Raw genomic sequence first — 256,860 nt, 5'->3', positions numbered from 1 at the left:
CTTAATACCATCCTACCTGTAACTTTAAAAAGCCTTGATGATTCCAACAGTAAAATCGAATACATCCCTAAATATATTATGGAGGCTAGGTGTTTAAGGTCATCTTTTAAAGTGAGTAAAATAACTTTTAAAAATTCTTAGGGATCCAGCTATGGCACAAGGTTAGCGAGTGATACCTCTATATCTATTTATAGAAAGTCACTTTGTTCAAAAAAACACATGAACGTCTACTGTTCAATCAGAATAAATATTTATTGGGCGCTCTGTGCCAGGTACTGATCTCTGTGCTTTGAGTACCAATGATGGCTAAGACAAACGTGGTCCCTTTCCCAGCCTCGTGGGAGCTTGCTCTGTGTGCCAGGCCCTTGCCTAATTTACTCATCTCACCTAGGAGAATGCCCAGATCCAGGAAGCTGCCCACTTCTGCTAAGACAAGGACTCCTCTGGTTACCATTTTCTCCAGTTGTTATAACCATCTGAAGGCAAGGTTTAGAGCTGAGAGAGGTTGAATTCTATTAAAGATATTCCACATAAACACCTGCCTCCCCCACACCCAGCAAACAATTTTTGTTTACATTGTCTGGCAGTTACTTAAATCTCAGGAGTCTGGAGATTGTAGCTTCAACACTGTATCAGTTTAACTGAGCTCACTCCACTAGGAAACATTGTATCTACCTGCAAATAGCATTCCGGAGAGTCCCCGGTGGAGACTACAGTTACAGAGTCCAGGGAGAAATACAGTGAGTTCATAGGAGAGAGCTCACGAAACAAGTTAGAGAGAAACTGTACCAAAAGCACAATTAGACTCAGACTGTTACGTCTGATTGGATAGGAATCACCATGAGTTCAGAGTTGAGGATGGTATCACATGAGTAAGAACGACCCTACTGCTGATGTCATGTAGATGTTCAGATATTTTGGAACTGATTCTATAAGAAGAAACCATTTTTTGCCCTAATTTATCATATTATGACCTTGGTTCTGCCTTGGACACAGAATTAAATAAAAATATAAATAGAAGATATTCAAGCTCACAAATAAAACTGTTCTCCTCACTTACAGGATTGTGTTCCTCACATTGACATAACTACTTTCTTCCGTTGGTTTGTCTGCATTTGAAATATTCGGCTAGTGGGAGAGCACAGCCTTCTTTATTTCCAGCTTGTGAGAAAGCTGATGCTGGCGTCTCTGAAAGGAAATGCGTTGTTAAACTTTTGATCCACCGTCAATTCCTTCTATTGTTGCCCAGTATTTGGCATTTATCTTTATGAATTGCCCTAAGGAACTGTAGTCCAAAATCAGTCTGTCAATTTTAAGGAGACCTCTAAAAGGGTTTACATAAAATATACAGATAAGGGGTTTTCTTTACGCCGAAAAATAGGTAAAATGAAGGACTTTATTTCAAAACCTAGCACTGTCAATGCAACCACACCCTCAATGAGTACTTAATGCAGGGATTTTAAAAGCCCATACTGGATATCTTGAATGCTTAAATTAAACATGCCAAGAGAGGAGGGGAAAAAAAAAAAACAAACAACCTTCCATTGCAAACATGCAAAGTTAACCCAGTGAGATAATTTTGTCATAAGGGAACATTGTGTAAAGTTGTATCTGGGCTTCTCCAGTTATGTTAAGGTGATTACATACAACTGAAATTACATCTACTAGCAAACTGGTACCCAGTGCAGAATTTGTAAATGTATTCCAGTGAAGAAGAGCCGTTTCAATCATTGCTAGCTCTGGTCCCCAACTGATATTCAAGGGTAAAGTAAGTGTGCTATTACACAGCTGTCTGTAGAGGAAGGTCAACATCAGACAAGGTCATCAGAGCAAAAAAAAAAAAAAAAAAAAAAAAGCAGTATTCTTGACCAGCTGTGACTTTTTAAATGCCAATACTAATAATCATTCAGAAGTCATGATTATTTAATATTCGTTAAACCCAAGCCTAGTGCTAGGCATTGTGTGTACATAAACGAAGTGACTGTGCGCTGAGCTGACAAAACTAAATTGAGCAAAGGAAGTGAAGGGCAAACAAGGGCGTGGGAAACAGGCACTGAGGGCCTGTTTATAAAGGGAGGCTATCTCGTTGTATCGTGTATTATTTTGCAACACAAAAATCTAAAGCAGAGCAGTCAGGGAGAAAGACACACTGCCTTTTGGGGGTTGAAGGAGGAAACCTTCAATAGGAAATGGCAGATGGGCACATCAGAGACCTGAGAGGAAAGCACAAGTAAATGGTGAAAAGAGAGAACCTCTGGATGTCGGCTGAGATCTGATGTGGGAACCAGGTAAAGATGATACAGGAGACGTGACTCAGAACCTTCCGAGCCCTTGGGAGACACACCACAGAGGTCCTGGCCATCTTCAGCAGTGCTCTTCTTATGCGAATATTGTACTCATCACATAAGATACCCAGGACCAGTGGTAAGTGCTGGTAAGACATTTAAAACAGAGGTCAGTCCCACCTTATGCTTACCTCATCTACAAGGAATGAACCTGTGGCATCATAGCTGTCTGTAAGAATCCAGAGATAATTAAATCAGGAAAAAGACCAGCATAAACCCACAGAACTCCACTCCAACCTGGTCAGATGCTTCAGAGACAGATCTGTTGACACAGGAGATGGCACAGAAATAATTAGACTAAGAATTTTATCGTGTCGCTGAAGGGGGAAAAACGTCGTTTTTTTCCCCCAGTGGAGTCAATAAACAAATAAACAAAGCTTTATAAGGGTACAGTGGAATATATAAGTAATACAGTGGGAAAACCTTGGAATCTAATATCATACAACTTTGAATTTGAAAGCCTTTTCTGATAGACGTGAGCTTTGTGACCTGGAAGAAAGCTCTTAACCTCTCTGAGGTTAAGTTTTCTACCTTTGTAAAATGTAGTGAGAAATAGCTTCCTTGCTAGCTTACTATGACAATGACTCAAAATGGGATTTATAAAAGAAAATAATCTTACTCATCTCACCCCTCCCTTAAAAGGAATAGCCTTAGTCAAAGAATATATGGCCCTTCCAATTTCTAGGAAAGAATGATGATAGTTTAAAAATAAATTGACCTGCCTGATTGACTTTATATACAGAACTTTGACCTTAGAGAGGGTTCTTTTACTTAGTTTATGTCAGTAAATAAACTTTAATTACTTATTGTAAGTAGCCCAGAGCCTTAAAAGTAAATAAGGTTTTATCTGGGCCAGTGGCTCCTAGCTGGGGATGATCAGCATTTGCTCAAGGCTAAGAGTGTGACAGAGCTAGATGGGGTGGGTCTTCGCCACAAAGCCTCCAGGGCTCCACAGGGCAGAACCAGAGCTGTGTGTCAGGGGTAGGAAGGCAAGATATGGTGTTCCTGACCACTTCTCTTGCTTTGCTTCAGAAAGAAATTGTGAGTCCCTGGTGATATGTACTCATAACTGTCATACTTCATTTGGGGAATGCTTGAAACACGTATCGAAAATCGTAAGCAGACATGGTTTCTCAACAAAGAGCTTTTAGCAGGAAATGTCAGATGTTATATATTCTTTCTTCTGTGCAGTTCATCTTCTTTTTTGTCCTTATATATTTTTAAATTTATTTTATTTTATTTAGATTCCAAATATAAGCAATATCATATGGGATTTTCCTTTCTTTTTCCAGCCCACTTCACTTAGAATGATGATCTCCAGGTCCATCCACGTTTCTGCAAATGGCATTATTATATTCTTTTTTATTGCTGAGTAGTATTCCATTGTATATATGTACTACATCTGCTTTATCTAGTCATCTGTTGATGGACATTTGGGTTGTTTCCATGTCTTGGCTATTGTAAATAGTGCTGAACATTGAGGTGCATGTGTGTTTTTGAATTTTATTTTTCTCCAGGTATATGCCCAGGAATGGGATTGCTGGATCACAAGGTAAGTCTCTTTTTAGTTTTTTAAGGAACTGTCCTCCATACTGTCCTCCACAGTGGCTACACCAATGTACACTCCCACCAACAGTGTAGGAGGGCTCCCTTTTCTCCACAGCCTCTCCAGCATTTATCATTTGTGGACTTTTGAATGATGGCCATTCTGGCTGGTGTGGGTGATACCTCACTGTAGTTTTGATCTGCATTTCTCTTGTGCAGTTTATCTTTGGGAGGGGTACCAAGTCCCAGGTATATATGGTGCCAGAAAAATGATCACAGGCAGTGAATCCCATCTTTTCTTATGAAGACCAATAGGCATTATCTAACAATGCCAGGATTCTCAAAAACCAGCTTTTTCCCAAGGCATTCCCCAAACAGGGTCCTGGCAATTCATTTATGTAACTCATAGCAATAGCCAACAGGTATTTGGGTGCTCACCACGCCAAGGACTGTTCCACATCCTCTGGATGCACCATGCTAATTAATCTTCCAACAACCCTAGGAGGTGGGTTCTGTTACCATACACATTTTATAATTAGGGGAAACTGAGACTCAGTAAGTCCCAGAGCCAGGATCTAAACACATGCTCTCTGGTGACAAAGTCTACGTGTCTAGCCTTCACTGTGGGTTTCTCAGGTCTTCCTTGGCTTATTTCTTAAACCCAGAACAAGTGCCAGAATTAACCACTTGATATAAGTAATTAAGTTGGCTCAATCCTTAGCCCTGTTTTCTTCTCTATCTTCTGTCCCTGAGAAATGTGACATTCATGAAACATGTGATTATACTAAACCTGAATTCCAGCTCGGACAATACCCTAGACCTCCGGCTTGCCCCCAGGACATCTGCACATAGATGTATATAGATGCCTCAAAACTGACAAGTCCAACAGAAATAAAGGGCTTAGGGATACACACCAGAGCGGCATGCAGAAAACTACAAAAACTCCAATACAAGGAATCAAAAATGTCTAAAGTGGGGAGGAATACCATGTTCATAAATAAGAAAACTCAGTATTAAGATGGCAATGTTTCAAAATATATTTTATTGAATCACTGCAATCCCAATTAAAATCTCAGCCAGCTTTTTTGTAGGTATTGACAATCTGATTCCAAAGTTTATATAGAAAAGCAAAACATTTCTGATTAAAAAAAAAAGACCAAAGTTGAAGGGCTTACATTATCCAATTTCAAGACTTACTATAAAGCCACATTCATCAAGACAGTGTGATATCAGCAGAGGATTAAAACACAGACCCACAGAACAGAATACAAAGGCCAGAAATAGACCCGCAAAAAAATCAACTGATTTTTGACAAAGGGGAAAAGATAATTCAGTGAAGAAAGGAGTCTTTTCAACAAATGGTGCTGGAACAATTTGACATCTGTGTGCAAAATCGACATGTTCAAATTTGAGCTCCACATCTTTCTTCCAAAATCTCTCTCGAAGTACGCCCTTGTCTTGGAGAACGATGCTACCATTCACCTAGTTGCTCAGGCAAAACCAGGAGTCATCTTTGACTCACTCTCAGTCCCTGAGTTCAATTCTTAAAATTACGTTGAATCACAAGCCAGTCCTCCCTTCCACCTCTGCTGCTCTTGACCTAGTCCAGGCACTCATTCCCTTGAAACTTATTCCCTGTCTCCCATCCCATCCCCACCAAAAAATACCTCCAAAGGAGCAGCATGGGAGTTTCAGAGTATTCCCATGGAGGCAGCAGAGGAAACCACTGCTTCCCTGGCACCATTTGCAAAAGTGGTACCTACTCAAAATATTTTAAGAGAACATGTTGGCATGATGGTTTATGATGATAATGAAAAGATACGACACTTAGTAATGTTGAAAGAAGTTGCATAGAGAGCACAGGCGAGGTTATAACCTCTTTATCCAGCCAGCTGCCCCCCAGTCAAAGTCCAGGCTCCACCTTCTGGTGGGTCCCTGGCTAGAGCCTGGCTCTCACCCCTGGCTGGCTGCCCTCCTCTTAGAAGCTGCCTGGGCCTCTGCACAGCATGATCTGTTAAAAAGGCAAATCTCTCATATAATCCCAAAGCTGAGGGCGCTTCAGTGACTTTCCAACACTTATCCCTTGTACCTTATACAAAAGCCCTGTTTTCTGGCTCAAGTATGCCTGTCTAGCTTTCTCTTCCACCACTTTCCACCCACATAACTTCAGCTCCCATCATTCCTAAAATTGGATCTATGAGGATTTGCCAAACTCTCTCATTTCCTTAACATCTTGCAGATTCACCTCCTGCCCAGAAGTGTCTTTTCTGCAAGGGTCACCAGTGAAACCCCCACTCCCTGCTTCAGGACCTCCCTGAGCAAAGGTCTGTGGGCAGGTGATGTTATGTAACGAGATGGAACGCAAGTCCACGACGCATGCGTCCTAACCTAGATTCTGTCTTGCTACATACCAGCTGCTTGTCCAGAGGCCACACCCATGCCTCCTGGGAGTCTCGAGACCTATTTTAAATGGAGGCAGTGTTATCTCGGTAACACAGGGAGGCACCTGGGGAGGGAGTTCATGGCAACAGCAAAAATGTTTTAGCCAGACACACTTCTCAAAATGTTTACCCAGGATTTGTAGTGAAATGTCCAGGCACGTTCCCTGAGGCTAATCTGTGTTGACTCCTGCCAGGTCCACCCTCCTCAACCCCTCTGTGAGTTTTGTGTTTAGAACATGCCTGGTGTAGGACCACAATTATTGTCCTTGTTGTTGCTTCCATTATTGTTTTTATTGTAGCGTTACCCCTCTCTCCCCTACCAGGTAGCTTAGGGTTCCTTCCTCCATGCTCCCAAAGCAGTTTATACATACCCTTATTCCAAGACTTTTTATATTATTCCCTGATCGTGTGTCCAGTGTCTGCCTCCCCAGGCGACCCCGAACTCCTTGAGGACATGGCCCATGGATTTCGTGTGTGTTCTGAGCCTAACACGGGGCCTGGCACGGTGTAGGCGGTCACTAAGTTTTTTGTGACTGGATGAATAAAGGAAGAAACTGTATTTTATTGATTGGGAGAGTGTAAGAAACACTGCTTTATTGATTCGTAGCACTTTCTGAGCTCCTAGAAAGCAGATGTTGTAAAAGAAATTCATCAAAAGGAACCAGTGAAGCTGGCTTTTAAAGGATGGACTTTCTCGGAAAGCGGTCGGCATTTGGCCAGTGACTTCTAGGGATGATTAAACTCAGATTTTCGCGTGCTTGTGTATGTGTGTGTGCAGGCCTAAATCCACTTACCTACGCTGTGTGACTGAAAATGGTCTTTAAAACGTAGATTTCTTTGATGAATCTAATGAATCAAAGGTGTAGCCCTCCAACTTTCCTACAGGCTGCAGAAAAAACCCAAAATATTAGCTTCATGTAAGACCAACTATGTTTCTTTTGCTACTTGGCATTCTAATTTTAATGATTATGTGGGTTTTTTGCCCCTACAGAAAAGTTGAAAAGACAGTATATATTTATTTTGCCACATTTTGATCACATTTTGCATTCTATTTCTGTTCTTCTGTCTCTCTCCCTCTGTCAATCTCTGTCTCTCTCTCTATATATATATATATACACACACACATAACATGCACATTTTTTGCTGAACAACTTGCAAGTTTCACGCAACATGACAGTGAACCCCTAAATATTTCAGCCCGCACTTCCTACTGATGAGAACATTTCCTATGTAATCACAATACCAGTATAATTCCTGAGAAATGTAATTCAATAATATCTAAAATTCAGTCTATATTCGAAGTCACTCAGTTGCCGCTAAAATACCTTTTCATTGTTGCCAGTGACTCCAGTCAGGGTTGCACATTTCCTCTGGTTTCTCTCCACCGTTGAAGGAAAGACGAAGGGGTGGCAGTGGACTCGTTGCGTTGAACGGAGTGAGCAGATAAGTTTAGGCGTGTTGTGGGGATTCGAACCAGAGATGTTTTGTGGGGGCTCCGTCCAACTGGGGACATCTGGAGGTGTGTCCATTGGTAGGGGGTGTTGAGTAACTGAACAGACAGATGAAACAAGTACATGTTTAGGGCAGCAGCATAGCAAAGGTTTTTTGTTTTTAAGTTTTTTGAAAGGATTCAAGAGAAAGAAAGGAGAAAAATAAAAAGGAAGCGAAGGAGGGAGAAAGGAGGGAAGAAATTGAAAAAGGAAAAAGCGTCTAAAAAAAAACCAGAATTTGTTGGACCCTGCCTTACAAATCAGTGTTGTTTTTATTTAGAATCGCACATTGGGATGCGATTGTTTTTCCTCACTGTTTAGGATTTCTAAGAGTCTGTGGCAGGAGGCTATGGAAAGACAGACCTGCCTGATTTGGGGGCGCCTGATCACAACCATGTGCTGTGACTGCAGCATGAGTCATCTTTTCTTCCTCAAGGACCACAATGGGAAGGTGACATCAGCCAAAAAAGTGCCTACATTAAAGTGTGTGCTTTTTGAAAAAAACCTAAATATAATTTCTTATATAACAGGATGAGTGCTGGATTGTCTCAGAGTTGATGCAGGGTGAGTGCAGCCCTGTTTAACACTCAGGCATCAGGCATCACTCTGGTTTCTCTGCGGAAGTTTTGTAACACAAAATGCACTCGATAGCTTTGCCCTACGTATATCCAAGCTGTATGACTCCTCCATGTTCTGTAGAAATAGTCCACTAACTTCTGCAACTGAATCTCTCATTATATAATCTCAGCATTATAATTTCACACGAAAAGAGGATTCATCCTCATTTGTAATCTTAAATTTGTAGATGGCTAACAAGTTCTTAAAAACACAATGTATAGACAAGACTTAATCCTCAGTTTTTCAACCAAGCAGCTTTGAGTAACTTCAACCAGTCCTTTAAATCAAAATACCAGACTCACATTGACTACACGTACTTGTACGTAACTATGTAGTTAAACGGGGAAAGGTTGTCCCCTGTGGTTCCAGAAGCACTTTAAAAGTAATGGAAATTACAGTGCACTCTGGAGAGATTTATGAGAATGTTAATTAAAGTCAACTTGTCCTAGTTTTTAAGTTTTCTCCAGAATTGAGAAGGGTGATGACTACAGCAAACTGACATGTTTTCAAAAACATGTCTGCTCCTCAGAGCTATGGTTTTAAACGAAGTCTGATGCCTCTTCAGAAATGACAGTTTCTGGTAGAACACAGCATTTTTACCTCAACAATTACACAATCATTTATACTTAGGGTGCAGGAGGTTCTCAGATGAATTAATGAAATATGAGGGAAAGAAGGCGATTTCTGTGTCTCTGACATGTGCAGCATTGTGTCTTCCAAGGCGTGGCCAGTCATAGTTCCATGGTGCTGTGTGCACATAATATGTATTAACACTGACAAGAGTTAAGCACACAATTGAAAGGAGAAAATTGTGCCATTTTGAATCTATCTCCCAGATGAGTGAAAAAAACAAAAACATTTAAATAGATACATAAATATAACTTAATATACTGAGCCAGGAAATTCAGCTCTGATTAAGCTGTCAGATACTGAAACAAACTGAAGGGGGGAGGGTCAGGGAGATTCCCAAGTATAATTTCATACCCCAGGAAGCACGTAAGCTGTTGAATTGAATCACTTATTTTCCTGGAAATTCAGAGCCAGAATTGTTCTGGAAACCTCGTTTTCTGATTATGGTCATGATTAATTTCATTTATAAAAATATAATTGACCATTTTTTTTTACTGAAATTGTACATGATTTATTTGAAGATGATTTTTCAGCACTTCACCAAATTCTGTTCTTAACTTCCCACTTCCAATCTTTTTCTTTTTTTTGTGGAGGAAAGATAATTAGGCTTATATATATATATATATAATGGAGGTGCTGGGGATTTAACCCAGAACCTCGTGCATGCCAAGCATGCCCTCTACCACTGAGTTATACCCCACCACTCCCAGTCTTGAGCCCCTTCAACTTTTCTGAGCTCACACACACACACACACACACAGAGAAAAGGTTAATTGTCTGATTCCTTCCATTTTATCTTTTTCTTTAGCATTTTTCCTCCTCCATCAGAGTCAAAACACAATTTTTAAGGCATGCTCATGTAAGCAGGTGCATTCAATGCCCGTGTCTTGTCTCAGCAGGGACTGGACAAGAGAAGACAGGAAAATCAAGATTCTAACATTTTATACACTTAGGATCCCAGGTTCCTCTTGACTCATCATTTCATTTCCAGAAACTGATCATAAGGAAATAATCAAGAGTTATTTGTGGCACTGCATATGATAATTTAAAAAAGTGATAACACTCTAAATATTCCACAATAGATGGCTTATTAAATAAATCCTGCTAAAGCAACACAATAGAATACTGTGCAGCTATTAAAATCATATTTTCAAGATTATTGAGTAACATGAGTATATACTGACATTATATTTAGTGAGAATAAAAAAATTGACTCTAATCCTAAATTTACAGCGATCTCCTAAGTTTTTTAAAGTATAGATAGGTAGATATAAATGTAGGAATAGAAACCAGCGCCACATTTACTTATACAGAACACCAAATTCAAACAGAACCTAAAACGGAATTCAGTATCCCAAAAACTGTGCACAGTAGAGCTCTGGCTGATAAAACCAGTCAACTTACTGACCAAACAGCAACCACGAAAATCCCAAGTCTTCTTGAATACAAATCAGTACGTTTTAATGTGTCCAGTTGGATTTCAGATGACAAATTTGTTTCTCAATTGGAAATACTGATCTAGGAGCGAGGTCACGTTTGAGTTGTGTTTTGCCAGGCTCTGTCCCCACAGGGAAAGTGAGACGTTTGTCATTTGACTGCCAGTCTTTCCTGTGGAGTCCTGCTCACGCATTTCTCAAGCTTTCTTCTTCTTCCCCTCATCTGTTCTCTGCTTAAAAAAAAAAAAACAGATTTAGAAAGAAAAGGCTTTCAAAAATTCATTCATCCTAGGATCAGGTGCTAATCAGCTTAATGAGTACTTCTGCCGGGTATTTGCGTTTAAGGGAATGAGCCGTGAAGCCCAATATTTCCCTGCTGGGGCACTGCTTGCATTTGGGTCGGGGCGCTAGGGGCCAGTGGGAACTCCCCAATCCCATCACCTTGAAAATCACAAAGTTCCTGTAGAACTTACACCTCCTCTGGTGAATGGACTAGAATGTAGAAGTGCCACCTGCTTGCCACCACAATAGCTTTGCCTATGTAGGTTTCAGTGGTGCATTTCAGAGAGTGATGCTTTGTTCCATTACATTGGAGCCTCCGGGTTTCTTTTTCCTCCCAGATATTAATAACCACCACTCCAGGTACTTAAGAGGTTTTGTCTAGGTAATTAAAGATCTCTTCATATCATGTCTGAATCTAAAGTCCTGAGTGAGCCACGCGGTGAATGTGGATCTTCTGAGTATAATGAGGTCTGTTTTAATGAAGGAAATTAGTTTTTGATACATTTTAAAACTGTAAAAGAAAAATACTATCATATACTCCTAATACAGCCAGATTAAATTAGCATTTAAGCTTATTAAATAGTGAGAATATTTATAAAAACTATTAAGAACTTCAAACTTTGGGTTAAAAGACAAAGAAGCAACCCTCTAGAAACTCTCCTAAGAGAAAAACTCATTAAAAGAAAAGTAACGTAAAGTATTTATTATTGTTCATATGCTATCTTTTTAAAAAATGGACATCTGGATTTCACTCCTTTTTTGTTTAAGTAGTGAGATGTATTTGTCTTTTTGATGAAAATAATGTTTATTTTAAAGGGAACTTTTTCCCCTTCATGTATGGATTGTTCCTCTAATATTCTAGCAATGAGACATGATATGTGTATGTCAATTAATAGAAATAAGAACAGTTACAAAAATAATCAGAAAGAATTGTGAAATCAATTATAGCTTGCTGTAAGCTGTATAATGATAATATAAATATATTCACTCAGAATTAAAATAGGTCAGAAAAGCAATCTACTGGGAGTTAAGATTCTATAATCATCAGGACAAGGATTGCAACCAAGCAGACCAGAATTTGAAAGTTAGTTTTAACACTTATTAGAAGTGTAACCTTCCTTTAATAACACTTTCTGAGCTGCAGGTTATTCATCTGTGAAATGCGGACAATGGTACCCAAGTCATTAATTAAGTTTTAGACTTAATAATACATGTTACACGCAAGTACATGCTATCCCACAAATGCTAGCATCACCACCACGATCGTCACCTTCATCACCACGATCGTCACCTTCATCACCATCATCACCTCATCACCACCACTGCCATCACCACCATCATCATCATCACCATCACCATCGTCACCTCATCACCATCATCACCTCATCACCACCACCACCATCACCACCATCATCATCACCACCATCATCATCTTCATCATTGTCAACTTCATCACCATCATCACCTCATCACCACCACCACCATCATCATCATCACCTTCATCACCGTCATCAACACCATTGCCACCACCACTGTCTTCATCATCCCCATCATCCCACTGCCATGAAAGAAACTAGAAGCCAACTGTTGGTTTAAAGACCTAGTTAGTGACAAAAACTCCTTGACTGTATGAAAAAAATTTAGTTCCATTCACCAGGGTTTTTTTCCCCTGCTATCAATAGTTAAGCAGAATTTTTAGCATTATCCAATGCTCATGAATATTCATAACTGCAAACCCGAAGCACTCGCTACAAAATGCCACATTGCTTTCTGAGCTTAAAAAAAAACGAGTTAAATTATATTCTGCTAAATAGTCATGATATCACTAGTGTAATTGGGTCTAATCTTTTGAATGTTGATGTTCTACATAGTGTGGAAGTTGCAGAATATGGGTCTGTGCTTCATCCAGCCTGCAGATGTAATTGCTTTGGCCTTCTCAAGATGGGCATTTGTGACAGTGAGGTAACCAAGATTACAGCCCAGGGTTCAAGTCCAAGTCAGCCTGCCTCCAAAAGCTTTCACTATGCCACACTGTCTCTTTGAATTTCTTCCAGGCAATATACGTTTTATGTAATATCCAATAATATTTACTGGATATTCAATTGCATGGTTGTTTCTATCATATGAAATCTGTGTATGTGTGTCTGTCTGTCTAGGTATCTCTTTGTATGTATATAAGACTGTGTTGAAAATTTTCTGCTTGTCTTTCCAGATTGTCAGCAGTTCCTACGCTGGTCTCTGCACTGGTAGGCCGACCTGTACCAGCTACGTTAATGAATCTCTCTGTTGATTTCTAGTTAGGTTCAGCCAACAGGATATATCAGCAGATGGGAGAGAGGCGCCAGCAAGAGCTGAGAGTATTTATTCTCCATACCCCTCCCCAGTGTGGTCCCTGTGACATGCAGTGGGACCTTGCTGTTTATCTATTTTATCTATGGTAGTATGTATCTGTAAATCTCAAACTCCTGGTTTCTCCCTCCTCCAACTTGTTTCCCCCTGGTAACCATAAGTTTTCTTTCTATGTCTGGGAGTCTGTTTCTGCTTTGTAAATAAGTTTATTTGTATCAATTTTTTTTAGATTCCACATATAAGTGATATCACATGATATTTATCTTTCTCTGTCTGAGTTACTTCACTTAGTGCCCATCCATGTTACTGCAAATGACATTATTTCACTCTTTTTATGGCTGAGTAGTATTCCATTGTGTAAATATATCTTACCTTCTTTATCCAATCATCTGTCAATGGACATTTAGGTTGTTTCCATGTCTTGGCTATAGTCAATAGTGCTGCTATGAACATTGGGGTGCATATGTCATTTCAAATGAGAATTTCCTCCAGATATATGCCCAGGAGTGGGATTACTGGACCATAGGGTGAGTCTATTTTTAGTGTTTTTAGGGTTCTCCATATGGTTCTCTGTAGTGGCTACACCAAAACGAATTCTTATTAGAAATGATGTAATGGACTATGTAGTTAATATCATCGCCTCCCAGCTTTAACATCCTCTTTCTTCTGGTCAACTTCCTTTTTCTGTTGGTATATAAAATATGCACCCATTCCACACTGCCTCAGTGCAACAACCATCCAGGACCACAGCAGGCCAACTCTATTACTACCCTGCTCCTCTCGGAGTGATCATTAGTTCCCCAGGTGAAGCTAGACTCTAAGCCAGACAATAGGGCTTCTCCCAACAGAATCCCCCATATTAGAGGTAAAGATTGCCCACTTCTCGAACCTAGAACTAGCGAATGCAAACTTGGGGTTCTCTGTGGCCACCTTCCCTAGTCTCGGGTAGAGCCTTCTGTGGAATGGGACTCAGCAGAGACAACTAGGAATGAGAGAACGATGACAGTCAGAGGAGGCTCCGGGGTCACTGTGTCCCCCTGAGCACCTGGGCCTGCATCTCTTCCACAATTGCCTTCACCAGTATGTGAACTAAAACTTCGTATTTTCATTTTGCTTGAACTAGTTGGAGTACCTGTCACATGTAATTTTTTTAAAGTACTAATTAAAACAATGGCAAAACTTTGCAAGCTGATATGTTTCTAATATTTGAACCCAGTTGTTTTGAAGAATTCAGTGATGCTGGCGAGACGTACACTAGAAAAGTTCTGATCCATCCATCTGCATCAGAATCAATGGAACTTTTTATTACCAAGAGCCTTCAGAAAGCCTCTACTGAAATTCAATATGTCTTAAGACGTGTTTTGGACATGTTCCTAGTCCAGATTATTTCCCACGGGGGAAAAATGATTGGATTGAGAGAGAGGGCATGGCAAGGGGGTGTACAAAGAGGGGAGAGCTTTCATTTCTTCTCATTTTAAAATTAGCAAGTATGGTTAGGTACCAATGACTAATAGTGATGTTCTGGTTTTAATGCTCATTGTGGAATTTTACTTATTTATTTCTGTGGTTGAGAAAGCCTGAATGAATGCTAAGTTGACTGATAGAAGAAAATTTATTTTTCCAAAGCATAGTGCCTTCCCTCTGTAGGTGTGATGTTGCGTGGAGTGAAGTACAAATTCAGCACCGGAGACAAATGGGGTGTGTGCCCCCATCGCAAGAATTTGCCTGTATTAACAGTCATTGTCGCTCACTTCCCTGCAGCATTCTGTGAGCTCACCCACGAAGCCCTTGAAAAGACAGGAAATGGTGCGTAGATATTAGTAATAGTTTATCTTCCTATTTGGAAGGAGTAAGCCAACGCAACTCAGCACTTTTTGTTGTGCTTATGAAAGTGCAACTTTTCACTAAAATCTCAAGTTTGGTTTTAGAGCATTTACGCCAGTACTGGTGAAGGGGTTCTCTGAAGCACTTGGGACACCGAAGTAAGAGTTTATAAGATGAACCAGGAGCATTATTAAAACACCATCACCGAAAAGACGGGATCCAACACAGGAGGGTTGGGGAACGTTGGGAAAATGTCCCTCAGAGGGAGGACGGGCAAGGGAGATAACCAAGTCCAAGTGCTCCTCAGTCTGTCGACTGCTGTTTTTACTCTCCAAATGGATATTTGTGAATTCACTTGGAACTCAGAAGAAAATATTGCCGTTAAATTCCCGACATTAAAAATGGTGGTTAGGTCTCTAGCAGGCCTTGCAGAATTACCAACCCCCACGTAGCTGCACCAAGAGCTCCAGTTGCCTGTTGTTCCTCAGACTGAACAGTGACAGCCCACCTCGCCGCCAGGATGCTGGAGTTTCTCCGTTTCCCAAACTGCCAGCCACCATGACCCCACGGTCTGGAGAGTCATTTCCTCCAGTATCCTCTCCTCCTGGGCCAACAAAGAAAAAATTCTTTCCCTCATGATGACGAAAGAAGAAAGAATCCTCAGGTAGCCCGTGTTAACAGGGAGGGGCAGTGACTAACATTATTGCGATGCTCGTAAGGTCGTTTTCAGGGCTTGGGACTTGCTTCAGTTTCTTTCACAATGTGTGGTATTGCTGCCCTATGTTTGGTTGAGTTTAATAGAAATGGCTGGGTTGCTTTTCGAGCATGAGGGGTGGCTGGTGTTTTGAATCTTCCGTCTTGTGGGAGCATGATATAAACCCCAGGCTACTCTCCTTCCTTTGCCCTTTGTCCCCCTAAGAGACCCAAGGGGGCAGGTCACGCTGGGGGACTTGAATTGAGGTGCCAGAAACCACCCACGGATCCCACCAGCCGACTCAGAAGATTCTCTGATGACACAACCTAGACACACTCTCCTTTACAGTCTGCTGAGGACAGCTAAAGCCAGAAATAACTCTGACATACATTAAAAAAAGTTAAGCCTCCAAAGGTTTTCCTTTTTGCCCCTCCAAAAACATTAGCATGCAAATGAGTTAGCTAGTAGTCACTAACAACTTTTTTCCCTGCAAAATGATTGGCTAATTTCACCAGCGATCACATTCTCAGCCTATCAGACGAGGCTCTGATCACCCAGAGACAAAAATGTTTCTTGGAAGTGCTCCACAGGGCAACAAAGGAAGTCTGCTTGGATTGTTCTTTCTTGCCAGTCATGCTGATGATCAGCGCGGACCGCGGAGGCCTGGCCTCGGTCCATGGTCCACAGTGAATGTTGCAGCCCGCCATCCTGAATTCTTAGGGGGTGAGGCCTCGCTTGGCAACCCTCCTTTCTGAAACATTCATAAAAACTGGTAATTGCCACATAAACGTGGACTCTCTGGCACAGAGAATTATGGCTCTTATCTCTCAGGATCCTGGAGCTTCGTATGGTATGCACACTCATCAATCCTATAAAGCCCACCTCCAGTTCAGAGCATCCTTCTCTTCACGCTGTATCACCTTACACACAGCCGTGGTGTGCACCACCCAATCAGATTTATGTGTGAGGACACTAAGACATCCCTAGAAAGTTAGCAAAATGGTCACATGGCAATCATTTGGTTGATATTAATAATTTAACCTTCTTACAAAGCATATGTGTATCTTCACATTTGAAGATGCCCAGGGGAGCATCTGATTCAAACTTAGTCCCCATTCAGAGAAGTTTCCTCCATGTAGGTCAAAGCTTAACGAACTACTAAAGCAACCTAAATTTAGAGTGGAATTGTCAAGATTACATCAGACAATATGATGCAACTGTTAGACTGAATCTTAAGAGTGGGGGGGTGTATAGCTCAGTGGTAGAGCCCATATCTAGCATGCACAAGGTCCTGGTTTCAATTCCCGGTACCGCCATTAAACAAACAAACCTAATTACCACCCCCACCCCTCCTCAAAACACACAAAACAAAGTTAGAGTGACTCTTAAAAAATAACTTACAACATACCTACATGTTATCATTTGCCAGTGTTACTTCTGAATCAATTAAATACTTGATGACTACTGATGCATATTATGCCCTAAGTTTTTCTGATTCCACTGTATTCAGCGTATCACACGTGTCCTCCTCATTACAGTGTGGTTTTAAACCATTTGCTCACACAACATATTGTAGATTTTTATCCCTGGTGGTTCTTTCCTCTCACAGTTTTGGTACAAATGTTCTATTTACGGTAGGGCATGGTAATTCAGGTTAGGGACAGGTTGTAACAAGAACCATCTGTCCTTTCCCCCCCATCTGAGTCCTTCTGTCATGATTAATTGTTGTTACCGAAAAAAAAAAATACCACCTCTTGCTGGAGTTTTGCAAGAGGCAGCGGCTGTTGTCTCTCTTTAGAGCAATGAGGCTTGAAATATGACATGCTTTGTTCCCCGTGGCATTAAACACACAGTCTCTGCTCTTGTGGTTCCCAAGTCTTCAGGAGGTTGTGAGAGACGGGTGCAAATTGCTCTTGTAATGTCAGAAGAGCAACGTGGAGACAAAATTGAAACTATGCGTCAAGAATGTCCCACTTTGTTTTAAGCATTTCCGGTGTCTGACTCTTGGGGAATAAAACACAACTGAAGAAAGTGATATAAATATCATGTTTACACTGATGAAAAAGAGCTTCTAAGGAGTATGAGAAACTGCCGATACTACATCAAGATATAAAAAGGTTTGATAGAAATTAGGTTAAAAACCCACATTCACATTTCCTAAAAACCCTCTGCCATTGCATGATTTCAAAATCATCTCGAGAGAGAGAGAAAAGGGCCAGAGCAAGGATTTAATTTTTTATTAGAAGGAAGTGCATTGTAGGAGGGACCACCGCGGGAGGGCACCAAGGAGGGGAAAGGTCTGCTCAGAGGTCTGCATCATCAGCCCCGAAGAGGTGATCCCAAGGGACCCACTGCCGCTCGAGTGGGAGATTCACCGACTTGTGTTACAGATACTTGGAAATGCTGCCTGTTTCCTTGTTCAACCAGCATTTATTAAACACCTTCCATGTTTCCAGGATTGGATAAAGATGCAAAAGGGATGGAGGACACTGTTAACTTCTGTTTTTAAATATCAAGGAATTTTAATCTAGATGGGAAACTGAGACATGAAACCCATCTCATTCTCTAGTGATGAGATCTGAGGGTCCACAAAGGCTTCCTCTTTCCCAGACTAGCCCTTCCGTTAGTCTGACAATGTTTCTGAAGTCCTCCTCCCTGTCAGAGCCATCCTCCTGGACAGGGTCAATTTTTATATCAGTTTTTCAGCTTACAGATAACTTGGTCCAGGCAGATGGGACAGCTCATTCAGCAAACCACCATCTGTTTTTGTAAGTCAAGTTTTATTGAAACGCGCACATGTCCACTTGTTTACGTGTGGTCGGCAGTAGCTTCCCCCCTCCCACGGTGGAGTTGAGCTGCAGGAGAGTGCATGGCCCACGAGCTGATAATTTACTACTGGCCCTTTTATAAATTCAAATCCTAAACCAGATTAAGAGCTGGTAGAAGGTTAAGGAGTCTCAGGAGAGAGACTAACTTTTCCGCTCAGAGTCCAAGCTGACAAGTTTCTTGGTTTGTTCCATGCGCTAGCTGGGAGGTGGATCTGTTTTCGTTTTTATAGGACATACTCTTATTAAGGACATTGTTATTTGTGGGTCCTGAAGTCATGCAGATTTATTGATTCTAACTCTATCTTGCATGAGTCCAGAGCCTAAGACCTCATAGCCTGGCCATTAAATCCAAATTCCTAGACCTGGGAAAGCACGTTTTCCTGCCACACCCACATCCCCTCCACAGCCACGCCCCACCCACATCTCCTATCCTAACTGCTCACATTTTGTTTTTACAGGAGGAGGTAATTAGTTTTATTTATTTACTTATTTTTTAAGTGGAGGTACTAGGAATTGAACCCAGGACCTTGTGCTGCTAGACAGGCACTCTTTCACTGAGCTACACCCTTCCTTGTCTAACTGTTCACTTAAAACAATTCTTTTTTAATTTTTGAGGGGTGGTGATCAGGTTATTTATTTATTTTAATAGAGGGACTGGGGATTGAGCCCAGGACCTCATGCATGCTAAGCGCACACTCTACCACTGAGCTACACCCTCCTTTCTCCCAATTGCTCACTTTTGACTCTGACTCCTGCAGGTATCACTTATAGATCAGCTCTGAATTAGGGTTTTTTTTTTTCAGCAATTATAGGTGTTTTATGGCAAAATATTTCTTACATTATGTAATTTGTCATATCACTGGGAGTTAAAAGTTGTATAAAGTAGAACTGGAACCTTGCAGGACTAAAAATTAAAAACTTCCCTAAAAAAATTAGGATTTTGAATAAGATTATTTATGTAGAATCATAAATGTGAAAGCCATGTAGGAAAATTGAGACAGAAGTGGGCAATGTTGGAAGTAAAGATACATATGTTGCCACTAATTATTGAGGGCCACATGGCAGAGAGGACCCCAATATCAGACAACCCAATTTAAATCCTACCTAGTTGACACTTAGAAAAGTTATTTAACTTCTCATAACCTCCATTTCTTTTTTTAAACAACATTATTGTGGTATGGTTCCTGTATAGTAAACTACACGTATTTCAGATGTACAATTTGATGAATTTTGATAGAGGTATACACCCATGAAACCACCACCACAATCAAGATAGCTAACATTTCCATCACTGCCCCAGACCCTCAATTTCGTTCTTTGTAAAATCGGAACAGTAAAGTCTAACACAGAGCCAATCTCAGCGAATGACCCTTGCAATTAACATGAACGTATTACAATGTCAAGAATGAGTCACTTTTCAGAACACCCCTCTCCTGCCTGGAGGGAAGGAGAGAATCATATCTAACATGTGGCATATGTAACAGCAAATATTTCCGGCTGAATTTAGCCATTGTCATCATTTCCATGGCAACTACCTTACTCCGAGAAGAGGGACAAAACACATAAAGATGCTGTAGAAGATTTATAGTCACTTATTCGGGATGATCTTCATAAGTCTCGGGGCTGTGAGGTGAGGTGTTATTTCAAACACATGGTAATAAAAACTTCAATTTGTTATCAAGTCTTTCCCTAGGGAAACCGGTGATTTCTAACTATTTACGAATCTGGCCTCTGTAATCACGCCTACACGACTGTCTTAGAAGGTTCTCAGATGGGTATAAGTAATCTGCCTGAGCCTGCTCGTCAGGTGGATGACAGGAGGGGGAAACTTAGCCAGAAAACACGGTGTGAGGACAAAGGAGATGTCTGGGTTTGGGGAAAGGAAGGCAGGATGTTGGTTCTGGCCATGAGGGCTGGGAGAGGGGGATCAGCCCAGAAAAAGCAACATACCTGGGGAGAGGGTGGAGAGGAGACCGTTTTTCATGTACGTGGTGCAGCTGAATGCTATTCTGATCATAAAAGGAAGGGGTGCACAGCCAGTGTGGATGCACTGTTTGCATCTTATTTATTCAGATGCAGCATTTTTTTTTCCCCTGAAAGAGAGCAATGACTCCTTTCTCCAATAAATCCTTTAGATCAACTTTCTTTTCAAATCTAGTGGTTTTTTATTTCCTCCTTGGAGCGGTAGCTAATTAGGTCTGTTTGTTTACTTATTTATTTATTTAATGGAGCTACTGTTATTGAACCCAGGACCTCCTGCAAGCTAAGCATGTGCTCTACCACTGAGCTACACTCTACCCCACCCCCACCCCCCTGACGCCAGCAGTCTTTTCCGATACAATCTTTCATTGTTTGATGGAAGACAACACAAATCTTTTTCCCAAGTGCCTTTTCTCTGCCTTACAGTATTTTAATCAATCCACAGTTTTATTTTTGAAAACTTCAACCTGTTTTTCAATTAGAACTTATTCAATTATATTAAATATAAGGATGTAAATCCCCTTTGGTTATATATTTTGAAGGATTTCTAAGCACATAATTAGCATTGTATAATTTCACTTCCAACCACGTCAAGAGAAAAAGGAAGGCGATACAATGCTTGAATGCTTTCAGTCTCTAAAACCCAGATACCCTCCATCATTACAAAGCTTACATTCTGTAGAGGAAAATGCCTTTCCAAAAATTGACTTAATGAATAATTTAGTTAAAAATTATCCATTTTATTTACTATAAAGAGATATTCATCTCATGGTAGGAAACTTAGGTCATGATGAATTTATCTAGAGCTATCCAAGACATCTACTCGAACGTAGAGTGAATTCCACCCACCTGACCCCTCTTTTTCAAATAGATGTTAAAGCTGACTCTTGACTCATTGCCAAATACTCCAAGTCGGCTGCCAGCTAGCTGAAGACGGCACGTTTGTCCGCCCCCACCCCAATTCCTGTGTTGAAACCCAGCCCCCAATGTGAGGGCCTCAGGAGGTGGGGCCTTAGGGAAGTGATTGGGTCTTGAGGGCAGCAGGCCTCTTAAGAACGGGACTACTGCCCTCATAAGAGAGGCCCCAGAGGACTCTGGCCCCTTTTACCACGTGAGGACACAGTGGGAAGACGGGCATCTGTGAACCGGAAAACAGGCCCCCAACAGAAACCAGTCTGCTGCTGGCCTTCCGGGCCTCCAGAACTGTGCGTGGTAACTGTCTATTGTTCATAAGCCATGTCGTCCATGGTGTTTTGTTATAATGGCCTGAAAGGACTAAGACAGAATTCTAAAAGACAATCTGCCTAGTGAGGAACTAGCAAGACACCTGTGTTCGGGAGTCTTCTGGAATAAAAGTGCAGCGTGCTCAGTGCTGTGCACTGGTGAGCAGCTAAGTGCAGGGTGGCCTTGAGTTTATGCCAGCAGGTGTACCTGGAAACACTCTGGAAGGTCCCCTGACCAAATACATCTTCCCAAGAGTATACAGTTCTTTTTGAAAATAACGGCATGTAGTATTCATGCAAAGATATAGAACCAAATAGAAAACACAACGTTGTGTTATGTTCATGTCATTGGAGAGCTAATCAATGCTTCCTTTTATCTCCTGGGTATGCATGTGTAACCCTTCCACGTGTAGAACTTGATCTGAAAAATCGGTACGACTTCACAGGTGATGAGAGTTCTCTCAATGGAATCAGACCAAGACATTTTAATGAAAAGGGCTCTAAAGCAATAGACATGTCTAAACGTTCTGAATATTTGTCTATGTATGTACTGAGAACTTTTAACATTTAATGTAGTTTTCATACATCGGGAAGTACTTAATTTTTTTCAATATGATTAAAATCACAGAATTTCGGGGAGGAATCCCTAAACATTATGAATGTTCAAGCAATACTTAACGTGAAAAACCAATGATGCTTTTGAAAACAATCCTGGAACCATTTTTGAGTGAGAGAAGAGGAAAATATTATTTGTCTGTATTTCTTTCAAACGAGAAACAAGGAAGAGCTACAGGAAGATCACTGACACCAGAAACGTCCTTTTTCTTGGTATAATTATTCTCTAGCTCACACAACGTCGCTTTTCAAATTAAAATAGAAGACGTGGGGGAATTTCTTTTAAACACTAAACTGAGCACTGAGGTAGAATAGCAGTGAAACTCCTATAGATCACTTTGGTTTTCAGATGAGTTTCTGTTTTTTGAATTTCTGTTTCGATTTTAGAGACAATTTATTTGAAATGTTTTACAATTTTCAAATACATTTTTCTGTTTCCACACAATCCTTTCGCCTTTCGGTAAAATTTGAAGTATGTAAACCTCTGCCACACGAAGCATTAATCATTCTCTTGCAACCACTTTCTCAAACCAATTTTGTTGATTTGAAAATATTCATTGTTCATCTTGCTATTCATTATTTATTCATCCACTCTTATTAATAATACATGGGCAGAAATGACAAGCATCCAAGTTAACATTCTTAGGACTGTCTTTTGACATTATCCCGGCAAGGACTTTAGTAAACACATAAAAGCTAAAGCTTAAGGAATAAACTTCAGTGAAAAAGGGCAAGGAAAATGCCACCCTCCTGAAGATAAGTTTACTTATTTTTAGAGCACAAGGCAGTTAAATAACTACTGAGTCAGCCTGGCTTTCAGGCTGTAAACCTCCTATTTCCGCTCCGTATCTTCCCTTCTGTTGAGCTTTAAAACAAAAGCCTTGAAATTTAGCTTTACAAAGCCACCCTCACATCTTGTCCTGCAATTGTCTTTGTGGGGTTGAGTCCTAAATAGATAAACTTAAACCAAATGGTAATTCCCTCATACATTTTTATCGACTTTTTGAGGTACAGACCATTTAAAATGCAATTAGTCCAAAGGAACTGAACATAAACGGATAGCAGTGTAGACTGTGACTCAGTTTCCAAGTGAGTAGTTTCCAAGGCTAGTCAAGATAGTCAGGTGAGGCACATTTTACACAGGAAAAGGAAGAGGAAATGGTGGGGGAATTGTGGGGAAAACCTGGGTCTGGGAACAAGGCACCAGGCCTGAGCTTGAGTCTCAGTTCACCTGAGTGTCAGTTTCTTCGCCTAAAGAAGGGGATAGTTAAATCTTTCTTGTATGTGTAAATACACTATTCTATCATAATGACTAGCATGGAATAGGTATTTTAAAATAGTAGCTGATACACTATGGAAAACAGTATGAAGCTTCCTTAAAACATTAAAAATAGATTTACTGTATGATCCAGCAATCCCACTCCTGGGCATGTATCTGGAGGAAACTCTAATCTGAAAAAAATACATGCACCCCAATGTTCACAGCAGCACTATTTACAATAGCCAAGGCATGGAAGCAACCGAAATGTCCATCAACAGATGACTGGATAAAGAAGCTGTGGCATATATATATATATATATATATATATATATATATATATATATATATAGAATAAATACTCTCAGCCATAAAAAAGAAATAAATATTGCCATTTGCAGCAACATGGATGGATCTAGAGATTATCATACTAAATCAGTCAGAGAGAGACAAATATCACATGATATCACTTACGTGTGGAATTTAATAAATGATACAAATGAACTTATTTACAGAACAGAAACAGACTCATAGACATAGAAAACGTGTGGTTACCAAAGGGGAAAGGTTGGGGGAGGGATAAATTCGGAGTTTGGGATTAGCAGGTACAAACAAAAGATACATATAAAATAGATAAACAACAAGGATTTACTGTATAACACGGGAAACTATATTCAATATCTTGTATAATGGAAAAGAATCAGAAAAAAAGTATGTGTATAACTGAATCACGTTGCTGTGCACATGAAACTAACACAATATTGTAAATCAACTTCAGTTTAAAAAAATAGTGACTGATACCACTAAGAAGGAAAAACAGAGCAACTTAAATTGCTTTTGCAGCGAAAGCAGTTGTCTTAGTTTCAAATCCATGTTACCAATGCTTCCTAGGCCGCAGCAGCCGGGCAGGGACCAGTCGAGGCATGACTACTTGGAAGCAGTAAAAATCGCGTCTTGTGTGCGTTCCTCGCGTTGGAATCGCCGAGCCCGTTTCTCTGCTCCGGCGGGGCAGCGGGCGGCCGGGGTCCTCCCGGCGCCTGCGGGCGAGCGCGGTGCTTCCCCGCCGCTGCTGCTGGCTTCCCCGGTGGCGCCCGCCTCGCCGGTTCTGGGAGCCGGTGTTGGGCCCTCGCTCCCCGCAGCGCCGTGCTCCCCGTCAGCGCTAAGACATCCGCCTTTCCCAGAGGGAAGACCTCGGTTTCCGTGGCGCCCCTGGTGTTTCATTTCTGTCTTTTATGTACCCAGTTCTGACAAGCCCGTCATTTGGTTCAAAGGATTCATGGGGGATGCTGCTCCACACCTCTCCCCGCTTTGCGAACAAGTGTCTTGGGATACAACCAAGGGCCAGCCGTGTCCCCGGTCTCGGGGTGGGGGTGGGGGGTAGGCAAGTGTCTTCATCGCGGGGAAGGGGGGCTGAAGTGTCCGGGTGTGGGGGCTGAGGGTCCCCAGGGGACAGGGGACAGAGGCGTGGGCCTGGGGCCGCAGCCAGGGCCTTGTGCTGCGGAGGGCTCGCCCAGCAGAGGCCAGACTCCAGGGCCCTGCCTTTCATCTGTGGTTTTCTGGCTGTATTTCTTTCCCCCAACTTGTCCCGCATAGTGGTCTATTCAGATATATTGCGTGCACTTAATCCTACTCCGCCGGGGGGGGTGGGGGGGTTACACAGGGTGGAAGCATTGCACAGGTGAGTTTGTGTTAGTCGGTTTGCTCTGCACGGGATTGAACCCCAGCATGCACTATGCACTTTGCACCTCCCTGGTCCCCCACAGTCCCTTGGGTTTGTCAGGGTCAACAGCCCGGACCAGATGTAACCTTGCAGAACATGCTTATCTTTCCGGTCTATACCGTCTCACCCACTGTTCCTTTTTCAAGCGGCCTGTGTTATTTAGTCTCTTCCAGTGTCTGGGGGTAGCGGTCTTCCCTGCTGGGGACCCAACTCCAAACCCTAGGCTTCTGGTTCCGGGCCCTCGGACAGTGGGTCACATTCGCACGGGTGCTGGGCTGTCGACGCTGTTCCAGGATCCTTTTCGATCCCTGACTTGGCAGCCTTCAAAGATCCTCAGGTCCACCTTGTCTGGATCTCCTTGGACTGACCGGGGAGCCCTGCCCTGCTGCCCCCATGAGGCCTTTGTCCCTCTTTGTCCCATCCTGTTGTTGAACCCCTTGCTAAAGTTCCAACCCGAGTCCATCTTCTCTGGCCTGGCTGGTGAAGTTAGAAATCTGTCTTGGTTCTTTATATGGCAAGTGCAGAACAGACTCGATTCCTCCTGGAAATTAACATGGCCCACCCAGTGCTGGGGCGCTATGCTCAGTGATCAGGCCCTGCAGGAGTCTCTGAGTCCCCAGGTGTATTGGGATTCTCTGGCCGGTGCTCTGTGCACCTGGGGGACCCCTGAGCCTCACCTGGACCTCCGTGGACCTCAGAATGACTGGAGAGGATGCCCTCGTGCTTCTCTCATCCCAAAGACCCTCTGAGGTCAGCCCCACAGACAAGCACGTGGCATTTGTACCCCTCTCCTGGGGAGGAAAGGACAGCACCTGCTGCCCCCAACCCATCTGCTGGAAGCCAGTCCCCCACGTCTCCTCAGTGAGCGGCTGCGGGGTCTCCCCTCCCAGCACCAAGGTTACCTCCCCACAGGGTCCCAGGTGTGCTCTCACAAAACTCATCTGTGTTTTAAAGTCGATTCTTAGCAACTTCCACAGCATGTTGAACATATTTGACCCCATATTTGATCACTCCTAGGCTCACACTGGTTCTTTTTTGGGGGCGGGTTAATTCGTTTTGTCCATTTGTTTATGTATTATGGAGGTACTGGGGATTGAACCCAGGACCTTGTGCATGCTAATCACGCGCTCTAGCACTGAGCTACACCCTCCTAGCTTACGTTCATTCTTTAGGATACAGAGCCTCAGGAAAACTTGCTCTCCGGGGTCTTTGGCAAAGAATAGACGGCCCCCAGCCTCCTATAGAATTCCAGTGCTCAGGGACGTGTCTCCATGTCCAGACTCACAGGTGTCTGTCTGCTGGCTGCTCTCAGCCCCGCTGTTGTCTTTGCTTTCCTTGCTCTCCTGGACAGAGCCATCCCGGGGTATGCGTCTGCACTTGTGCGGTCCCTCTCAGAACTCATCTCTCACAGGTGAGGTCTATGTGCACGATGCATCAGTCCGGTGCGTTCCTAGTACGATGACATTCGCACATAGATTTTCTTAAACTCCTGTATTTTCATCATAATCATTATCCTAAAGTGAAAGTGGGAAGGCAAATTAAAGGTCGTTAAGGTCATTAGCCATTCAGTGTTTTGCTTTATGTAAAGCTATAAAGATAATGGATGCGAAAGTGCTTCATAACATACCATTCGAGTTACCATTTCAGTTACTCCTATATTATTGCTTTTTCATAAATGTGCCAGGTAAAATTAAAAAGTATGCTGTCCTCAGGATTCTAATTATGCTTTTAACTAGAAATAAGCTTAGCCAGGCCTCCATTATTTCCTTTATAGCTACTTATTTTCTTTATCCTGTAATAGCTGTGGGTTTGTAGGGCGATAGGGCACTGAACACCGAGAAGAGACTTTAAAACTCTTACCCACTTCTCTGACCTTAGGCAGAGCTGCCCTCAAACTATTCAGAAAGATGAAGACACACACAAATGGGAAAAAAAAAGTAGAGTCAATGTTTTCCTGTTTATAAATGCAAGGCATACATCTTTAAAAAGAAGTTCAAATAAAAGCAGACATAGAGAACAAACTTATGGTTACCAGGAGGTAAAAGGGGGTGGGAGGGATAAATTGGGAACTGGAAATTTGCACCTCTTGGGAAGAGATGGAAATAGTTATCTTGATTGTAGTGGTGGTTTCATGGGTGTAGACATCTATCAAAATTCATCAAATTGTACATCTGGAGTATGTGTGGTTTACTGGAACCATATCACAATAAAGGTGCTAAAAAAAAAAAGTTCCATATTGTCCCTTCATTCAATATCAGATATTTCTAGTTTAACAATATAAATAACGATCAAAGGTAAAACAAGACAAATAAAAATGGTATTTCTTTTGCTAGTGCTTAGTGTAAAAAGCGTAGATTGTGGTTTGATATTACTGTTCCTAGCGATGGGTTTTCCATCCCCTTTCGCCCTAGTTGCTTCTGCCTGCAACCATGATGTTTAGAAAAAACACCACTGGAAAATGTTCAAAACAACAAAACAAGAAATTGCAAAGAGTGGGGAGGGTGGAGCGCAGTGGTGGAGCGCATGCTTAGCATGCATGAGGTCCTGGGTTCAATCCCCAGTGCGTCCATTAAATAATAAATAAGTAAACCTAATTACTTCCTCCTCCAAAAAAGAAAAACATGTTCAAAACAACAAAACAAGAATTATAAAGAAAAAAAGCCCAAGCCAATACAGTGACAAAATGTTTTCCATAATATTCTCCTCTAGGTACTAATTCATATACTGATATCTTAAAAATTGTAATGAAATACTCAGCATTCTTCACAAAACATTACATCATAAAGATTTCCATATTTTGACATGCTGCTGGTATCTTTCATTTTAATAAATTCATAATATACTATTCAGCAAATGTACTATTATTGTTTACTTTCTATTATTATATAATAAGACAATAAATATGTTTGGTTACACAGTTTGCTTCAACTGACGTAGTACCTTACTCAAAATTTCTAGAAAGCAATATTTTCAGGACTAGATCTAAAATTTCAAATGACTTTTCTCAATGATTCTCCTAGTTTCTCTACCATCAGGCAGGCATGAGTGTTCTGGCACTAAATGTTTCAGCGATCCGAATTTGTGCGAAGTTTGAAATAGGTGTCTCTGATGTAACTAATCTTTTGGGAATCAAATAAAAGGGGGAAAAAGGTCACCTCAGCTGCTTTTCACATCAGATTATTTAAAAACTTAGATCGATAAACAACAAGGTCCTACTGTATAACATAGGGAACTATCTTCAATAACCTGTAATAACCTATAACGGAAAAGAATCTGAAAAAGAATATATACGAATCACTTTCTTGTACACCAGAAACTAACACAACATTGAATGTTGTAAATCAACTATACTTCAATTTAAAAAAATAAAACATCAGATTATCTTCAGATTATTTGAGAATGACCTAAAGTATTCTGTAAGACGATCAGTTATCAGATTTAGTAAAAGGGCAGTCAGGAGTTGAGAACACTACTCCTTGATGGCTGACTGCCCCGTCAGGACCCCTGCTCTGGAAGCCCACGGATAAAGGTAGGAAAGGAACTCTCTTTTCTGATCTGACTGATGAAAAAATCATCGTGGCTCCAATTATTGACCATAGATAAATTCCCAGTCCTGAGTCCTGGCTCTGAGGCAGCAGAATGTGGGAGGTGCACGGGCCACAGACTCTGAGGACCTGGGTTCAAGTCCCTCCCCTGTGCTAATGTTTGACCTTGGAACCTGCTTATCCGCGTGGTGAGAAAAGCAGGCTCTGTCTGCCAAGGCTCTGCAGACGATGCGAAGAGAATTCACTCCAAAGGGTAATGAAGGGCCTCCTTGATGTGAATCCCTCTTTCTTTCCTCTCCAATCTGGGCTCCACCTTTTTCGCCCCACCCACCATGGACTCCCTAGCCCACCGGCTGTTTTTCTGTTTCTGGATCTCTGCTTTTTCTAGTTTGTCCATCCCATGCTTGTTCCTCAAATCTCTACGTTCCTACTGAAGACCCGGGTAGGAGGCCCTTCCAGATTGCTTGCCCCGACGGAAACCAACTTCTCTCCCCAGCCACCATCTGCCTCCCGGACTCGCCGTATGTGAGGCTGCATCCAGGCATCACCGGTCCCTTATGCTTCATCACCTCCCACGATGTAAGTGCGTTTGTATCATTGGTTTTATTTAATTCTATCCTGTTAGACTGTGTGCTTTGTTCTCCTGCTCTTCCTTTATTTTTAAAATTTTTTATTATTTATTATTATTATTTTTAATGGAGGTGCTGGGGATTGAACCCAGGACCTCGTGCATGCTGAGCTACACCCTCCCCCCTTCTGCCTCTATTCCTTCTGTTTTATATGCCGTGACACTACACTGAGCGTATCCACCGACAACAGAATTGGAAGACTGTAGACTTCCCCCTAACTTCCAAACTGGCACACAGAAATCTCAAAAAACAAACGCAATGAATGAGTTTTAAGAAAGGGAGGGGGGTAAAAAAACACCTAACTTGCGCCTAAACCTGTCTGTTTTGGGATGGAAGCCAAACACAGGGGGTCCAGGACTCTTTCAGCATTCCATCTATTATTTATGTAGTGTGCATTGCTGTAGTCTCTAAGCCCTTGGCAATGAAATACAACATACCTCTGGGAGTGAAAAAGGAAATGAGGAAGGGGAGCGGGGGGAGGTGCTGGAACGTCGGTTATCTCTGTGAGCCGGAGAGACCTCGGCTGACCCACACGGCCCCTCCCTGCCTGACACAGGTGTGACCAGCGTATCGGTCACCGTCAGTGGTGTAAATTCACATCGGGAGCTGGAAGCCAACCTTTGCAGAAAAAGTTTTCTTTTTCCTTTGCTTGAAAATCGGTACAGTGCTCAGGAAGGAAGGGACTGCTGCTTCTCGGGTACCCACCCTGAAATTCAGAATCTGATCAGGAGGTAACTGGTACTGATGCTCAGTGTAGAAACCTCACCAGTCAACATTTCTGTTATTGTCTTTCCTTGTGGCAACAGAGACTCCAGATGCTAAAGCTTTTGGGTGCGGAATTCCTTCATCTGGTTCAGTTTCCTGTGGCCTTGGAAGTTCCCAAAAGGGAGAAGGAAAGGATAGAGTCAGGTGTCATCCAAGCAGCATGGACAGCCCGTGTCCTGCCACGCGTCCCACTGGCAGCCCCACAGACACACGTGCATTGAGGCTCAACATGCTTGTCTTCTAACTGAATCCTTCATCATTCCTGATCGCACGCCCTTCCTCGAGGAGGTCTAAGGAACCCTCAGGGCTGCTCCTGAAACAGAAAAGCATTCAAACACCTGGACCCAGACCTCCACATATCTGATGGCTTTAAATGTGGTCCTTGGGCAAAGGCAAACTTTATGGAGTGAGGCAGGGGGCTTTGATAAACCTCTTCAGTCCTGTAGACTTTCTTGTGGAAGCCTTAGACCGGCGGAATAAGTTAAATAGAGATGCCGCAGCCTGGGGTGTCCAGTATTCCCCTGTATGATTAAAAATGCTGACTCCAGTGAAAGCAGAGCACACGCTGTAAAGATTATCACCGTTTGGAGCGTCTTCTGGGTGATGAGGGTAGGATGGGAGGGGCTAGGGAACAAGATCACGAAAGATGTCAGTTCCTCCAGAGAGGCTGGATTCAGCAACTCAGCCAGAGAAGGACAGGTGGGCAAGAGAGGGGCTGAGCAGCTGAGCTTCAACAAAGATTTTAGAACCCAAGAGGAAATTCCATTCTGTCTGTCATGTCCCTGGGAAATGGCTTACCTTTCAATGAGCATGTGCCCTATACCCACTGCACCCCTAAGTCCACATCACCATAGCTTTAGTTGTCATGGTTTATTTATGTTTTATTTAATGGAGGTACTGGGGATTGAACCTGGGACCTCGTGCATGCTAAGCACGCGCTCTACCACTCAGCCATACTCTCGCCGGCGGCAGTTTTCTGTTCGCAGCCGCCTTGAGGAAGGTTAGGGAAGCAGGTGTGTGTGTTTTGGGGGGTGGATGGGAGAGAGCGGAGTTAGCATACAAGGAAAAGGCTGAGTGAGGTCTGGAGGAGGAGACAGGGGCAGTCAGAAGGGGCTTGTGGCGCACGCAGTCTCTGCCCTCTGACTCGGTGGGAGCTGGGGCTGTGTTTCCGCACCCATGTGAGATGGGGTAGGGATGGAACAGCAGGGAATGTCATTATTACATGGATTTTAGAGAAAGAGTTGAGCTGGCATGATCGTAAGCTGGGATAAGAACTGCTATAGTATGGATCTGTTTCTAATCAAAGACAAGCAAGAAAAAAGGAAGTGAGGGAAAAAGGAAAGAAAATCCCTGCTGGTCTGTTCCTTGCCACTCACAGCTCCAGTCTGCTGAGAACGATCATGGTCAGGGGGAGCGTGGTCCACGACTCCCAGGAATGGCCCTCAGTGATGGGGAGTGCAGAGGAATCAGAAACAAAACACCCTTGGAGCTTTCAGGAGCCACGTCAGCTCCCAGGAGGAGCTGTGGGTCAGGTGGACCCCAGGATGTGAAGTCCTGGGTCCTGGGTCCCGGCCATCCTAGTGTCCTCCTGGGTGTCCTTACAGACTCGGAAATCAATCTATCACCCATCCGTGTCTGTCTGTATTTTACAAGAGGGCACGTAGAGTAGATAACACTTAACACAAAAGAATGACCAACAAAAACTTGCAGCCATGTGATTCACTGTGTACTCTCTCTCCAATCATTAAAAAAAAAAACAACACTGGGAGGACAGAGCGTGGCATCACCACCCCATCTGCAGAAATGAAGGTGGAGGCTAACATCTACAAGGTCACACAGTTAGAAAGTGGAGAAGCCAGGTGCTAAGCCCAAAACTTTCCAGCATTTCCAGTCTCCTTTACCCTGCACAACTGGGCAGTTGAAGTCTGTGGCATCTGGGTAGATAAACCTTTTATTATGCTTGTGTGTACACGTGTGTGTGTGTGTGTTCAGGATCTCCTGAAATCAGGGGATATGGAAAGCTCTGCTCAGTGATGGCTGATTATTACCCTGCAGGAATGTGAGCCCCAAAGAAATCAGAACCTTGCACAAATGGACCCCCCTGGCTACCTCTGGGAAGCTCCCGCCTTTGATCGGCGTCCTTGGCTCCTTCCCAGTTGCTCCCCGAGATGTACTGGTAACTCTACCAAGTCTGCACTCTCTTCCTACACCTTTCTCTCCAACAGACTCGCCTGGTCTGAACGTCTGCCCTGGGTTCCTCATCTCCTCTGCCAGTTTCCCTCCATCTAAGTCATTTCCAGTCTTTGGGGGTTGGGGGATGGGACACTAGGAAAGTGGTAGCAAGGGAGGTTTGTGCTGTTTGCTGGTTTTAGCATCCTGACCTGGGGTGAACTGGGCAGGAGACAGCTGGAAGGGGTGCGGCAGGGAAGGAAGAGCACAGGCGCTGCCCTTGCAGACAGGAAATGAAAGGATGGAGCTGATGCATTCTCAGTAAATATTAAACAGCAATGAACTAGAGAGTGATAGTTCACAAGGACACAGAGACATAAGCACGTGGTGGTTGGCTGTGTTCTGGCACACACCTGGGTCCTAGAGCTTTTTAACACATCTCTATTGACACTGCAGACAGTTTCACTTGGCCAAGAGAAAACCCTGAGTGATGAACCCAAGGCAAATGTTCCTGCTAATACAGAAACAAATAAATGGTGGAGGAAGGGTGACAAGAAAAGAAAGAGACTCATTTCCATCCTTCTGAGTAGATGTTACATCTTGTGGCAGATAAGATGTCATTAATTAGCAGCGAGAGATTTGGGAACTAGCCACGGTGTAAATGGTCTCTGCTCTACGTTCGGTAATGAAAGTGCTTTAGTGATGCTTCAGTAATTCAGGCAACAGGGTTTTGCAGCTCGTTTTGTGTGCACGGTGGGGGGAGGCAAGGAAACAGTAGATGCAATCTTTTCTTCTGAGTGGTTTACAGTCTAGTCGTATCAGATTTGCAAAAGGACAAAGAACCCCCCAGAAGACCACAACAAATCTTAAACAGTTTCAAGCAATAAAACAAATAAAAATCTCTGAACCAGACACCTCTCCCAGAAAACATAGCACTTTGCATTCAACTGAACATAATTCAAACCACGTTTACTAAAACTATTCCCCTGTTATACAGCCTGTGTGTTTTTATGTTTCTGCAAGGAAATGCAAGAATAGCGTTTTCTTGGAAGCGTCGTTCAGATTTTACACACTAAATTTATACTTCTCTAATCTTAAGGCTGAGTCCAGGCTAGAGGTTTCCATGACTATATACAGCGATCCTTTCTACTAACTCACAAATCTTTTTCCACCGTCTTCATTTTAAGGACTATAATCACGCTACCCTGATTTTCATACATATTTTACGTGTTAAAAATGCTACCCCTTTTCTCTCCCATTCAGTTCAGCAGGCCAGCACTTAAGTTAGGTCATCGCACCTTTCTTCCCACTTCTCAAGCCTACTGGGGTCATCAGTGAGCACAAACAGTCAAAAAAGAAAACAGAACCGAGGTCTCACCACCCAGAAAGAAGAATGAAATCCAGATGCTGTCAAATTAAGAGAAGTTTGATTAATGTCACTGTTAACTTTATTTTCACTGCTTCCCCAGCTGGGTCAAAAAAAAGCAGTCTGGGCCAGAGTAATAAGCCGACACTGAGGGGCGTCTTTTGGTTTGTTTGTTTTTTATTGATGTGTAATTGATTTACAATGTTAGTTTCAGGTGTACAGCAAAATGATTCTATTATACATATACATCCATATATATATTTTTCTGATTCTTTCCCATTATATGTTATTATAAGATATTGAATATAGTTCCCTGTGCTATACAGTAGGTCCTTGTTGTTTATCTATTCTATATACAGTAATGTGTATCTGTTAATCCTCAACTCCTAATTTATCACTCCCTTACTCCTTCCCCTTTGGTAAACATAGCTTGTTTTCTATGTCTGAGTCCATTTGGGGTTTGTAAATAAGATTTTTTTTGGTGTTTTTTTTTCTTTTTAGATTCCACATATAAGCAACATCAGATGATATTTGTCTTTCTCTGTCTCACTTACTTCACTCAGTATAATATCTCTAGGTCATCCACGTTGCTGCAAGTGGCAATATTTTATTCTATTTTGTGGCTGAGCAGTGTTCCATTGTATAAATATACCACAGCTGCTTTATCCAGTCATCTATTGTGGGACATTTAGGTTGTTTCCATGTCCTGACTATCGTAAACAGTGCTGCTATGAACACTGGGGTGCATGTGTGTTTTCAAATTAGAGTTTTCTCCAAATATGTGCTAGCGGGATTGCTGGATCATATGGTAAGTCTATTTTTAGTTTTTTAAGGAACCTCCATACTGTCCTCCATAGTGGCTGCACGAATTCCTGCAGGAATTTACATTCCTGAGGGAAATTTTTTGGCAAGGCACAATTAAAATAATGTCCATGTTACTTGATGTGTTATCAAAAAATTACCTTCTATGTTTATCTACCGAGGAGTAGGTAGATAAAGGAGGCTCCTTTAAGTCTGGGAGTCCAAAGTAACCTTTACCTCAATGCCCCCTTCCTAGCAAGATTTCTCCAATATTAAATTTGCTTTTGTTTCTTTGGTAACAGCTAAAATACCAGGGCTGTAATGCAGTGTATATTTGGGATCTACAGGACATCTGTGGAAGTCAAACCCTATTTTCCAGGCAGACACAAAATTCATGTGGCTTTTAACTCATTTTTAAGTAGATCCCGACCTAATATAAAAAATTGAGACCAGGTGGCCAATATTTCCAAAGAATCATAAAAATTCAGAACATTCTAAAGAATAAATATCTTCATGAAAAGTTGACTGAACATCCTAAGTTGGGATCAAACAGTGACTTTTTAAAATCACTTGGTCTGTATCCCATATTCTTTAAACAGTCTCTGTGAATCTTGATATTTATGTATACATTTCACGCTTTCTTATATCTTCTCAACAATTTTCAGAGCTATTTGTTGCATGGGCGGGGGGAGCTCAGCGGGAGAGCAGGTGCTTAGCATGCATGAGGTCCTGGGTTCAATCCCCAGTCCCTCCATTAAAAATTTTTTTTTAAATAAATACAACCTGATTATCCCCCCAAATAAATAAATGAAAAATAAAACTCATCTCAAAAAAGAATACCCCCCCAAAATTTTTTTAAAGCTACTTATTTCAGAGCGTTCAGGAAATCAGTAAAGATGTCTGAGACTTTTGTGTGTAGTGAACGAACATAAAAACAAAAAGCTTAACTGGTCCAGCTGTGCCTTCTTTTTTTTTTTTAAATTAAAAAAAAAGCTAATCTGTTAGATGTGAAATCCATTGAGTTGTGATATGTCAATGTTCCTTTTTCTTGACAGTGATTTTTTTCAGAACTCCCTCTCATTTAAAAGAAATTTACAATAGTCAGAAGACTCTTGTATTTTCTTTCTGTGAAAATCAGTGATAGGTTTTTATAAGTATAATGAATGTTTGCGATAAATCTTTGGCATCTGCAGTTTAAGTAATTCCTAAAAGCTTATGTTTTATACTTTGATGTTGAATGATTTCTTGAACTCTGATAAATTATCTCAGTTTTTGAAAACAACGGTTAGTTGTCTTTGCAGACAAACTTCTTTGATCGCACCTTCACAAGCAAACCGTAGGCGTTTTCAGTGACGGTCCTTTCGCAGGTGGAACGTGGGGGGAGTTTTCGGGGGCGGCCCCGCCCATTCCCCACGTGCACGTGGCTCGGCACCAACAGAAGTGCCTGCAGGAGGGAAGCAGGCTCTGAGCTCTGCGAGACCACAAAACAAAGCCCATGGCTGTGGGTCTCCTCTGGGACCCTTTCCAGGGATGAGCAGCGTGGGAAGCTCGCGCTGGGACCGCACACGACGGGCGACCGCGCTGCGCTTGCAGACCGGACCGCAGCCGGCCGGCCGCGCGCACACCTGGCGAGCACGACGCCCGTCTGGGACAGAGGCGGGTCTGTTCCCCGCCACCACGCGCTGGCGGAGGTAAGAGGATGTCCCAGGGTGCCTGAGCTAGCTCAGGGGCCCCGGAGAAGGCAAAGCAGTTCCTCTGCGGACCACAGACATCGCTGCAAGGAGCAAGCATCTCTGCACGCCAGCAGGTAAGCGTCATCTTTTCCACGTGCTGGGAGTTAGAGCCCTTGTCACTTTTCTTCTTTGTCCATTTGTCTATTAAGTGCTACCATATCATGGTTCTCACGTGTGACCCCCCCCCCGTACGTTTGAACTTATTTCAGACCGTGCAGAACCTCAAGAAACGGAGGACAAAAATCACAGAACATCCCGTAGCAGGGCAGACACACTGTGGCTTCCACGGGGGCTCCAGCCTGGTTTTTAACTGCAGGGCTTGTCTGGTGGGTGCAGGGACTCTCGCTCACGGGGAGTTTTAGTTATCAAGGAGTATCTTGGTATTTTTCAGATTACCAACAGTCTGTTGTAACCTGACTCAGAGACATGACAGATAAAGAGACCAAGACAGAGCGCTGTCCCAGGCGGCGATTTCTAGGAGTGGATGATAAGCACCGGCAGATAAAAATGCAATCAGTCAAGCCCTGGAACCTAGCAGGAATGAGAAGAATGCTTTTTCAATTTTAAAGTCTAGTGTGAATTTTGCTCTTAACAAAAATCAGAGAAAATCAGAGGGGATTTTAAAAATACACAATAAAGGAAGAAAAGTATTACATCTATAGATGAGTAAATGCTCTTAGACAAAAATAAATGTATTTATGTATCTATATATTTGGGGGAGGGGCGTTTCCTTTCCTGTTAGGATTAGGTAACTTGTAGAGTAAGTTTATTTAGGAGTTGATTATTTAGTTTGTCAACAATAACAACCTATTTTTATAGCTTTTTAAACAAAACCTTTAAAATATACAAGAGTTGACGTTTGCTTTAGAAAAACGTGAATAATATTTTTAGCTTTTCTGAAGGCTGGGTTCCAGAATACTAGTGGTTTAACAGAACTGATAGGATCCTGGTCATGAAATAGGAATGCGCCAAAAGGCTCCAGAAAATACAGGAATGAAAGAGTGAGACAACCAAATATCAGAGTCTGGGTAACTTCCAACCCTCCACCCACACCCCATCACCCACCCCACTTCTTTAAGTGATGAATCAGTCACCCAGCCCTTGATGGATGGTGCAAGAGCTGGTATTGTTTATTTATTTTTTAATTGAAGTAAGTCGGTTTACAATGTGTTAGTTTCTGGTGTATAGCATAGTGGTTCAGTTACACATTTTATATATATTCTTTACCAATATAGATTACTACAAGATATTGAATGTAGTTCCTTATGCTGTACAGTAGGATCTTGTTGTTTATCTATTTTGTATATAGTAGTTTGTATCTGCTAATCCCAAATTCCCAATTTATCCCTTCTCACTCCCTTTCCCCTTTGGTAACTGTAAGTTTATTTTCTATGTTTGTGGGTCTGTCTCTGTTTTGTAAATAAGTTCATCTGTGTTTTTTTTTTAGATTCCACATATAAGTGATATCATATGATATTTATCTTTCTCTGTCTGACTTACTTTACTTAGTGTGATCATCTCCAGGTCCATCCATGTTGCTGCAAATGGCATTATGTTATTCTTTTTTATGGCTGGGTAGTATTCCATTGTATAAATAGACCACAACTTCTTTATCCAGTTGTCTGTCAGTGGACATTTAGGAAGAGTTGGTTTTGATGTTTAAGAGCTGAAGTAGCTCTACAAAAAACTGAAAGTTCCATAGCAAACATCTCTGCTCTTAAAATCCCCACCACCACCACCACTGTGGATTTTTCCCTGACTGTCTGTGACAGACAGCTTCTAAATGGCCCCAGTGATTCCTACCCCTGACAGTTGTGTCCTGTGGAATGCCCTACTCTTCAGCATGGGCTAGGTTTAGTGACTGTTCTCACTCAATGTGGGGAGGGTATAGCTCAGTGGTAAAGCATGTGCTTAGCATGCATTAGCATGCTTAGCATGCCTCCATTAAAAAAAAAAATCGAATTAATCCTTCAAAAAATTAAAGAAAAACTAATCCTAGTCATTGCATTTTCTTTTTAGAAATTTGTGAATTACTGGTTTTTTTTAACCGAGGGCCTCGTGCACAGTAGGCACGTGCTCTACCAGTGAGCTATACCCACCTCCCTGTTCATAGCCATTTTAAATAACACTTTCAAATGTTACATTCAAGTTTAATAAAAAGATTAAGTTTAAAAATCCTAATAAAATATATAAGAAGGGAAGTTATTTTCCCATTGAAGTTTTGCTGAATGGTCTAAAAAGTGAATTTTTTCAAAGAAGTAGATTTTTTTTTTTTCTTGAGACTAAATGCCCATACTCTAAACCAGCATATAATCTATTTCAAGTGGAAGGTAACAGCTATTTTTAGATGGTTTGTGGCTCTTTGAGGGTCACTCTCCACACATTTCAGTGATCATTCTACATCACAACTGATGATTGGCAAACACTGAGAAGTTATATCTAGTCTTTCAACATCAAAGGTCAGACACTGTGACCAAACCTGGGTTGTAGAGCTGCTGTAATTATGCCCAGTTTCAGGAAGCTGGATGAAAACGTATCAGTCAGCTTCAGACCTTGGTTCTAAAGTTCCCAGGAGAAACTTTAGAAGAATCTGTGGAAGTACATATACCATTCTAGACGACATTTAATTGCTTTTCCCCCTAATAAGTGTAAATATTTATATTCCATTATGAAAATACACTTCCTTGGAAAGGTAAGGAGTGTTGGCTCCTGGCTGTGCTCTGGGGAGACATTCACCCTCTGCTGCTCTCCAGGTAACTCCCTGCTTCCAGGGTTTTCAAAGGGAGCTGGGAGTTTCTCAGGAAAAGAGCTCAAAGCAAGTCAGGTGAACTGGATAAGGAATATGAAAAAGGGAGCTGGCTGGAGAGAGGATGTGGATAGAGAAAACTCCGCAGGTGGATTTTTCCAGGCAGGAGGAAGACTTCAGCGGAGCAAAGAATAAAGGTGGCAGGCGCAGTGCCCTGGATCCAACAAATGACTGGAGGGTTGGAGTAGAGGAGTTTCCAAATCACAGGTGCTGCCCCTGCCCCCACCCTGTAGGATGCTCGATAAACAATCAGAAGAGCTATCACTCCAGCTATGCCCACTGGTCTGTCTGCTGTGCATGGTTCTGTGGGCTGTTCCTCCCCTCTGAGCCTTTCACTAAAGCCTTCCTCTTTGTCCCAAATGCCCTCTCTGCCCACCCCACCCCACAGCCCCCATTCCTTCCTAGATCCTCGTCATTCTTGGAGACACAGATTGGATATGGCCTCCTCCCTGTCCCCGTGTCTGTGAGCACAAACTAGGTATGAAATGTGTTCTGGGAACCATTACTGCCCTTCCTACACTTTACTGTAATTCTCTGTGTGTCTGTTGTCCTTTAGAATATCAGCTCCTTCTTGGAAAAGGGGGAAAAGTTCAATGCCTGGTAGTAAAATACACAAGAGCTGTGACCAGAAGCGTCATGGAAAATCACGCCAGTAGCTACACAACATAGGGAAAGCTATTCCATCTTGCCAATATAAGAGGCATGTCCATGACTGTGTGACCATTTCTTACTGATCAGAAGTCCAGAAGTGTGACGACACACTCTGTGGGTGAGATTGTGTAGATACAGGCATTCTCGGACATTGCTGATTGGAATACAAAATGGTACAACCCTTATGGGGGGACATTTGGCAATATCAAGCTAATGTATACATGCTTTTACCTTCTGCTCTGGGTATCACACTTCTAGGAATCTATCCCAAAGATGTACTGCAAAATGTATGAGAAAATGTATACTTTGTAGCACTTTTTATAAGAACAAAAAATTGGAAACAGTCCATATAACATTAATAGAGGACTAGTTGAATAAAGGCAAGGCGGGTAAACATAAATTAAATTTGCTAGTCTTTTTCTGAGAAAGAGGATATGATTATAAATATATAGTTCCCTTTTAGATTTTACAAGTTTTCCTATAATGATAGAGAAATTACAAGATGGAGATGATAAAGATAAAGCTAGACTTCTCTAAATATCCCTTATTTTAAGCATTTTATTTTGGAACCATGTAAATATTTTACTGAATTAGAAAATAATTTTTTAAATCCCTAGGGAAAAAAAAAAGAAACAAAACAAAATAAATGAACCTAAATCCTTATTGAGTTGGTGGAATAATCTCACAGAGAAGAGCTAACTCTGATTTTCTCCTCTATTTTCCTTTCCCTCTGGCCTTTTGCCATCAAAATCTCTGACCCTAAACTCACCACAGAGTGAAAAGTTTATAACTGTCTCTAAGGCAAGGTGGAAGCCTGTGTTTCCCAGGATGGGTTAATGGGAGGTCCATGGCCAAAAGCCAAGATCTCCTTTATTTTCTGCTTGTTTTACTAAAGAATTACTTTTCTTTACTCGGGTTCCTCCTTCCCTTCTCTCTCAGCATCACGAAAACCACAGTGAGAAACCCAAACAGTCAAGCTCCTGTCTTCACCTAAGTGGTTTCAAACTTGGCTGACTTGGAAAGTGGTGGTTCCAAGGACACAAATAGGGAATTTTCAGAGAGAAGCTTTCAGCTGGCATCAGAAAGCCCTCAACTATAGTAATAGGATGAGGTAACCTGAGAAGGAGTAGAAAAGCTTCCGAAACTGCAGAGGACAGTAGAGAGGTGAAGAAGAATGCCATGCAGGGGCAAGGAATAGCGACTTTATTCCAAAAGCCAGCAGGCCAAGAAGATGGAGGACTCGTGTCCCAAAGAACTGTCTTCCCTGAGTCAGAATTCTGGCTTCCTTTATATCAAAAGGAGAGGGGGTGTGTTTGATGGTTGTAAATTTCTTGGTGCTGGAATTTTCTGTTCTTGCAGCTGTCCATGTGGGTCAGGTCAAGATGTTCCTACAGACCTCTGACAAGACAAATATTATCCTCTGTTCTGCAACATTTTATCTCTACGTGAATGGGAAAGTGTTGCACCCTTAAAGGTCAGAGCCTTGAGGATGGGCTCTCCTGTACATTTCAGGCTCTAGGCAACATTCTTTTACAAAAGTGCAGAACCAGCAGGACTCAGCATGGGAAACAGAGCCCAGGGTTAGAGGCAATGGGAGCAGATCTAACGTGGAGTCAGGTTTGTTCTTCTCTGTTACATGTCTATGCTGTCTGGTTGCCACAGGTCATGCTCTCCAGAAGTTGGGGGGTTAAGATGGTTATTTGGGGGTCTACACCTGTGAACAGAAAGAGGCTGATGCAGGATTGGGTGGAGAAAGAAGCAGAACTGTGATGAGGGCTCAACAAAGCCTTGGCTCACCGAGTAAAAAATTGTCCTGCCTTTATCCCCCCACCTCACTTAGTCTCCTGATGGCGCTGCCTGGAAGGGGCTTGACCTCAGACAGACAGGCAGCTCTCTGCAGCTAAAGCAGACCCCGAAGGAGGTGACAGCTGGAGACTGCCTGCTGATGGTATTTCCTGTAGCGGGATGCAAGCCCTTCCTTGAAGAGGGACCTGAGGGGGGAGCACCCCTCTGCTGCTGTGCTAGCAAACCTCTCCAGGGTTAATAGAGGGTGTTTTTATTGTAATTTCTCTCAACAAACAAAACGCATTACGTTTCAGTAAAGAACCCTATATATTTAAGGTTGACTTAAAAAATTACTACAGAAACAATAAAAAGATCGTGGTTTCCAGGGGTTTGGGGAGAGGGAGGGAGGGAGGAATAGATGGAGCACAAGGGATTTTTAGGGTAATGAAATTATTCTGTATGATACTATAGTGGTGGCTACAGGTCATTATGCATTTGTCAAAGCCCATAGAATGTACAACATCAAGAGTGAGCCCTAATGTAAGCGATGGACTTTGGTTGATAATGTGTCCATGTTGGTTCATTGATTGTACCAAATATGCCACACTGATGAGGGATGTTGAGGGTAGTGGAGTGTTTATGTGTGGGTGGGGAGGGCTATGTGGGAACTCTATTTTCTGCTCAATTCTGTTGTGAACCTGAAATTGCTCTAAAGAAATAAAGTCTATTTAAAAGATTACTATTAGAATTTGTATTCCATGGATTATCAGGTAGTCAATAGTGTATTTCTGGGCAGGCTGGAATTAGCTGTTCATTCACTCATCCCACAAACATTTCTTAAATATCTCTTGCATGGCCATCTCTGGAAACTGAAAGATGAATAAAGATGCTTTTTACATGAACTGGGAGTTGGACTCTAGCAGGGAGGCAGACAAAACAAGACACCAATTTGTTTAGAACGATAGAAGGTAAGGGGCAGGAAAGAGATGGTGCTCAGCTGGTTCACACAGGAACATTACTGGAAGAGCAAATTGAATGTGTAAAGGCACAAAGGAACGAAAGAGCATCACACATCATGGGAACCACAGGCAGACAAGACCGAGGCATAGATTGTGTCTAAGGAAGTATTGAAATATGGGGCTGGGATGGAACACATGTATGATGATCTTTTTCATTTATTAATATAATTTTTATTATATATATGTATACATATAAGAATAATTTATCTAGCTGGAGTTTCTCAGATACCTTTAACCGTGGTCTGTGTCTTTTGTTTGGTTGGTTCTCGCAGTCACACCGCTCTGCCGGACAATCTCTGGGAAATGTTGAAAGCCTGTGTTGCTGGCGGCTCCCAGGTCGTCTGTGACAGAAGGCTGCTCTGCAGGCCTGTTCTTGACTTGATATTGACAGATAAGGACAAGCCCTTATTGGATGCGGGTCCTGGGAATGCGGCAGCTCTGTGGCTCTGTTCCCGGAGGATGGAATGCTGAGCTGTGTTAGAAGGAACACCCTGCCTTCCTGTCATAAAGAGTCCTTAGCAACCGCCTAGTTCGGGTCACAGACAGGAGGGGAGAGACGGCAGAGTCGCTGGCTCGTCCTGAAGAAGCTGAGAAAGAAAGTCCAGCCGCCCAGTGAGGACCTCGGCCATGCCGGGCGCATCCGCTCGAGAGCCGGCGTCCGCCACGGTGGGGAAGCGGATGGTTTTCACAGGTAAAGGGCTTGTGTGCGTCTTTCACGAGGAGCTCTAACCTTTCTTTCACACCCCTCTCCTGTATGGGACTCACGTGATAACGAACGCGAGCGTGGTAACACACCTGTTTATTTTATACGACTCCGCTGCGCTTACGACGCACACGGTTCACACCGCGCTGCCCTGAACGGGTCTCTGGCATCCTTGTTCTCACCCTATCTGAGCTAACTGCCACAAGGGGACATTTTTGTGTCATAGAGGTTGTGTTTTGTGTAATGGGGGCAACTCTGATGTTAATACAAATCATCGTTTGGGTCAGATTTTAACTATTACTGATTTAAGTTTCTTGTATCTTTATAAACTTGATGTATTTGGTGATAAAACTTTGAGCGGGGTGTGTAATGAGCTTTAGTGAAATTGTTGACTGGAGTCTTGCTCCTTCAACTTGCTTTACATGATTTGGGCGGGATGTGTGTGTGGAATTATACGCATGGATAACCGAATCACTTTGCCATATATCTGAAACTAACACAACATTGTAAATCAACTAGACTTTGATTAAAAAAAAACTATAGTTATATAGAATATGGCTAATCATGATGCCTGTAAGAAATAAATCAAGTTTTATCTTATTTCCTCTATATTTTAAAATCATAAGCGTATTTTTAAGCATGCCGCTTGCTTATCTGCAAGTTCCCACCCCAATCATGAGTAGCTCAGGTGCCACTATTTGCCACCCATTTCTTTAAGGGTTAATTCCAGTGCGTGTGTATATGAGTATCAGAATTCCTCACCGGTGCTCCATGGGAAAACCTTACCAGCTAGAGTACAGTGCTTCCTGGCCGTTCCTTTGGCCTTAGACTTATGGTCTCTGTTCGCTTCCAAAGTGACTTAGGTCCCCCACCCCCTTCAGTGTGGCTGTTCCATACATTTGTAACACAGTTAGATTTTCTTGTCATCCTCTGAATTCTGTCCTGGAATCCCCCAAACTCCTAAATGATTTTTTAAAATTTTGCATACATCAAAGTTTGCTCTTTGTACTAAAAAGTCTGTAGGTTTCAAAAACTTCGTGAGTACATATATATCTGCCATTACGGTATCACACAGAATAGCTTCACCCCTCTACACATCCCTGTGCTTCACCTATGTTCCCCCCAACCCCCGAGCCCCACCGCCGCCCTTCTCTCCCTGGGCTCCTGGCCACACCCCCTCTGTGGTTTTGCCTTTTCCTTAATGTCCTAGAGCTGGGACCACACAGTGTGCAGCCTTTTCAGACTGGCTGCGTTCACTTCTCAATATGCATTTAAGGTTCCTCCATGTCTTTTCATGGCTTGAGAGCTCATTTATTTTTATCCCTGGATAACCTTCCGTCATATGGTTGTACCACGATTTGTCTATCCACTCACCTGTTGACACCTTGGTGTTTTACAGTTTGGGGCAATTCTGCAAAAAACTTCTATAAAGCTTTTATGTGGATATGTTTTCAAATCAATTTGGTAAGCTAGCAATGGGATTGCTGGTTCACATGGTAAGTCTCTGTTTAGCTTTCTGAGAAACTGCCATATTGTCTTCCAAAGCAGCTGTATCATTTTTTATTCCCATCAGCAATGAGGATACCTGTTGCTCTGCATCCTTGTCAGTGTCTGGTATAGTTTGCGGTTTGACCTTTAGCCATCCCAACTGTCTGTAGTTACATCTCACTGTTTTAATGCATTACTCCCTACTGTCCAGTGACCATATACTTAATTGCCATCTGTATACGTTCTTTGATGAGATGTCTGTTCATAACGTTTGCCTGTTTTATTTGGGGGGTTTTTTTGGTTGTTGTTTTCTTGTTGAGTTTTGACAGTTCTGTATAAATTTTAGATACAAGTCCTTTATCAGATCAGTGTGTTGCAAATATTTTCTCCTGGTTTGCACTTGTCTCTTCGTTTTCTTAGCATTGTCTTTCCTAGAACAGAAGTTTTCGTTTAAATGGAGCACAACTCATCAATTCTTTTTTCTTTTATGGATCATGCTTTTGATGCTGTATCTTAGGATTCATCACTAAACCCAAGGTCACCTAGGTTTTCTCTTTGTCTTCTTCTGAAAGTTTTACCATTTTGTGTTTTCATTTAGATCTGTGATCCATTTCAGTGTGACTTTTGGGTCTCTTAAACTTTTCATTTCCACCAGCCAGTGAATTTCCTCTTTGCCTTAAGCCAGTTTGGGTTGGCTTTTCTGTCACTTGTAGCTGCGAAAGAATCTTAATTGATACTTAATTTATATCAGTGTGCACTCAGTTTAATGTATTTGCATAGCTCAAATTCTTGTCACCTTTGATAAGTTTAAGGTTTTTCAATATATTGGTACATAATAACTTAACATTCTCCTGTATTTTATATTTAATTTCCAAATTTTCTCTGTTATAATAAAGCTACAGGAATACTTTTACATAAATTATTTTTTCTTTTCTATTATTGTTTTGTGGTATATTTACAAAGAGCAGAATTAGCTGTATCTGTGAAAGATACAGACTCTTATTGAGGCCATGAACTTTGGAGGGCTGTATAAAATACTATGGACAATGTAAAGCCTGCAAATATTTTTTTAAATCACTTTGGTTTATTTTCAATAATTGGAGAGGTATATATCAATATTTTCTGGATGTGCCTTTTAAAATTTTTGTTATGAATATTTTTATGCACACCCCACTTGTCACTCATATTCAACAATTTGTCAAAAATGTTCCACATTTGATCACCTATCATTTTTTTCTTTTTCATGTGCTGAGATATTTTAAAGTGAATTCCAGATATCGCATTACCTCATTCCTACACATCTCACTGTGTGTATGTCTTGCGGAGCCACATGGCCATTATCACACCTAACAAAACTAACAGTTATCCTTTGACATCGTGCAATGACTAGTCCACGGTAATACTTCCCTAGTTTCCTCTAACATGCGTTTTTACAGTCGATTGTGAGACTATGGATCACACTAGTTGTGCACGTTGCATTCGGTTGTGTGGTGTCTCTTGGTGTCTTGTGAGCTGGTGCAGCCTTCTTTCCGTCTTGCCATTGGCTTGTTGCAGGAATGAGGCTGGTTATCCAGTAGAAACACCCAACGAGCTGGCTTTCTCTGCTGCTTTCTTGTCTTTTCATTCCACTTGCACCTTTCTCCTCTGCATTTTCTGTAAATTGAATTTAGCTCTTGAGGCTCTATTACAGTCAGGTTCACCTCCTTAGGGGAGCTTGCGTCTGGGATGCTTCCGTGGTCAACACACAACACGCTGATTTTTACGCAGATCAGGCAGTACAATTTAAATTCCTCTAAAGCCCATTACTCGGGACCTTTTTAAAATATTGGGACTTAAATCTTCTTCCTCCAGATTTGGGACTGATTTCAACGGACAGCCCATGCGCTCATAAAAATACTGGCATAAGTGGTTACATTACCCTGGTGAGGCAAACAAAAAGTTGATTTGATGCATACTTTACATCAAATATTGTATAGTTGCAATAAAAATGTAGACAATGTTCACTAGTAATAATTAATGTAAAAGCAAGAAAATACCATGAGAAATTATTTTTTAAAGTTATCTTGAATGCTAATAGGTAAAGGAGAAACTAACCAGATTATCGGAGGTTGAGAAATTTTGCAGCAACTCTGAGTATGATTTCAGGGTTTTATAGGGGTTTACAAACTATGATTGCCAAAGGGGAAAGGAGGGGAGGAATAAATCAGGAGTTTGGGATTAGCAGGTGCACATTACTCTGTATAAAATAAATAAAAACAAGGACCTACTGTCGAGCACAGGAAACTGTATTCAGTTTCTTGTAATAAGTTATAATGGAAAAGAATCTGAAAAAATATATATGTATGTGTCTGTATAACGGAATCACTTTGCTGGGCACCTGAAATTAACATTGTAAATCAACTATAGTTCAATAAAATAAAATTTTAAAAAAATAAATAAAATTTAAAAAGAGTTGTGTAGGGTTTTAACGTCTAAAGTTTAATATCAGATTTTCCTTTTTTTGCTGTAAGTGTAATGCCACTCTACCACATCATCAATTGCTGTAATTGCTTTAATTTCAATTTCTCTAATTTCTAGTGAAACTCCATTACGCCGTAGATGATTCACAGTGTATATTTCCTTAGCATACTGTGACTACCTCATTTGACCACTCATCAAGTTTTATTTTTCTGTCAAATTTTAATATTTTTCCTTTTAAAATGTATTTTAGAAAAAAAAGTTTGTTCTAAATTTTTATCGTATCAATTTGAAGTCCAATTTAACAACTAGAAATTGAATCTCTAAGATCACTAAAGACTTGGCCACAAGCTTCGGAGGGCACAACAATGGACGTGAATAAGGGGTTTCCTGTTCTCTCAAAGCGCATTATTCCGGTTAGAACGTCACAGGTTATCCTGTTACCTGCTTAATCTAAATATTCATCACAGCTGTCCCCAGAGTGAAAGGAAACACAAGTCCTTTTTTTTTCTCCTGCAAAAAGCTTTATTGTTTCCATTTGGCCCAAGGCTGGAGAAAAGGCTCCAGGGTAGTTAAAAGGCTGCCTGGCGGAGGCAGAGAGAGGCTTCAGGCAGAAGCCCTGACACCAGCGGGCCCCCCCAAGGCAGCTGGCCTCCAGAGCCCCTGAGTCGTGCTTGGGGTTGAGCCTTCGGGAGGGACACCAGCCCAGCCCCCGGGGACCTGCCCACTCGCACAAGAGGGTCAGGTGGTCCACCGCCCGTCTTCTGGATGAGTCTCACCTGCGCATCCAGGAGGTGCATCTCCAGGAAGTCATGGAGGTGGGGTCTGCAGGCAGAACCCAGGGCAGGCGGACCCGAAAGGGCCTGGTTCAGGTTCTTCCCCAGGACCCCAGTGGCTTCCGCAGCGTCCTGGGTTTCACCCCACTCGTCCTGGGGTGGCTTCTGCTTGTTCCACAAGAGGGCGCAGTCACCCGCTGGCTTTGCATCTTCAAGAGATGCTCTTGGCCCTCGCGCTTCTCCTTGGCTGATTTGGGGGAAAGTGGCCCATGCCCTCCAGAGCCACCTGGTCGTGGGTGAAATAGGAGCCCAGAGAGAGGTAGGTGGAGGGGGCCCACAGGTGCAGGGTGACAGGGCAGGTGAAGGTGGCCTCCACCTGGTGGGGTAATTCTGACCAATCTGGGGGCTCACGGTTGATCCATAACAAGGAGCTAAGCTCAAAAGATGGAGCTGGCTGGTCCCGGAGACTGAGGGTGGCAGAGTGGCTGGTTCTGAAGGTTGCACCTGGAAAAAAGGCTGGAGGGTGGTGGGAGGCTGGAGCAAGGAGGTCCCTGGGTCTGCTCTGTCCAGACACCATGGGAGCTGAAGACACATCCCTGGGACCACCGAGTGCACTGCTCAAAAATCCAATTCTGAAGACCTTGAGTCATGTAGAGGAAGTGGGAAAGGAGGGCCATCGCCTCCTAGGACACTCCTTCAAAACATGTCCTGTGTTTTGTTTTGTTTTTTCTTACTCATTTCTTTGCTTTTCGAAGGTCATAATCAGGGCATCAGTTGCCTCCTACATAATGGATGGATCTTAGAGTTTATTTATTTTGCAACTAATAAAGAGCTAGCAATTCTTTTTGAAAGAAGTGTCAGGGAGTCCGACTTTAAAAACCTTTTAAAAAGTTGACAAGTAACAGACACTCTGTTAAGTATATGAATCTAGTGTTGAGCTCGGTGACACTTTACAACGGGAGCACACCTATGCGCTTACTTTTTTAGAGCAAGACCATGAATATTTTCATCATCCTGAAAAGTTCCTTTATGGGACTCCCCCCCAGGCCCCCGAGAATCAGACCCTGTTTTGATTTTCAGAATCCATATGTTTTTGATGGGAATACTGAGGCTCAGAGAACTAAGTAAACCACTCAAGGTCACAAAGCCCTGATCTCAAGTTCACGCCATCTTGATCGAAAGGCTGAGATCCTCCGCCTGCCCCCGTTTGTATGATGTATTTATGTGCATTATACCCAGATTACTGACTAAATACAAATACTAGTATTTTATCCAACCATCATAGATCTGCTAGAAAATCTGCACATGTAAACCAGGAATGTTGCAGAATTCCACCTCCTGAAGGAGGAATCACAATGTGAGACTTCTGTTAGAAGTATGTGAGAATTGGAAATACTCTCCAGGAAATGGGCAAAAACCAATATGATGAATGAAACTCTAAGTGGTAGGTGAAGTACATAAATGTGCGTGTGATTCTGAAAAGCTTGCTCCATTAGCCTGGGTTTCAGACCCATTGATTCATCTCGTTTCTTGCCCTGTGAAGCTGTCACACCAATAGTTATGTCTTCAATTCAATTTTAAAAATAGAATGTGACTTCACACGGAACTGCCTGTGGTTTCCTAGCTGAAGAAAGAATCAAATAGACCTACGGCAAATTCAGCTTAAGGCTCACGACTCTAATTCATGAAGCAAATATGTCACCATTTAAAAACCAACTTGTGAACAAAGCTTACACATTTTGGTGGTCCTGTCATGTTTGTTGGCTGATCTGTATTTATTCTGGAGTCAGAGCATGTGATTTACCTGAATCAAAATTTATCTACAAGTAACAGCAGTTTCAAATCAATTCTACCTGAACTTGTTGGTTGTGTGAATCATCACAGCTGTGATTTGCAGGAAAAAAACATTAATTGGTGGCATCACTTTGAAAAGCATTGGAACCAAGCCCTGAGAAGAGGACCTCCAAGGACAAGCTTTGTCTCAAACTCTAATTTTTTTGTCTTCTTTGTCTTTTTGGCTTTTTTGAACAACGTGTGCTTTTATTGCCTGAACTAAGATGGAAAGAAGAGGAACTGATTTGCCTTTCTGGGCTTTGATTTAATTCTCCAAAGTTGATACTTTGTAGGTTACATTAATATCACTTCTTTAAATCAGGGGGAAGTGCTCAGGATTAGGCAAAAAGTGTTTTTGTTGAAACAGGGTTGGAAAAAAGTATTGTGTCAAAGGTTAGGTGGTGGTTCACTGTGTGCTGGGCACTGTGGCCCTACTAGGATTTCCTGCACGTGAAGGCCCTGCTTGGAGAAGCAAGGACTGTAAACTCAGCCGTCCAAGCCGGCTTTGCATCTCAATCTCTCTGACCACAGTCTCCTCGTCTATAATTTGAGGATAGTAGGACCTATTTCATACTGTTTTCTATGATGATTTAATGACATGAAGGCACCTGCATATAAATACAAATTCAATAACTTTTAATTAATTCTTATTTTTATTGATGTGTAGTTGATTTACAATGTTAGTTTCAGGTGTACAGCAAAGCAACTCAGTTATACGGATATATACATATATATATTTTTTTTCAGATTCTTTTCCATTACAGCTCATTATAAGAAATTGAATATAGTTCCCTGTGCTATATATACAGCAGGTCCTTGTTTATCTATTTCAATAACTTTTTTGAAGGTTTTGTTTTTAAGAATTTATACTATTTATTTTCTTGAACAGCTGATTTTCTGGAGGAGGGAGGTTCTCGGCGAGGACACGAAATCATCTTAGAATCCTATTTTTCTCATAAGAAACCAGCCAAGTACACATTACCTCCTAAAATCTGAAGCCAGAAGCAGGTTTTTTAATGGGCACAGAGAGAAATGATCCAAGATTTTCTAAGCCGGTGGGTTTTAAACTTTAATGTGCATGTGGATCACCTTGTAAAATGCAGATTTGTACTCCCAAGGTCTGGGCGGGCCTTAGAGTCTGCATTTCTACCAAGCCCTCAGGTGACCCCATGATTCTGGCTCGGGGGCCCCAAGAATCTGAATTCTTTGTGGTTAAGAATGTCTGGCACGTGGTCAACACCGCACACGTGTTAACCACTCCCGGCTGGCATAGATCGCCAGCAGTATAAACCAGCAGACTGCCAGCTACTGGGCCCAGAACGTTCTGTGTGATGCTAACTAAGTCCCCACAGATATTTTTCTTAACTTGCTAACTACTGGCCTTTTGGGTTTTCCTGTAAACCTGATCTAAATAATACTAAAGAAAACAAGTTCCCTTAACACGATGTTTTGGCTGGATGGCAGATTTTGGAATACGTGAACTCATGTGATGTTGGCTGAGGGAACCGACGCGTGGTCCTGTCAGGGAGAACAGAGAGGTCTCCTTAAGTGGGAAGTCTTCCAGAGGCACCCCCTTCGCTTACCTGAGTCTGCTGCCCTCCTGTCTCCTGGCTCCCCTGCGGGAGGAGCGGCAGCTCTCCCCGGTGCTGCTGGGTGCGGCGCCGAGGGGTACGGGAAGCGCGTGCCTGCCTGGCTAACCCCAGGTGCCAGCAATTATCTCAGGAAAGGCGGACCCTTTCCCAGCACCTAGTAAAAGGGCCCTTTGACCACAGGTATCACCTTTAAGAGAGACACACTCCAGGGAAGGGCCTGAGATTATCCACGCGTTTAAGAACAACAGCACTGAACGAGACGTCCAAACGCTTATTTGGTCAGATAGTTTATTTGGGGCAGCACCTTCTAAAACAAAGGAGATCCCCTCTGGGAACGACAGGATTGCGGGAGAGCCAGTTGTTTGAGGGGCGCGATGGTCGCTCCTGATGTGTGTCCGGGGCTGAACTAGACAGGCTTCGCAAGGACCTGGAAGGGCCTAAGGGAAGCTTCCGGTGGGGAAATGGCAACCTCTGGTTTATTCCAAGCCTCATTCCTGTTAGTCAAGTGACCTGCCCTGGGATTGGAGGTGGGGGACGTGAGGGCAGAGCCAGGAACCCCGAGTGGCTAGAATGAGGGCAGCATCTCCCAGGTTTACTAAACAATGATCCAAACTCTCCAGCGCGCAGCTTGGGGAGAGGAGTGGCTACTGAGGAAAAGGGAGACACGGTGTGCCTTGAGAAGGGAGCCAAGTCCACCTTCTGGGCTCCTGGTGACATTCTACTGCTGGCAGTACTGAGATCTTCCCAAAGGGGACTCTGAACTAACCTCACTCCCAAATTTAGGGCACTGAATCTCGAAATGTAGTGTGCGTAAGAATCACTTAAGGAGACATTTAAGAATGCAGAATGGCTAAAATTCTGAGCTAGTTTTCCAGGGGCCTTGGAACCTGCACTTGAACAAGCAGACTGTGACAACAGTTACACGTGACACGTGGGAAACACTGCAGACCCCGGGCAGCAGGGGCTTCCCCCATTCTACCCCCAGGAATGAGGGAAGCTGACAGGTCCTCCAAGTTTGGAAGGTCCAACTTGCCTCTAGTCAGAAGAGCAGAAGTCTCAGCTCACAACCTTTGGTTTTTAAATGTAATTTAAAGGCTCATTATTTTTTCCCTAATTTTTATTTTTTAATTGAAGTATAGTTGATTTACAATGTTTCAGTTATACAGCAAAGTTGATTCAATTATACATACATATATATATAAATATGTATTCATTTTCAGAATCTTTTCCATTATAGGTTATTACAAGGTATTTAATACAGTTCCCTGTGCTGTACAGTAGATCCTTGTTGTTTATCCATTTTGTATATAGTAGTTTGTATCTGTTACTCCCAAACTCCTAATTTATCCTTCACCCCCTTTCCCTTTTGGTAACTAAGTTTGTATTCTGCCTGTGAGTTTATTTCTGTTTTGTAACATTTGTATCATTTTTTTTTAGATTCCACACATAAATGATTTCATGTCTTTCTCTTTCTGGGTTACTTCACTGAGTATGATAATCTCTGAACTGATTTCATCCATGTTGCTGCAAATGGCATTACTTCATTTTTATGGCTGAGTAATATTCCATTTCATATATTTGCCACATCTTCTTTATCCAGTCATCTGTTGATCAGCATTTAGTTTCCTTCCTTGTCTTCGCTATTGTAAATAGTGCAGCTTTGAACATTGGGGTGCATACATCTTCTCAAATTAGAGGGTTTTTTTTCCAGGTATAACCTCTGTACTGTTCCTCATAGGGGCTGCTCCAAATTACATCCCCACCAACAGTGTGGGAGGGCTCTAAAGTCTCATAATTCTTTAAAAAGACCGGATCATTTGTATAATTCATATTAGTGTGTTGTATCATTCTGTAAATGCTTAATATAAACCAGAATATCTCTTTCAGCTCAGTGGATTATGGCACTGATGACAGGATAATTAGGAATCTAGGTAGTCAAAACTTAGGCAGACAAAACTATCGGAAGTTAAGCCGAGATTATGGAATACATGCTGATGACAATCGGGTTGGATAAATCCTTTGTTCTGAGCAAGGAAATAATACCTCCCCAATCTCTTTCTTCTAGAGATTTCCAGACTTTTTCAAACTTTCATTCACCAGCTAAGTAGCTATCACACCCCCGTTTCACAAAATGGAAGCAGAACAAAGTAGGCGTGTTAGTCACGTGGGCTCAGTAAAGGGCACACGCCTGTGGTTCTACAACCCTAGGAACTGACGTGGGAGATCTCATTCATTTCCTCTTCTGGGGATTGTTAGCCACTTAGAACACAGGCTCCACCTTGGAACCACACTCACATCCCATCACCGCCCCTTGGGGGCGAGCCTGTGTCCAGGTTCACACATGCTTCCACACACCTCCTTACTGGAGAAAGGACCTGAGGGGTGTCAGCTCCTCTTGTCTGCAGGGGTTTAAAAACAAAAGCACTCCTAGATCACAGGGATTTCATTTTGGGGTTGGGTTTTTTTTCTTTCTTTTTTTTCTTTATTTACTTTTTGCTACTGATTTGTGTGAGCTGTCTATGTATTCTGGAAGTTAAGCCCCTGTCAGCTGCATCATTTGCAAATATTTTCTCCCATTCCATAGGTTGTCTTTTGCTTTGCTGAGAGTTTCCTTTGCTTGTAAGTTTAATTAGGTCCCATTTGTTTATTTATTTATTTAAATTTGTTTTTTTAAATCTATTTTTATATATAGTGGTTAACATTTGCGAATTTCAAACTCCCAAATGTATCCCTTCCCACCGCCTTTCCCCAGTAACCATAAGATTGTTTACTGTGTCTGCAAGTCTGTTTTATTTGTTTATTTTTGCTTTTATTTCAAGAATTTTTTTTCTTTCTTTTTTTAAAAAATTTTCTCCATCCCCAAAGTATTACGTTCCCCTGAAATGTCACCTCCCGCCCCGCCCCCTCGAAACAATAGTTTCTCACTGACCTTGGCAGAAAAGACTGAAACAAGAGTTTGCGGTTAACCCCCGACTCTGTTGGAGGGGAGGCGCTGTGGGAATACCGTCTGATCGGAGGGATTTTCAGTGTGAGGACGATAAAGCAAGAAGATGTCTACGTTAGTCTGTATATTGGTGAGGAACCCCATAAGAAGTTCCTGCTGGTCCCCACCCAGAGCACCCAGGCGGGAGCCGCAGCCTGGAGGGGCGGCTGGTCCACCATCCTGGCAGGAGGTTGAGATCCTCTGCCTTTGTCACGTGGGGTGTGAGCATGTTATACGGCTTTCTTCAACTGGGAGTCACTGTCATCTCTTTTTTTAAAAAGTTAATTTTAATTTTTACTTATTTTATTTTTCTTAATTGAAGAATTTTACAATGTTGTGTTCATTTCTGGTGCACAGCATAGTGATTCAGTTATACGTATACATTCCTTTTATTATTCTTTTTTGTTATAGGCTATTACAAGATATTGAATACAGTTCCCTGCGCTGTACAGTAGGACCTTGTTGTGTATCTATTTTATGTATAGTAGTGTGTGTGTCTGCTAATCCCGAACTCCTGATTTGTCCCTCCCGCCCCCTTTCCCCTTTGGTGACATTATCCGTTTGTTTTAATGGCCTTGAAGAAAGCCTTTGGAATACTGGTATATTCATACACAATATCTAGCCTTTATTTTAAGTCAGACTGTCTCAAACTTTATCTCCAAATTTGGGTGGGAGGTTTTTAGCCATATTTGTATGATGATATACCAAACATAGACAAACACTGTGCATGGAAACATTTGTGTCACTGCTGCGAATCACCTAAAAGAAGGCAGGGGTCTTATCTAAGGCGTTTTGAATTTGGGGCTCAGATTGTGCCCAAAGGAAAATAATGTACTGCATGAGAAGTTAGGACTGTATATTAAAGTAGAGGGTTCTGAGTTCACAGAAGGTGGGATAGGCAGACACACAGGTAAATGGAAGGGAGAAGACCCACACCCCACCTGGCACAAAGGTCGAGGATGCTTCACTTTGCTGGTACATAGTGTCTCACATCTCGACCAGAGACAACTGACAAGGTGAAATTTTGAGCACATAACTTGGATATAAGGCAGCTCCAAAGACAACTTCCACTATGATGGTTGCTCCTGTGGTCTGTTCATCAGAAGGAATCACAAATATTTGGTTCTTCTGTCAACGCCTGCCTTCATCACATGACGGATACACCCTGGCCGCTCATCTCCCCCTGTTCTCTTCTGCAGTTACCAAGAGGCGGAAGAAGAGTGCAGAGCAAAAACGCTGCAGGGAGATCCCCACAAAACCTTGTTGGCCTCTGTTTATGCCTTCCAAATTGCTACCACAGGACATTTAGGGAAACATGGCTAGAGCGTTGAACTTCAGCTCCATACAGAGCTGATTCACTGTAGCCCCACCCCTGCAGTAAATCCCACAGGCTGGATGCTGGCGCCCCACTCCTTGACATTGACTCTGCCCCCTGGCTTTAGTTTCTCCTGTTGTCCAGGTTGAGACCTTGTTCTAGCCACACCTGCACTCCATCTTAGGAAGACTGTCCCGGTTTACCCATGAGGAGGGGTTTCCTGGGACATGGACTTTCAGTGCTAAAACTAGATGCATTGATCACTCTAACTCCTGCCCAACTTGTTGCCCGAGCCCAGTCCACCCCCGACAACTCCAGCACATTTACATCAAGGTGTGGATAGAATCCGTTAGCTGAATTTTGCACAAAGCAGGATGGGGAAGTGTATGTGCTATCAGAGAACCAGGCAAGTGCTCCCTCGTGTGTAGGCCCATGCTAACTTCCGCCCTTGCACTCAGAGAAAGTTGAGCAGGGTCAGGCTGCGCTGCAGACATCCTCTGCTCCAGGGGGCCTTGCCTGGTTCAGGGCGGGTGACGTTCACTGGCCTCTTGGTCTCTCCCTGACCTGGGCTGCTATTTCTCTGGACTAAAAACCACTTGAATTGGACCATCTATTTTTTTTATTATTACTGAAGTATAGTTGATTTACAATGTTGTGCTAGTTTCTGGTATACAGCATAGTGAATCTTATATACATATCTATTCTTTTTCATTATAGGCTATCACAAGGTATTGAATATAGTTCTCTGTGCTACACAGTAGGACCTTGTTATGCATCTGTTTTATATATACTAGTTAGTATGTCTGCTAATCCTGAGCTCTCAGTTTACGCCCCACCCCATTTCCCACCTCGTAACCATAACTTTTTTTCTATGTCTGTGAGTCTGGAAATAAGTTTGTGTCCAAAACCATCTATTGAGATCATTGTAAACCCAAGCAGGAGCCCTGAGTCTCTCCTAAGTTATTTCCGGGCATCCAAGGAGGCCTCAAGTTTTGCAAAGGCAACAAGACCGAAACACTTGCTTGGAGGTTAAAAAAAATTAATAAAATCTTTTTTCCCCTTTTATGTTTTGGATTTTTCTTGCCTTGTTCTCAGCGATTGGCGGTGCCTGTATTTGACTAGTTTCCATCACCAGTAGGAATGTACTACCTAAAATTCGGTTCAGAGAATCACATAAAGGGCAACTAAGAGGGACAGCAGAACACGTCAGCTGTGCTGAACTTGCCCCACGTCCGTGTGCTGGGTTTGTGCCGCGTGAATTTAGTGGTGCTGGAACTACGCTTCCCGAATGCCCTTCTCTGCACAGTTTTGGGTCAGTCTGGGCCCGGGAGCCGCTTTGGGTGAGATTACAGGGCAGAAGGGACAGGCTGTCTGTGCCCAGGGCGCAGGCGCCCCCGCTGGGTCCTGCTGCTGTTGAGGACCATTGGCTCACCTCCCGTGCCTCCCCCGTCCTCACTGACTTCTGGACCACGTGGCGGTCAGCCCCGTGAGGAAGGGCACCCGTTTTCACCACAAGTCCCCCAGATGATCCAATTTGGAGGCTTGGAGGCAGTGAGAGAACTACTGGGGTCCAGCTAACCCTTGCGGGTGCCAGTGTATCCTGCAGCAGGAAAGCCCACTTTAAGGGTCGGGAGCACCGCGAAGCCCACCTGGAACAGGCGCGGTGGCCAGCATCCTGGGTTTGCACAGTTCCCTCCTGTGCTCGCCCCGCACTGTGTGTCTCGCTGCCCCGAGACTCCCTCTTTCCCATTTTCACACCCACATTAGCTTGATTGTTGCCTCTGATCTACTGCTTGTCCCCCAGCATCTGAGCTGCTTTCCTGACTCCCCGCAGTGGGGACACCACAGGCAGGGTCTTTCCTGTGGAGCTGGGGGCTGGGACTTCTGGGACTCACCTCTCTGATGCTAGCTTCAAAGGATAAGGAGCCAGGATACTGTCTTGGCTCCAAGGTCCGCCTAATGCAGGGGGCACTGTCCACAAATGCAGGAAGGTGTGCATGAACTGATTGACAAATCCTTGAGAGCTTTACAGTCTGGCATCTTCCTTCATCACATTATGCTACCTTCCACATTTGACTGACTGTTCTCCCACCCAGAGAGTCATCCTAAATTTCTTTTTCATCATTAAACTGGGTCAGTAATGATCCCAGCATTAAAGGATGAGGCCAAAGGAACACATCGCTGTTTACTCTCGCTGCTCACGTCTTTGCCTGAAGTAGACGCGTGTTGGTGAAAAGGGCAGGGGTCCTCTGCGGTATCGCTCTCCCTTCTCATTCAGAATGCCTCTAACGCCACTTTCTTGGTGATTTATTTGATTTGCTCACTCACAGAGCACTGTTGAGAGCAACTTCAGAAATAGGTTTCAGATAAATAGCTTCCAGTCCGCGCTCTAGCCACCCAGCAACCGTTCTCCCCAAACCTTTTCAGGGTGGTGGCTACTTCTGTTCACGCTCCCTTGGAGGAGAGAGAAACGGAAGAGTGGAGGCACTGCAGGTGCAAGGTGGGGAGCCACGGGAGGGACTCAACTCCAAGGGGATGCATTTAACCCCTCCTGCTTCTAGTGACCCAGCTGAGCTCACCCGGTGTCCCCTTGCAGGGAACAGGCTGCTGAGAAAATGAGAAAATGAGAGCCCAGCAGGACTCCCCACATAGCCTTTTTAACTGACAAACAAGCACCAAGTAGCTAGGCTGCAACCCTGAGGGTTTACCAAAGCAGAGGACAATAAAGCAGAGAAGGTGGCAATCTAGAAAGCCTCCCTAAGGAGGAAGGGAAGGAGAAAAGAAATCATGGCAGAATTAATCCTCCCCCCTTTGGTGAACTAGAAAATTGGAAAGAAGGAAAAAAAGATCTGTCATTTTAAAATGATTGCATTTCTCCCAGTAATCATTAACATGAAAAAGTAACCCCTGATGGTGTGGAGGTGATGTTATTTGTTATTTTGTAGCTGGTGAGCACGGTGGTAGTAAGAAGGCTGAGAGGTCCGTGTAAGGGACTGCTTTCTGTAACCTGCGTGTCACATGTTTATTCATTTATCCCTCAAATATTTATCAACATCAGGAACCAGGCATGCTCTGCGTTTGTGTATTGGTTAAGGGAGGGAAAGCAATCCAAGGCAAAACGTATCTGGGACTTTCCAATTCTTTTAGTTTAGCGTCAGTGAGCACCAAAGAATATTGCCAAATGATTTACATTCTTACAGGGCTTGGAAGTCCCCAGATTGATTTTCCCGTAATTCAGTAAATATATAATTTTATTACCATCACCGTGATGACAACACATGAAAAAAATTGTCACAATTTGTACTAATAGTTTAGGAATGTCTATGGAGAGGTTGATGTAGGTGATAAATACCCATCCTCTACCTGTGCAAAGAAAATATAGTAAAAGCATAAACAGAGAATTAGACCACCACTTGGTGGACTGAAGGCAACATAGTGTGTCATTTAGTATGTGTTTCAGGAGAAACAGACCCAACAAGATTGAGTGCCATTTGGGGTCGCATGCTAAAGCATGAATGTTTAATCTAAGACTAATTTTCTCATTTTTTAAAATTTTTTTAAATTGTAGTAAAATGAACAGAACATAAAACAGTACACTTAAAATTTTAAAAAAACATAGAATGGTAAATACTTTAAAAGGTACAGTTCTGTAGCGTTAAGCACATTTACACCCTCGTGAAACTGTCACCACTATCCATCCTCAGAATTTCTTCATCTTGCAGAATTGAAACTCTGGACCCATTAAACCCTCACTGTCTATTTCTCTCTCCCCAGCCCCTGGCAACCACCATTCTTCTTTCTGTTTCAGTGAATCTGACTACTTTAGTAATTGCATATGACTGAAATCACATGAAATCTGTCTTTTTTCTGACTGGCTTATTTCACGTAGCACAATGTCCTGAAGAGTCATACACGTTGTAGCTTGTGCCAGCATTTCCCTCTTTTTCAAGGCTGAATAATAATCTATTGTGTGTTGCTATGGACTGAAATGTTTCCCCCACCAAGTTCAGGTGTGGAAGCCCCGATCCCCAACATGGCTGTCTTTGGAGATGTGTCTTTTATGAAGGTAAGTGAGGTTGAATGAGGTCATAAGGTGGGACCTCCATCCCATAGACCTGGTGTCCTTATAGGAAGAGGGAGGCACAGCAGAGTGCTTCCTCTCTCTGTGGGGGCAGAGGAAGACCCCCTGAGGGCACAGAGAGACAAGGGGCCATTGCAAGCCAAGGAGACAGCTCTCACCGGAAACCGCCCCTGAAGGCACCTTGACCTTGGACTTCCAGCCTCCGGAACTGGTGTTGTCGCCCCCCGCCGGAGGTATTTTGTTATAGCAGGCCTCACAGACTGACACGTAGCAGAGAGCACATGCTGTCTATCCATGCATCCACTGATGGACGCTTAAGCTGCTTTATTTACCTTTTGGCTCTAGTGAATAATGCTGCTCTGAATAGGTGTCCAAACACCTGTGAGGCCCCCGCTGGCATTCCTCTGGGCAAGTACCCAGAAGTGGAATTGCTGGATCATGTGTTAATTCGATCTTTAATTGTTTGAGGAATCATCACACCACTGTCGACAGCAGCTGCACCACCTTACGTTCCCTCTAGCAAAGCACAAGCTTCCCATTTCTCTGTATCTCTCATTATAGAAACATTTAAGGGCGGCGTTTCAGTTACGGCGAGGACACCGTGGTCGCTCCGTAATGATTGTGGACCTGGGACTCATGACGACCTATTCAAACGTGTCAGTTAATTTGCTTTCCAGAAGCAGTAATGCAACAGTATATGATACTGCTTTTAAAAGGGGGAATTCAAATTTTATCTTATTTATTTACTTTTGGGGGGCATTAGGTTTATTTATTTATTTAATGGAGGCACTGGGGATTGAACCCAGGACCTCGTGCATGCTAAGCATGCACTCTACCCTCCCCTGGAAATTCAAAATAAACAGGAAGATTAGGTGCCAGTTTGCATCTGCATTGCTTCATCAAAAAATCATCATCAAATTCTAGTTATTCTTGTTAAAAATGAAAAAGCCACACACACACCCCTTCACCAGCACTGGCCTGTCATATGTCAGCTGAAATCTGTTTTCTCATCTTTCCTCTCCAGCTGGTCTAAAGGTATCAGGTCAGAAATCATCTCAGGAACCACCCCCTGAGTTGAGTTACACTATTTGTGATCACGACAGTATCTGTGTTTAGCTCCGCATTTCATGTAATCATGTAGCTCAGAAGTGGAGTTTAGGAATCTGTTTCCTCATATAGCCCGTAAGCGCTAAGTGTTAACACCTTGTGCGAAGTAGGATCTCTTTGTAAAAACTTTCCTTATAATTATTTTCAATTTTCATAGGCTTGAGGGGCCACGTGAGAAATAATGTTCATGGACATGGAAATAATTAACTCAGAAAATTGCAAAAAAAAATCAAAGTTGCATAGTCATGTTTTCCAGCGTAGCATCAATACTCGTTAAATACGCCAACCAACCAGGGTCAGGATTAAAGCTTTTACTTATTCTATACTATCCTTAAACTGTCCCCTGCACACCTCAAAGAGACAGGATGTGTATTTCAAATATTAAATAGCTGCTAGGAACGCTACATGTTCCCTAGGGATTACTGACAGTGATTGCAGCATTTGACTTCTCGGGCTCCTTCCGCTGAAACAGACTGAAGTTCAGTTGGCAAGCAAGAGTCAATATTTCACTGGCACGTCACTGGGACATTTTTTCCTAGTTTCAGGCTTGGAAGTTTAATAATTGATTGGGGGATGGGAGGGGGGCCAAGCCCTGATTTGTCCAACAGTTTTCTCAGCGATTTGGATAGAGGAAAATCAGGTTTGCAGAAGGCATTGACCTAGGGGAGAGAGAGAGAGAGAGCAAAAATGAGGTGACAATTTGGGTTGTAAATGAGAATATTTTAGAATTAGAGGCTCAAACTAACAAGATTATAATTTAGCAGGAATAAGTCTGAACCTGGTGCTTAGGGTGAAAAATTCAGTAATACAAGTGAGGACTAGGTGAGGTATTGTGTGATGGGTTGGTGTGGAGGTCATCCCTGACTGTGATGAGCCTGGAGGTTAGCGTGGGTCCCAGGAAAGCTGCCAGAATCACAGAGATCTCTGCTCAGCAGACAGCGGATGACACGGTAGCATCACTTTTGGTTAGGAGCAACACTTCTTTTTTTAATTAAAGTAAGTCAGTTACACTGTGTCAATTTCTGGTGTACAGCACACTGTCCCAGTCCTGCATGTGCAGCACATTTTAAAGGTAGACGTTAATGGACTGAAGCGCCCCAAGGGGCAGGATGGGGCGGAGTCTGAGCATCACGTCTCAGGAAGGACACTGGAAAGAAGTGGGAAGCTGACCTACAAAAGAACCTAGTGTGAGCCTCTCGCCTTCTCCAGCTTCTGACAGGTGGTCCCCTGAGAGAGGGTCTATGAACTGAGATTCAGAATTCAGACCACTGTGGGACTGTTCCAGGAAGGCAGATTTCAGTTCAACCTAAGAAAGAATAATTAGACCCGTCCCCGAATAGAATGTACTTCTATCGCTGGAAATCTTTTGGCTGTTGGATGGACACCAGCTGTGGAAGGGAACCCTACCTAAGGGTAGAAGGTGACACCTGCTGACCAATCCCAGCTCCCAGAAGACACTGGAAACGTGGACCTCTCTGCTAACACTGAGGCTGCAACACCTGGATTTACGGCTGTACTAATGTGATTGCCAAAACCTGCTGGCAACCCAAGTGGGTTAACACGGCCGTGAATGCAACAGGGCATCTCTTCATTTTACATGGGAATTTCGCCCTGGCTTCCACTGAGGAAGCCACCAGAATTCACCACCCATAGCACCTAGTGACCCATTCTCGGAGCCCCTGCGCAGCAGCTGAAGCGTGGAGACACTGGAAGATGGAATCATTTTCCCACCTTCCCACCTTCCCGCCTTCCCACGAGACCAGCACCGTGGTATCCCTTCTTGATTCCAGGAATACACGAGTTACTGTCTCAGAGGCCAGTATTAGACGCTCCCAGGAAACACAACACCAGGGCCATTAGCGTTGGCACGCAGGTTAATGTCGGCTAGAGGTGCCTGAGCACTTGCGCACCGTCAAATCCGAGCGGGCGTGAGGCTTGCTTGGAGGGGTTGCTAGGACACAGGCAGCTTGGCCCCACCTTCAGAGTCTCTGTTTCAGGGCATGTGAGGTGGGGCCTGAGATTCTGCCTTTTTAATAAGCTCTCAGGCGATGCCCGTAGTCTTCCCAACTCTGCCTTCCGTGACATCGGACTGGGAGTCTGAAACGGGCCATGGTAGGGGTGTTTGCACCACAGAAACGAGTGTAAATTCTGCGAGCTGGTAGTCAAACATCTACCAGGAAACCACTGCTACAGACTCAGAGCAGAAAGAAAACACGGGACAATTAAACATCTAAGGCAGCATTGCTCCAATTCACTGTAGTCGTGGATTTAATGATGGTTTCCTGAGTCCTGGCTACGTAACCACAGCAATATTTTCTCAGTTATAATCTGTTGAAAGGACTGAGCATAAATGGAGTTCATGAAGTAATACTTGCTCTTGGATTAAAGCGATGAAAGATGGTTTCAGACATTAATTATTTGCCGTAAGGAAAAGTCAACATTTGATGCATTTCCTAAATGTGTATTAAAATTAAATAAGTGAAAAGGAACCTAGACCTGTGATTATTGAATAAATGTACATATCACTTCATTACTGTCCCCACCACCTCATCATCTCCACTGTCTCACATTTACTGACTGCTTAGAATAAGCCAGGCACCACTGTCAGCTTTTTTACATGAATGATCTCACTTAATTCTTCTCAAATTCTGTCACATAGATATTATTATCCCCATTTTACAGATAAAAACCTGAGTCACAGTCACAGGTATGTGATGCTGTGGACCAGTGCTGGAGGGATGGATGTCAGGCAGCCATGGATCTGGTGATGTCATGTGTAATGTCCTAGAAACCTCAAATCCAGCATTTCTTAAAGATAATTTACTGACAACAACCACATTACTATTACACAATCACTATATTCTTAAATATATATATATTTTTTATTGAAGTATAGTTGGTTTACAATGTTGTGTTAATTTCTGGTGTAAACCATAGTGATTCAGTTATACATACATATATATTTCTTTTCATATTCTTTTTCATTTTAGGCTATTACAGGATATTGAATATAGTTCCTTGTGCTATGCAGTAGGACCTTATTGTTTATCTATTTTATATAATAGTGTGTATCTGCAAATCTTGAACTCCTAATTTATCCCTCCCCACCCCTTTCCCTGTGGTAACCTTAAGTTTGTTTTCTATGTCTGTGAATCTGTCTCTGTTTTGTAAATAAGTTCATCTGTATTATTTTTTTTAAAGATTTCACAAATAAGTAATATCATATGGTAATTTTCTTTCTCTTTCTGGCTTACTTCACTTAGTATGACAATCTCCAGGTCCATCCATGTTGCTGCAAATGGCAAAATTTCATTCCATTTCACGGCTGAGAAGTGTATGTATATAAATATAATTATAAATATAAATATAAATATATATACACATGCCACACCTTCTTCATCCAGTCATCTGTTGATGGACATTTAGGGTGTGTCCACATCTTGGCTATTGTATATAGTGCTGCTGTGAACACTGGGGTGCGTGTATCTTTTCAAATTAGAGTTTCCTCTGGATATATGCCTAGAAGTGGGATTACTGCATCATATAGTAACTCTATTATCAGGTTTTAAAGGAATCTCCATGCTGTTTTCTATAGTGGCTGCAGCAAACTACATTCCCCCGACAGTGCGGGAGGGCTCCCTTACATATACCTTTTCTTCATCGCAGAAGAAAGCACTGCTAGCATCGGTGGTCTCCAAGACAATACTAGAGCAACGCTGGCATTCCAGGGAAACAATGCTAACATTGGCTCCGTGGCATTAAACCATAATAGTCCGACCATCTGAAGTCTCCTCTTTTGAGCTGCACCTCAGCCCTCCTCAGTGGTGCGTGGAAACTCTCAGCGTTTGCCCCTCTGACTCCTGCTGTTTCTGTTTCCATGAGGCTGACCTACTACGCCTGATACATTTTTTATTTCTCCATTATTATTACGGTATTACCAGCCTGTGATTGCTCTGACTTCAAAACCTCCTGTCTTGAAGATTCTTTTGTGTCTATTTAATCACAAGTCTAGATCCTGGGGCGCTTCTGTTTGCTCCCACTTAGTATCGCCTGCAGTCTGTCTGTCATGCTCAGAGTTTTGTTCGAAGCCATAATATGACCTAAAATGAATGTTACCTGGGGTGAAAACTTAGACCCTCTCGAGCTGTCAGCATGTGTGACACATCCTGGAAGGAGTGTAATCTCACTTTAAAAGGGATCTGACTGGGAGCAATTAGCTATGGAAGCCTGAGGGGGTGGGGTGGGAGGTTTCAGGGCTGAGTAACCAGTCAAACAGTTGGTAGCAGTGACAGGGCGTGGACGCCCAGCCACCCCGCCCAGCCGCTGGCCCTTCCCCGGTGTAAACACACTTGCTCACTTTGGTTTCATTTTGGTCGTCTGAGTAGACCCCCCTGGGCTGCTTCTGTCTGAATCCTCTGCCAGTTTTGTGCACTGAAGACCTCGCCGTCTCTAACAAACATTGCAACAGCTTCCCCAGCCTCCGTGAGCCGCGTTCATAATTATTCACCAGCTTAAGTATCAGAAGACTTCACAAGTTGCCAAACTCTAGGCCAGTTCTGTTCAACAGGAATAAAAGGCAAACCACAAACATAATTCAAAATGTCCTGGTAGCCACACTGAAAACAATTAAAACAGATGAAATCACTTTGATAACATATTTTAGGTGACCCAATATATTCAAATGGTTATCATTTCAATATGAAATCGATGCCTGAAGTTATTAATGAAGTGCTTCACATTCTTTCTTTTGTACTGTCTTGGAAAGCTCTGTGTTTAAGTCAAAGCCTGCCTCAGCCTGGACTGGGCACTTAACAAGTTCTCAAAGCCACCTGGGACTAGTGGCTACCATGTTGGAAAGCACAGCTCCAGACGTGTGAAAGCTCAGATGAATGTTTTCTTGGGACATCCAAATATCCTAACGCCCTGCTGACGGGTTTTTAATGAGGTATCAATTAAACACTCTTGCTTGATGTGTAGCTTTTATACCAGGTCATTATTTATAATAAGGATGAATAATAATAAATTAATTACGGTGAAGAACAGCCAGGCGCGTACTGTATATAAATAAAAATGCATAAATTTCTTAAAGTTGTGCTAGGCTGCAGAAGTAGAACCACCATACTCTCTGCCAGAATTTCAGTGATTTATAATCAGGTCGGGTCTCTCTAGGCTAGGAATCTAGGAATTCAGAGAGTGGCTTCTTGAGTATCTTTAATATTTAACGGAGAAAACATAACACACATCAAATAGGCTCACAGTTTCCTGTTGCTCTTCACAGAGGACTGAAAAGGTGGTAGCTCTTAAACAGCGTCCAGTCTGAATCTCTTTCCAGTGTCCAGAATTTTCTTACCTGCAATAAGAAACATTCTTGCCCCCATTGGCAATCAGAGAGCCCTCTCGTTTCTGGCTTTCGGGTTCTGGGGACTGGTAGTTGAAGGTACAGCTTCAGTTCGCTTAACTGAATGGCTGGCATCTGTAGCAGTTGAGTTCTCTTTAGAGAGGAGTATTTTTCTGTCCACTTTGTCAATGGGAGAAGAATCTTTCTTTTTTAGAGTACAATTCCACCTGATCTCCGTGTGCTTGGCACTGTGTGATCTCACTGCACATTTTGCACTCCGGGAGTGGAGGGCATTGCATTTAGGCATCACAGGTCTGATCTTGTACACCAGCATCAGCGTGGGGAAGAAGGGCTGGGCGTGGCAGAAGTGACGGAAAGAGCAGAAATGGTTAGCAGGTGTGTAATATGGTAATAGTTACCGCCGGGCATCTGCTCTGCACCAGGTACCTGTACAGACACGGTTGACATTTCCTACACACAGCATCTCCCAGTTCTTATGACGACTGTATCAGATTGTTCGCTGTACTTTCCTTTTTCAGACAAAGAAACCGAGCCTGTGAAGCCGGATTTTGAAGCAGGTTACAAACCTTTTCTGAAATAGAATTCAGATGAAGTACGACCCAGTCTCTTTTCCCCCACGCCACGATGCCTCCCAGCAAAGCCAAACAAATGAAAAAGGAACTGGTTGGCTGGAAGCCAACTGCAAACCACAAGAAATGCAGAATGAAAGGGCAGAGTGTGAATTACACAGAGGGTGAGATAAACGTGGCGGGGGAGAAATGGGGCATTTCATCATTTCCCTGTATAATAGAAGAGGGAACAATTGAAGGGGCAGGAAAACAAGGGTGTCCTGAGGTGATCATAAATATGTCTCCGCAGAAAATGAAGTTTCAGAGGAACAGGGAAAATCGAAGAAGTAGCAGGGACTGAATGAATAGAAGTGATGATTAAGAGACCAAAGGAGAGAGGAAAAATAACTCGGGTGACCATTATATCAGTGGCTTCCAAACCCGTCTGACGGCAGCCCAGAGTGAGCAATGTATTTTACACAGGGACCCAGTCAACCAACCAGCACTGTGTGTGTTTGTGTGTGTGTATGTGTGTATGTATGTGTGTGTATGTGTGTGTTTGTGTGTGTTTATGTGTGTGTGTATACAGCAGTAAAACACAGGAGCAAAGGCAACTCTGTAGGGAAAGGACAGTCTTCGAGACCAATGGCGCTAGAACAATTGGCTGTCTATACACCCCCAAAAAATTCAGCTTCAACTCATACCTCCCATCACATGCGAAAATGGACTTGAAATGAATCATAGACCAAAATGAAAAACCTAAAACTGTAAAACGTCTAAAAGAAATCAGGGGAGAAAATCTTTGTGACCTTGGGTTAGGGGAAGAGTTTTTTAGATGCATCATCTAAAAGATGACTCATAAAGAACACAGCAATAAATTAGTCTTTATCAAAGTTACAACTTCTACTCCTCAGAAGACCCTGTTAAGAGGGTAAAATTACAGAGACAGACTAGAAGAAAATATTTGCAAAGTACCTATTGATAAAAGACTTCTATTCGGAATATGCAAATAGCTCTCAAAAGTCTCAACAAGAAAACAGCACAATTAAAAATGGGTGAAAGATTTGGACACTTCATCAGAGAAGACGCACCAAAGGCAAAGAAGCATAAGACACTCAACATTATCGGTCAGTAGAGAAGCACAGGGTAAAGTTGCAGTGAGACGCCGCCACCACCTATCAGGGCAAAAGTTAAGACCAACTTGATTAAGTGTTGGCAGGGCTGGGGAGAAAGTAGGGCTCTCCGCAGATCACCGCTGGGGGGATGTAAAATGACACGACCCCCTTGGAAAGCAATTTGGCAGTTTCTTTGTACACCTACTGTAGGATCCCGGCATTCCATTTTTTACCCAAGAGAAACTAAAGCAGGTGTTCCTACAGAAATCTGTGCACGGGTGTTCACCACAGCTTTATTTGTATCAGACCCAAACTGAAAACAACCCAAAAGTCCATCACCAGGGAGATGAATAAACTATGGCATATTCATACCATCAGATACTACCCAGCAAGAAAAAGGAACAATCTAGTGGTAATTATTACAATAATATGGATGATCTCAAAATAATTACGCTTAGTGTCAGTAGCTGGGCTAAGGAGTGTGTACTCTGTGATGCTCTTTATATAAAATTGTAGAAATTGCTAATTTACAGTAACTGAATGCAGATAAATGGTTGCCTGGGATGGGGATGGGCAGGAGTGGGAAGGGGAGGGTTTCCAAAGAGGCATGAGGAAATCTGGGGGTGATGGGTTTTTTATCTAGATTATGGTGCTATTTCAGGGATTGTGTGGCCCGAGTCAGCAGGTAAAAATATAAGACGCACAATTAAAATTGAATTTCAGATAGAGAGTATTTTTTAGTATGAGTGCGTACCATGCAATGTTTGCAACATACTTATACTAAAAGAATTACTTGTTGTTTATCTGAAATTCAAATTTAATTGTAGTGGGGAGGGGATAGCTCAGTAGTAGAGCGTATGCCTAGCATGCAGGAGGTCCTGGGTTCAATTCCCAGTCCCTCCATTATATATATAAGTAAACAAACAAACAAGCCTAATTATCTACCCCCAACAGAAAACCAAACCAAAACAACAACCAAAAATACCCATAAACAAGTTCAACTGTATTTACCCGGCACCCTGCTCATCTTTACACGCTTTTGTAAAACTTAAATTGCATGCTTTAAATAGATGCAGTTTATTGTATGTCAGTTACACTTCAATAGAGTTGTTTACAAAAAAAGAAGAAGAAGAAATTGGATTAACCAAGGAAGATGCAATGACCTTCCCCAGGCTTCCCAGCGGTGGCAACCACTCCAAGGTCAAAGTCCCAGTGCCAGGCTCCCTAGTCCAAGAGCTCTTCCTGTTGTTCACAGTTGATGCGAGAATATGTTTGCTCCCCAGGAAGGAAGACTAGACCCCAAGTGAGGACATCCAGATCTAGACTGACAAGGAAATTTTAATGTGTTATCACGTCTGATCTCTGCTCTCCCATGGCTTTGTGAGTCCTGGATTTCACCTGCTCACAAACCCACTTTATTTTATTTTATTTTTTAAAATTAACTTATTTATTGAAGTACATTCAGTTACAACATGTCAATTTCTGGTGTACAGCAGAATGTCCCAGTCATACAAATATATACATATATTCGTTTTCATACTCTTTTTCATTAAAGGTTATTATAAGATATTGAATATAGTTCCCTGTGCTCTACAGAAGATATTTTTTAATCTATATTTTTTATATATAGTGGCTAACATTTGCAAATCTCAAACTCCCAAATTTATCCCTTCCCACCCTCCTTCCCCCAGTAACCATAAGATTGTTCACTATGTCTGTGAGTCTGTTTCTGTTCTGTAGATAAGTTCATTAGTGTCCTCTTTTTCCCTTTTTTAAAATTTCACATATGAGTGATATCATATGGTATTTTTCTTTATCTTTCTGGCTTACTTCACTCAGAATGATGATCTCTAGGTCCATCCATGTTGCTGAGAAATGGCATTATTTTATTCTTTTTTATGGCTGAGTAGTATTTCATTGTATAAAGATACCACAGCTTCTTTATCCCATCATCTGTTGATGGACATTTAAGTTGCCTCCATGTCTTAGCTATTGTAAATAGTGCTGCTATGAACATTGGGGTGCATGTATCTTTCTGAATTAGTGTTTGGTTATATGCCCAGGAGTGGGACTGCTGGATCATAGGGTAAGTCTACTTTTGGTTTTTTGAAGAATCTCCATACCGTTTTCTGTAATGGCTGCACCAAACTACATTCCCATGAACAGTGCAGGACGGTTCCCTTCCCTTCACACCCTCTCCAGCATTCACAAACTCATTTTAAGAGCAAAGTGTGGCAGCATAGTGAATCCGTTCTTGGATCAAGGGAGGAGTCATTTCATTTCAGACCCCTTAACTAGTATCTGAGAGGGCAACCCGTCCCCCGGCTGGCTGCACAGAAGAGGGTAAATGTGTAACAAACAAGCTGCAAAAATGTAAAGTGGACCCATCTGTTGAGCACTGCTTGCTTGCTTCTTAGAATTAGACATTTCTCAATAATCCAAATAGCGGGTTCACATGTTTTTCTTACAAGCTACTTGCAGCCGTTTTTAAGCCACCTTCGCTCCTTTATTATACATTTTACAAGGTTGAGAAGTACCACTTACTAGTCTAAATTGCCCTGATCTAAGCTGAAGTCACGTCCTGCCACCTAGAAATAAACAATCCCTCCCCACTGTCCTGACCATGTGGGGACAGAGAAGGAAACCGCCGTGTTTCAGCCAAGCTCAGAAACGTTATTTTAGTAAATTACATTTCAACTCGTCTGTCATTGTGATGTCCTTGCCGTTTTAATGCCTACATTCAAAGTGGTAAGTTCCTCTTCTTTTCTCTTTTGAAGCAAACCTGGCATTAAGTCGCTGGTATGTTTCACAATGCACAGCATCATACCAGCTGTTTCTGCCCAGTGTTAGCGACGCTCCTCTCTTTGGTCCAGGCAGAAATTACCATCATCACTCAGCACACTAACTGAGCGATGCCTTCCCGCTCAGCTCTTCCCAGAGTGGGCAAAACCAGTGCCACCCTCCCCTAATGCTATGATTTCCAGTCTATCTGTATTGCTTAGTATCCCGCCCCATTTTTCTATTTAAAAAAAAATTTTTTTTAACTTGAAGTCCACTCTTCTATTCTTTAATTTGCACTGGCAGGTTAACTATATTAGTGCTGGTCTCTCTGCAACTCTAATAATAAGAAACTCAATGATCACAAAGTCAGAAATGACATGAGGCCAAATGGACACCTGCAAGTAGAATGAAGCCACACTCCCTCCTGGGACCTTTTGTATACAAATAAAAAAGTAAACTCTCTCCTGCAAAACAGTGCATTTAAAGGAAATACTTATTCTTGCAGTGATGTCATCAACTATTTGACTCTCACAGAAAGAGAAGCTGCCTGTCTAAAATATGCACGGAGGAGGTGTGAGAGAAGGGACAGTGGGGCACCAGCCAGATCAGGGGGCATGAGCCATGACCCGTGGGCCAAATTTGGCTCGACCCCTGGTGTTGTGCAGTTGAAAATGGTCTCCATCTTTGTAAGTGGTTGGAAAAATGAAAAGAAGTCTATTTTGTGACACGTGAAGTCATGTGAAATTCTAGTTTCAGTGTCTAGAAATGAAGTTTTATTGGAATAGAGGCACATGGTCATTCTGTGTATGGCCTGCGGCTGCTTGGGTGCTGCAAGACAGGGCTGAGCAGGGGTGACAGAAACATTCACTGTCTGGCCCTTAATAGGACAGTTTCCCCACCTCTGCTCTAGCTCAGAGGGTTGGACCAGCGAGGAACATGGCCCTCTCCACCCTGCATTTTTTTTAATTGAAGTATAGTCAGCTTACAATGTTGTGTCAATTTCTGGTGTACAGCACATACATATTCCTTTTCATATTCTTTTTCATTACAGGTCACTATAAGATGTTGAATATAGTTCTCTGTGCTGTACGGAAGAAACTTGTTTATCTATTTTATATATAATAGTATCTGCAAATATCAAACCTCCAGTTTATCCCTTCCTACCCCCTTTCCCACTGTAACCATAAGTTTGTTTTCTATGTTTGTGAATCTGTTTCAGTTTTGTGAATAAGTTCATTTGTCTTTTTTTAAAATTCCATATATAAGTGAGATCATATGGCATTTCTCTTTCCCTTTCTGACTTACTTCACTTAGTATGATGATCTCCAGGGCCATCCATGTTGTTGCAAATGGCAATATTTTATTCTTCTTTATGGCTGAGTAGTATTCCATTGTATAAATATACCACAACTTCTTTATCCAGTCATCCGTCGATGGACATTTAGGTTGTTTCCGTATCTTGGCTGGTGTAACTAGTGCTGTGATGAACACTGGGGTACATGTCTCTTTTCGAATTGAAGTTCTCTCTGGATATATTTGGCCCTGCATTTTGTGAAGATGGGTTCTGATGGGGCCCCTGGCTTGCCTCTACTTCTCTGTGTTGTTTCAGTGTAAATCCATATCCTCCACTCTGAGAGCATAAACACCAAACAAGTGATAATTCAGCATAAAAAACCAGAGGGTCAAGGAGTGACTTTAAATAACTTCCTGCGGTATTAAAAGTAGATTATGAAGGGAGTGTGCATCTCCCTGAATAAATCTACCTTCACGCTACCAAAAAAAAAAAAAAGTAAATTGTAAAGCAGTAAAACATTGCATGGGTGTGTGTGTGTGTGTGTGTGTGTGTGTGTGTGTGTGTGTAAGATGTCTTTTCTTCTGTGAGGCGTTTCCCTGTATGCTCTGTGGCAGACAAGTCAGAGACCAGTGCATCGTCCACCTTCCTAGAGAGCCACCATTGTGTCTGGTTGTCTGCTCTGGCCCCATGTGACTCAGGGTTCAACCCCAATTCATCCACGCCAGTCCCTGAAATTCCAGTCCTCTTGCCAGTGCTCGGTTTCAGGAAGAGAGAAATGACTCAGTAATGACCAACAAAATGAGAGAGGAATGCACCTGAGGTTTTCGAGGAAAGGCGTCTCCACTGATGAAACACACACCTCACCCTGCCTCTTGGGCATTGTGGGATCTGCATGGGACACCTGGAACAGCTGCAGCCTCCTTGGGCCTGAAGGCAGCCTGCTACCCTGAGGCCGCAGAACACGGAGCTGGGAGGAGGTTGTGCTTCTGAAGACACCACTGAGCGACTGAGTTAAGCAACCCAGGAGTCCTCAGACTTTAGAAAATCTTAGTACATGACAATGATTTCCCTTATTATTTAAGTCACTTGTGACCAATTTCCTGTTACTTGCAGTACTCTGGTGGGTTTTATTGGTTCTGCATATGTAGATCTTGTTAGCATCTTTTTTCATGGGAATGTCTGGAGCCTGCCTCCATGCAGGTAAAGAATTCTTATATTAAATTGACTATTTTAGGCACATTTATACTAGGAAAATCCCAAGCCAAAATCAAACCAAAACAATGAAACCTATTTATTATTATCTTCTTAGGATCCCCCTTAGGGTGACATAAACAGGTGAAAAATTGTCTGGTTGCAAAGTTTTGTCAAGATGAGTCTGTCAGTTTTATTTTCCAAGTAAAAGTCCAGAGATGTTTATAAAACTTTTGCTCCTGCCTTCTTGCTGTGCTCACCGGGAAAGATGCGGCATTATAGGTTTTTGGATTAAATCAGCACCTTCATGATAAAGTAGTCATTCTTGCAGCAAATACTACCAAGCATTTGACTAGCACATGGCACTGGCTGGGATGCTGTGGAAGCTTCAAAGCAAACAGAAGACAGTTCAAATCTCCAAAGGGAACTAACCAGGGATTGCTTGACCAGCAGATGGACAAGGCACACACTCCTGAAACAGCTGGAAAAGCTGAGTACCCCCATGACACGTGGCTCAAACTGCACTTTGAGGTTTCAGTGAATGACAGCATCTGTCCTGAGAGCAGACGGCGCTTCCTGAAGGAGGCGAACGTGGTCCTCTTTAGACTGCACGGTGTGACCGTCCATCTGTGATGCTGTAGCACAGTGGCACAGGCCAGGTGACCTATGAGCAACGGAAGTTTATTTCCTACAGTCCTGGAGGCTGGGCGTCTGAGATCAAGGCTCCTGGTGAGAGCAGATTCAGTGTCTGGGGCCGGGGCCCTTTTCCACAATAAACTCACATGGCCGACGTGGGGAGGGGCTCTCTGGGATCTTGGTTATAATCATGCCCCAAAGGCTTCACTTCCAAACACCGTCACATTGAGCCTTAGGAGTTAACATATGAATCTGGGGGGCACAGAAGCATTCAGTCTGTAACATAACGAGAAACCAGGAAACCAGAGGCCACACCAACCTTTGTTCATTCTGACCCAGTGCTGGGTACCTGGTGGACACCAATATTAGTTGAACAATCAGTTGAACTGTGCATAAGCAGCGGGTGAATTCTCGAATTCTTTATAACTCTGAAATCCAATTTATAATTCTCTGTGTAATTTCCTCGTATTGTATCATGTATCGAGGTTGCCGTGGTAACACTATAATCCTACGAGATTATTGGAGGCTGCCTCTGATGTTTTCAGATTGTTCACAGGAGGTTTATTGTCTGAGGAAAGAACAAATGTTTGTAACAAGGATGTTTCTGCCTGAGACTTATTTGGCGCTTTCAGAAATTTGACAAACTGAATATTGGTTTTTCTTCCAGTTTTGTTAAGATACAATTGACATATGGCATGGCATGAGTTTAAGGTGTAATATTTTATGCATCATGACTTGACTTGCATACATCATGAAGTGACGGTCACAGTGTTTCATGAACATCCCTCATCTCATGTCTTACATGTTCAAAATAGAAGAAATAGAAACAAAACTTGTTCTTGTGATGAGAACTTAGGATTTACCCTCAACAACTGTCACGTGTAACCTGGAGCGGTGTTCATTGTATTCTTCATGTTGTACATTACATCCCGAGTCCTGATTTATCTTATAACCGGGCGTCTGTTCATGCTGACTGCCTTCACCGAAACCCCTCTCCCTCCCGACCCGCCCTCCCGCCCCTGGTGACCACAAACGAGTCTGACCTCTTCTCCCATGGGTTGGTTGGTTTCTGAAGTGTAATTGACCTGAAACACTAGGTGAGTTCCTGTTACACAGCATAGTAATTTGGTGTGTCTGTACGTTTCAAAGTGATCACCACAATAAGCCTAGTTGTCATGTTCACCATACTGAGTTATTACAGAACTGTTGACTATTCCCCACACTGTACATAGCGCTCTCCGTGTGTGATCATCTTAAGTTGCTGATCTCTTCAGTTCAAACGCATTTCAACAACCCTGCAGGTTTACTCCCCGCCCCCAACATTTGCTGTCTCTGACACCCTGTTCTCCATCTGTTTGCTCTGTGTACCCCTTGACTACACTTACTGCAGGTGTAGATGATTTTATCCTTTCATCTTTTAACCTTCCCACCAGCTTTCCACGTGGCTGATGCACTGCCATTACGGTAGCTTTGCCTCTGCCTTTTGTAATTTGCGTGTTTCTGGCTGTGGCCTTCTCGTTTTTGGTTAGAGAAGTCCCTTTAACGTTTCTTGGGAGCTGGCTTGACGGTGCTGAACTCCTAGCTTTTGCTCGTCTGTGAGGCTTTCCGTCTCTCCACCGATCTGATTCAGAACTTGCAGGGCGAGGTGGTCTTTGCTCTAGGGTTTTCCCTTTCGTCACTTGAGATGCCGCTCCCTTCTGCCCTGCAGAGTTCCTGCTGAGAAGCCGGCTGGCCGCCTTACGGGAGTTCCCCTGAATGTTACTGTTCGCGTTTCACTTGGTGCTTTTAATAGTCTCTACTTATCTTTAACTTTTGTCATTGTAATTACAGCGTGACTTGCTGTGGTCCTCTTTGGGCTGCCTCTGTTTGGGATTCTCTGTGCTTCCTGGAGTTGGATGTCCGTTTCCTTTCCCAGGTGAGGGAAGTTTGCAGCTGTTTTGTCTGCCCCCTTCTCTCTTTCTTCTCCTTCTAGGACCTCTATAACGTCAGTGTTCGTGTCTTGATGTTGTCCCCGAAGTCTCTCAAACTGGCCTCATTTCCTTTTATTCTTTTCTGTTCTGTGGCAGTGATTTCCACTCCTCTGCCTTCCAGCTCACTGATCTGCTCCTCTGTAGCATTTAGACTACTGCTGGTTCCTTCTGTGTACTTTTCATTTCAGTTATTGTATTTTTCATCTGTTTACTTGTTCTCTATATTTTCTGAATCCTTGTTAAAAACTTCTTAACTTCTCTCTCTGTTCATCCATTCTTCTCCCTAGTTCTTTGATCATCTTTACGATCATTACCCTGAGCTCTTTCTTAGGTAGATTTTGGTTACAGTTTTCTCTGTTCATGGATATACGGGCCTGAATATGTGTTTGGAGTGAAATCTTTTTGTTTGTTTGTTTGTTTCCCATTTTGGCTTATTCTTTACAATAAAAGAACTATTTCCTTGGTGAAAGAAAGAAAAGAAAGAAAGAGAAAAAAAGCAAAAAAAAAAAAAGAGGAGGTTTGGCTCACTTTACAAAGACACTAGTTAGCGATCCTAAGAAATCTGGATAAAAAACTTACAGAAACAAGAGAACATCATTTCACGTTTTTTAGGAGAAGAGATGTTACTTTATCTGAGTTTTGGATTACTCTTGGCAGCTGATGTAGGATGGACTTGATAAGAGAGAAACTGGAGCCATGACTGGTTAGGACGTTATCATGATAAACCAGATGAAAGACGCTGAAAGACTGTTTGCCAGCACTGCCTGCCTCTCACCGAGAAGAGACGCCCCTTGAAGGCGAGGTCTTTGCTTTGTTTCCTGCTGTATCCCCCACACTCAAAACAGTGCTGGGCACATAGTCCAATAAATATTTGTTACATAAATGAATACGTAAATCAGCGAGAGAGTAAATGAATAGATGAGTTAATGAATTAACTGAAACATGGCAGATACAGAGGGGAGGTCAGGAAAAGACATTAGCCTCGGCACGGAATTTTCTGAATTCTCTTTTTCTACTGACACAAGCTACTGCCGGGTTCTAAGTGTTGGCAAGCAGATGAAGTTTGTTGGAAACTCTCCCAGATTTGCCTGTCTGTGTTCTTCCCAGCCTCTGTGGCACCTGCTTCTTTAGTGTCCACTGTCTTCAGAGGTTGGCAAACTACAGCTCCTGGATCAAACTTGTCCTGCCACCTGCTTTTGCAGGGCATGTGGGCAAAGAATGGCTTTTACCTTTTCAAATAGTTGGGGGTGGGGAAAGCAAATGAGTAATGGTTTGTAACATGTGAAAACTGTTTGAAATTATAATGTCTTTGTCTACAAAGTTTTATTGGAACACAGCCACGCTCACTCATTTACACAGTGTCCAGAGCTGCTTTTGACCCGCGAGGGCAGAGCTTAGCAGTTGAGACGGAGGTTGTATGCCCCACATGCAAAGCCAAAAATTTTTCCTCTCTGGCCCTTTACAGGAAAAGTTTGCACACCCCTGATCTAGAAGCACTCTTGAGAAACACTTCGATGTTTATTCACAGTAAGAAATAAATCATTTATCAGTGAAAGCTCCCAAAACATATTTTACAAAATGTAACAGGTAAGACAAAGCATCAAATTACAACAAGAAACAAACAAGAAAGAGGAAGAGACATAATAATACTGCTGTATCTTAGGTGCCAGGTTCTCAGATAAGCAATTTTAAGTAAAATTGATTAATTAATCCTCATCTTCCAGCAAGGCCACCAGATAGGTGTCACTGTTCCTGCTGAATAGACGAGAAGCTTAAACTCAGAGGCCTGGGTCACAAAGCCAGCAAAAGGCAAAGCCAGGATTAGACCCTACAGTAGTTTAATTTCTTTTTTTCTAAATGGAGGTACTGGGGATTGAACCCGGGACCTCGTGCATGCTAAGCATGCGCTCTACCACTGAGCTAAACCCCTCCACCCCCTGCCATTCCTGCACTAGGTTAGCTTCAAAAACGCATCCTTCACTGTAACTTTAGAATTTCAGAACCGGAGGAGGAAGTCACGTTGGGTGCGTACAGGAGAGTTGGAAAGCGGGCTCTGCTCCCTGTCCTTGAGATCACAGTTTCTCCAGGGCAGGAAGATGCAGAACCAGGACCCACAAAGCTCTACATGTGTTAGTGGAAGCACGTCTCCTTCCCCATCACGACCTGGCGCTCACGGCGGAGGACCGACGCTGGGCGGCTCTGTTTATGTATCCCAGCTGTGAGTGGCCCCACGGGAGCTGGTCCTCAGCCGTGAGTGAGAACTCCAAAGAAGACGGGCACTTGAGGGTTTTGTTAACCCAGGAGCTGCCAACTTCACGGCTGGCGAATGAGGGCTGGAATTTTGGGGAAAAGAATGGAAGAGCCAAAAAAGCCCGCCATATGATGAAAAAAGTTAACTCCCTACGGGATGTTGCAACAGCAGCCGAACAAAGATGAACAAAGTTGTTAAAGGAATAATTAAGACACCATGGATTGGACAGGAGTTGGAAATTTTGAGCTTTAAGCAGGGAATTGGATCCAGCAGAGCGTCTAGGCTCTGAGGAATGAGGGTTAGGGGAGGAAAAGTGGATCATTTCAAGAAAACACCCATAAAACTGCCCATCAGGGGAGCCACATGTCTGTGTTGCTGGTTGGGTGGTGACAGGCGGACCTTTGGTTAGGTCAGCCCTGGGCCGGCTCCAGGGGACTGCTGTGAGCGTGGTGTCCTGTACCTGGTGCCTGCATCAGCTGTGTGACCAGGGAGGGTCGTCCCAGAGCTTTCTGTGCCTTGCACACAGCATCCTGCTATTCCTAAAGCGCGGATGAGGAGATGGGGGTTCAGGAAAGTTCTGTGACTTAACTGAAAAGCCACCGAGAACCTTGAGTCTCTGGGGAGCCCATCCCCACGCTTTGTTTGCAGAGCACACATACTTCTCACTCTTTGGCCTGAAACAAAGGGTCTAGACTCAGGTGCCAAGGAATTGCTCTTTTAAAAAAAATGGACTGCGGTCCACAGGGTGAAGAAGGAAAGACTGCAATATAGACGCTCCTCTCACGTTCGCAGCAGTGTGAGGTGACGACGAAATTTTAGCAACAACTAAAACATCACACAGAGGGTCATTATGTCCCCCAAATCAGCAGGTGTCTGCAGGATGCGTGCGGGTGGCCCAACAGGGACAAAAGATCTGTGTTTACGTAAGTTTGGGAAACGCTAGGTTATTGCACACAGGTTGATCTACCACTGGATTTCTCAGGACTGTTAACATGTTTTCATATGCTGGGAAATTCTAACAGGCAACGGGACAGTGTTCCCAAGTGTACTGATGGTGGACCACCCCTGCCCCACACCCAGACATCTCCATGCCACTCATGAGAACAGCATTTGGGGAATATTTGGGAAAACACCGACCTCAGCATACCCTGAAATTTCAGTAAGACGAATGAATACAACTCTAATTTCATCTTGTTTGGAGATGGTGAAATTTTTCTGATAGCAGGAGTTTTGTAGGAGAGCCCTCAGGTACCTGTCACGTTGGGAGAGAAAAGAGTTTCCGCGGTCTGGCCGTTTACCAGAGCAGTTGTACCTGAGTGGGAACCGGACCCACTGGCGAACACACAGGCATCACCAGGAGCTGTGGTGACTAGGTGCTGGGCAAATATCCGCCCACATCCTGCATCCGGAGAGCCACTTCTCACACTTTCAACTTCCCTGGAAAGCTTTGATGACTTTTTTAGGCACAGACCTGTTACCACACCAACCACTCACTCCATCTGAGCATCTGGTCAGACCGTTGCCCACCTGTGCTCTCTGCAAACTCTGAGCACCCCTGACCCAGGACAAAACGAAGGGGCTGCAGGGCCGGGAGGGGCCAGGTGACACCATGACCGCAGCCAAGGCAGCTCCCGCCTCCCAGATCTGGGGTCAACTTTGGGTAAGAGGAGTGACATTCCTTCTTTGTGTCCCCAGTCTGCCTGGACCATCCTGCACCCACGGTGGTTCTGGGATTTCTGAAGCTCCTCCGGGGCCAGCAGCTCACTGTCTACTTTATGCAGGACCATTCTTCCTGAAAGTCTTAGCTCCTTTACATGCTCACATCCTCAACTTTCAATACCAAATTTACCTCAAGGGTCAGCCACCCAGACCTCCTCTTATTTTTGCTTGTTTCACCCACTTCCACAATTCCTTGATTCCTTTTTGTTCATTGTCTTACATTTAAAAGGCCAATACATCTTAAATACCCCTGCCTTTGGGCATCATCTGTTAGACAGTGTCCTTCTCATCTGATAATTTCTTCCCTCTTCCAACAGCTTCTGATACATTTGGGGGAATTTTCTAATTCTCGCTTCAGGATTTTATCCGTCTAGCTAAAACATCCCAATGTCTAAAGGCCTGCCTCCTGCAAATGTGGCCTGCGTGAGGATTTTTAGAGTACAGAACGTGTCTGCGTTAAGCCGGTTAGAAACAAAGCCGTGGGGTGGGGCGATTAAGACTCCAAACTGTGAGCCAGCCTGTAGGGGAGGGAAGGGCTTGATCGCTGTGGCTCTGGGCAAGGGACCAAGCTTTCTGTGCCTCGTTCCCCAGTGATAAACTGGCGGAAACAATGCTCCCTACTCCCTTTGGATGGTATAAGAATTAATTGCATTAACGCATCTCAAAGGTTTATGACAGCACCTAGAACTTAGGAAATGCTGTACCATCATTAGCTACTATTATTTCTACCACCTAGAATAACAAAAGCACCTTAGAAGAAAGTGTGGTGATTATTTATCTTTTTTTTAAATTGACGTATAGTCAGTGTACAATGTTGTGCCAGTTCCTTGTGTACAGCATCGTGATTCAGTCATACATGTACATACATGTATTTGTTTTCATTCTTTTTCATTATAGGTTACTGCAGGATACTGAACGTAGCTCCTTGTGCTTTACCTTAGGATTTTGTTGTTTATCTATTTTATATACAGTAGTGTGTGTCTGCAAATCTGGAACTCCCGATTTATCCCTTCCCACCCCCTTTCCCCCTTGCTAACCATAAGTTTGTTCTCCACATCTGTCTGTGAGTCTGAGTCTTCTAAACACATTCTTTTCTCTTTGTTGAAGGCCCAGATTATGTAAAGGACCATCTACCGAAGGTTGCCCAGCACACCGCCTATATCGGAGAAAAGCGCCCGGCCCTAGAAAAAACGGGAGATCTCCGGTATCTCTGGAGACCCGCCTCCAACCAAAGCTTACCAGCAAAGTACAAGTCTGAGTACGTGGGTGAAATCGGTTGGGGAATACCGCAGTATGGTTTCATCAACAGAACAAGGCTTCAGACTGGCTTTCACATCAAGGTATTGCTCTTGAATTTGTGTTCCTCCTGGCGTCTGGTTTTTCTGGTTCAAATGCTCCCCGTGTTGGCTTCCGTAGGAAATGTCATGCCCATGACCTGTCATTGCGAAGCAGTGACAAATGAGTTTTTGCAGAAAGATGAGTGTGTGCATCAGTGTACTTGCTACGGTCCTTCCCTTCGTCCCTTTAAGACAGGAGGGGAGGGATGTGAAGAAAATGAAGCTGTGGGCAATCTGAGAGCGTTCGCACTTGGCTTTGGAACGCAGTCAGATTCCACCTAGGCTGTGACATTCACACACGTCCCCCGTTCTCGCGCTGCTTTGTGAGTGGGTGGTGTGAAAGGGGAGGCCTGTGCTGGGACTTCCTCCACAAACCCAGAAACCCGCCCAGGGCTCTAAAACCCACTGTGTGGATCACGCCTTGAAGCCAGACCATCCAGGCTGTGGAACCAGAGGGCTCCTAGGAACCTTGTCTTATTTCCGTTCTGATGTGGATGCAGCCATGAGTCCGTGCAATCTCCCCGGAAATGGAAAAGAGCACGGGTGACTTTAGAAGCAAAATTTGAGAAATGGGACTTTTTTTTTTCCAGGCAGGCCCTTAGCCTGGTAATTGAACATATATCAATTAAGCATTAACTGGATTTCTTTTTTCTCTTTTTTTATATTGAAGTATAGTTGATTTACAATGTTGTGTTAATTTCTGGTGTACAGCATAGTGATTCAGTTACACACATACATGTATATATATTCCTTTTCATATTCTTTTTCATTACAGGTTATTACAAGGTATTGAATATAGTTCCCTGCGCTGTACAGTAGGACCTTATTGTTCATCCACTCTGTTTTTTGTTTCGTTTTGTTTTGCTTGGTTTTTGTTTTTCAAGTTTTTTGGGGGGCGGGGGAAGGTAATTGAGTTTATTTATTTTAACAGAGGTACCGGGGAATTGAACCCAGGACCTCATGCTTGCTAAGCACGCGCTCTACCACTGAGCTGTACCCTCCCCCGTTCATCTCTTCTGTACACAGTAGTGTGTATCTGCTAATCCCAAACTCCCAATTTACCCCTCCCTCCCCGCTGCCCCACTGGTAACCACAGGTTTGCTCCCTATGTCTGTGAGTCTCTTTCTATTTTGTGAATAAGTTCAGTAACTGGATTTCTTAAGACAATCCAGTCCAGCCTCAGACAGTAAGGGTTAACGAAGGAAAACCCTCCTTCTGGCCCAACCCTGGGCAGTACGAGCTCGGTCTCTGAAGCCGCACAGATGTGGGCTTGACTCCCGAGCTGTGACCCTGGCTGCGAGCTCACCTCCCCGTCAGCTGCCCCCGCACCACGTGGCAGCGTTCCGAGGGCCCGCTTCCTAAGACCACCTGGGTTCCGATCCCAGTCCTGCCACCCACCAGCTGTGAACGGGCACAGTTCCTTAACCTGTGCGGCCCCGCTGCTCACCATGACTCTCAGCCTGGACCTTGTTGGGCTGCTGTGAATAAGCCTCTGTGAAGGGCTGGGCACAGAGCCCCGCACATGGCAACACTGTGTGTTTAACGGCATTAGTTAAGACGTGCAGACTCACTCTGGGGACACGAGGAATGCACTCCGCACCGTGCCCGGCGCGGGGCTGACACCCGACTTCAGCGATCAGTGCTGTGGTTACTGTACTTCTGTCACTCAGGGCCGGTTACACAGAGTGAAGCCTCAGCTTCCTGCACTGTGTCCTCATCCACTCAGGCCGTAAAGAGAAAGATCAGAACGTTGACTGAGTGTCAGACGTGGCCACCAGCGGGAAGGGGACGAACCCCAAAGCAAGGCAGCTGGTTTGAACAGTCTAGAAGCCTTGCTGCTTCTCCTTGGGTGATGCCCGGCTTCTGTGCACGGCTGTCCATCTGTCTGTCTGTCTTGAGTGTGTGCAGCTGTGCATCCAGGATCCACATCAACCCCGACGTGGCCTTCCAAGAAGGGAGTCCTTCCATTTCTTTCAATGCAATGTCACAGATGACTGTAAATCACCACTATGGGTGGTAGCCCCGTCCTCTTAACCCCTGTGGGGCTGGCCATGAGCCCCTTGGAGACCTCCCCACCCTGAGGCTCACGCACAAGTAGCTCTCATTGGGCTCCTGAAGTGAGGGCCGTTGCTGGTCACCAATACATTTTCTTGGCTCTGGCCTTTTGACAGTAATTATTTTCAAAGATGTAACAATCTTCAGGTAACAATCTTCAGCAAGTCTTCCTCCCCTCTGCCCACCGCACCCCAAGGGGTATGTTGTTGGGTTTTTTTTTTCAATTCTTATTTTTTATTGAAAGGTAGTCGATTTACAATGTTAGTTTCAGGTGTGCAGCAAAGCGATTCAGTTATATATATATATATATATATATATATATATATATATATATATATATATATATATACATGTTTCTAGATTCTTTTCCATTCAGTTCATTATAAGAAATTGAATATAGTTCCCTGTGTTACACAGTAGGTCCTTGTTGTTTGTCTATTTTATATATGGTAATGTTTAAACAAGTCTTGAAGGATTCCTTGGACTTAGAACTTTATCATGAGAGCAAAAAGATTCATTGAGAGTGACTATACGTACTGGTGAAAAACCACAAATGAGGAGGGGAGGGTACAGCTCAGTATCTCCGTGGTAGAGCATGTGCTTAGCAAGCACGAGGTCCTGGATTCAATCCCCCGTACCTCCATTAAAGTTAAAAAGGCTAAAAAATGGGAAAAAAGAACCACATATGATTTACCCACCAGAAAAGCCTAGGTTTTGTCATCAGGGCTGCTCACCCGCCTCCCAACCCTCCTAGCCTGGGCCTGGTCCCCACTACATCCAGGGCAGGTGAATGTCCGCTTCTGGCCTCAGACCTGGATTCCTTATCAACTCAGGGCTTCAGGTAGCCTCTTCCGATCAGTGAGACTGCACAAAGTGACATTTGAGCTGATAAACACACACACACCCTCCACGCCTAGAAATAAGCCCCTAATTACAAATCACGTGTGGCATGAATTCGTGCCCTCCTCTCTAGGGAGCTGGTCGTGTCCTTTGTGGGATGTAGCACAGGGCAGTGTCTCAATCCATGTTCTGTTCTCTCTCTGGTTCCTTGTCCTTGGTGCACCGCCATCCCCTCCCAACGCTGTTCACGTCCGGAATGGTCCCAACAAGGTGACGCTTTGTTTCCATCTAACTTTAGTGACGCCTCAGTGTCTCCTATTACAATAGCTCAGAATTTTTATCTTTAAGCACAAACCTTCATCTAGCAGATTGTTACAGCCAGAGCAGCTGCTCTTCCTAATTTACTGCTCCAGGTTCGTCTAAGACCCGCAGCCCAGGAGGCTCGGGCACCACCAGGAACTCTTGGTAAAATGCCCCAGGGCAGCCGCTTCCTGCCTGGGAATGGTCCTTCCTCGCTGGGGCACCCGGAGGGGTTCTACAGATCAGCTGGATTTGGGTAGAAAGATAATAACTTCTAGGCTGAGGGACACCTGAAAAATTTTCCCACATTGCAGAGGTCAGTAAAAACCACGATATCAGGTTTCCCTTCTGGGTCTTTTTGTGTTTAGTTATTTGCTAGTCACTCCTGTGCGGGGCCACAATGCATGAATAATGCACGTGTAATAAACCAGGAAAGATCGGTGCTTTCGTTGTTGTTTCAGATTTAAGAGCTGTACATCCTTTTTTTAAAATGGATTTGGTCTCTGCAAAGCTGTATGTGTTGTTTCTGCAAGGAGGGATGGAGACCACTGAAACAATTCCTTTGGTTTCAAACCAAGGAGCATTTCTCTAAGCGCCTGGTGGCTGGGCTTGTCTCCCCTCCCCTGGCCTCCTGACACTCTGCATCCGACCTCACGGCCCAGTGATTTCAGTCGCTTGGTTTTCCCACGGAATCAGTGTCGCACTGGACTTGATGACTGACTCTTCTTAGGTGTGATCCCAAAGATAATATTAAATCAATGAATCATGGCAGATATTGCAGCTGTTACGTCGTAACCGACACACTGATACATTGCAGTCATACAGTAGAACACCTTGAACGGTCCAGTCCGTGTGTAATAAGGAGAACCATGGAGACCCGGCAAGACATTTATATATACAGTGTAATATAAACAAAGGAAAATTTTCCAGGCTTTGAAACTTCTGCCTCATTTTTAACTGCCACAAATTCCCACATTATGACTGCAGGTGGCTTCTCTGTGAGTTTTATGGACACGTGAACAGGTTCCTTGATGGATGTCAAATAAAGGTTGCATCCAAGGCTGGTTGCTTTATCAGACATTTTTCTCACTGTGAATTTATTTGGAGAAAGTAAACATAAAAAGAGCTCCCAGTGACTGAGTATTTGTGAGGAAGTTACTATGATTTTTTTTTTATAATTGAAGTATAGTCAATTTACAATGTTGAGTTAATTTCTCGTGTACAGCATAGTGATTCATATATATATATATGATTCATATGTATATATATATATATTTTCCTTTTCATATTCTTTTTCATTACAGGTCATTACAAGACATTGAAGATAGTTTCCTTGCTATCAGTAAGAATTTGTTGTTCATCTATTTTATATACAGTAGTGTGTATCTGCAAATCCCAGACTCCCAATTTATCCCTCCCCTCACCCATTCTCCCTTGGTAACTATATGCTTGTTCTCTACATCCATGAGTTTCTTTTTGCTTTGTAAGTTCACTTGTTTTATTTTTTTTAGATTCCACATATAAGTGATCTCATATGGTATTTTTCTTTCGCTTTCTGGCTTACTTAGTATGAAAATCTCCAGGTCCATCGATGTTGCTACAAATAGCACTATTTCATTCTTTTTTATGGCTGAGTAGTATTCCATTGTGTATATACATCACGGCTTCTTTATCCAGTCATCTGTCAGTGGACATTTAGGTTGCTTCCATGTCTTGGCTATTGTAAATAGTGCTGCTATGGACATTGGGGTGCATGTGTCTTTTCGAATTAGAGTTTCCTCCAGATATATGCCCAGGAGTGGAGTCTCTGGGACATAGGGTAAGTTTATTTTCAGTTTTTTAAGGAATCTCCATACTGTTCTTCACAGTGGCTACACCAAACTACATTCCCACCAGCAGTGTAGGAGGGTTCCCTTTTCTGCACACCATCTCCGGCATTTTTCATTGTGGAGTTTTCAGTGATGGCCATTCTGACTACTGGGGTGAGGTGATACTTCATTGTAGTTTTGATTACTTTCATTTTCCAGAAGAGGAAACTGAGGTATCGACACCCGAAGCTACACAGCTGGTCAATGAGGGAGCCAGGATGTCTGCCCAGGCTGTGAATTCAGGGACTTAGAGGAAGTCCAGCGTGAATGAGAGGAAATGATAGAAAATGAAGTCAGAACACTGGGTTGGATCCCCCACGGGAACACTCAATGTGTGTGGTTGCTTTTCTGCAAGGCAGGGTCTGACTGGGTCAAGCCCAGTTGCCTTCTCCTAAGGCAGGCATCCTTTCTTCATGGTGCTCTCAAGCTTCTCCTGACGTTCTCTGTCATCTGTACACAATATACTTCCTTTATAATAGTGAAGTGAATTAACCTGAGTAGACATAACACCCACATACTTGATATGATAAGAAAGAGCTTAGTAATAGTTATCTTTGGATTTCTATGTAATACCCGTTCTATAGTGTTTCAAAACATATCATCAAATACAATCTTTGGCATTTGGAGGAAAAAAAAAAAAACAGCAGAAGACAGTGAGGTCCCCCCTCCAAACCGCACCATCTTTCCAGCCCCACATCGTGCATTCTTCCAAACTCCACCTTCACACAACGTGTCTTGGGAAGTTCTCAGAATCACCTGGAAAAGAGAAGTATTGCCAGTGTGGAGCTGGGCAGTAGGTAGACCATCAATCACACATCTCAGAATTTCTGGATGTTTTTCATCCCAAGTTTCTCATTCACCTTTGGGTTCATGTGGGCGAATCACAGTCTTATTAAAATTCCAAAGATCTCACAATGCTAATCTCCAGGTGGTATTATCAATGCAGAAGACTTTTAAAAGATAATAAAGCTTCCTTTTCTAACCAAGTTATAAAAGCAAGCTAGAAAATAGCTTTTCTAAAATTAGGCGTGCCTTCGGGTATCTGCTGTTTCTTTCCAGATGGGTGTGTGTTTAGCTCCCACTTTTTATTTCTTAGAGTTATTGGCATCTCAACGGTTTGTGGTTTCCTACAAAAATAAAGACATTAGCACCTTTCATCCTCAAGTGCTATATAAAGTTGCAGCTCTTCTGATTCCCCAGGAAGCTTCTAGGGGGGAGGTCCGCATGCTGACCCTCTGTACGGGAGGAGAAACCTTGGCTACTGAGGCCAAAGACCCCTCCTTTTTCCCATGAACCTTATACACAGGTGTCATATTTCCCCCATTTTATGGCTTGGCTTTGTAGGATTCCTCAAATAAATCGAAGGAACTTTCTTGTATCTGAACTCCAAGAGAATAAATTTTCAGTTTGATACTTCCTTTCTCAAACAGACCGTGAGAACAGCAAGTGAGACGTGTATCGCTGACATGCACTGTCTGTGCTGTGTTCAAAGCGGTTCCGTCAAGAACAGCAGGTTTGGGAGAGGAAGCGTCTGTCAGTAGCTGGGGACCCTGCCCCCCGGCATTTCCTGGGCATCCCAGCCCCAAGGACCTGGCTACCCAGCCAAACGCCAGCTTCCTTCTTCTGGTTGTGACTTTGTAGATGATTATTGGTGAACTGGAAAAAAAAAAAAAAGACATCCTAACCTTCACATCTTTTGTTAGGATGTGGAAATGTAAGAACAAAAGAAAGAACAGGAACTCAATGTAATTTAGAACCCAGTGGGTGATTTTAGCCCTTAATTAAGGAAGGCTAAAAATACACCATGGTGGTTACTAGCTTTTGCAGAGCTTGACATGCGTCTTGAATACGCATCTCAGTGTAAACATCACATTATTTTTTTAAAATTATACTTCCTAAAGTTAGTATTAAGCATATGTCATAGGTCTTCAACAAATATTATTTGATAATAGGGAGACACAAATCTGAAAAAAAAGATTGTATAAATTAGGATGGGTTTAGTAAGCCTGATGTTTGGCTCTGCAGATGGTCTCCTTTAAATATATTGTCAAGACTTGTGTGTGATCTAATATCTCAAGCACAGGTGGCTGAAATGCCAGGACATATGTTTTCTAAATCTGGCATTTATCCTAGGTTTTTCAGATCTTTGCAAGAAATTCTAATACTACAAATTTAGGATTATAACTTTCCCTCCTATTCATATACTACACTTCCAGACTGCTTCAGCTGTGTTGACCAGGATGCCTTGAACGCATAGCAATCTAGAGATACCTATCCTCTTCCCAGGACTGCATCTAGGCTTCAAGAAATCTTAATTGAGAGAACTGAAAACAATCCATTCAGTAGAGGGCCCCCTGGTGTGTGGTCCCATTCTGTCTCTGGGCACAAAGAAAATGGCACTGAAACTCCATGCTTTGGAAGCCATGTGAGCTCCTGCAGTTGAGGAAGAATTCATAGGATAGTGTCTTTGCAATGTTGAAGTTTTTAGTGCAACTGTTGTCTGCAATTGGACTGCATGGTCCCAGCCACATTCCAAATGGCTTTAAGCAGCTTGAGGTCTGTCATCTGTCTCAGATTTGACTTTGGACTGACAGCATCCACAGTCCTCCTCCTTGTGCTTCACATGTTGTGGATGATATGGTCATCAAGAAATGATGGGGTAGGGGAGGGTATAGCTCAAGCAGTAGAGCACGTGCTTAGCATGCACAAGGTCCTTGGTTCAATTCCCAGTACTGCCTCCATTATAAATAAACGAATAAACCTAATCACCGCCCCCCAAAAAAGGAAATGATGGGATATGTCTTTCTCTGTCTGATTTACTTTACTTTGTATGATAATCTCTAGGTCCATCCATTATTGCTGCAAATGACGTTATTTCATTCTCTTTTATTCTTTATTCCACTGTAAATTTCAATAAAAATAAAAATAAATAAAAAAAAAGAAATGATGGATGATGGAGACTGAAATCCCTTCCCTTCTCACGCAGAATCTTCATTAAGAGATCAAGTTGCAGAAGGGCAGAAAAAAATGAGCTTTTTTTTAATGGTTGATTTATAGTGTTGTGTTAGTTACAGGTGTACAGCAAAGTGATTCAGTTATACATACGTATAGATACATACATATCTATTCTTTTTCAGATTCTTTTTCATTATAGTTTCTCACAAGCTATTGAATAGAGTTCCCTGTGCTGCACAGTCAGTCCTTGTTGTTCACCTACTTCATGTACAGTAGTGTGTATCTGCTAACCCCAAACTCCTAATTTATCCTTCCCTGACCCCCCTACTTTAGGGGGAAGTGAGCTTTAAGTCTGCAGTGGTTTGAGAATTATTCTCCTCCTAGCTTATTTGATAGTTGTTTGAGAGCTACTTAGCATTTATTTTTAACTGCAACTTAGTTATACTGTTCTGTTCACAAAGCCTGAGCTGCCACCCTCAGTGTAATTCTGTGTTGCAGAGCTAATTGGACAATTAACTTGGGAGGAGCACGCTTCCTAACCTTTGAATTAAAACAATGCCAACACATTAGACAACTCCAAGGGTGAGAACGGTCGCCAACCAGGCACTTGATTATATTCGGAAACCGCATTGAGAGAGAATAGAGACTCGGGAAGCTCCTGTGTAGCTTTGCTGTAGCTTGGATAGTCGAATTCACTCATATTTCAGAGGCTGGTAGGAGCTATCCACCAACTCTGGATAAAGGGCTGGTAGCAGAATGACTGGCTTCTCATCACAAATCCTAACAATCCCCAACACAATAAGTTCCAGTCTTGCTTTAAAATAAAATCCTAGTGTGTCCTTGAAGTATAGCATGAGTAAGGAAAATGTGAATCTTCCTGGAGAACTGCAGAAAGAATAATAGAAATGTGCCTTCTTTCTGGGAATAAGTGAGGTAGCTAGCATTCTTAATGCTTTTCAGGGCAAATCTGTGTTTGTGGCCTTAATGAAAAGTTGACTGTGACTTACCTGCAAGAGTAACCAGTTGAAGAACTTTTATTTTCTCCCTTTTCTCTCTTTGCATGCTAATCTGCCTACTAGTCTTTAAAATGCCTCAGTTTTCCCATCTGTAAAATGGGAAATGCATTAGTTTTCTATTGGGCATAACAAATGACCACACAGGTGGCATCCTAAAGCAACACCATCTATTTGCTCACAGTTCTGTAGGTCAGAAGTCCCTGGAAGGCACGGCTGGGTTCTCTGCTCAGAACTCATGCAAAGTCAAGGTGTGGGCTGTGGCTGTAACCTCCCCTGAGGCCTGAGGTCTCTACTGAGTTCACGTGGTTGTGGCAGATTACAGTTCCTTATGGTTATAGGACTGAGGTCCTGTTTCTTTGCTGGCTGTTGGCCAGGGACCAGTCTCCACACCTAGAAGCTGCGCATATCCCTTACTACGTGGTCCTCTCCATCTTTAAAACCAGCAACAGAGACGCTCCTTCATGTCATATCCCTCTCATTCTTCAAATCCCCTTGGCCAAGAAGAGCCCAGGTCCTCTTAAGAGCTCACCTGCTTAAGTCAGGCCCACCGAGGATAATCTCCCTTTCTTAAAGTCAGCTGATTTGGACTCTTAATTACATCTGCAAAGTCCCTTCACAGCAGTACCTAGAATAGTATGTGGTCGAATATCTGGGAGAAGGTGTGCATATCAAGGAGTGAGAATCTGGGGGTGTCTTTAGAGTTTTGTAACCCATACGGATAATAATAATACCTTAGAGTAGTGTTAAATGGATTAAGTGTGTGTAAAACACTCTGCATAGTATCTGGTGTAATAAGTCTCAAGAAATAGGATTGGGCATTATTAATATCTCCATGCACTGTATTTTCTTGCCTATGTGGATTTTCAAATATATTATGATCAGCACATTAGGAGCATGATGGAATATGTTCCTCATTATTTGGATACTCCACAGAAAACAGAGATACTGGGCCATAGTCAACACACTCACGAAACTCAATGTTTAGTCTATTTGCTGAAAGCTGAGGTACTAATTCAATTTATTTAAAAACAGTGCAGTTTAAAAAAAAAGAGAGACTAGGATATAATTCATGTTGATATTCAAGCCCACATACAATGTGGCATAAAATGAAGTGTGGGTCTCTGCATGGTTCACTTTTTGCTTTTTAGTAAGAAAAATGCATCACAGAGTCCGTGCCTTAAACACTGGCATTTTTTTCAGAGAGAATGGTTTTTGTTTCTACCCGTGCTCCGAATATAAAATGAATATTCAAATGCTCCATCCACACAAAGGCCTTGGAGCCCCCTGTCCCCCTTGAATAGTTCCAGCCTAGAATAGGCAACATTATGCACTTTGGAGATGAAGCGCCAACGATGAGAATGCTTCTCCCTGGCTGTGGGAAGAAAGGCCCCTAAGGGGTTAACAGTCATATTTTGCAAATTGAGGCAAGGGAAGGAAAAAAAATACATTAGCATAAGAAAAGGTAGCCATAGGGGATTTTCCACTCAGATGTTTGGTACTAGGAGCTCTGTGTTACCAAGGAGGAGGCCGGTGAAGAGGAACCCTAGTGTCTATGCATTCTTGGAACACACTGCCATTGTCCTTATGGGGTGAGAAAGACCTCGTAGGTTTTGAGATGAAAACCGGTCTTTTCTGGAAAGGGAAGTCAAAACTGGATGCATTAAGGAAAACGTCTTGAGTTAAGCATAGCAGCAGAACGAGAGGATTCCTCGGCGGTGTGTGCACCAGGGCTAGACCCGAGGTGGCTTAAGGTAAGTCAGAGCACTACGCGATGATTTCCGTTGTTAACTAGAATGGGCCCCAGTGTCTGCAATTAACTCAAATTGAACAGTTTTTAACTCGTTTCAGAAATTGTGTCTGATTCACAGTATCCGAATGTAGTTAGCAGATGTTTTTATTAATACCTAGACTTATTGAAAGATTGATTAGTAAGCAATATTTTCCATTCCAAGTTATGATTATTGTCACTAGTTGAAAACATTCGAAATAACTGTAAAAGATTCTCACTGGTATCCTTAAGAGAGACGATAATAATCAGTTCAGCTGTACCTGTTTCTAATGAAGATGTCAAATTCGTTTTTGAATCAGTCTTCTCTTTACTCTTAATTACTGACCAGTGAAAAAGTATTTTTTTGATTCTGAATATCATTGGATTTAATACCAAAGTGAGCATGACTGTCCAAACAAATCATGGTGAATTTCATTAGTAAATTAAGATAGAGAAGGTCTAGTTAATTTTAGATAAATTTTTTGCAATGCTGATTGCTATAGGAGACATGGGGTGGGGGGGTGGCAAATGAATCTGTCGCAGGTTTCTAAGAAAAGTCTATCCAGATTAAGACAATGAAACTTTTGGTTATTAAAAATGGGAACAAAGATCAAAGAAGATTGTCCAAAAGCTGATAATAAGATTATTTAGAAGTCAGTTGAGGGGAGGGTGTAGCTCAGTGGTAGAGCATATGCTTTGCATATATGAGGTCCTGGGTTCAATCCCTGGTACCTCTATTAAAAGATAAGTAAACCTAATTACCTCCACTGCCAAAAAATATTTTAAAAAAGAAGTCAGTTAATAAGGTCGATTTTCAGGGAATCACATGTCAGAAGTTAATTGGCAAACAATGATTTTACTATTACATACAGATTATCACTTTTCAAATTTTGTATGGAAGAGTGGGTCAACCCTGCCTTTAAATCTTGTCTATTTTGTTCCTTCCTGGTTTGTTTACTTTATATATGGAATTAAAGATGTAGAAGTGATCAAAGTTTTAGGTCTTCATCACTAGGATGACATAAGTAAATAGATTTGTTTTCCCAACACAAATAGCTCAGAAGCACTTGATCAGGAAAGTCACTGTAAACGAAAGCTGGAGGAAAAAGGACGATGAAAAACAGAGTACCAGGTGATTCCTCTCATGTGAACATTATGACATCAGTTTGCTGCTTTGTGCGATGTTACAACTCCAGGTCCCCCATCGATGTGAAAATGTAAAAATGCTTTCCAAAACTGAAGTGAACTGCTTTTGATAATCCGTATCATGGTTTCCCAACCCTAGTATGGAAAATTGAGAAAGGATTACCAACCAAAACCCTTTTCAGCATAAATTTGACACCCCATTCCCCATGCTTGGGCATAAAATGTCCCTCCACTGACCAGTTCCTGGGAAAATGAGCTGGCACATAGTCATTTATTCATTATGATAATTTCGATGCACATCAGAGGGTCTGGGGATCATCTCTTAATGTGAGAACTAGTTTTAAACTGCCCAATATTTTACCAATGTTCCAGACGACGCTTTCTGAAAAGGAGTGTTCAGATCTATACTCTGTCACAGGCTGGCTAGAATCAACTCCTTCCTCTGCTATTGACACCACGTTTCCTAATTCTGTGAGGGTCCAGTAACATGAAAGTAACTCAACTGTTGGCGTCTAAATGACCCACAGTGTTTTACATGCCTGCCTGTGTAGACACGGAATCATACGGAGCTTAGAGATGGTGATCGACACACTTCTTGCTACCCACACCGTCCTTCTACAGAGGGGGCAGGTAAAGCCCAGAGGAGGGGATTTATGTTCCGCCTTGTACCTTTATCTCTCAGTTCAAGAACCAAAAGACCATCTTCCTGTACCTGAATTTGGCATTTCCGGTTCAGTTTCTCCACGTGACTTCCTCTTCCACCAGGAACCCAGACTCTTAGACATGTTGGTGCCTAGTGACCTTGGAATCAGGGTACATTAATTTTCTTCCTTTTACAGCATGAAGAGCTGAGTCAAGCTGCTATCGAGAAAATAAGCCACAGATACCAGAACCCATGGTAAGCACATCCTAATACATTTAAAATTAGCTAATGAATGAATGTGTTTCCTTCTTAAATTAGTAACAGGGTTCATTGAAAAAAACCTTTTTATGTCCTGTAGTTTTTTTGCAAGATTATGAATTTTTATTCCCAATGAACAGTTATGAAATGTTCACACTGTACTAGGTTTTACTGAAGGGGAGGAACGAGGTAGAGCATACTTGGTTAGAGTGAGGACGGTGGGGGAAAAGGGAACCAGCTTGTTAAGACTGGCAACTGGACAGTTTCGGTAGCTTTAACTATATAAATAATTCTTTTTGTGGGTGAACAAGAATATAATTTGGGGGGTAAAAAAAACCCCTCCCATTTCATGCTGTTAGAAACCACCATGATAGGCAATAAGTGTAATCCTGCTGCAGTCACACAGCGGCTTGGATTCACACTCTCTTAAGGCAGCTGGTAACCTAAATTAAACATGTCTAGCACAAGGGATGTTAAATTAGGGGTATTCTGATTTCTATAGAGGGAAGGGATTGATCAGCATTGCTCTTACAAGACTGTGGATTCAATGTCTTTGTCAACCTTAGATTTTTGGAGGTGAGGGTTTCTGGAGTCTGTTTCGCCTCATTTTTTTTTATCATTGAAGAGTCCTGCTATTAGCATGTGCAAAATTAATAGGTCTTAGTCTGTGTCTGCTGTACCACAGCAACATAAACTACACCAAAAATAGACAAGACCTTCAACCCCAAGTCAAAAGCCTAGATCATATGGTTCTGTAAGCATACAGTAAGCTTTGTAAGAAACTGCTGAACTGTCTTCCAAAGTGGCTATATCATACATGCATTTCCACCAGCACGAAATGTGAATGCCTATAGCTCCAAAACCTCTTCTGCATTTGATATTATCAATGTTTTGGATTTTAGCCATTCTAACGGTGTGTTGTGGTCCGGGTTATATTTTGCCTCCTTGTTATGTTGAAAATATCTTTGCTCTAAAATAATACCATCCTCCTAATTATTGTGTAACTCAGCCATCAGTCTCAGATATGAGAATTCTGTATCTAATTTCTAGTTATAGACCTCATCCATACACTTCATTATTTTGTTGGTCAAAACCTTGTCTGAATATCTGAGTGCTACTACAATATAATCCCCAGACAGCAAAATATCTTATTGCACAACTCCTATTTTACTGACTTGGCTCCTTGGACGCTGTAATCAATAGAAATTGATAAGATGCCAGATGAGAAATTCAGGCAAGACTTTACTGGGACTCATGCTGCAGCACAAGGGAATGAAAACACCTTGCTCATTCCCCAAAGGGGGACGAGCTGGTCCCTTAAATGGGATGAGGTTAGGGGTGGGTCCAGGGGTGGGGCTGGAAGGGTGGCTTGGGTAGTCTGCCCACCCCCTTGGTGGTCTGTGTGCAGGGATCATGCACACTTCCCTTCCTTTGATCCCTGAACCTCAGAAGTGGCCATTGGATTTTGGCCTTTTTGTATCTTGTTGTTTATAATTTGCCTCAACTGCACATGCACATAGTTATTTTTAGTCCCTTATAGTTTCTTTGTGTTCTGTTGCTCTAGGAGACGTTTGTCCAGGTGCAAGTATGGCAGCCCAGGGCCCCATGTCCCAGGTCTCAGCTTGTCTCACTATAATTTATAAAGCATATATATTTTTGTTGTGTGTGTGGGGTGGGGAAGTAATTAGGTTTATTTATTTATTTTTAAATGGAGGTACTGGGGATTGAACCCAGGACCTCATGCATGCTAAGTACACACTGTACTAGTGAGCTATACCCTCCCCACTAGGAAACATACCTTATGTTTAAAGCCGTGGAGAAATAGTTACAATTGTTGCATACACAGCATATGGTCTCATTTAAAGATTCCATTTTAAATAAATAAATAAATAAATAAATAAATAAATAAATATTCCATTTCTTTTGTTCAAATAACATTGCCAGTATCTATTTCCAAATGCACCATCAAATAGTTCTAAGCAAAAAATAAATAAGTGAAAGAATGAATGAATAAATAAATAAATGCCATTGAAAATCAAATTTCAACAAACATGACATGAGTGTGAAAATCTCCACTTATTCACACGTTAAAAAACTTGTTAAAGAGAACCTGAGAAATATTGAAGCTTTGAGCATTTTCCTTAGAGGAAAGACTATTGGCTGCATTCATTTCTATGGGCTATGATGTGGATTGTACCAAGTTATGAGGATGCAAAATGTTTATGAGAAAGACCTGGTACTTAGGGAATTGTGAATTCAATTGGAAAATTATAGATATATGTATAAAAATTACAAAACCAATCTGTATATGTTGAGTGCTAAATTCCTCATGAAGGCAATCATGATTAGAAAATTATAACTAGAAAAATTAAAAAAAATTAAATACAGTGACAGCCCCCTAGATGTGCCTGTAACCTCTGACTTGGGTCCTATTTCTAACTAGTCCGATGCCAGTAACCTGAATGCTGCCCACTCTTAAGACTCTAAGCACAACCGCTGCTTAAGAGCCTTCCTGCCCCACTCTTGGCTCTGAGGCTCTTAAGGAGGATGCTGACCTTGACAGGCCCAGGGGTTCCCCACCTGTGGACTGAGGGCCATTTCCTTCCTGGGCAAGATTCGTGCTTAGCTTCTCAGACCATTTTCACTTTCTGTCCTCCTCTGTCAACTGCATTCACTCAATAAATGAAGTGCCTCCTGTGTTCAAAGCACTGCTAGATTCTGCAGCCACAGTGCAGAACAAGACAAGCTCAGTATACGTCCTTCTTGGAATTTGTATTCTAGGGAAGGAGACAGATATCAAACAACTATAATTATACTGTTTTTCATGCTTTTAAATAACTTCTTAAAATGAGAAATATAATTCATGTTTACAGCAACAAATCAAACAACACAGAGGTATATTAAGACGTTAATATCTTGTCCTATTCCATCCAGTTCATGATAAAACATTTCATTACAAAGGTTATTTATGGGTCGATACCAGGGGCATCGACCTGGACTGAGGGTCAGAGAAGTGTTCAATTATTAAGTTGACTTCAAAAATGTGAGTATAACATTGTTCCAGGCAGAGGGAACAGCGTGAGAAGGGGCCAGAGCAGGGGAAGAATGTATCTAGTTAGGACCAGGGTGGCTGGACTGTGGAAAGCAATGGGAGGTGAGCAAGATGAGGGTCAGATTTTGTAGAATATTGTGGCCACATCAGAAAATGCGGGTTTTTACCTAAGAACAGAGAGAATTCATTGGAGGATTTAAAATAGGAAGCAGTCCTTCCCCCCCCACCCCAAAGATGGCTCTGGAATGTTGGAGTGCTGTGTGGAGGAAAAATTGAAAGGTGGTTGGAAAAGCTGTAGGAAACTCAGCTGGGAGACGATTTCATTTTTAACAGGTCCCTCTTGAGTTTTCAGTGTGCTTTGTAAACGATCCAAAATAAACTGTGATTGTGGAGAGGTGTGAGAAGGAAAAAGGATTTAAGTTGAGCTTTCAAGGAAGTAAATAAGCCAGAAGAGACGATGTTTGCTATAACAATGGGGAGTAAGATTGCATTCAGCTATCGGATGAAGCAGATTTTAGCACTGTCTTAATTTTGTAGATGAGAAATTTGAACTTCAGAGGCTAAGTTCCATGAACTACAGTCACAGAGCTAATATCTCAGTCCAAGTTGACTGATTCCACTGCTCTGGGTTGGGATCTGGGCGTGGACCTTTCTGAGGGCTCTCCGAGTGATTCTGATGCTCAGCTGAGTTGAGAACCACTAGTGGAGACTGGGCAAGGAAGGGGATAAGCCTTGGGGGAGCCCACATTGAGGACAAGGGGAGTGAGGGCCACGGATGGAGGAAAGAGCCTCCAAAGTAAGTCCCTTAAGACAATAGAAGTCTGTAAAAGCCAGTAAGGAACTTCAAAGAGAGGGGTTCAGCACAAGGAAATGAAAATCCAAGAAAACAATGATAGACGAATATTTGGAAGTTATCAGTGGTCTCAGAAAAAGCACTGGAGGAAGACTAGGATGATCTGAGTCGATACAACCAGCACTGAAGAATTTTTGTCTGCTGACGTCATAGAAGAGTCCACTCTGTTTTTGAGACCAGAAGCCCAGTCGGGGACAATGACAGGATTTCCTCCATTGGGGCATACTTTAAAAATTGAACATTCTTGAAATCAGGATGTGTTTTATAATAGTTGTTTACAAATGTAGAGCCCCTATTTCTCCTCCCACGTGTGACACAATATATTGCATCTTAAAGACCGGTGAAGATGTGCTTCAACAAATTGGAAATGAAGACCTACTATGTGGCAAGTGCTCAGAATTTGAAAATTGATAAGCAAGGTCCTTGTTCTCAAGTAGCTCACAGACTCTCAGGGCAGATCTATGTCAACAGAAGATTTCAAAACAATATATATGAATGGAGAAGGATTGCAGTAACTGGGTGTGGGTTAACTCTATTTTTTTCTTCTGAATTGAAGGAAGTGTTTTCTTGTTTTACATACTTAAGTTTCTCTAGACATGTGACCTGATGATTAAGTTGTTTTCATCTGTGTCTCTTCTGTTGGCAGTTAGGTGTTTTCCAACACATACAAACAGTATTTCTAATTTCAGTAAGAAGAAGGAAATGTACATACAGGAAATGGGGGAAGACTTTATAGTCCAGTTATAAGAGAGTGCACTGCAAATAGTGAGTGGGTGGGGCTTTTCGTTTTGTTGTAAGAAGTAAGCGAGATCTGTTACTAAAAATTGTGAGGCGTGGAAGTACCTGGCTTTCTTTTCTTTTCTTTTCCTTACATTAACGCAGGCTTGGCACATATGATTGCTCAAGACACATTTGCTGAATCGGGTATGAAAAACTAATCCCAGTTTTTCTTGCACTCAGAATGGCAGATTGGCGTAGCTCAGGCCGGAAAAGCTGGAGGAGCTCAGGTCGTGAAGACTTCCTGAGAGAGAGGAAATTTAAGCTGGGTTCAGGAGGAGCATTTTAGGAAAGTTTCTGGCTGCCTATCTGGGTAAAGTTGTTATCCATGCAAATGAAAGTCTTGTTGAGATTATAAAATCAGGAGAATTGTTCACAGATAAACCTCTTTCCAGAAAGGAGCTGCTGTTGTGACTCTGCCCTGGTGTCACTATGAAGCTGTCTCTTTGCCAACCAGATCCACTTATTTGCCAATGTATCGATTTGTCTTAGGAATGTCTTAAGGAATGGTTCAAGTTCCTGTGGACAGCCATTGTCGGGAGATGGCAGGGGTTGGGGAGTGGTGGGGGTCAAGGAGGCTGCAAATTCTAAGGCAGAGGCATGCAACCTAGGTGTTGACCATGAAGAAAAGAGTAGCATGAGCTTTAAAAAAAAAATCAGAATTAACTACAACCCCCACTGGCTTTTCATTGACTTGAGGGTCACAGCTCTTCTCTGAGTGCTGGCTCTCCCAGCCGGCTTCCTCCTTGTCTACTTTCTCATAATCATGGCATTTCTTAGTCACTGTCCGTCCTCAGGACGCGCACAGCACAGCATAGCTAAAGGAGTGCTGAACTGAGAATCAAGAAAGTGGGTTTTACTAGGGATTTATCTTCCTCCAGGAAATAGTGAAGGAGCTACACAAAACGTAGTAGAAGGGAGTCCAGCAGTGTTGGCAGTAATGCAAAGGCAGTAATAACCTAATAGCCCCCAAATAGGATGGTAAGCAGTGATGAAGCAGGATCTGCGGTGATTAAGAAAAGACAAACTTCCTGAGTTCAAGTCCCAGCTCTACCACCTGGCAGCTGGGTGAGTTATTTAAACTCTTGATGCCTCAGGTTCCCAATCTGTAAAATGGTTTTAACAGAGTCTGCTCCACAGATGTGTTGTTACAGACACAGCACTTAAGCACTCAGTAAACCATGTGGCCATATATTTTATCCCCCCAAATAGGACACTTTGGAGAATGAAACAAGAAGCTAATCTACTTGGACAACACACTAAACTGAAAATGTCCTGAAAAAAGATCAGATCACTCTGTTGATCAACATTATGTATTAGTTAAATAAATAAAGTATATTGAAATAATGAAGCAAAATGCATCTTCTAAAATTCCTATTATATTGTTAGCTAAAAACAATCATATTGAGATTCAGTATAGGAGAGAAATTTCATACTCTATAGCTGAGTTAATCTCTCAAAAGTAGAACAAAAAGTCCAAGCGACAGAAGATAGGGAAAGATATGAAAACGAGAAATCGATTAAAATGAAGCCAGCCTAGTATCTGACTAACAAGAGGCCTAAAAAGAGAACAGAGAAAACAGAAGAAAGAAAATCAATAGCATAAGAAAATGTCTCAGAAGGGAATACGAACGTCCAGATTGAAAGGCTGTTGAAAGGCTGTGCCAAAGCCAGACAACACCCACAAAATCAAGTGCATCAAGCCATGTCCCTGTGAAACTTCATTGTGCTGAGACGAAAAGACAGTTTTTGAGAGGAAAGCCAGGATACACACAGAGGACCTGGAATCCATGAGGCATCACACTTCTTGACAGTGATACCAGGCTCTAGAAGACACTGGGGCTATGACCTCTATGCTTGATGGAAAGTGAAAAGACTTGCAATCTCGAATTCGACACCCAGACCAACTATCAGGTGGGAAGATAGAAGGGAGACATTTTCATGCAAGTACGTACTCAAAAGAGTGCCTTTTCTCCCCAAGAAGCAACTGGAGAATATTATCTAGCAAGACAATAGGGGAAAACCCAGGGCAGAGGAAGGAATATGATTCAAGAAATAAGAGACTCAACAAAGGTCTTGAGCAGAGGGCATGCCCAAGATATTAAAGGGGAGGCCCAGGAATGTGGCTGTGGGGTGGGGGGACCCGGAGGAGGAGCAGGTCTAGTGGGGGCTCCCCTGGGAGCCCTGACTGTATACAGATACTGGGTTAAATTCCAGAAGAAGCAAATGGGTTACAAAGTGTCTGCTTTTGTAGAAGAGAATGTTGGGACAGGGAGTGTGGAGAAGAGGGAAGTATTATTATTATAAGCATTTTAGTCCTATTATATGTATTTTATGTGTATTATGTACCTACCTGGTTGCATTAAAATGGGGAAAGATTACCACCACATTATGTACAATGGACAAGTATTTTATTTTGATAAAAATGAAAGTTAATTCTAACTAAAGTGAGAGGAACAGCAACGATCAACCAGAGTTTTAGTAGTTAGGGCTCCTAAGCTGAAAAAAAATTCTAAAACGAGGACTCTCAGTGCTGAAGAAATGTGCACCGACCTAAATAAACAGGGCTCTCTGTTTACTCAGAAAGGTGGGAGGTGTGCCTGTGTCTGGTGTTGGTTGGGGTGTGTAGAAAATTGCTGGGTTTATTTCATGATGAAATACTGCCAACGCCAGCTCTTAAACTAGCACAGGCTTAATGACAGCTACTATTTAAAAATATGTTCGTACATAAATGCATGCTTTCTTCCTGGAGAGGTTTTCGTCAAAACATCCATAAATCTTGACAACCTTCTATTTTTAAGGCTGTCAGTGCCTGGCACCCTGGAGGGATTCCTATAAGCATTTGGGGGCAAAGTGCTGCGATTTTTGAGATCAGCACCTTTCCTGCCTTTGGCTGGTTACCTAAATTCCTCCCCGCAGCCTGCTCTCCAGCGGGGAGGGGAGGGGGGAGGTTCTCAGGAAGCTCAGGTGCAGTGGGGTCAGCTCACGGCTCCTGCACTTGTCACACTGCAGAGCCACATGGATAGTGGAGGACCATTTATTCATTCAATGAACATCCAATCCCCAACTCTGTGCCCGGTACCATGCTAGGCTTGGGATCAGGAGTGAGCAAGACAGATGTCCCTCGTACCTTCCTTATATCCTATCAGTGTTATAGAAACTCAGGTCGAGCTCCTTGCTGCTCAAAAGCCAATATTTGAGAGGCAAGTGTTGGCAGAAAAGAAAAGTTGCTTTATTCCAGAGTCTGGTCACCTTGGAAGAGGGTGGACTCATGTCCAGAGGCCACCACCCCCACTGTCAATCGGGGGCAAGAGCTTTTCAAGAGGAGTTTCAGGTGTGTAGGGGGAGAGAAGGGGCTGCGTGCAGACCAGCACAGCCAGCTTTGACAGGCATGCGGGGGTTTGATCAGTGTCATCTTGATTGTTTTAAGTGCAGCAAATCTTCAGTTCCAGGGTCGGTTATTTCCCATTTCCTTGAGGCCAGTTCTTGGAACTGTGGCAGCTTCTGTCATGGCTCCAGTCTGGTCACCATGTAGTTAACTTCTTCCACCTGGTGGGGGTCTCAGTATCTGAAAAACAGCTCCAAGGACATGGCTCAGAATATCGTCCAGAGCCCTTGCAGAGGAGCTAGAAGTCCTTGACTTTGCTTAATGACTAAACTATTTTTATTTGTTTTGCTTGACTATTTCCCTTTGTTTCTGTATTTTCTTATTTCTCTGATTCAACTTACTCTTTGACTGAAGTTTTTGTACAGACAAGAGGCAGGTGGAGGACATTGGTGGGTGTCTGGGACGGCCCCACAGGGTCCTGCTCTGTTTCATCAGGAGAGACAGGACAGAAACAGCCTGATGTACGACTGATCATTTAATTGCAGGAGGTGCCATGAGGGAGAGATGCAGGATGCATGTATATACTTCTTGTTGATGGAGTGAATGTTGCTCTTCTCAGGATGAAGCTCTTACAGCAAAAGAATGAGATACGGCTGTTTTTGAAAGGAAAGTGAGCTCAAGAAGAGACAGGGCTATTACTCTCAAGAAGAAAACTTCCTGGGTGATCCCTTGGTGTCCTCCAGGTTGGGTAAACTCAGTTAATTTCAGAATGGGACACTTTACTGCGAGTTACCCTCCGTGGAACTCCCAAGAGGTACTGACATCCGAAGCGTGTAAGAAAGAGGTACTGTCAGTCCGCTGGCTTTCTCAGCATTCCAGACACCAGAGCCGTAGCTCTGAGAGCCTATTTCAGGAGACCAGGGTCACTGAGAGAGCTGCTATTGGGCCAAGAGAAGGGTTTTTCACCTTGAAATCCAAGCATGGCCTGCAAATCCAACACAAACATTAGGCCCAGGCAAAGAGAGTTTGTGCACTGAACAAGAGTCCCGAAAAACAAGGACAAGGTGTGTTCGAGGTGTTCGGAGTGTTTTATTTCGCTGTTATGTATTCAGTTTTGGAAGGTCATGAACATGCCCTGGGCGTGGTCATTCAAACGTTCTTCTATTACCAACGTCTACAGTGGTGGTTCACAAAGGCCAGTGGTATCGCCTGTCTCAAACCCATCAATATAACCAGATGAAGCAGCAGGGATCACAGTCACCCGATTCCCCTAATGCGCACTGTTTATTACCAGCTCTGCTCTTCACTCTTTCTTCTAAGCCTGCTTGTACTTCTAGGAAAGACCGTGCAGATGGCAGAGTTGGACGTAATTCCTCCATCTTGTGAAATGAACATGCTCTCGGACCGCAGCTTTGAGGGAGAAAGGGGGGAAGATTGTTACATCTGTCTCACAGCGTTGTCCTGAGTGTGAGTGTGTAAGGCTCCCAGCATGGAGGTGACACACGGGAGGGTCGCTTCCTCCTCATTTTAAGAGTGTCTCAAAGGGATCATAGGATTAGCCACTTTCTTAAGGCTATTTATTTATTTTTTAATGGATGTACTGGGGATTGAACCCAGAATCTCATGCGTGCTAAGCACATGCTCTACCATCGAGCATCCATCCACCCCCCCATTCATTTTTGAACACTATCACCTCAAAATAGATTAATTCTAATTTTCTCCCCTTCCATCACATTTTGTCTAAGAGCCCTGGACTGTTTGGAGATACATTATTTGCTTTCTGCTTTCAGAACAGTGATTCTTTAAAACATATTTTCCCTTCCGTCTTCCTGATGGGAGTCAAACCATTTCAAGCGGTTTGAGTTTGGAAAGACTTCAGTTTTCAGTGGTGGTGGCTTTATCATCTGGCACGTCACCTCCCATCAGTGGTATCATTAGTCCCATGCCTGGGGCGTGTCCCCAGGCAGTCATGGAGCACAGTGACTGGGACAGAAGTGCACTGCTCAGATGGGACAGTGAAAGGCTATGAAAAAAATCCAAGAGTCCCTGAAGCACTTTTGTTTTAATTATTAATTGTCAGAAGGAAAGTTCTTGTTCAGCATGTGCATTGCTCTTGAAACTTGTTTTATCCCAAGTTAAATAGTCCCACTGATATTCAAAGAAGAGGAAATACCGTTTTCTGACTACTTTGGTTCATGGCCTTTAATTGGGCCACTCGTTTATTGAGTCAGTATATCAGTAAGTACGTTTGGAGCACTGTCCTTTCCGTCAAGCACTTCATAGTGTAGTGGGGAAAAGAGACACGGATAATTGTGACATGTAGACAGGACTGTGATACAGCCGGCCACGCCGGGTATTGTGCACACAGCCCAGCACAGGGGTGAGAAGAGGCACAGGAGACTGAAGAGGGGAGGTTAGGGAACAGAGGGTGGTAGGGAGGCAGTGAAGGAGTGTTTCAAGAAGGGCAGACATCAGGACCAAAGACCAGAATAACACTGACTGTTGCAGTGGATGTTTCAGGGCTGCAGGATCCCACCGCATAGTGGATGCTCTGGGAACAGGTGAAACCAGAGTAGCTGTCAGGAGCCGGGCAGGGAAGAGTTCACTCTTGAGTTTTGACTGTTAGAACATGGAAACCCCAAGAAGGAATTTAAATTTTACCCACCCATCCTTGTATGCAGTAGCCAAAGCGATGAAGTCAGGCTTACGTTTTGGGCAGAGGGTAGGTGTGGGGGGCATTGCGGAGACAGGGAGCCAGGCAGGAGTCTGTTAGAGGAGAATGGTGGTAATCTACAGGAATGGGGGCAAGAGAATTCAGATCTGACTGTTTGAGGAAGGAGCAGAGCTGAGAAAGCAGACGTACAGAAACAGGAAAACCAGGAGCGTGGATGGATGTCCGGGGTTAAATGAGATGTGAACCTGAACAGTGTCCATGAGGAGGGCAGACACATGTGATCAGAGACCTGGGTGAGAATAGAATGACTAGAACGGCTTACACGGATGGGGAGGGAACGAGGGATGGAAACCCAGATAAGGTGGGTCAGGGTGTGCATGGCGGGGGAGTTAGAGTTGCAAGTACAAGCCATTGTTTTGAAAACTTGGGGTAAGAAAGGAAGAAAATGTGGATAGTAACTGGAGGGATGAGGGGCCAGTGGAGGCTTTTTTCGGGTATAAGAAGCATCACCCAGAGAAGGGCGAACCGCTGTGGAGCCGTGTTCTCGGGTCAGTGGGGCTGCAGCGGTGGGCCTGAGGGCACAGGTGAATGTGGACGCCCTGGAGGAGGAGAAAGGCTCCCTCACTCCCAGAGGCCAGAAGGAAGGAGGCGGGACTTCCTCGTCTACGCAGGTGGGGATGTGCTTGTCTGTCAGTGTGCGCTGGGGGTTGAAGGAGCTTAGATCTGACGGCCTTGGTGTTCTCCAGGAAGTCTCTTTTGCATGGTTTTTTTTTTTTTTAATGATGGTAAAATATACATAATGTTAAAATCACTATTTGAATCTTTTTTTCTTTTTTCCCTTTTTCAGTTTTATTAAGTAGAATTATTATAGCTTGACTGCACATATACATTGTATTACATGTAAATACATATCTACAGTACACTGCAGTTTACATATATGTACTGATCATTGTTTCTAAGAACAGATTAGAACTTTAGCTTTTTAAACTTACATAGTTATCAAATGAATAAAGTCAACTACAAAATAAGAATCAACAGAATGTAATAATCCAACCATAAAGCACAGTCAGATGTGCTTACACATATTTGAGAAACCAAAATAATAATTAGTCCATTTGTGGCCTTATTATTGTTGTTATTATTTTTTAGATTCCTCAAAGAAATGATGTCATATGGCATTTTTCTTTCTCTTTCCAGCCCACTTCACTTAGAATGACAATCTTCAGGTCCATCCACGTTGCTGCAAATGGCATTATTTTATTCTTTTTTATGGCTGAGTAGTATTCCATTGTATATATGTACCATATCTTCTTTATCCAGTCATCTGTTGATGGACATTTGGGTTGTTTTAAGTGTGCAATTTAGTGGTCCATGAAGAATGTCATACAAGGCTCTGTCCTATGAGGACAGATGAAAGTACTGGGAGCAAGACAGGAGCAGGTCTTAGGAAACAGGGAAGGTTTAGGGTCGCTGTTGAAGGGGGTGAACAGATACATGAAAAGATAGCTGTTTTATGAGTGAGACCACGTGTTCTCATCAGCAAGATTATCCAGCCATCCCACAGGATGAGCCCATCTCTTCCACAGAAGAGCTGGAGAGAGGATCAGAAAAGATGAAGATCGGGCAACGTGCTAACCTGTTAGGAAAAGTAAAATTACGTCTGTGCCTCAGAACACACAATGACATAAATTCCACATGGACTAAACAGTTCAGTGCTTTGAAAGTGAAATAATAAGATATGGAATAGAATATATGGAAACGTTCGTATTATGTTTTACAGCCTGAGGGTGCAGAGGTCAGACTGGAGCATGAAGCCACAGCTGGGAGTTTGTGAGGACGCTGCTCATCATATGCCAACATGGCCTCATAATACGATCCTGTGTGTGTCCTCTGTCACCCCAGTTCCACTTTTAATGGCATCATTTCTGTTCTTCAGTCCATCCAAATGATGGACAAGTGAGGCCCTGAGGAAATAAGACACAGTTCTGCTCTCAGAAAGCTTATCAAATAGTTAGGGGAAAGAGACACCCAAAGAATTATCCAAGAGGGTTTTAGGATGCAGTGATAGAAACAGCAGGTCAACTAATAGTTATTGATGACCCATTTGTGTCTGGCACCATGCTTGGTGGTGTGTTTAAATACTTCAAGTGTAACAGCTAACAGCCATGCCTGCTACAACAGGATTATTTTAGAGGGTGCCATGGAAACGGACATCAGGGAATCTAAACTCTGGGGAGGGATCAGGGGGGCTCCACGAGGTCCCCTGAGCCTGGAGGATGGGTAAGAGACAACTTCTAGAATGGCTATATTTAGATTCCAAGATGCTGTCACTTTAGAGATGAAACCTCACACGTCCAGAAGAATCACCCTGGAGCGCATTATCACATACTTGACAAAAACGTTTCATTTTGAGCCTCTACGGCAAAGCACGAAGATGGCAGTGTTTAAACAGAACGCTGAGGCTGTTTTCTGTCTCACAGCCCAAAGGCTAACTCATTAAAATTCAAAGAAGAACTATGTGGTGGGTGGCAGAACAAATGTTTTCTTCCCTGAGCAGAACTAAGGACTTCAAGACATTTCTCCCAGAGTCTAAGTGACTCTTTGCAGCTGTTCAGTTGGACACAATTCAGGCATCGCCTCTTCCTCTGGACCCCCCATGACCCAGCCCAACCCTTTCTCTGGATTAGACACACAGGGTGATAAGGAAAAGACAGGAAGGAGATACTGGTTCCACACTTGGTTCGATTTTGAAACCATGTGCATGTCTTACCTATAAGATATGTAGCTTGTATCTTACTTCTTACTTATAAAATAAATTAAGTTAAATATAAAATGAAAAAAACCACCCATTGATGGTTTAACCCTCAGAGAGGAAATATTCCCAGGGTTTTTAAAGCACAGTAATTTGAGTACAAATCTAAGAACAAAAAGACACCTGGATCTTGGGCTTCCAGCCTCTCCAATGGGGAGACGGTACATTTCTGCTGTCCAGCCGCCCATTTGTGGTACTGTGTTATACATCCCTAGCAAACTAATGCAGTAGTCTTACCCCCAGACCCAAGCTGCCTTAGATCAAGGCTTTGCATCCAACTAACAATGCATAGGCATCAAGGAGATGGCAGAATGTGCTAAATGACAACGTGGAGCTGCTGTCAGAAAAATACTGCGGTAACTGTCACAAGACAAATGGAAACAAGATTTTTATAGAAACAAAATGTGTTTCTTCAACAAACAGAAGGAGAAGGATGAGGAGGAAGATGGGGAGGTGGAGGGAAAAAGACAGATGAAAGAGAACCTATGAATCAAAAGAAACTTGGAAGGTGTAACCCGCTGCAAGGTGTGAGGCTTATTTGGGTTCTGTTTCTAACAAACAGGCTGTTAAAAAAAATAACATTTATGAGACAATCAGAATTTTGAATGTGGAATATTTGGTGACATTATTAAAATGTCAGGAGAAATAATGGTAGTGTGATTATGTTAAGAAAACGAGTATTTAAATCCTTGAGAGTTGATGTCTTGACAGGGGGAGGATTAGTAAGTGGGAGAAAGATTAAATAAAATTGGCTAGAAATTGTTAGTGTATGAAGTTGGTGATGGGTGCTTGGGGATCTTTAAACTATTTTTTCAATTTTTATTGAAGTAGAGTCAATTTACAATGTGCCAACTTCAGGTGTACTGGTGTACAGCCTAGCGGTTCATTTATACCTATATATACATTCCTTTTCATATTTTTTTCATTATAGGTCATTACAAGGTATTGAATATAGTTCCCTGCGCTGTACAGTAGGACCTTGTTGTTTATCTCTTTTATGTACAGTAGTGTGTATCTGCACATCCCAGACTCCTAATTTATGCCACCACCCCACCTGCCCCCCTGGTAACCACAAGTTTGTTCTCTACGTCTGTGAGTCTGTTCCTGTTTGGTGACTTATTTTATCTATTTTTGTGTCTACCAAAATTCCAAAATGACCAAAAGTGAGTCGTATCAATGTTATCTTTCGTTAATGAAGGTCAAGCCTCACCAGCTGATAGATGACCTTGTCCAAAACTGCACTAAGTCAATTCTGCTGTAGTTGCTCCTGGTTGCTGCCAAGCAGCTAAAATGAATGTTGCTTCCCTTCTTCCTCTGTTGTTTCCTGACCTTGACCCAGTCAAACAAGTGACACCTAGGAGGCAGCAGCAAGGAGAGATGCCTGCTCTGCTCAAACTGGCAGGACCGCCTGGATGTCTTGCAAAAAACCCCCCGTATCTCTAGCAACATCAGGAAACACATCCGGCATGCCTCACAGGCGATCCTAGACAGCCCAATACGCCACATCTCCTGGGAGATTTTGGACAGCTGCCCCCGAGGCCACATGCACGGAATAGTCACTTCACATGAGTCATTTAAAATACCGAACGAAAATCAATAAGCACCTCTGTGTATTTCCATGTCGCAGACAAACTCTTGGCAACAGGAGCCTTTTGGAGCGGGTTGCTTGGTAGAGGAAGACAGCATGGTTGGTTTCCATCGCTTAGCCCGTGTGCCTGGAAGCCCAGCTGGCGCCCATAAGGGCCACCAGCCACACGCTGTGGCAAGGACGGCCTTTTCCACATTCTGGAGCTTGGGGAGGACTCTCTGGCAAAGTCATGCGGACGTGTTCCCCTAGGGCAATGCGAGACCTCTCTTGCTCTGATTAATTCTTTACTTCAGCCTGGTGGTAGGATATTTAACAAGCCTTTCAAATAAAGTGCTTGTGTTTCCTATGGAATAAAAGCAATAAATCAAACCAAAATAATCCAGTCTGAGGTCTGAAGCATATGGTGTGTGTAATTTTACAGAACTGCACAAGCCTGAGATGTTCTCCTTCTTGAAAAAAAGCCCCAGAGAGTGGGCTTTTTCTACTTAAAGGAAAAAAGAAATATTCTTGCATTTGGTTATCTCTGTCGTTAAAAATAGCTTTCAAACAATGTTCTTATGCCTGGAATCGTTACACTGGCAATTTAGGGGGACTTCGCGTGTTTTCCCAAACATTTCTTTGGGAAGCAATTTCATTTTGATCGTTGAGACAGTATGTTTCATGCTCATGTGAATCACACAGTCTTATTTACAGATATAAATAATCCTAGCTCCTTTGCAAAACAGTTTGTGCCCGTAGCTACACAGACTTGTTTAATAAGTTGGTTTTTGGCTTGTTAATGATGTAAAACCCATCGTAGGCATTTCTGCTGTTTTGGGAAGGAGAGAACTGCCGAACAAACAGGCGTAAAAATGTATCTTCTGCACTTCATCATGAATGATTAACATGGAAAGTTTATTGCAATCAAATAATCTCTGAGTAGCCACTGAGTCGTGTCCAGGCACAGCAGTGAACAAGCAACCATGTACTCAGGTACTGATGTTTTGGTCCCCTCACCCTGTGTCTACCTTACACGGACTATGCGCTTTTGGTGTGGTGTCCAGGGACCTGGGACACTGCTGAAGGCATGCTAGTGTCTGCTCAAAACACTTGGGTGCTGACTTCTTGTCTGAAGCCAGGGTCAGCAACTCTGAGGCTGCGCATGGCCTCACATTGTCCTGATCACTCATTACTTTTAACTTCGGACCCTTCTCGTAAACTAATTAAGCTACAGTGCAGACGTAGGACCTTGATTTTCCCACCATCCTGAAGTCTGGACATTAAACAAGCTTGGCTCATGTCTTCGAGACAAGTTCTTTACAAGCCACTCTGGGGAGGAGTCACTAAGGAATAGCTTTTTAAATAAGTCTCTTTCTTTTTCCACTCGACAAGAATCTCCCTGGCAACAACGAACCTAGGACCAATTCCATCCACATTCAAATTTTTTTCTCTATTAAGAATTGCTAAATATAGTTATGCACTCATCTTGTTTGTCCAAATATGAAACATCAAGATAATTTCATGTATTTAATCATCTCCATGACAGCCCTTGATTGAGGATTAAATAAGTGTTACCCCGGAGGATTAAGATGCAACATCACCACGAGTGATTCTATAGGGCGGGGAGAGCAGGAAGGTCAGTGGGTTAGAATAAGGTCTGACTTAAGAAGAGGATGACTAACACGGACCTGCGGCACCTCTGATCTCCCCAGGTCCGCCTCTGTGGTGCGACCCTTCAAGATAAGTTCTCTTGAGAAGGCCAAGGTGACGATGCTTCGTATGACCTCTCCCAACTGTGTGCACTGGAAGAAGCCAGCTCTGGCTGTGAATAAAAGGTGCAGCAAGGGAGGGTCTCGGAGTATTTTCTCAGGCAGCAGGTGTCTCTAAAGTCGTCCGGCACGTGCGGCTGCCTGTGTCAGGAGTAACGCCCACTGATGCAGAAGGCCAGTATGAAGGAGGAGCGTGCGGGCTTCACCTTTAAAGCACTAACAGCGCCCTTGGCAGGTTCTGACTTTAGGTGTCCACTACCCCGTAAAGGCGGAGGGATCTTAAAAAAAAAGTGGGGGAGGTGTCTTATTTTCCTGCAAATGTTCCATAGAGAAAAACAACAGAGGATAGTCCTGCTCTCCCAGAAAGCACAGATCCTGCCAAATGGCTTCTAAATGTGTTTCTCAAAAGTTTCCATGTGCCGTCAATGGCGTTGGAGTACTTCCGGAAATGGAAAGAGCTGGAATCAATGACCGTGCAAGAAAGCAAACGTTCAGGGAGCTAGCTTGCAGAGAAAACAGGTACACAGGCTTTTAAACTGCTATAGAGATACGGCCTGGTCCTCTCCTTCACAGGCTAGAAATACACAGCGTTGCATCTCGTCGCGACGCAGCAAGGAAATGCTAACGCCCTGCGGGAAGGTCTCCCTGTCTCTCTCTGCTGAAAGCCAAGTGAAGAACAGGGGGTACATATTAGGCAGCCAGACTGACTCACCGGGACTTAAACAGTTAGCAGTTTGTTTCCTTAACTTTGGAATCCGCAAGTGGTAATTTTACAGCTTATTAGAGCTATTTTTACCCGACCAGTGGGAACCCAGAAGATGTCCAAACAGTAGAAAACGTTTGCTTCTGGACAAGATGGATGCCGAGTGGTCAATCCGCAGAAGAGCCAGCTACTTTGATCCATTTAAGTAAACATATTCATTCAAGCCGGTTATTTCGCCAGCAGCCTGAGAGTTCCTTGGACCGTTGGGTCATGAATCAAAGCGGCTGCCCTGAGGTCTCCGGCAGACTCAGCTCACACAGAAAAGCAGGAACCCAGGAGACCGAGCAGAGCGCCACCCCAGCAGGGCCCCTCTTCAGCTACCCAGAGTATTTTTCCTGGCACAAGTGTCACCTGGAAAGTCATTTGTCCCATCAGTTTTAGACAGTTATGTAAGCAAGTCCCAGCCAGTCACTTCCTAACTCAGTGCTGGTGGCTATTTGATTGTCTCACCCCATTTCTCTGCTGTCCAGCCTGCTAGGAAAATTTTGATCATCTCCCAAATAACCAACAGTTTTTAAGGAAAATTTAGACATCTTTTATTATTAAAAAAAATGCTCTCAGTTTAAAAAATACAAATGACAAAAGAGAGTGTGAATTGTGCTCAGTCCCACCTCCCTCCCAACCCTCCGTCCTGTGCGGTCACAGGCTCTCTCCCCGGAGGTAACACAGAATGTCCTTTGGTATCTTGATAGAGGCAGGCAAACTGCAGTGGAAACATGTTCTGTGTCAGGAACTCTGCGAGACACTGAAGACACAGGAACGGAAGACACGATTCCTTCCCACTACTCACAGGTTTATGGAGGGTAAGAGTGTGGGGACACCACGTGGAACCCGTGTGACCAGGGTGTGGACAAAGGAGGGCATGACTGTGGCCCAGCATTGAGGGTCAGGTAGCCAGTCAGGAATTTTTGTGGATCACATTTTTTAAGAAGAGAGCTGAATTTTTCCCCCTTTTTTTTTTAATTGAAGCGTAGTCAGTTTACAATGTTGTGTCAATTTCTGGTGCACAGCATCACGTTTCAGTCACACATACACATACGTAGATTTGTTTTCATGTTCTTTTTCACTATAGGTTACTGCAAGATACTGAATATAGTTTTCTGTGCTTTATAGTATGAATTTGTTGTTTATCTGTTTTATATATGTAGTTAGTATCTGCAAATCTTGAACTCCCAATTTATCTCTCCCCACACCCTTTCCCCACTGGTAACCACAAGTTTGTTTTCTACATCTGTGAGTCTGTTTCTGTTTTGTAAACAAGTTCATTTGTCTTTTTTTAGACTCCACATATAAGTGATATCATATGGTATTTTTCTTTCTCTTTCTGGCTTACTTTACTTAATATAACGATCTCCAGATCCATCTATGTTGCTGCAAATGGCATCATTTCATTCTTTTTTATGGCTGAGTAGTATTCCATTGTATAAATATGCCACAACTTCTTTATCCAGTCATCTGTCAGTGGAATTCAGGTTGCTTCCACATTTTGGCTGCTGTAAATGGTGACAGCTGCATTTTTAAGGCCGGCTGGGAAATCAAAAGGAGAGCATGGAGGTGTAGCCAGGAAAGAAATCATGTACACAAAGGCACAGAGGAGGGGACCTTCATGATGTGCTGAGCAGGTGACTGCTTGTCCTGCATTGCTGGTGCACAGGACATCAGTCTTGGGTGTGGCAGGACTTGCAGGAGAGGCTGAAATTGCAGGGCGGCAGCCAGGTCATGTCCTCTTTCAAATTCCAGACTAAAGGTGGCACAGCGTTTAATTCTGTAGGCAGCAAAGCATTGTGTTCAGATGTTTACGTAAGGAGGTGATATAAGTAAGTCTCCGTGGAATCATTAGGAAAACTTTTCTTCTTTCCAGAAGTTTCCCACAAGGGAATTATGTCTTAGAGGTTGAAATAACAAGAGAGAAATGCGCCTAATGAGCATGTATTGGGAGCTATAAAAATCTCTACATCTACAATCTCTCAGCCGATGTAAACTTGGGCTGGAAGGGGCATAGATCAGTTTTTTGGTTGGCTGGTTGGTTTGTTGTTTGTTCTCCTAATTCTGGCTGGGAGACTGATGTTTCATTCCTTCCTGCTGCCTTGTCTGATGACCGAGCCTCAGTCTCCATCATCGGCCATCCAGGGAAGAATTCAGACCCCCCAGCCCAGAGACCTTCCTCTCCGAGTTCCCATCCCGGGGAGTCCAGTAACCCACTTGACTGCGTGAGAAGGTCAGAGAGAAAGGAGGCCAAGAACATTTACCTGTCATGCTCTGAGGGCCAGTTCATGTCAGCCCAGAGGCAAGAGGTTGTTGTTTGTTTGTTCACTTGATTAATTAATTGGTTTTATTTCCGTGGTTACATATTTTACAGTGTGGCTGTGCTGCCCACACTTTTGATTGTCTTTCATATTATTTATCTTAAAATTGCTGTTATGTCAATGCTAGAAACATATGTTGTGATTCTTAAATTCCATCTGTGGTTCTAATCGGGGGACATTTTCCCCCCAAGGGGATACACTGAGCAGTGCCAGGGACACTGAGCAGTCAAGCTGGGTGCTGTAAACATCCTTCCATACACAGGACAGAGCATGCAACAGAAAATGATCTGGTCCAGAAAATCAATAGTATTAAGGCTGAGAAAACCTGGGTTACAGAATAAACTTATTTGTAATATTAAAAAGAAGAGCCTCTGTGTTAGAAAGAACACGTGGCTCGTCGTGTCTGTGGACAACTGTTTACTGAACGGGTGGAGCAGAGACAGGAGACCCCGAGGGCAGGAAGGCAGGTTAGGTAAGACCTGCAGTAACCACAGTGATGAGAGCCTGAAGGAGGGAGACGCGGACTGCAGGGCAGTTTGGAGAAGGACTCCGTGAGGCTTGGCAACCAGCTAAACGTGGGTGGATGGAGGGGATGTCAAAGTCCAAGGCACTTCTGAGCTGGCTCTTTTGGGGGCCTAGGTATATGGTTATGTCACTGACCAAAAAGGGGAATGTGGGAGGGAGAGGGTAATTTGGGGGAAGAGAGGAAGCGGGGAGGTGAGTTGAGAGGCAGTGACCAGTAATAATTAATAATAATATAATATAAATGGCTAATGTTCTACTGAATTTTTACTATGGGCCAGATACTGTTTTAAGTGCTTTATGAGCCTTAATTCATTTAATTTCTATAAAAAAGTAGGTATTATAATATTATCCAGATTCTACAGATGAGGTAACTGTATACGTTTAGAATCAGACAGCTCTTGAGTTCAAATCTCAGCTCTACTGCTTTTTAACTGTTTGATTTTGGGTAAATTACTTGGTCAACCTAAGCCCAGATGTAAAAAGAAGGAAATGATATCTATCACGTGGCATTATTATGACGACTAGAGAGAGGTAATACATATCAAGGAACCAGCATCATGTCTGAAGCCTCATCCAGCTCAGTAAAGGCTAGACGTTATTGGCATGATGGGTTGTGAGATTCCTGGTGCTCTGTGCAGTCAGAAGCTGAGGATTTGTGTCTAGATTTCCCGAGCTCCAAGTAAATGTTTTCAACATCAGTCTCTTGATGTTGGTTGGATGACCAGATATAAAGACTATTTCCTGGTTTGGAGATGGGTGGTGATGGACGGAGGTGAGAATCCGGGATGGAATACCAGTGGTAAAGGAGCCAAAGGAATGAAAGACTCTTCCAGAAGAAATGTAGCTGCGGTGATATGACAAAGAAGAGGAGCGGCATAAAGAAAAGGTCAGAAGCCCAGTGGAAAGCCGGCAGAAGGACAGTGTCGGCAGTCACACGTGCTTCTGGGAAGTCACGCTAGAAAGTCTGAAGAGAGGTGATTTGATCTGGCAGAAGGGAAGGAGGCTGCTGGTGGCCAGAGTCAGAACCAGCACAGACAAAGCAGAATCCAATGGATCGAACGGGGCAAATGAAGACGTGCAAACAGAAGGTACAGACAATTTTTCCTTCAATAGTGAGTCTCCATTTCATTTTTAAATAATTCAGCTTGGAAATTCTTTGGAAATGGTGCAGTAAGGACCTCCAAAAATACATTCCTCCATAAAAGAAATAAGAACAGTGGCAAAAATGATCAAAATCACATTGGGGATGAAGAAGCAGATGCTCCCAATAATCCACGGAGAATTTATTTAAGGAAAATGGCTGAATCTTAGAAAGAAGCATGATCTTTGTGGCATTTTCAATTTAAATTAAAATCGCTCTATTCCCACTCTCTCTTTCCAGCTTCAAAATAGCCTTGAAAAAAACCAACAGCCTCACAACCATGGTAGCTGTGAAAACTAGCAACCTACCAGTTACTGGAGGGGAAAGACAGATTTGAAGCTCCTTGAAAAGCTTCCTGCTCAGAGAGATGTTATATTTGATCTGTCTTGAGAATCCCTGGAAAAGCTCCGTTCTCAGGGTGTGTTGCTATTTGACCTGACTCTGTGTGAACGGCTCTGTTTCACAGGCACCCGTCAAAACCAATCGTCATTTAATATCACAGCTGCCTGGGGGCGCAGAACACCCGATGGGGCGAACAAGGAACTGACCAAAAATCTTAAAAGGGAAAAACCAGGAAATGAGATGTCTAAGGGGGATTTCAAAAAGATCTAACATATAAAAGGCTGTGCACATGCCCAGGAGACACCTGAGAAGGTCCTGATCTCTTTGGCCCTTTGGCTGACCTTAAGGTTCCACACAAGCAAGAAACGAAGGCTAAGGCAGAGCTGTAACTGCCTTCCAGGGCATTGAAGATGTGCCCAGACCCACACAAAGGCCGGGAGATGTACTGATTGGAGGCCTTTAAGGAAATTTCTTTCCAGTTATTAGCTGACCACTAAGCTAACCGAGCAGGAAATTCCGGGGACACACATGACAGACTTTGAACAATTAGTCCAGGAAAGTCACTAAACAGCACCACCACCACTGCCACCGCAAACAATCCACGCGGCGACAGCAATGAGCCCGAGGGGGGAGGAGGGAATCTCATGTCCAGAATTGGCATATTTATTATTTGACAAGTAACTTGTCAATAAAAAATTACAGAGACAGACAAAGGAACAGGAGAGGATGGCCCATACACAGGGGGAGAAAAAGCTGCCAGTAGAAACTGTCTCCAAGCAAGCACAGACGCAGTTACGTGACAACAGCTTTGTCACTTATTGCACATAAGTTCAAAATACTAAAGGAGACTGTTCCAGCAGGCGGTCAGCCTGGGTCACAGGATAGACTAGAACATGGGTGTGGCCAAGGTTAACAGGCAGGTAAGTGCCAGCCAGGGAAGAGACCAGGGTGTGATTCAAAGGTCACTGAGGACAGTCGACAGGCATCCAGGCTCCAGTGGTACAGTGTTCCCTTACCTGGACCAGAGAGAGCCCACTGCCTCCTTGCAACATGGCGGGCCCCCACGGCTAGTGGGTCCACTCAGCAGCTGCCCTGGGCAGTGTGGCTGCCTTCACCTCACCGTGTGCCGCAGTAGAAGGACCTCACCTCTTGCCCCTTAGAGTCTGAAACACATAAATGTGGGGATGTACCCGGGGACCAATGACACCAGAATAGGCAGACGCACAGAGACAGAAAGTATATGAGTAGTTTCTGGAGGCTGGAGTTAGGGGAATGGGGAGTGGCTGCTACTGGGTCTCTCACAGGCTGCTCCTCAGGGTGATGAAATTATCTGAACTGACTTAGTGGTGATGGCTGCACCGTTTTGTGAACATGATAAAAACCACTGACTTGTTTACTTAAACATGTGGATTTATGGTATGTGGATTATAACTTAATTTTTAAATTGCTATATGGCATGGTTTCTGCACTGAAGGTCCATCTGTCTAGATGTAGTGCTAGAAAATTCGTTTATTCAAGCATCTGACACAAGTGCTCTTCTAGACATCCGGGGAGGTTTCCAAGATACCTGGCTGCCTTTCTCTTCCCTTCCCCTGCAATTTATTAGAGCCACGGGAGGCAGCCAAGCAAAGGAATTGTCACTTCAGGATGAGTCGTTGGGGAACCGTGTGGTTCAGAGCAGGGTGAGATGGGCATCTGCGGGAGGGCATCTAGGGGTGGTAGCGTGTTGGATTCCAGATGGGGCGAGGAGGGAAGGCACATGGTGGTGGGATGGAGGTCGCAATGGGATGCTGGTGATAGGAAGACTGATCAAATAGGTAAATACATAAAGAGAATGGGAGCCCGGTTTCCCACTGTAGGAGAAGCAGTGTTAACTGCAGCCTTCGTGCTGTACATCACATCCCTCGTACTTACTCGTTTTATAACTGGGGGTTTGTACCTTCTGATCACCTTCCTCCAGTTCCCTCTCCCCCTGTGCCCTGCATCTGGTAACCATAAATCTGATGTCTTTTTCTGTGACTTTGGTGGGTTTTGTTTTTTGCTTTTATTAGATTCCACATACAAGTGAGATCAGACAGTATTTGTCTTTCTATATCTGGCTTATTTCACTTAGCATAATACCCTCCAAGTCCATCCATGTTGTCACAAATGGTAGGATTTCCCTGGGTTTTGTGTGTGTGTGTGTGTGTGTGTGTGGCTGAATAATATCCCATTGTGTATCAACATAGCACAACTTCTTTATCCAGTCATCCATCGACGGACACTTAGGTTGTTTCCATGTCTTGTCCATTGCAAACAGTGCTGCTGTGAACACGGGGGTGCAGGTACTTTTTTGAGTTAGTGTTTTGTTACCTTTAGACGTATTCTTCGAAGTGGAATTGCTGGATCATATGGTGAGTCTATTTTTAATTTTTTTCAGGACCTTCCATACTATTTTCTACAGTGGCTGCACCGATTCATATTCCCACCAATAGTGCATGAGGGTTGCCTTTGCTCCCCATCCTCAGCGACATCCTCAGTTATCTGTCATCTTTTTGATGACAGCCATTCTAATGGGTGTAAGGTGATATCACATTGTGTTTGACTTCCATTTCCCTGGTGGTCAGTGATGTCGAGCATCTTTTCATGTGTCTGTTGGCCATTCATGTATCTTCTTTGGAAAAATGTCTATTCAGGTCCTTTGTCCAGTTAAAAATTGATTCATTTATTTTGCTATTGAGTTATATGAGTTCTTTATATATTTTGGACATTCACCTGTTACAAATATATGGTTTGCAAATATTTTTCCCATGACGTAAGTTGTGTTTTTCCTTCGTTGATGGTTTCTTGTGCTGTGCAGAAGCTTTTTAGTTTGACGTCGTTCTGTTTTTTTTTTCATTTTGTTGCTTATGCAGATTTCCTCTGGTTTTGATGGTTATCTTGAGGTTATGTAAAATGTCTTTGCAGGAGTTTCGCACTCACATATTGGGGATAATGGGTATCACGCCAACAACTTGCTTTCCAATTGTTCAGGGAAAGAAGCCTTCATCCTGTGCTGCTTTTCTATAAGCTTGAAATTATTTCAACAAGAAAAGAATTCAAGCCTTAGGGGCCAACTTAACATAAGAGTCAGTAGTAGTAAGAATGTTACACCAAGAATGTTCGCATTGTGTGTGTGTGTGTGTGTGTGTGTGTGTGTGTGTGCATGCACGTGCACACGTGTGTTCACCACTGTTGTGTGTTTGTAACTAACAAGCCGTTATGATGGCCCCATTTCATGCTCCAAACCTTTCTGGAGCCAAAATTTCTGCCCCTTGGTTTACCTCTTTTGACTTTTGTGCCTCATTTGTAAGCTCCACACAGTGCGTGTAAATCTCCACAGCTGGTGTGGCTGTTTTCTCTATAAGATCTTTAAAATCTTTGAATTACAACGAACGTTTAACTTTGCATGGCTCCTGGTGCTGCAAGATTCAGGGCCGTGGGGTGGTCTGACTTTCAAATAGAAATTGTAAGCTGTCTTAGGACTTAAATGAAGACTAGCTACATGCAAGGATTCTTCTTTCCTAATCCATTCAGCACCATTACTTCTGTAATATACTATTTTTAAGAAAACGTGGCACATTTGGATGAAATGGCTTTCTTATGCATCATTCGTCTGTAAACTGTCAACAGTGCCTGTTCCATACATTCTAACTAGAAACTGTCTTTCCTTTACACTGCCTTGAAGTGATTCCGGGCTATTACTGCATCCTGTAAGCAAGAAATCTCAGACACAGCGGGGGAAGGGGAACAGGAGGGCTGGTCCGCAAACTTTAAGTCAGCTCTGGTCTCCTCCCCGCCCCCAACCCCATCCTGCACAGATTAGCTGAGCGCCAGCGGGGTGTCAGGCAGGGTAATGGCCCAGGCACGTGCTGGCTTCTTTAAGGAGCCCTGAGTCGGGAGGGAGAGAGCCCACGGCACTAGAAATTTAAGTCTATTCTTACAGTTTGCACCAGGGAAATCAAATACACCTGCGATTGGAAGAGGAAAAGTTGCTTGGGGACAGGAATAAGGAAGGCCTTTCCGGAAAGGGCAGCGCGTCCAGCCAGGCTGCATTTGTCAGGGAAGGAGGGACAAGGAAAGGTGGAGCCTGTGGCTGGGAGTCTGGAGGCAGGCATCCCCGGAGCTGGTGGGGGGACTAGGGGAGCCGGGTGAGCGCAGGCCTGGCTGGAGAGGGCCTGGGAGGCCCCGAGGGCGGAGCGTGGAAACCAGAAACTGACAGAAACTAACACACCCTTTTGTGCAGCACAGAGGACCTCGGTCTCCATCCTACAGGTTGTGCGGTGTCCGTGGCGAGTTTGCTGGAGGGTGATGGGGGCTTTGTGGTTGCAAAGAGGGAAGAAGGGGCTATCAGAACCTCAGGGGCTGGAATTGTTGGCTCCCCATCCACTCCACCCTCCGCTCCAACACTGTGGCCTCCTGCCCGCCAGACCTCACAAAACAGCCGGCCTGCATGTCCTGCCATTCACCCGGCTTTACTTCTCTCCATGTTCCCCAGTATGTGACTGACTTACCTGGTGATGGTCTGCTCTGCACGGGTATCTAACCTCTGTGCTAACAGGGTCCCTGTCCTGCTCCTGCGGCCCCCAGACCCCCAGCGCTTCTGCTGTGCGCCGTGCTCTGGATGGAGTGAGGGGCCGTGCAGGCCTGCCAGGAATCTGGACCCAAAGAACCAGGGAGGCCGGGACACTCAGAGTCCAGGAAGGGACCCTGCAATGGCTGAGAGGCTCTGAGCTCCAGCTGGAAGGGTCCGGGGGTGAGAAGCCCCGAGAGCTCTCTCAGGCGACAACAGCCTTCCAAATGAGACAGCACACCCTTGTACCATGATCTTGTTGTCTTTTCCCCAGACCTGGCCCTTTTCAGTGGGAAAGCAGACCTCAGGTAATATTCTAATTTAGGGGTATTGGAACCAGGACAGTGATTTCTCTAGGGAAAGAGCCTGAAGCTGAGATCTTTCTTCCTGCACACTGTCCAAAGCCAGAGCCTGTGATAGTGAGGCTGGTGTGTCCCTGGACCCCTCTGAGATCTCAGACCCGGTGGGCCTGTCCTGAGGGAGATCCTGTGGGTCCACGAGGTCTCAGCCCCAACGTGCCGCCTCCAAATTCCCAGCCCCTCGCGTGCTGGGATCTGAAGGCCGCGCGGAGCAGCCGTGGCCCAGGGGCGACGTCGTCAACAAGCTTCCTAGATGAGTGTCCAGCTGGGCAGGTGGTTCTCTGCATCTCCAGCAGCTGGATGTCTAGGGACGCGGAGGGGTGGAATCCGCAAGCTTCTCAGATCCCTGGCTGCGGGCTCAGGTCCCTGGCTTTGCCAAGCTAGACGTCACCTGGAATTGCAACAGAAGCAGACAGATCTCGACTGTCTGAAAACTAGTGGCCTTACTTCTAATGTCTTTCTGATTTGAGAACCAACCAACTTGCTCCTGTTTCAGGCAACCAAGCCCTTCGGTCATGGATGCACAGGGGTGCTACAGCCGGGGCTCCATTGCCTGGCACATGGGTGACTATGAGGACACCAATCAGAGAAACTCCCGGCGGGCCACCCTCGTGAAGCAGAGCGAGGCGGCACTGCCCAGGGCTTCCAGACCACCCACGCTGCGGAAGCTGCCCCAGAGGGAGGAGGTAGGGTCATTTGCTTGTCTGGATCTTCGTAGAAAACGTCAGGCTGTTTCAACGTGAGAATTCAATAATGCTATTTAATAGTAATGCTACGAATAATCAGTCTTACATCTCCTTTTAACCTATCAAAACGTTTCGTAAGTCATGTTGGATTTCCGCAGTGACGTCCGCACAGGGGGCAGGTGGGTATCATCGCCACACTGTAGATAAAGAAAACAGGAGGTGTGGGGCTCAGCCCTTAGAACTGCTTGTTTATCATGTGGTTTAACCTGGAGAGAGAATGGCCAATTTCTTGGTTTCCAAAACCTGAGAGCGGTCTCAGGCAGAGGGATGGAGGTAAACCTACAACCCTTCTTAAAACCTCGCGGACTGGTTAGCAGAGTAAAAATATACCAGTTCCAATTCAAGGGTTTTTCCCTCCCCATCGCTCTCCATGGAATCTTGAACGAGTTGCGTAATTTCCTGATACGGGTTTTTGAATTGGGAAAATGGGGGTGTCAGTATCTGTCCTGAACATTCTGTAGCTGTCGTGAGAGCCAAGGAAAGAGTGCGTAAGCATGTATTCAAATGAACAGCTGTTTCCTGGGGTCCTGCTGCATAATCCCACAGCCGGGTCTGCTTTGCGGTCCTCCGGCATTTCAGCGTGGAGGGTGACAGCAGCCTTCCATGATGACACGGGGAAGAGACCAGCCAGGATGCATCTGGAGACACCTGCTCCCTACGTGGTGGGGGTCTCCTGGCTCCACTGGAGAACCGTGCTACCTCCCCAGAATATTGCTTATCATCTGTCTCCAGGGATCTGATGCGTCAGCAGTTGTCCATCTGACAATTAATTATGTATGTATATGAAATCTTGTGAGGCAGCCTTAGAAGCCCTCTTTGGTGGGTGCTGCCCCCAGGATGCTCTGTGCTGAAGAAGGGAGCGGCTCAGCTGTGAGTGTGCCTATGTGGTCTGAATTTTGAGCTGGGTCCAGATGAGACTGCTGCAGCATGTGGGAGGAGGCTTGGATTAGCTCTTTCCCACCACTGAACTAATTTTGTGTAGGATTAGAGCAATCGTGGATTAAATGATCCCAAATGCCTCCTGTCACTTGCTGAATCCAACTGAGATGTTTTTGCATGTTTAAAAAAATCTGTGAAAAGACTTACTTAGAAATGATTTCAGACTTTTGGGAAGGTTATTTAGACATCAGCCTGGGGGACGATGGATTAGAAGCATTGCTGTGAGGGGTGAGTGTGGAGGGGCGAGTTTGGAGGGCATTTTGGTAACTGTTGAGAGACAAGGAGGGACCGAAAGAAGGCAAAGAGAAAGGGGAACAGCGGATGCATCTGGGATGCAGAGAGTAAGCTGGGCACTCTGGGTATTGACTGGATGTGGGGGAGACCTCAGCTGCACGGAAGGAGGAAGGAGAGACAGTGGACCACAGACCTTACGAGATGCGGGCGGGGCGAGGGTAGGGGGCAAAGAAGTGAATGCCAAGTAAACCTCTCTAGAAAGTGCTGAGTTGTCAAGGAAGGAGAAACTGGGGATAAAGAATGGGGAGGGGGACAGAGGAGAAAGTCGGGATACTGCGAACTTGCAGGTGATGGCCGGAGGTCCCCGACAGCTGAGGGCGATGCCCAGCTGTGGGAACTCGCACCAGGCTGCAGGGGTTAGTGCCTAAAGGCAGGCTTTCCTCTCCCACGGCGCACGAAGAAGTGGGACCTCCTCTTCTGCCATCCCACAGGGTGGTTCTCACTTAAGACTTTCCCTGCTCTCCAGCACCCCCTTGGCTGCACATACTCAGAGATCGTGTGACTTGGATATGTCGGCCCTTAAGGGGTGACGCTGAGGTCCTTACTGTTCACTGCATTAGAGAGCTGACTTCGAAGTCCGCTTCCTATCATGGGTGTGGCAGTATTCCACTACCCACCTCCATTTTGGGGGCATTATATATATAACTGGACTGACCCCTCAAGTACCAGTGCTAGTCAGGGTTCTCCAGAGACACAGAACCAGTGCGATGGATCGATGGATGGATGGATACATGGATGGATGGATGGATGGATGGATGGATGGATGGATGGATGGATACATGGGTGGATGGATGGATGGATACATGGATGGATGGATGGATGGATGGATGGATGGATACATGGATGGATGGATATATGGATGGGTGGATACATGGATGGGTGGATGGATACATGGATGGATGGATGGATATATGGATGGATGGATGGATACATGGATGATGGATGTGTAGATAGATTGATAGATTATAAGTAGACGATAGACAGGTGCTACATGGATAGGTAGTTAGGTAGGTAGTTAGGCAGGAAGGTAGGTAGGTAGGTAGCTTTCTTTTAAGGAACTGGTTCATGAGACTTTGGAGGCTGGCAAATCCCAAACCTGCACAGTGGGCTGGAGACTCCAGAAGGCCATGAAGGCAGCCTGGAGGCAGAATTTCTTCCCTTGGCGGGGGATGTCAGTCTATTTTCTCTTAAGTCCTTCATCTGATTGGACAAGGCCCTCTCACACCATGGAGGATAATCTGCTCTACTCAAAGTAAATCTAAACCTCTAAATGTTAATCTCACCTAAAAAAAATACCTTCACAGCAACATCCACACTGGTATTTGACCAAATATCTGGGTACCATGGCCTGAGCAAGATGAGACGCCTAAGACGAACTATTAAAAGTACCCGTCTCGTCCAGGTGTGAGGATTAAATGAGGTCACCTGTAGCAAGCACCTCACAGACCCAGAAAGCTATGTGGTTGGTGTGTATGTACGGGTCTAAGTTGTTGTCAAGGACGTGATTTTAAAGGGGACATGGAAAACACTGGAGATTTCCATTAAATCCAGAAAGGATTTTGCAATATCTAATATTACTTCTTCCTGTAGTCTTAACATAATTCAACATGGTATGATGTTGCTACAAAAGTTATACTTGACAGCATATTTTTCCTGAGGCCATGGGGATCAATGATCTCATCCCTTTCATAGCAAATATTCTCTAATGCCCTTGATTTTCCTAAAATAAAATTCAAAAATAAAATAACCTACTCACACACTTAATTTATAACAAACCAATATAGTGCCCAGCTATACTATCTTAAAACTCACAGGAATATATATTTTAATACCTGGACACTGGGGCACTGGTGGATTAGAACAGAAACTATGATGAGGGTAAGGAGACGCTTGCTTCCTTCCGCTTGGGTCTCCAGGAGGCAACAGAGATGAGCGAACGCAGATACAGGTAGACCACTGATGACTCACACTACATGGGTACCACAGCGATTGGGAACACGGTTTTCCAAATTATGTCAATTCCTGTTAAAATCCACACCTTACCAAGTAAAATCTTGCCTCAGTGTGTACAACAGTGGCGTCCCTGGAAAAGTCAGCCTCTGTTCAAATCGTGAGAGAAATACGTTATGCTTCCCTATAGAGCAGAATTAAATTCTGAGCTTAGATCATTATAAATGGGTCTTTCAGCCACATGAATGTCAGCAGGATATTTAGAAGTCACACAGGAGGCAGGACAGCTCCTCGTTCCGTGGGGTGTCCCACACGTTCCAAGATGTCTCTCCCCTCCCTCAGCCCCCACCACTCCCTGCCAGCAGCCCTTACCCATCACTACGCGACTAGAAATGTCCGACACTTCCAGGACGTCCCTGCTGAAAACCTCTGACTTACACAGTGAACTTGTTTCAGCAGGAGTGACTGGAAATGAGACCTTCAGTCCAATTAAATGCAACAAACAAATCATGTGCAGTACCAGGAAAATGTTCAAGATAAATTCAAAAGGTTTATTGCACCAAATGCCACAGAAAAATGGATCAAAATAATCTGTGAACAAGTTTTAAGAAAAGATTTCCATACATTGACATTGATCACTATTTAACTGATCAGAAACAGAAAGTCTTACCAATTTGTCTTAACAGAGCTTCAATAACAACAAATCAACCCTATAATCTTCTCCTTTTTTAAACACCACTTAAATTTAAGCATACTGCAATCTGGGATGGTTCACCGAATTTTGACATTTAAAAATGCACATTCAGAGGGGGCAGCTTGATTTAGGCAAATATGCTATTAAAACGTCCCCACCCCCAAAGCACAACAGAAAACAAATGGTTCACATTTACCGAGAAGTTGAAGACTTTTTCAATTTCATGGTCAAAGTATGCGTGAACAAAATACTTGCAAAAGTACGTACGCATCAGTGGAAAAAGCCGGATGTTTAAAAGAACGGTGGGGTCACTTTTCATTCCTTATTGTTATGTACACCCAAGTCTAGTGTGGAACTTAAAAAGCTACGGATTAAGTTTTATAAAATCTCAGGACCTCACGAGAGGGCGCTCACAGCGGCTTAGTATCATCGAGCGGCCGGGATTGTCCTCCCTCCAAAAAAGTCCACTCTGAAAAGGATGGTTAAGTTAAAGTTTTGACGTGTAAACAGCAGTTCCGCGGGATGTGAAAAGTTGATAGTTGCTTTCAATAAAAAACAGCACGCTTCAGGAAAAAAATGGATTGAAGCCTGTACAAAAAGCTATTTAACACTGATAAAAAATAAAACCCTTTGGAATTCTGCACAAGTACGGAAGCGACACTACCTTTTCCTCGTCCTGTTGAGACGCGCACGGTCATCTCGACGCTGGCATCACTCGTGGACCGCGCACGAGCCGACTGCGATGCCCGGAGGGACATCGTCCCACTGGCGCGGACACGCCTGCTCGCCGGCGTCCGGACGAGCAGGGCGCTACGAAGGTACGCTCGCCAGGTAAGACCTCGGCGTGGGGGAGCCCGAGAGGTGGGGTCCTGTCAACTGAGGTAGTTTGCTCTGTGTTCATGTATATTTTTAACTTTTTCTTTTTCTCTCGAGGTGGGCACGGGAGAGGGCAGGGTCCCGTCTTGCCTCCTGGGCTGAGGCGGATGAAGCCGCCGGGTGCTGCGCGGTGCTGAGGCTGCATCTTACGGTCCCACGAGACTCTCCTCTCCGCTTCTGGGCGAACACGCGGGGCTGCGTAGAGGAGGTTTACACGGAGCAGGGACCATCTTGGCCTGTGTTTGTAGGGCAGCGGCTAACGAGGATACGTGCTGCCTGGAGCCCTGAGCATCCCTGAGGACGCCTCCACCCTGGGGACCCCTCCCCACAAAGCCTCCCCACAGGACGTTCTCCCCGGGGGTCTGGGGACAGTAGACTGAGGCAAAACCAGTCTCCTCAGGCTTTGAGGGGCTTCTAGGTGAAGTGTGGAACCAGCCATCTAGAGCTGTTTCCCCCCGCCTGGGTCCAACTTGCAATAGGCCGCTCCGGGCCACAAAGACAGAGCCAGTTCTGTATCTGTTATTTCCTAGGAAACCCTAGGAGGTGGAGGCGGAGGAGCGCCCAGAATGTGTAAACAAGGAAGGGGACTGGAGATGGGGAAGCTTGGAGCTGTGCAGACAGGAGGCTGGCTCGCGGTTTATCACAAGGATGCACACGCAACAAACGTGGGCAGGATGAGCGCAGCATTGGGGCAGGTCCACTCCATCTGTGGACGTGACAACGACAACCCTGTCATGGAACCAGGGACTCAAAACACCAATCGCAGACGTCAGGCGAAAAGAAACAAACAAAAAAACATAAAGAATGGACAACGTCAAGTTTATGAGAGAAAAGACAGAAAATGTAAATTAGAAGATCTTAAGAGCCTTAACGGACCCACCTCCACTTCACGTCGTAAAGAGAGGGGAGGGCAGCAGGCCTGACCCGTTCCAAAGAATTATTCCTAAGGAAGAACACACCTGTTTTTCCTCCCTTGGTTCTGCTGCGATGCTCTGTCAAACAAGTAACTCGCATTTGTAACAGAATTAAGACACAGACTTCTGTGACTTGGTGTTTGGGATCAGGATTTCATTGGACAGAAAAATCTGAAGTCGTTTCGTATTGTGAGGTGTGGGGGTGACATGGAAAGGACTGGAATCGATTCGTATGACAGTGAAGGAAATGGGAGCCTGGTTCGAGCGAGCGGTCCTCGAGAGCTGCAGGGCGCCGGCAATGTCTGCCGGGCTCGGTTCACTCCTGCCTGTTACCAGGCCATTCCGTGAGAAGTCATTCCTTTACCCTGGACATCAGCACATCGTCTGTTTCACCATCAGTTAACTAAAGTTCTTTTCTATCGACAGAACATTAAGGTTTTGTTTTGTTTTGTTTTGTTTTTTAAAGCAAATTGTGGGAATGAATGGACGATTCTTCATTTTGGTGGGTGAGTGAATTTCTGGAAAGGTGTTTTGAAAAGGACGTGGGGGTTGGAAGGCACGGAGATGATAATGTAAAAATTTAGCTCATGTGTGGATTGTTCACAAACGCTCCAACTAGTCCCTTCCGTGAGTCACCCGGAACCGTGGCAGGTGCCGTGTCCCCCCAGGACAGCGGTACCTGGTAAAGTTCGACGGTCATTCGTCCTCACTCTTCCGGGAAGAAGGCGGCTTCGGCTGGAAGAACTGAGCAACGGAGACACTCCTGAGCTTGTGGAAACGGCTTTGGTAAACGGCCTCTGAAAAGGCTGCGGCAAGCTCTGAAGCATTAAGGTGAAAGCCGTGGGGCGCGCCCGAGCGCGTGCAGCGCGGACCACGTCTGGATGGGGTGAAGCGGCTACATGAGTCTTGGGTTTATTGCACCAACAATGCATCCCTAACCTGCCCACGCCAGCATCGCAAACGAGGTAAACTCGGGGAAGACGAGGGAGCAGCGGGTCCCCGGAGCTCTGGTCCCCACGGCCAGTCCCAGTCCCCACTCGGCCCTTGGCATTGGCACCCAGGGACCCTTCTCAGAACAGCAGGACAGGCTTCCTCCGCCTGGAGAGCCCACGCTGAAGCTCTGAGCCGTCTCCTCCTGGAATGGTCCGCGCTCGGAGGTGGTCACTGCTCCGCCCGCACACGCCGTCGGGACCCGCAGCTCCGCGTCCGCGTCCACGCAGGGCCCCGCCTCCTCCTGCATGAGAATCCCGGGAACCGGAGGCCCGACGTGCTCGGAAAAACACGCACGAACCATGTCGCCCGGCCCAGCATCCCCTGGAGAGCCACACGGCACGGCGGTGGCCTCGGCGACACGGAGGGCTGACCCTCCTCCTCCGGTGGAGAGCCTGACTCCTCCTTCGTGGGAAGACTCGGCCTGAGCGCCAGCTCATAAGAGTATCTGAGCCACGTAGGGGGAGTGGGTGCTGGCGACGGCCGTCAGCAGGGGCAGGTCGTTGGACTCGATACTGCGGAGAGAGCGGAGAGTCAGGCAAGGTGCAGGGCTCACCGCGGAGGCCCGCTGCCCGGCACCCAGCCTGCCCGGCCACCGCGCAGGGTCCCGCCGCCCCGCACGGCGAATGCACGCGATACCTTGTAATAACCTACGATGGAAAGGAATCTGAAAAAGCCCAAGTGTATGTCTGACTGAACCACTCTGCTGTACACCTGAAACCTGCAAGTTATCTGCAGAAGCCAATGCCCCAGAAGGGGAGGGGACTTAAGTGTGGTACGTAAGGAAAACAAATGTGTGACAGGAAACGCTGGGCGCCAAACAGCACAGTCGGTCACAGCCTGGGTGTGATGGATGGAAAGACTCAGACAAGAGTGCAGACGCCTGAGTCTTGGGGTCACACTTGGATGAGTGGACGTAATAGACAACTTCATGGCTGAAAATGTGTTCCTGCCCCAAAGTGCGGGGATGGTCACCAGAGGTTGGGGGGACGGTCACCAGAGGTAAGGGGGACACTTCTCCATGTGCCCAGTGTCTTTTTCTTACTTCTCTCTGAGAGTAAACCAAAGCCAGAACTTCTCCCAGAGAAGTCAGGGCAGAGACTCCCGGGCAGGTGACACACGACTGGTAACAAGCATGTCCCCTCTTCTGCTGGGTGCACAGACAGGGAGGAGGGTGCAGTCACCCCTAGGACACGCGGGCAGGCCCCCAAGTCCAGGAGAACGGCCCTTCCCCCTTCCTCCAGCAAGACAGGCAGACACAGCTGCTGGAGTGACAGCTGGTGACTTCCCGTCCTTCTGAAGTGACCAGACACGTGAAGGGGACTTCACTTTCCACTTTCAAGGAGAAAACCACCCAAGGGGAAGACGAAGGAAGCACCGCTAGCTTAAAGGTCTGCATTTGTCCCAGGGTGGGTGTGAAACTCACTGGGGAGCCGCAGAGGCTTGGGCGGGGGGGTCTGCGGGTTCAGGGCGGCCCCGGGTGGCTGGGTCGGGGGAACAGCAGCAGGACAGCCCCGTCGCGGGGAGAAGCGGTGCCACTTCACAGAACTCACCCCAGGACGACGCTCAGTTCTTTGACGTGGACTCGCGTGTGCCCGCGGAGGTACTCGGACAGCATCTTACTCTTCAGGTACACCTCCTGCAGCCGGTCCTCCAGGTGCATGACGCACTGCGGAGCCAAGCGCGGCCACGGTGAGGGCGCGCGCCCGGGTCCCCGCCGGCGCTCTAGGAGCAACTCCCTTAACCCGCCTCTAAGCCCACGACGCTGTCTCAGCTCTTCAACATACACTGAAACAATCACAAGCCCCCTCAAACCCCACCACTAGGAAAGATACGAAGAGGTTTCTGTCAAACAATAATGTTTAAGTTTTCCAATGACTTAAGATCTTCATAGAACCAGAAATCGACACAACATTGTAAACTGACTGTAATTCAATAAAAACATGTATATATAAAAAAAGCTGATGAAGACCTTCATATGTATCCTCTAATCTTTTTTAAAAAAAAGTATGTTTTTCACATAGTCGAAATCATTCTGTAAGTACAATTATTTCCTGTTTTCACAAACTTTAGAATAATCCTTTCCCCATGTTATTAAAAATTCTTCAATCAATGTAATTTTGATGACTAGATAATTTTTCAGAAGGTGAATTCACCATGACTTACTTACCCACATAGCCATCTGCATTTTTGTTATTGTACCTAATTTTGTAAAAAGTATCTTTGTTACTGTTTTTCCCCCTATATCTCAGACTATTTTGGTGTAAGACATCCCAGAATGACTGGAACAAGGTTATTTTGAACTTTTTTTTTTTCTCTCAAGAATGTATTTTAAGTAGGTCTTTGATGACAGTAAAGAAAGGGCAGTTATTTCCAGGACGTCTCTACACTTGGAATTGTGTCCAGCTTCATTTTTTAGTGAGCAGCCACCATCTGTGTCTTGCACCAGAGGCAAATGCTTTTGGGTTTGGCAGGCAGAGCTACCCAGGCACCTGATGGCTCCGGGATGGTTAACTCCATCAGACAAGATTTTCTTCTAGATCATTATGCCTGCTGTTTTCAAGGTAAAAAAATTAACAGATGCATTTAAAAACGTTGATCTTGACCATCTGGGCGGATCAGTGACATGGAAAAAGCATCGCATGAGAGATGCCATCTTTTCCGTTTCTCACTGGCTTAAATTCTTCAATGTGCCGTGCAGGGTGGCTGGAGCACAACCAGTGAGTGAGTGAGAGTAATAATCAAAGCAAGGAGGGCCGCAGCCATTCTCACAGACACGTCCCCCCAGGTAAACCAAGTCCAGTGCTGAAAGGTGTCCTGTTACATTTCAGTTCCTTACAGAGCAAACGCAAAGGTTTACTAAGTGTTATAAAATACTTCATGTTGAGTCCTTTATGTCTTAAAATAGCTCGTTCACGGTGTTTTCGTGGTCCCCCGGAAAACTGGGTGTTGCCACGTGGAAATGAAGACAACACCGGGTTACACAGAGTGGACATGAAACTTGAACTCAAAGCACTTTGTAAAAGCCTGATTGTGAAACAGAACTGTTTGGGGATCCCCCTCCCCTTTCTGAGATGGATTTCTTCAATTTTAACTTCTGAAATTTTAAATAGCGACTTTCTCTTTTCATACTGAGGGAACTAATAGGCATTTAGTCAAGTGTTTCATTCAAGCGATTTTTATGAAGAATTTTTAAACTGTGGGTGAAATTTCCTTTGATGGTGATGTTGTCAGGTTAGGTCAGTCACTCATTAAGTGGTTAAACATAACCTCCACCCAAATAGAGGAGGCAGAATTAGCTATGGGAACTGATCGCTGGGATAATTAAGATGTCAAATCTAACAAGAGACATGTCATAGACTGCCACATAAAAGTTTTGTAAATACTTACAACAGTAAAAATCTGTAAAATCAAATCTCTTGCTTCTCTCTTACAGAAAAGGAGATTTCAGCCTCCAAGTCGGCAGGAAGCAACTTGCTACTACAAAGGAAAGCTGTCTACAAATGTAGAACAAAGATGAGGCTGTAAGACCCACAGGAGCCTCCTGTGTCCCTCACCCCCGCTGCTCAGGCCCAAATAAAGGTTCCCGTGAAGCGGTGGTGTCGGTCTTCAGAGCCATGAACACTGCCTGAGAGAACCAATGGTTTCCAACAGTGGCACCAACGGTACCGCTTCCTGAGAGCTTAGAACATCTGTAACAGTTACTGCAAGGGCTTCCCTGAACCACCTGACTCCATTTTCGTCACCACACAAGACGGGTTCTGTCGCTCCCCCAGCTTCAGCTCTGACAAGGCACACGGTTAGGAGGCAGTGGGGCTGGGCCACGAGGCCGGGCCACTGGCCCTGAAAGGACTAGCCACGAGTGTCCACTGGCGGTTAAGGCACCTCTCGTGGGCGGTGTTTTCAGAGGAGTCTCAAAACACGCTTGTCGAACAGGCCCCGTCTTTACTTTACAGATGACAAGGCTGAGGTTCTGAGATCTCAAGGTCGCCCACTAACGAGGCAGTGGCAGAGCCTGGACGTTACCCCGGTTACGTCCAGTGGTGTCCCTGTGATGCCGCACTGCCACCTCCGAAGACAGCCGGATGGTGTCTCAGGGCTCCTTTTTGCAGGACACAGAAGCCCCGACTTGCAGAATGCAGTGTGACTGGAGGTTCGGTCACAGGAGCTCATGAAAATCACTGCTCCATAAATGGCAGGTGCAGGTAGCTAATCTTCCGGTTCCTACTCCGTGGGTGATAGCGCTGCATCTTTTGTGGGGGCCGGAAGGGAAGTGACGGCTGTGTGGTATGGGGCAGAAGCGCAGAGAGCAGCATCGAGCAGAGGGAGGGCAGACGGACGGGGATGCGGGCGGCTCGCTCACCCACCTGCATCTGCTCCAGCCAGCGGGCTCTCCCAGGACACACGCCCTTCAGCTGCCTCTTGCTTTGGAAACCTCCCTCCCTCCCTCTCTAAGTATGTTTTCCCTCAATCTCTGCACACACATGTACGCACATACACACACGGATTTCTTTTGCATATTATTCAAGCAGAGCTGTCATCATTTTCTAGGAGATGCTGGGCGCTGCCTGCTGCTTGTATTTAATGTAATGTTACCAAAATGGTTTAAAATCCCATTTGACAAGGAATGATTGCTACCACCTTCTGTGGGTCTGGTGCGTCCCCATTTTCAGTGTTGACACAGACCATATCCTATTTTATCTGTAACAACCCGGGGAGGACAGTCCCCAAACACACGGGACTGCAGTCCCTTCCGAAACCAGCTTGCTTGGCATGGATGGAATAAAAGGAAAACCAGTGAGTTCTCTGGAGGAGGATTTTCAATCTCCCTTCCTGCGTGGTCCCTGCCTCTACACCTTACTTACTTTTCTACAGAACTTGTTCAGAAAGCTGTGTGTGGTTCCACGTCCCCTGTCTCATGGGAGAGCCACTGAGACTGAGATCTACCCTGGGTGCCGCTCTTCTGTCGCAGGTCTGATTCCACTGATCTAACCTCCAATTATGGCACAAGCAGTCCACGGGAGCTCGGGCTGCACAGTCACCTTACCAAGGGCCGTGTCCTCTGGCCATACTTACGAAGTCGGCAGGGAGGTGCAGCTTGTACAGTTGCAGGATGGACTGGAGCAGGCTGGACACCTGGCTGGACACAAGGACCTCCTGGCCGAGTTTTGAGTCGTCCACCACCTTCCTCTGGCTCGTGGCCACCTGGACGCTCCACTTCTCCGTGTCGGCAACGATGCAGACGGCCTCGGCAATGGGCTCGTCCAGCACGGGGTGCTGCGGGGGGAGCACAGGGTCAGCTCTTCCCGGGTGTCACCCAGAGCATCCAGAAGTTTCTGAGCAGCATCAGACAGAGGGGTGGGAGGGGGTGATGGGCGCCCCAGGAGTAGGGAGCTTCCCGGAGACTCACACAGGGTGTCATCGGACTGTCATGTAAAAATTTACTTGACAGAAATGGCAAGCAATCATTATTTCCCTGTGGCACCAGGAGACACAATGTAATGTCATTGGGGGTTCACAGAAATGTGCAAAGGCACATGCTCTCCCTCCAGCCCTGGACATTAAAGTCCACTTCCTTCTGCAACACTGCACCCTCCTTTTAAAATGGACACTTAGAACGAGGGGTAGGATTCTACTCCTAGGAACAAGGTCTGGCAGGTCACATCATTCCCTGGAAGGCATGGCCTGAATCACAAAGCAGTGTGGATTCAGTAACCGCGTGCTACAGGCGTAGATCAGCTCTGACTGCCTACAGGAATCAGATGTGGGTGGCGAGTCACTTATCTGGACGGGGCCAAAAAGTCCAAGTACAGCTCCTGAAGAACAGACTTAAGACACAAACACCCAGGAGCTGCGCAGTGACAAGAGCCGTGCCCCAGGGCAGACGGGGTGACCGCGGACGCAGCCAAGGAAAAGGGCCTAAAAAATTGAATTCCTTGAAACTGATCACCATATGACTGCCTCCCTGCCAGGCCCTGTGCCACACAGGTTGAGCGTCCACACGTGCGCAAACCAGCAGCACAAGGCCGCCTCCCGGCCGCAGGACAGAAGCAAGGAGGCGAGTGGGCGAGGGTACAGGCAGACGCACCCTGCAGCCAACGTCCTCGCAAACATCCTCTGACCCTCCTTTACCAAAGGAAACCGGGTCTGGCCTCGTCCCCTGTGCGGTCCCTTTCCTGCCCGGTGGTGGCCACTGTCGCTTTGGCTACTGAGTCTAGCTTCCTCCCAATTTCCCTTTGGAGAAGGATCTTTCCTGGGTAAGTCCTGGAGGGCCACCCACCCTCCACCGCGCTGTGGTAACACGACCCAGGCGAGGCCGATTAGATGCTCCGGGGATGCCCAGCGGTCCCCCCATAGCAGGGGGTCAGGAGGCCCAGGGTGCTTGGTGCCACCGTGTTCCTGGCCAGACAGCAGCTCCTACAGACCCCTCAGGGAGTTCCTGGTCCCCGACTTCCCGAGATGCCTCGTTCTCCATCTGGCCAAGCCTAGTTCGTTGGTCTTCTTATCATTTCTAAGACTCCCTGATATTCTTCCAATAAAGTCCCTTCTGCTTAAATTAAGAGTCGGTTCCTGCTGCTTGCAGCGAAGGAGACACACAGCACACAGCCCCGCCGCGGACAACCGTGGCCTGGGATTTTTACGACAGCACTCGGGGCTGGGAGGGAGGCTGTCGGAAACCCCAGGTGTTGGCTGTCATACTGTACCCTTTTTTTTTTCTTAGTTTTTTAAAAACATTTTTTATTGAGTTATAGTCATTTTACAATGTTGTGTTGAATTCCAGTGTAGAGCACAATTTTTCAGTTACACGTGAACATACATATATTTGTCACTTTTTTTTCACTGTGCTACACTGTACTTTTAACAGGCGACCTGGCTCCCCAGTTTGGGGCTTTTTCCCCTGCCTCGCTTTGCATTCTTTCTCACAGATGAGGAAGGAGGGACTGGTGGGCTGAATGAGACCCGTGTTGGGGCCGACATTTTTCCTCTATCACACCCAGGAGGGAGACTGTCAGGACTTAAAATGTGTTTCCCATTGCAAAGAAGAGCCGATCAGGCAAGTCTAATGGCCAGACCTTTCCTTAAGCGTCTGTTCAACGAATCTTAAACGTGAGAAGTGAAGAATGTGGCAAGGCGGCTTCTGGAATGAATGAAGCCCAGTTTCCCAAGGATGGTTCTCACTTTACAGACATGGAAACCAAACTGTACAAACGCCACACACATGATGACCCGAAGTCCCGCTCCCACCTGAAGGCTTCTGCGACCCCGACTCCTGCTCTTCCGAGACAGACACACACACACGCACCAAAACAGGGAATGCGGAAGGACGGGGTGACTGCAGCGACTTCCCTTTACCAGTTCCTGCAAGTTCTTGCTCAATCCGTGTCACAAATTCACAGCAAGATGACAATGCCTTGTCATCGGCGTAACCTGGTCCTTAGTGAAGTCTGTCAGGTAGGTCTTTTAAGTTCACAATTGTACCAAGTTCACGCACACACCGGGTACAAACAAGGAGCCACTCACCAGCAGTGACACACGTGGCACCGTGCTTCTGAGAAAGGAACACTCTAACAAGTGCTGCAGACCACGAGGTGATGATTCAAACACCTGTCAGACCCCTGACCTCCGCAGCTCTGTCCTTAGAACTTGGTTCTGATGGTCACCAAAGAGCAAAGGTTCTGACGTCAGGGAGGACAGGGCTGGGGCACTGCCTCTGTCCCTTGCCAGCTGAGGGCCGCCCAGCTTCCACATCTGTGAAATGTGATGGCACTTAAGTCACAGAGTCTGTGAGAAAAACGTGTCTGCCACGTTAATCTTGTCTCCAAAACCCTGCGACCTCTTAACATACCACACTGCCATTTCCCTCAGCGATGCATCAATCTGCTCCAGCTCGTCCCCCGAAACGCTCCAGTGCAGACTTGTCTTTTTCCACCTTAGAGCTCTCCGCGCCTGCGCCCACCTGCCACCCCGGGCTCCCTGAGAAGCGCCCCCTTGTCCGGGGAGGGAGGGCGCCTGCTCTTATCAGGCTGTCCCTGAATGTCTCCCCAGCTCCCTTCTAAACGGTCCGGGTCCTCAGGGACCCAGCTTGGGTCCAGTCTCCCTGGCACCCCACGTTCACCATCAGGCATTTAATCACTGTCTTAACGTGCTCGCGATTTCACATCTGTTTGTCTCCTCAGTGATGGCATAAGTCATTCCAGGAGAGAAGTCACATTTTTCTTCCGTAGCCTCTGAAATGAGCGTAACAACACGTCAGGCGTGGGCTAGCTATCTGATACAGGCCAGCCCTGGCGAATAATCCTCTGCTCAGATTTCTTCATTTTTAAGGTCAATCCAGTTCCTGTTAAGTCATCTGCACAACCGTCAAGATCGTTCTCTTCCACGTCCCACGTTTAAATGACCAAACTTTCACATGGTTACCTACTTCTCATTTAAGAGGCAGAAACTACCACCCCCCACGTACGTGTCCTTCAGCTACTGATGAGTTCATTTTTTAAAAATTGTCTTCATTTATTATTATTATTATTATTATTATTATTATTATTATTATTTGCAGGGGGAGGTGATTAGGTTTACTTATTTATTTATCTTAGAGGAGGCACTGGGGACTGAACCCAGGACCTCAAGCTCACGCTCCACCACCGAGCCACACCCTCCACCAGCGACTGATGAGCGCATCACGCCATCCCCCCCGTGGGGGCCCAGGGCAGCTCTGAGCTACCGAGAGAAACACACGGACACAAAATACAAGAGCTCACGACGTATCCTGGCGTGTCAGAAACGGAATCTAGGACATCATCCAATTGCCTCTGACATTTTAGCTCGAGTCTGCCAAGCCGTCTCCTTTGAAACCTGAGGACCTGGTTGGGGTGGAAGTCCCTCGGAAATAAGACTGTGACAGTGTGTGCGACGGTCGCAATGTTATGTCAAGAGGAGAGAACATGGTTGCCTCTGATGTGACTTGGCCAAGAAACTTCCCGTCTTTATGCCGCTGGCATGGCCCAATGTCTACTCTCAACAGAGCCTCTGTGAGCCCTCAAGGGGCAGCCCGGAGTGTGCAGCAGACGACAGGCGTGCAGACGGGCGTCATACTCCCCGCCGGCCCCACACTCTGCACACGACCGACAACTGCAGACTTAACCACAGGACAAGCCACCAGGCAGCCTCTTCCACACACAAGGGGGCAGGTGATTGGTGACTTGGGGGCTAGGAAGGAATTTTTCTCTGAAATATTCTAGATTATAGAACATAAGATTCTTGGGGATCATGTAAGCACCAACTTGTTAGCCGTCCTATAGAGGATAACTCTGGCAAGTTCCATAGCTTGATTAAACTGAACTTGAGTAAGAGGATGCTGCGTGAGAAAACACCTTTCAAAGAGACCCTCACCCAACGGCCCACACAACTTAGTAACAAAAACCCAACCTAATCCCAAAATGGGCAGAAAACCTAAACAAGCAGTTCTCTGGTGAAAACATATGAATGACCAATAGGCACACGAAAAAATGCTCAATATCGCTAATTATCAGAGAAATGCAAATCAAAACTACCATGAGGTATCACCTCACACCAGTCAGAAAGGCCATCATTCAAAAGTCCATGAATGATAAATGCTGGAGAGGCTGTGGGGAAAGGGGAACCCTCCTACACTGCTGGTGGGAATGCAGTTTGGTGCAGCCACTGTGGAAAACAGTATGGAGATTTCCCAAAAGACTAAAAATAGACTTATCATATGATCCAGCAATCCTGCTCCTGGGCATATATCTGAAGGAAACTCTAATTTGAAAAGATGCATGCACCCTAGTGCTCATAGAGCACTATTTACAATAGCCAAGACATGGAAACAGCCTAAATATCCATCGACAGATGACTGGATACAGAAAGTGTGTGGGGTGTGTGTGTGTGTGTGTGTGTGTGTGTGTGTGTGTGTGTGTAACGGAATACTACTCAGCCACAAAAATAAAATAATGTCATCTGCAGCAACATGGATGGACCTGGAGATCATTTGAAATGAAATAAGCCAGACAGAGAAACAAAAATACCATATGATATCCCTCATATGTGGAATCTAAAAAAAGGAAAGGGAAAAAAAAGGACACTATGAACTCATCTACAAAACAAAAACAGACTCACAGACTTAGTAAACAATCTTACGGTTATCCGGGGAAAAGGGGTGAGAGGGGATAAACTGGGGAGTTTGAGATTTACAAATGTTAGCCACTATATGAAAATAGACTTTAAAAATTTCTTCGGTATAGCACAAGGAGGTATGTTCAATATCTTGTAATAACATTTAATGAAAAAGAATATGAAAATGAATACATGTACGTATATGTATGACTGGGGACACTGTGCTGTACGCCAGAAACTGACACATTGTAACTGATGGCACTTCAATAAAAACAAAAAATAAAAATCAAACAAAAAAACCCCAAAGAGACCCTCACCGATGGTGACAGCACCATGACTTAGTGACAGCAGCCTTCGTGTGGCTTCAAGTAAGGCTCTGACTGGTCGCAAAGAGAAAACGGGTGATTCTTGCCATGATGGTCATCTTCTCAGCATCCGCTCTTGGTTAAATATCCTCAGATCCCCTATGTTATCCTTCTGTGTCCTTAGGAGCCAAGGCCCACCTCCATCACCACACCTCCATGTCCTTGAACTGAAGATTTAAGCAAGCTAAGCTAGTCCTTGGCCAACCCACCCACTTCTGGACGGCTGAGAGCCGTCTGCCAGGATGCAGATGTGTGGACTGCTGACCAGTGCCCAGTCTCACATCCACGCAGAGGAAAGAGCCCTGCTGGTCACCTGCCTCCTGTCTATACAACCATCCAGAATACAAGATACTAAATTTCCAGCATCCTGACTTCCCTGATGTCAGATTTACAGAGATGGACAGACAGAACCTCCCACGGCGGCCAGGCTGGCCCTTCCTATGGTGAGTCTGAAGCTCCTGCAGCCAGCCCAGCCCCCTTGCCCTCTCCCGGCTCATCCTCACTGCAGACGCCCCCTCCTCCAGGAAGCCTCTGTGCATCGCCCCATGCCTCCCCCTACAGTGGGCTCTCCGTATCACCTGTTGGATTTTGGTCCCTGAAGGACAGGGGCTGTGTCCTCTCTGCTGCTGCTGAGTGTTTCCTTCATCCTTGACGTCCCGGAACTCAATGTGGGTTTCTCTCTATTCACCCTACTTGGGAGTTAGTGGGCTCCTTTAATCTGAACGATCGCAGTCATGCTTTCTTCCCACACTGTTTCTCTTTCTCCCCTTCCGTATGTGCTACAAAATCATCTCGTTTCAGCCTCCACGTCTCTTACTTGCTCTCTCATAATTTTTCCTGTATTTTTGTCTCAGAGCTACAGAGAGAGAGCGTTGTACCGAGTGTCTCCTTCATGAATTCTAATTCTCTCTGGCTGTATTTAATCTGCTCTGCTTTTTAACCTGTCCCTTGAGTTTTAACTTCCATGACTGTATTTTTCCATTTTAGCAGCTCTTTTTAGTTCTTTAACAAATCTACACAATCATGTGTTGTATCAGACCATCTTTTCTCAAGGTTCTGGTTCCTTCTTTTTACACTGGAGCCATTTTAAAGTAGTTACTCGGCAGTTGTTTCAGATTATTCTAGGAGGGCGAAGCCTCCTGCCTGTACCCCCGCATCATGGCTGGTAATTTCTAACCGTGAGTCCATCTTGCTGGAGTTGTTTGTTTTATGTTCCACGTGTGTTCCCTGGAAGCAGGTCCTCCACTGGTGGTGGAGGAGAGAGAATCAATCGTTCTGGTCTACCAGACACTGCTGAGGGAGCCTGTGGCTGGGGTGCAGGGGAGACACCTGCCCTTCTGCCTGTTCCTGCCGGGTGCCCTGCAGACCCATGTGCCGCTCCGGGGATGCCACAGAAGGCAGGCCAGTCACTTGCGGAGGAAGGAGACAGCTTAAAGTCAAGGGAAGGGGCTCAGGGTCAAAAAGGTCATTGGAGTAAAGTTCTGTGAGGATGTGTGTGATGCCACAATAAAATGTGAGAAGGCTAGGAGCTTTTTTTTTTTTTCAGAGAATGGCACAGACATCCAAATATTTTGCACACAATGAAAAAATTGGGGAAAACATCAAAATCAGCAACGTGTCTAATATTTACAAAATACAAGAGGAATTATGCCTGAGAGACATAGACTAAACTTTTTATTCTCCTTTAGGGGAAGAAAATGAGCACAAAAGCCAGAGCGTCATATCTGAAAGCATCACCCTCCCCCTTCACCCTCTAAAGAAAGGCCCTCGTCTGCTTCTCTCGCTCTGGAAGGCAGGGTCATGGCCACGATCACAGCCTTACGTGGAGGAGCCCGCACCCCCACACCCAGTCCTGTGGGAACCCTTGGATGTCCTGGAGCCTGGGAGAGGTGCTGGGACACACAGGGGTGCACACAGCCCCCCTCCTGCCCTGGGGCCCATAGGCCTGGCGGGACAAGGACGTGCCAAGGGGCCTGGGGTGGCTTCAAAGAAGAGGCAATGTTGGAGCAGGTCCTGTAGAAGGAACAGAGGCTGGTCCGATGATGCCAGAGGGAGAGGGAGTCAGGGAGGGCAGGCCAGGAGGAGATGGGCCATTGAAGGATGGCTCACGGCATACTGTGCCGGAAAGGAGGCACGTGCAGGGCTGTGCGCGTGTGTGTCCACATCCGAGGACATAAAAGGGGCAATTCTAGCCAAGGAGCCTGGATGCTGCTCTCCAGGAGAAATGGCCCGGGAGAGAGAAGAGTAAACGATCAGGGGGGAGGGCGCAGCTCAGTGGTGGGGTGTGTGCTTAGCATGCACGAGGTCCCGGGTTCAACCCCCAGTACCTCTGTGAAAAATAAATAAATAAACCTAATTATCTCCCCCACCAACAAAGATTGGGGAAAAAAAAGTAAGCAATCAAATCCACATTGGAGGAGGAGCCCTCCGTGGCCCCGTGCAGGACGACTGGGCACAGGTGCTGGCTGGAAGGTCACTGCGCTCACGGTGAGGAGGGAGGGGGCCATGAAGCCCGCAGACTGGAGCGGGCGCTACGGGAGAGATCAGTACTGTTTCCACGTCGTTAGAACGATAGTCCGCTATAGGAGACACATGTTAACATCATACCCAGTTTGCACGCTTATACTGAGTGTCCATCGGTGCCTGTGTGTCTGTACACGTGCACACACGCCCCGAAGGTTTCACTGGATGGTAAGACGGCGCTGCAGGCCCGTGGCCCCGCCACACACATCGCCCAGCACAGGGGTGAAGGCAGCGAGGGGTGCTCTGAAGCAGCAGCCCCATCCCCCAGAAACACTCCCCACAGCACTGTGTCGGGTTGCCACTGACAGGAGGCCACCCCAGGGCCGTCTGTTACGGAGGTGATGACTGATCACTCGCTGGGACTCGCTGTTGTTTTGGGAGACTTCCTGGTCCATCAGGCTTACTTAGCTATTCACAGGCCTACATCCCACAGAGCGCTCAGCACCACTCCTGATCTGTGCTGCGGCTTTCTGCGGATATTTCTGGAGTCAGTCTGTTGCTCCTTCAAAAATGAAATGAAAGAGGCTGCTACACCCAACTGCCGCCTGGTATTGTGGATTTTGCTGAAAATGCCTGAGGCCCTGGAGCTCGGTTTCTTGAAGAGAACCATTAACACAGGATGTGAATTCCGGTCCTGATGCCCCACTGCTGCAGAGCGGGGCGCCTGGCCTGCTCCTGGCCACATCGCTGGCGGAGGAAGAGTGGCCCTTGTCCGCGCTGAATGGGTGGGTGACTGGGTTCTGTCCTGGCAGCCCCATGGGAGCCTCCCAGGAAACTCATTCACAAAGCACGGCCACCTGTGTAACTGTAACTGCTGACAGCCATCAGGCGTCCGGTGAAGTCCCAGGCACCACGCTACACACTGCATACGCCTCATCGCGCGGTCTTCACACCGGACTTTAAGTCCTGTTATTTCCTAAAAGATGAAGCTAAGGCCTAGAAAATTAAAGAAACCTGCCGAAGGCCACGAAACCACAGGGGATGAGCCGTCACTCAGATTCAGGTGTGCCTGCCTTTAGAAGCCGAAGTTTTAACTGCTAAGTGATTATTTTATCTGTTCCTCTAAACATGTGTTTCTGAGACTTAGCGAGACCCACTGATTTCCTTAAGGAACAGCGAACGGGTGGTGATGCCGAAGCCATCAGTGTAGAGTCGGTGCCCCTCCACCACCCCACAGCTACCTGTAATTTAATACCCTGACCCAGCCCTGGTCAGCAGTGCCCCCAGCAGTGGGGCACCCGGGAGAAAACACAAAGAGAGAAAAAGTTCCTGGAGGGTCAGAGGCACGAAGGGAAGCTGGCTCTCTCACCCTCTCTTGCCCACATCACCATCTCTAGTCAAAAGGAAAATAGAAGAAAGAAGCCACGTTTAGATGTGGCAGAAAAGAAAAAAAGAAACTAAATATGATGTTGGCCTAATTTAAGGCAGCTGTGTAATCTATATGTTAGGAGGCAGAGCAACAGTTCAAATGACAGAAAAGAGGTAGACGGTGGATTAAACAAGATCATGTGTTTAAATATTTAAAAACCATCAGAATCTTCCCATGTGAAAGCCGATAATAAAAACAGAAATAAAGTTAATGTGTCTTTCTTTGATAAGAGCCTACAATAAGGAAAGGCATGAAAAGAAGTTCTTAGAATTGGAAGCTCCAGACACCATCTCTCAGTGAGAGAAGGAACCCATGAGCCGGCCCACCGCGGTTATAAAAGTTCACATTTACATGGGACAGATTTTACAGTCCAGTCACACACAGGCCTCGACAAGAGATTGGTAACTGAAATCAACTGCTTTTCAACAATTACTAAAAATTCCTCTTTAAAAACAATTGTGAATATCAAAGCTGGACGAAGTCTGGCATGAACAGAAAGATGTTCAAAAAAAAGCAAGTGATGGTAAAGCCATGTACGCTGATCTCTTCTTCCTCCATCAGCTCTAACTCTGGTCCCGCATTCCGTCTTGGATCTTTGCTTCTTTCTCTGGGACCACACTCAAGAATTTAAACAGTGACTAGGCTAATGGAGCAGTAAATTCAATAGAATGTCCCCCCCACCTCCTTATTCATTTCTCAACAAATATTTGTCAATGGTAGTTGAAAGTAAGGCTGTCTTCACTTAAACACTGCCACAGACCAGAGTCCCAGTCTGAGAAGTGGTTTACGTGGAACGCTTACTTCAAAAGCAGAATTCGTTCTGAGGAACGTGCCAAGTAAAATGGGAACTCCACTAATGCCAACTGGATACACTCTGAATGTATTAAAAGTCTGAAGATACTTTTATGACCCCTCCACAATTTCCTATTAACACCTAGGCCTGGCTGCACTGTGGATGTGCCACAATTTGACACAATATCGGCTTATTATGCCCAATAAGTTTCCACCTCTCAGGCTGACCGCAAAGTATAAAGAGATGTGAACAGCTGTAGTGTGAAAACACTACTACTGTAAGGAAGAGGAAATGAGAGATGAAAAGCCTTTCAGAGAACAGAGAGAAAGTGTTTTTTCTTTTTTTTTTCTCCTTTAATTTAAGAATTAAAAGCCTTTCAGAGAACAGAGAGAAAGCGTTTTTTCTTTTTTTTTTTCTCCTTTAATTTAAGAATTACAGAGCCAGATGGTCACCATGAAAACCTAACAAGCAAACACCTGAACTTGTCAGCCTGTGGAAAATCTCAAAAGGGTCATGAATGGTTCTGCAGTTGGTGAGTTCAAGGAGGGGCATCGAGCAACAGATGCCGTCTCCAAGGTATTCGGACGACAGCCCGTCAGAAGCAGAACACAGGGCTTCACAGGAGGAGGGCGCACCGAGCAACACAGATATTCTCACAGAGCAAACAGACACAGACAGGAGAGAAAGCCCACAGGGTTTGCATATGTGATCATAAACACAAGGTGCCAACAGACAAGGAGAGGAGGGCCTCTCACTCCCTGGATAAATGTGCGCGGGTCTCTGGAATCACTGGGGCTCCCCACGTGGTTACCACAGCCTGGAGATAGCTCTGCACACGAGGGCACCTCCTCTCTCTAAGCCAGGGATGGACCAGCCTCAGACGATGGACAAGTCCCAGTGCTCACACAACTACGAGGATAAAGTGGAGGCATTCCATCCTCACAGAGACAAAAGTCACGTCACCAGATTCCTTCCAGGGACCTCCTGGGCGGGTGAGGTCACAGCAAAGGGCAGGGCCGCCCCTCCCTGGCTGCCCTCCTCCCCCAGGGGGTGAGAACATCAGCTTCAGGGCCGCCTTTTCCTCCCCTTCTACACGAATGTCTTCCTCCTGCTTGGCCTGTGCCTGATGGATGCCTGGTCTCCACAGAGGAGATGCTCGAGGCCAGAGAGAAGACGTACTGCCTTGTGGGTCACCACACGAAAAGAGTTTGCTACATGGGGGAAGGCGGTAACCAGCCAAATTCCAACTCTCCCAAAGCCACGAGGACTTCCCCTGTTGTACAAAACATAGTATGTTTCTAATACACGACATCTGTCTGTGCACAGCTGCCCCGGAGCAGCTTGGCTAAGAGCAGGCCTCAGGCTGACAGTCTCCTTAACTGCTGGCCTGGCCACGCTGCAGAGAGCAGAATGGCACTGGGCAGCCACCGCCAGGCAGTTCTCCAGTAAGACGTGTTAGTCTTTACACAGTCATCCTCATGCAACCATCAGAGTGAGCTTCATGACAAACGGGTGAAAATAAATCACTTTTAGGAACTTGGAGAGATCGGATAAGAAGCAAACCATATGTGACAACTCTTTGGTCCTCCCTGTGATGGCTGTAATTGTCACCACCTGTGCCGTTTGCTCTGTCTGCCCACCCCTGCCTCCCCCGGCCGCCCTGTGCCCTCCTCTGTCCAGCACGGCCCCGGGAGGTGACCTCTGGACTGCAGAACTATCTGCATCAGCCATGGCCTTGCTCTGTGGCTTCTGGCTGGGCTCAGCCAATGGGAGGCACCGGAAGAGCTCAGAGGCAGGAGCAGAGGGATGTTGGGGTCCCTCCTTCACCCTGTGCTCCTGTAGCCAGGCAGCCCCTCTTGCACCCCTCGCTGCTTTGGGCCCCCATGCTCAGCCTCCAACTGCTGCTAGTCCTGGGTGCCTTGGCAGCCCGCATTCCTCCCGTAACCCTGCCCATGGAATCTCCACCACCAAGCCAGTAACTGCACTCTCTCGGGTCTGAGCACCTGCTGCTGACCCACCCCCTGGCTCCCCGCTGGCATCACTCACGTGGACTGTGTGGACCAGGTCGGCCGCCAGGCACTGCTTCAGCCGCTCGTCGCTGCCGGTCCCGTGAAGCACCAGGTCGGGCACGTAGGTGGGGCAGTAGCCCGCCAGCAGGGAGCGGCCAAAGTTTTTCACGTTCGGGTTGCTGATGCTCTGAGACCTAGGACGACACGGGCTGTTAGAACACACCACCAGCGCGTGCCCCTTCTTGCACTGCCATTGGGCCTGAACCGCGGGGGTGCGGGTAAGAAGTCGGATTCAGGTGGTACCTATCGGGACCCCTCCAGAAAGCGGGGCATTGGTGCGCCTGCCACAAAAGGAAAGGAGTGTAGAGGAAGAAGGGTTTCCTTAAAGGGGAAGAGCAGGAAAAAACGAGCATTCTGACAGCTGGTTGAGTCTGTTCCTGTGCCTCACACAGCACATCACCAGCAGGCAAGAAAGGGGAAGTCTCCCGAGGGGCTCTTGCCAAGCCTGGCTCTGGGAGCTGGACACAGCTGCACATCCGTCCCGGACAGGGAGGAACACAGAGATCTCTGCTTCCGGCTCCGGGCCCCACAGAACAAACCGCCGACCTGCCTCAGTGTTACGAAGAGGTGGTGCTTCCCGGCCCCTTCACACTGCTCCGGCTGCAGGCGGCGGGGTGTGACCCGCCACCACTGAGGCGCGACAGGAGACGGCCCTCCCCGCTCCCCAAAGCCACCGCATCCGTCCCTGACTTCCCCCAAACGTCTCAAGAGCCGCAAAGGCCCTGCAGGCCGCCTGGCTTATAGCTCGGCTGCTCTAATCCCCCGTCGTCCCCAGAGGAAGGGCAGGCCCGAACCTCCGAGAACGCAACCCTGACCGCAACACCACGCAGAGCGGCAAAGACGCGCGATGTTCGTCCCAGGAACCGCCCCTGAGCCTCGCCTCCTGTTCCTACCCGAGTTACCTGGGCAGCGGCAGCTCCACCTCCAGGGACCCTTCCGTCAGGTCAGGGTCGTGGTCCCCGCCGCCGCCGGGATCCAGAAGCGGGGAGGCGGAAGCGCACGCCTCGTCGTCACTGTCCCCGAGGGCGCTGTCCGAGCTCTCGTTCCTGGGGATGCTTCCTTCCACCCTGAAGCCGGCCCCCCTGGCGGCGTCCCCATGGGGGACAGCGTCCCGCGGGCCACACGCGCTGGGGCCCTGCTGGGGCCACGGCCCGTCCCCGCCCGGCGCAGGGGCGCACGCGGCGGCATCCTCCGCACCCCCGGTCCTGACGCTGCGGGTCGCGGAGGCACCGCCGCAGTCCTCGGAGGGCGGGAGGCCAGGCCCGCAGGGGCACCCGGACGCCCACTGGCCCTGGGCCGCGTCGGCGGCCGCCCCGCACCCGGCCGAGGGCCACCGCGCCGGCTCCAGGCCCCGTCCGCAGGCCTTCAGCCGCTCCCCCATCCTCTGGGTGCGACTTTCAAAGTCCGACTCTGGCGACACGGAGCTTCCAATGTGGAAGGTGACCTTCTCCCGGGGCGGCGGCTCCCGGGAAGGCCTGTCGGGGCACGGCCTGGCCGCGGAGCGCTCCGGCAGCTTCCTAGGCATCTCGGGCCTCCGCTCCTCGCCTGCCGCGCGTGGGCCCACCTTCGGTCCCGCCGCCGAGCCCGCACAGCCCGAGAGCCTGGCAGCGCCGCCCTGCGGGGCCCCGTGTTCACTCTCTGCATTCCCACCCGTCGCGCCCGGAGGATGCCCGGCGCCGTCCAGGGCTGGCGCTGGGGACCCCGCGCCGCCGGCCTCGGGACTCTGCTCGGGCCTCCGGCTCCCTTCTCTGTCAAGCGTGGGACGCAGGTCAGAGCCCTCCGGGGGCCCCTCAGGCGCGGTCGGGGGCAGGATGGGCGGCAGCAGGGCCGGCTCGCTCCGCACTGTGACCACCACGTACTCAGACTCCTCCACCTGCCCCCTCTCCAAGGCTGTGGTGATGCTGCACCCGTTCAGCACCTGGTCGGCCTCGCCGGGGGGCCCGCCCCAAGTCAGCTGGTTCTCTTGCAGCTCGGAGCAGCGCAGGAAGTAGGTCAGGACGTACAGGATGCGCTGGACCAAGTCCTTCTGCTTCCCCACCACCACCGTGCGCGTCAGCCTCACTGGAGAGCCGATGGCTCCGTACAGATCGCCTGGAGGGCAGAGCAAACCGACACAAGGACAGTCATCTGGGTGAGCGAGTCAAGGGCACATCAGCCTGAAACCTGGAATCGCTGCTTCACTCCCCTGACTGAGGCAAAGAGGCAATTCTGAGTGCTGACAGTATTTCAGTTTTCCTCTAGGATGGAAAGTCTGCCTGGGAAGGCCTGCCGGGTGCAGCCCCGCTTTTGTTGCTCAGGTGCACTGCTGGTGTATACTGGGTGCAGTGCACAGCGGGTGCAGTGCTGGTGTGTATCAGGTGCAGTGCAGAGCCGGTACACAGTGAGTGCAGTGCCGGTGTATACTGGGTGCAGTGCAGGGCTGGTGCACAGAGGGTGCAGTGCATGGTGGGTGCAGTGCACAGCAGGTGCAGTGCTGGCGTAATTCTGGTGCAGTGCACAGTCCCTAGCAATGCTTGCTGGGTCTTTCCATGCAGCTTAGTAAGCTGCCCGGCTCCCATCTCCCCAAGGAAGGCTAAACCAGAGCCCTGAATGTGTGACCAAATCAAAATAATTTATCTTGGGACTAGAATGAGATCTCTTTAGAAGACTCCCAGGACAGTAGGCCTCGGCGTGAAATCCCAATGCCGGGATCTCTGAAGAGAAGTGCAGTGGATGTTCAAAATGCTTAATGAAACGGTCTGCTCACTGCACACGCACACCAAGTAGAAGAAACTCACTTAGTCGTAAATAATGAATCTGAGTTTTTTTCCTATTACTTCACAGGAAAATTCTACTGGAAAACAATGTCCCACAAGTTATACCCCGACACACTCATCAAAAACTGGCTAATGAACGACGGACACTCAGCTTAAAGGTGGAAGAAGAAAGGCAAACGTGTGGAGCAACCCAGCAGCGGGGCTTCTCCTCACAAGTGCCTGTCACCTGCCTGCCTATCAAAATGAGTGCCTTTGATCCTTAATCGGAATGTTACACTTGACAGCTGCACCTTTGATGCTCTGCTATTATTATTATTGACAATTACAACCAAAAGCTAACGCTTACTGACTGCACAGGAGCACTGCTGAGTGTTTCATGTTTTACACGGATTTATCTTGTTTACATCTCTGCATAAGCATCCCTGAGTCAGAAACCATGTGGGATTAATCAGGATATTGCAATAGATCAAAAAATCAAAGGATTCTAAATAAAGGAGCAGAGATACATGGTAATAGTTATAAATAAGAACTCAGGGAGTTGGACTCCGTCCGAGAGAGGAGGGGAGGCATTTATGCAGCATATACTGGATAAAACTAATGGCCAAGTTGCAAACCAAGAGAAAGGGAGAGGATCCCCCTAGAAGTGCCTCCTCTGGAAAAGATTCCCTGGGGTAGGGCTCTAGAGAACAGGTAAAAGGTGGGACGGAAGTGATATGAAACCATCCTCTCTATAAAAGGACCAAGTCACAGCTAATAGAACTTCATCTCTGAGGCTTTTGCAACTGACTGAAAAATCACCCAAGAATTCAAAAGAGTAACTCAGAATTGTCATCTGATGCGAGGACAGGCACTTCCGTTCAGGAAAACTTGCTTGACTAAGGATTTATTGCTGTTACTTCCTGTGATCACATCTGCCCATCATTGTGGGGACTCACGGCCACCTCAGGACTTCCTGGGGCGCCATTGTTAAATCAGTCCCAGTGTTAATAAAGAAGTATTACATATCCCAAATCTAGCAAAAAACAAAAACAAAAAACCAAACCACCTCACTGTGGAAAGGCAACTCAATGAGAAGAAAGGAAGGGGTAAAAAGAGTGTGTGCAGGTGAAACAGAGAGAGTCCAAAACCGGGAGTGCATGGAAGCAAGAAGGGGCAGGACAGATGGACAGGGACAGGGGGACACAGGTGTGGAGGAGGGGTGGCACGGGGCGGGGAGGGTGAAGAGAAGACAGAAATAACAGAGAGGGGAGGAGATGGAGGAGCAAAAAGAGGGTGAGGTGGGCAGGGAGGGTGAAACACACCTCGGATAAGATCACAGGGAGCAGGAGGGAAAAGAGAAGAAACAAACTAGAGACAAGAGAACAAGACAGCGGAGGAAGGGAGAAGCGCTCAGGACACAAATCGAGAGGGTACAGGGGTTGGCGGGAATGGGGGGCTGAGAAAACAGGAGACAAGGAGAGGAGCTCGGTCCTAATCGGCCGCTGATCACAGATGTGTCTATTTCACTGTTCCATCTAATAGACGCGTCAGGGTGACCAAGCCCCCTTTGGACCATGCTTTGCTAGTCCTGCACGCTGTCATTCACTGTCTCTTTGTTATCCCTTAGTTCAAACTGTTTTCTTATTTCTCTCATTTGGCTTGTGGGTTATTTAAATATGGCTGTTGATTTTCTGAGCAGGTGAGAATTGTCTCCTGGTCATTTAAAAAAATTGATCTGCAGTCTAATTCCAACTGCATTCTGGAAAATACAACTTAAACTTTGGGAGGAAAAAAAAAATGAAGACAAAATCTGAGACTGTTTAACTTGCATTAACTTAAGCCAATAATCCCAAACCCTTTTTGAGGAGAAAAGCTGCTTTTCACCTGTGATCCCCTAAGGTTGGACATGTAGTCCCCACCTCACAACCTCACAACTCAGGGCACAGGGAAAGGCATCTTCATTACCTACCGTCTGGTGAGGACACACTAGCAGGTCTAAAATGAGAATCTAATGAATTAACACATGCAAAAGGCCCCTGGAGCCATGCATGGCTCCCAGGGATGGCTTGCATTACTACTGTAACACACTGTTTCCTGGCATTCAAGTGCTTGTCTGCAATTCTGTTTCTGGAGAATGCCACTTTACCATTTCCTCAAGCATGTCTTCCTTGAAAGCCCCCTCCCCACCCCACCCCCATCTCTCGGAGCCCCCTCATAACATCCTCAGCACAGCATCCATGACCAAGGTGCTCCCAGCGTTAACTGGTTTACCTCCCTGGTGACCATGAACTAGCATTTTACAGGTGAAGAGGCGCTTGCCCATGAAGGCTGGATTTGGGTCCAGGCAGTCTGGCCCTGGTGCCCACGTCCTGCCCGCTACACTGCATTCTCATGTCCATCGCACACCCCTAGCGAAGGAGCAACCAGGATGTTCTGAATACCACCTGCGCCTCCTCCATCAGGCTGCAGGCTTCCCGAGGCTGAGCTGCACGTGACCCAGCTCTGCACCCCTGGGTCCAGTGGAGGGATAGGGTCTGGAACAGAGCAGCCGTGCAGGCCTGCCTTGCTCACTGCAGACGTGTGCCAGGTGAGGCCCCGGAGCACACCTCTCCTGCATGCGAGCTCTGGTCTCCCAAGTCTGCGCTCTGACCAGCCACGCTGGGGCGTCAGGTCCCTGCAACCCACCTGAGCTCAAAGCCTAGAGGACATAAAAACCAACAGCACTGAGCAGAGCAGTGTGGAAAAGATGGGGTTTCTGACTTCAGCTTGGATTTAAAAGGGGGTGAAATCACAGTGTGTGTGTTACTTTCTTTTCTCTCACTTTTCTCCTATGCAGTCCATCCTCTAGGGCAGCGGTTCTCAGCCAGGGGGTGTTCTGCACCCCGCACGGGGGGTGGGGGGGACACTCAGTGGTGTCTGGAGGCATTTACGAGGGGTTTTCCTGGGCCGCTGGTGAGCACAGGCCAGTGATGCAGCTGTTCAGTCTCCAGGCACAGGACAAGCCCCTCCACCACCCACCCACCCAAGAATGATCCGGTCCACGTATCCAGAGTGCCGAAGTTAAGAAACCCCGCTTTAAAGAGCAGAAGGACGCTGCCGGCAGGGGGAGGGGAGGAAGGGGATGTTTTAACAGGTAGGCTCCCAGGGCCAGTTCCCTGCCTGCCCAAGGACAACCTTGGATGGCCGGGCTGCATGGCTGACATCAGCTAAACTCTCCAGCATTTCCCCAACCCATCCCATACGGGCTCTGAAGAGTCACGTCGGTACTGACCCAGCTGCGCCCAGAGAGGGTTATACGGGTGTGTCTTGGCCAGCGTGTTCACCAGCTGAGAGGTGCGCTTCTCTGAGAAAGCCCTGATGGGGGGGTGGTCCACTGGCATGACGGTCGGGACCCAGGCCAGGTGGTAGGTTAACACGGCGGTCAGCAAGGCAGCGAAGAACCTGGGCGGAACAGGAAAGGGGGCAGCGGGAGAGTCAGGGCCGCGAAGGCGCGGCGCGGCATCAGGTTCAGCACGGGCACCGGCCACTGCACGCGCAACCCGGGCTCCGGGGAGCCGACGCTTACTGGTTCTTGTTGATCTGCTCTATCAGGAGGGTGAACTCCTTGAGGAAGCGCTGGCAGAGCTGCGTTTTCTCCAAAGTGCTGGACATCATGGTGAGCCACACCGGTTCCGCGATCCTCGGGACAGAATACAAGTTCCAGATGGTCCCTCTGCAGAGGAGAGAAGGGTGACCCAGAACTGTCACAGACATTACTTTGGAGAATCTTTATGCAAAGGAATAAAGAAGAAAACAGTAATCTGGATTTATGTAGCCCCAAGGGATCCAAAGCAGTATATAAAACAGGGGTCAGTAAACTAGGATGCACAGGCCAGATCCGACTTGACTGCCAGCTTTCTGTAAATAAAGTTTTATTGGAACACAGCCATGTGCAACCATTTCCACAGTATCTATTGTTGCTTTTGCACAATGGCAAAGTTAAGCAGCAGTGACAGAGACCCTCTACAGAGAGAGTATAGTAACTCTTCATATAAAATGCTCATTCTTAAAAAATTTTGTTTCCACAACGCTTTGTGTCAGAACAAAGGAAGAAACACAAAAGATCTTGAGAAGCCAAAACAATTTTGAAAAAGACGAAAGGAGCTGGGGGAATTACACTCCCTGACTTTTCAGGCTATACTCTGAATCTACAGTAATCGAAACAGCATGGCACTGGCACAAAAAAAGACACATAGATCAATGGAACAGGATAGAAAGTCCAGAAATAAACCCACGCACTTCTGGTCAATTAAGCTACGACAAAGGAGGCAAGAATATACAACAGAGAAAAGACAGTCTCTTCAATAAGCAGTGCTGGGAAAACTGGACAGCTACCTGTAAAAGACTGAAATTAGAACATTCTCTAACACCAGATACAAAAATAAACTCAGAATGGATTAAAGACCTAAATGTTAGACCAGATACTCTAAAACTCCTACAGGAAAACATAGGCAGAAAACTCTTTGACCTAAATCACAGCAATATTTTTTTTTGGATCCATCTCCTAAAAGCAAAAGAAATAAAAACAAAAATAAACAAATGGGACCTAATAAAACTCAAAATCTTTTTGCACAGCAAAGGAAACCATCGATGAAATGAAAAGACAACCTAATGAATGGGAGAAAATATTTGCAATGATATGACCAATAAGTGGTTAATATCCAAATTATATAAACAGCTCATGCAGCTCAATTAAAAAAAAAAAGAGACACAATCCAATTAAAAAATGGGAAGAGCGCCTGAACAGACATTTTTCCAAAGAGGAAATGCAGATGGCCAACAGGCACATGAAAAGATGCTCAGCATCACTAAACATCAGGGAAATGCAACTCAAATCCACAATAAGACACCACCCCACATCTGTCAGAATGGCCGTCATCAAACAGACAAGAAATAACAAGCGTTGGCAACAGTGTGGAGGAAAGGGAGCCCTCACAGCTGTGGTGGGAACGCCCAAGAGCCACGGCTGCCCTGCTGCGGCTCGTCCTGTCCCCTGCTGGGCTCCCTGGGCGCTGCCAGTTTACCTGAACTCCCCCAGCGCTTCCATCAGACGGCCGACGTAGAACTGGACGCGGAGACTTGACTCTGCTATCTTCCTACAGGAGATCATGGCCTTCGTTGAAGAGAAAACAAACCACATGACCCTCAGAGGAGAAATTCCTTCGTAACCATCTACAGGGCTTTACTAGTAAGAGACGATGTTATAGTCAACACCCCAGGCAGCAATGACCGACGGTGACAGGGGCAGGGATTTCCTTTTCCCAAGCCATCCAGCAGCTGGCACCTAACACCACGGTGCCCATGGGTCCAGCCCTGCTGGACGAGTCACGTTCCCCGCAAAAGGGATGTGGTGCTTAGAGCCCCCACCACCTCGCGAGCCCCGTGACCGCGTCTCCACTGGACGACGGCTTACGGTCTCAGTACCTTTTCAATGGCACTCTTCAGCCTGTTCATGTGAGATTCAAACAGCGGGAAGTGAGAGAAAAAGAAGTCCTGGAAATCCCGCTGCGCCTCCTCCCTCTCGCACAGGGAGAAGATGATGCTGACGGCAATCTTCTTCCTCCGCACGATGGCTGGGTTCGAGCTGCAGCTCTCCTCGGCCAAGCTGAACGTCTCGTCCGTGGACCTGGAGGAAGGAGAGGGGTGAGAAGCCGTCCTGCGTCAGGAGCCACATGCAAGGTGAAATGAAATGCCGGGCGACGTTCAGACGGCTACTCCCTGGTGCTCAGTCCAGCTGAATGTCCCCTGCTAATTCATTCTCCTCCATCCTCCATTCTCTGCCATGGAAACCAAGACATCTGGTCACCACACAGTGTTTTCCTAACGTGAAAAGCAACTTCAGTGAAAACTGAGAGTAACTGAAAATGTCCTCTTCTTAGACTCTTAATCCTTCACCCTTGGACTTTATTTTTTGTTTGTTTTTGCTTTTTTTAGGGGGGGAATTAGGTCTACTTATTTTAATGGAGGTGCTGGGAATTGAACCCAGGACCTTGTGCATGCTAAGCATGTGCTCTACCACTGAGCTATCCCAAGGACTCTATTTTCATACCAGATTGGCAGTATTTGGGAAGGGGCGTGGAACACCTGTTGGCTCAACATGCAGGTCCTTTGTTTTGGCTGATGGATCCCGCTGGATGAGAGCATTTGAAGGGAAATGGCCCTCTGTGGTTTCCGTGTGCCCTAGGCACCATATCTGGGTATTTACGGGAGTTGAGGCTCGCCCGCCTTCCCAAGGTTATTAAGACCATTGGACGCAGTTACTCCTATAAACGCTCAGATTCACCCCCGTTGCTGATCACACTCGCCAGGAAGTCTGCCAAGCAGAAAGAGCCTCCTCTCTCCTGGAATAGTCAGATCCCCAACAAACTTAAGATTCTGTCGAGAGGCTCTGCGTCTATGATAAGAGAATCCTGAAGCCAATAAATCCTGAATATGTATTCAGTCTGTCTTCGGGACACGGCCCAACCATGTTCCTTCTTTAACTCTCCCGAGAAACAAGAATAATGACCACATAGAGACTAACAGCAAGAATGAAAATTTTTTTGAAAAATTGTTTTTCCTACTAAGACATCGAAGCAAAGGACAAATGAAAGCTCCCCGCCTGGCACGCGGCAGGTGTGCAGTCAACCTTCCTTTTTTCACGGCCTCCATGTTTAGCCTCCTCTATCTGCCCAGTACAGGAGGACACTGCCTCGCCCACTTCCTTTACTATGAATTACCCCCAACAACCATGTCTGCTAGCAGAACTCCAGGCCGCCAGCCTCCTTCTTGGTCTTAAACTTCTTATTTAGTGTCTGCTCAGGGTCTGTAACATTCCTGTGATCTCAAACATACCCACATCGGAGTTTTATGGCCAGGAAAGCTATCCTGTTGTTAAAGGAAAGGACACAGACACCCTGTTCTGACCTCAGAGGGACAGGTCATTGCTTCTCTCAACTTCATCCAGGATCCAGGAGACGGGAGTGTGGCTGACACATCGGCGCTCCCACAGACGCACGGGGAGGAGCTCCAGATGCTCCGGTTCATGCCACCCGCGAAAATGAACCAGCAACTGTTTTCCCTGAGAAATTCCTCGATCCTAACCATCCGCTCGTCAGAAAAAACGTTCCAGAGGCGCTGTGGCGATGTTACTTAGCTTCATACAGTGAGTTCCCTCTCCTCTTCCAGAGAACGGTCCTATAACTTTGTTTTCCTGCACCAGTTTATTCCTGTTCCGCACAGGTAATTCTGAGCTGCTGTTACACCAACACTTCCCTGCAGCCCTTTCTTCTTCGTCTGTTATCTCCTATCTCCCTCCCTTTTCAAAACTAAAACGACCATATCCGTGCACTCATCTTGGGCCAACGTGGTCCTTAATAATCAAGTGGTGATAAACACTGAGCCCCTGCAGACGCGGCCACCAGCTTCACCTCCACCCTGCAGTCAGCAACTCCGCCTAACACAGCAGACGATGCCACCTACTGAATGTCTGAGAAACTTCCCCGCCTTTGATAGCATGCACAGCTCTTTTGTGCTTTACTGCATATCTCCGCTGAATTCTAAAGCAGCTGGAGGTTACAGCATCATGGATGGACCTAGAGGTGATCACACTGAGTAAGGTAAGTCAGACAGAGAAAGACAAATATCATATAATACCACTTATACGTGGAATCTAAAAAAAATGATACAAATTCTATTCACAAACCAAAAACAGACTCACACACATAGAAAAACTATGGTTACCAAAGGGGAGAGGGTGGGGAGGGATAAATTAGGGGCTGGGGATCAACAGACACATGTTACTATATACAGAATAGATAAATAACAAGGACCTAGTGTGTAGCACAGGGAACTATATTCAATTTCTTGTAATAACATATAATGGATAAGAATCTGAAAAGAAAGTATCTATATGTATGTATATGTGTAACTGAATCACTGTGCTGTACACCTGACATTAACACGATAAATCAATTACACTTCAATAAAAGATTTTAAAAAATTAAAATTTGAAAAAAAAGCAACTGAGCTTCGTTCAGTCTACAGTCTGGGATCAACCATGCAAACTGCAACAAACCAGGTCCTGTGGTATTTGGAAATACACTTTGAAAGCCAATCTACAATGAAAGGACGCTTCAGAATGTTTTAAAAAAAAATGTAAGTATGCACAGAAACACTTCATCATATCTTTACCCTCAAGCCACTGGGTCAGGCACATTGACCGTCTCCCAAATGAGGAAACTGAGGCAGGGCGATGCATACCCTTCCCTCAGAACAGAGAGGTTTTTAGTGATGGTGCTGGAGTCAGAGCCCAGGGCTCCTGTCGGCTGGTCTGGGCTCGTTTCTCGGACACTGGGAAGACCAGAGCCCTGCCCTACGTCTCCTCCATGTGCTGGAGTCCACGCCATCCACCGCGTCACCCGCCGGGGCGCCGAGGAGGGGCTGGGGGCAGTCACACCAGCCCCAGGCCTTCAGATCGAGGGAAGACTGTGCTACACGCTCACATTTCCTTTTAATAAAATAATCCAGCAGGGCTGAGCTGACATTTATGACCCAGCATTCACACACACTATGTGCACATCCAGGTCCTGAATAAAGCAGCGATGGAGGCTGTTGAAGGACATCTCAGCGACCTGCCATCGTCTCGGGACTGCTCAGTCTGACTGGTTACGTCAGCTTTGAACTTACGGGGAACCTACGTGCTACACTGGCCCACATGAAACCACCACTTCTGTAGGTCAAACTCTGCACGGTTATTCAGTGTTACAGTCCCAGGCAACAGCCTTTCCGGGACAGCACATCTGCTTCTCTAGGGTTTCAACAGCCCCACTAAGCTGGGGCGGGGGTTCTCTGCAGCGTCCTCCGCTAGGCTGAGCAGCTGGTCAGTCCCCCGACTCCCCACAGGCCCGGCAGGGGCCCCGAGGTCAGCGGGCACCTGACCCCTAGGGTGGTGAGGAGCCTCCCTGGCTCCCCTGAATGCTCTTGGGGGTGAAGTCTTTGCTTGCTGTGAACTCCCTCTCCACACCGGCAGCAATCACGGTTTTGGTACCCATGTGCCCCGTCTAGTCCAGAGACTCTCCCCAACCCAATGCCTGCCAAAGGTGGTGAGGGGCTGCAAGCTGTAAACAAAGAGGGGTCTTCACAAGCACGGGGTCGAGTCAAAGTGCCCACAGAACTTCCGTATGGGTGTTGGGCAGTCCCCGCCCAGCGCCAGTCCTGTATCCAGCACCTGCCCCAAGTCCAGCAGCCCAGCATCCAGGGCCAGCCCTGCATCTGGCAGCCCCACAGAGCCTGCTCTGGGAGGCAGCTCGGGTGGTGACCTGGGGGTGCCATCTCCATCCCTAACAGCCTCACCCCCACCCTTAAGCTACAGAGGTGAAGTCTGATGTGACAATGACACATGAGCATGCGCAGGGAAGACCCCGGGCAGCAGAGTGCACGGGGGGGGCGGGGCCTCGGACGCTGAGCAGCTGACCTGGGGGGCAGGGAACCAGGGGGCCTGCAAGGCTGGGACCTGGGCCCAGATAGGCGGCAGCAGCAGCCATCATGGCCATCGGAGGAAGGATTTGACCAAGGCCATGACCCATGTGGAGGCAGCTTGTCTGTCCATCATCGGAGCCCGTCCCTGTGGAGTCTGCACAAATATTACTCTCTCCGACCTGAGCCCCGGACAGTAAATTGCCACAAAGTGAGAGCCCACAGTGGACGGGAGTACAGCAGGGGGTCACCCGAATCCTTCCAAGACTCTGTAGTCTCTGCTTTTGAAAAACGTGGCAACACTGCAAAGCAAATATCCACAGGCACAGATACAGAAATTAAATGCAAATACTGTTGCACTGCATAGAAAGTACCTGTTACTTTCATATGAAGCATCAGGCAAAGAAATCATTAATAAGGAAGCCCATTTTAAAATTAATTTTTCCATGTAGTTGCAGACGCCGTGACAGAATGCATAAATAGGCATTCTGCATTATATGCAACCCACGAAGACACTGCCGGTTTCTTGTGAGACCTCCACACCATTCAGGAACTGTCAGAGGGACCACTAACATCACCTTGTCCAAATTTACATTTAAAATTAAGTTCAAACTTACACAAAATGGATGTGTGTGAAGAACAGAATCTTTGGCAAAACGGTTCCATAAGAACATCTGATCTAGACATACTGAAATTTATATTTTTCAAGTTTATCACAAATTTATGTCAGTGCTGTCACAACCTTTAAGTCTCCAGTAACAGTCACAGTGAGCAGGAAGGGCCTTCTCAAAATAAAAGAATTATCACAAGTTATTTGCCATCTTGTGTTTGCCAGCAGTGACTAACGCTGCTTTTAACTTTACCAATTGAGGTATAAATTTTTTTTTGGTTCTCTTTTTGGGGGGTAATTAGGTTTTTATTTATGTATTTTTTTTTTAAATGGAGGTACTGGGGATTGAACCCAGGACCTTGTGCATGCTAAGCATGCACTCCACCACTGAGCTATACCTTCCCCACTGACGGATGTATAAATTTTGATGACTCATACAACTGACTTTGCAGAAGAATGAGCCAGAAAACTTACAATGAATCAAAACATCACGCTAGGTGTTATTATTGATTACATTATATAAAACTATTACACCAAAACATTTTTTTCAATTTACAAGTTTATGTTAGTCATGTATCACTGCTATTCCTCTTACATTTTATAAGTAAACTATTTTTAATGGAAAAGCCTTACACTGTTTACCTTCAATAGCACTTTTTCCTGCTTTTTGAACAAGGGGCCCCGCATTTTCATTTTTGAGCCCAAGCTACTTATTTTAGGCATAAGTTCACTAGAGGTTCATTACTTTCCAAGCCAGGCCTCGATTCGGATTAGAGCTTTTGAAGACTTTGGAAGGAGTGGGTTGGGGAATGCTATTCACCTTTGAATTTGAACCTGAGAGGACAGGAGGATGGAAAAACATTTTTAGTAAGAGATGTCTGAAGGGGAAGGCTTCTAATATGATCACCTGCAGGGAGGGTACAGTTCAGTGGTGGAGCATGTACTTTGCATGCACAGGTCCTAGGTTTAATCCCCAGTGCCCCCATTAAAAAAAAATAATAAAATTTAAAAATTTAAAAATCTAAAAAAAGAGTTAAAAGAGTACAAAAGAAAAAATAAATTTCTTATCATGGATACCAATTATCATAAAAAGTAAAAATACAAAATGGAAAGAAAGCAAAAAGGGCCTGAACCATGGTGAAACCAGTGGATAAGACCACCTGTGTCCTCCAATCCCAGAAGCTGTCGTGATGACGTGGGGCCAGGGGTGCCTTCTGGCAGCTGCAGGGACAGGGGCGCGGGGATGGGGATGTGGGGACAGGGACACAGGGATGGGGACAGAGACAGGAAAGGGGATGGGGATGCGGGAGGCAGAGATGGGGACGAAGGGACAGGGATGTGGGGACAGGGATGGGGATGGGGATGGTGACAACGGCCACACTGGCGGCATTTCTTCTGCCAGCTCTGTCCCGCCTGACCTGACTTGTGGTGTGAGCACAGCCATCACACCGCTGAGGGGGACATGGCACCTCCTTCTCACCTGCATCCGCGAGTGGGAGCAAGTTCCTGGCCCCACACCGACTCCAGGCGCTTAACCACTCAGTTCCAAGCCCACCACCCAAGGAGCCGCTCCTCAGCCAGTGAGTTGCTGTAATTCCTTCTCTCTGTCCAGCTCCCTGGGGTGGTGGGGCCGCGGGAGAAGGGGGCCTGCACAGTCGCGCTGCACACGCCTCGGCCCCTCGTTTCCCACCGTGTCCTTTCAGTATCACCTCTTCCATGAAGCTCCCCTGCCCCCAGCACTAAAACACCTGACGCCTCTCAAGTGCTTACCACTTAGGGTCTCCACACCCTCGTTTATATGCGTATCATCTTCGGAATGTACTTAAGTGCAGATGTGTGGACGAATTCACGTTTACCCCGTCACAGATCCCTGCGCGTGGCGATTACTGGTCAATTACAAAGTCCACCATCTGACATGTGCATCTTCATAGGTACCACCTACCTTAATTCCCTTTAAAGTTTTTGGATTGTCGGAAGAAGAGGCTGGACGCTGTAGATGTAACATCGCACTAAGTCCAAAGTGTCCATTTTGCAACATAACTAAACCCACTTAAATGAAGACAGAAAGTATCCTGAGGCCGAACCTCTTCATAATCAGGTTCATGGCTGTTGAGTTTAAGAATCTAAGTTTTCTAAAGAGAGTCTGTCACAAGCCTCGAGTCTGGATATTTTCAAAGACCACACTGGTGTCACTGTCGGCCAAGGAAAGCTGTACTCCACCCTCCTAATTCACAAAAGCCGCATCTCAGGGAGCCAGAAAAGACAGAGCAGGCTCATTTCCAATGGATAAATCTGGCCCCACAGCTACGCGGGTATATCCCAGTGTCCTCCAAACCAGATTTTTGTTTTTTTAAAAATTTTTTTTTCTTTCCATGAAACCTCTAATTTGTGAACTTTCAGGCTGAGCGGGAGCCAGTGTCTGCGTGGGTGGCAGGTGCCCACCGCGTGCCCGTCTCAGTGGGCGGCCCCCCACCCCCCGGCACCCCCCTCAGCCAGAGGGACCCGCAGCTCACCTCCTCGGCGGGATGCCGTTTTCCAGACGTGTCGTCTGACTTCGGAGCCAGCGGCGCTGGTAACTGCTGGAAGAGGACGTTGAGGAGCTTGGAGATGGGAAAGGGGTGACCAGAAGGCTGCTGAGTGAGGCTGTGGGGCAGAAAGTCCGAAAGCTGAGCTCAGCGCGGCCACCTGAACCTGCACTTTGAAACACAAGCCACGTCACCTCAACCTTCAGGCCCTCCCAGCCACCCCCAGCAGGGGGAGACTGGCTTCTCTAAGACGGCTGTACAGCCAAGAAACGTCCTTTAAAAGGAACAAATCCAAAGGAATGGGGATGGCAGGCACAGCCAGGGCACCACTGCAAATGCAAACAGCCGCTGCTCCCCTGGTCCGTGCACACGGCAGGTCTCTGACGGCGGGGTGCACCCAACTACGGTACTGCTCCCCGGCGACGGAAGCCACGCACGCTGTTCACCTACACACACTTCCCCTCCTGGCTACTTCTTCACTCTGTATTTTGAGGGGAAATTCAGGAGCTCCTCCTGCCCTCAACCCCCAAATACAGACCACCACCCACCCTCCCCCAGCCCTGCCACTCCCCGGCTGTGAAGGCGCAAGCTCTAGCCCCGAGCAGATTTTCTGCCTGGATTACTCATTTGCCTCCCAGCCTCTCTGCTTCCTCCTGTACGTGGTCCCCGAGCTGCACCAGGTCTCGCAGTAAGCGTGAGCCGCACGCCAGCCTGACCAGTCCCCATCCGGACAGGCAAAGAGCATCTTTCAAACCCCAGCTGCTGGGCGGGGGCTGCTGGTTTAGAAGAACAGAAAGAGGAGATGGAATTTTTCTCCTTTTACTGCCCCAGGGCTCAGGGACCAAGACACCAAAACGTTATTTGGTCCAGTGGAGGAGGGAACGTTACAATGGCCGGTCAACATTTTCAGAAGTGAGTCATGCACGGGGCAGAGGACACGGATTTCAGTAAATGCGGTATACTACACTCATGGGTAGCACTTGGAAGGCAGTTTCTCCACACAAACCATCATATTCCTATTTATACTCTACAGGCAGATGGAAATAAGCCAAGTCCCTTGGCCTGAGTTCCAGAATCCTGCCAGAGTGACTTGGTGGCAAGTCAGGTGTCTACGGTGTGCCGGGCACCGTGTGTGCACCTGGGGTCCCCCATGGAGCTGCACGGCCACCAGGCTGGAGTCCCACACAGCTAGGATGCCAACGGCTCCGGTGCCACGAGCATCTCTGACATGCTCTTCCTCTGATCTGGTCCGATGCACAGAACACATGCCTGCTAGATCTTATTCATCTTTGATCCTTGTACCCAGGACAGCGCCGGGGACACAATAGACAATTAGTAAACGTTTGCAGATGGATGGCGCTTCTGCACTGGTGTCACCAGATGAGGCTGGCCCCAGCAGGCGACCAGGTCTCAGCCTTGAGGCTGGACTCAAACCTCCAAAATCAAATCCCTGTTCCAAATAGCAGTGGGCAGGTAGCGTTACTGAGAATTCTGAAGGGGGAGAGAAGAGAATTTTCTCTCAAAGTCACACAAAATTACTTAATAAAAAACCCTAATTAGACACTTCTGCCTGCCCCCAGGTTCCCAAAGCCCCCTGTAAGACGCAGGACATTCTTGTCCCTTATTCCCACACCTTCAAGGTTCCCTGTCTCTCTCCCGGTGTCAGGCTGAGCAAATCACCTCCTTGGCAGGTGGATGACAGGGTTGAGGGCCAGCACTTGTACTAGAAACATTTCTTCCCTACCAGAGAAGCAGGCGGAGATGACCCCGAGGTCCAGTGTGTGCTGGGCGGCGTGCTGCTGCGTCCCTGGGTTCAGTGAAGTGAGGAAGAGCCCGGACTCCTGCTCAGACCCCAGCGCTGCCACAAGGGCGGCTCGCCTAACCTGTCAGCGTTCTCGTCTGTGAGACGGGGGCAGGAAAGGACCGCGCCTCAGTGTGTTTCGGGAGGGGTGCAGTCTGTAGTTGGTTAGGGATTGTTTAGTGGATTAAAAAAAAAAGCAGCAGAAAAGAAAATAAGAGTAGATTGTAGCATTAATATAAAGGGAGGACACTTTTGTTTGTTATGTATAAAGATGCTTGTTACTGGATCATGATGTGAAATGCATTCACATGGGCTGCAGACAAAAGAAAAGTCTGCAAGCCACTGACCTATCTCAGAAGGTTCCTGTGAGGATTAAACACATCAATTCACGTCAAACGCTTAGCCCGGCGCCCCGCACAATAAATGTCAGCTGTGCTCTCTCTCTGATCATTCTTGGCAAAGGTGCGTTAAGGAAGACATTTCGGAGTACTCAGAGGTCATTCATTCTGATTACTTAATTATGGAAAGAACCTAGAACTTGTAATACAGACATGAAAAGGAAAGGCAAAAAATTAAAACAATAATAAAAAAAACCCCGAGGAGGATGTCCTCTTATCCTCACTATAAAACGCTGAATAACAATTTTTATGGAAGACATAAATGAATTTATTTACAAAGCAGAAAGAGACTCACAGACATAGAAAACAAACTTATGGTTATTGGGGGGAAGGGGAGCTGGCAAAGACATCCTCCAGTTGATGCCTCACTTGTAAGATGGGAGACTTTTGAGTGAAACTCGTCATAGGCTGTTTCAGCTTTACAAGTGCTCTGTCTAACACGCCTTAATGTTGTTAGTCTCACTTTCCTTTTCAGAATACTTTTCTGATTAGAAAAAAAATGGTAATACATACAGCTTGCAAAGGCTTCTGCAGTTCTGCACATTAGTAAGAAAGTGGGTGATGCCTCCATCCCCACCCTTCTGGCGGAGGGGAGCTCTTCCACGAGCATCTAGTTACTGCTGCTGAAATGTGCAGTGAGAACAGAGAGTGAGTCTAAAGGCTTAAGAATGCTGATTGCTGGCTCTTCTTGGGCCTGTGTCATTTGTCATTCAAGTTCAAGATCAATGTTTAACTTTCTTTGGAAATACGGTTGCTCTTGGGCCAGTTTACTAGAAAGACTGGACTGATGATCCGGCTGCAGACTTTGGATCTGAAGAAATAATGCCCTGAAACTCTTACGACACGTTTCTTGAGCACGGAATAAATAAACACCCTGATTTCAAATTGTGACAAGGTCATGCGATTTTCTTGAAGCAGCTAGGGCAAAGGTTTACGGGGGTGGTCAAGGTAAACTTTCTAATCAGCGGTTGGAGAACAGCCTTGTGAAAATGGGGCATCTCAACTAAGACTTAAAAGCCAGGAGACCCAGCCATGGGAAGGGCAGCCCAGCTGTACTAAATGAAAGTAGCTGGATATATTAATAACTCTTTCAAAAACCGATGTGCATTTCTCCCTGTATATACGGGGACATATACATCCCCACTGCCCTGATTCAAACATCCTTTGAGCATCTTCAATATATGTGCCGGGTGGACTCGGCCTCGGGGCATAGAGCAGTCAGCAGACACAGGAGGTGGGTCTCCGCTCTCAGGGAGCTCACGTGCTAGGGGAGAAGAAGAAACAAAGATGCCCGAGGAAGCACAGGAGACCCACAGAAGGTGGTGAGTCACAGGGAACCCCCTGGACCCTGGAAAGGGAAGACTGAGGGTTGGAGCTCAGACGCTGCTGTCATTTCTCCAGTGGGAGAATTCTGAGGCTCGCTGACGCAGCTGGAATCCGTGATCACGGGATCAAAGGCGCAGCAGCACGCCCGGAGGGTGGAGGGGCAGGGCTCTGGCCCACGTTCAGGGCAAGTGCGAACACTGGCCCAGAACCGCGGGTTCGGACCTGCCACACCCCCCACCTGCAAGGAGGCACCTCGGGCAAGGACGCCGGGAGTGCTCCCAGCCTTCTGTCGCTTCTGCAGCTTGGACAGACGGGCCTGTGTGTATCTGGGAACGCTCCCGGCAAAGTAAAGCTACGTGAACGAGGGCAGCACCTCCCTCCTCTCCAAGCTCACCTTGTACCAGCATCTCACTGCATCCACCTCCCCTGGGCTCCTGGTGTGCACGTGGTCTTGCCAGTCCTTACATGCAGACTGCACGGCCTGTCCCCCCTCTGTCTCCGCCCCTCTGGCCTAACTTGCTGTCTGCTCTGGTCTCCGTGAGGCTGGTTACCAGGGGCACTCAAGTCAGCTGAAATTTCATCTCCTCGGAGAGGCCTCCCAAGCACCCTTTCCAGCTCAGTGATGAATACTTGCCTGCATTTCATTGACTGTGACCCACGTCTCCTTTACTGAATATAAACTCCATCAGGATATCAGGGATCATGTCTATGGGATCACTGATCTGTCCCCACAGCCTGCAAAAATGTCTGGCATGTAGGATGTTCAAGAAATGCTGCCTGAAAATGAGCAGATGATGACATGCAGGACAGGGATGCCTGCCTCAATTGATAAGTATGACAGGAGCAAGGCATTAGAAAACAATTCCTAAACAGAAAGTCCAAAGTCTGAGTTTGTTAAAAGTTTCCTGTGGTCAGAGCTGTATACACAGTGCTTGGATTTTCTCTTTTTCTTCCCCCATTTTGTCTGTTTGGTAGTGGTGGTGGTGGTGGTGATGGTGGTGGTGGAGGTGGTGGTAGTGATGGAGATGGTGGTGGTGATGGTGACGGTGGTGGAGGTGGTGATGGTGGTGGAGGTGGTGGTGGTGATGGAGGTGGTGATGGTGGTGGTGATGGTGATGGTGACGGTGGTGGAGGTGGAGGTGGTGGAGGTGGTGATGGTGGTGGAGGTGGAGGTGGTGGTGGAGGTAGAGGATAGAGGAAGTGGTAGTAATGTTACTCAATAAACTCATGTGGCTTAACGTCTTAAGCGGGCTTGTAATAGATGACACTCCAGTGGCAGCAAGCACACCTTGTGTCCTGACCTCGGAATCTAATTCTATCCTCTAGTGACAGCCAGGACTCCATGGAGACAAGACTGACTCCGGGACTTGGGTAGAAAATATACAAGGCAGATCTGGAGCATCCAGTCTGGCCAGAAGGTCAGAAGTGCTACACACACACACACACGGGAGTGCTATGTTAAAGAAACACAGGAGCCATGGCTTCCATACCCAAAGCTGGAGAACTTAGAGCAACAAAATAAGGTGGTATTGTGATGACCCATTTGAAAAATAAATATCTGAGTCCACATTGATACAGAAAGGTGGGTGGGTGGGTGGATGGATGAGGCAGGCACAGCGGATGAGGGCTCTGCCCCCAGGAGCAGGCACAGTCTCCAGCTGTAGGTGTGGGCTACATGGTGACCTCCTTCCTGAGTTGCCATGAGGGGGGCCGAGGTAGGTGATGGGGAGAAGCTGGACACACTGGACTCCACCAGGTGCCCAAGGCCAACGTCATGGTCACGAGGTAGGCTGACCGCATGCGCCCTCATGCGATGTGATGAGTGTGGCACTTCACCTCTGTGACCCTTCTTCCAGACACCCATCACCCCCGTCTAGCCACGCCGAAAACACCAAACACATCCTGGCAGCCGGCATTCCGCACAACACCCGCCCACTACTTCTCAAAGCTGTGAGAGTCGTCACGACAAAGAAGTCTGAGAAACACCCCAGCCGAGAGGGAACTACAGGCGGTGACAGCAAAGAGGACCTGGTCCTGGAACAGGAAAATGACCCTGGGTAAGAACCAAGGACGTGGAAATAGACTGTGGGCTTCAGAGAATAATAACATGTCGATCTGGGTTCAGTCACTAGGACGAGTGCACTGCACTGCGTAAGACGTTAGTGACGGGGCAGGCTGGGAACCCCTGTGCTCCCATCCCGGTTTTCCTGCAAATCTAAAACTGCTCTGAACATGGCTACCAGGGAAAGGGAGTGAGAAGGGATGAGCTTGGGAGTTTCAGATTTGCAAATGTTGACCACTATATATAAAAATAGATTCAAAAAACAAATTTCTTCTGTATATTAGAAGGAAAATATATTCAATATCTTGTAACAACCTTTAATGAAAAAGAATATGAAAAGGAATCTATGTGTGTATATGCATGACTGGGGCATTGTGCTATACACCAGAAACTACTTCAATTAAAAAATTTTTTTAAATAAAAATTTTTTAAAAACTGCTCTGAAAAACAAAACCTGTCTAAAAATATTCCCCCCATCTCTCAACTCTTCAGATAGGAGGTTAAAAACTACAGGAGAAAGAAATCATCGTCAACATCTTTAATTTCTCTACATCTCCTACTGCTGCCAATTCAGTCAAACACTGGGAGTCCCTGTTCTGCTCCAGGACTCGGACCTTGGTCCCCACACAATGCAGGTGATGTCACCAGGAGAGACCTGGAGACCAAATCACAGTGGGGACACAGGAGGACTTAGCAGAGGGCTACCCTTCCCCAGGGTGACCCTCACCCCAATCTAAGAGCAGCTCCCACGAGGAAAGGTGAGCACATCGTCCAAGAGAAGGGAGACCACCTGCAGCCCCACGCCCGCCCTTCCTCCAGCAGGAGAGCTGGAGCCTGGAAGGAGCGACTCCTGGGCCAGGGGCCACGCCGCCAGAGAGGCCAGGGTTCGCGCCTGCATCACGGGAAAACTGAGACCCGGCTGTGACAGACCTCTCCCTCCAATTCAGACTTCGCCCCTCAACGCTCCTGCTTCCCAGACGGCAAGGAAAGCTAGTTTCAGGAGCAACTGACAATCTGAACGGTACCAAACCAACGGGATTCTGACGTGCACAACACGGACACTTTACATCAATCATGGCATAAGCCGAGACGTGACCTGGGAGCCTCCTAAGCCGCCCACGTGTCTGCTGGACCAGCTCCCTCGGTGCCTCTTTGATCTCTTCTGGAACAAGAAGGGGCATAACACACGTAAACACAGGGAGGTTCCTGCAGGAACCCTGCGGATCAGGGTCAGAATGGGCCCCCAGTAAACGGTGGACAGTTGTCCTCCTCTCTTTCTTTCTTTCGCAGAGAGGTAAAGAGCACGCACCACACCAAGCCCGACATACTAAATTCTGTGAGCCACTCGGGCAGCAGTTCTGACTGAGAGTGATCGTGGTTCCACGGTGGTGCCCACATCTTCTTCCCTGGAAATTCAGCCAGAACAAAGCCCGCCCCAGGCCAGCCCTGGGAGGAGGAGGAGGAGGAGGAGGAAGAGGAGGAGGAAGAGGAGGAGGAGCCGGGCTCTGGACACTAAGACCTTCAACACACACTCACAGCCCTGAGTAACTGACGGACGGATGTAACTCAGAGACGTCGGACACACCTGCGGAGGGGATGCTGACCGGGCCCCGTGACGAAGTTTCCCCGAGTACCATCACACACACACACAAAGTAAAACAGTTCTCTGGGCACCTCGTAAGCTCCTCACTTTCTCAGATTTTATGTCTGTACAAAAATTGCTACAAATGAAAATGACAGAGGTCTAATCAACAGGAATTAACTACACTTCCGCCCAACAGGTCACCACCCAACTTGATACGCAAAAGGATTAGGAAGACCAAAATGAATCGACTAGTGTCATGTCATTTAACCATTAATAAAACGCTGCATCCCTTCCACTCTGTGACACAGACAAACCAAACAGGCTGACTCAGTAGCAAACTCCCTTTCGTCTGTAACTCGGGGCAGGGCTGCGCTGAGCGGGTGCAGGGACCAGGCGCACGGGACCCAGGGCTCCTCCAAGAGCACCTGAGGCACGAGCGGGAAGCCAGTGAGCGAAGGCACCGAGCCCGGACCCCTGCAGGCAGGTGGCCCATGTCACTGGACAGACAGGCAGGTGCCCCGAGTCTGCAGGCACTCAGCCCACATGCCCCCGAACCCCCGAATTTCAGATCATTCGCTCACCACCCTTCTTTCAGCAGCATGGACGCTACCTCGGATCTGAACCACAAATCAAAAACCAACAGCAGAATCGTGGGCAAAAGCAGAAACCCACAGATCCTAAAAGCAGCACTAGGAAAGTTTAAGGCTTGACGCCAGGAGGGAGGGGGTCCTGGGGATGAGACCCAGGCCAGCGTGGCGCCAGGACAGAAGGAAGGGTGACAGGTCAGCTGGCAGCCCCACTCACGGTGGTGGACAGACTTACTCCCACAGACCCGGTCCTTCCCCCGATTCCGCGCTCAGTGCTCAGCAAGCAAGTTCCCAGAATGACTGGCTCCAGGAGGTTTCCCGCTAAAAAGGAACTTCCCCAAGCACAGGAGTCTCCCAGGGGTGTGGGCGTCAGGAGAAACCAGCCCACGTGCATCGCACGCTGAGCGTCAGTCCCGGAGCTTCAACACGGGGGGCCCTGGGATGGTCCTGGCGGGCAGGCACCCCAAGAGGAGGAAAGGCATACCTGATCGGGCAATGCCGCTGTCCCTGTCCTCATTCTGTCCTCTGCTCGGCATGTCCACGGGAGTGCTGTGCGCTGAGGAAAAGGCAAAGGAAGCCACGTTACAGGGCTCTCCGAAGAGCCAGCCGTCTAAAATCTGCTGTGACTTTTGCGTCTCAGGGCAGGTGACGATGACTGGCTGGGGTTTACAGAGAGATGCGCCAGAGAGCAAAGTTCAGGCCATTACAGACTTCGGTGAGAGGAGGCGGGAAACAGAATCAAGTCCCCACCGGCCTGTCCCTGCCCCACTGCAGCAGAGAAGCCTCTCTGAGGGACACTTGTCTCTCGGAGAAACGGAACAGTGAGCTGCGCGTGCAGTGGGTGCCGCGGACAAGCGTGCTCAGGCAGGTGGTTCCAGCCGTCCTCCTCGTTGTTAGCATTTAAATAGCGCTGCATTCCCAAACTGCTTTGGAGCTGGTCTTAGCAGTGGCTGGGGAGGAGACGGGCTTGGAAACCATCTCATTAACATAAAAGGGGCTCCTCTGTTTCTAACCCACTGTCTTGGCAGACAGAAAACACTTCCACTCACTTTGAAGTAGACTCCAGGGGGGTGATGTGTTGCTATGGGGAGGCTTCCGCGCCCAAGGAACCCACCCACTGCCTGCCTGCGGCACCTGCGGCTACTTTGTGAAGCACGTTTATTTTCCCAGTTTGCAGGAGAGCATGCACACATGCCATCCTCGTGCTGAAGTAGGTGGGAGGGTGCCCGTTAGCCACGCAGGTTTTCAGGCTACTGAGGCAAACAGCGTAGAACGCCACTTGCCACCAACCACTTTGAGTGTCAGTAACGAAGGTTCCCACATGTGTTAAGCTCGCCAGAGCGCGGCAGACGCGTGACAGCTTTAGCTGGGAGGCCGGGCCATCTCAGAACAGATGCAGCCCAGAGACACCTTGAGGTGGTTACATCTGTCAAGAAGCTGGAAAGTGCATTTCAACTACTTAAATGCTAGCAGGTGAGAGAGAGATGACGGAGTGGGGGGGGGGTCATCCATGCTCTTATTAGAGTGATTTTGAAGACATTCTGTGCAGGAAAGGGTGCGGGTAAAGAAATGGACCAGAGACACCACGGCCAAGAGAAACGGTTCACAGCAGCAGAAAAGGTGGAGGAAAATCACAGAATGTTGTCCTCTTAGAAACACGAAGGGCTCGTTTTAGATCACAATTAGCTCACGCTGGGCTGTTAGCAGAGCCGTGGATGAGAGAGGTTCACTGGTGGAATTTTCAAAACACCAGGAACTTGGCAACGTTTGGAACGGACATCTCAAGAGCCCCTTGGATTTCTTGAGAGGCACCAAATAGGATTTTGTTTTCTAAGAACCTGCCCAGGATGTATTGCTGTGCATGGGGGGGGGTTCCCCTGGGCTCAGCATTCCACACAAACCTGCAAAGAAAGAGGCGCTGCGGGTGAGCCGGAGAGGTCCTCCTTCAGCGCCCCCCTGCAGCTGTCTGCTGCCCCAGGACTGCAGTGGCCCTGGAGGTGGAGACACACGGGAGGGCGGACACAGCACACACACACACAGAGAAACACGGATTAAAGATGGGGCAAAATAAATACACAGAGAACACCACCACCACAGACTCACAGAAAGCGAACGCACGCCCACGAGAGTGGTTCCCAGAAAGAAAGAGCCCAGCCACACGGCGGATTTTACCTAGGTTGCTTCCGGGACGACAGGGACCCAGATTGTTCTGATTTGTGTTCAGTTTCCCCAAGTTGGGATCTTGGTTGATGTATTCAAAGCTGTCTTGCAAGCTAAATCCAGAGAGGGACGGAAGGTCAAGGGGAGAAAAACATGAGGACTGTCAGATACAGACATCCTATCTGCTGGTCAGACTTTCCTCAGTAAGTTAATAAAGTCTCACATCTGCCAAAGGGGATTAAGCTTCGGGGGAATTTGTTGGAGGAAAAGACAAGACAGGTTCTTCGGAGGTGGTTCAACCTGGAAAACTAAACGACACGTTCCAGACAATTCCACGTCATCTGATGGGGGACAGCAAACTCTGCAAGCCTTGCTTTAGTGACTGACACCTAGGACACTGCCTCTCATTTCAAGGGCAAGTCTACATAAACTCTCAAAATGCGATCCATTTTAACTCCTTGTTAACATCTCTGAGCAATTCAGCCACTTTTTTTCAGAAGGAGGATATAACAGAAATTTTGCTCCCTATCGGAGTTTGATTTCACAACTTCTAAAAAGTTAGAATGACTCATAAACACACACATGAGAGGAGCAGATTTCAATAATTCATTGTAGTTCAGAACAGATAAAGATTTCGAGGATAATAGAGCATAATGAGGCCAAAATCATTTTTACTTTAACCTGAGCTCGGTATTTCATCAGAGGGAGTTAGTGTAATAAATGCTCAGGTTATATCAAGGGTCGAAAGAGAATATCTCACAAGAAATGAACATCAATGCATAACCTGGCTTAAGTCAGGACAATCCAACGTTAAATGCTCAAACAAGTAAATTCGTTATTTTGTTGAAGAGTAAGCTGACTTACTGAATGGTACCCAGATATTTGCAGAGGAATATACTCTTAATTTCCCAGGATTGTGAAAAATAACAGCCTTCATCTGACCCCTGAGAACACCCTTTAATTTATAACAAACATTTCTTTCAACCTGACCCAAGTTAACCGATGTTCTAAGAAGTATATGAAATATTTCTGCTTGAAAAATTGAAAATATATGAACACACGTCCCAGAGCAAGAGTTAAGTCAGACATTCACGCATTCTTAATCTGTACAGAAGGGTGAGATTAAGACTGGAGGGGAAGCTCGGGAGTGACCATCGGAATACTGCCTGGCCGAGCCCCAGCCGACCCCGGAGTCTGCACGATGACTCAGACGGACGCAAGAACAGCAACCCGCCTGCCGTCCCGCTGCCTCTTGGCCTGGGGGGCTCACCCTGTGCCTTGTTCCTTTAGAAAGGAATCGGTGAACAGACTAACAGACAAGGCTTCTTTTAAAGACAAAGTGGTATCAGGAGCGCCCATGAACTCCTCGCTGCGGTCCCTTCTCTTCCCCCTTCACTTTTCATTTTCCAGGAGACGAGCACTTGGTGACGGGCAGGAGGAACATGGCAGGTAGCCCATACTCCCATCTAACAGTAGCTTGTCTTTATGGCCACCTGGTAAGGACCAAGGCCTTTCCATAGGAGCTCACTGTGTCTTGGACGATGGCTGCTTTAAAACCCCTCAGGGAATGGGGATGCACCCTGCTTCTCATCTCAGAAAGCCTCGGGGTCTCAAAGAACTGCCCTCCCCAGAAAGAGCCACTTAGGAAGATGGGGGGCGAGGTCCCACACTCACTTGTTTGTACTCCCGCAGAAGCTGCCCATTCTAGCAGAGAACACTTTACTGATCATCAGCTGTGGAGGGGATCTGGAGGGAAAAACAGAAACAGAAGGAGAGGGAGCAGTGCATTTCTGAGCGGAGAAGCCCGCCCCAGCACCCCTCGTCCGGCACGCAGAGGCAGCCCAAACTCACCGTATGTAGTGTATCTTTAAGGTGGGGCCTTGGTAGCTCATGGCGACCGAGCCGAACATCATCTCCCCCAGCATGCTGACGTCAGACGCCGGCCGGGTGTACTGGGCGCCGGGGAAGAAACCCAGAGTCACGTCACAGGCAGCGAACGCAGTGGAGGGCGACCTCCAGAGCGGCCGGCAGGAGAGCTGCTGCTCAGGGCAGCCCCACTCATCTCAGTGTCTCAGGCCCGGGGGCGACTGCCTGCTCCCCCCAGGTATCACTAACGGTCACGGTTTCTTCTTTACACACACCCTCTCCATGCAGGACCCAAGGGTTTAATCTGAGCTCATTTTTACCTTGCTCTGAGAAACAAACATTTTCATTATCCCCGCTTACAAACGCTAAACAGAAAGATGGAATGACGGAAGAAGACAGGGGAGCGCTTCTCGTGGAGCTAAGAACACGGCCTGGAGAGAAGCACGGTCTGCATGACTCAACCAAATGAGCAACAGTGTCGAACAAAGAGGCCAGGTGGGGCCGGCAGGGTTTGTGGGTCCCAAGGATCACGCACGGTCTGGTGACCTTGACATTTCACAAAAATATTTTTAAAATATTTGACCCCCTAACTCCTGAGTAGTCCTTTGTGCCCCTTTTGTCATTGGGGGTGGGGGGGACGGCGCTGCCCACCCCCCACCCCCTCCCCAGTGTTCAGACTGCTCTGGTGGTGCCTCCGCCCTCCCGGCTGGCTTTCTTAACCGTCTCTCCTGTATCCAATGGACGTAATGCTCTTTTTCAATCACTCAGATACAGGATCCTCAGCTCCTACTCTAAGAGCTGGTGACACACCAATGAAGAGGACAGGTGTGAGTGTGCACCCCACACAGCCGGACCGAAGCCAACGGCCGCCTCCTGTTGCTCTTCCTTCTACTCTAGCAAAACCATGACAATCGCTCTTGAATTAACATGCTCTTCTTTTTTTTAAACCTCAAATGCATACACACACACACACACACACACATGTATTCACACGAACACACACACACACATACACGCCCCCTTATATATGTTTGCAGAGGAGGAAAGAGAAGCACAAATCTCTCAGCCTTATCTAACGGGGCTCCTCTCTGGTTACAGCGCACACCGACCTCTTCTCACTCCCCGCAGACAGCAACCAACAGGCTTTCACATTCTTTACTCATGACTTGCGCCCAGCACCTCCACTTCGTAACCTGCTTTTTCTTGGGGTGCCAGGTCCACACGCCAACTGTGATTCCCCATGAGCTGAAAGTCTCACCCTGTACTGGTTTAACCACATAACTGCTTTGAGACCAGGAGCCCGGCAGGGTGAGGGCTGACGTGTGGTGCAAGTCCCGAGACCGTGAAATTGACAGAGCGCCGTAGACCTGTGGCCCCTGGTGACTTCCCTGGCTTTGCTGTTCCAGCTACACAACATAGTAGGCAAAACTCTACATGGCTCCTCCCCATCCCCCCAAAAAACCCTGATATATCCTGGATCAAGCAGCATCCTTCTGCCAGTCAGCACTGATGAAACACTTCCTCCCTTAGACCTAGTCAGTCAGTGTTCCTCGGGAACCCTAATTCCTGTCCTCTGCTGGCTTACACCCACACACACACGCGCACACACACACACACACACACACACACACAGAGCATGAAAAATGCCACCAGCCCTCTCTCCTTCACACTCAAGGTAGGTCTGGCCTCTCCGTCTGCTCCTACAGAAGGCTCCCTTCCTTTTAGCGGGAAGCGCTATTTTCTTAGCATACACATCCCAGTATCCTTAGAGTTTGTGTAACAAAACTGGAAAATGCACATGTGTTAATTTGGTTCTGACTGCAAAGGAAGCAAAACAGGAGGGTTCACCCTAGCTGCAACATTTCTTCCTCATTCGCGCTGCGTTGTTCCCGATCGCCGCTGCCCGTGCGCGGTAGCTTCTACCGAGAGGGAAAAGCCAACATGTGGACCCAGCACTGGCGTTTGAACACTTTATCTCCTATTCCTGGAGCTGAACCGCCAGCAGCCGTCATCCCCGAGGAGAGCTGGCAGTACCTGACCTCGGCCCCAGGGCACTCCGGGCGGGAGGGGTGTGTTACCTGGTACTTTGGGAGCTGCTCCTTGGCCGGCTGCGCGGACGCCCAGGGGGCACCGTGGGCAGAGAGGCTGCTGCCCCCGCCTCGCTGGCAGCACTTGGCCGACGCCTTCACCGGCACATCCTCCGCTCTCTGGAAGAGGGAGGGCAGGGTCAGCCACGCTAAGAGTACTGGTTCCGACACACGCATCACCAGGGCTTCCCACATTACAGCCTCCCGTCCTGCGGCGCCTGTGCTGCGCAGAAAACCAGAGTTTGGGTTTTTTCCTTTCTAACAAGGACAAAAACATGGTTTCTGAGAGTCTGAAACACTTGGAAGAGGCGAGCACTCAGGAAGGGGGACAGACAGAAGGTGGCGGGTTACGTATGCAGACTATTCTCTTCAAGTAACTCAAATATCGTCTGTTTTGATTCATATTTTAAAATCATCCGTGAGGTCTGCCCTCTGTGCTCATTTTAGAGAGTTTGCCACGTAGAGTCGTCATCTACAAAACCGACGAGGACAGAGCCCTTGCTTCAGAAGCAAACTTCTACCAAGCAGATGGAACTGAGAAAGCCCCCTATTAACCTGGAAAGACAGGCCCGTGTTCGGGACACAGCTCCGCCAGCAGTCCTTCAAAGGTGCAGGAAAGACAGTCACAAGGTCGACTTGGGAAAGACGAAGCCAGAACGCTGCAGCAGGGGCCCCTGGATGCCCCAGCGAGTGCCGGCCACCTGGCCTTCAAAGGTCAGGGGTTGGAGGGACTGGCTATTCCACGCTCCCCACACGGGCTCACTGCTGACTTTTGTGACAGGGACACAAAGGTATAAAGGCGCACCTTTGCTAACGTCCCCACTTCTCCCACACCAGAATGGAGTCCTCCCCTCAGGAGCACCCTCGCCCTCTAGGGTAAGTTGCTTCTACTCTGATTTGCTTTTTCTTCACGCAGCTTTGCTCAGAAAAACATGAATGCAACCGCAGCTTATCTAATCTCCACCTGACAGTCACACGGGTGGTCGGATGCAAATGCCTGCAGTCATGTGCTTGCCAAGGGGTAGGGGTTGAACATGGGCAAAGCACGTGAGGAAGTGCCGTCCACAGCTGTCCCTGAACACATGACACACCCTCCTCACCCCCTGCAGACCCGCCTGCCTCTTAGCACCACTTAAGCCAGGAGCGCAGCCCGCAGGGGCCTGGTGGGGCGGGCAGCCCACACCTGCCCCAGGCTACCAGGCTCCCAGCTGGGGACAACCTGCCAAGAGGTCCACGATTAGCAACCGCCCCTGGACAGTGAGCAGAGCCGAGACCGGATGCCTTCTGCAGCCCTGGGCAAGTCACAAACCTCCCCGGACCCAGCTGTCTTTTCGATTCCTGAGAACTTCCAGGGAAGCTTCAGTTCCAGACTCCAGGGTCATCGCTGCTCCGACAGAGTGAAGGTTCTGGTTCCCTCTGGAAACCGGTGAGAACTGTTTTCCCTCCACCTGTGCGTGGTCAACTACTGGGCAGGGCCTTCGGGTAAACAGGCAGTGCTGTGGGAAACCACGTCCTGCCCACCAAACTGACGGGCAAGTCCTGGCTCACCTCAGCTTTGAGACCAACCTGCCAGGAGGCCCTCCAGGTGAATCACCTACGAGGTTTCTCGTGCCTCCCCACCTCACCTAACAAGCCCGGTGACTACGGGAGTGATCAGCTACCTGGCCGGGCACCCATGCTAAAGCCCGCCCAGCCCGCCCAAGTGGCTGCCTCTAAGCAGACACTTCCTGCAGAAACGGTGCTTATCAGAGGCAGGAGGAGACCTCCGCTCCGAGGAGACGGAGACCGTGACGCAGACCATTCCCTCCCGCAGCCGCACATTCTCCCACTGCCGGGGTTCCATCAACACGGCAGCAGGTGACTGAATGTGAACAGAATGCACACAAGGGGCTTTTTTTTCATTCGGAGACTTCTGAACAACTGTTAGAAAGGCCACAACTGAGAAGTACTCTGGAGCATGTCCCTGAGACTCACATGGAGGACCAGACTCTGCTCCCACCTGGACATGTCACTCCACTTTTTCTGTTCTGGCTCCAAGGGATCAAGAGCTGCTCTGTCCTCACTCTACCCAGCTCCAGACCCCCCACACCCACACCACACTCACCACCACCTCCACCACCATCACACCACAACCACCTCCACCACCGTCACCACCACAACCACCTCCACCATCATCATCACCTCCACCACCACCACCTCCACCATCATCACCACCGTCACCACCATCCCCTCCACCATCCCCTCCACCACCACCACCACCAGCTCCACCACCAGCCCTCTCCTAAAAAGAGGAGATAAATAAAAGCTTCCTTGGTCAGACAGGCTGGAGGCACACTCCCTTTCGAAGACGACAGTGCATGTTGGCACACTGAAGCCCTGTAGCGAGGAGAGCTGTTTACTTGTTTAATCCAGTGCTGTGTAACACCTCTCACTATGAGAAATGCCAGACAGGATGACCTGTACCTTCCCTTCAGGCTAACATTCCATGAATTTTACAGTCCTCACTTTTCCCGTTACACACAGCACGTATTTGGCGCCAAAATCCTATTGGACTGTGACTCGCTGGCAAATTCACTTCTAGCAATACCTACTTACACTGCTTACATCTGTCACCATCACCTGCTCAGTCTCGGCTGTGTGTATTAGTGAGAACACAAACGTGGTGGGCGGGGTGGCGGCTCCGCCTGGGTTTCTTCTGAACCATTAATGGTGCTGCACGATACAGCCCAAAGAGAGGACGATGGATTAACACATGGCTGCTCAGCGAGGGCGCTCACGGCATGAACAAAAACGATGAAAGCAAACCCACATTTCATACCTGAGCTGCTGCCTCTTCGATCTTTTGAACAGCTTTGGAATCGAACAAGACTTGCCTGCCCCTCCTTTCGCAGTCCTGGTAAACGATCAGGCGAATCTCATTCAGGTCGAACTCAGAACAGGACCAGCTATGGATTAACAAGAAGAGAAAGAGGTCATGTCAGCTGCAACACCTGGCAGGACCATGGAGAGAGACAGGGAGGAAGTCTCCTGGCCCGGTTGCCCGGGTGCCGGGAAAGCCACCGTGCACAGTGGGCACCATCCCTTCCGACTGGGGGCACACGGTCCTGGGTGTAGACCCCAAAGGACCATCCAAATGCTCCCAGTGCCCATGACACAGGCTGGGAAGACTGCTCAAACAGCACATCCCTGGAGAGAAAGCGTCTCCTTCCAAAGCAACTCTGGGCAAATACGGCGGGCAGGAGGGCAGAGGCATGTGGAAAGCTGAGCCTGGGGGGCCTGGGTTCCAAGAGAGGCCCACCCGAGGTCTGGAGTGTCCATGCCTCTGCACAGTGGCAGGGAATCTGGAGCCCGCCAGGACGGCCCTCAGTCCTCCACTCCCAGCCACCTAGGCTCAGGCCAAACTGCGAGCAATTACATATCCTGAAACTTAGCAGGTCCTGCCAGCGTGGCTCTGACACAGGAGTTTTGTGCACATCTGCACAGCTCACCATAAGCATCAGCACTAAAGGAGGCACAGCTTGCACCCGAGCAAACCAAAAGCCACCAGGACACAGCTGCTCTCCACCCAGCTTCGTGTCAGAGTGGTAAGTGAAATCAGAACGTGACAGCTGAGACAGCCAATCATCTGAAGCGCACTGCTCTGGGCATCCTCGGTCACTAGCCTGCCGACCCGGCCGGCACAGATCTGAGAGTCGGTGATGTCCCGGTCACCGCGCTGGATGCTGGAAGTCTGGTCCCAGCTCTCAGGACGACATGCTCTAGTGGGGACACTGGGCTAAGCACCAAGAATCCATGAATAACTACAGACTGTCCTAAGTGCAAAAAAGACAGGATGTGATGAGACTCTCATGTTTTCAGACTGCAGGGGTGGGAGAGGGCAGGGAGGTCCCTAAGGATTTAAGGACATGGCATTTCCCACAGACTTGAAGAAGCAGAGGTTAAGGAGTGTGAGAATGAAGAGCACAACGGGAAGAGGGAGGATCAGGGTAAGAGAAGGAAGGACAGGCCCAGGAGAGAAAGCAAAAACGGTGGAGAGAGGGAGTCGGCTGGAGGGGCAGGCGGACGGGCACCCCGGAGGGCAAAGAGAAGCCAAGGTCAACAGGTGGGTAAACCTGGGTCTACACTTTAAAAAAATTCAATCTGCTGCTCTGAGGAAGACACGGCTGGATAGATTAAGATGAGAAGCAGGAAGGACAAACAGAATTTATTGTGAGTCCAGGCCCTTTAATTGAAGGCCAGAGTGACAGGCACAGCGGGGGAGGAAGGGGCAGGTGTGCCTGGGGCAGAGCTGACTCGGGTCAGTGTAGGCCCCACAGGTGGCCCCAAGACAAAGGGTCCTGAGTGCTGAGAACACTGGAAGAGGAGGGACGACAGATGGACAGTTAGGTGACAGACAGACAGGCAGACAGACAAAGGCACACTTTAAAGTAAGAGACAGCTTAACAGAGTGAAGTCAGAGACGTGGATTCAAACCCCACTTCTCCCAGATTCCATTTCTTCACCAGCACAATGAGGGTCGTAACCCCCACTTCACAAAGCTGCTGGAGGAATTACGTGAAACACATAAAACAGGGCTTCACACAGGTAAGGGCTCCAAAATGGTAATTCCTTAAAGTTTTTAGAATTGTTACTATTACCATTTTTTAAAAAAAATCTGGTCCCCAATCTCAAACTACACGTCGTTGGTCCTTCCCTTTTTCAGGCATTTTCAGGCGGTGGTGGTCACCACAGAACACGCTCTTTTATGGGAGCAGATTTGTTTTCTCAAATCCTAGCACCAGAAAACACACGGCGCTGGCTGCACTGTCTTCCGCAACCTGTGCGCCGGGCCGTGCTGCCCGCACCCCTGCCTCCCAGTCTGGACACAACACTGTGAGTTTGTTTCAGAAGCGTTTTCCTCTTTCTTTCAGTCCAGACCGCCTGTGTTCCAGGCCAGGCTGCTCCACACCGCCCCACCCTGGCTGCGTGGATCTAAGGGCTGCCCTGAGCTTCTGGGGCCCGTTTCGGCCATCGTGGGCTGAGAGCCCGCCTGAGAATGGGGTCGTGGGGAGGGACGCAGAGGTGAGGGGGCAGCCAGCTGTTCCCGGGGAGCAGGGTTCCCACAGCGAGCTTCCCGTCACTTCCAACCAAAAAAGCCCTGACGGCTGTGCCCCAAACCCCGACACTTTAGAACTACACCAGGTCATTAAAACACCCTCCGCAACGATGTAAACTGGGCGCACAGGCTGAAGCCATGAAGAGTGAAAAAACCTGGGGACGGACAGGTGCAGCTCAGGGGTAGAGCACATGCTTAGCATGCACGAGGTCCTGGGTTCAACCCCCAGCACACCCATTTTAAAAAGAAAGAAAGAAAAAGAGAAAAACATCAACAAAGATTTCATTGCTCTCTGTTTTCTTGTTGCCCAACAATTACATTTTGCCAAAACAGCACTGTAATTTACCAAGCAAGCTGCTCAGTCCTTACTTTTGAGGGGTGACCCTGACTCAGCTATCAATCGAACTGAGGCTAGCCTGTCTGGAAGAGCTAACATTTAATAACGACATCTTACTAAATGTTTCATGTTATTTTCCAACTTAAAAAGCAGGAAGGTGAAAAGGTGAAAATAAAAGATATGAGAAGAGGAAAGGATGGATGTCAGACTGTCCACTTTGTGATCAAAATACCTTCCAAAGCAGTTTCTAAAATGTAAGGAAAACTCTGTTCTCCTTCTTGCATGTGAATCTGAACACCCAGCTGTAATTCTGACACACTCCCCACGACTGGTAGGGGGATTACAGGCGAGCACCTTGGGACGGAAACACAGGAGATTAAACCAGTGCTCTGGGAGGGGCGGGCCTGGGAGCGCACTCAGCTCCGTCCCCCATGGGCTCCATCCCTGGGCCCGCGGGGAAGGTCATGGGAGGTATCTGTGCGTGTCTCCCGTTCTCCATCAGCTCTTTCCCCACGTCCCTGAGTTACCTGCAGCCACGGGCACGCATGCGCCCTTCACATTCACCTTCCCTTCAACACCCAAGCACTGGTCACCCTCGAGCTTCCCTGAGCACCTACCACGGCTCCTTTCTGCCTGACTCAGAGAGGGCGAAAAACTAGCCCTGGGCTTTTGCCTTAAAATATCTGACTAGTATTTTTTTTTCTTAATCGAAGTACAGGCAGTTACAATGTGTCCATTTCTGGTGTACAGCACAGTGCCCCAGTCATGCATATACATACGTATATTCATTTTCATATTCTTTCTGGCTAGTATTTTAAAGACATTGATTCTAATCAGAAACGCCACATTTCTCTGCTTTTGTTGAAAGCAAAGTAAGACCGTTGTCCCTGGCACAGGGGGACACAGTATTTGTCAACTTTATGGTTACAGCTGTATGACCTGAGGCACAAGAAAATAAGGTGACTGGTCTAACTTTTCCTACTGCAAAATTTAAACGAAAGGACTCACATGGACCCTACCCAGTCTGAAAATTCCACGATGCTAAGATTTGCCTGGTCAGAGGTAAAACCAGGTCTTACTTCTAGAACTACTCATTAAGAGTGGGAAGCGAGTGGCCAAAGTCTCAATTACGTATCTGAAAGGTGATAAGCAACGGTTCAGATGATTCTAAGCACAGAAAACAAACTGTCTCTAAAGTAGATATAATAGACATAATCATGTGTCGTGGTTGAAGTGTGCTCCCCCAGAAGATATAATCAGTTCCTAATTCCTGGCACCTCTGAGTATGACCTCGGTTGGAAACGGGGTCTCTGCAAGTGTGATCTGAGACCACACCAGGTTAGGACGGGTCCTAGTCCAGTGACTGGTATATACACAGGAGGAGGGAAACCTGTCACAGACCCAGAGGGGAGACGGCCATGTGATGACGGGGACGGAGCCTGGGGACGTGCCTCTACAAGCCCAGGAGAGCCCAGGGACACTGGCACTCGGGGGACACGACAGGGAAGCAATGTGTGAGTCCCTCCTCTCAAGGAGCTGGAAGAGACAACCTGAAAACAAGAGGACAAGGCAGGAGAGGGGACAGAAACGTCCCCAGATGCAGGGGACTAACGAGGGGATGGAGGATTCGGGATTCGGATGGATGTGTGGTGCCTGGGGGGAGTCAAAGCAGACGGAGGCGGGGCAGACACAGAGTCGAGGGGTCCAAAGTCACCCACCGTCCTGGGGGGTGGGAGAGGCTCTACTGCAGGACAGCTGCACAGAAGAGGAGGCTGGCAAGTTTGGGGACCACGGATGGAGGACCTGGACCGCTGAGTCAAGGACTGTAAGTCTGCTCCACACGCAGCGGTGTACGTGCCAATCAAACTTTCGGAAAAAGAGCATGACGTGTCCTGACCTGTGTTTCAGGAGAGAACTAACGCTGGCGGAGGGAACCATTTTCGGGGCAAGCGGAGAGGCAGCCCTGACTGGGGAACCCAGGGTTTCCAGGAGTCCTGCCAGTAAGGGTGGTGATTTGCTGCAGGGCGACTGGCCACGTCCTCCAGGACCCGTGGTGCTGGAGTCCGATTCCTCTCAAGCGACAGCAGGGGTCAGGCTGGAAGGGGCTTGGGGGTGTCTGTGTTGAAACCTGGTCTATGAGGGAAGGACCCTTCAAGAATGCTTTGCCTCTTGCTCTCCCGCAAGGAAACAAAAATAGTCAAAATAGGTTCAAGGGAGGAGTTTCAGGCACCATCTTGTGATCTCCGAATGTGACAGGGAACTCCACACGGTCAGAGAAAAGGTCACACAAAGCCCACAATAATGATCACAACAGACACCGGCGGGCACCGTCCACGCGCCCAGCATCCCAGGCACTGGGATGCAGCCGCGGACAAAGCGTGGCTCCTGCTCCCGTGATGACCTCGCTGTGTTCGCATAACGTCCCCCCAGCTCCCGTAAACCCTCGTCTGGGCTCTTCTGCCGACTCCTACTGCCCCTCTTCTCACTCTCAAAACAAGCTCCTAAATACAAAGAGAAACCCTTCTCAGAACAGTGCGGGGGCCCTATGACTGTCTCCTGGAAATGCAGGCATACAGGGTCGGGGGAGGGGAAACTACGCTCACCCGGTCTCGGCACAAATATTCATTATTTCCTGCCCAGTAACACGCTATTTAGGCAAGGAAAAGTTATGTAAATAGATGGTAGTAACATATTTGGAATTCTTCGTTTCTTTTTTGCCAGGTCAGGAGCTCAGGAAGCTGGCTAACAGGAAAAACGATTTGCAAATTAGCTGGCTTTTCGTCCTTCCCCTATTTTGCACTGATACAGCTTCACAAAGTGCCCGGTTTTTTGGTTTGGAAGAGCTACAAAAAAAAAAATTCACCTCTGAATTGCTGTCCTGTGGTCAAGAGTATAGCAGAAAAAAAGTTCTGGAAGGTTCACGTTCTCACCAGCAGCTTTAATACGTAATGCTGACCTAAGGACAGAATTTTAAAATGATTCCAATTAAATGTCTCCCACTGTTACTTCCCCAGAAGAAATTGATATCGGATGTTGGCTGGAACTTTTTTCGTCTTTAAAAAGTAGGTGATACGTAGGTCTTTTTTGTTTTTGTAAAAGAAACGTGTGGTGTGAAAGAATTGATCCTGACCGTCGGCAGCCTGGCTGGGAAGGAGCCCTGAGCCCCGAGCCCCGGGGGCCATGCCTGCCCTCAGCGCCTGGCTGGACCCCGGTGCCGTGAAAGTCACCAGAAACAGAAGCCAACCAGATCCAGCTCCTACCTCCAGGTGCTCACAATCTGGTAGGGAAGGTCAACACACAAACCAGTCAGTGAACTGTCCCATCACTGCGGTAAACGTCTCTGTGAGGAAAGAGGTCAGTCTGCCCAGCTCGGGTGAGGGACTGGTCCAGGTCACAGACGACGCGGTGCCTGGGACACGGTCAGCATCCTCCAGGGTGGACAGGGCTCCCGGCTCTGCCACTGCCATCCCAGGGAACTCGGGGACCCGTACCCTGGAGCTCAGCCCTCCCCAAGTGCATCTGCCATACCGACCTCACAGGGCTGTTGGGAAGACAGAAAATCAGTAGGAAAGCACTTTGAAAACTGTACAGCCTAACTCAGAGAAGTCTAGATACACAATTCTTTCACTGAGATTCTGGGCATTCAGACTGTTTTGATGTGGGAAAGAAGCTTATGCCACATATTACAGAACATCTCCTCCAGGAGCTGAGGTGTGATCAAACCCCCAAACCAAACAAGTTAATATTTCACCAGCCCAAGTGATGGACATTTACGCTCAATGGATTATCAAGAGACTACAAATAGCCTTACAACCGTTCAGGTCAGTTTCAAAAGGTTTTTCAGAGTTTAGGATTTGGGGATCATAGGATGAGTTTGTTGCTCAGGGCGACACTTCCTGCGTCTGAGGGAAGGTCAGGGTCTCCCACGTGACCGCGAACGTGAGCGGTCCCAACACCCGGCCGTGCGGGCTGCTGGTGCCCCGTGGCGGGGCTCTGCGCGCTGGGCCGGGGCTGTGCATGGCCGCGAGGTCACAAGCTGGAGCCACAGTGTTTATGTAACACGTCCACACAGCAACGACAGAACCCGATGGGTCGCGACACGGCTGGGAGTTTGGGTGCCGCAGGCGGGGAACTGTGCCACACACGAGAGGGAAAGGCAAACTCCAGCCCCCTTCCTGGTTCGGGTGAAGTCTGTGCAGCATCACGGCACCACCGGCCTGGGGCCACCGTGACGGCGACAGCCCAGCAGAGCGCCACGCTGGACGTCAGGACGCCCGGCTCCCAGGCGGGAGGCAGCGCCTGAGCCCAGTCACCCTCCAGCTCCCCGCTTTGTAAGGCCGGCTGCGGCCAGAATCATCCCTCAAGCTCGTGTCCTTCCGACGCTGACACGCCGTAATCTCAAATGGTCAACTGCGTGGGCACAGCGTCCTTCACAACAGGGGACCTCAGCCAGGTCCTAGGAGGAGAGCGGCCTCCGTGAACCAACTCCGCCCCGCGTGGCGCCCCCACTCCCCGGAGGGACGTGGCGCTGCGCTTAGCAGGCTTCTTAACACGAACACAGCTCCGATCAGTAGAACGTTCAGAAGACACTGCCGACATCTCAAGGGGAAACGGGCAAGTTCTCTCCAGGCAAGGGAGACCCCGAGCAGGTGGCTGTCCCAGGATCCTGCCCGAGGAGGGCTTCATAGGTTTTGCTGTCATTATTACACCTTCTTCCCTTTCTCCCATCTAAAACCTTACAGAATCTCTAAGTATGGCTCGTAGTGGCTTGTGTTTTCCAAAATGGTTTGTTAATTCATCGAACAGCGTGACTAACTCTTTTCTGGTATCTAGAAACTGGAAACCACCTGTATATAAGCAGCCTTGCTGTCCATCCCCCTGCGTGCCTCAATCCCGTACTCCCTGAGCTGATTCTCTCACACTCTCGTCCGCATAACCACAGCAGTCAGCATGCATCGCTGCGCTCCAGGACCACTGGGCTGTGACTTCCAGCCCTGCTGAGAGCTAGCCTCCATCAGCACGGTGTCGTGCCTTACCCTGAAGGCAAGCTTCCCTCCTCCTCTCCACCCAGGGAAGCTGCCTGCTAATAATATGCGAGTGAATGACACTGCCTTATGTATTAATTAATTCTCAATCCATCTAACCTGTTCACAGATACAGAAATCACAGTTCTCCCTAGAGGTTTCCAGGGGTCAAAAGCGAGATATTCTCCACATGATCTTTTGTTTGCAAATGAGAAAGCCAAAAAACAGAAACCGTTACACCTACCTTTGGTTATAAAATATTATTTTTAGAAGAGATGGGTACAGGTGAGCAGGAGGCAGAGCTGGGCCGAGGGGCAGAGGTAGGGGCCAAAATAAGAGGGGGGAGGTACAAAACACACAAACTCACATGCTCTTTGATTCCACTTGCAGGAATTAATCCCACAGACCAACCTGCATGGTCCAAAATGATAACACACAAAAGGGATCCACTGCAGCAGCGTTTGGAACAGCAAAGGACTGGGACAAACACCCATGGGGGTGGCTAAAAAAATCACAGCACGTCCATACTACGGAGCACTATACGGACAGGGCAGCGGACGAGGATGCTCCTTATGAGATTACAGAATAAGCTCCAGGACATCGTCTGCCCTGGAAAAAAAGTATAAAACAGCGTGTGCAGGACACTACCGTATGTATTTTTAAAAAAGGAAAAACGAGTGGGAAAACTCTGGATTTTGTTATACATCCATGGAGTTACCTCTAGAAGGAGCTGTCATTGTAAGGGTGGTCCCATCTGGAGTGGAAAACACCTTTACATGTGTATCTGCAAGGCAGCGCAGTGGGGAAGCGTGCAGACTCTGGGTTCCAGTCCTCGTCCGGCCCCTGCCTAGGACGTGGCCGGGCACGTTGCCCAGCCCACGTCCCTCAGCACCCTCCTCTGCAGAGCGGGGACAACGGGGGAGCCCTGCCACCGTGAGGACACGCAGAGCCTGCTGCAGCTGTGCACCAGCACTCCGTGCCTTCTGGACCTTAACCACATGACTGTCCTGGCTCTTGAAAAATTAAAAATATATGAATATATGTATGTATGTGCCTGACTGAAACATGATGCTGTACACCAGAAACTGACAGCATTGTAAGCTGATGATACTTCAATAAAGAAGACGCAAATTTTTAAAAAAAGAAAAAAATAATGAAACTGAGGATCACAACAGGAACACTTTTTTTTTTAACCCGTCAAAGACGCGAGTATTGACTTAAACGACCTTAATTACTGTTTGCTTGAAGATGCTTGGCTGTGGAGCACGAGGCAGTGGGTCAAGTCCCGCATCGAATCCACCTTCATAACCTTGAGCCGTTCCGAGCCAGTATGGCCCCCGACGAGGACATCTGCCAGCTTTCCTTCTCAGCATTCAGAGACACGTGTCCCCACCCTGTCCCACCCCGCCTCCCCTTAGGACAGGGCAAAGCGTCTCTCTAAGAATGTGATCCCCCTTCTCATTCATTAAAACTATTTATGGCTTTGCATTTGTTATTATTGCTCTAGGACTGTGTCAAATTGATTCACACTGTATTAAGTAAGTGTCCTTTTTCACCACGTAATCTCAGAGCCTGGAGACACCGGTTCTAGAAGGCCTGCTGTTGGGTGCAGGCTGGAGGGCAGGTGATGCCAGCTGCACCGCACATGGGAAATAGCTGCCTACAGCCCCCCCAGAGAGCGCCGAGCTGGCCCTCCCCGACGTCCGGGAGAGTCTGCATAATACCGTCTGTTTTGCACAAAAGAACCAGTGTCAGAGTCAGGACTCGAACCAACGTCTCCTGACTCCAAACTCTGTGCTCTTCCCACACCGCTGTGACACCACCTTAACGTCACTAGCAAACAGGGTCACATGCTCTGCTCCAGGACCTCCCTCTGTGTCTCTGACTGAGGTGTCAAAACATGACAGGTTTGAGAAATAAAAATTCTAGTTGCAGGGAGGGTAGAGCTCAGTGATAGAGCACGTGCTTAGCATGCACAAGGTCCTGGGTTCAATCCCCAGCACCTCCCTAAAAATAAATAAATAAATATAATTACCACCCTCAAAGCAAACAAACAGACAAAACCCCCAAAAAACACACAAAAAATGCTGGTGACATAGTGTTAAGACTGAAAAGCAGGATACATATATATATATATACGGTATGACCTCAATTAGGAGGAAAAAAGTGATCAAGGGCTTTTTAAAAGTTCACCAAAAAAATCAGCAGCTCATATTACAAAGGATTCATCTCCCTACTATGTAAAGAACATCCAGAAATCGATAAAGATTTGGAAACCACTGGGAACGTGGGCAACGGATACAGAGGGTTCAAAGGAAAACAAAAATAAGATGGTCCTTAAATACACAAAAAGATGCTAGCTGTCGTTCTTAGAAAGAGAACAGCAAATTAAACTTGTACACCTGCTAGACTGGCGAAACTCCACAAGTTCAGACACCCACACGAGAGAACCACGGGCGGAGACTCAACACGACTAGGAGGGAGGGGATGTGTCACAGCTCTCAGCATCACCAGTGCTTTCGGCCTGGGACCCACCCAGCCTGCTGCCAGAACAGAACAGATGGAAGCGCGTGACTGCAGCCCGACTCCTAAAAGCAGGAGGCGGAAACAACCGGGCTGGACACGGGCAGAAACAGCTCCAAGTCACTCTGCTCCACCCGTACGACAGACCACAAAGCAGCGCTGGTGGGTGCACGAGTGACAGCGCGTCCTGCACGGCCCCGGGGGACACGGGCGAGCCCCGGGGCAGCTGCGCTGCCGGCACAGGGCACGCCGCCTCCCGCGGGAGAAGGAAGAACGCGCATTTGTATTTGCTTAGAAAATTTGCTAGAAAAAGATTCAGTTCAAATAAACTGAATTTTTAAAAAGCAGGAAGAGGAAGAACAGCTCTGCCCTTGGAATGTTCTGGTCTCCCAGGTGAAGAGCGAGGCTAGTTTATCAGAAGTGGCGTTTTGTGCCATCGGTTCTGGAAGGGAGTTCCAGGTATCGAGGTCCGCTCCCGGCCCCGGACAGAGGGGACCCAGCAGACAAACTGTCCCGGCACCTCCTAGGCTTGGCTTTTAAATTACACGGCCTGGAAATGCCGTCCCTGGCTGGCTGGGAAGACAAAAGACAACTGGAGAGCCATCCTAGGGAGGGACCAGCACGGTGTCCGAGAGTCAGGACTCGAGGCCAGGACGTGTACGACGCCACAGAAGGCACCACAGGTGGACATGCAGCAGCGGTCGGGATGCCACGCCGGCAGCCACGAGTCTCCGCCACCCAGCAACAGCTGAGGAGCTCTGAGCCACCACGGCCAAGGGCGCCGGAGAAGGGGCTCCCTGCGGCTGCTCACCCACCTGCACCAGTGGACACCTGGACCTCTGCCTTCTGTTCCTTCTGCATCCAGACTCTAATTTCTACATCCAGAAAAAAAAAAAAGATCCACATAAACACTTGTCCAGGAATCTTTAGAATAGCATCACTCATAGCATCCAAAGCGTGGAAAAAGCCACGTGCCCATCACTGAATAAATAAAATCTGGTCTATCCATGCAACAGAACGTCACTCAGTAAGAGAGAGGAGCGAAGGGCCAATCCAGGTCTGAATGCGGGTTAACCCTGAAAACATCACGGTAAGTGAAGGAAGTCCTCACAAAGGATCATCTATTGGATGATTCTGTTTATAGAAAACGTCCAGAACAGGCAAGTCATAGAGACAGATGGTAAGTTAGTGGCTGACTAGAGCTGGAGGTAGGGGCACTGGGGGAGGACAGGTGCATTTTGTGTGGAGTCTCTTTTAAGGGTAATGAAAACGTTCTGAAGTTGACGTGGTGATGGCGGTGCAAGTCTGTGAACACAGTCAAATCCACTGAAGTGTGTCTACACTTTAAATGGGTGGATGTATGATACATGAATTACATCTCAATAAAGCTGTTTTCAAACAGACCGAGATTCAATTTACACCCCCTACCCTCCTCCCAAAGATGATGTTGGGGTGGGACCAACATGCGCCGTGGTGGAAAAGGAGTTTGGTCAACCACTTTGGAAAAGCCCAAGAGTCACACTTCCTAACACCTAAACCCCACTCTTTCGTAGGCTTATATCTGGTAAAATTCATGCAGATGTGCAGACAGGGACACATGTAATACTACTACTCATTGCAATGTTGTCTATAATAGTAAATTTTTTTAATTGAAATGCTCACCAATAGACTAATAGATACATAAACTGCAGCATATTTGCAAAATGAGTTTACTAATTTACACAATGAATTGACTATACTGAGGTTAGCATTAAGGAACTGGAGGTACATGGATAAATATGAACGAATCTCAGAAACATACAGCTGTATAAGGAAGTGAGTATCAAAATAATATGTGCAGTGTGATACCTGTTCTATAGCGTTAGGTACGTGTAGCACAGTATGACTGATGGAAACATCACAGCCAGCAATCCACAGAGACGCAGAGGAATGAGAGCCGTCGCACAGACAGGGGTCGTCTCTAGAAGGAAGGAGGGAGAAGACAGGGCCCAGGAGGACTGAGCAGGAAGCGCCATCTGCTTCCTTGATGTTTTAGTTCTTTTAAAAAAGAAGTCATACACGTGAAGCAAAAAGGGGCAATCTGTTAAGATTTAAGAAAACTGGGTTGTGGTTACACATGCGGCTATTGTAATGTAGTCTGTACTTCCTGTGTAATGGGAACGTGTCATAAAAAAAAGAGAGAGCATTAACGGCTTTTAAAATGAGAGGAAAAAGAAAAAAAGAATTTGTAAGAAACTAATAAAACTTGATGACCTAAATGGGATGGGGAAAAAAAGAGGTGGGGGCGTCAATTTTCAAATGTGTATTTTTATCATTGAACTAAGTGAATGTATCATCTCTGAAGATATATAGACATAATGTTTTTTAAAACATTAAGGAAAAACCCTCACATTCTATCTTTAAGAAGCAATTTAACCTATGAAAGATGTCGGAGTTGGGGGCGTCCTTATCTTTGCTTCAGGTTTCCAAGAAGAGGCACAGTCCCCAGGAGGGTCACACCTGCCTGCCACACCCCCCCTCCTCCTGTCCCGGGGGAGGGACTCACTGCTTTTTTAGGGGGGAGGTAATTAGGTTTACTTATTTATTTTAATGGAGGTCCCAGGGATGGAACCCAGGACCTTGCACATGCTGAGCACACACTCTACCCGTGAGCTATACCCTCCCTGCTCAGGAATCAGTTCTGATCCGCAGGCTGCCCACATGCTGATTGGATCCTCAACTCCTGGACATCAGAGTTACAGGGCGAGTCCCATGTGCCCAGGCCCGTGGGTGCCCGAGCTGCTCAGGACACACAAGGCGTGGACCCTGAAGGTCGACAACCGACCACTAGCTGTTTCCCAAAGGTTGACAGTGGTGGGGTTGCCACCTACTGGACCAATTTCTATCCACATTTTCCAAATCTGTTGAGGAAGGAAAATGGGTCTCCTTCAAGTTTCCTACCACGAAAATCTCCAAGGAAAATTCCCTCCCTAGAAGACCGTCAGAAACTTGAACAAAAATAGGGTCTTTGTCTGCACTGTAACAGTCAAAAGCCGAAAAACTAAATTTTCCTAAAACTCATTAGGAAAACATTCCCAAAGTTTTGGAGGCCGTCCATTTAAGATGCCACAAATGGCCACTAAAGACTGTTTTAGAAACATTTTAATGACATGGGGAGCATGTTACACTAAGTGAGAAAGCAGATTCTGTCCACGTACTGGACACATAATTCACTCAGCCCAGTGCAGCTAACATCCGCGTGCCCAAAAGGACTGCAGGGCGGAAGATCAAAGTATTCTCAGCAGTAAACCTTTGTGTGACAGCACTATGGGTAATCTGGGTTTTCGTTTTTATACTTGCTTGCATTTTCCAAATGCTTTGTAACAGAATTGTATCATTTTGATAACCAGAGAAAATATTTAAGAAAAATATTAAAAATAAGTTTAGTAACAATATAAATGAAAAAGGAGGCTTTTTTTAAAAAAAGACAAGACAGTAGATAGTGTGACATGAATGCAGCCATGCTCTGAAAAATACACCTGTTAGAATACTTTTTAAAATATTCCACATACTGGCATTAACATTTGGATTTTAAAATTAAAAAGGCAATATCACAGATTAGCAACCCCCCAATAAAAAAAAAGAAATACTTCGGGATAAATCTAACAAAAAACGTACTGGCTCTGTATGAGGAAAACGTGAGGCTCTGATAAAAGAAATCAGAGAACTAAATACCTGGAGAGATACTCCACGCTCATGGGTGGAAGACTCCAGGTGTCAGTTCTTCCCAACTTGATCCATAGAGTCAATCCCAATCAAAGCCCCAGCAAGTTATTTTGTGGACATTGACATGCTGAGTCTGAACTTTATGGGAGGGAGACAAAGGACCCAGAACAGCCAGCACGGTACTGGAGGCGGAGAAGAGGGTCAGGGGACTGCACTACCCAACTTCAAGACCCACTACAGTTTCCGTAAACAAGACAGTGTGGTCCTGGTGAAAGGACAGACAGACAGACCAATAAACAGGAGCAGAGAACCCAGGCACAGATTCCCATGTAGTCGGCTGATCCGTGACAAAGGAATAAAGGCAGTTCGATGGTGAAAAGACAGTCTTTCAACAGACGGCGCTGGAGCAAGTGGCCATCCACACACGAAAGAAAGAATCTCAACATGGCCCTAAAATCCTTCACAAAAATTTAACTCAAAATAGATCATGGATCTTAATATTTTGTAGTCTAGTTTATCAATCATCTCTTTTATGATCAGTTTTTTTTGTATACTGTTTAAAAAATCTATTCCTACCCACACACAATGAAGAGCTGGTCTTCTGTTATCTTCTAGAAGGTTTATTGTTTGCTTTTCATATTTAGAGCTACCATACACATAAAATTGATTTTTGTGTATGATTTGAAAAAAGAAAACAGGTCACAGACCTAAAACACAAAACTATAAAACTCCTAAAAGGTAACACAGGAGAGAATCTAGATGCCTTCGAGCATGGTGATGAAAACACAAACGCACAAGCCATGAGACAGCTGATAAGCTGGACTTCATTAAAATTAAAATCTCTGCTCTGTGAAAGACAATATCAAAAGGAGCAGAAGGCAAGCCTCAGGATGGGAGAAAGTATCTGCAAAAGATAATTCTGATAAAGGACTGGTATCCTAAATATACATACAACTCATAACACTCAACAATAAAAAAAAAAAAAAAAACAACCCAATTTAAAAATAAAAAACAAAAATTAAAATAAGCAAAAGACCTGAACAGGCAGCTCACAAAAGATACACAGCTGGCAAGTAAGCATATGAAAAAGGTGCTCCACGTCTTAGCCATTTGAGAAATACACATTAAAACAACAGCGAAATACCATGAAATACCACCACTCACCGACCAGAACGGCCGAAGTCCAGCGCACTGACATCACCAAATGCTAAGAGGATGTGGAGCAACAGGAACTGCCTCTCACTGCTGGTGGGAATGCAAAACGGTACAGCCACTCTGGAAGCTGGGCAGCTTCTTATAAAACTAAACAAACTCTTACCTTACAACCTAGGAATCACACTCCTTGATATTCACCCAAAGGAACAAAACTTAGGAGCACACAAAAACCTGCACATGGACAGTTACAGCAGCTCGAGTCATGACTGCCAAAACCTGGAAGCCACCAAGATGCCCTCCGGTGGATGAACAGGAAAGCAGACGGTGCTCCATCCAGAAATGGAACATTATTCGGCACTAGAAAGAAATGAGCTACTTGAATCACTGTGCTGTACACCAGAAATGAACACAACATTGTAAATCAACTATACTTCAACAAAAAAAAAGAAAGAAAGAAGCCATCAAGCCATGAAAACTCACGGAGGAAACTTTACTGCAGATAACTAAGTGAAAGAAGCCACCTGAAAAGGCCGCACACTGTGTGGTTCTAGCCCGATGACAGTCTAGAAGAGGCAAAGCCAGGGAGACCGTGAAAAGGGCAGTGGTGGCCGGGGTGGGGGGTGAGAACAGGCAGAGCACGGAGGACTTTTAGGGCAGTGAAATGCCTCTGTGTGACCCTACATCGGTGGGTAGGTTTTGTCACATGTTCGTCCAAACCACAGAATGAGCAACACCAAGAGCGACCCTCAAACGTCAGCCAAGGTTGGAGCGACATGCGGTGTCGGCTGTGGTGCCAGCCCTTGTGACGGGTGTCCAGCTCTGGTGCGGGATGTGGACAGTGGGGAGGCTGGGAGCCTGGCGCAGGGAGGAGAGAGGAACTCTGCTTTCTGCTTAATTTTGCAGTGAACCTGCAACGGCTCTAAAAAAATAAAATCTGTTTTGTAAAAAAACTAAATGGCCAAGGGAACTTTTAAAATACAGGAACTCTGAAGGGGAAGGTATAGCTCAGTGGTAGAGCACGTGCTCAGCAAGCACGAGGTCCTGGGTTTGATCCTCAGTACCTCCATTAAATAAATAATAACCCCCCCCACCGCCAAACAAAAACAAAACAAAATACAGAAACTTTGAGTAATGAGCACTGTTTTAAAGTCTGTCATGGCAATATTCTGGGAAGATCATTTTGGTCTACTACTGTAAACTGCTAGAGAAGTCCCTGTGGCGACGAAACCAAGGACACGTGGCTTGAGTGTTGGTTGCAGCCACCAAACGTCTCTGTCCTGGCTCCAAAGTTTTGCAGACCCCCTCCCCTCAGTCCTGTCAGGTCCCAGTGAGCAGCTGCTGGTCCTGAGCACCAGCACACCCAGCCCATTCCCCCTCCCACGAAGGACCACTCCCTCCCTGCATCATGGGCATCACTTTTCAGCATGCACATCATGCATGCTTTTGCCTTAAGATCTCCGAACTTGCTGTTCCCTCTCTCGAGAAGACTTTTCCTCAAACATCCACGTGGTGTGTTCCCCGAGGTGGGAAAAAATGACCACTGACATAGTTTGGACCCTGTCGGTTACCAAGGTCTTCACATCTCTCCAGCCCCTCTGAGTCTCGTCAGTACTGGCGGACATCAGAATGCTAGAGCTGGATGGGGCTCAGAAACCGCCCGCCCCGCCGGTGGGTGGCTCCCAGACTTGACTCATCATTAGAAAGACCCTAGAAGCTCTCTGCATCTGTTTGTTTTTAATGAGCAAAGCTTCACGGGGCTCCACTTCCAGGAATTTGGTCCAATGGATCTGAAGTGAGGAACCTACATTTTTGGGGATGACTCACCCAGCCCACCACTTTAATTTTTTTTCTAGAAGGGAAAATAGAAGATGCAGTGAGGTTGAGACAAACCCTCGATCAGGAGATCAAGGCAGAGCCGACCCCAGATCAGAGGAGGGTCCCCTAAATCTGGTTCCGCAGTCCACATTCTCACCTGGGGTTAGGGCTGAATTTTTTTAAAGAATTACTAAGTAGAAAAAAAAACTAGCTTAGCTCTACCAAGGTTTTGTTTTGTTTTTTGTTTGTTTGTTTGTTTTCTTCTTGGGCAGTGGAGTACCCTTGCCTGCTGTCTGGAACGCTGTCATTCTGGACCCAATTGGTTATGGTGACTAATAACAAGAGCTTTACCCTGCCGGTCATCAACACTTGTCAAAATAATACCCAGGCAGGAGTTCACACGGGTTGTCAGCTTCGATGAAGCGGGCCCAGCCCGCTGCCCAGCCCGGGAGCTGAGCCTGCTCTGACTCACTCCCGAGAGACGCGGCCTCGTGGAACAGACCCATGTTCTTTCGCCCTGAAGCCCACTGGACTTTGCCGCAATACCGAGTTACCCCTGCGTCCGGTCCTCCAGTCACTCATTCTCACGTTACATCCCAGAATCTGACCAACAGCCAGTGGGAACAAACTCTCCCAACGACTCACAGAACATTCCTCATGGTACGTCGGGTCAGTGAAACGGGAAGGAACGCAGGAGGGGCAGCGTGTGGTGACAGCGATGCCCGGTGCAACTGGGGGAGTCACACCCCGCAGCCCACAGTCTCCCCGTGGAGCTCGTCACCAGCACAAGACCACCAGCCGCCCAGGGCTGGGGTTCCCTGTACAGGCCCCTCGCCCCGGCCAGCAGCCATGTTTCCCAAGTGGCAACGAGGAACACCCTGGGGACACCGTCCCCGCCCCTGCAGCCTGCAGCAGACTTCCCTTCAACAGTCTTGTACCCGAATCTTCGGTAATCCTAACCCCTCTCAGCAAAGCCAGGTGGTAAAACCGCTGTCGGCTCATCTCCGTGAAGCAGGTCACTAGCGGAAAACACACCCTGGTTTCTGTACTTGTTTTCTTGTTAAGCAACTTGCGCAAACAAGCCAGGGCTCTTTCTTTTTTAATAAAATTAGTTCATCCAAAGTGTGGATAAATCAGAGTTCTCCATCCATTACTTCTCCTGCTCCCTCCATCCCCCAGTGAGTCTAAAGCAGTAACGCATCCCCTCAGGACCCAAATTTCAACATATACGAAACTTCACGCACAATCAACCCTGAAGTGCTGTTTCGGTTCCTCTTGGGCGAGTGGAGGCACAACACTTTTTAAGGTGAGGTTATGTCAAACGTCCTCTCGTCAACAGAGAAACAGTGACTCACAGACATGCTTGGCAAACGCTCCCAGATTCCACAAGCCAGCAGCCCTAGGGATGGATCTCACTGGCTGGGAAAGTTTTAAAAAATCAAGTTATCTGCAGCTTTGCAGTGGTTGATATTTTAAGAAAAAAGACTGGGAAGCAGTTCCATTTGAAGACTTCACTACATGCCCAGCGTCACAGTTCAGTTATTAGATCTGAATTGAGTTTCAGCAAGGAATTTTTAATTGACAAACCATTTCAGACACCTCATCAAACACTACCAGTTTCTGCTGTTTCTGGGATGTTGTGAAATAAACTGAAGCCCCATGTCTGTCACTCTAGAGGTTAAGGAGAGCAGACGTGAAGATACAAAGGACAAACTTCTACCCTGAAACGCTTCACTCCGCGTGAGCCTTGGTGGGGAGAGGAATGTGACTCTCTCTGTCCTGCATTCTGTCCCTTCTACCCTGCGCTACTGCTAGGGATCTGTAACGATTCCACTGTATCTGCGGAATCTTCCTCTTCATCCTTCAAACAACTGAAAAATCGAGCAGGAGAGAAAAAAAAAAGAAAAAGAGAAAACCACCTACCAGTGTGCTCAGCTGAGACAGCCACCTAAAACTACTGCACTGACATCCCCGAGAGCAAAGCAGGCGCTGGAAGGCACCTGCCCGACGGCCCCCACCCGGGACACACACATCGCTGGGGAGCACTGCGGAGGCAGGTCCTGGCAGCGCAAGCTCCCGTCAGTGACTCACTCACCCCCGAGACCCACCTGAGTTCTGAAGAAGCTCAGGAAACCAAAGCACAACCCTGCCTGTAACTAACGCCTCTTCAAGATCGTCAGACGGGGAAGAGAAAGTGGAAGAGCGACCCAGACAGTGGCCTGAATAGAGATGAATTCCAATGAAATGACACTCGTCAGCATCGGACAGAATTGAAAAAGAAAGCTCAGGATCTGAAAAGTAAATCTAAAGGGAGTTAAAATAAGGAAAGGAGAGAATGGATGTGAAAATGTTTCGTTGAGTTTAAAGTGTTGTTAAAATGGAACCGATGAGAATCCTGGCAAATTCACTGAAAAGTGAGAAGCAGAGGATTACACCAAAAACCTTAGAAGTCTTGTGAAAATTGCTGTGGCCGCACAGTATCTTCTCCTGGGGTCCCCAGCCCCCCGAACACTTCCCTGGGGAATCTAGAGTTGTGGAGTGACAAGAATAGGAAATGCAGAAGGCCCCGATGCTACATGGAAGAGTCAGAGAGGGAAGAACTTTATTTAAAAGCAATCTGAACCAACCACACAGCTTAACAGCTGAGGGTGAGACCCCAAATGGCAGGAGATGCCCCCACTCCGGTTATAAGGTTTTGGGCAGCAGAGCTGGGGGTCAGGACCAGATCCGGATCAAGACCCAAGGAGGCTGAGTGCCAAGGCTGCCCCCTCTCCTGTCACTCAGCATCCTTTCTTGGTAAGAAACAGACAGTATAAAAGTGGACCTCATATCTGAGCGCTCACATGTACTGTTGTACCGTCATTCACCACCGTTTCCTCCACAAACCCATCTCTGTAACACAGCATGTGTGTGATCGCCACACTTCCCCCCAGCTCTCTATCCGATCTATGGGCACCTACACCACAGGGAACTGTGTACCATTTTATCAAGTTTCCACTGAAGAAATCCAATGATTTTTACACGACAGAAATCATGTCCTGATTATCTGTTAACCAAGAAATTTATTGATGGGATGAACAGTTTGGGAGTCATAAACTGCAAGGTCCTACCGTACAGCACAGGCAACTTCACTGCCTTGTGATACCCTACAATGGAAAAGAACACAAAAAGGAATATATATGTATAACTGAACCACTATGCTGCACGCCAGAAATTAACACAATGTCGTAAATCAACTATACTTCAATTTATAAAAAGAAAAGGAAAAAAAACAGTTTATGAGTCATGTTAACTTTTAGAAGACTTCTACAAGGAAAAAGGTAACAACATTTAAGCCGATGGAGAAACTGACTTTCACACCAGCCACGAGACGGGAGCTCACCCTTTGGCTCTCCTTGCTATCTATCCACATAACATTCTGAAATAAAATGCAGTTCTCAAAGGGTTTTCCTGTCTCATTGATATGCACTAACACTCTTTACAAATAACACTTCAGTTGAGAGCTACTGATAGTAAAATTAATGAATTCTTCCCAAGTGGATGAAATAATCAACCTAAGAGAAGACAGCGAGGATGACGGTATTCCTTTGATGAGCTGCGTTACTGGCCAGTTCATCCTGACAGCATCCTGCCCAGGAAAGGAGTCTCCAGAAGACAAGACTGGGCGCTCCCTCCCCTCCCCTCCCCACCGCCAGCCAGGACGCCCGGCCCTCCACCCACCTGTCAGGCTGAGAAGCCAGCATGCCCGCCATGCGCCCCATCTGTCACGGCACTGCCCTCGGGGCCGCACCCCCTTCCCCGATGACCACTGTAGGTAGCAGTGTTCAAGCCTCCTCGGGACAGGACGCAACGCTGCTCACGGTGGCTCCCATGGGGCCGTGGGAAGTGAAGAGGGAAGCACGTGGTGGCTGAATCCAAACAGCCACAGAAAAATGCTCGTGCCCCCAGCTCCCTGAGGAAGGAGAGGACTTGTCTGCCCGTCCCCTACCCCACCTGAGCCGCCTGCCTAGGGGCAGTCTGGAAACACGAGTCTCAGATCAGCACACTTTTCTCTCCTTACCACGTGGCAAACTACATCAGAGTTTCTCTGAGATCCTGAAACAGAACTGAAGTTTCAAACCTGTGGTTGGGTTCCGTGGGGTCGGGGCCCCTTCCTATCCTGGCTTGTTTGCAAAGCTTTGCGCATAAAAGCGTCTTCTGGGTCCTCCAAGCGCCAGAAGCGGCATCGCTCACGGAGCCAGCTGGGTCCCTCCGGCTCCCGGGCTGCTCCGCGGCCTTCGAGGGGCCGCCGCACATCTCCTGATCCTCAGCTGGCCTTGGAACAAGTGTGGGAGACCCCGTGCTTGGAGGAGTTCCCGCAGGGAAGGACCCCGCGCTCCCTGCACAGATGCCGTAGGTGAGACAGGCTTCTCAGTGGCAGCCTACTGATTTCCTCTTTCAAAAGTTAAAAAAAAAAAAGGAACATTCATTTGTTACGTAAATGAAGCCCGCCCATGATTCAGGAAGTCCGATGCACCCATCATGTTATGAAACGTGGCTCAGCAAACCCATTCTTCACGGACAAGTCCGAGTCCTACTTCTGCTCCTGGGTTTGTGCTCCACCGGTCAGCCAAAGGCGGAGCCACTGGGACTGACGCGCTCCATCCGAGGCACGGCTGGGGACTGAGCAGTGCTCGACTGATGGATCACAAGACCTGTTCATGTGGCCCGCAAGGCTCCGGGCACAAGGCGTGACTCGTCTTCAGCTGCAAGGTTGCTGTGACATTGGCCACCACCCTCCGAAGGGCTCTCATGTGAGCCAGTGTCAGCTGACAGGACTTACTCTGCAACCTTGCAAGATTCCACCCCCAGCAGGGGAGAGGGAGGCAGGGTTCCCACGACAGAGCCAGGCAGGGCTTCCCACACTGGGGACACCTGCAGGGCGGGCAGGGATACATCATGTAATGTGCATCCGCAAGAAACAGAGTAGTAAACGAGAAGCCATAGGTCCTCAGAACTCTTGCGCCGTATTCTTAATTCCTAACCATATCCAAGCTGAGCGAGCCCCAAGCCACCAAGAACAAAAGCAGTTCAAGCGGGTGACTTCTGACACGAGCACACTTCAAATGCAAAATTGAGAATAACACTATAGTGTCATATCTCAGCGCTATATGAGGGAGACACTGATATGTCACACACGCCAGGATGCTTTTTATGATACATATTTTGTATTTGTACATACTCCATATATTTTATACATTTATATTTTATATATGTTCTATGATGTATATTGATACATCATACATGTCAGTATGATTTTTCCACACCACTGTAAATTCATGGAAAAAATAATTTTTCTTTCAGAAGAGCTTAAAAAGCATAGGTCCCTGACACACAGGTCACATCTGGATACAGAAAACTCCAAGAGGCTGGCCTGACTCCTCCTCCATCTGTCGTCCTGGAATCTGGCTGAAGAAAACATTAGCAGATCCCTAACATCAGATGGACCCTTGACTGGGTCTTTAGTTTAACAAAATAAAATTCCTAATTCTTGGCAAGACAAGAAAAATATAAACATAAAATGTTTCTTTGCCCGTCTGGGCCCCCCGCCTCACCACCTTTAGCGTGTGCTGTGCGGCTGCGCGCACCTGGCCTCCTTCGGAGACCACCATCCTTCTGAGTCTTGTAAGGGTCCGGACGACCCTCTACTCACTTTGTACGTGCAGATCTGGATTCTGTAAACTGCCAGTACATCATGTGATGTTAACCCTCTGGCCCAAAAATATATATAACTGTGCTTTGACCTCTAATGGGCAGAACAGTCCTCAAAGCTTCCTGAAAGATGGTCTCCTGGTTATAATCCTCAGGGTGGCTTGAAGAAAAATTTCCATTTCTTTCTTACACTACTGATTCATTTTTTTCATTGACAAGTTTTGGGAGATTTTCATCTTTACACTAGGGCAGCCACAGGCACCTCACTCCGCAAGTGTGAGTAAATCAAACGGTGTAGCAGGGGCCTCAGTTGCCCAGACTTCACTACATGTGTGACCCTAAAGTTCCTCTATAACCAACCCACAGAAGGTCTCAAATCACCCTGCTCTGAGAGGGAAAGCCTGTAATGCACTGTGATGACCGCCAACTTCTCTGCGGCACGAGCTGAGCTGATGCCGAGACAAGACCAGACCAGGGAAAACGAGTGCACGTCTCCAGGAAGGGGAGCAAACACATGTTGAGCTTAAGGCCTGAGTGCATGGCCCTGCTGAGACCCTGGCTGCTTCCTTCAATCACTTTCCCTTCATTGCAAGAGGGCCAGAAGAGCATGAATGCAGGTACTGCCCCCTCCCCTCTGGGTCAACGCCTACTCCCGGGCTTCCCCTGTGTTCAGTCACCGCCGCAGTGACCGCACAGTGCAGTGCCCAGAAGGTGAGGGCTTGAAAAATGCCCCCAAAACCAGATTTTATAAAATATGTAGGGGAATCACTGGGGGAACAAGTACATCCCACTTTTTATGTATAAAGTAAATGAATTTTGCTTTCAAAACTTCAGTCTCTAAAAGATATTCATCTGGGACGTAAACTCTTTCTAAGTATGCATTCTTTGCACACTTACCTAGAAGTTAGCCACAGAGCCGTTCAATCAGTCCCATATTTCACATTTTCCAAAGGCTTCAAACGTTGTTATAAAAATGCAAGTTTTATACCCTATCCAGATAATGCAAACATTTTTTAAATGACCAGAAAAAAGACAAAAATGATGACGGGTTACAAGGGACATGGGGATGAAATAAGACTCACACTGCAGTAGGAAAGGATTCCCTTGAGCACAAACCAGGCTGGACGGCACAGGGAACTCTAGACCCCTGACTCAGCCTTTAACTGACATCCAAGGACGGAAGAGGAGAAGGAGCTGGGCCTGTCCTGGTGGTGTATGTGTCAGGACGTGACCTGTATCTTGTCTTAGGGATCGATGCTGTCCATTTCTCTAATGTCACTATTTCTCCCCAACTTCAGTCTGCACACCTTCCAGCCTCCATGTCCTTGGCAGAGAGGTGCTCAGAGTTTACCGCCCTCTCACCTTGGGTTCTGACTTCCAGCCGACGGTCTGACACCTACGCAGAGGGATTTTCTGACCCGTACAAAGTCAGATTAAACGTACAACAAAATCAACCAATATTTCTGCTGTGACTTAAAATGAGGAACCACCTGGGAGACAATTTAGCTTTCAGATTGAGATAAAAGTGACAATTCAGGATGCTGTGCGGCTCCTGACGACGGCGCAGACCATTTCCTCTCCTGTCTGTCTCCCCGTGCTCTGAAGACAGAGCGGTCAGCACCCAGCGGAGAAGAGGCACCCGGGAAAGGGAAGAGCGAACGCAGGAGTGTTACGTCTTCAGGAAATCCAGGAAACATAGAAAACTCCTTATGTCACAAAGCTAAATAAAAAGAACAGGATGCAAAGGGGTGAACGCACTTCGAGGACAAGTGTGCTTTCTAAACACCAAACATAGAAAAGAGAACTAGAAAGAAACAGAACATCGCTGAGTAGCGAGCCTCGGAATGCGTTCCCTTTATTATTCTCTACTTTCCATTTTTCAGCGATAGGTATGGATTATTTACAGACAGTGGAGAAAATGACTTGATTTTTTAAAAGCTCCTGCTGCCAAACTGGTAACGATCACTTGACTTCTTTACTCTGTAACAGCTCTGCAGGCTTTCCTGTAAGGAAACTGTCAGAGCCACAACAATCTCAGACGGCGGGAAGGAAAAGCGACCTGTGAGCGTGCAGTTCCGTGCACACGGCTCTTCCTTCGAGGCGACTGCGTCGAGCCGGCAGAAGCACAGAGCTGCGGCTGCGGGACCGTGAGACAGCTGACTGAAAACCAGACTCCCCGGCTTCCCTCACTTTGCAGACGGCCCTAGCAGCAGTACAGCACACGCAGCAGTGAGGGGGCTTTAGGCACCACGCAAACACCTTCTTGGAATGAGTGCTATTCAAAGGCTCTCTCTCTAGCCCAGGACCGGGAGGCTGAGGTCACAGGGACAAGGAAGAGGGAAATGAGGCTCCAGGAGGTCCCCGGCCTCCAAGGGAAAAGGAGGCCACAGGAGAACTGTGGCTCTGACGACCTCACATCTAAACTTTAACAGGAGAAGAGGCGGCTGGGCCAGGCGCACTCATTCCAGGCTGGGAGGCTCTGCAGACTTAACTCTCCGCCCACAACAAGGGCACTGCCTGTCTCTTCGCCTCGGTGCAACGATTCACCCCTTCTGGAATCAGCTAGGTAACCAGCAATTTAGATAAAAATTCTCGGCATTTTTCTCTAAGGTCCAGTATCAGACCTCAACCTACGATTTTCACAGCCCATCCCCATGTTTCTCTGAAATTAACCACCACCAACACAACTTTGGCTTTGAAACCTTCCCAAAGTTACGAACGCAGCAGCAACAAAATAGCACACAGCTTTTAAAGTCTAACTCCGGCTCCGGGCCAGGCCCTCACTAGCATTTGGACCTTAGCAAAAGTGCCAGCCCTCCAGGTCTGCTTAAGAATTTGGGGTCTTGGCCGGGGGGGAAGGTGTAGCTCAGTGGTAAACAGCATGCTTAGCATGCACGAGGTCCTGGGTTCAATCCCCAATACCACCATTAAATAAATAAGTAAATAAATACGTAAGTTCTCAGAAACTGATCAGTACACATATGTGAACTAAAAAAAATGTGCAGTATATTGTATATACGTATTTACGCGTAATATCATGTATTTGTGCAGTCAAACTGTAACAATTCTACCAATAAAACCGAAAAAGGAAAAAACTAAATAAAAATAAATAAGTAAATACATAAACCTAATTATCTCCTCCCAAAATGAAAACAAAGTAAAAAATAAACAAAACAAAATACTTAAAAAAATAGTCCGGGGGCCGAGCTCCTGGGTCGGGGCCGTCCGCGGAACCATTCCCGGAGCTCCCTTCCTCTGCAGCACGTGTGATCCGCGCACACAGGGACAGTCCAGGCGAAGCGGCCTGGAGGAGCAGCTGTAGAAACCCCTCCTCAACACAGCTGCTCACCCCACCTATTTGACCCAAAGCAGCTCTGCAGAACCACCAGTTTCCAGTTTTCCCAATGTCCCCGTCAAAACTGCCGCCACGTAACTCAGGAGCAGTTTCAAAAAATACCCAACCAAGGGCCCTCAGCTATCTCCACCTCCCTTCCATGTGCAGGCACAGCGATCACGTGATTCAGCCTTTCTGTAGATACTGTGAACTGGATGCTGCCTGGGCCACTCTGAGTGCAATGCAGAGTGGTCCAGGCGGGGTCCAGTCCCAAGATGCTGTCAGCACGGAGACAGGGCAGCTCGCAGAGTCAAGCCACCACTGACGCTCCAGCCCCCTTGGCTGAGCACTCGGACCCTCTGTGCTGAGCCTCTCCCTCGTCCTCCACCTCCTTACAGCTCTGGTTCCCCCAGGTAGACGCCACACCTGTGCCCCACCTCATAGCTCTGGTTTCCCCAGGTAAATGCCACACCTGTGCCCCACCTCACAGCTCTGGTTCCCCCAGGTAAATGCCACACCTGTGCCCCACCTCACAGCTCTGGTTCCCCCAGGTAAATGCCACACCTGCACCCCACCCAAAAGCTGGCTCTGAATCTTCCTGGAGGAGAGTTCTGTGGAGAAAAGAACTTTGTCTCCCCTTCTCTCTTACATTTAAAAAAACATTTTTAGGAATGTATAATTTTTTAACATTTATAACATTGGCGGTGGGGGTGTACCACTATTTACCTCAAAGAGGAATAAACAATTCAAACTACTGGCAATGGTATCCAGTAATAACTCTTATTATTGTAACTCTTACAGCCACCAGGATCGTTTTGGAAGAACTAGGAGTTATTAATCAATTCATGCTGCAATTAAATAAACCACCAACTAAAATTTAACAAAATAAAAAGCATTTGATGCTCTTCTACAATTTATTAAGATATCTCATTGGTTGTGCAGAATAACGTATAGCCCTGCCTTTAAAATATGTATCTAAGGATGCAGGACTCCATCCATTCAGCCCTTCAAATACCGATGTGGCCAGCCCTGTTCAGGACACTGATGACACAGAGGTAATCAGAATCAATGTGACCACAGTCTCAAGGCGGGTGTGGTGATGGTGCGACGGGGCTGGCCGTGCCATGGTGGTGGGAGAGGGTCTCTCCCGAAGTTCCCAGAGCGTTCAGGCCCTCTCTCCCCTCACCACTGGGGACATGGATGCTGGGCAAGGGGTCAAAGTTTTACCTGGAGCACATGGACTCCTGGCTCCTTCTTACCACTGCTTCCCCATGGAGAGATGACAGCCCATGTCACAACCTCCACTGCCACCACCCCGTCCAGCCCCGACGTGCCAGGACTGGTGCAGTAGCCTCCTTCCTGGCCCCCCAACCCCCATTCCTGGTCTGCGAGGACCCATTCATGGAACAGTCACCGGACACAGCAGAACGAAGTCAGTGAGGGCTATTCAGGGAGGCCTGCGCAGGGGGCAGGTGAGGGGCCGCCTACTGACAGAAGGGGAGCCTCCTGTTCTTCCGGTTTGTCCGACAGGCAGCAACAGGGGCGCTTCCCTAGCAGAGCTAACATTACAAGCTTCTCGTGTAAGTTCATTGCCAGGAAATTAAGAGAGAAAGCCTCCCTGCTGCTCTGAGCGCTCCAGGGCCACACAGACTAGGGAAGCTGCCTGGGCGCCAGCCGAACTCAAGTTATGAGAAGAGAAAGCTGGAACTGAGAGGCGGGAAAGGATGTGCGGCCTGAATCAGCAGACTCGTTCCTCTGAGTCAGTTCCTTGTGACGCGGTGAGGGCTGTCACCCAGGGACAGGACCCGGGGGGAGGGCCAGGGCTGCGGCCGCTCAGGCCCATCGCCCAGCGGCCACGTGACCCGGAGCCTCGGTCTTCTCGGCTGATGACGACACTCACTCCCCAATCTTAGAAGGTCGTTCAAGATGTTCGCTGTGAGCCTGCGAGAGTCCCCCCGAGACACTGGACGGCTGAGACGGGTTTCCATTTTCCGACCCCCATCCAAAAGCACGCACTGCCCTGTCTGAGCTGCTGCGCTCACGGGCGATGACCCTGTATGCACACGACGTGCGGCCAAAACAAGTAACTCCGGCCACAGCGACATCGGGCAAGTCACCTTTCTCCCCAGAAAGTCAAGCACCTCCCCACCCGCACACCACCAGCTCTCTGGACGCTCCAGGCAACCAAAGCTTCTGAAACAGACCACGGCAGACTCCCCTGGGAACCACAAACGCTAGAACAAATGAGGGCAACAGCGAGAAAATTAAATCTATGAAACAATTAGTTGTCAAACTGACAGAGGGCATCTTTCCTTCCCCCGACAAGCTCCTTTCCCCCCTCCTGTGTCGCCTCCATCACACCAGCTGCCCCTCCTGAAGTACCTGCCACCTGACTCTCCAGGTCAGGTCCTCAAGGTCCTTCTGGACGCACACCCAAGGCCTCCTGTCCTTGAACACTGCCCGCGAGGACTCGTTCTCAGAAGATGTTCCAACATCTCTAACAGGTGGACAGACTCCACGCACAGTGCCCCACGGGGAGGCTCAGCACCTCTCCCTCAGCTGCTGCCACCCCTGCCCTCGGCTGCCCCTCAGGACGTTGTCCCCATGTCACCCCCAGGGAGACCGGTCATGGTGTGGGGCGGATCAGCTGCTGGCCACGCACATTCCCCTAAAAGGACACACGTGCTCACTCAAAGTCGCCCTGAATCGCATTTTTTTAATTAAATTTTTTTTTCATTTTTTAATTGAAGTACAGTCAGTTTACAGTGTTGTGTCAGTCTCTGGTGTTCAGCATCATGTCCCAGTCACACATGAACATATACATATTCCTTTTCAGATTCTTTTCCATTATATGTTATTACAAGATACTGATACAGTTCCCTGTGCTGTACAAGAGGTCCTTGTTTATGTATTTTATACACAGTAGTTAGTATCTGCGAATCTCGGTATTTTGTGCATTTCTGTAAAACATCACGTTCAGTCTTCCACGCTTTAGCTGCTACGGTGAAGTGCTAACCTCGCCCCGCCACACACGCCGGGGGGCAGGACGTCTGTTACCGACTCCCAAACTGCGAGGCACTTTCTGGGGACGTGCACACTGCGTCTTTTACCTTTCCTGCGTGTTCCTTGTGTAGGTGAGCTACCACGGAGCAGAGGAGGCACTGAGGCAATGGCTCTGAAGTTCAAAATAACCTCTTTCCTGCCGTATTCCCTCAGGCTGCCGCAAGAACGGTGGTGCACCTGGGTTCCGGAAATAGTCACCCTCGGAGACAGCAAAACCTCATTACACTACGGCTCAAGGTGGCATAGATTTGGGTGCTCTTTTGAAAAATAATTGCACATTTAAAAATCTGACTGTATTTAGCCCAAAGCATGAGGTATCGCTAACCTTTGTATTAGTTCTTAAAGATTTCAGTTGCAGTCCATCCGGCAGAACTGTTGCGAATGTTGCCTTCAGGACAGAATCACAGAATTTCCACAAAACAAAACGAAGAACACAGTTCTTAGGGAGGAGTTTTTCTCGGCAGAGAGCTTTTTCGTATTCACGACAGCACTCCTGTTAACGGAGCTACATTCAGGTACATTAGTAACTTCCACAGAATTACAAATACGAGTGCACCCAAGAACTTGATCTTTATAACTAGTACCATCTAACAGTATTTTCAAATTATTCCCTAGAAATCCAAAGGGAGCAATGAAACACCGTCCAACAGAAATGTACTGTGAGCTACACGTGTAATTTAAAATGTTCTAGTACTCACATTTAAAAAAGCAAAAAAGAAACAGACGGAGTGAATTTAATAATTCACACAGTCTTTGAAATCCAGGGTGAGTTTTATATGCAGAGAACACCGCTCACACCAGCCCCGCATGGCTGGTGGCCACCGAATCAGGCAGCGCCCGCAGCCCCGGGAAACTCTGAAGAACTACGTTTGCCTCCCCTCCACCTCCAGACCGTGAGAAAGACACCCAGCTCCGTCTAGGCCAGTGGGAGCAGTATTTGGAGGTGACCAGAGCGAAACCTCTGAGAGCCCGAGAGGAAGCGGTCACCTCCCAAAGCCACACAGAGAGACCCAAGAGGGCTCACTACTTCTTTCTGTCAACTGCACGCGGTCGCCAACCTCTGATGCTGCAGTAATGACAGTCACATGACAAGGGAACCGAAAACTGAAGGACTGTGGCCACCAAGGGAGAACAGAGAACACTCCGGACGTGTGAGCTCACTCCACTCTCTGCAGAAGAAAGAGCATCTCGTGACTCTTAGTCAACACTGGGGGCAACTCTCCCGCGCCTCCCAAATCTAATCCGTCAACAAACCTTGCTGGTTCTTGCCCCAGGGCCTCCCCACGGGGCAAAGGAGGTGGGGCTTGTAAACCAAAGCAGCCCCTCCCTCTGTGCCATCAGGATCCCAGCCACTCATCTGTTACTTTGCCTCTTTGCACCTGGGCTTTCGAGATTCCTGATCACAGGTCCCGCTGGGAATCCCCGAGAACGTGCACACGGCCGCATACATGGACGCTGAACCACCTATGCTGCTCTTGGGGCCTTGAGTCTCGGCATCTCTGAGTCTCGGCATCTCTGAGTCTCAGAGCCCTGCGGCTGTGAATGCTGACCATGACCATGAGGCTCCCGCCCTCTCCAGCAGCGGTTTTCCAGGACGCCTCAGACCACAGCCCTGCCACACAGCCGTCCCACCCTCTCCAGCCTGCCCTGACTTCCTCAGCTTCCAGTGCCCTTCCCATGAAACTGTCAGGTCTTACTTCTCACCTCTCAAGCCCCACGAGCCCTTGCTCTGACTCCTCACCTCATCAGTCCTTTGGCCGGAACGACCTCAGAACTAGTCCTGGGACCAGGTGCCGATCCTGGGCTGCCTGCGGATGCTGCCCCATCACCTGGTCCTGTGCTCCACACGGTCGCTATGGAAACTGGTTAAGGAGCCACTGCTTTCAGGGGAGACACAGGGCTCGGCTCCTGCCAGGCCCTGGCCACAAGATTTCATACAGTGATGAGTCCTTAATCTTGTTTTATGCGTGTTTCTGTTTAAAGACCCTCTATTTAATATGTACTGTTGCTTCATGATCACTGAAATCACAGCCAACAGCACCAGAACTCACCCCAACAAAGCTCATCAAATGTGCATTTTCTCCGCAGGGCACATCACATTCTTTTTGTCTTAGGAAGACTAGACGGCACTTCAGCACTAAGCTCGGGGGCCATTTCAAACAGCAAAACCACTAACAAGAAGCACAGAAATGCAAAGGAAAAACAACACCTCCACACTAAACGGACTGTAAAACAGACTCCTGTCTGCGTAGGAGGGCTGCAACCAGCAGGGGCGGCCACCCCGTCTGACCTCTGCCGCGAAGGCGCACTAGGGAGCCCGCAGGGTTTTGCCCACCTGCCCACGGCCCTGAATGGCCGTGAACACGGCGCAAGTGTTGACCTGAAGGTCACGCACTGATTTCGGTGGGCAGGCAAACCTGCAAACGGGGAACCCGCGGGTGATGCGGGTTGACTGGACCAGTACCTGAGACGGTTTCTGTGACCGTTTACTCGACCGTGAGCTCCAGAAAAGCAGACCATGTCGTAGTCCTCCCTGCGCCCCCACAAAGCAGCTCAGTGCTGGGCGAGCGGAAGGCACTGCAGGAATGTCTGTCACCCAGAGCCTTACCCACATGGCCTGTGCCTCCTTCCACGGGGAAAGGTTTGCTTCCTCCAGGGGAAGAAAGAGACCAGAAGACCCCGCTGCCTGGGTCCCCGTGTCTGTCACCTGCTCAGGGACACGGCTCCATCAGATGCCCACCCCCCCAGCCCAAAACACACCTTATACCACTTACAACCCGTCTCTCTACACAGGTCTGTCCGGGTCGATGACAGATTCACACAGCCCTCCTGTGTCACTCCACACAATGCGGACAGCATGCGGGAGAGGGAACACATGGGGCACATTGAGGTCCCTGCCAGCAGCCATGCTCTGTGAGCCCGTGGGAAGTGGTGACGCCCCAAAGGAGGATTTCTGCATCTTAACCATCGCTGGTGTAACTGGTAAAGCTCCTAGCATCACCAGAACCCCAGTGCAGAGACTTCTTTAGGCCTCTCCATGCAGAAGAAAACAGCTAAAGCCCAGAGAATCGGCGGACGCTGAAAATAAAAATGAAGTTAGAAAGGAGGCTGGAGGCATTGCAGCCCAACGTGTCTCGGAGCAACCACAGTCCTACCAGAAAGTCCATGTTTGCATCTGCTGCCGCCCCCCAACACTCAGCCCCCGTCTCTCCACGCCACTGAGCCAGGTTTTCTGAAAACTGGGGAACACATTCTAATCAGGGTAATTTGGGTTTTATTTTTAGAAAATCATTTGCAGAGAAGATGGAAGGACAACACGAATAAACAAAATCATGAGCTCAAACAGCAAATTGACTTAAATATATATAGTACATATATAGTATATTATTTATACCAACATAAATATAAATATATATATATATATATATTTAGTATCTAACTCTCCAAACGGGAAGATTAAAAAGCCTAAGAAAGTCCTGAATGGAAAAAAAAGTCCACCTGAAACCTGCAGGAACCCACCGGCTTAGACCCCGGTCACTAACGACGTTCACCAGGGGCTCCGGCAAGACCCCGCCTCTACCTCTCTGCACAGGGTTCGCTCCCCTCGCGCGCTAGGACAGAAAAGTGTGGAACACACCTACGTGAACGGAACTGCCCCAGGGCAGGGACGTGCCATTCATTCCCTGCTCTAACAGCTCACTGTGCCTAGAACATGGAGACGCCCAGCAGATGCTTCTGAATGAGGCTGTACTGCGCGGGGTCCCTGAGTTCACGCGTAAGTCTGCTTTTCTAGCTCAGAACACACATCAGAAGCATTGTGACAGAGGCGGCCAGAGTACCTGGCTGTCCCAAAAACCCAGGTTAGCCTATAACAGAGCCATTAGTCTAACAAATAAACGGACCAGCTGTTCCTCCTAACAGTAACATCTTTAACGTCTTGACCAAGTGAGAATGACTTCCAGGTGGGAAGAGCCTGCCATGCCACACACACACACACCCTCAAGCCTGCTCCTTCCGAGCCTCCGCGGGCGGGGTGGGGGGTGTGGCGGGAAACTGGGCAGAGTCCGGCAGACGAAGAGCAGCTGCTGCAGGACGGCACCGCAAAAGCACAGGGACCCGTAGGAGCAGAGCTGCATCTGGGTGAACGCGTCCCCGGGGGCAGCACGCCTGCCAGAGCAGAGGGGCTCAGCCAGGTGTGGAGACACACGCCCCCACCTCCTCTGACTCTGCAGAGACCAAGAGCCAGGGACAGGGTGGCCTGGGGACCGGGAAGGGCCTGGGAAGCCTGGGCAGAGTGCCCGTGCCCTCGGCCCTTACTCTCAGGAGCACTGGGAACTGCCCCTCATGCCCTGCCCAGGAAGGCCCACTGGCAAAACGCTCGGAAATTGTTCATCCGTTTCCCTGGATGCCTGTCACAATCAGAGGTCACCACGCTCTCACCGTCTCATCTAACAGGGACGTTCTTTCCACCCACAGGTACAAAGACTGAGACGGAGAGCAATTTGCCCCAAACCACAGAGCTAATCGTGATAAGGGGTGGGACATGCGCACACGCACGCGCACACACATGCACACGTGTGCGCGCACACACCCCTAATGCTATGCGTCCTGCCTTGCTTTCTTCAGAAGGAGACGAGGCTCCACATATAAACAGTCATGAGCACACATTCGGCAGCTCTACTGGGAAGCGCCTGGAGTGGCGCTGCCCGCAGTCTGTGCCCACCGAACTGTGCCCATACCACTGTCCCCTCGGGGCAGCGCAGATGGAGGGCGCAGGGGCAAGCTCAGACACAGGACCTGTGCCAAATTACACTGCCGTGGGGGTCCAACCTGCAGCCAGTCCACAGCAGTCCACTGCCGGCCTCACTCCCCAAGTGCGCCAGGCCTCGATGGCTTTGACCAAAGGGCTCAGAGCAGCGCAGCCAGCCCCTCCCCACCCCCGCCCCAGGAGAGGCAGCGCTCTCCGAGGGCAGCCTGCCCCTGGGCGGCCAGAACCAGCAATCACCCCCAAGGCAGAAACACTTCTCATCCTTCCTGGCCAGAGACGACTCTACCCTCGCAGAAGCCTTTCCTTCATGCCATTTCTGTTCTTCACCACAGACGGAGCACGCAAGGGGAGAACACCAGGGCTTCTCCGGCTGCATCGTGGCCAACAGAGGCGGGTGCCGGGACAGCCTGGGAGCACATGCCCAGAGCGGGGGCGGTGGCCGTGACTGCCCCCGGCGTCAGTGCTGACCAGCTGCTCCTCCAGAGTCCAGCCAGCTCTCCGTGGGGCCCTCTGTGACCTTTCCTTGGAGAACACGGCACCGTCCCAGGGGCCCGTCTGCGTGCACCGCCCCTCCTCCCAGGCAGCGCACGTTACAGCCTCAAACCTCCCACAAAGGACCCCAGGCTGAACCAGGAGACGGTCTTTTCCTTCATCTCCCTTCTCACCAAAAGCCCAAATAAAATCTTAAAAGGAACCTATATGATCCAGCAATCCCACTCCTGGGCATATATCAGAGAAAACTCTAATTCAAAAAGAAACATGTACCCGAGTGTTCACAGAAGCACTGTTTACAATAGCCAAGACATGGAAACAACCTAAATGTCAACTGACAGAAGAGTGGATAAAGAAGTTGTGGTGTATTTATACAACGGAATACTACTCAGCCATAAAAATAATAAAATAACGCCATTTGCAGCAACATAGATGAACCTATGGATCATCATTCTAAGTGAAGTAAGTCAGACAGAGAAAGACAAATATCAAATAATATCACCTGTATGTGGAATCAAAAAAAAAGACACAAATGAACTTATTTATAAAACAGAAACAGACTTGCATAGAAAACAAACTTACAGTTAACTGAGTGGGAAAGGAGCGGGAAGACATAAATTGGGAGTTCAGGAATTGCAGATACTAACTGCTATATATAAAACAGATAAACAACAAGCTTTTTCTGTACAGCACAGGGAACTATATTCCATACCTTGTAGTAACCTAGAATGAAAAAGAGTATGAACAGGAATACATGCGTGTATATGTATGACTGAAACAGGACGCCGTCCACCAGAAATGGACACGTTGTAAACTCACTATACTCCAAATAAAAAGGACGCCAAAACAAGCCAAAAAGGTCTTCACATGGGGAAAGGAAAGCTGAGGTTAGACACTAAGCTTACGGCCTGAGCTAACCGGCCCTCTGATCAACGTGCCAGGTGCCGGGTCCCCTCTGAACACACGGACATGGCGTGTCACCTGACCTAGTGGGCCTGGGCAGAGTCAGGCACAGGCGGTGACAGCCCAGCGGGATGGTGCCCACAGTGCAGTGATGAACAGGAGGTGGCAGGGCTGTCTGGTCCGCTGGGGGGTGGGTGCGACCAGCTGTCAGAGCACCTACCATGGATCACGCACTGTTCTAACTCCACGAGACCAGCCGGCCGACATCTCACAACCACACCACGAAGGGGCTGCTCTTATTCCCGCTGTACCAGCGGGAGCCCAGCAGCACAGCACAGAGAGGCCCAGGAAGGAGCAAGATCACACAGCCTCGAGCGATGCTGTCGTCTGGGACAGCTGGAGTCGGGCTCCAAGCCCCCACTGCGCCCACCCTCACAAGGCAGGAGTCCGCGGGTGAGAGGTGGAGGGAGGGGCTAGCTCCAGGCAAAGACATGTTTGGGAAGGGAAAGCTCAGAACTGTGTGAGGAAGCGAGACAGCTCATCTGAGGGTGCCAAGGTGGGGGCAGAGCCCAGAGAGAGCAGCCCTGCCCTGCCGCGTGCAGGAGCCTGGACCGGAGTCTGAGGGGCTCCGAGCATCTCAGTGCCAGGAAGGCGCACAGATCTCGTAAAAACGACGCAAGTGTTCACAACGCACAGCAGAACAGGTTTACGATCATTAAAAAATATAGAATGCATTTTGGCTGCAAAGTCACAACAATTTTCCACAAGTGCAAGACAAGGGGAGCGGCCACATCTGTAGGACTGGAAACCAGTCGAGGCCTGATGCAGGAACTGTGGTCTGCGTTTCCGACCCGCTCCACCCGTGCAGGCCACCAGCGCCTTGGCGGGGAGCCTGTTTCCTGTTCTAGGAGACAAACACACCTACTTAGGGCAGAAAATCCACGTCGATGTGAACAGCTGCAGTCCAGTCTGTCTTATCAACGAAGTTTTCTCTGAAACACTGGCCTCTAACCCAGGGGCACATGTGACCCATGTGCACCTGTCTCAGCACGCTGTTCAGAAAAGAAAACTGCAGGGAAAATTGGTTTATGCAGCAACGTGGTTCCCAACTTCAGCATCCTAAACCTCCAGCTTGGCTTGATTCTACTTTGAAACCATCACCACTACATTTCACAGACGAAACGGATCTTCTCCGGCCTTTCCCAAGGAAAAGAGGAGATTTAATTAAGAGGACCTGGGCTAACTGCACTCATCGGAGACGGGCAGATTCCTAACTGTCCCGACAGATCTAAGCACCAGACCCTCCAGCCCCAGATTTCCGGGAGATGGGAGCTCCACCTGGAGTCACAGGTGCGTCTGTCTCAGACGTACAAGTCAGGTCACAGACTCGGGGGTTAAAAGAGGACCTAGGGCTTTGAGAAGCAATACTCAGAAAGTTGTGTCTCCTACCCCGACTCCCTCCTAGGAGATTACCTCATCTGAGCTGATTAAAGCGGCAAATTAAGGGCACAGCATCATGCAGAGGAAATCACAGAAGGTCAGAAGGAGAAGGAAACCCCAGGAGATCAAGACTGCAATACGTCTGATGCCAGTCACTTTATCACCGCTTTTCCAGGAAAAAGGGACCAAGACTGTCACAGAACAAAGGTTGCAGAGGGTGACTATCGGAGCCTCTTCCCAAACCAAGCTGTGTTCACTGGGAAATAAAAACCACTGTCAACCTCACTGCCATTTGAAGACAGCCGCAATTTATGGGGGAAATAAACAGTCTCAAGCCCTAGTTGGCCCACTTATTTCAAAACTGACGTCTGCAAAACTCAAACGGGAGAAACAAACGTCTGGCAGCCCCTGGAAGCTGCAAGCGTCTAGGACTGATGCACCAGTAAACTTGGGCAGTTTGTGTCTTTAAAGGACGGCCATGAGAAATCAAACAAGCACTCCTCCATTCACCCGCATCTCCCCTGCCGTCAACGCTTGTACTGTGGGAACCGCGCTGGCACACGGGTATCTGGTCCCTTGTCTGTAGGAGGATGGAATGGCGTGAAGCCAGTACAATGTTTATCGTGGACGGAGAGCTGGATTAGGGCCAGAACACAGAAGACGGGATAAACAAACACTTCTCTGGAAGGAGGAGTAGAAAAAGGGTGGTCTTTTCAGTGGCAGGGGGTGAAGAGTGGACTCAGTGTTTTCGTGGCTGATCTGAGGGACGGCCCGGCCAGGGTCAAGACCATGTTGCCAATGGCATGAAAATGCCCAACTAAAGGGTACACACAGGCAGCTCATTCAGGGGTCTCTGAACAAACAGACAAGCAAGTGGGCAAAGGGGTGGTCCATTTAGGGAAGGTTGATGTTCAAGTTCTTCTGAGGAAACAAAGCTCTCAGAGGACTCTGTTCTTGAACAGAGTAGAATGGAATAGGATAGAACAGGACAGAATATTAATATTTAGCAGAATACTCCATTTCTTGGCAGTGAACCTCAGAAATCTAAACTAGAAGCAATATAGAAAAAGATAAAATATCCATAGAGAAGGGGCTCTAAGGTGTAAAAAAACTTGACTCTGCAACTGAAAAGAACAAAAAAGGGGTAAACACAGGCAGAGGCACGGACAGGACACACACATGTACTGGTTAAATTCTGAAATGCAAGCACCAGGAGAGGTTCTTCAAGCTTTAGAGGCGAGTTTGGGCACAAAGAGGAGCTTTATACAATGGCTGATAATTTATGTTCCTCTAAGGAGTGATACCAGCTGAACAAACAGCAGCTCAGATAAACATACTGAAAACTGGGAGCTCCCCAGCATCCTCAGTGCCAGGCTGGGTACCACGCAACAGACACATGGTGCTCCGTGTTCTCAAGGTGGAACCCGGTGGTTTCCAGATACTCAGAACACCAGCCAGTGGAATGCTGTCAGTGACAACAAGACAAAACAAACAAAAAAACCCAAATCCAGTAAGTTCCGGAGTCAGAGGGCATGTCCATTTGGGGCAGTCAGCAAGACAATCAGAGGTGGCATCTGAACGGAGTCTGGATGAGCAAACAGAATTTTGACCAAAGTAATTTTGAGAAGGGAAATAGGAAAGAAAAAGTCTTGTACAGCATGGTGACTGTAGTTAATACTGTGCTACGTATTTGACAGTTGCTGAGAAAAGAGATCATAAACATTCTCATGACGAGAAAAAATGTTTTGGTAACTGTGTCAAGTGATGGATGTTAACTGGGCATACCGAGGTGACTGTTTCACAACATATGCAAATCATGAATCATGTTTTACAGCTGAAGCTAATACAATGTTATATACCAATTATGGATCGAACTTTTTAACTACAAAAAACAAGAAACAAAAAGTCTTAAGAGCAAGATATGGACTTTCTGGGCCCGCTGGCCTAACATGTCCCCAACCACCACTGCCCCACGAACAGCATTACTGGAGTGTCCAACTCACCTCCAGCGTGGCCTCTGCAAAAACAAACGCCCGTACTTGCCTTTACAAAGTCACTTCCCCTTGTGACAGCCCTATTTCCACTAATTCTGCTACCATTCTCCCAGGTGACTCAGCCCCAAACCCTGGGCACTGTTTCACATAATGCTTTTTTAAAAAAATTTTTTATTGAAGTGTAGTCGATTTGTGATGTTAGTTTCAGGTGTACAGCAAAGTGATTCAGTTACACACATACATACATATATATTTTTTATTTTCAGATTCTTTTCCATTATATGTTATTACAAGAAATAGAGGTAGTTCCCTGTGCTATACAGGAGGTCCTTATTATCTATTTTATATACAGTCATGTGTGGCTATTAATCTCCAACCCCTAATTCATCCCTCCCTGCCCCTTTCCCCTCTGGTAACCACAGTTTGTTTTCTAGGTCCGTGAATCTGTTTTTGGTTGGTAAATAGAATTTGTATCATTTTTTTTAAGATTCCACATAGAACGATATCAGACAATATTTGCCTTCCTCTGTCTGATCATACACTGCTCCTTTTAAGGACTATTTACTCTGTCCCTCTCATGCCCCGTCTGGTCTCCGCTCTGAAACAGGCTCCACACACATTCCTCCACGCATCCGGGTCAGGTCCCCAAGGAAACCACATCGGGGAAAGTCACGGAAGACAGATAAACCCATAATCGCTCGCTCAGCATTGAGGCCCCATCTCAGCCTCCAATCCCGGTCAGTGGGTCGGACCGAACCAACGCAGGTCAGGCCACCTTCTCTGCCCGCAAGGGCCACGGAGGAATTAATCTGCTGGTGACCCTTACTGAGAATGTCAGACAGAAAGAAAAGAGAAGAAAGATAGAAAAAGAAAAGTGAAGTCTGCTGCCCCCAGTGCTCGGGGCAGAGCTGGCCAAGGTCCCTGGTCCCAGACACTAGGGGGACAGGGAGAAAGGGTGAGTTTTCTGTGCAGCAGGTGCAACTGCAGGTGAACACACATGGGATTTGTTTTGGAGGAGAGCAGACACCTTGTCATTTCACCCTCAGGGATGGCTGCGTCCCTCCCCCCACACTAGTTCTGGGGTCCTGGGGTCCCGGCCCTGCACAGAGAGGTTTCTAGAACACAGGGAGATGGCGCAGGTCTAACACGTGAGGGCAAGGCTGTCTCCCCTGGAAGTGACCTACCAACTAGGGTCCGCCGACTGGACCACAGCAGCCCTGGCCCACGAGCGCTGATCTGGACTCAACTCTGGAAAGAGCCCCCCGTTAAACAGCTGCTCCACAGCCAGCGGCCGTGAGACCCAAGCCCAGCGCACCTGGGCTGCAGGAGGAGGGCTGGCCCGGCGACAAGAGGTTACCACGTGTCTGGAGCTGCGCCTCCTGGGACCAGGCTGCCCGCAGCGACGTCCGCTGGAGGGGGCAGGGGTGCGGGTCATCCAACCAGGACCCCCACGCGAGGGGCCGCAGGCGGCACTTCAGCCAGAGGAGCCCACAGGACAAAAGGAAGCTCCTTCTCCTTCTAGCTCTGGGACAAACGCCGCTCTCTCCTTTCCCCGGGGAAACGTCTTCCCTTTCTGTCTGTAAAAATCGACGAGTGCTCAGACACAAACTCCCCCGCCTGGCAGAGGTCTACACTTCAGGAAACTGGCTCTTCACAAATACTGGGGAATTCATCAGTACAAGAAACAGAACAGTTGGGAAACTACTCAGGGATGAAAAGGAGCTCCTGAGCCCAAAAAAGAGCACTCTCTGGACTGGGGAGAGCACGGACAACGTGCAGGACCGTGGAGACACTCTGTGTGATGCTGTAAGGGTGGAGACCAGCATGGTACGCTTGTCCCGACTCTCACAGGGCACAGCAGCGAGCAGACCCGAAGGTCGACCCGCGGCTTTGTGACGGGGATGGGCGGGTGTCCATGTGTCCTCCATAAACAATGGACCGCTTTGCTGAGCGAGGCTGGAAGACCAGGGAGGCTCTGCATGGGTGGGGGCATGAGGCAGAGGGAAAATATGCACCCTGCTCTCAGCTCCACTGTGAACCTCAAACAGCTCTAAACAGATAAGGTCGTTATTTAAGGAGAGAGAGAAGACTGATCAAACTTGGTAGGTTTACCAAGTGTGGATTTTGCCATAGGCTTGGGGGTAACCATAAAGGTGGGAGCGTAACATTCCTGGCTTATATCAGTTTTTTCCTTCCCTATGGAGATAAGAGAAGTCTGGGGGTGGGAGGGGGGAAAACTAAGGAATGTCACAGATGGTAAAACTGCACCAGCCTGGCTCCCAGCACCCAAATGTCAGGTGTTTGCACTGAGCCAGCGCCTTGAGAGCGGGAAGCCCACCTTTTGATGAAGACAAGCTCCTTGCCATGTCCCTACTGTCTTGGCTTCACCCAGAGATGGGATTAAAGCAGGGGAGGAGCTGGAGGGAAAGATGGACGACACTCAATCCTGAGGCAAGAGCTACCTTTGGGGGAGGGACGGATTGGGAGTTTGGGATTAGCAGAAACACACGACGGTATTTAAAATAGATCAACCACTAGGGCCTGCTGTACGGCGCAGGGAACTATACTGAACACCTTGTAACAGTCTATAATGAAGAAGAACATGAAAAGCAATATATATTTATATGACTGAATCACTATGCCTTAGCCAGAAACTAACACAACATCATAAATCAACTATACCTCAAAAAAAAGAAAAAAAAAAAGAGCTGCCTTTCACTGAAGGCCCACTGGGTGCCCAGCACGTGCAGTAGGTATCACCAACGTGTGTCACCTCCAGTCTTCCGAATCTTGCAAGAGAAGCGATTTTACACCTACTTTACAGAAGAGAAAATTCAGAGAGGATGTGTCCTGCGTTGTAAGATGAGTGTAAGTGATCCAGGAAGGCAAATACATAACAAAGTCCCAGCTCTTTCCATTAACTCTCAAAGTACAGACTGAGGACTCCCACCTACTCTTTGGGGTCCCCTAAATCTAAAACGTAACACAAACAAAGCTGCGAGGCCCTCCCTACACAACCTGGTCCCGGAGGGCCGGCCTCACAGAGCCCTCTTCTTCCAGAGACTGGCGCATCCGCTGCCCCAGCACACCCCTGCAGTGGGAAGTCTTCCTCGTCTGCTCCTCTCTGAGTCCCACCCATCTGGTCTCGCCTCCTCAGGGGAGCCTCCCCTCAACAGCCAGACCAAGAGGCTCCCCCCCTGCTTTTATCCTAACAGGACAGTGGACACTCGGACCTGAACTACTGGCCCGGAGTAGAACTCGCTGTCTCAACTTAGTGTCTGTTGCTTGCGCCATTCAGTAGGAAGCCCCCAGAAGTGATGTTTAGACCCCACACTTCCTTATAAACCCCATGGAACATCAATGTCGCAGGTACTTCAAATGTCACCCTGCAGAGAGGGGACACAGACCACGCCTGGCCTTGGGCTTGGATTCCCAAGTCACTGCTAAACAGGGCAACCTCCAGCAAGCCTCAGTGTTTTCTTCTGTAAACACTTACAGCCTCATCATCTACAGATTAGCTAAGAAAACACCCACTCCCAGAGGGTAACTGTGAGGCAGGAGGAGGGTGACACCGAAAAGCCACACAGCACAGAGCTCTGCTCCGCACACACGTGTGCATGGCGTGAACACAGTCCCTCCGCCACACACACCAGAGGGTCTGCTCTGACCTTTTGGAGAAGCAGCTACTACAGGCCTCTCAAAAGGTCCCAGAGAAGCTGCCTATGTAGATAGTCTATAATATGACCACTAATTAATGAGGTTTACTCTATGAACATGCATCTTTAAAACCACAAATAGCTATATGCCTTATAAAATAATTTTTTTCTTAATTTTTATTTTTTACCCACACTATCTGATAATAGTAAAGAAATGTTTTTTAAAGGATATTTGCCTGCAAGTTCATTGCCCCATCACATCAACTGTTATGGTTTTGTTTTCCTTTCCAGTCCTTGGTCATACATTTACATATTTTACTAATGTATTCATCTGTAGGTACCAGTTGATTTTGGTTCTTTACTTACCATATCAAACATTTGATTATATGAGTGTTATGTTAAATTTAATATATTATAGCAAATTATATATGTATAACATATTATATACATATAACATGTAATATATATAATATGTTGTAATTAATACATCATATACACTTGAGCTAATGCACAAGAATCTTCCAACCAAAGAGTTCACCATCTCTAACAAAATAAAAATGCCTGAAAATAACCTAAATATCCATCAACAGGGGACTGGTGAAAATGAGCGAACTTGGCTGCACACTAAAATTACCTGAGGTGGGGGGTGTTCATAAAGACAGGCACGTGGGCACCCAGATCAGTTACATCAGGATCAGAGAAGGTCTGGGCACTTCGCTCTTTCGGGGCCCCCGTGGTGTGTAGCAGGCTCGAGAACTCCGGGTAAAGCAGAGTACGACACGCATTCAGTCAATGGAGTACAAGACAACTGTGAGCAACATGCTGAACAGCTGTGTTGTGTGAATGAAAGAGAATGTATTTCTCTTGTATTCGAGCAGAATATTTCCAGTAGGGTATCCTAAAAGAAACCAGTGTTAACACTGGTAGCCTTTACAAAGAGAGATCAGGGGTGTAAAGTGAGAGGCGCTTATATTTAAATGCATATAATCTTGTATTGTTTGATTTTTTTCTTTTTTTCTTTTTTTGTTGGGGGGGATTAGATTTATTTATTTATCTACTTACGTATTTTTTCTTTTAATGGAGGTACTGCGGATTGAACCCAGAACCTCATGCATGCTAAGCACGCGCTCTACCACTGAGCTATACCCTCCCCTACAGGGTTTGATTTTTAATCAGGTGCCTTTAAAAATTAATAATCTTGAACAAAATAAACTCATAATTTAATGTATCAGCCATTTCTCAGGACCATGTGGCGCCAGGCAGGGCACGGTGTCCCACAGGAGGGGCCAGGACCAGTGTCCTCAGGGTCCCCAAGGAGCCCGGCTCATTCAGAAAGGACCGAGGAGCCTTCTTTGCCCTTTGGGTGGAGACAGCTGTCCCTGCCCTCCCCCTCCTTCTGCCCTAGCAGCTGACTTGCTCAATGGACCATCCTAAAGCAAACAGTCATCACCGAGGCGGGTGGGGAAAATGTTTACTCATAGTCCACTTCCTCACACGGTGAGGCCATCGTCGGTGACATGTGGCTCTGAGCTAACTCTTCCCAAAGAACACGGCAGATTCAGAAACCCATTTCTAAGTTAGTTTTTCGAATGGACGCATCACGCATGGAAAGCAGAGATGGTTCCACCTTTCCTCCAAGGCACTTACTTCCTGTAACAGGCAAACATGGTCTGCAGGGTTTGGAATACTGGCACAGTTTTTATGATTAAGTGTGCTGTCTCTTAAATCTGAAAGAGCCGATTAGCTAACTTCACTCTGTAATGTATTTCTGTTTTACCAAGCCATGCAAAAATTCAACGAATCTAAAAAGTACAGAACAGAGTTTCACTGTTACTGACACACAGCTAGTGATTTCAGAGGTTCGCAGATGTTATTTAAATTAAATAATTTTCCCTAGGTTGCTTTCAACAGCTGTGGGATTTTATAACTGGGTTTCAGACATATTTCTTATGTGTCTTTTTTGGTTGTTGATTTTTCTTTTTCGTTTTTTTTGTTTTTTTGAGAGGACAGGTCCCTTGAGTATTTACCCAATGATTTTGATACCAGAAACACAATTCATTAATATTAATGGCAAGAAGGAAATTGAGTTGTCTATAACAAGGCTCCCTTGAAAGATGACACACTGCACGTGAGAAACATCAAGAAAGGCAGTTTCCTGCTAAAAACAAAAAACAAAAAACCCTAAAAAACCAAAACAACAACATAATATATCAAGAAGTCAGATTCTGGAATACCAGAGAATCTTTGAGGATCATCATTTGCAAAACTCTCATTCATTCATTCATCCGCTTAACAACTATTTATGAAGTGCAATGTCCTGCCAAGCGCTGCATTCAGCCCTCCAGCCAGGACGGGGCACACCCAGGACTAGAACAGCCCCCATATCCGCCCTCCAACCACAACACGGACATTCGCTTCTTTCATTCAATCACTTGCAAATATATGTTTTCAAATGGCAAATTTAAAAGATATTCTTGTTACTATTTTTCAGTTGTCTTTTATAAAAGAATTTGAGCAAAAGAGGATGGTTAATTAAGAGCCAAATGAGAAGAAACACACTGAATTGTTTCCCCCCTCACCCCAAGGGTCTCAACCGTAAGACAGAAGAAGGAAAATGTCTGATTTCTTGGGTGCACCAGGGAAACAGAGTTGGCGATCTTTAGTATTTATGAGGTGTTAAAAGGCAGAGCTGCTCAGACAGGTGATTTTGTTGCTTCTTCTTAACACATCCTAAATCACACCTGTTTCACCTCTTGAGAAACATGCAGGTTAACATCTGCCTTGTCTTCAACTTGTGAAGGAATAGAGTTGCCATGACGACTGAATGAAAAGTTTCAGGGGCAGAATTTACCAGTGAAATGCAAAAATCACTCAATTCCATTTACCTGATGCGTGTGCACTTGTAAGCAGATGCTAGTTTTCTGTTTGTTAAACCATCAAAACAAATGATACTATGTTCTGTGAAAAGTTTCATGGATAAAATGTTTAAACACACACACACCTTTTGGTCAGAGCGGGCCACAAATGAATAAAATTAAACAATGACCATCTGACCAGTAAATCTTGGCAATGCTGCATTTAGCATTGCAAGGTCTCCAGGATTCTTAAACCAAGGAAAAAGAGACTTCTAAAGTTAGGATATTTCTTAGGATGTGTTAAATCGTCAAGTACATTTGTGTACCTGTTTTGTTTCTACTGGTATCTATTACACAATGTAACCTAGGGTATGTTCAAACAAACAGGCTATCAATTTTCCTAGAAAAATATTTCTATCATAAACACACCATTTATTTAGGTTGCTGACATATGCCGTGTGATTACATGATTACCTTCCAACACACAACTGTCCTCACTGGAAACTAGGCTCAGGTCCCCACCAGACAGGCAGGGTCTCAGTCCGTCCCTATCGGCTTTGGGGGACAAATTTATACTGAGCCAGTCACCATTGTCACTGAGACACCCTGTGTGAATTGGCAGTCATTTTCAGACACCTGCAATCAGTTGTTTAAAGATGTATTATCTCAAATAGAGAAATGCTCTCATTTATGATGAAAAAGTGTCAGGTGTGGTGATAACACCATCTTCATAAAGCAGACATGTATCTCTTCGTAACACTATGCTGGGCACTAATTCTAGGGCAAGATCTACAAATTCAGCAAGATTCAGTGACAGATAACCAAAAAGATTTTCTACGTATACACAGAAATGGAAAGTGCAGAGTTAGAAATACGATGTCCGGGGTTCCAGACTCCTATTAATGATAAAATCTTACACACCCTGCCACACAACGCACACCCACGTTAGAGTGTTAATGGCCTCATTTACTGCACTTAATACACTGTGTTATTTTGGCGCAGAGAGTGCAACAAGAAAAAAGCATGTAGCACGGTATGTGAGAAGGCACATTGTCCTTTCCAGAAGTCCGTTATCAAGGCAGCTGGCCAGATTCTGGATGAACGAAAGGGGGACCCCACCCCGACCTCCCCTCCACGCACCCTTCACAAAAGCGCCCGTGTGGCCCTGAGCGGTGAGTCACGGACGGTCCATTTCCAGACGGGGTGGAGTTGAAGGAAATCGCTATTACATGCCCAGTTAGCTGGAAACGTCCATCCTGTTTTTCCTCTTTCACATAATAATCATTTTTCACAAACCTGAGATAAAAAGAACACTTGGTAAGTAGGGACCCACTGTTACCGGCGAGGGAAAGACTGACTTCCACAGCCCAGGACGTGATTGCCCACGAGGCCAGGGCCTGGGCAGTCGGGACAACACGCTGGTTCTTTCTCGCCCACACCAAGAAAAACAGCGTCTGGGGGAATGAGCGCAGGGCCAGTTCCCAAATCCGATTCACCCACCAGGAGCTCACGCCGGCCTCAAAGCCTTTCCACCAGGGCAAGGACCATTTTTACGACTTCCTCTAACAAGGAAACACAACAGCAGTGGCTTCCTTGAGCTGACCTCAGGAGCAAACCATGGAAACACAACCTAAAGCCACAGCAAAAGAACCCAGAGCTCTCTTTGGAGCTGCACTCTGGGCGTTAAAAGAGCACTGGCCCATCTCTCAAGACCATCTGCGGAGTCAAATGACCACGTGCAACACAATCACATTTCAGAACTTAACATGACAGAGCCGTCTCAGCTTCAAAAACATCCGATCCAAGCCCCATAAGTTTCCCGTCTTCCCCCAACCTAGACGGTTGTGTCACTTTTTTCCAAGCATCTTTCAGACAAATCTTACTTAGATCTCTCTTGATCACCAGCAGGAGAGCTGGTCGCAGATCCAAAACTGCGCTCAGAGCCCTGGAGGAGACCACGCTGGGCTGAGCGAGGCGAGGCTCGGGGAAGTCGGGACCCTGCTCCACCAGCTAAAATCGCGCACGTGTGTTGCCTGCAGTGATCAACTTCTCCAATTCAACTGGCTTCCTAAGGATCGCAGTGGACTTAGGTTTTATACATTAAAATTAACAGCATATTACTTGCAATAACAGGAACTACCAGTTATTTTAACAAAGAGGAAAAAAGTCTATGAAGAGTTTTTAGTCAAATCAGGCTTCTCCACAAGTGTTATGTGACAATGTAAAAAACTTCAAAGGCTACTTAACCTGTAAAGTAAGTTACATCACGAAGGCAACCCAGATTCGCTAGAGCAAAATCTGAAACACCAACAAGAGCGAAGACACAGAGTACGACAAATCTTTCACCCACCCCTTGCCACCCACTGTGAACGTGCTCGGGTGCAGTGCCCTGACCTCTCTTCCACACGTCATCAGTCACACGCTCCTATTTGAAATATTATTCGTAAGTTTGTATATTGTTTTCACTTTCTCTAGAGAGCACCTTCCCATGTGCACATATAAATATATGTACACGTGTGTGGATATATGTGCAAGTGTGTGTATGTGTATAAACATACATAAATTAATGATTTGGGGGAAAGGGTGTAGCTCAGGGGTAGAGTGTGTACTTAGCATACATGAGGTCCTGGGTTCAATCCCCAGCACCTCCATTAAATAAATAAAATTAAATTAAATAAATAAATAAAATAAAGACATGGCTGCACAGCTGTATCCCTTTCCAATAAGTAAGATTTTATTCTTGATAAGACAAACTTGCAAATAATTCTGAAAAACACACCATAGTCCTAAAACTTCCTGAACGCCCAGACACCTCCATCCAGGCTGGAGTTACTGCCTGTGGGCGGTCTTAATGCTCCTTTGAAGACTCAATGTCTTCATCACTGACACTATCAAGGTAAAAAAAACAAACAAACAAACAAGTAAGGGGGAAGAGTGTAGCTCAGGGGTAGAGTGTGTGCTTAGCATGCACAAGGTCCTGGGTTCAATCCCCAGTGCCTCCATTAAAAAATAATAAGTAAATAAAAACATGTCTCTTCAGTTCTGTCTCAAGTCTCCCAACTACAGAGGAAGAAAACAGCCTCTGAAAATGTAATGTTAGTGACACCTCAATATGGATGACACTGAATTCCATGACTTAAATGGCTCTTGGTAATACTTCAAATCACTTCCCACTGCATTTTATTCTTTTCAAAAAATCTTCAAAAATATTACCTCCTTACCGCAACCTCCTAGCACAGGATGGGCACTGTCACTTTAGAAATGACAAAACTGAGGCCCAGAGGGGTGGAGGGACATGGTGGGTCCTGCGTCCACACGGTGCACGAGAAGGGCTGAAAATGGCCAGCTCCTCAATCCGTCCTCCAACCGCTCTTAACAGAACCCGGCCCGCAGGAGGGACTGGCCGCAGGGGCCGCAGACCCCCTCGGCGTGCGGCCCGGCTCGGGACAAGGACATGGAATGTGACAGGTGTGCCGAGGGGCCCCGGGCAGCAGATGGGAGACCCCCGGGGAGACTGTTAGGGAGAAAGAAATCAAAGCCGTCATTTATGTGTCCCGGGCCTTATGTTATATAGTCACTAAGTCTGAGTGCAGTGGAACTGATCTGTGCTTCTTCCAGAATATTCTCTGCCTTACCCGGGAAAACCTCGTTAGAAATGCTGGGAGCCAGCGGCGGGGGCAGGAGGCACTTCTGTCAGAGGGAAGATAAACCCCAGTCCTGCCCTTGGTCACAGCCAGGATGAGAAGCGCACACTCTTCATGCTGGACTTAGGGTAAAGACGGACTCTTTACGGGTGTCTGAGTGACCTTCCTGTTACAGGTTCCAACGTGTTGTTGGTCGTCTTGGTGTGTGATCTGCAGACTCCCGTGGGCAGGACCCCGGATGGCCCACTTGGACTCACACGGGCCGCATGCAGAGGAGCACCGGACCCCCTGCCATCCTGATGGTAAGCGGATTAAATTATGCTTAGACTCTCCCTGGAACAGATGACTTAAATGTGCTCTAACAGAACGACGCGGATTAGCACTAACTAGGCCATGGGGCCTGAGCCCTTCAGCACCGGAGGAGGCGGGGTCGGGGGGTCCCTTCGTCCCAGCGCTTACCCAGCTCGCGACCCGACCGAGCAGCTGAGGTGCTTCTGTTTACTCCTCATATCCCAGATGATACACACGCAAGCTTCTCTCCATCTGACTAGTCCAGAATAAAATGGACGATGACCTGTGATCTTTATCACCTCCCTCTCGTGTACACATCTGAGGTGGAAACTGGTCCAATAATTTACCAGAGACATTTAAAGAAAAAACTCCTTAAGATAAAGCACCAGATTTGAACACGCAAGAAGTCACTGGGTACACTGTGGCTTTTAAATCGTCCTCTGTGAACATGCTGACCCGAGATTCAAGGTGACCAAGAACCCGATTCTACTTTGCATTCAAGCCACCAGACAAATAATCTCATTTTGTTCTGATTTATCCTTTGTTGCTAATTTACCCTTTTTTTAAAATTGAATCAGTTACAATGTGTCATTTTCTGGTGCACAGCACAATGTCCCAGTCATGCATATACCTACATATATTCATTTTCATATTCTTTTTGGTTAAAGATTTATCCTTAATTTAAAAAGGGTTATTCAAATATATATTTAAGTAGTGATGAATTAAAGGCGAAAACATTGTCAAAACCAGCTAATAGAGAATCCTCTCAAATTTCAAGACCATAGTGCAATTTTATAACTTTAGAGTCCACACTTCACAAATACCATAATCACGTTGTATTCCTAACTTCATCTCCCAAACATGTAAATTCAATCTCTTCGGATTCTTTTTCTGTTTTCTTAGGAACCTGTTTCCTCAAAGCTATGAAAAGGGCTTCTTGTCGAGACCCTAAAGGAAATACACTTAAGAAGGAATCTCAACTGTGACGATTCTCTTTTTAGGTAGAAGGCCGGAAAGGATGAAGATCTGAAAATGACCTGCGCTGTAAGCTACTTACACTGGGCAGAAAAGACCCTCCCTAATCAAGTTTGGTGAGAACCAGAGGGACCAGAGCACACAGGAAACTCGGGGGAGTGACAGGGACATGCACAGAGTGAATACACTAATGTACAGGGTGAGACTATAGAGACTTGGAGAAAAGGTTAAGAACTACCCAAGTCCATCACTGCGAGAAAAGAGAGCTAAATGCTCTACAGCAACAAGATACACATAAAAAATTAGATCTTATTTTTACTTAGGTTTTTCCCCCCAAATACATGGTAATCTATGCTACAAAACTGTCCCCCCAAAGTCTACCTGAATCTTCCTTTCATTCTTAAATCTACATGTACAGCCTGTATTTAAATGCACTGAAAAATACAAATTCATGGATGGGGAGGGATAAACTTGGAGCTGGGGATTTGCAGATACAAACCACTACATACAAAATAGATAAACAACAAGGTCCTACTGTACAGCACAGGGAACTATATTCAACAGCTTTTAATAACGTATAGTGAAAAAGAATATGAAAAGGAATATATATTTATGAATCACTATGCTGTACACCTGAAACCAACACAACATTGTAAATCAACTATACTTCAATTTAAAAAAAAAAGAAAAGCATACAGATTCACGCAAGGCATACTAGAGTTTTAACCTCAGGGTTTCACCTGGACTTTTGGAAATCTATTCAACTACAAAGTAGGCTTCCCAGGGCAGCTCATCCCCCATTTGAGGTACCCTTTCCCCGAACAGCACATGACAGCTCCTATTTGGTTAAATCTTTATGAGACGGAACGCAAGGTCATTGCTCTGCAGGGCAAGAAAGGGGACTTTTCCAGGAGGCTTTCCCCAGGAAGGCTGCACAGCACCTAAGAGTGAAGCCAGGTGAGGCGAGCCGGGGAAAGGCTTGCTGGGTGCCCTTCCTCCATGCAGTGTGTCATGGGTGACTTGTCCTCATCTTCCTGAGTCTTTAACATCTGCAACATCACTTCTTTTTCCACGATGAGTCCTTAGCAGGGCCACTGCTGAAGGCCCCTGAGATCTCCAATTCTCTCAAAGGCATTTACCTTAAAAACCTGTAGAAAATCCTAAGGAGGTCACCAAAAAGGAAACCAAAAGACATTCCCTGGCACAATTCTGTGCTCTTCATTAGACACCAATGGGAAGTCGAAACACTATACTGAAAATGCTCCCGCAAAGTTAAACCAATTTCCCTAATATGGCCAGACCCTAAATATAGCCGCAGCTTTTTGTTGTTGTTGTTCAAAATACACTCAGTTCAACTTGTGGATGGAGAAGACAGTGGTGGGCAAGTGAGCACAGAGCACAGGAAACAATGGCCCTGGAACTCCACCATCTCCGCCAGCCTTGGAACAGCTCTACATGTCCTTGACAGGGGCTGTCACAGCAAGGACACCTGAAACACACACCCTTTTCTCTCCAGGCTTTGTTCCCTTGATCGAGTCTGGGTCACTGGGAGGGAAGAGAAGAAATTACACACCCTGGGTCTGAAGTAATTCTACCATTCTGAGAAGGGACACAGGACTGAAAGCAGTGAGAGGAATAGAATTCCCTACCCAAATTGTAAGCATTTGGGCAGCCTAAAGAAAACGTGCGAATTTAACGAAGGTGGTGTCACGCCCTGGCAATTCACCTTCCAAAGAACACCATACACATGCACTCCACAAACACAAAATATGGGGAATGTTCACCTAACTGCAGTGAGGAGTTAAATGAATGGAATTTAAGAAAAGCAAAACCCACAACATAAAATTTAATCCCAAATGTATCCAAAGCTTCACTTCAAACTTTTAAAAGGCTTATAATACTGGGTCTAGACGTCTGGGTCTAACAGTACACTGTTTTTGCAAGACATTTTGGCCAAAGAGCACCTAGCAGAATGTCAGAGTTGGAAGTAGATGCTCAATAAAATATTTGATGGGGAAAAAAACTGTTAATGGTAAATAAACGAACTTCTCAAGATCAGTGTGCTGAAAGGCAGTCTAGGTCATTCTAAGGCCTCTTCTAAAAGTTAGCCCTTGAAAGCAGAAAGAGGTTACAAAGACTGGGTTCTATGGTCAAACAGCTGGGGTGGAGAGCAGGTTCAGTCTCATACTGCTGCGGATTCTGGGCAAGCTGCTGGGGTCCTCCGTGACCCTGAGTCCCCTCAGCTGTCAGAGGGGGATTAGATCGCACCCACCCACCTCACAAGGCTGTCGGGGGAAATGAATGAGAAAAATCAACATAAAGCATGGGAAACGCTCCAGCAATGAGAGCCGTGCCCCTTTAAAGGTGTGCACTCAGGTCAGCCCTCCTGAACGCGGCATCAGCTTTGTGAGAGGGTCTCTGCAGATGTTGAACGCATCCCGCCCCCTGTGCACCTCACGCGGCATCACCCTTCCAAACGACAGACTTTCATCATCCGTCTGAGAACTGGTCACCTACAGCAAGGAACAAGAAAGATGCCTTGCTGGCGACAGCTGCTCCTTCACAAGTTCAGGGCACTGTCACGTACACAATAGGCTGGGCTGCCCCCAGGGTGACAGCGCAGCCCGGCGGCTCTGCGGGAGGGGTCCCCAGACCCCTGCACCCTCGGGACCCCCGGTTCCGCAGCCAGGCCCGAGCACAGTGGGGATCCCCCTGAGCCCCAACAACTCCCCGAGCGGTGAGGAAGGAGCTGGAGGGAGGAGAGGAGGGGGCGAGGGGGGCGAGGGGGGCGAGGGACCCCCCTGGGCACGGAGGCTTCGGGGCCGCGCTGGAGGGTGCCCGCGACGCCCGGCCGGGCAGGAGCCTGGGGCTGCAGGGTCCGGGCGGCCCGCCCCCTCCCCTCCACCGCCTCCTCTCCCTTCCCCTCGTCCCCCTCATTCCATCCCTCATCCCCCGCCTCCATCCCTCCGTCCCCCCGCCGGCGCTCTGCGCCCCTCACCTGAAGGCGGGTCCTTCCCGGGGCGCCCGGCCCGGGGCCGCCGCCGCTGCCGCCGCGCCGCCGCCGCCCTTCTTGTTGAAGAGCCTCTGGAGCAGGGTCGGGGCCATGACGCGGCGGCTCGGGCTCCGCTCCGCTCGGGTCCGGTCCGCGCGGCGCTCGAGGGGCTCAGCGCGCGGCCGGGGGCTGCGGCGGCGGCGGCGGCGGGGCCATCGCGGCGGCAGGCGCGCGGGGCCGGGGGCGGAGGGGCTGTGCTGGGCGCCGGGGCGGCCGGCCGGTCATATGACGGCGCTGGCCCGCCGCCGCGCGCTGACAGGTCCCTCCCGCGGGCGGGGGGAGGAGCGCGGGGAGGTGGCGAGCGCGGAGGGAGGGGGGACCCTAGGAGGAGCGGGAGCGCGGCGGGGGGGGAAGCGCGGGGCGGGGAGCGGGGGGAGGAGAGTAAGGGAGGAGGGAGGAGGAGCCCGGAGAGGGGGAGTGCGGAGGTGAACGGGGGGAGCGCGGTGGGGGGAGGAGACGGGGGAGGGGAGCGCGGTGGGGTGTGAACGGGGAAGAGCCCGGGGGAAGGAGCGAGGAGAGCGGGCGAGGGGGAGAGCCCGGGGGGAGGGAGGAGCCTGGGGAGGTTAACAGAGGGGGGATAGTAGGGGAGGGGCCCGCGGTGTGGAACGGGGGGAGCGCGAGGTGGAGGGGGGAACGCGGGCGGGGAGAGGGGAGGAGCCTGGGACAGGGGGAACGTTGAGGGAGGAGCGCGAGGGGGGTGAAGCAGGGGAGGAGGGAGGAACGCAGAGGGAGGAGCCCGGAGGAGGGGCTGGAGCGGGGGAGGGGGAGCGCGGGGCGGGGGGCGGAGCGCAGAGGGGAGCGCGGCCGCCATTGGCCCAGTGGCCCCGCCCTGCTCGCGCAACAGGGTGAGGTGCAGGGAGGGCCCAGCGGCCGGGGCTAACAGGGGCCCCGGGTCCTCGCGGGGGCGGAGGCCTGGGACGCCGGGTGCGGGGGCCCAGAGGCGGGGTGCGTGACTGGGTTGGGGCGAAGCCCGGTGAGCGAGGGAGCGGGGGTCGGGGGGCGAGCCGCTTGGAGGGCCGGGAGCCCGGGGGTCAGGCGGCGGGGGGGAACGAGGGATCAGAGATCGGGGGGCTCGTGGGGACAGGCCTGGGGGACGCAGGGCGCGCGACTGGGCGGGACCGTGGCCCTGGTGGGCGGGGGCCGGGGGCGGAACCCTGTTGGTGAGGTGGGGCCCTGGGGCGGGCTTGGGACCCAGGCTGGTGGGAGCCAGAGGGTCGCGCGGCTGAAGAGGGGGCTGCCCAGGGGCGCGGCCCGGCTGACAGCGCGGGGTCCCCGAGACCGCATGGGTCCCAGGACACGGCCAGAGAGCGCAAGGCGGCTCTTTGTTCTCCGGAGACAAAAGCCCCTGCACTTGGTCCCCGCCTTGGGCAGGTGCGCGGTCTACCTCCTGTGGGGGCGTGCGCTGGGGGCGGGGGGAGGTGAATACAATTGGTTGCTGCCTCGCGGATCGGATGGGACTCCCATTGCACCCGAGGTGTTGGCACTTCGGCGGTATCCAAGTTAGATTTCTGCATATGCGCTTTTGTTTAGTTTTTTTTTTTTAATAATTTAAATGTTTGGTGAATACTTTGTTCGACATCTTGGGCCACCGTCCCACAGTTACGTAGAAAGTTGAACGTGCAATTACAAAACACGTGGAATTTACTACATAGGTTTAGAAACTAAAGCTACCTTGCAACAAAGGGCTGCTTTCCTAATACGTGTTTAACAGTCAGAACACATCCTAATGTGGGGTCTACGGCAGACTCTTTGGTGCGGATAGGGAGGAGTTGCCGAATTTTGAGTTCACTTTCCTACCTCCCCCCACCCCGCCCACCCCGGCCTCCGTGAAACTTCGCCGCTTGGTGCAGAAATCTCCACCTGTGGTGTAGTGGAGCTTAGCACACTAAAAGCAGCTTCTTAACCTTAGTCTTATAACCTTGGCTCTCCAGTTTTTCTGACGTTGGGAAGAGTCCCACCTTGGCTCTCCGCATCTCCTGCCTCAGCAGTGGGCAGTGGTTCACCTGGGTTCTCTGAGACTTGTTCAAAGGAGAAATCAAAAAGGCAAATGAATTTACATGAATAGAAATAATAAAAAATATTTATTCTGGGCCCATTTTCATTTGCATCGTCAATTTTTATTGTGTAGGTTTTGGGCCTCGGTAGGATAGTAACTGCGAAGTGCTGAAATTCACAAAGGTAAGGGGAAAGTGGTAGAAACCGAAACTCCGTTTATGTTTTTCCTTCAGATTTTTCCTGTTAAAGTGGTGGGTTGTGTTCGTGCTGGTGCATCCTTTCGCACTATGAAGGGTACACAGGACCCTAATTTGCAACTTTGCTGTTTCTCTCTGTTTACTGGGAGCATGTACCTCAGTAGAACTGCCAGTACTGGTCAGTATCCTGTATCTCAGATATTGGTCTCATCTCTTGTGACTTTATTAAGACAAGTCACATTATGGCCAGAAACATACCACCCTCCCTTACCCCATCTGGTCAGAAATGTCTTATGAAGAAACTGAAAAGAAAATAAATATATGTATGTATGTGTATAACTGAGTCACTTCACTGTACACCTGGAACTAACATTATAAAAACTACACTTCACATTAAAAAAAAAAAGGGAGGTAGTTAAAGTTCAGTGCTAGAGTGCATGCCTCATGCACGAGGTCCTAGGTTCAATCCTCAGGACCTCCATCAAGAAAAAAAAAAGTAAATAAATGAATCTAATTACCTCCTCCCGAAAAAAGGAAAAAAATCTATACAAGACTTCTGGAAAGCTGTAGAAGTCAATTGTTATATAAAAGTAGGTTTTAAAAAAACAACAAAAAAAGAAATGTCTTTTATTCTTCATACTAAAACCTGCATATTCTTGATGTGCCTAGTGCCTTTTGTAACTGCGTACTGGAGAGAAATTTGGCATGGTGTCCTCACCTCCAGGGGCTGTTCCTGTCCCAGCCAGTCCAGGTGTACAGAATCATCCAAAAGAGGAGATGAAAAAAATCAGGCAGCCAGCATCCTCCATTTTGGACCTGACTGGGCAGCTATAAAGGAAAAGTGTGGTTTTAATTTTAAAACTATTAATGACAACACTTCATTTAGGAGAGAAAAAAGGAACCGAAATGGTCCCCCATCTCCCTTTTCTCACTGTGCTTCCTCTCAGCACCACGTTCTTCCTCATCCTGATTCTGGCCACACCTCTCTTGCTTTGGATTTTGAAGCATTACAAAAATCCTAACCAACCAAGTTCTGGGAGGCAGCTAAGCTCCAGACAGCTCTCGCACCGCAGTTTCATTCTCTCTCTTTTTGGCTGTTCAGGCCTCTTCAGACATCCCATCTCTCACCTGTGACCGGTTGGTCACTGCCTCATCCCTGAGGCTTGTCACAGTCCCAGTCTCCAGCACTAATTGGTCCATACATCTCATCCACTTCATTCCACTCACTGCATCTTGGAAAATATACTAGCTGCTGCTCCTATAGGCAGCCGTCCAGAGGAGGAGGGAGTCAAACAATATCCTGGACGTCTGGAGGTGCAGAACAGCACCAAGATGGCTAAGGAGGAATTGAAAAACGGCTGGCTGACTTACCCGGTTCCATTCGAAGCGCTGGTCAGAGTTCCCTCCAATCAGTGTGTATCCTGTAAATTGCTTTAGGAGTTTTGCGTCCACAATTAGACTGTCGTGGGCGCTATTGCCCCGTAACCCCCTTCCTCCCAACAGAACCCCAGTTTTATTCAGGTGTCCATCCCTCCCCCAGGCCAGCGTGCCTCAGGACAGACCGACACTATCTCAACCTCTGGAGAAGAAGAAGCCATTCTGGAAGATGGTTCCTCACTCTAGAAAGAGGTATAAGGAGAGATGCGGGGTTTTTCCCTTCCCTTTGGACGCTGTACGTTTACGTGTAATGCCATTGACTATCTTGCTATCAGCGTGAGCATGAAACCAGCTGTGCCCCTTCATAACATAACTGAGCCACAATCCCTCCTCCCCGAGCTGACCTTCCCCCTTTGATGAGATTATATTTCTATCATCTGAAGCCAAAAGCAGTGTCCAAGAGAGGGTCCTGTTTTCTGTCCTCAATAGCTTATTATTTGAGACAGATACACCCTACCTGCTTAACCCACAGTACACAGAGAAAACAGTTGTCACCAATGGCCCTGCTCTATTTTTTCACATTTTTACATCATTTTGCAAATCGTTTACAAGAGGCAAAAATAAAGGAATAGTGAAAAATAATTTTAAATGAATTTCAATAAGAATTCAAACAAACTCAATTTTTATTCCTTATTTTCCTACATTTGAAGGAATATTACCCTAATGGACGATGTCCCTTGAACAACTCGATCAACATATATGAACCCAGAACACAATCATCTCATAAATATTAACACCAGATTTCAAAAACATCTCTAATAGTTCTTAGTTTTCTATCTTATTAATAGGTTTCTATCTTATTTTTCAGCAACACTTCTGAAAACTTAGATGGCTTGTAATTTTGTTGAAGGGAGGATAATTATCTTCTCAGCTGCAAAATATTTTCATTTTTAGATTTATAAACACCAGCTGGAATTAGCAATTCACACCTTAAACTTACCCAATGTTATATGTCAATTGTATCTCAGTAAATCTGGGGGACAGGTAGAATCAGCAATTCGATGGATTCTTTTCATCTCTACCTCATGCATTTCTTTCCAGTCTCCTTTGTGTATACATTGCTTTTAGCATTTGTTGACTGACAACTGCAGCAAGTATATTTGATGTAAAACATCATAAAAGATAACGGAATACATCACACATCCTTTTAGCGTAGCCCAGGTTCTTGTTGTAATACATTGAATAATGAAATTGTTCCTGTTGAACGGCTAACTGGATAAAAATCCCATGTTTCCTTTTCATCTTTAAATATATATTGTTAAATCGATGATTTTTTTTTGCTGTTTCAAACCTGATTTTTATTTATTTAAAAAATGTTTTTTAATTGAAGTATAGTCAGTTTACAATGTTGTGCTAATTTCTGGTGTACAGCATAGTAGTGATTCAGTTAAAAGTTCAGTTAAACTTTTCTTGAGTTTGAGAAAATTTATCTAGGGCAGCATCAGCTAAAGACTCATTGCCTGCAGTTTCACTTCTCTGATAAATTCCATCATTAAAGTCTGGAGTGCTTCTGTCTGTATTTTTGCATTTATCATCTGAGTTTTCTAATAATTTGAAGTGTTTTTCTCTATCAGTTTTCTTTTTTCTTTGCTATTATGAGGAGAAAATGAAATTTCTGAATTCTGAATTCTCACCAGTGATTGATAGAAGCTTTAGTTTAAAAACTACAAAGAGTAGGGGAGGGTATAGGTCAGCGACAGAGCGTGTGCTTAGCATGCAGGAGGTCCTGTGTTCAATCCCCAGTGCCTCCATCAAAAAATAAATAAAAAATAAAAAGTACAAGGACACTGTGTCCAGTATCTTTTTTTTCTCCCATACTGTCTTAAAAGGTGATGCAGGACTTTGGGCAATACAATAAGGTAATAAAAGGATGATGTAATAATGAGGACTTGTTTTACTATTGAGCCAGCCTTCTAGGTGATTCAGAGTCTTTTGTTTTCTTATTATCTTTGTCTTTTCTAGCATAGTTGGAAATAATTGTTGAGTAATGTTGAAATAATTCCTAGGATAATGATATAGTAAAATGTTTAAAGCTGGAGGAAATTAAGATCACGTAAGTTATGAAAGGGTCTAATTGACCCATATGGTAATTGCAGGACAGAACGAGTCTTTTTACATTTTTAATCAGTAGAGTCACTTTTTGTTCTTTGGATAATATAAGTCTAAGAAAGAATGACAGTCGTGAAATATCTATCCCAACAAATAGTTAGAACCTCTCAGAAAAGAAACTCAAAATCTAAAATTGGATTCAGTGGACTCTGATGTCACAGGGTTGCTCCACTGTAAACTGAGTCTCTGGCATTTGCAACAGAACACTTGATAATCTCGTCATAGCAAGCGGTGACTTCCCTGGTGTGGAAATCAAGACACTCCCCTGTCTTTGCAGTTGATACAGTTGACCACTTCTTCCTTTTTGAAACCCCCCCTCATTGCTGCTGTAGACCTCTTCTGGTGTTATACATCCCTCCTAGCTGCTCCTGCAGTCTCCTCTGGAGGCTCCTCCTTCCCCATCCTTTAAAGCATGAGATTCCTCAGGGTTTCTTTTCCGCCTCGGCCAGAGTACTCCTCCCCTCATCCATGCCCCTCCTCTCCCTTCCTGGGACTCTGAACGCCACCTATACGTTGACGACACCCAGCCTTTTAGCTCTGATCTTGACCTCTTCTTGGTTTTTACAACCAGCTATCTACCCCATGTGTCCAGTTGGATATTTTACAGGCATCCCATACCCAACTCTTAATCTTTGCTTCTTCCAAATCCTGCTTCTCTTGCACCTTCCTCTTCTCAGAACGCAGTGCCTCCCTCTACATCTTTGTTTAAAACAGAAACTTGGGGAGCGGTCTTGACCCTCTCTCCTCATCATCAAGACATTTCCCACATCCGTCCCCCTCCCTCTCAGCTGCCGCTGTCACCCTGTACCAGCCATCAGTATCCCCTGCCTGGACTTCTGCTGTGAATTGATCTCTTTCTCGCCCCATTGCCAGCCTACTCTATGTGTGCTACCATAAAGATCGATCCAAGATGTGAGTTGTTTTGTGTCACTTCCTTGATCAGAACACTTTAATGGCGTCCCACTGCATGTGGTGCCACCCAGAACCTTTAGTGTGGCCGACAGAGGCTGTTTGCATCCCTCCCTCCGGATTAATAGCCCCCCACACTTCCACTCCCTGGCTGTCCTCCAGCCTCAATGGTGTGCTTTCACTTCTACTGGGACTCCTCTTCCAGAGAGACCCCCACCCATCCCACAGCTCTTTGTCTCATTAACCCTTATTTATTTTTCCCTTTTCAACTGAAAATCACCACTTCACACCTTGACTGCCTGACTCTTTCGATCTCCATTCTTCATTAAGGACCCTACCTCCCTCCAGTGTTTCTGTTACAGCACCCTTTTCTAGTTCTTTAAAGCACTTACCATAATTTATAATTAACCAATAAATGAGTGTGTATCACCTTTGCCTCCCACTAGACATATATATTCCTGTAGGTCCAGGACTCTGTTGGTCTTGTCGATTAATATGCCAGGCACGTGGTATCCTCTCAAATGTATATTTGTTGAGCGAATGAATGAATGAGTCAGTGAATGAATGAAGTTCACAGTCCTTGCTGCAAGTAAGCTCTAGATCACAACATCATTCTCCGTAGTAATCACTAGCTAAGGAAGACTTCCTGAACTTTCCCCACATATTTACTTTGGGAGAAAGAAGGGGTCACTGCTGGCCAGTGTGAGTCCCCATTAGGAAACTGACCCTCTGTGGGGCTCAGACTTTTGCTCCAAATTTTCTGGTTTCACCCTGAAGCCCTTTTGCCCCGGCATCACCTAACTGGCTTTGCACAGAGTCCTGGTGTGAATTTTGTCTTTCTGAACCACCTAACACTCAGTAGTACCAGCTGCTTTTTCTCCCATCAACCCCTGACACCAAATCCCCCTCCTGAGACAAAGTGCACTCTGTCAGTTAGGACGCCTTTTGTTGCAAGGAATAGAAGCTTGAACCCAAACTGGTAGACAGTAAAGATACTTTCTGTCGTAAAACAAAAGATCCAAAGGTAAAACAGGGTCCAAGCGGGGTATGTCAGGGCTCCGGTTCTGCTGCCCTGGGTTTCTCCTGGCTCTGTGGGGCCTGTGTGGTGGATTCTCCTTCAGTCTGGTAGCAGGATGATCACCACGTGCCTGGAATTATGTGCAGAGGCAACAGTGTCCAACAGAAGATGGGAGCGGTGTCTCCCCTAGTGTCATAATTTCTCAGAAGCTCTGCAGCGTTTAATCGCTGTCGAGGGAAACATGGTGTTGCTGTGACTGGCTTTGACCGATGGGGCTCTTTCCTGGATCCCACGAAGGAGGGGTGGTCCCCAGAACAAAGTTGAGGCTCTCACAAAGAGAGGAAGGGAGTGGGGAGGGTGATCATTGGGTAAGCAATCAAGAATGTTGGCCATATGTAGATTAACTTATAAATTATAAAATGCTGACAGCTAAGTTTTCTCCAAATATTTTTCAAGAACCCTGTGCCATGACTCTGGAATCTTGCTTAGACTGGAGGGGACAGAGGAGGATGGGTTTTTGCATTTCCAGCTCCGTGCATAGATTCTGTGGGATAAGAAGTGCCGGGTATGTAGGTTTTTTTGAACAAATTAAATGTGAAAATGTTGATAGGCTACTGTTTCTTCTCAGCTTAAAAAGATTACCGACAAGACACTTCCTTCTTCTGAACTTTAAAAAAATACTTTCTTTTCCGGTAGTATTTACCTATTTATTAATGCCTCCGAGGTAAATATAGTGATGTCTCCATCCCGCAACCTGTGGAAATAGCTACAGTTAACGCGCTTGTGATCTTTCTTCCTTCTTTCCTTTTTCTTTCTTTTTCTTTTTTGTTCATTTGTTTGACAGGGATTTTCATTCTGGGGCCTGATGACTGCCTAAGTCAATAGTTCAACAAACATCATCGTTTGTTGTTCTTAAATCATTAATTCTACATAAATTCATCTAGTTTATGTATTTAGCCAGTAGTCACCCAGTATTCCAACACCACTGTGCTCTAGCCAGTGACCCTGAAGTGTTTGTTGCACACGAGTTACTGTGGAATTCTGCTTAAAATCGTGATTGGCCCACAGGCATTCTGCCCCATCCCCCACCTCTTCAAAGACCACAAAAATAACAGCAGAGCAATAAAAAAAAGAAGGCGTTGGCCTACAAGGAACAAACAAAAAGGGAGAGGGAGACAGAGAATTTGAGGTTTCCGCAAATGTTTGGCCAAGGACAAGTGCTTGGAAGTTGGAAAGTGGATGAAGGAGGGGTAAGTAATTGATCAAAGAGGAGAAGTTCAAAACCCAAGGATGAAGATGAGGACCAGTTCCCCTCAGAGACTCTCTACGGCTTTGCCATACAGGAGGGAAAGGTCTGCACATGAAGTAGTCAGACCCCAGGTCCCTCCTGTCCTCACTCACACTGTTCCTGTGTGGGCCAGAAGGGGACTGGGCGAGTGCCCAGCTCCCAGCGAGGGGAGGGCAGCCGAGAATAGCTCTGCAGACAGCTGTGATGGTAGGAGCCCCATGGATGCTGGTTTACCACTGGAGTATCTACTCATGGATTCCACAAATCAGCTCTCCACACGGAGCCTCTCATCACACGTTGAGAGTCTCATTCTTTTGGGGGGTAATTAAGTTTATTTATTATTATTGTTATTATTACTATTATTATTATTTTAAACAGAGGTCCTGGGAATTGAACTCAGGACCACATGCATGCTAAGCACACACTCTACCACTGAGCTACACCCTCCCCCCTCCCAAGAGTCTGATTCTTAAATATGAAGGGCAATCCAAGAACAACTCAGTATTTGATGAACACCTCACATGGAAAGGAAAATGCACACAGAGCTGAAAGGGATCTGGGGTGAACACAGACCATGCAGGGAGAAAGGGACTTCAGAAACTGGAATTGATTAGTCTAAACAAAAATAAGAGATGAAAAAAGAAAACACAACAAGAAAGTACCCTTGAAAATTCAATATATGATGATGTAAATAAAATACTCAGTTTTTAAAAAGTGAAGGATAAAATTGGGAAGAATGGAAAATTGAAGAGGAAAGGTGGAACATTAGAGAATCCATCCATGGACTTCCCAAGAGGACTGTCAGAAAGGAGATCAGCAAAGACAGGGGAACATATCACCAAAGAAACAACAGAAGAAAATCTCCCGGGACTGAGGATATGAGTCCCCGTGTTGGTAGGGCTCACCCAGAAGAATACATTTTCTTCATCTACTTCAGGGCACAGCATCATTAAATTTCAGAACATCTTGTGTAAAGAAAAAGTTGTAAGACCTTTCAGAGAAGAAAGCAGTTCACAAAAACCAAACAGAACTCAGAAAAGCATCAGAGTCATTGCCAGCTGGTCTTGGTGAAGGGAGACTAGGGGGCATACCTAAACATAAACAGGTGGAGAGAAAACTATTTTAGCCTAGGATCCTTCCCCAAACCAAACTACACATCACGTCACGTAGAATACACACACTTTGAGACACATAAGGTCTCAGACATCATACCTCCATCCTTTCTTAGGCAGCTGGGAGATACATGTTAGCAAAATAGAGGATGAAAACAAGAAAAGGGAGGATGGGGCAGGAAGATCCTAGAAAGAAAAGCAGCAAGGTGGCAGGAAGGGGCAGCCCAGGGCCTCTGCAAAACAGCCAGGCCAGGGAAGGAGAAGTGGTGGGCTCCTGAGGCTTCAAGAAAGATGCACTGTAAGTATGGGAGCATAAAGAGGATACAGCAGAGATGCTAGAACCCTGGGAAAAGATTAGCATTAGGTAGCTGGGAAACCAAACAGGTGATGAAGTGAGGCAATGATTAACTTCAGGGAAAAAAAGAGAAAGCTTGCACAGGGAAAGAAAAAGTGTGCTTTCAGCACATTACTTGGCTCAGGGACCAATATTTATTACATCGTCTCTCTAACGTAATGTGGGCTATTGATTTAACAAAAATTACACATAGTTATATATGGGGAGGGAATAAGAAAAAATGGAGTTGGGGGAGGGGAGCAATGATCTCATATTTATTCACAATGGCAGGAAGTCAAGAGACAGGACTGAAATTGGCAAACCAAGAAATCGTGACATATGCATGTAATTTTTAAAAAATATATGGAGGAAAATGACGGTGAAACTAGCTAGAAAAGTTGAGGGTGGGAACCTGTAGGGCTGGGGTGGGGTGGGAAAGGGTGGAGCAGGAGACTGCTGGGTTTTTTTTTTAAGACTTTTAGTACTATTTGACTTTTAAAGTGATACACGTGGATATGCTCGTGTGTGTGTGTGTGTGTGTGTGTGTGTGTGTTTTCCTTTGATTAAAAAAAGTTTATTTTTAAATTGTCTCACTTATGGGCATTGTTAAAAGTCCTCTTTCTGGGCCTGATTCTATGAGATTCCAATCTAGTAAGAATAGGACTCAGGAAATGAACTTGAAATAGAACCTCAAGAAATCTGGATGCAGACGGCTCACGGACAACGCTTGGAGACACATCACACAGATCCCCTGAAATTCTGTGCAGAGTTTTGCGAGAATGTGCAGTCTTTCAGAAAAAGTCTATACTTTCCTGATTTTCACTGATGCCCCCAAGCCCAAATGAGTTCAAACATTGTTTTTCTAGCTCTGCCTTCCTTCCAAGAATAAATGAGATTCTGCTAATTATTTAAGGTCAGACGCAGACCTAATTGTTGTTGTAGTGGGTTAAGCACTTTATAAAGCTCATTGACTGTATAGACGGGAAAGCACTGGCTAAATTTTCAGTCCACTGTTGAGTACATTACAAGGAGAATACCACAGCGTGATCACTGCAGTGCACTGGATATAAACCCAGTGGTTTGAAGAAGTCAGTGTGGATTTGCTGGCATCTACCAGCAATGTCGACCAAGCCTAGAGTTCAGTTTCATTCGGTTGGAAAAAACATCTGTATGTTGTCATTCAATGGTATCTTTATATAACAGTGCCCGAGTCCAACTGGAAAATTTAATATGCGTATTTTGACAACCTTGTATTTTTATTCAACATTTTAGTAATTTTACAGTGTCAGCTGGCCTTCCTCAAATTTCTTTACCCTTTCAATTTTTTAAAAATTGCTTTTGTCTTTATAAAACATGACAGGAGTTCACGACTTGTCATTTGGATTAAACTAGACAGCAAAATATGGTTTCAGATTAATTGCTGGAAGGAATTAAATTTTGATTCATCTGTTTTCTTTAAATCTTACACATTAAAATGTTAGAGAAATTACTTTTTTTATTTTGGTGACTATAAAAAGTCTAAAATATTTTTAAAAGATGCATCGCATAGACCAGTACAAACCAGTAGCCAATAAATTAATGTTTGTTGAATGAATAATAACATATAATGTGGTAATTATTAGTTATTTAAGCAGATTGCACACTAATTTGCATATCAAAGTTCCTTATTAATAGATCGATGATATTCTTAGGTGCAGTACACTATTTCTTAAAAATAATAGCAAGTTCATCTGTAACACTTATTCTGTCCCAGACCTTGTTCTAAGCATTTTCCTGCTATTCTCTCATTTAACCCTGGCAACAACCCTATGAGGGAAGTAATATGATTACTCCCATTTTACAGATGAGAAAACTGATACCCAACGTTAAGTAGCTGCCACCACCTAGTGAACAGCCGAGTGATGAAACCATCAGTCTGGCCCAGAACCATACCCTTTTAACTGCTGTGCTATATACACTCTCACGGGACAAATTATTGCAGAGGAACAGTCACATAAACAATTATGTCAATGTACTATATGATATTTACTTACATGTAGATTTTTTAGAAGATTCATTTTAAAGGGAAAAAAACACTACCAAAATTTTTTTTCTCATGGGACAGCTATCTGCTGACAACTTGTGAAACCCTCATGCTTTAGGGAACACGTTTTCTGAAACGATGGCCTAAATAATGGTTTCAAACGTCCATTTCTGTTGTTCCTTTTTGGACTTGGTTCCTTCTTTCAGCCCCTTCTGAACTGATTTGCCTCCCCTGAGCTCCTTCTCTTTCAAGACTTAGTAGGAGACACCTTCGTGCAACCCTCTGGCTACCAAAATGCTTATTACTTAGCAAGACTGCACCATCAGTTCTGCCCCCAGGTCAAGGTTTATTCTCTGAGCTACATAGCTTACTTAAATAATTTCTAATCAAGGCACAAATGGAATCTAAACATCACTAATTTTGGGGAAAAAGTTCAGTACAAAAAATATATCAAATTAAATCTGAATGTCCCCCAAATATGATACCTCTCCATTAACAGCCAAAGATTTTGCATCATTCTTTGATATCCTTGAGCTAATACTTCTATTTCACTTCCCCACATAATTTTATCTTCATGCAAAACAATTTCTATACTTGAAAATCTTTGATTATTCAATTACTATCCCCTGTAACAAACAGAGATATAAATTTAAATGAATTTACTTCTGGGCTAATAAATCTCTAAATTAAAATATCCCAGCATTCTAGTACAAAATGTATCAATGTAGCATCAATTTGTAATTCTTAAACATACACAAAATAAAATCGTGTGATAAATGCATGTCTCAATGACAGATGAAGGTAAATTCAGTTTATTCACTCTTAGGGATAAAGATTACTCATTGCAAGAATCAGATGGGCTCGACAGTAATTTATACTTTTTGTTCCTTTTTATAGATGTAAATGCTGTGAAACCTTATTTACATATGCAAGTCGATGAGATTGGAGGGAGTTTTGTTACAGCACTATAAGTTTTTCCTTCTAAGGCATTCTTTAAAAAAAATCACTGAGTTCTAAATATTAAAAATTAGACTGTCATCTAACATGTAAAAAACATGCTATGTTATGTTAGCATTAAATTCCAACTGTTTTTAGTAAAAATTTTTTTAAGTGAAGTACTGTCAGGTATAATGTGTCAATTTCTGGTGTACAGCACGGTGTCCATGTACATACATATATTCATTTTCATGTTCTTTTTCATTAAAGGTTACTACCTGATTGTTTTTAATAGACTTTCTATTCTCTTCTGCATACTCGTTTTTTCCTGTCCAGTCAAATATGACACTAATTATTAGAGACTTAGAGGATATTTTGATTTCTCGCAAGTGCAAGTTCCTCCTGACTCTTCTCTTAAAAAGTTTTTTTTTTTTGGCTCATATTTACCTTTCTCGGTCATTTTTATGATCAACTTGTCAAATTTCTGAAACTCTAGGTTAGGCTGTTTATTGAAGGGTACTGAATTTTAGATTAATTTGGGCATATTTGATATTGTCCCAATACCGAGTCTCCCGATCTGGGAACTCAGCGAGTCTGTTCATTTAGTCAAGCCTTGTTTCATGTCCCACGATGCCATTTTCTGGGTTTTGTTTCACGGGTTTCACTGCTGCTTTCTGAATGTAAGATAACACATCTCTTCTGGCCACTTTAAATGCATTCTTTCTTTTTCTCCTCCCTCCCTCTCTTGCTTCCTTCCTTCTTTCTTTTTCTCTTGCCGTCTTGAATGGACTGTATACTTGCACAAGACTGGAAACGGACTGGCTTTACAACCTCCTCAGTGCGTAACACAAAGCTACGCTGGCACGGTTGCTAAGGAAAGAAATATGTGTTAAATAAATGAATGAACGAAAGCCTTGATTCATCAGCTAGAAATCCAGCAGGAAGACTTGGAGTTGGAGGAGGGGGTGGGCATTCCAGGATAAGATTCAAAGGAATTACAGTTCCTTAGAAATAGATGACACATTGTGGCTTGGTTATACCACATGAGAGATTCGACAAGCTGTCTGATTTTTTTTTTTTTAACTTAAGAAACAAAATGACCTGGATATTAGGCAAATTGCTCCAGTGTGGCTTCACTCAGAGAGCCCGAGGAGATAGATAGATGCCTCTGATTTCCTCAGGCTTTGAGAAAAATGCAAAAGGTTTTCTCCATGTGAGGGTTCCTGAAATGCTATTTCCATAGAATAGCAAAGATAATTTAAAATTTTCTTTTAAAAAGAATGTCTGTCTATCTGGGATTTCAAAATTGTAGAACAGATAAACAAGATTACACTTTATAGCACAGGGAAATATACACAAAATGTTATGATAACTCACAGAGAAAAAAATGTGACAATGAGTGTATTTATGTCCATGAATGACTGAAAAATTGTGCTGAACACTGGAATTTGACACAACATTGTAAAACGATTATAAATCAGTAAAAAATGTTAGTAAAAAAAAGAAAGGCCTAAAAAAATAAAAAAATAAAAAGAATGTCTGCTAAAAAGAAAGAAAAATTAAAAAAAATCTAACAAAAAACAAAACCAAAAAAAGAAGAAAAAATCCAAAATAAAAAGGATGTCTGCTGCCTAAATGTCACAGACTTTGTCTTTTAAGCAGGGAGCATGTTAGACACAGACGACCTGGTGGTCTTCCTCATGGTGTACAAATATTCTTCTACTTCTCCCACTCTGAAGAATTTTAAAACCCTTTCCCAGCTCCCTTGCTTGACGGCTTTCATGTCACCTCTCTGTTCGTGTTTAACTGGCAAAAAGCCTGAAAGGAATATCTCTATTTCTTGAACTTAGCTTTTATCTTCTTATTTTTTTTTAATTATTTTGAAAAATTTCAAGCATACACAAAGGTAAAGAGGCAGTATAATGAACTCTGTATATCATTTTGTCAGTCTGATTTCACGCACCCTTCTCTTCTAAGTCTTCTGGAGTGTCTTAAAGCAAATTCCAGACCTCACAGCATTTCACCTGTGAACATGCCAGCAGGCACCTCTAACAGATAAGGACTGTAGAAAATGCCCATCGCATACCAGTATCGTCCTGCAAGTCTAAATACATAATCAGGGTTTAAATTTCCTAGATTGTCTTGCAAAGATCTTTTTTACAATAGATTTGCTCCAATCAGGCTCTAAACACATTGCATTTAGAGGCAGTTTTCCATCTCTAACAGTGTCTCTCCCCTCTTTTTTCATGCCACTTACATGTTTTATTCTGGGGGGGGAGGGGTTTTGTTTTGTTTCGTTTTGTTTTTACAAAGGTCATTTTTCCCGTAGACGTCCCCACATTCTGGATTTGGCTGCCTGCATCCTCATGGTTTTGTCCAACATATTCCTTTTTCTCTCCTATATTTCCTGTAAATTGAGGCTCAGTTCCCTGCTGTCTTGCATCGTGGAGGGTCTCACGTTCATGGTCTTCTTGTCTAAGGCTGTGTGTGTGGTCACACTCCTTTTTTTTTTTAATTTTGTTTTTGTTTGTTTGGTAATTAGATTGATTTATTTATTTACGTAATTTATTTTTTAGAGGAAGTACTGGGGATTGAATCCAGGACCCCGTGAATGCTAAGCACACAGTCTATACTGAGCTATACCCACGTCCTCACTTATTTTTACCTTGATGGTGTCAGTGATGAAAGAGACTGAGTTTTCAGAGGAGCGGTAAGCGCGTCCGCAGGCAGTAACTCTGGCCTGGATGGAAGTGGCTGGGCGTTCAGGAATCGCTTTAGGAGTATGGTATGTTTTTCAGAATTATTTGCACGTTTTTCTTATCAAGAATAAAATCTTATTTAAGTATTTTTTTTAATTTAGCAGAAGGGGGAAATGTGTTAAGCAAAGGGATACAGCTGCGAAGCCAAATCATTATTTTATTTACTTTATTTTATTTTATTTAATGGAGGCCTTGAGGACTGAACCCAGGACCTCACGCATGCTAAGCACGCACTCCACCACTGAGCTACACGCCCTGTCAGGCTTCTTGACGACTGAGGTCGTTGTCCCTAAGGTGGTGGCCCATTCTCAGCCCTCCTTTTCCTGCGGCCGTGACCCCTTCACTCTCCCTGGCACCCCCACTTCTTTGGCTGCCCATATTCCACACTTGGGGTCCCCATTTACCTCGCCTGTCGCTCTTTCACCATCTCTTTTTCTGGCTTCTCATGAAAGTCTGAACCTCTCAAGGTGGGAGCTCTGGAGAGTCGTCCTCCACCCCTCCTCCCTGACCATCTCACCCAGTTCCAGGCCCTCATCACCGATTCACACACGCCGACTTCTTCGCTTTAGCGCCGTGGCAGGTCTCCCCCAGACCCACGTTCATACCGCCAGCGCCCAGCTGACATTCCCAGGTGAGTGTCTCCGAGCATCTCCAGGTGCTGCTGCCTGGGACTCCACGCGGACCTCCTTCCCCATCCGCTCCTCCCTTGGGCTTCATCTCTGCGGATGACAAGCTGTCCTTTCAGCCTGGGGTTCATAATCTTAGAATCATTCTAGACCCTTTCTCTCTACCCCAAATAGACTCTGTCAGCAATTCCGAGGGACTCTATCTTCAAAATATACCCCTAGTCTGTGTATTTACTATCGCCTCCACTGCTGTCATCTTTTTTACATTTTATTTTATTTTTTATTGAAGTGTACTTGATTTACAATGTTAGTTTCAGGTGTACAGCAAAGCGATTCAGTTATACATATATATACGTATATTCCTTTTCATATTCTTTTCCATTATAAGTTATTACAAGAAATTGAATATAGTTCCCTGCGCTATACAGTAGGTCTTTGTTCACCTATTTTATAAAATGTGTGTCTGTTAATTCCCAACTCCTAATTTATCCCTCCCTCCCTTTCCCTTTTGGTAACCATAGTTTGTTTTATATGTCTGTGAGTCTATTTTTGGTTTGTAAACAGAATTTGTATCTTTTTTTAGATTCCACATATAAGTGATATTATATGATGTTTGCCTTTCTCTGACTTCACTTAGTATGATAATCTCTAGGTCCATCCATGGTGTTGCAAATGGCATTATTTCATTCTTTTTAATGGCTGAGTAGTATTCCACTGTATAAATATCCCAGAACTTCTTTATCCGGTCATCTGTCAGTGGACATTTAGCATGTTTCCATGTCTTGGCTATTGTATGTAGTGCTGCTGTGAACACTGGGGTGCATGTGTCTTTTCAAATTATAGTTTTATCTGGATACATGCCCAGGAGTGGGACTGCTGGGTCATAGGGTAAGTCTATTTTCGGTTTTTTAAGGAATCTCTATACTGTCATCTTGATTCAGCCCATTGTCACCTCTTGCTTCCTGACTGCTTTCTGACCCCCTCCCTTGTTCTTAGCACAGCAGCTAGCATAAGCTTTTCTTTCTTTCTCTTCCTTCCTTCCTTCCTTTCTTCCTTTCTTTCTCTCTCTCTTTTCTTTTCTTTTCTTTCTTTCTTTCTTTCTTCCTTCCTCCCTTTCTTTCTTTCTTTCTTTCTTTCTTTCTTTCTTTCTTTCTTTTTCTTTCTTTCTTTCTTTTTCTTTCTTTCTTTCTCTTTCTTCCTTCCTTCTTCCTTCCTTCCTTCCTTCCTTCCTCTCTCTGTTTCTCTGTTTCTCTCTCTCTCTCCCTCACTTCCTTCCTTCCTTCCTTCCTTCCTTACTTACTTCCTTCCTTCCTCTCTCTGTTTCTCTCTCTGTTTCTCTCTCTCTCTCCCTCACTTCCTTCCTTCCTTCCTGCATGACTTGCCTATTTTTTATTAGGTTATTCTCACATATCATATGATTTTCATTGCTGTTATGAATACTGTCACCTTTTCAAATTACACTTCCTAACTCTTAAGGGTATATACAAATAAAATTGATTTTTTTTACTTACTGATCTCATAGTTAGCTCTCTTCCTAAGCTCTCATTTCTCATTTTTTCTAATTGAAGTATAGTCAATTTACAATGTTGCGTTCATTTCTGGTGTACAGCATAGTGATTCAGCTATACATATATGTATATTTCTTTTAATATTCTTTTCCATTAGAGCTTATTACAAGATATTGAATTAGTTCCCTAGAGTGAGCTTTTAAAATTTTGGTTAAGTCACATCACATCACTCCACTGCTCAGAAAATCTCACTGATTTTCTCATTTCTTTACAATCAAAGTTGAGCATTTGGGTAGGAGGGTACAGCTCAGTGGCAAAGTGCATGCCTAGCACACACGAGGTCCTGGGTTCAATCCCCAGCACCTCCATTAAAAAATAAAAATAAATAAATCTAATTACTTCTCACCAAATCTAATTACTGCCCTCCCAAAAAAGCTGGGGTCTTTGAAATGACCTGTAAGACCCTCCCTCCGTGTCCTGCTCCAGCCAAACGTCTCTGCCATCTCCTCACCATGTCCTACCCACTCCAGTCCCCTCTCTGCCCACACTGGCCCTCCTCCTGCTGTGCCACAAGCCTTGTCCTCTCTCCAGGCCCCTTAGTATTTGGTGCTATGCCTGTGATGTTCTCACCCTTCCCACCAAATCAGACTGCTCCCTCCCTCACCACCTTCAGGCTCTGCCTTTCCGTCAAGTCCTTTCCTGACTTCCCTCTATAGAATTACAGTCCCTAGACGTAGGACTGACAGGTCCAAGAGCATCAGCATTTGTGTTGTGATAAATATGAAAATAAGACCCAGTTACTTTCACTCATCACATAGGCACTTACACGATTCCCTTGTAGCCTGGCCAAATTAAACTTAACAACATTTGAATTTTTGACAGTCATGGTGTACTTTAACATGCATTTCTTTTCTTGTGTAAGAGTTTGAGCATCAGTTTAAGAGCCACTTGTATTTCCATTTCCGAAAACTCTTAAGCTCATATTTTCTGTCCACTTTTCTAAGGATGTTGGGTTTTTTTCTCATTTATTTGTCGATGCTCTTTGTCCACAATAGAAATGAGTACTTGGACTTTGATATGAATTGGAATAAAAATTTTCCCAGTTTGTCATTGGTCTTTGACCTTATTTGTGGTGGGTTTTTCTATGCCGAATTTTTTAAAAATTGGAAGTCTATTTCATTCGTATTTTCTTTTAGGGGTTCTGAGTTTTGTATCACACCATAACATCCTCTCTCATCTGAGATAACGTTTTTATCACAATTTTTTTCTTTTACACTTAAATCTTATATCCATCTGTAATTCATTTTGGCGCAGGAGGTGAGATATATGTCCAACTTTTTTGTTTTTTCAGATGGCACTCTGTTGGTCCCCACCCTGTTTTTTGGATTTTCCATGTCTTCTCCATTGACGTGAAATGGAGAAGGGGAAAGAAATGGGGAAATCAGGAGATTCTGGGGCAGACTTTCATGCTTGTGGACTGAGGTCGAGGCAGCAGTGTTTTCTCTTTGTGGAATCTCTCCTGGCAGGCAGAGACCTCACACATGCCATGAAGAGCTGCGAACAAGTCAAACCTGAAACAGGCAGAAAGCCCACCCCAGTACAGGCACATGCAACGTCTCCAAACTGCAGCGTGGAGCGCTGGAGCACATGATTCTCACACAGTCAGCTCCTCCATCCCACGCACAGTCTCTCCAATGGTGTCCGAAGGTGGCAGGGAACAGTCATGTGCGTTTGGGTTGTTTGTTTTGCAGACTTATCCCATCAGACTGCGAGGAAGACCTGCACTTGACTTTGACAAACCACAGTGAACTGTGGGGAGGGAAGGTGCTGGGAATCCTCGTGCTGCCTTTTAGATTTCCAGCGTGTTCTCGTGATACCAGCATTCGAGACCTAATGAGGTTTCATTTCAATTAAGTTCATCCCTCAATGCTCAACTAGCTGTGAAACCAGGACACTGGGTGTGGATTAGGAGAGCTGACATTCTGGGGGATGAGATGAAATTTTTCAGCATTGGTGACATCATAAGACACCATTAAATTGGTCTACTGGCATCTGTCTACAAGGATGCTTTTTAAACTAGGACACATGTCCATTGTTCAGTGATAATTATATTAATAATGCTGACACTAAGATGCTGCAAAATCCTGCTGTAGCTTTGGAATTAAGTTCTGAGTCATCAAAAATAATTATGAGAAATGTCATTAGTTTCAAGGCTATTTGGCTGTGTTCCTTAATGGAAATACTGTATGATATAATGGTTAGGAGTTTTGTTCAAGACGCAGATGAGAGTGAGTTTAATATTGATTCTTCAAACATTTTATCTGAGTAACTTTTTGTTTTCTTTTCTTTTTTTGTATTTTTTGGGGGGATCATTAAGTTTATTTATTTATTAAATATAGGTACCAGGGATTGAACCCAGGACTTTGTGTGTGCTAAATACGTGCTCTACCACTGAGCTATACCCACCCCCAATCTAAGTAACTTGGAGCAAGTAACCCAACTTCTGTAAACCTTGATTTCCTCATATATAAAACAGGACTTACTGTTATGGGGATTAACAAGAAAACCCATCTAAAGCACAAGTAAGGTGCTTTCTTCCTATCTGACTGGCAAAGATCAAAAAGCTTAATAATACGTTTGGTGCTGAGGGTCTGGTGGAGACAGAAACTCTCCTACGCTGCTCGGTGCGGGGTGTCAGTGGATATAACCACCACAGAAAGCAGCCTGGCAATACCTGTCAAATGCATGCACGTACCTCTGACCAGCAATTCCTCTGGCTGGAATTTATGGAACAGATGTACTTAGAAATGAACAAACTGATAACTGTATGCAGATATTCCTTTTGTGGCAGTGATTAGGTTTAATTAATGAATGAATGGAGATAGTGGGGATTGAACCCAGGACCTCGTGCATGATGAGCTACACTTACTCCCCCTTCCCGATATTTCTTGCAGGACTGTTATAGTAAGAGTAGAGTGGGGAAAAAAACCTAAATTTCCATCTAGAAGGGGTTGTCCTGATGGACACATGCAATCAAATACCACGCTGTAATAAAAAACAAGGAAATATTTATGTTGTTGAATGGGATACCAAGAGACAATGCTAATCAGCAGGAGCAAAGTTGGAACACTGTGTCAAAACAGGGAATGGAAAGTATGTAATATATATTTATAACGTGTAATATATTATATAAATACATATCTAGATATATTTGTTGGTGTAATCACAGAAATGCTCAAGAGAAACACTCAAGAAAATGGTAGCCCTGTAAGGCTCGAATTTCCTGGTGTAAATTTTCTAAGAATTTCCTGAGTGGCCAGAAAATTTTCTGCTATATATTCTTTTCATCTTTTGATTATACGCTGTGAATATGTATCTTATTTTTTAACAATAAATCAATATAAAGTATATAAAACCCTCATGCTACGTAAGCATGCAACATGTATTAGTGCTTATTTAAAATTTCAGCTTAATGGTAACTGATTATCTTCCACTAAAATAAAGATACCCAGAGAATTTTAAAAATCCGCTGTTTAAAATTTTAAACACTACAAATTTTATAATACAGGACTAATTTTAAATAATTTATAATACATAAATGATTTTATAATACATATATAATTTTAAACAATACAATTTGTCTTCTTATAAATTGTAAAGGCATTTTGTTTAACTCATGAGGTCCCACCATCTGGGTCTGTAATCATTCACACTTCTCAGAAAGGTATTAGAGTATCTGCTAATTTAAAAAAATCTACTTCTGCAAAGAACGTGACTAGAAGGAATAGTTTTCCAGATACAAATGAAAATTTCTTAGGTGTTAGTCTTGAGCAATTGAGAGCTTTATGGAGATAACAGGTATCACTTAAGCTTCTCTCAAACATTATTAGATTTTGAAGAAGGATTGGAAATACTGAACATATTCTAGAATTTTTATTTATGGTCGAATTTTGCTTATAGTTCTGAGTTTTGAGCAAATTGGGCTGAATTGTGAATAAATGGAGAATTCTTCTTCTACTTGGCTTTCATGTGTTTAGACCATCAGGCTACACTAGCTTTTTCCTCAATAACTGTGCATTTTGGTTTCTCACTTTTATTAGATGTGTCAGTTTCTGGTGTGCAGCACAATGTCCCAGTCATGCATATACATACATATATTTGTTTTCATATTCTTTCTCATTAAAGGTTATTGCAAGATATTGAACATACTTCCCTGTGCTATACAGAGGAAACTTTTTTTAAAATCTATTTTTATATATAGTGGCTAACATTTGTAAATCTCAAACTCCCAAATTTACCCCTTCCCACCCACTTTCCCTGGTAACCACAATATTGTTTACTATATCAGTGAGTCTGTTTCTGTTTTGTAGATGAGTTCATAGTGTCCTTTTTTCTTGTCTTTCTTTTTTTTTTAAGATTGCACATATGAATGATATCATACGGTATTTTTCTTTCTCTTTCTGGCTTACATCACTTAGAATGACGATCTCTAAGTCCATCCATATTGCTGCAAATGGCATTATTTTATTCTTTTTTATGGCTGAGTAGTATTCCATTGTGTATATATATATATATATATATATATATATACCACTGCTTCTTTATCCAGTCATCTGTTGATGGACCTTTAGGTTGTTTCCATGTCTTGGCTATTATAAATAATACTGCTATGAATGTTGGGGTGCGTGTGTCTTTTCAAATTAGAGTTCCTTCTGGATATATAACCAGGGGTGGGATTACTGGGTAATACGGTAAGTCCATTTTTAGTTTTTTGAGGACTCTCCAAAGTATTTTCCATAATGGCTGCATCAAACTATATTCCCACCAACAGTGTAGGAGGGTTCTATTTTCCCCACACCCTTTCCAGCATTTATCATTCATGGACTTATGAATGATGGCCATTCTGACTGGTGTGAGGTGATACTTCATTGTAGTTTTGATTTGCATTTCTCTGATAATCAGCGATATTGAACATTTTTTTCACATCTATTGGCCATTTGTATGTCTTCATTGGAGACTGTGTAGGTCTTCTGCTCATTTTTGGAGTGGGTTGTTTGTTTGTTTGTTTGTTTGTTTTGTTATTAAGTTGCATGAGCTGTTTATATATTCTGGAAATTAAGCCTTTGTCAGTATCATCATTTGCAAATATTTTCTCCCATCCCGTAGGTTGTTGTTTTGTTTTGCTTATGGTTTCCTTTGCTGTGCAAAAGCTTGTAAGTTTAATTAGGTCCCACTTGTTTATTTTTGCTCTCATTCCTGTTTCCTGGGAAGATTGCCCTAAGAGAATATTGCTAAGATTTATGTCAGAGAATGTTTTGCCTATGTTTTCTTCTAAGAGGTTTATTGTATCTTGTCTTATATTTAAGTCTTTAAGCCATTTTGAATTTATTTTCATGTACAGTGTGAGGGAGTGTTCTAACTTCATTGATTTACATGCTGCTCTCCAGTTTTCCCAACACTACTTGCTAAACAGACTTTCTTTTCTCCATTGTATATTCTTGCCTTCTTTGTCGAAGATTAATTGATCATAGGTCTCTGGGTTTATTTCTGGGCTCCTTTTCTATTGCATTAATCCATATGTGTGTTTCTGTCCCAATACCACGCTGTGTTGGCTACTGTAGCTCTGTAGTACTGTCTGAAGTCTGGGAGGGTTATTCCTCCAGCTTCTTTCTTTTTCTTCAGTAATGCTTTGGCAATTCTGGGTCTTTTGCGATTCCATATAAATTTTAGGATTATTTGTTCTAATTCTGTGAAAAATGTCTTTGGTAATCTGATCGGGATCACATTAAATGTATAGATTGCCTTGGGCAATGTGACCATCTTAACACAATATTCAAACCTTCCAGGTTGTCAGGTTCTATCTTTCTAGTACATAGTGAGTTGGCTTTGGAATCACATGAGGCAACTTTCTTAACCTCACTAGCACTTATTTATCTGATAAATAAAATAGGATGTTAAGATCACCAATGACACAATTATTTTGAGGATTAAATAACATTAAGTATGTAAAACACTGGCCGGGGAGGGATAAATTAGGAGTTTGGGGTTAGCAGACACACACTACTGTATATAAAATAGATTTAAAAAAAAAGGCGCTACTGTGTAGCACAGGAAACTATATTCAATACCTTGAATAGCCTATAATGAAAAAGAATATATATATGTAACTGAATCACTGTGCTGTACACCAGAAAGTAACACAGCATTGGAAATCAACTATTCTTCAATTTAAGAAAGTCATTTTTAAAAGTATGTAAAGCCCTTTGCACAGAAGCTGGCACACAGCAATGGGCAGTAGGTGCTCTTTATGATTATTTTTGTTTGTGATAGTCAAAAAATCCATTTTGAGGAAGTCCTTTTGGAATAATGTGAATTTTTTTCCTTTGGAGAAAAGGAATACTAAGGACTTGAACAGTGGTCTTATTGGTTCAAATCAGTGTATCACTGATTTTGGTTCAGCAGGTAAATATAAATTTTGCAACTGAAAACAGTTAAGTTAATCTTATGGCTCCTCAGAAAAGGAACAGACACAAACCCTCCTCACTGGGGTTACTGTGAACTGATATCAACATCTGTTTTTTGTCATATCGCGTCCCGCTCCTGGGAGAAGAATCTTGTCCTCCTGGGAGTCCCCAGGGAGAGCCCTCCACACCATTTCTGTCTGTGGGATGATTTCTGCTGGTGGCAGAGACTTCGCAGTGCCCTGGTGGCATCTGCTGTCTTCTGTTGGCTTAGTGTTCCAGCTCAGAACACCTACAGTCAGCAGCCTTGGAGAGTCACCCATTTAGCAGGCAGGGCCTGAGAGCACCTCTTCCATTCTGTCTGTGGTCACTGATCTTGTAGTGGAAGCAGCATTTCTCTATGATTCAGAGTGGGGGGCCTTAGTTAGGGCTGTCTCCCACTCACTGACACCAAGTGATCCCTTTGGGAGTAGAATAACGTTGTCTCCTTAAGGACTTCTATGTTGGCCCCCCTCGGATTTCCAATTTTGCGATCAGAGTCTAACTGTGTTAAACATAGGATCCTGAATCTTTCTCCCCAAATTCTGGTGTCCTTCCTGATTTCTTACCTTTGACAAGGCGCTTGGGTTTTCCTTCAGAATTCTCTGGGTCCTAGTGAGGATCTCAGTCATCCACAGCCTGTGCCCATGTGTGGGTGTCAGCTCAGGTGTGGATGAAACGCAAGTTCATTTTTCTGTAACTCATCTTCAGTTCGATTTTGAATGGCCTATTCCAAAGGATTGGTAATACCATACTCTTTGCCAATTTCTGGTATCCCACCTTTTCCCAGCTGGGGTGGACCTAAATCTGAGAATGTCTACTTTTTGGTGGCAAGTTGGGAGCCTCTGGTTCCTAATGTCATCTCTGTACGTAGGCATCCAGTGAGGAACCTGACATCCTAACTCAGTCATCAAGCTCCACTGAGTTCAGAGACCCCTTCTGCAAGCTCCTATTTAGGTGTGGAGGCCGCCAGTCTTTCCTCTTCCACGGCACACTTGGATGTACAGGGATACTGTTTTGCTCTCACTCCAAGTCCGGGCATAGGAAATCTCTGGGAGACTGTCTCCCCAACCCTGGACCTACCTACTCCCACCACGAGTCCACATTCTCTCTCTAGGGCCCGCTGCCCGCCTGGGCTGTACTCAGGAGTCTGGGCACTTTCCTTCTGTTCTCAGAGCTCACCAGCAGCTCCACGGAGGTTTGCTTGTCTGCATGCATGTGACCGGGGAACACGGTTCGGACTCCCCATTTCTGCGACAGTGGAAGTCGATCCACCTTCTTCTCCTCCTCTCCTATCTCCACCACCCACAACCTCTTCACTCCCGACATAGCAGATGGGTTTGTTTGCTTGAGTTCTAATGTCTCCTGCAAGTAGAAAGCCGTCCTCTTACAAAAGATGTTTTATTCAAATCTCTTGCTATTATTTGCCAGGCGTCTTTTTGGTTCCTGCAGAGCCAAGCCTTTGGCGACCGCAAAGCCAGGCAGGAAGGACTTTTTCTTTTTACTCTTTCTTTGTTGTCACATTGTTTCCTTAAAGCAACTAGCACTGAATCCCTAGCTGCTTGTTTGGGGTCCAGCGAAGCACAGAAACACTGAGAGGAGAATGCTGGTTGGCGGAC

General features: G+C 46.1%; 2 protein-coding genes across 8 annotated transcripts; one reads left to right on the top strand and one right to left on the bottom strand.

The window, feature by feature from the left end:
* Positions 1-43,079: 43,079 nt before the first annotated feature.
* Positions 43,080-131,787, top strand: SPMIP2 (sperm microtubule inner protein 2). The gene is made up of 5 exons (XM_072975029.1): positions 43,080-43,238; positions 80,854-81,086; positions 93,871-93,929; positions 121,288-121,477; positions 131,631-131,787. The coding sequence occupies exons 1-5, from the start codon at positions 43,175-43,177 to the stop codon at positions 131,712-131,714; spliced, it is 630 nt and encodes a 209-aa protein (XP_072831130.1). The 5' UTR covers positions 43,080-43,174; the 3' UTR covers positions 131,715-131,787.
* Positions 125,251-230,734, bottom strand: FNIP2 (folliculin interacting protein 2). Of its 7 annotated transcripts, none has more exons than XM_072974990.1 (18): positions 230,437-230,734; positions 177,497-177,623; positions 174,670-174,798; positions 172,577-172,677; positions 172,400-172,471; positions 170,738-170,838; positions 170,467-170,556; positions 169,050-169,121; positions 160,795-160,972; positions 153,640-153,841; positions 153,240-153,328; positions 151,742-151,888; positions 151,448-151,617; positions 146,344-147,532; positions 145,419-145,575; positions 133,271-133,471; positions 129,748-129,863; positions 125,251-128,709 (listed from the first exon to the last, which is right to left on the bottom strand). In XM_072974990.1, the coding sequence occupies exons 1-18, from the start codon at positions 230,541-230,543 to the stop codon at positions 128,631-128,633; spliced, it is 3,327 nt and encodes a 1,108-aa protein (XP_072831091.1). In that variant the 5' UTR covers positions 230,544-230,734; the 3' UTR covers positions 125,251-128,630. The 7 variants fall into 7 exon arrangements, 6 of the variants coding, with proteins under 6 accessions (XP_072831091.1, XP_072831096.1, XP_072831105.1 ...); XM_072974995.1 differs by having other exon boundaries at positions 160,795-160,924; positions 230,437-230,733; XM_072975004.1 differs by lacking the exon at positions 170,467-170,556.
* Positions 230,735-256,860: the final 26,126 nt, after the last annotated feature.

This window comes from Vicugna pacos, chromosome 2, assembly GCF_048564905.1.
Source record: "Vicugna pacos chromosome 2, VicPac4, whole genome shotgun sequence".
Classification (NCBI taxonomy): Eukaryota; Metazoa; Chordata; class Mammalia; order Artiodactyla; family Camelidae; genus Vicugna; species Vicugna pacos.
Note: the sequence above shows the minus strand (reverse complement) of the source record. Positions and strands in the feature narration are given on the sequence as shown.

Coding starts and splice junctions, on each gene's coding strand:
- SPMIP2 (XM_072975029.1), top strand. CDS start 43,175: ATGCCGGGCGCATCCGCTCGAGAGCCGGCGTCCGCCACGGTGGGGAAG. Junction 43,239..80,853: donor GAAGCGGATGGTTTTCACAG/GTAAAGGGCTTG, acceptor TCTTTGTTGAAG/GCCCAGATTATGTAAAGGAC. Junction 81,087..93,870: donor AGACTGGCTTTCACATCAAG/GTATTGCTCTTG, acceptor TTCCTTTTACAG/CATGAAGAGCTGAGTCAAGC.
- FNIP2 (XM_072974990.1), bottom strand. CDS start 230,543: ATGGCCCCGACCCTGCTCCAGAGGCTCTTCAACAAGAAGGGCGGCGGC. Junction 177,624..230,436: donor CGGGAAGGACCCGCCTTCAG/GTGAGGGGCGCA, acceptor GTTAATCCATAG/CTGGTCCTGTTCTGAGTTCG. Junction 145,576..146,343: donor GTGGAGCTGCCGCTGCCCAG/GTAACTCGGGTA, acceptor GTGTCGTCCTAG/GTCTCAGAGCATCAGCAACC.